Source organism: Chlorocebus sabaeus, chromosome 21 (genome assembly GCF_047675955.1).
Source record: "Chlorocebus sabaeus isolate Y175 chromosome 21, mChlSab1.0.hap1, whole genome shotgun sequence".
Taxonomy (NCBI): Eukaryota; Metazoa; Chordata; class Mammalia; order Primates; family Cercopithecidae; genus Chlorocebus; species Chlorocebus sabaeus.
In genome coordinates this window covers 79,139,622-79,427,979 of record NC_132924.1, presented here as the reverse complement: position 1 = coordinate 79,427,979, position 288,358 = coordinate 79,139,622, and the positions used below count along the sequence as shown (strand labels likewise).

Here is a 288,358-nt window from a genome sequence, read left to right as displayed (position 1 = left end):
CCGTATTGGGTGTATATATATTTAGGATAGTTAGCTCTTGTTGTTGCATCTTGTTGTTGATCCCTTTACCATTATGTAATGCCCTTCTTTGTCTCTTTTGATCTTGTTGGTTTAAAGTCTGTTTGATCAGAGATTAGGATTGCAACTCCTGCTTTTTTTTTTCTTTGCTTTCCATTTTCTTGGTAAATATTCCTCCATCCCTTTATTTTGAGCCTATGTGTGTCTTTGCACATGAGATGGGTCTCCTGAATACAGCACACTCATGGGTCTTGACTCTTAATCCAATTTACCAGTCTGTGTCTTTTAATTGCGGCATTGAGCCTATTTAAATTTAAGGTTAATATTGTTATTGTGGATTTGTTCCTGTCTTTATGATGCTAGCTGGTTATTTTGCCCATTAGTTGATGCAGTTTCTTCATAGTGTCGATGTTCTTTGCAATCTGGTATGTTTTTGCAGTGGCTGGTACCAGTTGTTCCTTTCCATATTTAGTGCTTCCTTCAGGAGCTCTTTTAAGGCAGGCCTGGCAGTGATAAAATCTCTCAGCATTTGTTTGTCTTGAAAGGATTTTATTTCTCCTTTGCTTATGAAGCTTAGTTTGGCTGGATAAGAAATTCTGGGTTGAAAATTCTTTTCTTCAAGCAAATTGAATATTGGCCACCACTCTCTTCTGGCTTGTAGGATTTCTGCAGAGAGATCCACTGTTAGTCTGATGGGCTTCCCTTGGTGGGTAACCCAACCTTTCTCTCTGGCTGCCCTTAACTTTTTTTCCTTCATTTCAACCTTTGTGAATCTGACATTATGTGTCTTGGGGTTACTCTTCTTGAGGAGTAACTTTGAGGTGTTCTCTGTATTTCCTGAATTTGAATGTTGGCCTGTCTTGCTAGGTTGGGGAAGTTCTCCTGGTAATATCCTGTAGAGTGTTTTCCAGCTTGGTTCCATTCTCCCTGTCACTTTCAGGTATGCCAATCAAACGCAGATTTGGTCTTTTCATATAATCCCATATTACTTGGAGGATTTGTTCATTCCTTTTTATTCTTTTTTCTCTAATCTTGTCTTCTGACTTTATTTCATTAAGTTGATCTTCAGTCTCTGATATCCTTTCCTCCACTTGATCGATTCAGCTATTGGTATTCGTATATGCTTCACAAAATTCTCATGGCTGGTTTGTATTTCTAAATATTAAAGAACACTCCAGTGTTTTAGATCCACCTTTTTTATAGAAGCCTGCCAAACTCACTGGACTAATTGGAATGGTGATAGCTAACAATTGTAATACTTTTTGAGAACTTAATAGTATCAGGCATCTTTCTAAGTGCTTTACATATATATGCTCATTCAACATGATGACCACCTTTTGTGATAGATATTATTACTACCATTTTACAAATGGAGAAACTGAAACATGGACTGGTTAAGTCACACATCCAAAGTCATACAGCTGGAAAGTGGTCAGCTGGGAGCTGAACCCCAAAAGACCATATCTGGAGTCTCTTACACCATACTGTCAGTCCTAGAGTTGGAAGACCTGGGCTCCTGCCTCACTCTCCCACTGACTTGCAGGACAGGGTAAGAGAGATGTTACCATGCTTCACCCACTGAATGGTGTTTTTGTGAGGATCAACAGCAGAGCCAATCACCTAGTCACTCTAGCCAGAAATCTGAGAGTGTTCCTAGATTCTACCCCCATCTCTCTCATACGCACACCTCACATCCAATACAGCATTAAGTTTCACCCTTCTGGGTCCAAAAGTGACTTCCAATCAGTTCCCACCTAATCTCACATCATTAGAATTCATCAACCAAGCTGCTTTTTAAGATCATGTTACTTCTGGTCTTAACTCTAAAGGACATTTCTTAGGAGGCTGAGGCAAGAGAACTGCTTGAGCCAGGGAGTTTGAGATCAGCCTGGGAAACATAGCAAAATTCCATCTAAAAATTTTTTAAATTAATTACATTTTAAAAATATAGAGGATATTTGTCATTTTTTTGGCTGTACCTGAGCACTCTTCTATTTTGAGGAGACTTCCATTGTATGAATCTTGGTGAGGGTCCATTCATTTGTTTTCTTGGCCCCCGGAAGCTAGAGCACTGGGTCTGAATTTAACCACTCAGCTGCCCTTCTCTGAGATTTTGAGTCTGAATGATATAAAGAAGCAGGAAAGGTTTAGGATTTGTACTGGTGGTGTCAGCGGTAGCCAGGAACCAAGAGGGGTGGTGGTTGTTGGTTGTACCTATGTGAGCATTATAAACAGATTCCACTTCTCTAAGCTGCCCAGCCTTCATTCGTATCCATTTTCTAAACCTAGTTCTCTGGTCTTCTCATGAGCTCTAGGAGCTACCAAATATCTAAGACTGGTTATCTATCTTAGTTACTGAAGACAACTGGAAATTCCATCACTAATCAGAGGTGGGCAACTGACAACCTATGGCATATAGGACAGGAGCCACTAGTTGAATTATTATCTGTGGACACAAGGCATAAAAGGTCCATTGAAGATATGGCTTTGGGGAAACTGAATTGCTGCCACCATAAAATGGTTTGAAGGATATGAGAAATTTGAGGATAATAGAATTCTTTCTTTAAGGACTGAACAGCTAAAAGAAAGGGAATGATTAACTTAAATGACTAAACTATGGGCTCATGACTTGGACTGAAACTCGGAACTTTCTATAACTGTCCAAAAGGAAATTCTTATCTCTTACAACCACAGCACAGAGGGAGCTGAAGACTAAAAGCACAACTTAATCCTGTGGATTGCCAAATCACCCTGCCAGTTGAATTCACAGTCTTGCCATATCTTTTGTGTGAAATTTTTAGGGCACCAAGTCTCATTTCTGCACCTGCAACACTTAGCCAAGAGCCTAGCCCTCACTCAATAAATCTGTGTGAAATGAACAATAAATCATCAAATTAAAAGTAAAATGACTTATGTTAACATTGTTCTTTCTTCTTAATTAGCAAAGCAGCAATAAGGTAATGACTGTTATGATCACACGCTATGCGATTTTACCTTCAGTGGCATTAAAAATTAGTGACTCTTCTAATCCTATCACAGGCATCTCCAAGACAGACAAAAATTAGGAAGCATGCATTTCACTGTAGCTTGCAAACAGCTCCATTTTGCTGCAATTATTTCCTCTTTGGAAATTGTCTTTGGGGATTGTTTCCTCTTTGAGACTTGTAAGCATTTAGTAAAATATCTCAATTATTTGGCATAGCCGTGGCTTTTAAGAAATGAACAATGGGGGCTGCAACATTTCAAGAGGCAATGTTGTCTTCTTTTGGCTACACACAGAGGGATTGCCCGAGAATCCCCAAAGAGAGTGGTGATCTAGGGATGAGCCCTTCAGAATGTATGCCCTCCATGACCTAGGTGGGCAGGGCTGCAAAGGGAAAGTCAACCAATGGCCAAACCCTCTTTTTTCATTGATAGTAGAATAAGCCCAGTATCTTCACTGGATCCTCAGTTCCTGGCTGCTGACACATGATGTAGAGTTTATGTGGTACCTTTTCAGACTTCAAGTATCTGGACAGGTATGACACAGACACCTGTTCTTGCTCTGTGAATACTGAGTAAGGATCTCAGACTTTCCCACCCCTACCAAGTTGCTGTTATGTATCCAAACCCCTCACTCTGTCAAAGTCACTGCTCTATCCTAATCCAAACATCTCAGCATCTCATTTCAGAACGAACTTATTAGCTGCCTTCTAAGTGCCAGGTCTGAATGCAAGTCCCAGTTTCCGCATTTCCTATCTGTGTGACTGTGGGCAAGCTACTTCACTTTTCTGTTCCACTGGTTCTTCATCTCTAAAATAAGCATAATATTTCCTGTCAGAGGTATGATGAGAGTTAAATATTACAGAAAGTATATATCACACTACCTGGCCATGGTTAGACTTCATTATTATTTTTGCAACCAGTCCATCAGGTTCCACACCTCCTGTGACTACCTTTGACGTGGTGGTTGGACTAACTTCCATGTTTGTTCTCCTACCTCTACATATTCAGACCTTCCATGTAAAAAAGGGTCTGTGTAATTCTAAAGTCTTTCAACAGAATGCAGGCTATTAGGCTGGCACAAAACAGAAATCTGCACTTCAGCACTTGGCTCAGGATCTTTTCAGAAAACTGCAACTGATATTCCCGAAAGATAGGAAAGGAGTCAGGTCTCTTCTCACGGGTTGACTCTCACCTGAACTGACTGAGCACTGCTTCTCTTTGGTGCTTATTCCACTGGTTCTGCTCAAAGGTCGCTTTTGCTTTCATCATCTCTCCTTCAGGACACAGTGAATCATGTAAACAATCATGTTTTCTTCTTTGCTGTGACTGCTAAGAAACACAAGGTCCTCTCTGGAAAATAGAAAACGGGGATTCTCTGCCTCGTGTTTAAAGATCTTACCCTTAAGATCTCTGTAACTGAACCAGCAATTTCACTCCTAAAATTTATTCTACGTAAATACCCACAAAACTATAAAAATATGTATGTATAAGAATGTTTCATTGGAGCACAGTTAATAATAGAAAAAAAAATAAGAAAACTACCCACATGCCCACCAACAGGGATAGTTTAAATAAATTATGGACCATTTATACAATGGATTAGTAACCAGCCATTAAAATAAAGCATTCGATCTACATAAACTGCCATGGAAAGGCTAGGATACATTCCAAGTCAGTAACAGTGATTTCTCAAGGGAGCCGACTTAAAAAGGGAAAAGCGAGCTTTTCACATATTACTTGATACAGTGATTTGAATCCTTACAAGTATTACTTTTGCAATAATTTCAAAAAAAATCTTAAGACATCATAACCTTTCACTTTTTACTTGGTGTAGTATATTATTATGTTGGAACTCTTAGAATAAATGTGTATTGCTTTTGGAATAATTTTCAAAGATAATCTTCAGCCCTCCCAATTATGTTTCAACAGAATTTCCTGTTTCCCACTTCCACCTGGTCTACCTCCAGATCAGAGGTGCACTGTGAAAAATCCTTCTTGTAGCAGTAGGATTTATCTTGTGAGACTTATGTGGAACAACAAAAAGACAAGTTTTGGATGAATGACTGAAGGTCAACAAATCTTCATCCTATCAACTTAGAGGGCAATCACTCATTTATTCACTCAAAAAATAATTTCTGGAGACCCTATTCTAGGTGGTGTTCTAGGAACCAGAAATATATATACAAGACTGGCAATGCCATGCCTCAGTGGAGCATTCTTTCCAGTGAAAATCACTCTAATTAAAGAAAATTATTTCTTTTGCTCTGTATTTCTTAAGTAGTACACTGGGCATGTTTTGAACCTGATCTTCTTAGATCAGCCTTCTGGAGGTGATCAGATATTGGAGATGTCCTTGGCCATAATATCTTGTCAGTAAATTTCAATGACAGAGGGTAATAAAAGTATTTTGTAATATCCCCGATACAGGAACGTGAAAATCACCCCAATTTAAAATGTTCTAAAATAAGGTCACTGATGTTTTTAAAGAATTTTAATAATATTTATGTGGAGAGTCCATGTTGTTATATATTCATTCATTCATTCGACAAATATTTAATGAGTGTTTATGATGTTCAAGGCACTGGGCTTGCTTTGGTGAAAGAAATAAAAGACAAAGACAAGCTCCCTGGTCATGAAGTATTTATCCCATGTAAGAGCAACAAGCTGAGACATACGAATGCTACCTAGATGTGTTCAAGTTCTTCTTCAGGTCTGACTTACACTTTTCTTTAACACTCAGTTAACAATAGTCTGAATCCCTATCCTCTTGACCACATGAGGTCCTGGTATTTAGCGATTTCCCCTCCCAAATCTAACTTTCTCTGGGAAACTTAAGGAGAGATCACATGTTCCGCAATTCCACTCCAACTGTGGTTGTAGCCTCCGCCCACAATATGGTGCTCGGTTCTCTCCAGCAGCTGTTGCAACCTCATGGCCTCATCTAGAACTTCCAGTACAATGCTGAATAGCAGTGGTGAGAGTGGATATCCTTGCCTTGTCCCTGATTTTAGGGGAAAGATATCCAGTCTTTCACCAGTAAGTATCATGCTAGCTGTGATTTTTTTCTATGCCCTTTATCAGATTGGAAAGCCCCTTATAATGTTTTTCTGAGAGTTTATCAGGAATAATTTTTGATTTAATTTTGTCAAATATTCTCTATTCTGATGATCATGAGTTTTCCTTTTTAGTCTGCTACTATTGTGAATTAGACTGACTTTTCAAAGTTAAACCAACTTTGCATTCCTAGGATAAATCCCACCATTCATGATATATTACCCTGTTTAATAGATTATTCGATTTATAAAATTTAGTTTAGATTTTTTGCACATATTCTCATTAGAGGTGTTAGTCTATAGTTTTTTCCCTTGTGATGTCTTTATCTGACTTTATTATAAGGTAATGCTAGTCTCACAGAATGAGATGAGAATAAGTCCCTTCTCTTCATTTTTTTGGACGTTTTTGTATAATTGATTTATTTATTTCTTAAATGTTTGGTAAAATTCACTAGTGATGCTATATGGCCCTGGAATTTTCTTTGTTGGAATATTCTGGTTACAAATTCTATATATGTAACAGATGTAGGGACAGTCAAGTATTTGTTTCTTCTTAAGTGAGTTTCAGTAGTTTGCATCTATTAAAGAATTTATTTCATCTCATTTGTCAAATGTATTGACATAATGGATAATATTTCCTTATGTTCTTTTTAATAATTCTAAAATCTATAGTTATATCACCACTTCTATTCCTGATATTGGTAATTTGTGTGTCCTTTATTTTTTTTTCTGATTGGTCTAGCTAGAGATGTATCAATTTTATTGATTTTCTCTAAGAACACATTTTTGGTTTTATTGATTATCTTTATTGATTTTCTGTTTCATCAGTCACTGATGTACACCCTAATCTTTATTATTTCCTTTCTTCTACTTACTTTAGGTTTAATTTGCTCCTCTTTTTCTAGTTGTTATAGTGTAAACTGAGATAATTAATTTGATCCCTTTTTTCTTTTCTAATATAGGTATTTAAGCCCATAACTTTCACTTTAAGTCCTGCTGTAAATACAACACAATTTTATATGTTGTATTTTCATATTTATTCATAGTTCAAAATACTTTGTAATTTCCCTTTTGGTTTCTCCTTTGTCTCATGAGTTATTTAGAAGTGTGTTATTTTGTTTTCAAATATTTTGGGATGTTTCTGAGAGATTTATATTAATTTCTAATTTAATTCCAGTATGATAGGAATATATATTTAGTATCATTTTAATCATTTTAAAGGTATGAAGACTTTTTACGGTCTAGAATATGTTCTGTCTTGGTAGGTCTCCTATGTGCACTCAAAAATAATGTGTAATCTGTGCTGGTGGGAGTGTAAATTAGTACAAACTCTATGGAAAACAGTATGAAGATTTTTCAAAGAAGTGAAAGTAGATCTACTATGCAATCCAGCAATCCCACTACTGAGCACTCAAAGGAAAATAAGTCATTATATAAAAAAGACACCTGCACCCATATGTTTTTCTCAGCATAATTCACAATTCCAAAGACATGGAACCAGCCTAAGTGCCCATCAACCACTGAGTGAATAAAGAAAATGTAGTGTATAGACACCATAGACTACTACTCAGCCATAAATAAAGAATGAAATAATATTTTTTTGCAGCAACTTGGGTAGAGCTGGAGGTCACTATTCTGAGTAGAGTAACTCAGGGATGGAAAACCAAATACTGTATGTTCTCACTTACAAGTGGAAGCTAAGCCATGGGTACACAAAGGCATACAGGTGGTATAATGGATACTGGAGACTCAGAAGTGGGGAGGGTGTGAGGGGTGAGGGATAAAAAGTCCATATTGGGTACAATGTACACTACTCAGGTGACAGCTGCACTAAAATCTGACTTCATCACTACACAATTCATCTGTGTAACCAAAAACCACCTGTACCCCAAAAGCTATATATATATATATATATATATGCATATATATAAATAAAATAATGTGTAATATGTTGTTGTTGTTAGATGACTTGTTGTGTAAAGTCAACTAGGTCACTGGATGTCAGTGTTTTATCGATTTCTTGGGCAGGTATTTTCAAATCACTTACCATGTTTGTAAGTCTGTCTATGGCACTTGCAATTCTCAGTTTTTACATTTTGCATTTTGAAGCTGAATATCTGGATACATAAGCATTTGTGATTGTTAGGCTTTCTTGATGAATTGACCCCTTTATCATTATGAAATGGCCCTCTTTATCCCTAGTACTATTTTTTCTTTAGAAATCTACTTTTTCTGATAATATGGCCATTCCAGCTAAATTTAATTAATGTTAGCATTAATTAATGGCATTTCTAATCCAATCCTATACTTATAACCTATTTTTGTTTCATACTTAAAGTGGATTTCCTCTAGGCAACATATGAAGAGATCTTATTTTTTTAATCCAATCTGACCATCTCAGGCTTTTAATTAGAATGTTTAGACCATTTACATTCATTTGAATGTTAATATGATTGATTTTAAATCTATCATGTTATTTTCTAATTCAACTAAAAATTCTTCTAAAATTAATACTACAGAAATACATACAAAGCTAGAAATTTTTACCATCTGTCATTTGTTACATTTTCCCAATTTTTCTATATTCTTTTGGACTGAGAATTTTATGAATCCATTTGTTTTCTTTTTTGGGTGACTATAATTACTTGCTGAATTGATTTTTGTTGTTGCTTAAGAGAATCAGGGCCGGGCGCGGTGGGTCAGGCCTATAATCCCAACGCTCTGGGAGGCTGAGGCGGGTGGATCGTGAGGTTAGGAGATCGAGAACATCCTGGCTAACATGGTGAAACCCAGTCTCTACTAAAAATACAAAAAATTAGCCAGGCATGGTGGCGGGCGCCTGTAGTCCCAGCTACTCAGGAGGCTGATGCAGGAGAATGACGTCAGCCTGGGAGCTGGAGCCTGCAGTGAGCTGAGATTGCGCCACTGCACTCCAGCCTGGGCGACAGAGCGAGACTCCATCTCAAAAAAAAAAGAATCAGGTAACATACTCAAATTGTTTGACTCAGCAGTCAGGGAAAAAAATCCATCCTTATAGTATTGGTATGGTTTTCCAGTGTTCAAGATTTCTTGGTGTAAATGCAGATTTCCAGTTGTTATTATTTTCTTTCTGCCTAAAGGACTTCCTTTAAAATATCTTTTGTGAAATAGTGCCAAAGATAAATTCTTTATTTCTGCCTGCATTTGTGAAAGATTTTTGCTGAATATAGAAGTCTAGCTTGTCAGATGTTTTTCTTTCAGTACTTTAAAAATACTGCTTCACTGTCTTCTCCCATGCATTATTTCCAACAACAAGCCTGATATCTTTCTTATCCTTGTTCCCCTACACACACATGTCATTGTTCTGGATGCTTTTAAGATTTTCTCTTTATCACCGGATTTAACAGTTTGATTTTGAAGTGACTTGATGTAATTTTCTTCATGTTTCTTATGCTTGAGGGTTATGGAGGTTTGGGGACCTGTGGGTTTATAGTTTTTATCAAATTTTGAAAATGTTTAGCCTTATTTTCTTGAATATTTTTTCTATTCTATCCACCTCCACATTTGAGACTTCAGTTATCCAGAGTTTAAGCCTCCTACAGTTTCCCATTTCTCTGTTTATTCTTTTTTCTCTGTGTGTTTTATTTTGGGTTTTTTATATATATATCTGATCTAAATCCATCATAATGATTATAATACCAGGGTCTCTGTATTCCAAAAGATTATCTTTCATTTGTACAATCCAAAACTCCCTTAAGTCTAATTCTTCTCCAAAAATCAAAGATCTACCTTTCTTCAAAGATAAATTTAATAATCACTGGCAGAATTAAGACAGATTGTTCTCACTCTCAGTCATCAATATTTTGGAAAACATCAAGTGCAGAAGTCAGCATTGGGAGTCTGTTACATTAACAGCTCAAATATCTGGAAGAATGTGGTAAGTCTACAAACAGGTTACCAGTAAAGTGCTCTCAGAGTCCATGGGAAAGTGAGATCACTAGAGAGAGGAAATCAGGAAGGGTGTCATGAGTGAGGTAGCATTTACGACAGATCTCAGACAAGGGAAGCACTTCTATGGTCAATATGACAGGAAACATTTAGAATGCAGATAATACAATTTCCCAATGCATGGAGGCAGAAATTTATGGAGCAGGTTAGAACAATAGTATGTGATCCCATTTGGCTATTTAAAGAGTTATGAGTCACATAAAGAAGTTAAGAGGAAAAATCAGTGACAAAATGTGTGTGTGTGTGTGTGTGTGTGTGTGTATATATATATAAATCAAAGACAAAATATATATATATATATAATCTTCAAGTTTACTAGCCCTTCCTTCTGCAGTGTCTAATCCAGTGCACTTTTAATCTCAAACATTGTAATTTCCATCTCTAAAAGCTACGTTTATGTCTTTTTATGTCTTCCCTGTTGCTGCTTAGCATCCTCAATATTCCCTCTAACTTCTTAAAGTTAGAATATAGCTATAATGATGGTTTAATGTCCCTGTCTATCAATTCGTTCATCTGTGTCATTTCTAGGTTGATTTCTACCTATTGATTTTTCTCATCATGACCCCAAAATGTGGGTCACATTTTTCTGCCTCTTTACTTGTCTAGTGTGGGTGGCAAAACTCAAACATGACCTCGGTGACAGATGCTTTTTTGTAATCCCCTAGCCTTGATGAAGCAGTATCACTTTTATAATTATATTACATATCCAAAGACAAGATAACATTTCAAAGATGAAAGTGCCAAATCAATTGGATTAATCAAGAGAGAAATTGCCTTGGTAGACCTGACACAATCAGATGATCTCTTAACAAGGAAACTGGAGAGAAGAAACAGAGAGAGCCAGAGAAATGTGTCCCTCATGGTCTTGAAGATGATGCCAACTCTGAGTTCTACAGTCGTACGTAAGGAAATGAATTTTGCCCATAATCACATGACCTTGGAAGAGGACCCTGTGGCTCAGATGAAACTATAGCCCCAACTGTCATCTTGATCACAGCCTTGTGAGACCTTGAGCAGAGAAGTTAATTGAGCCTTGTCTGGACTAAGGTAATAAATGTGTATGTTATTTTAAGCCATTTCATTTGTGTTCCCCTTAGTCAGTTTGGGCTCTTACAACAAAGTACTTCAAACTAGGTGGCAGAAATTTATTTTTCACAGTTCTGGAAGCTGCAAGTCCAAGATCAGGATGCCAACATGATTGGAGTTTAGGGAGGATATTCTTCCGAGTTACAGACTGCCAGCTTTTTGTTGTACCCTTACATGGTAGAAAGAGGGCAAGAGAGCTTTCTGGGTTCCTTTATAACGGCACTAATCCTATTTATAAGAGCTCCACCCTCATGACCTAATTACTGCCCAAATTTTCACCTCCTAATGACATCACATTGGGGTTAGAATTTCAACAGAAGAATTTTGCAGGGAAACAAACCTCTAGTCCCTAACAGTGGTAATTTGTTAGGCAGCAACAGAAAATGAACACACCTGGTAATAGTCAATTGTATGCCAGGTATTGTCTATTTTAATTTGTTCAATTTGTATTCCTAAAAATCCTCTTGATCATTGTCCTTAACACAGTTAGGTTACTTGTCAACAGTTAAATCCTCTCAGGAGTTGCTTTTAGGCTTTCTTCGTAGAACCAGAGCAGTGTTTCATCTAGAATGATTTTTCCTTGACTAATGCATCAAACAACTTCTATATATGTTACCTGATTCTCCATAAATCATGAACTTTTCCACTCTGGCTGTTGGGAACAGAAACTTCTCCCGGCCCTGGGTGATCTCTGAGTATTATTCCCTCTAATCCTTTGAGTAGTTCTTTCCCCAGCCTTGGCTAATTTGCTCAGACACAGGATTTGATCAGTACCCAGCTGAAGAATCAGGTGACCCTTTGCTGATCTCCAGAGTTCTCTTCTCTCTGGTGCTCTGCCCTGAAAACCCTAGCTGCCTTGGCCTCTCCACTCTGCCAGCTCTGGGTCCTCCACTGAGGGAGGTATCCAGGTTCTGCCTGGCTTGTACTCCTTACACCAATGCCTGAAAACTGCCAAGGCAGTAAGCTGGGGCAATGATAGGCTTATTTCATTTGTTTACCATCTCACTGTATTTTATTGCCTGATACCCAGTGTCTTAACATTCATATTTTTTTCTTATTTTTTAGTTGTTTCAGGCAAGAGGATATATTCAGTCCTTGTTGCTCCATCTTGGAAGAATTGGCCATCCTTATTTGTATTATGATTTTAGTAGTTAATTTACAAGTGTAATATAATCCTTAACTTTACCATTTACTTTTAATAATGTACTACTCAAGTAAATTATAAAAACTTTGAAGCCATTGGTTCCATAAGCCCATCATGATTCATGTTATAATTATTATATGTATTACATCTACATTTGTTATAAATCATAGAAGATACTGTTATAGTTTTTCTTTAAAGAGTTATGAGTCACATAAAGAAGAGGAAAAATCAAAGACAAAAATTATTCTTTTGTACTTACAATTTTTTATGTTATTTCTTCTTTTTATGGTGATACTAATATCATCTAGTATCATTTACCTTTAGTCTGAGGAACTTCCTTGACCATTTCTTATATTGTAGGCCTGCTTGTAATGAATACTTTTAGGCTTCTTTCATCTGAAAATATCTTTGTTTTGCCTTTATTCTTGAAGAATATTTTCTCTGGATATAGAATCTGGGTTGATGTGGTTTTTTTTTTCTTTCTTTCTTTCAACACCTTAATGATATTTTACCACTCAATTCTCCATGGTTTATGATGAAAACTCGGCTGTTAATAATTAGTCCATTATATATGGTGTTTTCTGTTGACAGTTTGAAGACTTTTCTCAATCTTTGGCTTTAAAATGTTGGACCATGATGTACCTTGATGTGGGATTGTTTATGTTTATTTTACTTGATGTCCTTTGAGCATATTTATCTGTAAATTTCTGTCTTACAAATTTGGGAGATTTGGGGGGCCATTTTTAATCATCTTTTTTCTATTCTTTTTTTAAAATCTCTTCTTCTGGGACTCCAATTACACATATACTGGAACACTTAATATTTATGTAACAAGTCCCTGCACTCTGTGGCTTTTTTGTTTGTTTGTTTCCAATTTTTTTTCTCCCTGTTCGTCACATGGAACAGTTACTACTTACCTATTTTTCACTTCACTTAATCCTCCGTCTGTCACTTCCACTCAGCTGTTAGTTCTATTCAGTGATTGTTTTAGATCAGATATTACATTTTTTAGTCCTAGAATTTCAATTTAGTTTTTTCTGTTTTTCTCTGTTAAATTTTCTGTTTTTCTTTATTTATTGAACTCGTATTTTGTTTGGTTTCATTGAATATCATTATAATAGACGTTTAAAAATCCTTGTCTGCCATGTCTATCTAATGTCTTATCTGAGGGTCTCAATCCTCTTTTCTTGATATATTCCATTTTTCTTGGTTCTTTTTTGTTGGGAAATTTTGGATTTATCCTGGACTTTATGAATATCAAGCTGTTCAAATTCTTGATTTTATTGCTTCTCTAAAAAGTGTGGTTTTTTTGCGGGGGGAGAGGGCTTATGCAATTTTGTTTCTTGCATTGTAAACTCTAATCTCAGTTCAGATCATTTGTCTTTAGTTGAACTGCCTTGAGTCTGTTTCATGCATATGTGGTTCAGGAATCAGAGAAATCGTTAGACAAAATTTTGGGATTTCCTCTGTGTTTCTTTCTCTTTGGGAATACTCCAACTGTCTCCATCAGCCATGGATTCCCCTACCAGAGAGATGGTGGGTTTTCTACTGACACCTCTACCACACTGCCACTGTGCACATTCAGTGGGTTGCACTGAGACCCAGGCTAGAAGCCACAGACACAGGGCACTTACTTCATACTGCTTCCTCTTTCAAATATTTATTCTTCGCCAGTGTCTTTCTGCTTCTGTTCTCTCTCCACTGCCTTCAAGTAGTTGCTTTTTGCTTTATATTCAGGTTTTATCATTGTTTTACTGCAAGGGAATTTTTCACAAGGGTCCTATTCTATCATCACTTGAATCAGAAGTCCCTCTCAGTTACCTTTTAAATTCAAGAATCTTGTCACTCAAAGTCAAAACATTTTCTCCAGGGCTTTGCAGAGACTTGTTCACATAATGAAAAATGTCTGCTGAGAAGGCAACTTTTTGCAGCCATTGTTCATCAAAGCACTTAACAAAACTTGCCCAGCATGGTACTGAAAGTACTTTTGAATTTCATCTTTCAGTTCAAACACGCTGTTGAAAATGCTTCCTCTGCTGAGCCACCAAATTTCTGTGTATAGCAGGATATTTCTGTGGTCTTTATCGACACCTTTGCAGCTTTAAAAGTATTCTCAAGTTAGCCTTTATATCACAAAGATAGTCATTTTGTAATACTATCTAAAACTTTCATTTCATCTCCAAGAATGTTTGACATTCTCTTTGAAGAAGACAATGTGTTGTGACAATGTGGGAAACTTTTTTCCTTTAATAAGATGCAAAAGCTCTCACAGAACCAACTTTTGACAGAGCACTGTCAGTGTTGATGTCAATGTAGTTCTTAGAACTTTTGTTTATAGATATGAAGGCCAAACATTAATTATATCTTGTCCTTTCCTTGTTATGGGCCACTCTTTGTTTTCTTGAATTTCACAATTACTTGCAGATCTTACAAATGCTAAGTATGACTTTTATTGGTGAAATCCCGACTCATCAACCTAGAAAAGGAAGCTGCGGTTTTTCAGGGTATGTCACAAAACCTCTTCAAAGTAGTGTGACGTGTCATCAATACTTCAACGTATGACACTGTTTGAGAGTGTGGAAACTTTTCAATTTCTTGTAGTGCATCTTTTCCTAGCCTTTGATTCACAGTAATTTTACATGATCATATTGTTAGTCTTACCAACTGTGTGACTTTTCCTGTTTAAGACAGTAAGTTCTGCTACTAAATAACTTGCTCCCTGATCCCTTTCACTGAATGTACTTGTTTCTTTGTTGTTTGTTTGTTTTTAACAAGAGTTACTGTTTGTTTTGAGATTCTAATGACTGCTTAAAGTAATCAGCATCTTTACTTCTCAAATAGCTATGACTTATGTTTAAGGGTTTTTGTTTTGTTTGGGTTTTCTTTTTTTTATTGAAACCATTCCCACATCTCTAAGTTGTTTGACATAGCAGGGATTGGCAAATGACAGCCCATGGGCCAAACCTCACCAGAGGCCTGCTTTGGTACAGCCCACAGAGCTAAGATTGGCTTTTACATTTTTAAAGCATTTAAACAAGCAGATGAAGACAAAGAAGAATATGTGACAGAGACTACATGTGATCTGAAAAACCTAAGATATTTGCCACCTGCCTCTTTACAGAAGAATCTTGCTGGCCTCCTCATGTGGATGATTCTCAGTAAAATAAGAACATTTGGATAATCAACCTATAGAAGCTCCTTGATAAGTGTCTTCCATCATAAAGATGGACTTTTTCTGTGTCCTTTGTTCCAACCACACAGGAAAATGACTCAGAAGGCTGTAATTCATCATCACTAACCTTATCAGGGTTATCCCCAGGCCTAAAATTTTCCTCTCCCATCTCATATCTCACCTTCACAAATTACCACATTGGGTTATCAAACATGTTTATAAAATACAAACACAAGTTAAGTATAAAATGTAAGAGCATAGTAAAATTTAAAAATTCCCCCAAACTCATCAATCACTAGAGAAATCACTTTTAGCCTTTTCAACCTACATTTTGCAATGTTTGTAACCACAACAAAACTGGGGGCAGGAGGTGGGGCAGGGAGCAGCTGATCCTTTAGAATGAAAAATTAAATTTCCCCTCATTTTTAGTTATACTAGCAAAGCTTGTTTAATCCCGTAAGTCATCCTGTAGTGCATATGGGGAGTTTAGGAAAAATAATTAGAGAGGGAAAAACTCATGTTATCCATCTACCACCCTCTCTTCTGTGTAATGTAGCACTCATCAGTTACCAGTGACCTCCCATAGCTTGCATCAAAAACCTCAATTGGGCACAAACAAAGGAACACAATCCTACTGCACACTGCCACAACAGGGCTGAAAGACCTCTAATGAAATTGCTGACATGTCTGCTCAACCACTATCTATCCTCAAAGTATGCAAACTTCAAACGTTGATGTTTAGGTTTTAAATCAAAACCTCTTACAAAACCCCTAGTGATGACATATTGAACTCTAAGGTTTTGTGGAACCCAAATTGAGAAACGTTGGACAAGGGTCTCTGTATTCCAAAAGATTATCTTTCATTTGTGTAATCCAAAACTCCCTTAAGTCTAATTCTTCTCCAAAAATCAAAGATCTACCTTTCTTCAAAGATAAATTTAATAATCACTGGCAGAATTAAGACAGATTGTTCTCACTCTCAGTCATCAATATTTTGGAAAACATCAAGTGCAGAAGTCAGCATTGGGAGTCTGTTACATTAACAGCTCAAATATCTGGAAGAATGTGGTAAGTCTACAAACAGGTTACCAGTAAAGTGCTCTCAGAGTCCATGGGAAAGTGAGATCACTAGAGAGAGGAAATCAGGAAGGGTGTCATGAGTGAGGTAGCATTTACCACAGATCTCAGACAAGGGAAGCACTTCTATGGTCAATATGACAGGAAACATTTAGAATGCAGATAATACAATTTCCCAATGCATGGAGGCAGAAATTTATGGAGCAGGTTAGAACAATAGTATGTGATCGCATTTGGCTAAAGTGTAGGTGACATGTAGGGGGAAGGGGAAGGAATATTAATAAAGTGGCATGAAGCCTGAATGACAGCTGGAAGCCCTACAATGCTAAGACAAGGAGTTTGATTAAGTCGTGAGAGCTATTGGAGGTTTCTGAGGAGTAAGATGACATAACCTCATGAAATGTATGATATATGATTAATATAAACCCATCCCATATTGTGCCCCTTTGTAAGCTACTTGTACAGAATAATGTGAGTTGCTTCTGGCAGGACTTTTGTTTAATATATACCCTTTCTTTCATTTCCTCCAGTGAGCAGCAACACACCCTTGTAAGACAGCTGGTAGGGTTAGGAGTATTGCCTATGTCAGTGGAACGAGTTCCTCTGCCTCAGAATAGGTGAAAAGCATCACAGAACTAGGAAGAGAATGAGGCCAACAGATGGCAGAGTGGTCAGGATTTGTCAAATTCTCATTAATGTATCAAACCCCACATGGAAACGCAGAGAGCCTTGTATAACCTTTATGTGGTACTTCTGTCTTGCAGTCAAAATGAAGAAACCCTATAAAAGCCAAAAATTACTCTCCCATGACATTACAGAAGGAAGCTTTTAGTCAAAGTGTTGGTTTCTTCAGAGGTTGGGGCCCACTGATTCCTGGCTCTAGCTTTCTCCTGCCAAGCTGTCTAATTTTGCAATTCCATCTCAGGTTCAAATAAAACCATGCTCCAGGGTCGCCATCTTGAAGGGAGGAGATTTCCTTCTGGAATCTTTGTGATGATGTAGATAAAGCACTAGAAAGGGTAGTAGAAGATCCATGGAGAGACCAGAAGGATGGGTACAAGAAGACAGATATGCTTTACAAATAAGGACTCTCCAGGATAAGACACAAACTGTGAGCAGGCAGATAGAACATTATGTAAACATGAACAAGATCATGGGATGGCCACCAACTCTTAAAGTGTTAGGATGAAGTGGATAGCTCTGGAAGCTTAAAAACTGCTAAAATTGATTAATTTTAAAAACCATTGGTTTTACATTCTATATGATTCAATATATGTAGGAGTCTTGGAAATATCAAGAAAACACAATGAAGAAATTAAGAGTAGAGAGGTTAGGAGCCACCGTGTTCTTGCCAAACAGGCAGAGTAGGAAAACAGGAAAATATTGAGGTAGGAATATAGGAATATATTACCCTGTCACAGTCAGGTTCTAGGATGCCTGCATGATCTTCACCTCTTACTATTCATGATCATCTGCAGTCTCCTCCTACATTGAATAAGAGGTGGTCTGTGCAACCACTTGATGAAGAAGACAATGTTTAACTTCTGAAGATAGGTCATAAAAGTCACCACAGCTGTTGCTTTGTTTTCCTGGACCACTCTTTCTGGGAAGCCAGCTACCGTACTGGAGGGAAGCTCAAACAGCCCTTTGGAGAAGAACCCATGAGAAATAGTGAAAACCTCCCACCAACAGCAAGCACCAACTTGGCAGCCATGTGACTAAGCCAATTTTGAAGCCACTCCACCTCCTATCAAGCTTGCAAATTGTTACCAGTGGAGGGTTTCCAGATTCTTGGTGTCTTGAACAAAGAATTGGACAAAATGCACAAACAAATCAAGGAAACAATGAAGCAAAAAAAGCAGATTTTTTTTTAAATGAAAGTACACTCCACAGAGTGGGAGTAGGTACAAGCACAGGGTCTCAACAGTGCGATTACAGAATTTTCTGGGGCTTAAATACCCTCTAGAGATTTTTCACTGGTTACTTGGTGTACACCCTATATAAATGAAGAGGATGAATTAAAGTTACAAAGTCACTTACTAGGTGTATGCCCTATGTAAATGAACAGGATATCTCCTGTCATCACTGAAGTGTTTTCCTTTGATTTAGTTCTAAGACGTCCTTAGGTTCCCTGCCTCCAGGCCCTATTCTCCTGTCTTATTTCCCCCCCAAAAGATGTGATCCCCACAAATCTTTATGGGAGGCAGAGGGACTGATGGTCTTTCTTCTGTAACTGCTTCATGCTGGCTTGGGGTGTAGTCCCTACCCATTATGGATCACAGAACTCTTGTCCTGCTCTGTCTAAGGGAGGCAGGGTAGCTCCTTAATGACCAGGTGTCTTCACCTGGAACTGACTGGAACCTTTGTCACATCATCTGAAGTTTGATGTTCTCTAGGAGAGAGGAAATGAATTTGGTTAAAAGATTTAATGGGAACTTCAGGAGGTAGATACTTATGCTGTCAGGAATGTTTGTTATAGAGACTTGCAGGAGAAAAACAAAACCTCTTCTGTTCTAGGATCCATGTGTGATATGGTTTGATGGTGTCCCCACCCAAATCACATCTTGAATTCCCATGTGTTGTGGGAGGGACCCAGTCAGAAGTAATTGAATCATGGGGGCAGGTCTTTGTCGAGCTGTTCTTGTGATAATAAGTCTCATGAGATCTGATGGTTTTATAAGGGGGTGTCTCCCTGCACAAACTCTCGCTTTGCCTGCTGCCATCCATGTAAGATGTGACTTGCTCCTCCTTGCCTTCCACTATGAATGTGAACCCTCCCTAGCCACGTGGAACTGTAAGTTCATTAAACTTCTCTCTCTTTTGTAAACTGCCCAATCTCAAGTATGTCTTTATCAGCAGTGTAAGAACAGACTAATACAGTAAATTGGTACCAGGAGTGGGGCACTTCTGAAAAGATACCCGAAAATATGGAAGCAACTTTGGAACTGTGTAACAGGCAGAGGTTGAAACAGTTTGGAGGGCTCAGGAAAAGACAGGAAAATGTAGGAAAGTTTGGAACTTCCTAGAGACTTGTTGAATGGCCTTGCCCAAAATGCTGATAGTGACATGGACAATAAAGTCCAGGCTGAGGTGGTTTCAGATGAAAATTAGGAACTTGTTAGGAATTGGAGGAAAAGTGACTCTAGCTATGTTTTAGCAAATAGACTAGTGGCATTTTGCCTCTGCTATAGAGATTGGTGGAACTTTGAACTTCAGAGAGATGATTTAGAGTATCTGGCAGAAGAAATTTCTAAGCAGCAAAGCATTCAAGAGGTGACTTGGGTGCTGTTAAATGCATTCAGTTTTTTAAGGGAAACAGAGCATAAGAGTTAAGAAAATTTGCAGCCTGACAATGCAATAGATGAGAAAATCCAATTTTTCTGAGAAATTCAAACCAGCTGCAGAAATTTGCATAAGTAACAAGGAACTGAATGTTAATCCTCAAGACCCTGGGGAAAATGTCTCCAGGGCATGTCAGAGGTCTTCACAGCAGCCCCTCCCATTCCAGACGTGGAGGCCTAGGAGTAAAAAATCATTTCATGAGCCAAGCCCAGTGTCCCTGTGCTGCGTGTATCCTGGGGACTTGGTGCCCTGCATCCCAGCCACTCCAGCCATGGCTGAAAGGGGTCAACATAGAGCTCAGGCCATGGCTTCAGAAGGTGCAAGCCTCAAGCCATGCTTGCATGCAGCCATCTTGCTTGTTGAGCCTATGAGTTGGTGGTGTTGAGCCTATGAGTGCCCAGAAGTCAAGAACTGGGGTTTGGGAACCTCCACCTAGATTTCAGAGGATGTATGGAAATGCCTGGGTGCCCAGGTGTTTGCTGTAGGGGTGGGGCCCTCATGGAGAACCTCTGCTAAGGCAGTGCAGAAGGGAAATATGGGGTCAGATCCCCCACACAGAGTCCCTATTGGGGCACCATATAGTGGAGCTATGAGAAGAGAGTCACCATCCTCCAGACCCCATAATGGTAGATCCAGCACTAGTTTTCACCATGAGCCTGGAAAAGCCACAGACACTCAATGCCAGCCTGTGAAAGCATCTGGGAGGGAGGCTCTTCCCTGCAAAACCACAGGGATGCAGCCTTCAAGACCATGGAAAACCACCTCTTGCATCAGCATGACCTGGATGTGAGACATGGAGTCAAAGGAGATCGTTTTGGAGTTTTAAGATTTGATTACCCTGCTGGATTTTGGACTTGCATGGGACCTGTAGCCCCTTTGTTTTGGCCAATTTCTCCCATTTGGAATGGTTGTATTTACCCAGTGCTTATACCACCATTTTATCTAGGAAGTAGGCTTGCTTTTGATTTTATAGGCTTATAGGCAGGAGGGACTTGCCTTGTCTCAGATGAAACTTTGGACTGTGGATTTTTGAGTTAATGCTGAAATGAGTTAAGACTTTGTGGGACTGTTGGGAAGGCATAATTGGTTTTGAAATGTGAAGACATGGGATTTGGGAGGGGCTTGGGGTGGAATGATATGGTTTGGCCGTGTCCTCACCCAAATCTCATCTTGAATACCCACATATTGTGGGAGGGATCCAGTGGGAGGTAATTGAATCGTGGGGGCAGTTCTTTCCCATGCTGTTCTCATGATAGTGAATAAGTCTCATGAGATCTTATGGTTTCATAAGCTCTCACTTTGCCTGCTGCCATCCATGTATGATTTAACTTGCTCCTCCTTGCCTTCCACCATAATTGTGAGGCCTCCCCAGCCATATGGAACTGTAAGTCCATTAAACCTTTATTTGTTTTGTAAATTGCACAGTCTCAGGTATAACTTTATCAGCAGTGTGAGAATGGACTAATAAAATGTGTCTCCTTAAAGTCTTAGCACAAGCAACTCCATTTTGTTTGGTTTGATCTGATGAGGTCTAGTGCATGAGCTCAGTCTAAAACAATGACCTACCATAATTTTGTTTAAAAAAATTCTCCCCTTTTGGTCAGGTTCTAACACAACCCTTTCTGGCACATTTTGTATACAAAGTTATGTGTTAACTAGAATTCTTATCCTTAGTAACCTAAAACTTTAGTGAAATCCTAAAAAGCAAGAAATCTTGAGCTATGAGATATGGACATTTATAGATAAGAACAATTCCACAGTGCTTAGAAACATATTTCCCCATATCACAACCCTTTCTTAATTGGAAATGACCCAGATATTCAGTGAGCATCAAAAATAACTTTAAGATTTTAATTTACACAAAAAAACACCTAAAATATCCTATTTACATGTACTTATTTCATTTTTAAACAGTTTATCTAGATTACTTCTGTAAACTGAGATATTAGACACTATTATTTAAAGTTAGTTATTTCCTTGTTAACCTCATTTTTAATAGCTAGTGAACATCAGGTGCTCACCCATACCTAGGTGAGAGCCTCAAAGTTAAGTACACAGATATTTTTGCCAACAGCTCAGAAGATTTAGCTAACATTAAATTACTACCATTTGTCAAAAAAAAAAAAGAGGGGGCAGGCAAACCAAGATCATTTTGTTTTGGCTGGGTTTATAGTTTTATAACCTTCTATGCCAAACCCTGATACCTCAAAATATCTACCAGAGACAAATATAAAATTGAGATAAAAATGTATGCCAACAATTCTGAAGGCATTTCTATTTTTATTTTATCAATAATTTAAAAACCAGCTTGTTTAGTAAAGTTATACTTAAGTCATGTGAACTTGAAAATTGCTCAGACTTATTTACTTAATTTATGAGTGCTCTTTTATAGGCCAATTTGGTAGACACAACATATAACAAGTGTGCATACAAATAAACACATCTAGACATGTATGTAAACACACACAAAGATTCTATAGCTTTTACCTTGGAACCCTAGCCATGAGATAGCAATACAAGCTCGCTAGTTTTACTTTGTTTGCCCCAATAGGTAATCCAATGAAGGCTGTGAACCAAAATTTCGGGTAAAGCAGTTTCCATTGCAGTTTCATTTTTAGAGACCAAACCTCCCCAGACTCCAAAGAACACTGGGGCCAAACATTACCAAAGGAGAGCATCACACATTGACCAGACCCCCTGCTTAGAACAACAGCACAAAAGCCTAGACACATAAAACTCCATCCCACTTTCCCATTCAACAGCAAACTTCAGATTCCAAACAATATGGGGCTCACACAGTATTGCAACTGCAAGAGAAAATTCTAAGGAGGGCTTAGTACTAGACCTCAGGACCTCTGCCAAGGGCGTCCACTTTGGAGAGGTTGGGGTCCGGAGGATCCCCCAAGGAATCCCCCTTTAGGGTCCAATCTTAGAGTGTCAGATGTCTCTGACCTCAGATGGGCACCAATGCCACTCTGCATGCTTTCCCTCCAGAGGGAATAACCTACTATGAGCTTTCCTTTTGTCCCTGGATGAAGGCCTCAACTTCCAGCATCCTTATAATTTGATAAGGCCATGCTTTCCCATGCTTCCCATTCCATTAGTGATAGCCATGAAATTTAATGATAAGAACTGGAGGCTGGGTGGGTTTCTTCTGCCCTTAGTCAAGTAGGGTAAGGGAAGAATTTAACATAAAAGAAGGTTTCAGTCACATGAAACACATGTGAGTTCGCCCCGAGCTGTACGACATGTAGGGATTAGGGACCACAACCACAAAAGATAGAAAATATTCCTTCAGAGCAGCCCCGGCCAGAAATCTGCAGTTGCCTCTGTGTTTAGGCACTGCCCACCAAGGTGCCCGAGCTGGAAAGGAAAAGAGGGAGAGAGATTCCCCTGTATGGAGCAGAAAAGAAAAGGAGAAAAATCCCAAACTTTGGGCTTACCTCCTGGCTGGCTTGCCAAAATATGTTACCGGTGGAGTGTGTCCAGGTTCTTGGCGTCTTGAACAAAGAATTGGACAAAACACATAAAACAAGGAAAGAAAGAAGCAAAAAGGCAGAGATTTATGGAAAAATGAAAGTACAGCCACAGAGTGGGGGTGCGTATGAGCATAGGGTCTCAACAGTGCAGTTACAGGATTTTCTGGTGTTTAAATACCCTCTAGAGGTTTCCATTGCTTACTTGGTGTACACCCTATGTAAATGAAGAGGATGAAGTAAAATTATGAAGTCATTTATTAGTTGTATGCCCAGTGTAAATGAAGAGGATATTTCCCATCATAGCTAAAGTGTTTCCATTTGATTTAGTTCTAAGAAGTCCTTAGGTTCCCTGCCTCCAGGCCCTATTCTCCTGGCTCAAAATGATTGTAGCCCCAGCCAACATCTGAAGAACAGATGTTATGTTTGTCAAAAGAAAAAGAAATTAAAAAACACCCTGAGCTAGAAGAACAACCCAGCCAAACCCAACTATAAGAAAATAAATGGCCGGGCGCGGTGGCTCAAGCCTGTAATCCCAGCACTTTGGGAGGCCGAGACGGGCGGATCACGAGGTCAGGAGATCGAGACCATCCTGGCTAACACAGTGAAACCCCGTCTCTACTAAAAAAATACAAAACACCAGCCGGGCGAGGTGGCGGCGCCTGTAGTCCCAGCTACTCGGGAGGCTGAGACAGGAGAATGGCGGGAACCCGGGAGGCGGAGCTTGCAGTGAGCTGAGATCCGGCCACTGCACTCCAGCCTGGGCGGCAGAGCAAGACTCCGTCTCAAAAAAAAAAAAAAAAAAAAAGAAAATAAATGTTTATCGTTGTTTTAAAACACTCTCTTTGGAGGTAATTTCTTATATAGCAATAAATAACTAATGCACTGCCCTACCCAAACCTAATCTGGGTAGTGAGCAGAAACTGTTGTCAATAGAGTAAACAGTTAATAAACAGAGAGGAGATGAGGGAGTTCAAGGCTTAAAGATGTGAGGGTAAATTGGGGGATTTAAAATTAGGAGCTCCAGTTTAGGTTATGTGGGTTATGGTGAAGGAGGGAGCTGAATGCCAAGAGCTGGGTCTGTTTTCTGGGCTGAAGGAGTGCAATATGTATCTTTATGCTAACCTATGCTAAAGTCAGAAGAATAAACACAGAAGCGGGGATTCAGAGTAAGTCTGCCTAGTTATAGCTCTCCTTGGTGACCTACCCAGATACCCTTTACTGAACCAGTGCACCAATCCCCCAGCTGTGGTGTCCTCCAAGAACTGCTGTGGTAGCTCTCTCAACCAAAACTGATGAGAAGTTACCCTATCCCCCCAGGGCAACCTGCAGCCATTAACTGACTGATATAGGGATACACAAAGCCCCTCTAGCCTCAATGCTTGACAATTCCATGGTACTAGTCTTGCTCCAAAGCTCCCCATTAAATCAGACTGAGCCTAAATTTCAGCTGAAGTCATCCAGCTGAAACCACATCTTGCTTAGCTTCTTCCCCTTTGCTATGCCACTTCCCTCATTCCCTTACTGAATTCACTTGATATTACACTCTTAACAAATGATTTGTGCTAGGATTCCTGCTGCAGGCTCTGCTGTTAGGGAACCCAAGCTAAAACCCCAGGTTTAAAGGAAGTGCATATGCTGATAGCATCTATTTGGCTGCATCTTTCAGAATCCATGATTGACCCAGGTAGGGTGCAGTGGGGAGAACCCCAACAAGAGCTGCTTTATGTCATGGATATTAAATATGTATATCCTCTTAGTTCTAAGAGGAAAATGTAAGGAGAAGTAAGAGGATTGAGCATTGGGTCTGTAACAGTTAGAAAAAGGGGGTGATTATCTCCTAATTTTTAAGGCTAGTTTGTGAAGAACCACCACAGGCCATTGTCAAACAAAATATGAATATCTTTACAATAATGGCCTCATCCCCTGGGATAACTATGGTTTTAGTTTATGTCCCTATCTCCTCCACACTTGCTTGAGAACACTGGGAAAAACAGTAATAATAAATTAGATACTGGCATCTATATTTGATGCTTCTATCATAGAAGAAAATGTGAACGAGGTTATATGAAGTTATATGACATGGAATCACCAAAGAGTTCCCAGAAAGATTTAAAGTAAAGAAGTAAATGAATCTGAGAAATTCACACATCTGGGGGATGTCTATTCCCGAAAGAGAATGTAACAAAATAACTTTGGCATATTGGCTTTTAAATCATCTGCCCAAACCAATAGCCAAGAAAAAAGAATCGAATAAGGCTTTTTTACTCTCCTGGAAAGGATCTTCTGGAGGTATTCCCGATTAATTGTAATGCTAAATAGTTTTCTTGACTGACATGCCCTCATGTATTAATAATCTTTCTTCTGATGATTTGTTTCAACTAGGTGGAAATTGCTACCATTGTCATGTCCAAGGTATAGCAAATGGAGGCAATTGTCTCAAACCCCAAGACTGGTTCACTCAACCCCTTCTCCCACCACCCCCTGCTGGCAAATGGGCTGTTACTCAGAGAAATTTGACTCAGAAAAGGAAATGACTCTACCTTCTGATAATCTACAGACTTGACCATCATCAAAACAGAGCCAGTGAGGCTTCCATTTCCACTAGGTACCCATCTCCCATTTCTGCATGAATCAGGCCTAACTTCAGCTATTCAGAAATGCTAAAGAGGTACAAAACCCACCAGAGTTACCTGCCTTGGGTCAAACACCTCTCTAGATATGGCTCCAATCCTCTCCATTTATTCTCAACATTTTACATTTTGCATTTGGAAAGAACACTTAAGTCAGTAAACTTGGGTCTGTGACTGCCACCAACTCTCTGTGAGCCAGAGCCCTTCCCCCTCTCTTTGCCTTGGTTTTGTCAGCTACAAAATAGAGAGATTTATTTTAATCAGTGTGTCTGCTTCCAAAAATGCTTGTTCAGAGAGATGACTCACACAAAAAAGATTGAGTATGAAAACCAGGCATCGCTGCAAACCATAACCCCCACATGGGGAATTCCCAGCATGTTGAGCATAATAAAGGCTTTCCCTAATAAATAAAATTGTTTGACATTGTTTAAGCCAAAGAAAACATTGATCACAGAAACTTTTTGGGTGGAATACTTACTAAAATTCCATGCAAACTGTCTTTGGTGAAACCCTATTCTGGAGAAGCCTTTCAAGCTTCTTGAGTCAGTGATTGCTGTGAAGGTATTTTTTTTTTTTTAGATGAAATTCACATTTAAACCAGCAGACTTAGAATAAAGCAGATTAGCCTCCAATCAGTTAGAGGTCTTAAGAGTAAAGTCTGAGGTTTTCTCAAAAAAGGGACTGCAATGTAGGAGACCGGCCTGAGTTTCCAGTCTTTGAGACATATAGTTCTCTATTACATGAGAAAGAGAGAGAGATGGATGAATATAGATACCTATAGATTGGATATAGATGAGATATCCTATTGGTTCTCTGGAAAACTCTGACTAATACACTGGTATTGTGTTTTGGCTGAACCAAATACCAGTATGGAATAGTATAGTTCTTCATTCTCCGTTTTTTGTCATCTGATAGAATCTAAATTCTCTCAAGAATTTTCCATAACAGAAATAATTATCTTCTGCAGGAAATTAGGGACAATGTGGTGCTATGGAAAAAGTATTTATTAAATGGCAAGACAATTCATTTCCACACCCCTTCATCACTCAGGGCCTTGATTGCACCAATAACGTAGGATTGTGGGGACCTGTTTATCTAAGGCAATCACTTGCTGAACTGAATTTTGGTGGTCCTTTCAAGTTCTGAAATCTGTAGTTTTCTGATGTAATGGCTGGTGTGCTTGAGAAATTAAATCTAGATCATCTCTTAACAACAAACCTCTTAACAACCCCACCATGGCTGGGTTTCTTTGAAGGAGAAGTTGCCATTGTTAACTCAAGTTCCTGGCAGTTTCTGGTTCAAATTGTTCCTCAATAAAGGTCTTTTCATGCTAATGAACAATTTTTAAAAGATACCTAGTGATATCTTGGCTTTGTATACTGTGTAATTAATTTGGAATCCCAAGGGAACTCTTATTCTGGCATAGACATCCCATCTAAAGAGTCCCTTGAAGGAAGCGATCATCACAAATGGAATGGAAATCTTTATAATATCTGTTATGGGAAAATTTTGTATCATCCCAGTCACTTGTATTTCTCATCCACAAAATACTGATAATTAGAATTTCTACCCTTTTGTGTTGTTTTAAATATTCAACATGATAATAAGTATAAAGTCCTTAGCACAATGCTTGACATGATGGAAGTGCTCAAAAGTTATTAGTTATTATGACCAGAACAAAAACCGGCTTCTTAGATTGTCATTATAGACTGTAACCAAATATTGTTGTGTTTGGGAACACATTGTTTGCCCTAACTACACAATAAAGCAATGTATGAATCTTTGTACAGAAATGCAAGCAAGCACAAAATATGGCTTTATTTTTTTATTTTTTATTTTTTGGTTTGCCTCAGAAAAGTCTTTATTCCTCTTTCACTATTTTTTGTGCTTCAGTCACTTTATTTTTTAAAGCCATACATATAATGAGAAGTTATTTCAAATCAGCATTTTAAAAGAAAAGAGTGACTGTATTGTAAACGGTATTTCATTTCCTACAGGAGATTAATCACTCAAAAGTGGTAATTATCTAAAACACTGAAAAATTTTGCAATCATTAAACATGATTCAGTCTTTTTTTTTTTTTTTTGGTTTTGAATCTTTATCTCATCCTTAGCCTTGCTGCTGACAAATCATGAATAGATATAATTAATGAAAATGTTAATAGTGCCGGTCCCCAAAATATCTCTAGATCACTGACCTTCTGATTGGTGGAAAAACCTTTGGAGAATGATCTTTACAGGAATCCATGGCATTGAGTTAATCTGTTTCTCTCTATATGGGGGCAGCAGACGAGGTGAGTTTCTTCCTCTGTCATTTGTAGTATCTACTGTGTTTTTTTTGTTTTTTGTTTTTTGGTTTTTTTTTAATTATACTTTAAGTTCTAGGGTACATGTGCACAACGTGCAGGTTTGTTACATATGTATACTTGTGCCATGTTGGTGTGCTGCACCCATCAACTCGTCAGCACCCATCAACTCATCATTTACATCAGGTATAACTCCCAATGCCATCCCTCCCCTCTCCCCCCTCCCCATAATAGGCCCCGGTGTGTGATGTTCCCGTTCCAGGGTCCAAGTGATCTCATTGTTCAATTCCCACCTATGAGTGAGAACATGTGGTGTTTGGTTTTCTGTTCTTGACATAGTTTGCTGAGAATGGTGGTTTCCAACTGCATCCATGTCCCTACAAAGGACACGAACTCATCCTTTTTTATGGCTGCATAGTATTCCATGGTGTATATGTGCCACATTTTCTTAATCCAGTCTGTCACTGATGGACATTTGGGTTGATTCCAAGTCTTTGCTATTGTGAATAGTGCCGCAATAAACATACATGTGCATGTGTCTTTATAGCAGCATGATTTATAATCCTTTGGGTATATACCCAGTAATGGGATAGCTGGGTCATATGGTATTTCTAGTTCTAGATCCTTGAAGAATTGCGATACTGTTTTCCACAATGGTTGAACCAGTTTACAATCCCACCAACAGTGTAAAAGTGTTCCTATTTCTCCACATCCTCTCCAGCACCTGTTGTTTCCTGACTTTTTAATGATTGCCATTCTAACTGATGTGAGATGGTATCTCTTTGTGGTTTTCATTTGCATTTCTCTGATGGCCAGTGATGATGAGCATTTTTTCATGTATCTGTTGGCTGTATGCATGTCTTCTTTTGAGAAGTGTCTGTTCATATCCTTTGCCCACTTTTTGATGGGGTTGTTTGTTTTTTTCTCGTAAATTTGTTTGAGTTCCTTGTAGGTTCTGGATATTAGCCCTTTGTCAGATGAATAGATTGCAAAAATTTTCTCCCATTCTGTGGGTTGCCTGTTCACTCTGATGGTAGTTTCTTTTGCTGTGCAGAAGCTCTTTAGTTTAATTAGATCCCATTTGTCAATTTTGGCTTTTGTTGCCATTGCTTTTGGTGTTTTAGTCATGAAGTCCTTGCCCATGCCTCTGTCCTGAATGGTATTCCCTAGGTTTTCTTCTAGGGTTTTTATGGTTTTAGGTCTAACATTTAAGTCTCTAATCCATCTTGAATTAATTTTCGTATAAGGTGTAAGGAAAGGATCCAGTTTCAGCTTTATGCATATGGCTAGCCAATTTTCCCAGCACCATTTATAAAATAGGGAATCCTTTCCCCATATCTTGTTTTTCTCAGGTTTGTCAAAGATCAGATAGCTGTAGATGTGTGGTATTATTTCTGAGGGCTCTGCTCTTTTCCATTGGTCTATATCTCTGTTTTGGTACCAGTACCATGCTGTTTTGGTTACAGTACCCTTGTAGTATAGTTTGAAGTCAGGTAGTGTGATGCCTCCACCTTTGTTCTTTTGACTTAGGATTGTTTTGGAAATGCGGGCTCTTTTGTGGTTCCATATGAACTTTAAAGCAGTTTTTTCCAATTCTGTGAAGAAAGTCATTGGTAGCTTGATGGGAATAGCATTGAATCTATAAATTACCTTGGGCAGTATGGCCATTTTCACGATATTGATTCTTCCCATCCATGAGCATGGTATGTTCTTCTATTTGTATGTGTCCTCTTTTATTTCACTGAGCAGTGGTTTGTAGTTCTCCTTGAAGAGGTCCTTTATATCCCTTGTAAGTTTTATTCTCTTTGAAGCTATTGTGAATGGGAGTTCATTCATGATTTGGCTCTCTGTTTGTCTGTTACTGGTGTATAAGAATGCTTGTGATTTTTGCACATTAATTTTGTATCCTGAGACTTTGCTGAAGTTGCTTATCAGCTTAAGGAGATTTTGGGCTGAGATGGTGGGGTTTTCTAAATATACAATCATGTCATCTGCAAGCAGGGACAATTTGACTTCTTCTTTTCCTAACTGAATACCCTTTATTTCTTTCACCTTCCTGATTGCCCTAGCCAGAACTTCCAACACTATGTTGAATAGGAGTGGTGAGAGAGGGCATCCCTGTCTTGTGCCAGTTTTCAAAGGGAATGCTTCCAGTTTTTGCCCATTCAGTATGATATGGGCTATAGGTTTGCCATAAATAACTCTTCTTATTTTGAGATACGTTCCATCAATACCGAATTTATTGAGAGTTTTTAGCATGAAGGGCTGTTGAATTTTGTCAAAGGCCTTTTCTGCATCTATTGAGATAATCATGTGGTTTTAATCTTTGGTTCTGTTTATATGCTGGATTATGTTTATTGATTTGCATATGTTGAACAAGCCTTGCATCCCAGGGATGAAGCCCATTTGATTATGGTGGATAAGCTTTTTGATGTGCTGCTGGATTCATTTTGCCAGTATTTTATTGAGGATTTTTGCATTGATGTTCATCAGGGATATTGGTCTAAAATTCTCTTTTTTTGTTGTGTCTCTGTCAGGCTTTGGTATCAGGATGATGTTGGCCTCATAAAATGAGTTAGGGAGGATTCCCTCTTTTTCTATTGATTGGAATAGTTTCAGAAGGAATGGTACCAGCTCCTTCTTGTACCCCGGTAGAATTCGGCTGTGAATCCATCTGTTCCTGGACTTTTTTTGGTTGGTAGGCTATTAATTATTGCCTCAATTTCAGAGCCTGCTATTGGTCTCTTCATGGATTCAACTTCTTCCTGGTTTAGTCTTGGGAGAGTGTAAGTGTCCAGGAAATTATCAATTTCTTCTAGGTTTTCTAGTTTATTTGCGTAGAGGTGTTTATAGCATTCTCTAATGGTAGTTTGTATTTCTGTGGGATCGGTGGTGATATCCCCTTTATCATTTTTTATTGCATCTATTTGATTCTTCTCTTTTTTCTTCTTTATTAGTCTTGCTGGCAGTCTATCAATTTTGTTGATCTTTTCAAAAAACCAGCTCCTGGATTCATTGATTTTTTGGAGGGTTTTTTGTGTCTCTATCTTCTTCAGTTCTGCTCTGATCTTAGTTATTTCTTGCCTTCTGCTAGCTTTTGAATGTGTTTCCTCTTGCTTCTCTAGTCCTTTTAATTGTGATGTTAGGGTGTCAATTTTAGATCTTTCTTGCTTTCTCTTGTGGGCATTTAGTGCCATAAATTTCCCTCTACACCCTGCTTTAAATGTGTCCCAGAGATTCTGGTATGTTGTATCTTTGTTCTCATTGGTTTCAAAGAACATCTTTATTTCTGCCTTCATTTCGTTATATATACAGTAGTCATTCAGGAGCAGGTTGTTCAGTTTCCATGTAGTTCAACGGTTTTGATTGAGTTTCTTAGTTCTGAGTTCTAGTTTGATTGCACTGTGGTCTGAGCGACAGTTTGTTATAATTTCTGTTCTTGTACATTTGCTGAGGAGTGCTTTACTTCCAACTATGTGGTCAATTTTGGAATAAGTGCGGTGTGGTGCTGAGAAGAATGTATATTCTGTTGATTTGAGGTGGAGAGTTCTGTAGATGTCTATTAGGTCTGCTTGGTGCAGAGTTGAGTTCAATTCCTGGATATCCTTGTTAACTTTCTGTCTGGTTGATCTGTCTAATGTTGACAGTGGGGTGTTGAAGTCTCCCATTATTACTGTATGGGAGTCTAAGTCTCTTTGTACGTCTCTAAGGACTTGCTTTATGAATCTGGGTGCTCCTGTATTGGGCTCATCTATATTTAGGATAGTTAGCTCTTCCTGTTGAATTGATCCCTTTACCATTATATAATGGCCTTCTTTGTCTCTTTTGATTTTTGATGGTTTAAAGTCTGTTTTATCAGAGACTAGGATTGCAATCCCTGCTTTTTTTCATCCTCCATTTGCTTGGTAGATCTTCCTCCATCCCTTTATTTTGAGTCTATGTGTGTCTCTGCATGTGAGATGGGTCTCCTGAATACAGCAAACTGGTGGGTCTTGACTCTTTATCCAGTTTGCCAGTCTGTGTCTTTTAATTGGACCATTTAGTCCATTTACATTTAAGGTTAATATTGGTATGTGTGAATTTGATCCTGTCATTGTGATATTAGCTGGTTATTTTGCTCATTAGTTGATGCAGTTTCTTCCTAGCATCGATGGTCTTTTCGTTTTGGCATGTTTTTGCAATGGCTGGTACCGGTTGTTCCTTTCCATGTTTAGTGCTTCCTTCAGGATCTCTTGTAGGGCAGTCCTGGTGGTGACAAAATCTCTAAGCATTTGCTTGTCTGTAAAGGATTTTATTTATCCTTTACTGATGAAACTTAGTTTGGCTGGATATAAAATTCTGGGTTTAAAATTCTTTTCTTTAAGAATGTTGAGTGTTGGCCCCCACTCTCTTCTGGCTTGGAGAGTTTCTGCCAAGAGATCTGCTGTTAGTCTGATGGGCTTCCCTTTGTGGGTAACCCGACCTTTCTCTCTGGCTGCCCTTAAGATACTTTCCTTCATTTCAACTTTGGTGAATCTGGCAATTATGTGTCTTGGAGTTGCTCTTCTCGAGGAGTATCTTTGTGGCGTTCTCTGTATTTCCTGAATTTGAATGTTGGCCTGCCCTACTAGGTTGGGGAAGTTCTCCTGGATGATATCCTGAAGAGTGTTTTCCAACTTGGTTCCATTTTCCCCCTCACTTTCAGACACACCAATCAGACGTAGATTTGGTCTTTTCACATAATCCCATATTTCTTGGAGGCTTTGTTCATTTCTTTTTCCTTTTTTTCTCTTCTCGCTTCATTTTATTCATTTGATCTTCAATCATTGATACTCTTTCTTCTAGGTGATTGAGTTGGTTACTGAAGCTGGTGCATTTGTCACGTATTTCTCATGTCATGGTTTTTATCTCTGTCAGTTCGTTTATGGCCTTCTGTGCATTGATTATTCTAGTTATCCATTCTTCCATGCTTTTTTCAAGATTTTTAGTTTTTTCAAGATTTTTAGTTTCTTTGTGCTGGGTACGTAGTTTCTCCTTTAGCTCTGAGAAGTTTGATTGACTGAAGCCTTCTCCTCTCAACTCGTCAAAGTCATTCTCCGTCCAGCTTTGATCCGTTGCTGGCAATGAGCTGCATTCCTTTGGAGGGGGAGATGCATCTGATTTTTTGAATTTCCAGCTTTTCTGTCCTGCTTTTTCCCCATCTTTGTGGTTTTATCTGTCTTTGGTCTTTGATGCTGGTGACATACTGATGGGGTTTTGGTGTGGATGACCTTTCTGTTTGTTACTTTACCTTCTAACAGTCAGGACCTTCAGCTGTAGGTCTGTTGGAGATTGCTTGAGGTCCACTCCAGACCCTGTTTGCCTGGGTATCAGCAGGAGAGGCTGCAGAAGATAGAATATTGCTGAACAGCAAGTGCTACCGTCTGATTCTTGCTCTGGAAGCTTCATCTCAGGGGTGTACCCTGCAGTGTGAGGTGTGAGGTGTCAGTCTGCACCTAGTGGGGGATATCTCCCAGTTAGGCTACTCAGGGATCAGGGACCCACTTGAGCAGGCAGTCTGTCCATTCTCAGATCTCAACCTCCGTGCTGGGAGATCCACTGCTCTCTTCAAAGCTATCAGGCAGGGTCATGAACATCTGCAGAGGTTTCTGCTGCTTTTTGTTAACTATGCCCTGTCCCCAGAGGTGGAGTCTACAGAGACAGGCAGGCCTCCTTGAGCTGTGGTGCGCTCCACCTAGTTCGAGCTTCCCCGGGTTTTGTTTACCTACTTAAGCCTCAGCAATGGTGGTGCCGCTCCCCCAGCCTGGCTGCCGCCTTGCAGTTAGATCTCAGACTGCTGTGCTAGCAATGAGGGAGAGTCCGTGGGCGTGGGACCCTCCAGGTCAGGTGTGGGATATAATCTCCTGGTGTGCTTTTTGCTAAGACCTTGGTAAAGCACAGTATTAGGGTGGGAGTTACCCAATTTTCCAGGTGTTGTGTGTCTCAGTTTCCCTTGGCTAAGAAAAGGGATTCCCTTCCCCCTTGCGCTTCCCAGGTGAGGCGATGCCTTGCCCTGCTTCAGCTCTCAGTGGTCGGGCTGCACTCCCCAGTGAGATGAACCCGGTACCTCATTTGAAAATGCAGAAATCAGCCGTCTTCTGTGTCACTCGCACTGGAAGCTGGAGGCTGGAGCTGTTCCTATTCGGCCATCTTGCTCCCGACCAATATGGCATTATTTTTTATCATTCCACTTAATTTCTCTTTCAGTCTTGCAGTCTGCTAGGGTAGTGGAAACTTACTCTCCGTCAATTTAGGGTCTCTTTTGCCAAAGGTTTGTCTCAGTTTCCAGGAGACTCCAAGGGAGCTAAGACATTGAATGGTGGGTTTGGGGGTGGTGGCCTCTTGTCCTTCAGTTCTCTGTCTCCATGAGTGTTCACTGGGATTTCTATAGTTACAGTCCTTGAGCATGACCCTTTTGCAGTTCAGGGCTGAGATTTCCTGTCTCCATAGCCCCTTTAAGTCCAGTCTTTCTCTGTCCTACTTTGCTGACATGCATGCAGGCATGGGCATATTTCTGCTGCTTCCTTGCCTCTCTGGAGTATGCAAATCTCATCAAAACTGTCTACAGCAGCCTGTCTCCTCAGACATTTCTATATTTTTTCCTGGGGTTTTGCCTCCCCAGGGCTATGCTTGGTAAATAAAGTTTTTTCTGCTCCTAGGTCCCTGGGACAGGGGTAAGATTTCTGCTTTAATTTTGCTATGCTTTCCTCAGAAGCACTTCACGTAATCTCTCTTCTGGGTTTAGGTGTTTGCACATATAAGAGTCCAAAGACTCAGTAACTCTTCTCTGAAAACTGCAGAGGGTTTGTTTGAATAGGAGAAAGGGGACATGCTTAGAGAAAACTAACACAACCTGAAAATTGCAAACATTTTCCCAGTCACTAGAAAAGTATCAATGACAGTCTACTGTAATTCAACGTTTATGAGAAAAAAATTCCAGAAATATTTAATTTCAGTTAGATATTTTCAATTAGAAACATGATCTGAGTCCAAACTCTAACTGGCAGAAGGAAGAAAACGTTGCAGGGAATCTTGTGAGTGAAATTTCGAAACCTCACCCAGGAGAGCTGAGGGCTGCTGTTGCTGGCATGCCTCTGTGTTTGGTACGCTCTGGCTTGCAAGTAACAGAAAACCAATCTGAAGTAGCTGACTCCAAAGATTGAGATGTCTCATGGAAGGCAAGGGCAGTGACGGCCAGATCCAGGGCCTGGAACACTGTCAGCAGCCTTCAATCTCTTCTTACATCCTTTTTTCTGTCTCTATTTCTTCTACCCTTGTAACAGCAAACATAGGAGCATTCAGTAGCCCAAAGCACCTGAATTTTACATTACTGCTAGGTTCAGCCATCTGCAAAGAGCCTGACTTGAATCTCAAACCAAAGTCCAGATTCCCTGGGAAGGGAACAATTGACCCATTTTAGATCCGCTGTTCACTCCTGTACCAACAAATCGTGGCTGGGGTCTAACCTACGTTTGAACTTACCTAGCAGCTCCCAAATTAAGCATGTGGAGAAAAAGAAAGGACAGTTCTAGAAGGAGGAGGGAATACACAGAAAAGGAAATGGTTGAATTCTAGGCACACAAAATAATGGAATCCAGTCAACAAGTCCATGTTAAAATGCTTTTCCAAGACCAGGCTGCCCTCACACCCACTCACGGACAAAGTGTGGGAGAAATGACAAATAGAAAATTTTCTTTATTAAAACAGTTTAGGAGCCCTGAATCATTGTCTGGTAATGGACTTTTGGAAAAACAACATTCTTTCATATTACAGAGAAGCGAGGAAAACAGTAAAGACACAGATCCCACTAACTTGAATGAGGGACAAGCTTAGATTTTCATCTCTGAATGTGAAGCCAGAGAAACCTTTTGCCAGAGTGACTCTGAAGATTAATAAAAGTTGAGAGAGGGATGGAAAATAACTCAAAAGGCCTTCCCCAGTATAGTAATATTTGCTTTATTGTGGCTTCATGAAAAGACTTAGTGACATTGCTCACTCTGCCCTTGAGGACAGAGGGACAGAGAGCACAATGGTAATGGACCACTGGCTGCTCAGAGCTAGTTTTACAAACCTGAAATATGGGAGATCAAAACAGAAAACCATAAAAGAAAACACAAGGCCAAGTCCTTACACTGTCAACCCCACACAAAATAAATGACGTTAGTAACAGCCCCATTTGAGTTAAGAAGATATTTGAGATTTAATTGTTCATATTTACTCAAAAGACTAGACAAGAAGCTAATAATGCTGGTTGCCTGTGGGGAAATAGAATAGCCAGGCTCCAGTGGTAACAGAGAAACTTCACCATATGCTCTATTAGATTCTTTACATTTTGACCCATATGATAGCTAATTTAAAAAATAATTACAGCAGTTTAAAAGTATAGGATCATTAATAGATAGTTGGAGAAAAGAATGAATGGAGACCAAGTTACTAGCCAGGCTTTATGTACAAATTTTCTAATAGAAAGGAGGAGCTATTTGGGGGTGCTACGGCAAGGGGATTCCTCTAGCCCAGGAGTTTTAGGGGCTGCAGTGAGTTTTGATGGTGCCACTGCACTATAGCCTGGGTGACAGTGTGAGACCCCGTCTCAACACCACCCAAAAAAAAAGAAGAAAAATAAAAAAGGTTATTTTGAAAATGCAGCATCTGGATATAAGGATAGTGCAATTTAAAATGCTAGTCCAAATTTATATTCCCAGATACACTTTCAATGGGCACACTAACAGTAGGTTGTACCTTTCTCTTTGTGATGAGAAACATATAAAAAGGAGAACTTCATCCTTAAAGCTGTCCCATGATCTCCTCACAGCTTCCCCACCCTGCTTGGCCTCCCACCTTGTCAGCACTGATGTCCAGTGAAGGGATTAGATGTGTGGTAGCCGGGACTCGTCCCTCTACTCCAACCTGAACATGGGGAACCATCTTTGCACACCTGTACCTATAGGAGGGCCACTCTTTCTGGACACAGAAACGTACTACAGAATCCAACATTTATTGACTGCTTTCTGTGTGCTAGCCATTACACTATAGACCAGAATATATAGGTGAATAAAATATAAGGCCCTCTCTAAAAGGTCATGTTCTGTCAGGGCACATAATAAACATGCATAATTTGGCATGGTGATGTTAAAGTCTACTTATTTATGCCATCTTCTTGTTTCAGATACTTAAAAATGAAAGCCTTGGAAGTAATAAAAAAAAAAGTCAGCCATTCTCTTACAATAAAAGAGATCTATTCCTCAACACCATTAATTTCAAAATGAGAGCAACTTGCATCAGCATAGTGCATTCTTTGGGGATTTTTTGTGATGCAAAAAACCTAAGGCTTGTTTCCCTTTCAGAAGGACAAGACCTTCTGTTCCCTTTAATTTTCTCCTGACTTTTATCCTAAGGCATCCATCCTAATCATTTTATTTGCTTTTTATATTTGGCCCTTCCAGATGAACTTTCATCTCATGTGAGCTTACCACAGCCTTTCTCTTTCTCTTTCCATGAATCAGTCAAGCAAAAGAATACCAAATTCATTAATTTATTAGGTTTCTTCTAGGGGCTGGGAAATGGTGGCTGTCCTCAAATATGTACAACATTCTTATGTAGAAAGAAACTGGAAGACTATGATCAATGTTTAGCTAGAAAGAGATAGATTCCAGCAAAGCATAAGAACAAATTTTCTCACCATTTGGTCTGCCTAGGAGTGACATAGGCAGCTTTGAAAGTGTTGAGTTCCTCTTAGCTCTATGAGTCTACACAAACAGTGGATGACTACTTCTCAGGAATATGGGAAGAGAGGGTTGAGACTCAGAAGGTTGCCAGAGCAAGACCCAGATGCATCATTTGGGGGCCCAGTGAAAAATAAAAATATCAAAAATTTATTCAGCTTGTCAAGATGGTGAAAGGTGAGCAGTAAAGCAAGTGTGAGGCCTTCTGAGCATGAGGCCATGTACAGTTGCACAGGAAACACACTCATGAACCTAGCTCTGGGTCAGAGCACTGACTGAACTTGAGGGATGGGTTGGGTTTCTGCCAAAGCTCAGAAGGTATGAAATTTGTGCCAAAATCAACCATCCTGGATCATGGAATTTAGAATAAGGAGATAGAGGAAGTGATGGGCCCAGGAATTTAAACCTGGACACAGAACCCATGTAGGTCCCCCATCTTGAGCCCCTGATACCATATGGAAAATGTTTTGTGTCTATGCGCTTTCTCAGGGAAGAAGGTCCAGACCTCTCACCTGATTATGAAAAAAGTCTGACAGCCTCCCCATAAAAGTCAAGAACCTCTAATCCAAGCTTGTCCAACCAATGGCCCAAGGATGGCTTTGAATCAGGCCCAACACAAATTTGTAAACTTTCTTAAAACATTATGAGATTTGTGTGTGTGTGTGTGTGTGTGTGTGTGTGTTGGTTTTCTGTTTTCGTTTTGTTTTTTTGTTGTGTGTGTGTGGTTTTTTTTTTATTATACTTTAAGTTCTGGGGTACATGTGCACAGCATGCAGGTTTGTTACATATATATACATGTGACATGTTGGTGTGCTGCACCCATTAACTACTCATTTACATTAGGAATATATCCTAATGCTATCCCTCCCCCCACCCCATGACAGGCCCCGGTGTGTGATGTTCCCCACTCTGTGTCCAAGTGATCTCATTGTTCAGTTCCTACCTATGAGTGAGAACGTGCAATGTTTGGTTTTCTGTCCTTGTGATAGTTTGCTCAGAATTATGGTTTCCAGCTTCATCCATGTCCCTACAAAGGACACGAACTCATCCTTTTTTATGGCTGCATAGTATTCCATGGTGCATATGTGCCACATTTCTTAATCCAGTCTACCATTGATGGACATTTGGGTTGATTCCAAGTCTTTGCTATTGTGAATAGTGCTGCAATAAACATACGTGTGCATGTATCTTTATAAAAGCATGATTTATAATCCTTTGGGTACATACCCAGTAATGGGATGGCTGGGTCAAATGTTATTTCTAGTTCTAGATCCTTAAAGAATCATCACACTGTCTTCCACAACAGTTGAACTAGTTTACAGTCCCACCAACAGTGTAAAAGTGTTCCTATTTCTCCACATCCTCTCCAGCACCTGTTTCCTGACTTTTTAATGATCGCCATTCTAACTGGTGTGAGATGGTATCTCATTGTGGTTTTGATTTGCATTTCTCTGATGGCCAGTGATGATGAACATTTTGTCATGTATCTGTTGGCTGCATAGATGTCTTCTTTTAAGAAGTGTCTGTCTATTCATATCCTTCACCTACTTTTTGATGGGGTTGTTTGATTTTTTCTTGTAAATTTGTTTAAGTTCTTTGCAGATTCTGGATATTAGCCCTTTTTCATATGTGTAGATCGTAAAAATTTTCTCCCATTCTGTAGGTTGCCTGTTCACTCTGATGGTAGTTTCTTTTGCTGTGCAGAAGCTCTTTAGTTTAATTAGATCCCATTTGTCAATTTTGGCTTTTGTTGCCATTGCTTTTGGTGTTTTAGTCATGAAGTCCTTGCCCATGCCTATGTCCTGAATTGTATTGCCGAGGTTTTCTTCTAGGGTTTTATGGTTTTATGTCTAAGATTTAAGTCTGTAATTCATCATGAATTAATTTTTGTATAAGGTGTAAGGAAAGGATCCAGTTTCAGCTTTCTATATATGGCTAGCCAGTTTTCCCAGCACTATTTATTAAATAGGGAATCCTTTCCCCATTTCTTGTTTTTGTCAGATTTGTCAAAGGTCAGATGGTTGTAGATGTGTGGTATTATTTCTGAAGGCTCTGTTCCATTGGTCTATATCTCTGTTTTGGTACCAGTACCATGCTGTTTTGGTTACTGTAGCCTTGTAGTATGGTTTGAAGTCAGGTAGCGTGATGCCTCCTGTTTTGTTCTTTTGGCTTAGGATTGTCTTGGCAGTGCAGGCTCTTTTTTGGTTCCATATGAACTTTAAAGCAGTTTTTTCCAATTCTGTGAAGAAAGTCATTGGTAGCTTGATGGAGATGGCATTGAATCTATAAATTACCTTGGGCAGTATGGCCATTTTCATGATATTGATTTTTCTTATCCATGAGCATGGAATGTTCTTCCATTTGTTTGTGTCCTCTTTTATTTTGTTGAGCAATGGTTTGTCGTTCTCCTTGAAGAGGTCTTTCACATCCCTTGTAAGTGGTATTCCTAGGTATATTATTCTCTTTGTAGCAATTGTGAATGGGAGTTCACTCATGATTTCGCTCTCTGTTTGTCTGTTATTGGTGTATAGGAATGCTTGTGACTTTTGCACACTGATTTTGTATCCCGAGACTTTGCTGAAGTTACTTATCACCTTAAGGAGATTTTGGCCTGAGACGATGGGGTTTTCTAAATATACAATCATGTCATCTGCAAACAAGGACAATTTGACTTCCCCTTTTCCTAACTAAATACACTTTATTTCTTTCTCCTGCCTGATTGCCCTGGCCAGAACTTCCAACGTTATGTTGAATAGGAGTGGTGAGAGAGGGCATCCATGTCTTGTGCCAGTTTTCGAAGGGAATGCTTCCAGTTTTTGCCCATTCAGTATGATATTGGCTGTGGTTTTGTCATAATAGCTCTTATTATTTTGAAATACATCCCATCAATACCTAGTTTATTGAGGGTTTTTAGCATGAAGGGCTGTTGAATTTTGTCAAAGGCCTTTTTCTGCACCTATTGAGATAATCATGTGGTTTTTGTCTTTGGTTCTGTTTATATGTTGGATTACATTTATTGATTTGCGTATGTTGAACCAGCCTTGCATCCCAGGGATGAAGCCCACTTGATCATGGTGGATAAGCTTTTTGACGTGCTGCTGGATTCAGTTTGCCAGTATTTTACTGAGGATTTTTGCAACAATGTTCAGCAGGGATATTGGTCTAAAATTCTCTTTTTTGTTGTTGTGTCTCTGCCAGGCTTTGGTATCAGGATGATACTGGTCTCATAAAATGAGTTAGGGAGGATTCTCTCTTTTTCTATTGATTGGAATACTTTCAGAAGGAGTGGCACCAGCTCCTCTTTGTACCTCTGGTAGAAATCGGCTGTGAATCCATCTGTTCCTGGACTTTTTTTGGTTGGTAGGCTATTAATTAATGCCTCAATTTCAGAGCCTGTTATTGGTCTATTCAGGGATTCAGCTTCTTCCTGGTTTAGTCTTGGGAGGTTGTATGTGTCCAGGAATTTATCCATTTCTTCTAGATTTTCTAGTTTATTTGCATAGAGGTGTTTATAGTATTCTCTGACAATAGTTTGTATTTCTGTGGGGTCGGTGGTGATATCCCCTTTATCATTTTTTATTATATGTATTTGATTCTTCTCTCCTTTCCTCTGTATTAGTCTTGCTAGCAGTCTATCAATTTTGTTGATCTTTTCAAAAAACCAGCTCCTGGATTCATTGATTTTTTGAACAGTTTTCTGTGTCTCTATCACCTTCAGTTCTGCTCTAATCTTAGTTATTTCTCGCCTTCTGCTAGCTTTTGAATGTGTTTGCTCTTGCTTCTCTAGTTCTTTTATTTGTAATGTTAGGGTGTCAATTTTATATCTTTCCTGCTTTCTCTTGTGGACATTTAGTGCTATTAATTTCCCTCTACACACTGCTTTAAATGTGTCCCAGAGATTCTGGTATGTTGTGTCTTTGTTCTCATTGGTTTCAAAGAACATCTTTATTTCTGCCTTCATTTCGTTATGTACCCAGTAGTCATTCAGGAGCAGATTGTTCAGTTTCCATGTAGTTGAGTGGTTTTGAGTGAGTTTCTTAATCCTGAGTTCTAGTTTGATTGCACTGCAGTCTGAGAGACAGTTTGTTACAATTTCTGTTCTTTTACATCTGCTGAGGAGTGCTTTACTTACAACTATATGGTCAATTTTAGAATAAGTGTGATGTGGTGCTGAGAAGAATGTATATTCTGTTGATTTGGGGTGGTGAGTTCTGCAGATGTCTATTAGGTCCTCTTGGTGCAGAGTTGAGTTCAATTCCTGTATATCCTTGTTAACTTTCCATCTCCTTGATCTGTCTAATGTTGACAGTGGGGTGGTAAAGTCTCTTATTATTATTGTATGGGAGTCTAAGTCTCTTTGTAGGTCTCTAAGGGCTTGCTTTATAATCTAGGTGCTCTTGTATTGAGTGCAAATATATTTAGGATAGTTAGCTCTTCTTGTTGAATAGATCCCTTCACCATTATGTAATAGCCTTCTTTGTCTCTTTTGATCTTTGTTGTTTTAAAGTCTGTTTTATCAGAGACTAGGATTGCAACCCCTGCTTTTTTGTTTTGTTTTTTGTTTTCCATTTGCTCAGTAGATCTTCCTCCATCTCTTTATTTTCAGCCTATGTGTGTCTCTGCACATGAGATGGGTCTCTTGAATACAGCACACTGATGGGTCTTGACTCTATCCAATTTACCAGTCTGTGTCTTTTAATTGGGGCATTTAGCCCATTTACATTTAAGGTTAATATTGGTATGTGTGAATTTGATTCTGTCATTATGATGTTAGCTGGTTATTTTGCTCATTAGTTGATGCAGTTTCTTCCTAGTGTGTCCAGAATTAGTGGGTTCTTGGTCTCGCTAACTTCAAGAATGAAGCTGCGGACCCTCACGGTGAGTCTTACAGTTCTTAAAGATGGTATGTCCAGAGTTTGTTCCTTCAGATGTTCAGATGTGTCCGAAGTTTCTTCCTTCTGGTGGGTTCGTGGTCTCGCTGACTTTAGGAGTGAAGCTGCAGACCTTTGCAGTGAGTGTTACAGCTCTTAAAGGCGGCACGTCTGGAGTTGTTCAGTGGGTTAGTGGTCTTGCTGGCTTCAGGAGTGAAGCTACAGACCTTTGCAGTGAGTGTTAAGGCTCATAAAGGCGGTGTGGACCCAAAGAGTGAGCAGCAGCAAGATTTATTGTAAAGAGCAAAAGAACAAAGCTTCCACAGTGTGGAAGGGGACCCAAGCAGGTTGCCGCTGGCTGGCTCAGGCAGCCTGCTTTTATTCCCTTATCTGGCCCCACCCACATTCTGCTGATTGGTCCATTTTACAGAGAGCTGACTGGTCCGTTTTGACAAGGTGCTGATTGGTGTGTTTACAGTCCCTGAGCTAGACACAGAGTGCTGATTGGTGCATTTACAGTCCTACAGCTAGACATAAAAATTCTCCAAGTCCCCACCAGATTAGCTAGATACAGAGTGCTGATTGGTGCATCCACAAACCCTGAGTTAGGCCAATGGGACCAGTTGCCACAGAGCAGGGGACGGCCCCCTCAGGGAAGCTCAGGCTGCACAGGAGGCCACTGGTTGGGGGTGCTTGGGCATGGTGGGCTGCAAGTCCCGAGCTCTGCCCCACAGGGAGGTTGCTGAGGCACAGCAAAAATTCGAATGTGGCATGGGCGGGCCAGCAGTGCTGGGGGACCCAGTGCACCCTCCACAGCTGCTGGCCTAGTTGTTAAGTCCCTCACTGCCCAGGGCTGGCAGCGCCGGCTGGCCGCTCTGAGTGTGTGGACCACCATGCCCATGCCCACCCGGAACTCATGCTGGCTCGCTCTCACTAGCATTGATGGTCTTTACAATTTGGCATGTTTTTGCAGTGGTTGGTACCGGTTGTTCCTTTCCATGTTTAGTGCTTCCTTCAGGAGCTCTTGTGAGGCTGGCCTAGTGATGACAAAATCTCTTAGCATTTGCTTGTCTGTAAAGGATTTTATTTCTCCTTCACTGAAGCTTAGTTTGGCTGGATGTGAAATTCTGGGTTGAAAATTCTTTGCTTTAAAAATGTTGAATATTGGCCCCCACTCTCTTCTGGCTTGTGTGGTTTCTGCTGAGAGATCCGCTGTTAGTCTGATGGGTTTCCCTCTGTGGGTAACCTAACCTTTCTCTCTGGCTGTCCTTAACATTTTTTCCTTCATTTCAACTTTGGTGAATCTGACAATTATGTGTTCTGGAGTTGCTCTTCTCAAGGAGTATCTTTGTGGCATTCTCTGTATTTCCTGAATTTGAATGTTGGCTTGCCTTACCATGTTGGGGAAGTTCTTCTGGATAATATCCTGAAGAGTGTTTTCCAACTTGGTTCCATTCTCCCCGTCACTTTCAAGTACACCAATCTGATATAGATTTGGTCTTTTCACATAGTCCCATATTTCTTGGAGGCTTTGTTCGTTTCTTGTTAGCCTTTTTTCTAAACTTCTCTTCTCACTTCATTTCATTCATTTGATCTTCAGTCACTGATACCCTTTCTTCACTTGATCAAATTGGCTACTGAAGCTTGTGCATGTATCACGTAATTCTCATGCCATGATTTGCAGCTCCATCCGGTCATTTAAGATCTCTACACTGTTCATTCTAGTTAGTCATTCATCTAATCTTTTTTCAAGGTTTTTAGATTCTTTGCGATGGGTTCAAACATCTTCCTTTAGCTCAGAGAAGCTTGTTATTACCAATCGTCTGAAGCCTTCTTCTCTCAACTCATCAAAGTCATTCTGTGTCCAGCTTTGTTCCATTGCTGGCAAGAAGCTGCATTCCTTTGGAGGAGAAGAGGTGCTCTGATTTTTAGACTTTTCAGCTTTTCTGCTCTGTTTTCTCCCCATCTTTGTGGTTTTGTCTACCTTTGGTCTTTGATGATGGTGACGTACAGGTGAAGTTTTGGTGTGGATGTCCTTTCTCTTTGTTAGTTTTCCTTCTAACAGTCAGGACCCTCAGCTGCACATCTGTTGGAGTTTGCTGGAGATCCACTCCAGACCCTGTTTGCCTAGGTATCACCAGCAGAGGCTGCAGAACAGCAAATGTTGCTGTCTGATCCTTTCTCTGGAAGCTTTGTCTCAGAGGGGCACCCAGCTGTATGAGGTGTCAGTCAGCCCCTACTGGGAGGTGTCTCCCAGTTAGGTTACTCGGGGGTCAGGGACCCACTTAAGGAGGCAGTCTGTCTATTCTCAGATCTCAGACTCTGTGCTGGGAGAACCACTACTCTCTTCAAAGCTGTCAGACAGGGACGTTTAAGTTTGCAGAATTTTCTGTTGCCTTTGTTCACCTATGCCCTGCCCCCAGAGGTGAAGTTTACAGAGGCAGGCAGGCCTCTTGAGCTGCAGTGGGCTCCACCCGGTTCAAGCTTGCCAGCCACTTTGTTTACCTACTCAAGCCTCAGCAATGGTGGACACCCCTCCCCCAGCCTCGCTGCCGCTTTGTAGTTTGCTGTCAGACTGCTGTGCTAGCAGTGAGCAAGGCTCCGTGGGCATGGGATCCTCTGAGCCAGGTGCAGGATATAATCTCCTGGTGTGCCATTTGCTAAGGCCATTGGAAAAGCACAGTGTTAGGGTGGGAGTGTCCCAATTTTCTAGGTACCATCTGTCATGTCTTCCCTTGGCTAGGAAAGGGACTTCTCTGACCCCTTGTGCTTCCCAGGTGAGGCAATGCCCCACCCTGCTTCAGCTCATGCTCCGTGGGCTGCACCCACTGTCCAACAAGCCCCGGTGAGATGAATCTGGGACCTCAGTTGGAAATGCAGAAATCACTCATCTTCTGCGTCGCTCACACTGGGAGCTGTAGACTGAAGCTGGTTCCTGTTTGGCCATCTTGGAAGCAAGGCGTAGTTGTGTGTGTGTGTGTGTGTGTGTGTGTGTGTGTGTGTGTGTGTGTGTGTTTAGCTCATTGGCTATCATTAGTGTTAGTATATTTTATATGTGGCCCAAGGCAATTCTTCTTTTTCCAATCCTATTGGAAAAAATGAATTGGCAAGTCTTTTTCCAATCATATTCGAAGAAAAGAATTGGTTTCTTCTTTGTCTTGGGTCAAGGCAAGTCAAAAGAATGGAAACCCCTGCTCTAATCAGACACCTTCATTTTGTCCGTGAGGAAATCGAAGTTTAGAGGGGGCAGAATTACTTTACAAAGTTGGAGAGCTAGTTCCTTTGCATTGTTTTAGACCTTGAATCTAAAGGGTTTTTTATTACTATAACTCGATTTAATTGCAATGGCCTCATTAGTAAATTTTGTGTTAGTCTTGGCTTTACTCATTTTATCATTCTATCTTAACCCTCAAGCAATATTCTGATTCATATTTTATATAAGTATCCAACATTTGCTGTCACTTTGTAACTTTACTTGTAATATTATGGCATTAGCTTCCAAAATCCTTATATTGATTTCTCAAAAAATATTGAAGATACATTTTAAGAATATTAATGTTGGCATTCTGCTTTAGTCATAGGATTAGCAGAGTAAAACTTCAGTCACAGGAAATTTTGAACCAAGAGAAGAGGCTGGCACCGTGTTCATTTATCCTCTCCTATTATGCAAGCATGACTGCAAAAATAAAGAACTTTAATCAGAAATGCTAGCATATGTAGAAACAACAACAGATTTATAAACAAATTTTATTTGTACATTTCCTTTATCAAGCCTCTGTAGTTTTTGCTTTTAAAGCTAGACGTGATAAAACATGGGTAATCCTTTTCTCCACTCAACTCCCTCTTTGATCTCTCCTCATTAGCATTTCCCTGGCTTGGCCAGATACTTTTTTTCCAGTTCACACAGTCTCCTTAGAGTCTCTCAGCCCATTTGGGTCTCCAGCTCTATATCATATTTTTGCAGGATAGTATCGTGACAAATTTTTTATTTAATGTTTACAAATACCTCATAGTGTATGGTCAATTATATTTTCAAAAAATGGCTATGCCAATATATCCCAATCCACAAATTCCTGTAGTGTGATGTTGACACTCTTCCATCATCATAGATGACACTCTTCCATCTATGTTTGCTCCTCTTGAATCTGGTGGGCCTGGGACTATGGTGTATGTGATTCTCCATGACTTCTGAGGGCAAGACAAAAAAGATGATAGAGCTTCTCCCCTGCTCTCCTCCCTTGGGACACGTGCCTTGGGGGCCCTCAGCTGACATGTAGGAAATCCAGCCACTCTGAAGCTGCCATGCTGGAGAGAGCACATGCGGAGACTATGTAGAGAGACCCAAGGAGCCCCAACTTCTCCAGTCCCAGCTGTTTGAGCTGTCCCAGCCCAGGCACCAGATGTGAGGGAGTAAACCTCCAGATGAGTCCAGCCCCAGCTTCCATCCATAACTAATGCTGAATAGAGCAGAAATAAGCCACTGCAATCCCCATCCAGATTGCTGATTTGTGAGAAAAATAGATGTGTTCTTGTGTTAAACCATGAAGTTTTGGGTTCATTTGTTACAAGCCATAGTAACTGGAACAGCAAGTAATGTTACCTTCAGGCTTCATTTGGGTACAGGTAATTTCTAATACTCATTTAAGCTTGAAAGCAAAAGTCTCATCTTACATAACTGAAAGTCCAGGGCTCTTGCTCGTGTGCCTTTAACAAGGGCCATAATGATGTCCCCAGGACCCAGGCCCTTTGCATGTTTCTGCCCTCTCACGACAGCACTGGCCACATGCTCAGGCTTCATGTGGTGGGCAGGCATTCCAAGCAGCTCCAGACATTTACCCTGTCAGATTCAATGCAGCCACAGCAGCAGAGGGAACTCCACTTTCACAATCAAACAAAGGTCATAAGATTAATCCTACCAGCTACATTTGATTTGGCCCCATCCCTGAACCATGGAATGTGCTGATTATCCAGGCTACAGGCACCAACACAGAAAAGCAGGAATGAATTCAAGTTCACCAAAGTACAGGAACTAACAGTAGGAGAAAGAGATTTCTCCCAGGGATATTTCTAGATACTGGTACCAAAAGAAGGATAAGACAACACTAGCCAGACAAAAAACATACAAACAAAATACCCAGATATCCCCAGACTATGTATGAGAAAGAGTTTGTTTTCCTCAACAATTGCCCTACCATTAGGTAAGTAACTTTGTCATTTGTTGCCCCACAATAAACTGAGTTAGGATTGGAACACATGTTTGTCTAATGCAAACGTTTATTTTCTTTACCCCAAACCATATGGAATAGCATTTCTACTCTTTACTTCTGATTTCTTATAATTCATACAGCATGCTGAGAATAGAAACTTTATGTGAAACCAGAGAGAAGAGGTAGTTTTCAATTCTACTCTGTTTAATTTACCTTTTTCCTTAAGCTTTCTCCAGCATTCTAGTTTAATATATACCAGTATTTTGGCATCAGCCTGCTGTCACTAGTATTGGCTTAATATTCTACACAGAAAAATGTCTTCAGAACACTTTTATGGGACTTATTCTATAAAAACTTAACAGTAATTTTTAAAATTTTTGTGGCAGCTTTATTAAGATACAATTCACATATGATATAATTTACCCATTTAAAGTATTCAATTCCATGGGGTTTTTAGTGTATAAGCAGGGCTGTACAACCATCAACATAATCAATTTTGAACATTTTCATCACTACAAAAGAGAAACCTCAGCATTGACTCCCCATTTCCCCTCTGCCTGCTCCCTGCCACCAGCTCTGTCTCTATGGCTTGCCTTATTCTGGGCATTTCATATAAATGGAATCATACAATAAGTGGTCCTTTGTGACTGACTTCTTTCACTTAGCATAGAGTTTTCATGTTGTAGCACGTATCAGTACTTCATTTGTTTTTATTGCCAAATAATATTCCATTACATGGATATACCACATTTTCATTATTCATTCATTGGTTGGAGTACATTGGCGTTCTTTCCACTTTCACAATGCTGCTATGAATATTCATGTACAAGTTTTTGTTTAGACACATATTTTCATTTCTCTTGGGTATATACCTAGGATAAGAGGTGCTGGATAACTGTTTAGCCTTTTGAGGAACTGCCAGACTGTTTTCCATTTTACATTCCCACCACCAGGTTATGAGGGTTTCAATTTCTTTACATCCTTGCCAAAACTTGTTAGTATCTGTCATTTTGATTATACCTATGCCAGCCAGTGCTAGGTAGTGCAGTATCTCATTGTGGTTTCTGTTTGTACTCCCCTGGTGGCTAACGATGCCACACATATTTTCATGTGCTATTGGCCACTTGTAAATCTTCTTTTGAGAAATATCTATTCAGATTATTTGCCCATCGTTAAATTGAGTTCTCTTTTTATTATTGAGTTGTGAAAGTTGTTTATGCATTCAATTCCTTTATCAGACACGACTTGCAAATATTTTCTCCCATTCTTGGGTTGCCTTTTCATTTTCTTGATGGTGTCTTTTGAAGTACAAAAGTTTTTAATTTGTATTTTCTTTGAGACAGGAGCTCTCTCTGTCACCCAGGCTGGAGTGCAGTGGCACGATAATAGCTCACTGCAGCCTTGACTACCTGGGCTCAATTGATCCTCCCACCTCAGCCTCCTGAGTAGCTGGGACTACAGGTACATACCACTACACCCAGCTAATTTTTAAACTTTTTGTAGAGATGATGTTTCTCCATATTGCCCAGGCTTGTATTGAACTCCTGGGCTCAAGTGATCCCCCTGCCTCGGCCTCCCAAAGTGTTGGAATTACAGGCATGAGCCACCACACCTGGCCAAAAATTTTAAATTTTTATGAAATCCAATCTATTTTTTTCTTTTGTCATTTGTGCTTTTGGTGTCATAAAAGAAACAAATGTTTTAACCAAGTTCAAAAAGACTTATGCCTATGTTTTCTTCTAAAAGTTTTGTAGTTTTAGGCTCTTTGAGTTAGGTGTTTGATCCACTTACTAAACTGATGGCTCATTCATCAACTGGCAGAATCCTTCCTTTAACACATGTATCTACTTCTGACCCAGGAAGTAGGAGCTTCTGGAGTAGAAGATCCCAATCAGTGGTAGGCTGGAAGCAAGAAGGTCTCAGCAGGAAAACCACATTGAGCTTTTCAAAAAAAACCTTGTGTCTGCTGTTCACCCCCTATACCACCCTATTCCCAGGATATCAGAGTAGATGTAAAAGAAATGGGAAGATCAGACATAAGGGAAAATTCTCCAGGTCAATCTGATGCCCACTATTCTATAATCACCCAGGAAGAAACAAAGGTACCATAGGCCAATAGGAGCCAAGCCTCCATTCTTGGGAGAAGAGGAGATTGTCAAAAAGGGGATCAGGTTTAAAATTAACATTTTCTTTAATTTGAAGCATACAGAAAATGAGACATAGAAATGGGCTACTCCGTCTTGCCAACCAAATGGGCAGAAGCAATTAAAGGACAAGGAGAGTGGAATAAAAATGTTTTTTAAAAAGACAAACTTCTAACAAAGACAATTGATAACAAAAACAAAAAGTAAGAAAAGGAGAGAGAGAGAAAGGAGAAAGTTAAGAACTTGTTCAGGGACGTTAGAGTCAGGATATGGGAACTTACGTAAGAGACTACTGACTCTAAGATGGAATTACAGACACAGGACCAGGAAAGAACCCTTGGAGAATGACTCCAATTTTATTTTTGAGGAAGTGAATAAAGATTTGAGAAAAATCAGAATGGAGAAGTAAGTTTAAGGAACTGTATAAGAGAAAAGCTGGAGAAATAGAAATTGAAAGAAAAGAACAGCATAAAATGTACATAATAAAGGACACTTTCAACGTAAGACATCCTATGTCCTTGTATACTAGGCCAACCTATCTTTATTGGGGGTTGAACAAAGTTAGGTTTATAAACATTAGAGCGGTGCTTCACAGAGAGAATAAGAATCGAATATACCAAGCATCCAATTAATTAATCTCTAAAGATACTATTCAGAATTTCAAGAATCTACTGGATAAACCATTTTTAAATGGGGGATTGTAAGGGACTTTGTCAATATATCCCTAAAGGAAGTGACTAAACAGGAAGAAAATACAACGTGGACCAAAGGTACTGCAGAATTTTTGTGTGCACTTTGTATACTTTCAACTCTGGTAAAATCATGCTTACTGTGTTTTCAATTTTTTTATTAGGCACTATTTGTAAAACCTGAAATTTTTCTTTTCCAACTCCACAGATGTTGTATAATGTAATTAACCAACATTAAGTGGTTTTCATGACATACTTTATTATTTACGTCATTAGTTTTCTTTCTTATTGACGTTCCTGTGAACCAGCTCATCACAGTATTGAGTGACCCACATGGAAACCATGGAGATGCTAGTGTAGAGCAACTGAAGTCAGTGGTTCCAGCTTCAAACCCCACTCCACTGCTTGCTAGACATGCAATTCAGCACAAGGTAGCTAATCTCTCCGTTCTTGTGAAGTAATCCCCACCTCAAAGGATTGGCATAAAGAGTAAATTAGGTAATTTTTGTAAAATGTTTGTCACAATGCCTAGTACATAGTAAGTGCCCAATAAATAGCAGTTGTTGCTCTTTTTATTATTTAGAATAACTTGTCCTAAAAACATAAAATGCCTATGTTCAAAAGAAAAGAAAGGAAATAAACAGTAGCATTACGAAGAAGGAACAGACTTTGTCTCTAATTTTTTAAGTGGGGATGGTATAAACACCAGGCAAAGTGATCATGCATGTTAAATGGAACAGCATATGTAAAGTACTCAGCACAATGCTTGGAACACGATTGGTCGGCATACTTAATGAATGTCTGTTTCCTTCTCCCACCCCATCTTTTTTCAAATCTTCTTAAAACTTGAATTGCATAGCACTGCAAGACTGTGGGAACTATTCATCTATTTGGGCTTTTTCAAGAATATTTCAATGTAAACCACTTAGAATATGCACAGAAGGGACCTCACACTACCAATTAAGAACTTTTTAAAAAATCTAATTTAAATTTATGTTGTTTATATAAACACAAACTCTATCTTGGTATGAACAGCAAATTAGGTAATTTTTGTAAAATGAAAACTTTCTAGCAATAATTTTAAAAATGGCTTCATCCTTAAAATTTCTGACCCTTGGCTGGTGTTCCCAAGAAGGAAGTATAGTAATTCAATGTTTATTATGAAATCAAGTTCTTCATCCTTACCATATTCAGAACTATGTTTTTACTTTAATGCTTACACATAGCCTTGTAAATATTTAATTTTGCACATACCTAACTCTGTAAATACGTTTCTTTCCAAGTAGTTTCAGATGACACTTTTACCACTAACATTTTATACAATTTTCTAGAAACTCCTGCATTAATTCCACCTATTTTTATCAGCTTCTCAAAATATATTTATTTACTTCTATAATTTCCTACAAATAAAGAATTTTGAGCTGAAGAGGGACACTGACAACGTTTGGTTCAAATCCCTCATTTTACAAAAAAGAAATAAATTCACTAACTTCCGCTTATTCTATCCAAGTTATGCCCTAAGAATGGACAGAACAAGTAGCCAGTTACATGGTAAGATTTTGGTCTCAGGCTCATATCAGCTGCTGACAAATCTCTCCCCTGCCATTGTATCACAGTGCCTAAACTTCCCACCCTTAGCTATTATATTCTATTAAGGCATTAAAGTTCCCCATTAAAACTTGAACTCTAATCAGCCATTGATACTGATGCATTGGTTTGAAGAAAAAAATGTACAAATCATACAGCAACCTATTAGAAAGGGATATTGAATAGGGGTTTTGAAGGATGCAGAAAGAATCAGGAAAAGTTTGATTTACTCAGCCAACATTTGTAGAATTTATATAGCCTGCCACGCACTGTACTGAGATACCAAAAGGAAGTATGGTCTCACCTTCAAGGCACATCTAACTAGAAAGCATTCTTGTAAAATAACCCTGCACAACGAGATGAGGACTACTATAGAGGCATGTACAGGTTAATGAGGGTGCAGAGGGTGGAGATTTGTCCCATCCTATAAGGCAGAAAAAGAACGGAGAGGGCAGTATTTAGGCTTGGACCAGAGGATATGTGGCATTTATGGAGTGCCAGTATATGGACTCTGAAGCCGGACTGAGTGGGTTTGAAACCCACCACCTCTTACTGACTTTAAACAAGTATGTTGCCTTTCTGTACTTCGATTTTGTCACCTGTAAAATTAGGATAATAGAGTCTATCTTGTATAACTACCAAGTATAACTTACATATAACTTATATAAGTAATATATAAATTAATAAATGTAAAGCACTGAGAAAGTGCTAGCTATTATTGTGGTTTCACCTATTTGTAAAATGGGATTAAGGATCATAGACTGGGCTGCAACACCATAGTGGTGCTGGGTAGAAATGGGTTCTTTAATTGCTTTAAATTGAGAAAGAGAATGGTGCTCTATGAGCAACCAGTCATGGAGTCTGGGCACACCCACACTGGGCTAAGAATGGAGAGCACATGATAGCACCATAACCACACCAAAGTCCCACAGGCAAATTGTATGCATTTAATGTGAGGACTTATCGTTACTAGAATGGACCTTCAGATCAAATATAAATAATTGGAAAAAAACATCTTTTGGGTGGAATTGGTATGTTTCCAGACAAAAAGACCTTGGAAGCTTGATATGGGGGAGAAGCCAGAAAGAAAGGGGAAAATGACGCAGAATGAGGAGCCTGGAAATCTGTGTTGCCTGCTTCACGACTGAGCCACTAATTTAAATGTGCACTTGAAAGCAGGGTCAGAAGAAACTGATGTGTGCTGTGTGGCTACCCCTGGGCTAGGGGTGAGGCAGACATAGAAAGGCCTTGATGCTGACCAAGTGAGGGAAGGGATATCAACGTGGAAGCGGGATCTGAGAGGGGAAGTGGCAAGGGTGGTCTTTAGGACCAAGAGAGGTGTTGATGTAGTTTTGGATATTTGTCCTCTCCAAATCTCATGTTGAAATGTGATCCCCAGTGTTGGAGGTAGGGCCGAGTTGGAGGTGTTTGGTTCATGAGAGTGGATCCCTCATTAATGGATTGGTGCCACCACATGGTAATGAGTGTGTTCTCTTATTAGTTACCGTGAGATCTGATTGTCTAAAAGCCTGGCATTGCCCTTGCTCCCTCTCTCACTGTGTGCCAAGCCTGCCCTCCCTTTGCCTTCCACCATGAGTAAAAGCTTCCCTGAGGTCTTCCCAGAAGCCAAGCAGATGCTAGAGCCATGCTCATACAGCTTACAGAACCATGAACCAAATAAACCCCTTTTCTTTATCAACTAACCAACCTCAAGTGTTCCTTTATAGCAATGCAAAATGGACAAACACAGGTATTTTCATAAAAAATGGAAAATTCAATCATCAGTCAGTGAGCCTGGTGTCTGGATTGGGCTTTTGCTGAGATGTGTTGGTATCACATAGAAACATCTAACAAGTACCTTCTCATAACCCAACATGCGAAGATTGATTTGGAAGATTGGGCTGTGGTTCAACATTTTATTTTATCAGCCTGTAAAGTTCAAGACTGAATAGTTTCTCAGTAAGTCCAACATAACCAATTTTTCCTCCTGCACAGAGAAATGCAGGCCCATTGCATGTGGTGGGGAGCCTGTGCATAGCCTGCAGAAGGGCTCCAGGATGGGGATGAACAGGGATGGCTTTAGCCATCTCTGTCTGCCGAGATGTAGAAAAGGTGCTTTCTAGTAACTTGTCTTACAGTATTAAATGTTTTCATTGTGATTATAAGGTTTGGCTCTGTGTCCTGACCTAAATCTCATCTTGAATTGTAATCCAGGAGGGACTTGGTAGGAGGTGATTAGATCGTGGGGGCAGTTTTCTTCATGCTGTTTTGTGATAGTGAGTGAGTACTCACAAGAACTGATGGTTTAAAAGTGTGGTACTTCCCTTCGCTGACCCTCTCCTGCCACCATGTAAAACATGCCTTGCTTCACCTTCCCCTTGTACCATGACTGTAAGTTTCCTGAGGCCATCCCAGCCACACAGAACTGTAAGTCGATTAAACCTCTTTTCTTTTTAAATTATCCAGTCTCAGGTAGTTCTTTATAGCAGTGTTAAAATGGACTAATTCATCTGACTATGAGAACTGCTTTCTGTTTTTGTTTTTTTTTTTTTTTTAATTTATTTATTATTATTAAACTTCAAGTTGTAGGGTACATGTGCACAACGTGCAGGTTTGCTACATATGTATACTTGTGCCATGTTGGTGTGCTGCACCCATCAACTCGTCATTTACATCAGGTATAACTCCCAATGCAATCCCTCCCCCCCTCCCCCCTCCCCATGATAGGCCCCGGTGTGTGATGTTCCCCTTCCCGAGTCCAAGTGATCTCATTGTTCAGTTCCCGCCTATCAGTGAGAACATGCGGTGTTTGGTTTTCTGTTCTTGTGATAGTTTGCTGAGAATGATGGTTTCCAGCTGCATCCATGTCCCTACAAAGGACACAAACTCATCCTTTTTTATGGCTGCATAGTATTCCATGGTGTATATGTGCCACATTTTCTTAATCCAATCTGTCACTGATGGACATTTGGGTTGATTCCAAGTCTTTGCTATTGTGAATAGTGCTGCAATAAACATACGTGTGCATGTGTCTTTATAGCAGCATAATTTATAATCCTTTGGGTATATACCTAGTAATGGGATGGCTGGGTCATATGGTACATCTAGTTCTAGATCCTTGAGGAATCGCCATACTGTTTTCCATAATGGTTGAACTAGTTTACAATCCCACCAACAGTGTAAAAGTGTTCCTATTTCTCCACATCCTCTCCAGCACCTGTTGTTTCCTGACTTTTGAATGATCGCCATTCTAACTGGTGTGAGATGGTATCTCATTGCGGTTTTGATTTGCATTTCTCTGATGGCCAGTGATGATGAGCATTTTTTCATGTGTCTGTTGGCTGTATGAATGTCTTCTTTTGAGAAATGTCTGTTCATATCCTTTGCCCACTTTTGGACGGGGTTGTTTGTTTTTTTCTTGTAAATTTGTTTGAGTTCTTTGTAGGTTCTGGATATTAGCCCTTTGTCAGATGAGTAGATTGCAAAAATTTTCTCCCATTCTGTAGGTTGCCTGTTCACTCTGATGGTAGTTTCTTTTGCTGTGCAGAAGCTCTTTAGTTTAATGAGATCCCATTTGTCAATTTTGGCTTTTGCTGCCGTTGCTTTTGGTGTTTTAGACATGAAGTCTTTGCCCATGCCTATGTCCTGAATGGTACTACCTAGGTTTTCCTCTAGGATTTTTATGGTATTAGGTCTAACATTTAAGTTTCTAATCCATCTTGAATTAATTTTCGTATAAGGAGTAAGGAAAGGATCCAGTTTCAGCTTCCTACTTATGGCTAGCCAATTTTCCCAGCACCATTTATTAAATAGGGAATCCTTTCCCCATTTCTTGTTTCTCTCAGGTTTGTCAAAGATCAGATGGCTGTAGATGTGTGGTATTATTTCTGAGGACTCTGTTCTGTTCCATTGGTCTATATCTCTGTTTTGGTACCAGTACCATGCTGTTTTGGTTACTGTAGCCTTGTAGTATAGTTTGAAGTCAGGTAGCGTGATGCCTCCAGCTTTGTTCTTTTGACTTAGGATTGTCTTGGAGATGCGGGCTCTTTTTTGGTTCCATATGAACTTTAAAGCAGTTTTTTCCAATTCTGTGAAGAAGCTCATTGGTAGCTTGATGGGGATGGCATTGAATCTATAAATTACCTTGGGCAGTATGGCCATTTTCACGATATTGATTCTTCCTATCCATGAGCATAGTATGTTCTTCCATTTGTTTGTGTCCTCTTTGATTTCACTGAGCAGTGGTTTGTAGTTCTCCTTGAAGAGGTCCTTTACATCCCTTGTAAGTTGGATTCCTAGGTATTTTATTCTCTTTGAAGCAATTGTGAATGGAAGTTCATTCCTGATTTGGCTCTCTGTTTGACTGTCACTGGTGTATAAGAATGCTTGTGATTTTTGCACATTAATTTTGTATCCTGAGACTTTGCTGAAGTTGCTTATCAGCTTAAGGAGATTTGGGGCTGAGACAATAGGGTTTTCTAAATATACAATCATGTCGTCTGCAAAGAGGGACAATTTGACTTCTTCTTTTCCTAACTGAATCCCCTTGATTTCTTTCTCTTGCCTGATTGCCCTAGCCAGAACTTCCAACACTATGTTGAATAGGAGTGGTGAGAGAGGGCATCCCTGTCTTGTGCCAGTTTTCAAAGGGAATTTTTCCAGTTTTTGCCCATTCAGTATGATATTGGCTGTGGGTTTGTCATAAATAGCTCTTATTATTTTGAGGTACGTTCCATCAATACCGAATTTATTGAGCGTTTTTAGCATGAAGGGCTGTTGAATTTTGTCAAAAGCCTTTTCTGCATCTATTGAGATAATGATGTGGTTCTTGTCTTTGGTTCTGTTTATATGCTGGATTATGTTTATTGATTTGCGAATGTTGAACCAGCCTTGCATCCCAGGGATGAAGCCCACTTGATCCTGGTGGATAAGCTTTTTGATGTGCTGCTGAATCCGGTTTGCCAGTATTTTATTGAGGATTTTTGCATCGATGTTCATCAGGGATATTGGTCTAAAATTCTCTTTTTTTTGTTGTGTCTCTGCCAGGCTTTGGTATCAGGATGATGTTGGCCTCATAAAATGAGTTAGGGAGGATTCCCCCTTTTTCTATTGATTGGAATAGTTTCAGAAGGAATGGTACCAGCTCCTCCTTGTACCTCTGGTAGAATTCAGCTGTGAATCCATCTGGTCCTGGACTTTTTTTGGTTGGTAGGCTATTAATTATTGCCTCAATTTCAGAGCCTACTATTGGTCTATTCAGGGATTCAACTTCTTCCTGGTTTAGTCTTGGAATAGTGTAAGTGTCCAGGAAATTATCCATTTCTTCTAGATTTTCCAGTTTATTTGCGTAGAGGTGTTTATAGTATTCTCTGATGGCAGTTTGTATTTCTGTGGGGTCGGTGGTGATATCCCCTTTATCATTTTTAATTGCGTCGATTTGATTCTTCTCTCTTTTCTTCTTTATTAGTCTTGCTAGTGGTCTGTCAATTTTGTTGATCGTTTCAAAAAACCAACTCCTGGATTCATTGATTTTTTGGAGGGTTTTTTGTGTCTCTATCTCCTTCAGTTCTGCTCTGATCTTAGTTATTTCTTGCCTTCTGCTAGCTTTCGAATGTGTTTGCTCTTGCTTCTCTAGTTCTTTTAATTGCGATGTTAGAGTGTCAATTTTAGATCTTTCCTGCTTTCTCTTGTGGGCATTTAGTGTTATAAATTTCCCTCTACACACTGCTTTAAATGTGTCCCAGAGATTCTGGTATGTTGTATCTTTGTTCTCATTGGTTTCAAAGAACATCTTTATTTCTGCCTTCATTTCGTTATGTACCCAGTAGTCATTCAGGAGCAGGTTGTTCAGTTTCCATGTAGTTGAGCGGTTTTGATTGAGTTTCTTAGTCCTGAGTTCTAATTTGATTGCACTGTGGTCTGAGAGACAGTTTGTTATAATTTCTGTTCTTGTACATTTGCTGAGGAGTGCTTTACTTCCAATTACGTGGTCAATTTTGGAGTAAGTATGATGTGGTGCTGAGAAGAATGTATATTCTGTTGATTTGGGGTGGAGAGTTCTATAGATGTCTATTAGGTCTGCTTGCTGCAGAGATGAGTTCAATTCCTGGATATCCTTGTTAACTTTCTGTCTCGTTGATCTGTCTAATGTTGACAGTGGAGTGTTGAAGTCTCCCATTATTATTGTATGGGAGTCTAAGTCTCTTTGTAAGTCTCTAAGGACTTGCTTTATGAATCTGGGTGCTCCTGTATTGGGTGCATATATATTTAGGATAGTTAGCTCTTCCTGTTGAATTGATCCCTTTACCATTATGTAATGGCCTTCTTTGTCTCTTTTGATCTTTGATGGTTTAAAGTCTGTTTTATCAGAGACTAGTATTGCAACCCCCGCTTTTTTGTGTTCTCCATTTGCTTGGTAAATCTTCCTCCATCCCTTTATTTTGAGCCTATGTATGTCTCTGCGTGTGAGATGGGTCTCCTGATTACAGCAGACTGATGGGTCTTGACTCTTTATCCAGTTTGCCAGTCTGTGTCTTTTAATTGGAGCATTTAGTCCATTTACATTTAAGGTTAAGATTGTTATGTGTGAACTTGATCCTGCCATTATGATATTAACTGGTTACTTTGCTCGTTAGTTGATGCAGTTTCTTCCTAGCCTTGATGGTCTTTACATTTTGGCATGTTTTTGCAATGGCTGGTACCGGTTGTTCCTTTCCATGTTTAGTGCTTCCTTCAGGGTCTCTTGTAAGGCAGGCCTAGTGGTGACAAAATCTCTAAGCATTTGCTTATCTGTAAAGGATTTTATTTCTCCTTCACTTATGAAACTTAGTTTGGCTGGATATAAAATTCTGGGTTTAAAATTCTTTTCTTGAAGAATGTTGAATATTGGCCCCCACTCTCTTCTGGCTTGAAGAGTTTCTGCCGAGAGATCTGCTGTTAGTCTGATGGGCTTCCCTTTGTGGGTAACCCGACCTTTCTCTCTGGCTGCCCTTAAGATTTTTTCCTTCATTTCAACTTTGGTGAATCTGGCAATTATGTGTCTTGGAGTTGCTCTTCTCGAGGAGTATCTTTGTGGCGCTCTCTGTATTTCCTGGATTTGAATGTTGGCCTGCCCTACTAGGTTGGGGAAGTTCTCCTGGATGATATCCTGAAGAGTGTTTTCCAACTTGGTTCCATTTTCCCCCTCACTTTCAGGCACCCCAATCAGACGTAGATTTGGTCTTTTTACATAATCCCATACTACTTGCAGGCTTTGTTCATTTCTTTTTCTTCTTTTTTCTTTTGGTTTCTCTTCTCGCTTCATTTCATTCATTTGATCCTCAATCGCTGACATTCTTTCTTCCAGTTGATCAAGTCGGTTACCGAAGCTTGTGCATTTGTCACGTATTTCTCGTGCCATGGTTTTCATCTCTTTCATTTCGTTTGTGAGCTTCTCTGCATTAATTACTCTAGCCATCAATTCTTCCACTTTTTTTTCAAGATTTTTAGTTTCTTTGCGCTGGGTACGTAATTCCTCCTTTAGCTCTGAGAAATTTGATGGACTGAAGCCTTCTTCTCTCATCTCGTGAAAGTCATTCTCCGTCCAGCTTTGATCCGTTGCTGGCGATGAGCTGCGCTCCTTTGCCGGGGGAGATGCACTTTTATTTTTTGAATTTCCAGCTTTTCTGCCCTGCTTTTTCCCCATCTTTGTGGTTTTATCTGCCTCTGGTCTTTGATGATGGTGATGTACTGATGGGGTTTTGGTGTAGGTGTCCTTCCTGTTTGATAGCTTTCCTTCTAACAGTCAGGATCCTCAGCTGTAGGTTGTAGCTGTAGGAGATTGCTTGAGGTCCACTCCAGACCCTGTTTGTGAGGCTGCAGAAGATAGAATATTTCTGAACAGCGAGTGTACCTGTCTGATTCTTGCTTTGAAAGCTTCCTCTCAGGGGTGTACTCCACCCTGTGAGGTGTGGGGTGTCAGACTGCCCCTAGTGGGGGATGTCTCCCAGTTAGGCTACTCAGGGGTCAGGGACCCACTTGAGCAGGGAGTCTGTCCCTTCTCAGATCTCAACCTCCGTGTTGGGAGATCCACTGCTCTCTTCAAAGCTGTCAGACAGAGTCATTTGCGTCTGCAGAGCTGCTGCGTTTGTTATTGTTTACTGTGCCCTGTCCCCAGAGGTGGAGTCTACAGAGACAGGCAGGTTTCCTTGAGCTGCTGTGAGCTCCACCCAGTTCGAGCTTCCCAGCAGCTTTGTTTACCTACTTAAGCCTCAGCAATGGCGGGCGCCCCTCCCCCAGCCTCACTGCTGCCTTGCCGGTAGATCACAGACTGCTGTGCTAGCAATGAGGGAGGCTCCGTGGGTGTGGGACCCTCCTGGCCAGGTGTGGGATATGATCTCCTGGTGTGCCTGTTTGCTTAAAGCGCAGTATTGGGGTGGGAGTTACCCGATTTTCCAGGTGTTGTGTGTCTCAGTTCCCCTGGCTAGGAAAAGGGATTCCCTTCCCCCTTGCGCTTTCCAGGTGAGGCAATGCCTTGCCCTGTTTCAGCTCTTGCTGGTCGGGCTGCAGCAGCTGACCAGCACCGATCATCTGGCACTCCCCAGTGAGATGAACCCAGTACCTCAGTTGAAAATGCAGAAATCACCGGTCTTCTGTGTCGCTCGCGCTGGGAGTTGGAGACTGGAGCTGTTCCTATTCTGCCATCTTGCTCTGCCCCCCGAACTGCTTTCTGTTTATTCACTTAAGTCTAAGGTAATAATAGTACGTTTGTGTTTAGGAATCATTTATACCTATAAACACACACATTGGAATCATATGTGCCACAACAAGGTGAGCACACTATGAGAGGTCTAAGGACATGGGGCCTGATGCATGTTTCTCATCTCCCATGACCTCATGGCCTGCAATCATCACTGGGTGGAATTTAAAGCATTATCTCACTTTCTTCCTCATAGTATCAGCCTACTGACAGACACTCTCAAGAGAAGTGATTGAAGAGAGTTTCATGAAGGATGTTTTACAAAAGCGTGAGCAGGGTTAAGGGAAACCAGCAAGGTATGGTGATTCAGCCATGGTTGGCAATCTCTAGGCCAGAAGTAACTATAGAAGAAGGAGTTGCCAGAATTTCCAGGGTAAGCTGTGGTGGAAGGGATGAGCTGCTCCTCAGGAGTAGTGACCTTCTGTAGAGAAGAAGCACAGTCACGGCCAAGTTTGACGTTTCTTTTGTGTAGTGCCAACATCACAACCCCTGTGCCACTCAAAGAAGAACGTTTTAGAGTTGAGGTCAAATGGATTCTTCTTTCTTCTTCTCTCTCAATTATTGAAAGTCATTATACATTTTAAATTTGCATATTTGGATCCTGACATTTTTGTGTAGGTCTTTGTTTTTCTGGTAGTTCTGATTGCATTTAGGTTGTTTGTTTGTTTGTTTTGAGAATATCTTCCACTGGGCATGGTGGCTCACACCTATAATTCTAGCACTTTGGGAGGTCAAGGTGGGAGAATCACTTGAGCCAAGGAGGTCCACACACCTGTGGTCCCAGCTACTCAGGAGTCTGAGGTCAGAGGATTGCTTGAGCCCAGGAGGTCAAGAATACAGTGAGCCATGATTGTGCCACTGCACTTCAGCCTGAGCTACAGAGTGAGACCCTGTTATAAATGGAGTCAAGCCTCTTACTCATGCTAGATATTACATGAAATTCATTCCATTTTTCTTCTTCTTGAAGAACACTGACTTTTAATTTGGATGTATTGCTTTCTAGGCCTGAGGTACAAATGTCATTCTGAGATTTCCTTTGTTTTTTTTTTTTAAAAAAAAAAAAAAGATTATAAGCATCATAACTACTCGGTTACTGGGTTAGCTCAGTCTTTTATCTCACATTGTCTTAGATTTTTCACCTTTGCTTAGCAGAATAATATTATTAAGCAACATGCAAAAAAAGATACAACAGTGACCTTTTCTTTGAAATGGTACATTTTTCTACTTAATTGTAAAATGTCTTACCTGTTTAATGTTCAAAGGGTCCTTGTAGTTCTTGCTGGCTGATAAAAGATGGGATACCAATCTTCAGTTACAGGTTAGCTCATCTTTAGATGTAATGTATTCTGAAAACCATGTTTTCAGTTACCTGGAAGTAGGATAAATTCTTGACAGCATGAGTATTATTTCAGTTGCTCACATGCTGTTGTTTTTCACCATTTCAGTCTATGCAGAAACCACTGCCTTCAGGGTAACAGAGAAGTACTGGTAGTGCCAAATAAGGCAGCAGCAATGATGAAAAGGGAGAACTGCCTGTACCTCATCTTCCCCAATTAGCTGTGATCAAGACTTTAGTCAAAACATTGAATCCCACAAAAAGAGCTAGGGGAGATATAAAACGACATTGGCAAAGAGTCCTTGAAAAAGCACATGCCACAAACGTATTTTAAAAAGAAAATTGCCTTGTACATAATGTTAGCATAATCATAGCAGGAGCAAATGACCTAAATGGTCCTGCTCCATTTCATTTTCATTCACTGAGCCAAAAACAATAAACAAAAAAACCATCATCAACATGCATCTACTGAACAAGTTTCCAGAACACCTAATTTTCTGAGCATGGACAGGATGCTGAGAATATGGGAGGCCAAGTGGCTCTCCAAGGAGGAATGGAGAAGAAATGGTGGGTAGAGCTGACCAGGTATTTTTCAAAAGCATTTGGGAAGAACTAGTTAACAAATATTTACTAGTAGCTACTGTAGGCCTAGCATTGTGCTAGGTGCTTTGAGGCACCTATTAAATTAAAGGGGCTCCCTGACCAGTCAGTCAGCTTTTCCTATCCAAAAAGCTTACATTCAGCCAGAAGAGGTCTGCTAGAGGAAATCATGTTGCCATGGTGAGTGGTGTGAAAGAACAATACAAGAGGTGCAATCATGTCTAAAAGATGGTCCTGACCTAAAGTTGGTTATCATACATTTGTAGCAATATTAATGTTGCTACAAATGTATGATAACCAACTTTATCTAGGCTGCCCAAAATTCAACACATGGCTCTAGTCAACTTCCTTTCCCATGCTCCACAAAACTGACTTCAATTCTCCATTCTCCTCACATCTGTTCCCTCCTCACTCTCAGCAGATGACATTGATTCACAGATCATCAAGTGAAAGGAAGCCATTAAGTCTGGACCATTTCCCATTTCCTGCCATAACTCCTCACATAATTTTACCCACACTCACTCTCTTTTCTCCTCTGACATTTACAATACTGACTTTTAATTATTATTTAAATATGATCAGCCATTTCCCAGCTTAAAAGCTTTAGGTGAATTTCAATTGCTCTAAAAATAGGACCAAAATTTACATCATATATATGATGTAGCCACTGACCACTTTTCTAGCCTTTTTCTGTTCATATTCTTTCCTCATGGAAGTGACTGTCAGCCCTCTGGTCACTTTATCTTTCTTCTGGTCACTTTATCTTTCTGTCATTTCTGTCCTGCCTCAGGACTCTTGCATAAAGTGCTCATTCTCCCCAAATACTCTTTTTTTTTTTTTCCCCCCTTAAGTGTATCTAGTTGATTTCTACTCTTCTTGCAGATTTTAGCTCCCAGATCACTTTCTCAGGGAAGCAGTCTCAGACTAGGTTGGGACCACCTTTTAGACATTATTGTACCTTTTGTGTCATTCTTTCATACCACTCACGACAACTTATAATTAATACTTAATCAATCTCTGCCTCGCACACTAGACTGTAAGCTCAATGAGAGCAGGAACAGGGTCAGTTTTCTCATCACTATTGTAGCCCTAGCCCCTTGCACAGCACTTGTACTTAGCACAAAGTAGATGCTGAATACATAAACAAGTCAGTAATGATGTTTTACTGTGCAAGGCAGGCAGCCAATACAAGGGTAAGAATGATCTTAATTTTATGCCTCAGGCAATAAATACAAAAGGACTCAAAGAAGGAAAAAAATCAATATGAATACAATTTCTAGTGACATATTTATGAACCTTTTAGGAACTCAACAAGAGGGTGGTTGGGAAAGAATATATAACTCCATGCCATGTCCTCTGCAGCACTGTCAGATTTGCTCTGAAAAGGTAAAACTTCCAATAACAGATTCTACAAGAAAAGTTGCAGGGGCGGTTGGCGGGGGGGCGTGTGGTGGTCGTTGAATGGAACAAGAAAAGAATAGCAGTTTATATTAAAATGCTATCTTTTAGACTAAATTGTCATTAGATCTCTTTGTAAAATAGATCTACCACCCTCCTACCCAAAACACATGGAAAAAAATGTATTTAAAAAATAATGGATCACAAAATAAAAAGCATGTGTGATAAAAAACAGAGAGAAAGCTGAAGGTAGGAAACCATGGTCCATACTTTGTACAAGAGAAAACTATCCCAGGAATGCAAACAATTGTGGTGATACTTTAAATCAGGTGCTGGGGAACAATTTCTGTTAAGGATCACATTGGAGGTATTTTGGGCAGAGTAGGGACTAGGCATGAGGAAGCTGGTGAATACAGTTTAAGGCAGTGTTCATGCTCGGGGTCACACAAGTGCAGGGCCAGCCTTAAAAAGGAGTGCCTCCATATTGCACCCTGGGCACCTCTCTTTCCTCACCTAGACCCAGCCCTGTGAGTCAGGCAGTCTCTGTAGCAATTAACTCTTCCAGGGCAGGAGAAGTCTGCATGGATGCATACATGAACAAACATTGATGTGTTTCAACCAAACATCCTTTACAAAAACCTTTACAAAAATAGGCGGCAGAGTGGGTTTGGCCAAAGGCCGTAGTGGCTGACCCCTGCTCTAAGCTCAAGATCCATAAATGCAAGGAAATGCTTGGGCAAGAATATGAAAGACTGCAGTAAAAAGAACGGGACCTCAGATGAGACTTCTGCCCTTTTAGCATGGCTTCCTCGACTCTATACTAAGCAGTAGACAGTATTGGCATGTTCAAAAATGTCATTTCCACCTCTCATATTTGAATTCAATTGTGACTAACTAAAAATTCTAGTTTAAAATTAATTTTCCTTCAGAACTAGAGATACTGCTTGCTGTCCTCCAGTATTTCGCATTGCTGATGCAAAGTCTATTAGCATTCTGCTTCTTATTCTTCAGTAAGTAACTTACCCTCTTTCCTCTGGCAACTTTTAGGATTGTCTCTTGATCTCCAGATGAAAGAAAAAAAATTAACAAGGGGGAATATTAACTGGGGAGCATAACAGAAAATGTCAGGATGTGCCCCAATAATATGAATGAATTAAGTTCTTCTATTGACAGGAAAAAAACTCTGTATTTTTTTTTAATCCAGTCATATGCTTTTTATTAGAAATGTATCTAAAACAAAATGTACTAGAACAATTGAAATAAAGTTTTGGAAAGAAAATAGCTAAAGTAAATGCCAATAAAAATAAAATACCATGATGTTAATTTTGCATGCAATAAAATTCAAGATGAAAAATCATTACATAAAAAAGGAATATTTTATAATAATGAAAGAAAAATCTATCAAAAAAGTAGAACAGTAAAAACACTTAATCTGGCAATATGACAGCAAAAGCATAAAATTGAAAATGTTATTAATACAAAAACAAATTGGCGGGGTTGCAGGCAAGATAACTGAATAGGAACAGCTCCGGTCTGCAGCTCCCAATGAGATCAGCGCAGAAGGTGGGTGATTCCTGCATTTCCAACTGAGGTACCTGGCTCATCTCATTGGGACTGGTTAGACAGTGGATGCAGCCCATGGAGGGTGAGCCAAAGCAGGATGAGGCATCACCATACCCAGGAAATGCAAGGGGTTGGGGAACTCCCTCCCCTAGCCAAGGGAAGCTGTGAGGAACTGTGCACTCCAACCCAAATATTATGCTTTTCCCAGGGTCTTCACAACCTGCAGACTAGGAGATTCCCTCCAGTGCCTATGCCACCAGGGCGCTGGGTTTCAAGCACAAAACTCGACAGCCATTTGGGCAGACACCTAGCTAGCTGCAGGAGCTTTTTGTTTTTGTTTTTGTTTTTTTTCATACCCCAGTGGCACCTGGAATACCAGTGAGACAGAACTGTTCACTACCCTGGAAAGGGTGCTGAAGCCAGGGAGCCAAGTGGATCCCATCCCCATGGAGCCCAGCAAGCTAAGATCCACTGGCTTGAAATTCTCACTGCCAGTACAGCAGTCTGAAGTCAATCTGGGATGCTTGAGCTTGGTTAGGGGAGGCTATAGTAGGTGGTTTTCCCCTCACAGTATAAACAAAGCCGCTAGGAAGTTTGAACTGGGCAGAGCCCACCACACCTTGGCAAAGCCACTGTAGCCAGACTGCCTCTCTAGATTCCACCTCTCTGGGCAGGGCATCTCTGAAAGAAAGGTAGCAGCCCCAGACAGGGACTTATAGATAAAACTCCCATCTCCCTGGGACAGATCACCTGGGGGAAGGGGCAGCTGTGGGTGCAGCTTCAGCAGACTTAAACTTTCCTGCCTGCCAGCTCTGAAGAGAGCAGCGGATCTCCCAGCACAGTACTCAAGCTCTGCCAAGGGACAGACTGCCTCCTCAAGTGGGTCCCTGACCCCTATGCCTCCTGACTAGGGGACACCTCCCAGCAGGGATTGACAAATGCCTCATAAAGGAGAGCTCTGCCTGGCATCTGGCAGGTGCCCCTCTGGGACAAAGCTTCAAGAGGAAGGAACAGGCAGCAATCTTTGCTGCTCTGCAGCCTCCGCTGGTGATACCCAGGTAAACAGGGTCTGGAGTGGACCACCAGCAAACTCCAGCAGACCTGCAGCAGAGAGGCCTGACATTAGAAGGAAAACTACCAAACAGAAAGGAATAGCATCAACATCAACAAAAAGGATGTCCACACAGAAACCCCATATGAAGGTCACCAACATCAAAGACCAAAGGTAGATAAATCCACAAAGATGAGGAAAAATCAGTGCAAAAAGGCTGAAAATTCCAAAAACTAGAACTCCTCTTCCCCTCCAAAGGATCACAACTCCTTGCCAGCAAGGGAACAAAACTGGACAGAGAATGAGTTTGACAAATTGACAGAAGTAGGCTTCATAAGGTGATTAATAACAAATTCCTCCAAGCTAAAGGAGCATGTTCTAACCCAATGCAAGGAAGCCAAGAACCTTGAAAAAAGGTTAGAGGAATTGCTAACTAGAATAACCAGTTTAGAGAAGAACATAAATAACCTGATGGAGCTGAAAAACTCAGCATGAGAACTTCATGAAGTATGCACAAGTATCAATAGCTGAATCGATCAAGTGGAAGAAAGGATATCAGAGATTGAAGATCAACTTAATGAAATAAAACATGAAGACAAGATTAGAGAAAAAAGAATGAAAAGGAATGAACAAAGCCCCCAAGAAATATGGGACTATGTGAAAAGAGCAAACCTACATTTGATTTGTGGCCTGAAAGTGACAGGGAGAATGGAACCAAGTTGGAAAACACTGTTCTGGGTATTATCCAGGAGAACTTCCCCAACCTAGCAAGACAGGCCAACATTCAAATTCAGGAAATACAGAGAACACCACAAAGATACTCCTCGAGAAGAGCAACCCCAAGACACATAATTGTCAGATTCACCAAGGTCGAAAAAAAGGAAAAAATGTTAAGCGCAGCCAGAAAGAAAGGCTGGGTTACCCACCAAAGGAAGCCCCTCAGACTAACAGTGAATCTCTCTGCAGAAACCACACAAGCCAGAAGAGAGTGGGGGCCAATATTCAACTTGCTTAAAGAAAAGAATTTTCAACCCAGAATTTCGTATCCAGCCAAACTAAGCTTCGTAAGTGAAGGAGACATAAAATCCTTTTGAGACAAGCAAATGCTGAGACATTTTGGCACTACCAGGCCAGCCTTACAAGAGTGCCTGAGGGAAGTACTAAATATGGAAAGAAAAAACCAGTACCAGCCACTGCAAAAACATACCAAATTGTAAAGTCCATCAATACTATGAAGAAATTGCATCAATTAATGGGCAAAATAACCAACTAACACATAATGACAGGATCAAATTCACACATAATAATATTAACCTTAAATATAAATGGGCTAAATGCCCCAATTAAAAGACAAAGACTGGCAAATTGGATAAAGAGTCAAGACCCATGAGTGTGCTGTATTCATGAGACCCATCTCACATGCAAAGACATACATAGGCTCAAAACAAAGAGATGGAGGAATATTTACCAAAAGCAAATGGAAAGCAAAAAAAAAAAAAAAAAGCAGGGGTTGCAATCCTAGTCTCTGATAAAACAGACTTTAAACCAACAAAGATCAAAAAGCACAAAGAAGGACATTACATAATGGTAAAGGGATCAATGCAACAAGAAGAGCTAATTATCCTAAATATATATGCACCCAATACAGGAACACCCAGATTCATAATGCAAGTTCTTTTTTTTTTTTAGACAGAGTTTTGCTCTTGTTTCCCAGGCTGGAGTGCAATGGCTTGATTTCTGACCACAACCTCCCCCTCCCAAGTTCAAGGGATTCTCCTGCCTCAGCCTCCTGTGTAGCTGCGATTACAGGCATATGTGCCACTACACCCGGCTAATTTTGTATTTTTGCTAGAGATGGGGTTTCTCCATGTTGGTCAGGCTGGTCTCGAACTCCCAACCTCAGGTGATCCTTCCGCCTCGGCCTCCCAGTGTGCTGGGATTACAGGTGTGAGTCACCACGCCCAGCCAGTAATGCAAGTTCTTAAAGACCTACAAAGAGACTTAGGCTCCCTGACAATAATAGTGGGAGACATTAACATCCCACTGTCAATATTAGACAGATCAATGAGACAGAAAATTAACAAGAATATCTACGATTTGAACTCAGCTCTGGACCAAGTGGACCTAATAGACATCTACAGAACTCTCCACCCCAAATCAACATAATATACATTCTTCTCAACACCACATTGCATTTATTCTAAAATTGACCTCATAATTAGAAGTAAAACACTCTTCAACAAATACAAAAGAACAGAAATCATAACAAACAGTCTCTCAGGCCACAGTACAACCAAATTAGAACTCAGGATTAAGAAACTCACTCAAAACATCACCACTACATGCAAACCGAACAACCTGCTCCTGAATGACTACTGGGGAAATAACAAAATGAAGGCAGAAATAAATAAGTTCTTTGAAACCAATGAGAATAAAGACACAATGTACCAGAATCTCTGAGACACAGCTAAAGCAGTGTTTTGAGGGAAATGTATGGCACTAAATGCCCACAGGAGAAAGGGGGAAAGATCTAAAATCGACACCCTAACATCACAATTAAAAGAACTAAGGAAGCAAGAGCAAACAAATTAAAAACCTAGAGGAAGACAAGAAATAACTAAGATCAGAGCAGAACTGAGGGAGACAGAGATATGAAAAACCCTTCAAAACATCAATGAATCCAGGACTTGGTTTTTTGAAAAGATTAACAAAATAGATAGACTGCTACCCAGACTAATAAGAAAAGAGAGAAGAATCAAATAGGCACAGTAAAAAATGATAAAGGGGGTATCACCACTGATCCCACAGAAATACAAACTACCATCAGAGAATACTATAAACACCTCTACACAAATAAATTACAAAGTCTACAAGAAATGGATAAATTCCTGGACACATATACCCTCCCAAGTCTAAACCAGGAAGAATTCAAATCCCTGAATAGACGAATAACAAGTTCTGAAATTGAGGCAGTAATTAATAGCCTACCAACCAACCAAAGCCCAGGACCAGATGGGATCACAGCTGAATTCTACCAGAGGTACAAAGAGGAGCTGGTACCATTCCTTCTGACACTATTCCAATCAATAGAAAAAGAGGGAATCCTCCCTAACTCATTTTATGAGGCCAGCATCATCCTGATACCAAAACATGGCAGAGACACACACAAAAAAAGAAAATTTCAGGCCAATATCCCTGACGAACATAGATGTGAAAATCTTCAATAAAATACTGGCAAACCGAATCCAGCAGCACGTCAAAAAGCTTATCCACCACAATCAAGTTAGCTTCATCCCTGGGATGCAAGGCTGGTTCAACATACACAAATCAATAAATGTAATCCATCACATAAACAGAACCAATGACAAAAACCATATGATTATCTCAATAGATGCAGAAAAGGCATTCAACAAAATTCAACAGCCCTTCATGCTAAAAACTCTCAATAAACTGGGTATCGATGGAATGTATCTCAAAATAATTAGAGCTATTTAGGACAAACCCACAGCCAATATCATACTGAATGGGCAAAAACTGGAAGCATTCCCTTTGAAAACCAGCACAAGGCAAGGATGCCCTCTCTCACCACTCCTATTCAACATAGTATTAGAAGTTCTGGCCAGGGCAATCAGGCAAGAGAATGAAATAAAGGGTATTCAAATAGGAAGAGAGGAAGTCAAATTGTCCCTGTTTGCAGATGACATGATTGTATATTTAGAAAACCCCATCGTCTCAGTCCAAAATCTCCTTAAGGTGATAAGCAACTTCAGCAAAGTCTCAGTATACAAAATCATCCCAGGCTTACAAGGGTTAATGAACATATCTTTTGAGGACATTTAACAGTCTATATTACATCTTATTCTGCACCTATCAAGCAGATTATTGATATGTAAACTGGTTTTCAGAGGATACCTTCAGTACAGATAACAGGATCTCATTGTCAAGTCAGGTTTATTTTACATTACAATTTCTTTCTTTCTTTTTTTTTTTTGAAGATGGAGTTTCACTCTTGTCACCCAGCTGGAGTGCAATGGCACGATCTCATCTCACTGCAATCTCCGCCTCCCGGGTTCAAGTGATTCCCCTGCCTCAGCCTCTCGAGTAGCTGAATTACAGGGATTACAGGCATGATCCACCATGCGTGGCTAATTTTTTGTATTTTCGTAGAGACAGGGTTTCACCATGTTGGCCAGGATGGTCTCGCTCTTCTGACCTCGTGATCCACTCGCCTCAGCCTCCCAAAGTGCTGGGATTACAGGCGTGAGCAACCGTACCTGGTCTACATTACAATTTCTTAAATTTTCCCTCAAAAAGACCAATCAGTTGCTTGCCAGTTTAGTTAGCATTTCTCAGTCTTGATGAGCTTTGAGAAACCTGATAGAACTATATCTGCATGCTCTAAGGCCATGAAGATGCCCTTAATATATTTTTTTATATAAAGAACACAGTAGCCTCCCTTTTGCTTCTGCCTTCATTTGCAATAGATATTTATTATCAAAATAGGAAATTATCAATAATAAATACCAACTTATTAACATTTATTTACTGTTTGGCCATTTTCTAAAAATGTATTTATTTAATTTGCCTATACCCAATGAATGGACAACACCAAAAAAAAAAAGAAAAAGAAAGAAAATTATACAAGACAAAAATTTCCAAGATCTTCTTTCATTTGAAAAAATCATTAGTCTATTCCTAAAAGCTTGACTTGTGTTGACTTGGTCCCAAGGCATCCTATGACTGCAGAAACACAGGGTCAGGAAGAGAGAGGGAAATGGGAACACAGCACCATGCAGAATGGAGCTGGGGAAATTGAGAGGTACAAACTCTGGTCTGAAAACATATAGCCAGGAAATTCCAGCAACAAATCTGAAGAATGGATAGGGGCACAGATTTATTCCTAATTATGGAAGCCTTTGGGATTGAGCACCCATTTAGGCATTAGGACATAGGAAGGAGAAATCCAGATAATAGTCAAAAATTCAGTAGGCAAGCAGGCATTCTCGTAATTGATAGGAATCTCAAGCTTAAAATGCCTACATTGAACACTTGATTTGATCCCCTAAATCTCTCCTTTCCCACAACTCATTTAATGGAATCACCCAGTAGTTAAAGCCAGAACCTAAAAGTCATCATTGATTGCATTCTTCCCTCTGCACAACCCTCATGAATCTCCCCTCATGGTCCCACACACATCTTATGTCTCAACAAATCCTGTTGGTGCTACTTCCAAATATCTTAGATCTGCCCGTTTCTTTCTCTTTCCACATCTATCATCTTAGTCTAAGCCATCATCCTCTCTCACATAGGCTACAATGATGACTTGACTCATTTCCATGCTTTCTCCCTTACCTGCTATAGTCTATGCTGCACACAGCAGCCATATTTATGCAAAGTTTGGAGCAGCCAACTTAGACCACAGCATGAAGGCCTAGAGTTCAGAATGGCATAGGAAAAAGACAGAGCATAGATTCCTGAACCATTATGCCATTCTTGCACTGTTTATTCTCAAAGTAAATTAAATGTTACTGAAGCCACTGTGTTTTTGGGTTTTGTGACAGCCAACTAAGTATAACTGCATCTTAATCCATAATTTATGAGGGGGAATGTGATCTAAGGAAGGACATGGCCTTAAAAGAAGCAAAGCCTGTCCCATCTTTCCCTACCAGAAGGCCCTTGCAAACATAGCATCACGACCTCAAAGGAAAATACAGCCTGTGTATCACAGGCTGCTAGAAGTGACAAAGTGAGCAATGGTTCAAGGTAAGATTTCAGCAGAGCAAGACTAAAGTATACCTGAGGGGACAGAAACTGTCCTTTAGAAGGAGAAAAACTTATTCTTGGGCAATGTATTTTTCCCTATAAGATTATTTGCCCCTAGAAGGCAGAGATTTTTATCACATCAATCTCTATAGGCCCAACAGGGTCTTAAGCATAGTAAGTGCTCAAGAGATATTAATGAAATTGCATAAAGCCCTTTCCAAGATGTGCCACCACTTTGAGACCAGCCTGAGCTTGCCCTCCCTCTTTGTCAGTTGATAATTGTGAATTTTTAAGTGTATTAATTACTCTGTGTACATTTGATGTTAAACTCCTAGGCAAAATTTGTTGCATTGCTTTGTTTTATATATGAGCCAGGATAGTACCACATGGAATTAGATGCCTAATAAATGCTTTCAGATTGTAGTAATGACAAAAAGAGTTCACATTAAGTTTTTTTGTTTGTTTGTTTGTTTTTTGAGACACAGTCTCGCTCTGTTGCCAGGCTGGAGTGCAGTGGCACAATCTCGGCTCACTGCAACCTCTGCCTCCCAGGTTCAAGTGATTCTCCTGCCTCAGCCTCCCGAGTAGCTGGGACTACAGGTGCACGCTACCACACTCAGCTAATTTTTTTGGTATTTTTAGTAGAGACAGGGTTTCACCAACATTAAGATTTGAAAATCTAGTCAGGATATGTTAAAAAGGATTTATTTAGATTGTACCTAACAACAGTTATTGACAACATGAGAGCTGATACTGTTTTAGATTCTGTATAATGATATAATGAGCACATGATGTAAGGTTATAAAGAAATGAGATTAGGTCAATAAGTGTATTTGAGAGTAAGTCGTCTTGTTGTTACTCCTCAGAGATATTAATGATCACCCTGGAAAAAAGTACAAACATTTTTGCTAGCCCATACACATTTTTTCTGAGCCTGCGTAAGGAGTAAACATGGCTTTCTGTTGCTTTAAATTAGCAAAAATTGGGTGGGGGGATGGGAGGACAGAAGAATGAAGAAGTAGGATCTTAATCTACATATCCTGCTCAGGTTGATTCTGGAGTACCAGGAAAGTCACTAGGAGTTCTGTTTGCATTAAGACTGCCTTAGGCTGTGGGAAGAAATTATTAAGAGGTCTTTGCGAATGGTGGAACTGTCTGGAAAGGTGAGATTATTGCTTCCTAACAAAGGAGACATGAGAGGCCAAGTGTAGGGGCAGGTTCCTTTATTTAGACATAGAATTCACTCTGAGGCAGGAGACACCCAAGGCACCTGGGATGCTAGTTGGCAGTGATGTGGTAGTCATTGACATTGCTCACACAATGGCCATTCCTAACTCCCTTCTTCCTTGCTGGCAGAGCTTTCCTCCCATCATAGAGACTAAATATGCCAACTTTCTCCCTATTCAGCTGCTCTTGCAGATACAGCATGGGTGTATATCCAATACTGGCCAGTAGGGCCCAAGGGAAATATGCTAGAGGCTTCTGGGAAAGTTTTTCACACCTAATAAAAAGAGAGAGAGATGTACACAAAACAAAACACCACTTTCCCTTCTTGCTTCTGTGTTTTTGTGTGAGCCATGATGCTTAGAGCTATGGTAGGCATCTTGTGACCACACACGGATAAATCTTCAACACATTGAGGATAACAAAAGGAAAAAAATGGGAAAGAACCAAGAATCCTGATATTTTTGAGTTACTGACCCCACCCTAGAAAAGCCTACCTCAAGACTTCCCGTCGTGGAGGAAATTAAATCCCTATTCCTTCAGCCATTTTTAAAGAGCTATTGTGTTACAACCAAAAGTATCATAACAGAAAAGTGAAGAGGGACCTTTTTATTAAAACAGGTTGCTACCATTCAAATATCCTCTAGGTAAATTCTTGGAAAGTTGTCCTAAGTATCTGACGTGAGAAAAGCATTAAAACCAGAATACTTTTGAAATGTGTTTAAGAGCGACAATCACTGATGGACTAAGAGCCTTACCCAGCACTACAATTTACAAAGCATGACACTACCACATGAGCACAGCTGTAGGAAATGTGGCTGCAGAAGGATGGCAGTCAGGCTAGAAGAGGCCACCCTGCATCAGAATAAACAGCAATGAGAATGACCCCCAGATCCAAAAGCAATCGATGCATTGAAATGAGTCTCAGAGCAGCAGCCCCCAACCTTTTTGGCACGAGGGACTGGTTTTATGGAAGGCAATTTTTCCACAGTGGGCAGGATGGGCTGGGGGTGGAGGGTTAGATGGTTTCAGGATGAAACTGTTCCACCTCAGATCATCAGGCATTAGATTCTCATATGCTGCATGCATCCTAGACCCCCTGCATGCACAGTTCACAATAGGGGTCATGCTTCTAAGTGAATCTAATGCAGTTGATCTGACAGGAGGCGGAGCTCAGGCAGTAGTGCTTGTTTGCCTATTGCTCACCTCCTGGGGTACACCTGCCACAGGGTCCCTAACAGGCCACTGACGGGTACCAATCCACAGCTCAGAGATTGGGAACCCCTGTCTTAGAGACAGTGAGAAGGGAGGGTGTATTAGTCCATTCTCACACTGCTATAAAGAACTACCTGAGACTGATGATTTATAAATAAAAGCTGTAATTGGCTCATGGTTCTGCAGATTGTACAGGAAATACAGCTGTGGAGGCCTCAGGAGACTTAGCATCATGGCAGAAGTCAAAAGGGAAGTAGGCAGGTCTTATGTGGCTGGAGCAGGAGGGAGAGAGAAGAGAGGAGGTGCTGCACACTTTTAAACAACCAGATCTTGTGAGAATTCACTCACTATTACGAGAACAGCAAGGGGAAAAATCCACCCCCATAATCCAATTACCTCCCACCAGGCCCCTCCTCCAACACTGGGGATTACAATTCAACATGAAATTTGGGCAGAGACACAAATCCAAACTGTATCAGAGGGGCTGGGATAATTCGGAAGGGAAAGAGAGGACTTTAAGTCCTAAACCATTATGTTTGTTAAACAAATTGTTCCACAAAGTTGTTATGACCTGGGGAAATAAAAGAAAATCTCGAATGATGATTATGTGTCTATAGCATCATAGGTGCAGTTGAGCAGAAGAGAACATTTAAAAACCCTTGGCAAGAGCCAGGGGCTTTAATTATGCTGGGTTATTTTAATTAAACAGTATGTACAGACATGCTGTCAGTTTTTAGGATAGTGCCATGTTCATTCTTACTGAGTTTAAATAAATTTGAAGAGCAGATCAATTTCCTTACATGCAACTTATAGTGTAACATATCTGTGGAGAACCCAGTCCATGTGTCTAACTCCAAAATTCCGAATTTCAGATCAGGCCACGGGCATCCTTCTTTGCATGAGGAGCCCCCCAACATTCTATGAATAATAGAGAAAAGTATTTTGGGACTGATACTTGGCCCCAGGATAGTCTAATATGATTAACATCCCAGACAAATATGGGATACACAATGTCCCCCACCGTCTGATTGACAGATGTTATAGATGAAGCATCTGGAAAGAAAGAGGTGCATGGCCTAGGCCTAGGACTCCACATTGTGTGTGTAAATTTTGAGGTAGGTAACAGTGATTTCTCCTGGAACCTACAGCCAAGCTCCATGCTGTACTACCATGAAGTAATAGTAGGTTCAGCTTTCCTTTGGAGAAAATGCTCTCTTACCCTGGTTTCAGAGGAAAAAAAATGAGGAATATGGTTAGAAGAGGAAAAGACAACAAACTATTTTTTTCCTGGTGTTACTAGTCAATATCTGCAAAATATAACCATTGGGTCTGTCAGCTTGCGTTGCAGGACTTTTCCTTAGTTCAGCTAAAGATGGTATTCTTTGTCTCACAGTCATGAAGATTCAGGCTCTCAGACAATTTGAATGGTGAGTAAGACAGGGTTTTATTGGGTGAAAAGGGAGAAAAGTGGGAAACCGGGACTCTCGCAAGGTCAGAGTCTCCCCACTGCAAAGGCTGTAAACTTCCCAAGGCTCCACCTCAGTGGGCAGGCTGGTTGGAGTTTCTCCAGGGACGCCCCCTCACCTGGCTGTCTCACTTGTATGGCCAAAGTGTCAGTGCCACAGCCACATAGACTAAGAAAATAGGTAAGAAAAGAAAGTACAGATGGGAGGTGGAAACCTCTTTTTTGGAAAAATAGAAGTTGTGATAACTGGAAAAGGAAGTGGTGTCTAAGAAGAGTTTGATTATTCATTTGGTTTTGTTAAGATGGGAGATATTCAAATACGTCTATGTGCTAAGGAGAAGTCAACAGAAAGGGAGTGCTTGAAAGTTCAGAAGAGAGAAGTGACAACTGAGGGAAGGGACCCAACGAGACTGGTGGGGGTTGGGGAGATTAACCTGTGGCAAAAGGAGGAACACTTCGCTTCCTAAGCCAGGAGAAGAAAGAAAACAGTGTGTGTGGAGCCCTGTACCTGTCAAGGTTAACCAGGTCATACTGTGGCAACAATCCCACAATCTCTGTGGCTTACAACAGAAAAGATTTCTTTCTCCCTCATACCCATGTCCAGAAGTGGTTGGCTCTGACTTGATTCCATGTAGTCCACATTTCAGGATTTAAGTGAGAGTATTGGCTCCTATCCAGAATACTGCAGTCTTGGTGGCAGAAGGAAAAGAGAGAATGCCAAACCATGCACAAGCTCTTAAAGCTGCTGCTAGGAAGGGAAACACACTATCTCAGTACACATTTCATGGCCGGAGCAACTCCCACGTTCATGTCTGAGTTCACCAGAACAGGGACACAGAGAGGGCCTATGAATATGGAGAACAACCCAGTAGACAGGGGCTTTGACTGTGGGCAAACAATATAATCTACTATTGGGCCATCCTGCTTTTGCTGGTGAAAAAGTTGCTCCTTCATTCATTCGATAAATATTGAGTAAGCTCCTACTTTGTGCCTGGTGCTACACTTTTCTCATAGACCTCTAGATAAGACAGACCTTTGGTCTTGTAGATATTACAGTTTAGAGAATTTCCACCTGATGGCCTTGGTTTTTCTTACTGGCATAGGGGACTACATCATCTGCTGAGAGAAAGTTGTTTGAAGGTAAGGAGTTTGAGGAGAAGGGTAAATATTTCAAATCACCACTAAACAAAAAGAGAAGGAAAGCTGAATGGGGGAAATAAATGGATTGCCTGTCAGCATTACATGTGTCACTATGGTTGGCAAACTCATGGCTATGTTCCCTATCAGTGCTTAGTCTCCCGGATACTCTAAGAGCAAAAAAGGTAAGGATCTGGGGGACCGGAGGGCTAGGAGACACAGGAGCCAGAGATGATGTTGACAATATGAAGGAATAGGGTCTGGCTAGGCAATAAGAAGGGAAGGAAAGTCATGTGGGCAAATGCTGAGCAAGAGACAAAGGTCTTGGGAGCTAAGTTGAGGTGTATTGGGAGGGGAGTGAATGACCTAGAAAGGCAGGATGAACTGATCAAGAAATGCACTGCTGCAGTTTAAGGTTTCATAGGTGGGGCAGTTCTTGATCTAGAAGAGTCCAGGGTGTGGAAACTGGGTGGGGACTGGTTTATGATTATTGAGGTCTTAATTGTTCCTAAGACACTGTGCCTGTAGTCATGGGTTATGTCCATGTGCAGCTTTATATTGATTGACTCAAATGCTGAGTTTCCTGGGAATAATGAATTAACTACCTATACTGTTGTGTCTCCCCCTCCCCACTCCAGACCCCAGTCATTTCACACTTGCTTGGAAAGAAGAGCTGATGAAAATATAGCATTTCTTTTTAAAGTCCTCCAGTGCTTCTTTGTATGGTACTGTCTGTATACTAGGTGTTCTTACATTTCGTCTTGAATTGAGTCATATTGAGATTGTTCCCTTTTCTGCTTCCTACTCAATAGCAGGATTTTTCAGACTCCTTTTGGCATCTGAAAACATTCAGCAACTTCAAGAACTATCCTTCCTTGGAGGAGGGCAAAAATGGCGCTCATCCCCTATCATGTAAAGCAACATGGTAACAACAGAAGATGAGAATGGAAACAGAGGAAACAAAATGGGAGAAGAGGGGGAAATATTTAAAATGATTACAAGAAAATCAGTCTTTTTTTAGTTCAGTTTTATTAAGATCTAATGTGTATGCTATTCACCAATTTTAAGCTCAGAATTCAATGAATTTTGACAAATGCGTACAGTTGTATAACCACATATATCATCCTCATCACCCCAAAAATTTCCTCAGACCTCTTTGCAGTCGTTCTGCTTCTCATAATCCTAGTCTCAGACAACCACTGATCTGCTCTTTCATTATACCTTTGCCCTTTCCAGAACTTCAGAAAAATGGAATCAGACAGTATATAGCCTTTCATGTTCAGCTTCCTCAAGAAAACCAGTCTTATATGGGGGATGTGAAAACAGCATAGAGGCTAGGGAAGGGTAAGGAAAAGAAATAGTAAAGTTCACCAGTTTGAGTGCCCACATCCTTCAGCTTCATCCTAAGTAATAATACCCCTCCCACAAAAAATCAGGTTTTATGTGCTAGTTACATTTTTAAAATCTCATTAGAGGCTAGAGGCAGTGGCTCATGCCTGTAATCCCAGCATTTTGGGAGGCCAAGGTGAGCGGATCACTTGAGGTCAAGAGTTCAAGACCAGCCTGGTCAACATGGTGAAACCCCTTCTCTACTAAAAGTACAAAAGTTAGCCAAGCATAGTGGTGCGTGCCTGTAGTCCCAGCTACTCAAGAGGCTGAGGCACAAGAATTGCTTGAACCTGGAAAGTAGAGGTTGCAGTGAGCCGAGATCATGCCACAGCACTCCAGCCTGGGTGGTAGAGTGAGACTCCATCTCAAAAAGCAAACAAAAAAAAAACTCATTTAAGATAAATACATAATTATTAAAGACAAAAACATGTATCTTAGTACCACTGATAGGTATTTCATGTACATCAGTGATAAGCAGACCTTATTTAGGAAAACACTGATTTCAAAGCTCTTGACATGTCTATATACTTCAAACGGTCTTATTCTCTCAGTCACTGATTTGGGCTAGCGAATCTTAAATAAGTGGCCATTAGCAAAATTTGTAAGTAATGATGACATCTGAATCCCCACATGTAGCATCATAATGTGCACATTTACCTTACTTTTAAAGGTGAATTTAAACCTTTTATTTTTGCTTATCTTTATTTCCCATTGAATTTGGTTGGAATTAGAAAAATGTATACTTGAATTTAATGGAAAACAAAAACACAACTAATAGAGATGGGAAAATCGAGACTTGCCATGCAGCAAACATAGATTCCGATAGACGTCCTGTGTGAGATTTGAAGACAGTTTCACATCAGATAGATGATCGACTCAGCATTGCTGGTTAGGAGAGTGCAGACTACAAAGACACCATAGAAAGGGTATAATTACATTTTGCAGTGGAATGTCTGTGGACAGTCTATACATGTGCACTCATTTTTACTGTGTGTGGATGACAGTTGCTCTATCACTTTTGTAGCTTTAGACGAGGACTCCATAGTTTCCTGTGCGTCTCTTTGTGTGGTTGTACAGGCTTAGCTGACTGAGTCATTATGGAATATAGCACTGATAAATCATTGAATCTATGAAGACCATGTCTTTCTGTGGATGAGGCCTTTTCCTAGGAAATTAAAACTCTGGAAGGTTCCCAAAGGGCCTTGGAAGTTTGAATAAGAAAAAAAGTCCAAGTTTAATTTTTCAAAGCTCTCTTTTTACATTTGTCTTTGTGACAATTATTGCTAATTGGCGAGTCTAGAGGAAATGATAAAGGGAGATGGATAAGACCATTGTCAAGGGTTGTAGGCAGGTGAGTTCCATGCCTACTTCGCCAATGTTTTTTACTGAGGTCAATTCAGGTCAGATTGTAGTATCTGAGGCAACTGAAATATAAAGATGCAGCCGCGGCTGTCTGCAAGGGTGTGTGACAACAGGAGTGGCACAGATACACTCACTTTGCCTGAACAAATATATAAGCCCTAGGTCTTTCATAGCACTCTGAGGGAGAGATACAAGGAGCTGCATGCCCAATTGGCAGTGCCTGACTGCTAATGGTATAAACAGGGCTTTGAATCAAGCGAGGGGGCCCGTTTGAGTCTATGTGTTATTATTTGTCATGTTGTTGTGACCTATGAAAAACAGTTTCTCAGGTCCTTTACATGCTACAACCTCCCCGGGCTCGGGCAATCCTCCCACCTCATCCTCCTTTCAGAGATGCTGAGACTAAAGACACACGCCACCACGCCCAGCTAATTTTTGTATTTTTTGTGGAGTCGGGTTTTCACTATGTTGCCCAGGCTGGTCTCGAAATCCTGGGCTCAAGCAATCGGCCTGTCTCAGCCTCCCAAAGTGCTGGGATTACAGGCGTGAGCCGCCACATCCAACCTTAAATGCTAGCTGTTAAATTGTCTTTCAGGGGAGGCCATTTCAAAATGAAATCTTGGCTCTGTTTTCAGTGATAATTTCATAGTTCTAAACCCCAATTAATTCTGAATTGGTCCAGCTTAAGCATGTAGTTACATAGAGAATGTGCCTATTTCTATCTCAGGCAAATGATGATTGTCCTATTGGTAACATGACTTCATTGTCACTTTTTTCCTCTGTAGACTACTGTGAGGAATCATATTACTAATACGTGTGCAGGCCTTACTCCTTAATTTAACAAGCAATGTCGATACAATAATATTTTTTATTTGCACAGATATAAGACCTTTTTATGATTATTATTATTATTATTTTGAGACACAGTCTCACTCTGTCGCCCCAGGCTAGAATGCAGTCGCGCAATCTTGGCTCACTTAAAGCTGCACCTCCCAAGTTCACGCCATTCTCCTGCCTCATCCTCCCGAGTAGCTGGGACTACAGGCGCCCGCCACCACACCCAGCTAATTTTTTGTATTTTTAGTAGATACTGGGTTTCACCGTGTTAGCCAGGATGGTCTCAATCTCCTGACCTCGTGATCCACCCGCCTCAGCCTCCCAAGGTGCTGGGATTACAGGCGTGAGCCACCGTGCCCGGCCAAGACCTTTTTATTTTAAAACTGCAAATTCAACTCAAAGATTGCAAGATCAAATTTTGCATCTTGAAAAAAATACTACCATAAACAAAGCCCACATTATAATCAGAATCCTACTTTCTTTTCTCCATAAAGCAGCATAGAACAGTGGTCATTTATAGATACATGAATTCCAGGAAGCTAAACAAATAAGAATTTGTACTATAAGTAAAGTAGGTTATATAAATTTTAAATGAAGGAAGAAACACCAAATTGAGGACAAAAATGATCTTTTTCCTTCTTTGAATTGTACTCCTTCAAGTAATATAAAAAGACCTCCCAAAATCAAATATTAAAAAATAATTTGTTTAGACCGGGCACGGTGGCTGAAATCTGTAATCTCAGCACTTTGGGAGGCCAAGGCGGGAGGATCATGAGGTCAGGAAATCAAGACCATCCTGGCTAACACGGTGAAATCCCATCTCTACCAAAAATACAAAACATTGGTCGGGCATGGTGGCAGGCGCCTGTAGTCCTAGCTACTCGAGAAGCTGAAGCAGGAGCATGGTGTGAACCCGGGAGGCAGAGCTTGCAGTGAGTTGAGATGGCGCCACTGCACTCCAGCCTGAGCGAGAGAGCGAGACTCTGTCTCAAAATAATAATAATTTGTTTAAATGCGTGTACAAATAATTTTCCCCAGTAAAACACAGGGAAGATCAACCAATAAATAAATAAGCCCTCTTGTTTCAAACCTCGTTGCTGAAAGTAATTCTAAGTGTATTAGTATTTACTACATTGGTGAGTGCTTGGGTATACCTTCTACTTCCATGATCTTTGCCCTGTATTGTATCTACGTGTAGCTGTATGTGATTGTCAAAAATAGGTACTGACTTCAAGACACAGTGTAGACTGAAGTTGTCTTTATCAGAAGTCTCAGCCGTGCCTCCCGTTCCGAGATGAATCTCAATTCACAAGTTCCACTAACACCATCACCATCACTGCCCCCAGATAGAATAAGACTTCTAATAACTTGAAAGACAAGTCTACAAAGATCCTGTAATCGTTTTCACTGTATCACTTTTTCCTGGCTACTTGTATCCGATAAAAACCTCATTTTATTTTTAAGCTATTAAACATGCGGACAAAGGGAATCTTCGTTTTATGCAAAAACGCAACCATGCATGAGAACTGCGCAAGTCTTTCTTGGAATGGTCTGTATTTGGGTGAAGTCATCCGACGTCATTACACTTCTTTATTTGGGGGTTGTCAACTCGTTTTCCAGGATTTAAAGACTATAACGATGATAAAAGTCAGTTTCGCACCCTGTCAAAGGCTTGGCCCGTTGCCTTTTCCTTCCCGGCAATACTCGGTTCAATTAGGTCTTGTCCTCCCATTGTCTATGAGGACTGAATTCTATCCCCGCTATTCAACACAGGCTCTTTGCTCGGGGAAAGTCAAACCATCCCTCAAAGGATCAAAGAGCTCAGCCATAGACAGAGCCGCCGGAGGAAAGCGGCGTCGCTGCGTCAGATGAAAGGGGCCCCTCAGCCTCACTCCTCACCGCAGCTCCTGGGATCTTAAAGACAAGGTCAGGAGGATCAGGAGGGACAAGAGGGATGGAGGCGAAAGGCTGGATCCTTAATCCAGGCTGGAGACAAAGGTGAGTAACTGCGCGTGGTGGACGGGGAGATGGGGAGTAGGAGGCTCCTGGCCCTCCAGCCGGGTGGTGTGACTTCAGGAGGACTCAGAAAACCCGCCAGGACTGGGTAAGACGGAAGGTCCCAGGAGGGGCGGGCGAACCGGCTCCTCTGGGAGGGCCGAGGCTGGGAACGCCCCCTCCAGGCCCCGCCCTCCCGCGCCTGGGCCGGGAACTCGAACTCAGGCGAGCGCCCAGGTCACGCGCCGGGGCGGCCCCGCTGCCTCCAGCTTCCCGGGGCTGGCGGCTCCGAGGAAGAGCGCGTGCCTCACGTCCTCCTCCCCGCCCCGCCCCCTGCGCACTGCGCACGCGCGGCCGCGCCCCGCCCTTTCTCGGCTCCGCGAGGGTGATGGGGTGAGGGCGGGGGGACCGAGGTGGCGAGGCCTCCAGAGATCCCAGACTGCGAGCACGCGAGCTGCTGCCGCCGTCACCCGCGCCGCGTCACGGCTCCCGGGCCCGCCCTCCACTGACCCCTCCCCTCTCTCCGTTTCCCCCTCCTCTCCCCCTCCTCCTCCGACCGAGCAGTGACTTAAGCAACGGAGCGCGGTGAAGCCCATTTTTCTCCTTCCTCGCAGCCGCGCCGGGGAGTTCGCGGCGCGCGGCCCCTGCCCTCTGGCCCGAGATGAATGCTGCGGCAGAAGCCGAGTTCAACATCCTCCTGGCCACGGACTCCTACAAGGTAAAGCTCGGGGCGGGGGCAGGTGACGAGGAGCCGGGCGCGCTGGAGGCGAGCGCGCGGCTCGGGGGCGGGGGCGGCTGGGACTGGGGCTAGGGTCGCGGCGCGGGGAGGCCCGGGGGAGGCGCGGGCGGCGGCGGCTGGGGCAGGTGAGGAGGCGCCGCAGTGGGCAGGAGGTGGCTGGAGGAGGATGGAGGGCTGGGCGGTGGAGGCGGGGCCTGGGGACGCGCGGCGGCGGGGGCGCGGCGGGGGTCTGAGGCGGGCCCCGGCGGAGTCCCGGGCTCCGGTGCTCGGGGCTTGGGCGTCGCCGGCGAGTGCACGCCCTCCTCTGAAGCGCGGCCTCTTGGCCTGGAGCTGGGACCAGTTAGGTAACGGCCCCGGGGACCCGCAGTGGAGAGTGAGCGGGGCTTTCCCCGCCGAGCCGGCCCGGCGCGCTCGCCCCTGGCTGGGCAGGTAAGTCTTCCAGGGGGCGAGGTGGGAGAAGTCCTGGCACGGGTGCCGGAGCAGCTGCGGTCCTCTGTCTGCTGCTCCGGCGCGGCGGACACTCGCCTGGCCCCAGTAGCCGTACTGGATTCCCCTATCCCACTCTGCCGGGCTCCGTTTCAAACTCCTTCGCACCTAGTGATTGCTCGTGCTCCTTATCCCTGGGTGTAGAGGCCGATCTTCTCTTAACTGCTTTAGGGTCACTAGGATTTCTGTGAAAAGGAAAGTGAAACACGAGGATTTAAAGGAACTGTAGTTTTAACCCTAGAGAACTTGTGGAGAGGGAATGGCACAACGTTGCGTTCACATGCCCTTTGAACACTTTGCGTGGGTAGCTGCCACATTCAGTTGATAGGAAGCACGCGGTAGTAAAGGGGAAGAGGTAAAGTAAATTTTACTTGAGCAACATAGTGGTTTTGGAATACAGTGGTAAAACATAGTACTCTCATGTTTTTGTTTTGATTCTTTTTTTTCCTTTGTTTTTAGCCCTTTTCGATATTCCGAGAAAGTATTTTAGAGAATTCCATTTTACTTAAATGTTGTCTGTTTCTTTCAAATCAGCTTAAAATGCTGTTTATATATTTAGATTGTTGAAATCGAGCCAAGATCCATCAACAAGTTGTCTTTTAGATGCAAGTTTAAAGTATTGCAAAATCCGAACACTATCAAGTATGATCCTTGATAACATTGTCAAGTATACGTGATAATACCCTAACTATGGTCCTTTACTTGGTCCTAAAACCTCCTGTTGTGTTCTCTTGGTTCAATCATAGTGTTTTCAAAATTTTAAATAGTGATTTTAGAATAGCCTCATTCGTAGTTTTGTAGAATTTTTTTCTTAACTAAATCTAAAATAATTGTCAGATTTTTTTTTTACATGTTAGCCAAATGTAAAGGGAGGTTGATTAGTCTAAATTTTAAAAACAAAGAGGAGTGCAACTTCCTTTCGTTTGCAGTTCCTCCAACCATTATACATAAGGAATGTAAAATTAACATCAGTTTTCTGGGGTGCTTTTAGTTAGAATAGTGAATTACCTTAAAAGGTTTCTCATCTAGTGAGCCATACTTAATTGCACTATTAGAATTTGCACCTATTTAGTAAAGTTTACTTTTGAAGTAAACTTTCAAGTTAGGCTGGTATGTTTTATCTCCTTTATAATATGAAACTTCAGAATATTTTCATCTTAGATTTTTCATTTTTTCCCCCAAAAGTCACCTCTAGGGGATGCAATCAAGTTGATAACGTTTTATACCAGTGGCTTACCGCAGTATGCTGAAATAGATTGTGTATTCCACAGTCACATTTAAGTCTTAAGTTTCATTTCCCTTATGTTTTTAGGGGTCCTTATAACCTGTTTTACACTTTTGTCTTTTTATCTAGCAAAAAGAACAAAAATGATAATCTTGAGGTTAGGAGTAATGAAACTTACTTAGAAATTACGTGAGAATGTTACATATCCTTATCAGTGCTTACAAACTATTGGCCAAAATTGGGAACTCTAGTAGTTTTAAATGTGTTGATGAAGAGAGCAAAATATTGTTGATTTCTTCTAAAACTGAAGGAAGAATAATTGATTGCCTAAGCACTACAAAAGTTATTTTGCAAGTAAATGGTATGGTAGCCAAGCACATGACAATGGGAATTTTGTTTTGTCTTGTATCCTGTCAAGAGAGTCCAGAACAATTTGGACCAAAGGAGCATTTGAAGTATATACATTCACTTCTGTAACCTCATACTTTATTGTATATAGGAAGGAATTAAGGACACAGACAAATGTGGTTCCTCTGTTTTCATCCTGGTTCTTGTTAGAAATAAGAAGGGACACAGTTTAAACCACATTACCCATTAGTTAGGAAATGTGCTGTCCTGTGTAGGTTGCTTCTCAAAGGGTCATCTGTAAGCTGGTTATCTAGAATTCAGCATAGTTTTAACCACTCATTTAATAAATATTGGTCACCTATTGGGTATTATAAAAGAAGACAAAGATAAGTAGTATTTTGAAATCCAGGATGGAGGGAAGTTGATTTCATAGAAATTTCAAAGAGATGTGCAATTTATATTTGGTGATTAGGAATTCAAGGCACCTTCTTTTCAAAAAAAGAAAATTTTGCTTCCTCCAACGGCCGAATAACAAATTTTTGTCACTTGTCCTTCACTGCTTCTGAACAGATGCTTCGGTATTGTCACGGTGGCTCCCAAGGCAACCTGAGCCTCATGAGTGGGGTACTGTTGCAACTTGTACTCCAGAGACTATGCTTTCATAAAGATATATGTGACATTGTCCATTTATTTAATTTTTCCATTGTTTTATGTTATAAATTATAGGAAAAACTTGAGCAACATAAATAAAATATATATAAATGAATATACTTCATAGGGAGATTAATTTAGGTCATTAATAATTAAGCGGTGTTCTCATTGTGAGGTAATGAAATCTGGTTTAAAGGTGTGGCAAAAGAGATACAAGTCATTAGAAACTCAATGCAAGAGGTTTTAAGGGAAGAGGCAATATGATTATAGGTGGTTTTACAATTTCTCTCCTTCCCCAAAATAATATAACCCAAAATCCTTAAGTCATATTTATGAGTGAGTATTGCTTGAAAGCCAAATAGCAGTGAATTATTTTTGGGGGCAACAGATTTCCAGGGCTTAAGAAATCTTAAATAATACTGAAAAGAAGACTCAGTTGCGGTTTTTGCTGTTTGTAGCATGTTGGCTTTGAAGCAGCAGTAAGTCTTAGCCAGTGTTGGGCAGAGTATATCCTCTTCTGATTGCCCTTAGATATTATGTAGCTAACATAACTTGCCCTGTGACCTTGGGTATGTTATCCCATGTGATCTTACATATACAGCTCATTTTTTAAATGTTGGCTTGTGATTTTTTAGCAGTTAAAAGTATAACTGAAAACATTTGATCATGTGATCCCATTGTGGAAGGAAAGATCTTCAAATCAACCCTAAGACATCAAATCAGCCCTGTGGAACATCTAGAGAAGCATCTAGAGAAAACTAGGCTTTCTTCTCCCAAAAGGATTCTGTTCAACTAAAATATATGTGTCATATCTCATACCTGTTTTTTTAAACTGTCATACTTGGAACAAGGATATTTAGCCTTGGGAATAGAATTTTTTGATACACTTGGTTGGCCAGCACTCCTTAATGGAAAAAGCTGTCTATTATTTGACTTAGGGCTAGACCCTTTTTGTTCTAGACATTAAAATAGTACCAGTTATTGTTATTTAGTATGTAATAATTTTTAGAAGTTTATCCTTTCATGAAGTAAATTAATCGCACAACTAGAGAGTTATCTTAAAATAACTACATTTTTCTGTGTGTGCCTGTTCTTTTTTTTTTTTTGAGATGGAGTCTCACTCTGTTGCCCAGGCTGGAGTGCAGTGGTGCAATCTCAGCTGACTACAACCTCCACCTCCCGAGTTCAAGCGATTCTCCTGCCTCAGCCTCCTGAGTAGCTGGGACTAAAAGCACGTGCCACCACACCTGGCTAGTTTTTTGTATTTTTAGTAGAGACAGGGTTTCACCGTGTTAGCCAGGATGGTCTCAATCTCCCAACCTCATGATCCACCTGTCTTGGCCTCCCAACGTGCTGGGATTACAGGCATGAGCCACCGTGCCCGGCCAGTTCTTTACCACATATGTATTGATGTTCAGGTGGTCTTTTAGCAGCAGGAGGGCCATGCCAGTTTAGGAAGCATTTTCACTGGTAAGGTTTGCTGGGATCTTATTAGGTATTTTGTTTTGTTTACATCTGCTGAATAATTTTGTATTTATTGCAGAACCATTTTCTTTAGTAATAGAAGTCAAGTCCGTGCTAAAAAGTTAACATGATTTAAGAGCTTTCTTTTTGTGTTTACTTTAGAATACTATGAAACTTTTTGTTGGTATTAGTTAACATTTAAAATTCAGCACTTCATTTCTCTACCATTTGACAGCCTTCCCCATCTCCATAAATGGAACTATTATTAATGCAGTTGCTCAAACCAAAAATGTAGGAGGTATTAATTCTTCCCCCTCGTTATGTTCCACATCCAATTTACCAGCCTAGTTCCCCTTTACCTCCAAAAACACTGGGCGAATTCTCCTATCTAACCTAATAGCCCCTAACTCCTGCACTCTTTAGTCACCCTATAATCCATTCTTATCCACCCCACCACCAGGCTGATCCTTTTAAAAGGTGAATCATGTCATATTCACCCCAGCTTAAAGCATAATGGCTTCCCATTGCACTTGGCATAAAATCCAGGCTCCTTGGGGTAGCCTGTAAGCCTTACATGATCTCATTTCTGCCTACCTCTGACCTTATTGTGTACTTACTGTCCCCACCCTGCCACCTTACTTTTAAGTACCCACCACACTGGCCTGCCTTCTGTTCTGTCCCTTATGCCAAAGCATTTCCTGTCCCCTTGTCATTTAGGTCTTGCTCATATGTCACCTTCTCAAAGAAGTCTTCTTGGTCCCCTCTAGCCCATCATTCTCTTAAATTTTCATAGCATCTATCTTGATCTGAAATTACTTGGTTTATGTATTATTTTTCTTCCTTCTTCAGCACTTATTAGTCCTGTGAAAATAGACACCATATCAGTCTGTTTTCTTTCTCATCCTCAGTGTCTGAAGTAGGTACAGAATATGTATTTGTGAATGAAGTATTTATAAAATAACAGTTGATTTGAATTTATGCTATATTATTCCATGTTCCGGTGAAGATTCAAAATGGCCTGTTTAGGAGAAAGTGAAATGAAGAGGACAGTAAACTAGCAAAACTAGAATCATTATAAATCCTTTTGAGTATATTGTTAGAAATATTTTCTTAAAAAGCTCTGCTTTAAAAACATTTTCCCATTAAACAACATGTACATATGCCTCTATAAGTAGACCTAAACATGCTCTGTATTCTTTTGTAAACTTGTTGGGTGTTAGTAGATGGTTAATAAATGGTGTTTCTTGGCTAATTATCTGCAAGTTTGCCTAGATAACTTAGATTCGTTGGCTGTATTCTAAAACAATACTCTTAAGGTTCTCCAAAGATTTTTAGAGTTCATACTTTGTTTCTAATGAAGCAGTTTAGACAGTTTTGTATTTTAAATATTTGTTTTCAGAGAAGACATTCTAAGTAAAGGTAGGTTTTAAAGTACTGTAATTAGAGAACATAGCGGAAGCTTTAAAATTGTAAATATTTAATTTTTGTCCAGAATTGGAGCTGTATTTGTATAAAGGAAAATTTTTAGTATACTTTTAGACGGAGTTATGGAGTTAAATAGCTTAGAGACATTTCCATTTAGATTTGACTCTTCATCTTCTCAGAAAAAGAAAATAACTTGCCTTCTAGTAATTTTAAATCTGATATAGAATGCACCATTAACTATCCGAACAGTAAGGGTCAAACTATTGAGAAATAAAACTATGAATCAGACTTAGAAACTTGTACTATAAGATCCACACCTTTTTTCAAGTTTTACTTCATCATGTGTGCTTTTCTTCTACCTCACTACTTAGTCCCACTAAAGAAGTTGGAGTTATTTACATTGTAAACTGGATATTTTAATTTTTAGATACATCTTGGGTGTGTTTTTAGGTAGAGGTGTCTTTTTCTTCAGTTTCATAAGTAGTTGAAGTAGTGGTGATATTTATTACTACAGACTCATTCGTAAATATATTTGTTTTTGCATTTTAGTGAATTGACATAAATTTCATTGCTGTAGATTCTGTATTAGCTATCTTGCTTAGCTACTTCTTAAATTTTATTAAAGTGGGATCAGCCCCTGGATTCTAACCTTAATAAGCCCTGACATATATTTCTAGGTTTTGATGAGACTTCCCTGTACCTTTTAGTATATCGCTATCTATTATACCTGAGGAAAACAGAAAGCTCCAGGTCTCCTGCTTGACTTAAACTCTCAGATCACCTGTTACTCCAAGGTTGTCTGTGTGCTGCATTAGGGGCTATTTTTGTAGAGTTGCAAGTATGCTACCATTGGCAAGGAAACAGCACATTCATTCAGAAACATCAATGGGAATATATTCGTCTTAGGATTCTTGTACTAAGCTATGAAGATTCTTGAGGATAGAGCCAAGTTTTACTGAGATTGAGACTGTGTACCCAAAGACAGCATTGACTTTCCTAAACTTGAGATCAAAGCTAAACAGGAAAAATGGCTTATGTTCACAGTGATCACTCATGAAAAATGGTCTGCAAAGATTTATTCCACCATTGCCATGATTCACCCTATACCTTAAGGCACTGTTATTCCTAGTCTTGAAATTGGGAAAATACACATTATTCTTCCACTTTATTTTTTATTGGTAAAATGTTTTAATATGGTTAAAACATGGAAATAAATTCAAAGTATAATGAACACTCACTTTTTGCTTTTTCTTAAAACAAAAGCAGATAAATTTTTTACGTAGTGGCTCTTACCCAAGTTCATGGAAAAGAATTTTGTGCTTAAGGAAGACTTCTTCATATTTTAAATTCACAAGGATTTGATGTTTCATTGTATAAGAATTTATTTTCCAATTAGGTAGGTGATTTGAGAAAAAGAGATTACAAAACAGGATTTTTTTTCCTTTGCTGCCGCTGCTGTTGCTGTCATCCAGGTTTTCATAGTGTCACTATGTACAAGTAAGGTAGTCATGATAAGTCATTGACTTTTGGAACATATTGCATTGAGATATTAATAATACCAAATTCTGCTGTCTTTCAGTTCATTCTTTTGCCCATTAGGCAGCTGCTTCTCTCTCTCTCTGCCTGAATGAAGGGACTATTCCCCAAAACCAAATGAAATACTTTTCCAACCTAGAGGCCTTGTAGTAGGTTTAATGTGCTTGTATGTAAAATTTAATGCTCTCCTGTGGTTTTAAGATACTGAACTATGAAAATATCTTAGTAAGATACTTATTTTTTGTTTGGTATAGCCAGGAAAAGAAACTGGTTAATAGCAAACAAGAAGTATAGTTTCTCTGGTTTTGGAGTAACTTCAAGCCTTTTCTGTTGTGATTTATAGTCTGCTCATCGGTGTTTTCTAACAGAAGTGTTTTTCTTTACATAGGTTACTCACTATAAACAATATCCACCCAACACAAGCAAAGTTTATTCCTACTTTGAATGCCGTGAAAAGAAGACGGAAAACTCCAAATTAAGGAAGGTGAAATACGAGGAAACAGTATTTTATGGGTTGCAGTACATTCTTAATAAGTACTTAAAAGGTACTACTTTTCCTAGTATATTTTAAACACTGCTTATTACTCTAACAAATCTGTTAATTTGGATGCATTAAATCTTATAATTTGGTGTGTTTGTGTTTGATGTTCTAAGTATGAGAAAAGTTTTCTGAAATAAAAGGTTTTTTGTTTTTTTGGAAACCGAGTTTTGCTCTTGTTGCCCAGGCTGGAGTGCAATGGCACAGTCTCAGCTCACTGCAACCTCCACCTCGTGGATTCAAGCAATTCTCCTGCCTCAGCCTCCCGAGTAGCTGGGATTACAGGCATGCCCCACCACACCCAGCTAATTTTGTATTTTTAGTAGAGATGGGGTTTCTCCATGTTGGTTAGGCTGGTCTTGATCTTCCGACCTCAGGTGATCCACCCGTCTCCACCTCCCAAAGTGCTGTGATTACAGGCGTGAGCCACCGCGCCTGGCCAAAATAAAAGTTTTGAAATGAGTTTAGAAAAGTTGGTAATTTTTGGAGGCTAATCTGGTTTCTTATACTTTAGTCATTAATTCAAAGTAAAGGATTTGTTACTGAACTGGAAACTCCTTTTGAATTATGGTAGCAATCATAATTAGAATGTTTTTATATTAGCCAGTTTTTTTAAAAAACCTATTTTTAAAAACTACCTGTGTCTCTGGACTTAGTTGCAAATGCATATTAAAACAAAAATCCCCCAAACAATTTCTGTGCTTTCTTATTTGAAAGGCCATTTCTAATCCATTTTTGTAATGGTGTTTCTAGGGGGAAAACAGTTCCCAAACACATTTTACATGTTGGAAAAGTTTATCTCTAACCTTTTGAATTAAACATAATTTCAGAATTGAATACAGAGTAAGCTGAAATTTAGGCAAATAACTCTTTTCTGTAATCTTGACTCTTAAGATTAGGCAGTTCAGATAGTCTTATACTACTGAAAACCTAGCTAGATATCAGAAGTAATTATTAGTGGCAAGAATACCAAAGTTAATACCAAAGTTTTTTTGTTTTGTTTTTTTTAGACAGGGTCTCACTCAGTCACCCAGGCTGGAGTGCGGTGGCGCAATCTTGGCTGTCTGCAGCCTCCGTCTCCCAGGCTCCAGCGATCCTCCCTGCTCGGCCTCTCAAGTAACTGGGACCACAGGCTCACACCACCATGCCTGGCTACTTTTTGTATTTTTTGTAGAGACAGGGTTTCACCATGTGGGCCAGGCTTCTCAAACTTTTGAGTTCTCAAGTGATCTGCCTGCCTTGGCCTCCCGAAATGCTGGGATTACAGACATGAGCCACCACGCCTGGCCCCAAGATGTTTTAAATGAGTTTACTAGTTAACTTATATTAAGTTACCAGAGACTGATTGCACACTTTAATTTAGCCATACAACTTAAGAACTTTGTAAAATATTATTCATTATTAATTATAACTAAAATGTATTAATTACCTATTCTAGGCCAGCATTATTGTAAGTGGTTCATATGTCTTAACTCATTTTGTTCTCACAACCATCATATAAGTGGGTACTCGACTTTATCCTCATTTACAGATAAGAAAAGTTAATTAAAAGTATGTTGTTTGTGGGGGCAGACATTTAGTAATCGTGGAAATTACTGGCTTATCAACCCTGAAGATGCCACATTCTTTACGAACGAAGTGAGAAGGTTCATTTGGACCTCCATGTAAGAAGCTTTTGAGTCATCTCAGAGTTGAAAAGTACCAAAATTAATCGAGAGAAAAAATTAATATAATTTTTAAAAGCTATGCAAGTAATAGTTTTTTCTATTACACATCTGCTTTTACAATAAATTAACATTTATACTTTGAGTGATTAGAAGTACAAACTCCTTTTCTGACTCTGCTGTTGATTCTGGGTGAGTCATTTAACCTCTTAGTTGTATTTTCAATCCATAGAATGGGTGAAATAGCCAAAGTTATTAATTCTATGACAGTTCAGCAACTCACAGAATGCACCTTTAGAAATGTAAACAGGACATGTATATTCTTTTAGGTAAAGTAGTAACCAAAGAGAAAATCCAGGAAGCCAAAGAGGTCTACAAAGAACATTTCCAAGATGATGTCTTTAATGAAAAGGGATGGAACTACATTCTTGAGGTAAAAGATGGTTTCATGTTTTGGTCTGTTTTGGTTTTTCTTTTAGTTCAAAACTTCTTGCAAAAGAATTTGTTTGTTTGTTTGTTTGTTTGTTTGTTTTTGAGACAAAGTCTCACTCTCTCACCCAGGCTGGAGTGCAGTGTGGCACAGTCTTGGCTCACTGCAACCTCCGCTTCCTAGGTTCAAGCTATTCTGCTGCCGTAGCCTCCTGAGTAGCTGGGACTACAGGCACACACCACCACGCCCGGCTAATTTTTGTATTTTTAGTAGAGATGGGGTTTTACCATGTTGGCCAGGCTGGTCGTGAACTTCTGACTTCAAGTAATCTGCCCACCTTGGCCTCCCAAAGTGCTGGGATTGCAGGTGTGAGCCACTATCCCCAGCCAGAATTGAATAGGAGATTAGAGTATCATTACAGTTCTTTTTTGTTTGTGATCTGAATATAATGACTATTTTAGACATCCTTTTGAAAACTTAAGGTTGACATGTTATCCCTCTCCCCACATCCCCCATGTTACATCATTAGCATATAGAATCTACAGCAAGTCTAATTAATAAAAATGAATTATAACTTAAATAACATTTTTGAGAAAGAATTCATTCTTGAAAATACACTATAGGTAGGAAAGGGCATGGTTATTTGGCAGTTTCAAAATGTAGGTCTGTTTTCTTGACTGAAAATAGATGCTGTGAGTCTATCACTACAAACAGTTCTGGGAAGTTTCTCACTGAATAGTGAGAATGGCTTGGTGCTGATCCACAAAGTTGATTTTTAGTAGTCTTGACTGTATTATATTTATATCTAGTATGTTTGAATTCATTGCTTAGATATCAAGGCACTCAAAGACATGGTAATATAATTATAAGGGTTGAATATCCCGTGGTGGTTTCCTTTTATTACAGTGATCAGTTGGGAATGGAATCTATTGGTGTATCTTGATGTTGAGTATTACTTTAAGTCTCACAAACGAAAGTTTCTTACATTGAACAGACTGTCAAACACAGAATAATTAGAAATACTTTAACTTTCATGCCTATATGACAATACTGAGCTATACTATTTGGTACTTATGGGTCTTGAAAAAGCCAGGTAAGCACTCTGCGCTGCACTTTTCCTGAATCTTAAATAAGGTCAGTAGAATCTGTGAGCTATCACCTGCACTTGCTCCATTTCTCTTCTATGAGGTTTGTTTTAAGCATAAGTACAGTAATAAGTTTACGTGCTATGCTTATTACTATACTGTCCAGTGACCAGGGCAGTAAGTCGTTTGATTATATGATCAGAAAATCTTGGGGAACTAAAGGTTCTCTAGAGAACCTTTTTATCTGGTCTAACCCCATTTTACAAACAGAATCTGAGACCTAGAGATGGCAAGTGACTTGCCCAAGATCTCCCCAGTGCTTTTGAGTCCAAACTAGAACCTGTAGGGCAATGTTCTTTTTGCTATACACTGTGTCTCCAGTGCTTCTTTTAAACAGATTTTTCTTTTATTTAATTACCTTGTCCCAAATCACATAAAAAAATTATCAGGATTTCTGAAGCAGCTTGCCTTCCTAGTGAATAGTTAGGTATAGCTTTTAGCTTTAAAAGGGAGGCACAGTGTCAGATAATAAATAATCTTCAGCCTAATTTTTAATTTTGGAGGGAATTATTGCATTAAGAGGAAGTCAGTTAAGTCAGACTTGAGTGTTAATTGCCAAGATTCTGCGTTTGGTCTGTCTCATAGTTTCATATCCACCACCAGAATAAAGAGGGAACCTATTTTGTTTCTTCTGCAGGGATTTCCCTAGCTCTCCTTCTCTCTCGTTTTGTTTTCTTTTGTTCTTTAATAGCCGTCCTTTATCTTTCAGTCTGCAGCCTTTATTTTGTGAAAATGATGAATTTAAAATAAAGATAGTGTTCTTGGAATACTTTTAGAATATGTTGGAATAAACTCATCCTTTTTTGTTTTCTGAAAGAGCAGGGAAAAAGCAACAGTTTTGTTTTGATCAGTTTGGAATTTTCTGTCACTTGTAGTGATAAATGTTCTTAGCAGAAGCACATGGCATCATTAAACTTAACAATTAATATCAGTACCTATGTTAATAATTTTAACTAGTTTTTAGAAGGATAAGGATATTCTGACTAGATTACGGTAACATCTACAATTGCAGTTTCAATGACAGTAAATTTAGATTCTATAAAATGTAAAGAACCTTTAGTAAAAGTTGAATAAATATCATTTTCTCCTGCCAGAAATATGATGGGCATCTTCCAATAGAAGTAAAAGCTGTTCCTGAGGGCTCTGTCATTCCCAGAGGAAATGTTCTCTTCACGGTGGAAAACACAGATCCAGAGTGTTACTGGCTTACAAATTGGATTGAGGTAAATTGCTTTTTTGTTTTTTTAATTCTTATTTAACATTAATTGAATAAAGACCATTGAACTGAGATTACAGTTTAGAATTTGTTACTAATAAAGCTATATATATAATCTCCTATAATTTACTTAACCTTTCCAGGCTTCAATTTCCTCATCTATAAAATGACAGACTAATCTTTAAGGTTTCTTCTCGTAGAATAGAATGTTCTAAGATTTTGTTTAAATCAAATTATTGAGAGTGATTGTTTTCAAAACTTAGTTGGCTTAAAACTTATCCTTTCATCTAATTCATTGCCATTTTAAATGTGTATTATCTTAGAGCAAACTTACAACAGCATTTCTAGTAACTTACAACATTCAATGAATGATAAATGTTCAAGTTAGACTAAAGGAACTTTGTTCCAACTTTTAGTAACTACTTTCTTCATTTTTCTCTAATCAGTTTAGGTCCTGGGATCTACTATCTGTTACTTTTCAGTGTCTCATCTAAATATAAACAAGAGTTGTTATTCATATTGTTTAATTTCTCAGGAAGGGTACATTTTGGGCTTTGGGTTTATACTGCAAGCCTTTTTTTGTTTTTCTTGTATGTATACCTAAGTAGTCATATGTTTTCACATGGTCAGAGTTTTGATAATAATACTCTACTTAACTTCTGAACAGTTTCATCATAGATTTAATCTGTGAGAGGAAATATACCCTCGAAAGTAACTATAGAAATAACACCTTACTATCTGGTGGCATTTACTTAGTTCTTAGAACTGACTAATTAGATTGTTGGTTTAAGTAATTTGCTATTTGCTATTATATTGTAAAATAGTACATTTGAGGCTCACTTAAAAAATTGAAAAAACATTGAAATATAAGAGGTCCAAGAATATGTTTGAAACACATTTTGCTAAGTTGACAGAAAATTAATAGACTTTTAATGGGTCATTAACTAATAATAGACTAAAAAAAAATAGGTACAGTTAAATAAAGGTTTTAAATAGTCTATACCATATACTAAAACTATTAACTGTGAACCGTAAAAGAGAATATATTTTACTGGTTTCTGTACAGCTGTAAATAGTGTTTTATACTGGCAAATATTTGATTTTGAGGGGATGGTGTTACAAAAACACAAGAGTAGAAGAGTTGTTCATGTCATCTAGGCTAGCCTTTTACCTTAAATGCCAAAGATCCCAACCAGGAGATCCCAACCAGGTAAACCTAACTTAGAAAATTTGTCATCTATGGATTAACCTTTTTCATATTGTTCTTTTTAGTTGTCTGACTGGGGATTTAGTCAGTAAGTACTCTTCCTTATGTCTAATTAAACTTTCCTAAAGCAGATATTTATGGAAGTAGAGAATTAGATATCATTTCACCTTGCTTCCTTGTACAGTTTTCTTTGGCCTTAAAAGTAAATTTTTTAAAATAAAATTTTTAAAACATTTAAATAAATTTTTAATAAAAAACTTATTTTTGGTGTATCTGACTAGGAAACCATAAAGTAAAAAAAAAAAAAAAAAAAAAATCAATTATTTTAAAGCAGTTTACCAAATATATAAATATTTTTAAAAGTTATTAAACATAAATCTAGTATGGGACTGTTCGATACTGTTTTTTTAGTAGTACATAGACCCTTGCTTTTTTTTGCTTATAACCTGAAACAATTTATATTGAGTTTACCTTTTTTATACTAATATATATTAAGTTATTTCCGTCCTAAATAGGCATTTATAGCTAAAGCATAAAAACTTATAGTCTGATACTGTCTATCCCTTATTGTAGTTTCTGACAGATCCTATTTTTTAAAATGTGTTTATTCTGCATATCAGATCTCCAGAATAGACTTCTTCATAGATATTTTGCATCTCTTGTGGGGACAGAGGAAATTCATCCTACTCTTATCAATCCCCAACCTTAAGTTTACCACCTTGTATTTGAAATCTGTTCCCATCCCCAACAAATTTGTTATTTTCAAATTTGAAAATATTCTTTAAACAGATCTTGATTTAAAACATTTTCAGTAATAGCACTAAATAGTATTTCTTTCAGTTTTCTTTCCCACTGTATTTTCAGTTATTAATAAACTATTGATTGTTATTCACCTGTTAGTAGCACACAGAATTCTAAAATACTGAAATTGAGTTGCTTTATTTCAATATTGGTGCCAGAAGAAACCTTAGTCCTCTCACATTTCATAACAATTTTAAGAGCACCTAGGAGTTCTGCAGAGGTGTCTCAGGCTTACAAGGGGGCTGAGGAACCAGCATAGTGGGCTAAACTTATCCTTTTCTTCCACCAAAAAGCAAAACAAGACCTTTCTACTATTAAGAAGAAAAGGAAAGTTGATTTTAATAACGATTATACTGACCAAATGTCATTTCACAGATGGGGAAATTGCGTCCTGAGAGATGGACTGGTGAACAGAGTAGGTGCAGTGCCCTTTCTGCTGTACCATCCCATTTCTCATTCTTTAAAGCCTTTATCCTGCATCCTGCATGGTAGCATTGTAATAAACACTTCTGGAAGGAAATTTACAGGTTTACTTCCTTTAGTCTTAGTTTCAACTAATAATTTTGATTTGTGTGGGCAAATTGCTATTTTGGAAAAGTTTCCAACAAGGCCTACTTTATTAGACCTTGGATTAACCCAAACTAACTTGCCTTTTTTTCCCTTGCTTACACCTACAGTGATCTTTTTAAAAGGGGAGTGATTTTATTAAGAGTATAATTTAAGCTGATTTTGTTGGACTATGGAAAGGAAACGGTGATGTGAAGGATCACTGTGTCTCATAGTTATTTCTCTCCTTCCCTGGCATTTTTCGAGGGGTAAGGTCAATCTTCTACCTTTATAACTCAACTAGAGTTTTTCACATTATGTTTTATATCTTTCTCATACTCCTAGATAATATCAGTATTTGAGTTGAATTAAATGTAAGAGCTGATTGACTTAAATTCAACAAGTGAATATTGATTTAAGTACCAGCTGTGTACCCAAAAAAATGCTGGGCACAGAAGTTAGAGTAAGATGTCTCACTTAAAGGTCCTCTGAGGGAGAGGTGACGATTCATTCTGAACTAACCACTAATATCATTAAGAATTAGTGCAAGTTGGCAGCAGAAAATAGGTAATTCTGTTTAAAGGAATCATGAAATGGACAATAAGCTTTTAATAAGGAGAAGGCACAGTGTTCTTAGAATGACAAATAGTCCTATGGGGACTGCAGCATAAAAGTGAAAAATGTAGAAGATAAACCTTTAGATGGTAAACAAGGCAAGATTCTGGAAGATTCTCAAATTCTGTATGAATCAGCTCCACCCCCGCCCCATGGACTGTAGATGACTGTTAAAGGCTTTTAAGGAAAGATGCAACCTAAAAAAAAAAACAAAAAACTTATTTTAGAATGATAACCAGTGGCAATATGAGGAATAATTAGAGAGGCTAAAGATTAAAGGTAGGATAATCATGGGCCTTGGCAGTGGAATTGAAAGAGTAATTTCAGAAGCAGAATGGTCAGATGTTGGAGGTGATTGGTTATAGAGTTTAAGAATTGTACCAATTTTCTATTGTGTAACAAACTACCCCAAAACTTAATGGCTTAAAACAACTGTTATTTCTCCTGATTCTGTGGTTGACTGGATGATCGTCTGTTGGTCTTGCTTAGACATACGCATGTGCATTTAGCTAAGGGTTCAGCCAGGGCTGGACAGTCTAATGGCCTCATTCCCGTGTCTGGGGCCTCAGCTCAGATAGCTGGGACTACCACGTCTCACTCCGTAAGAGGCTTCTTCAGAGCATGGTAGTCTTGGGGTTCTAAGAGAATGAGAGTAGAAGCTGCAAAACATCTTGAAACTGGGGCTTGGGAGTCACACATGACTTTCTCCACATTCTGTTTGTCAAAAGCCAATCATAAGGGCAGCACAGAATCAAAAGATAAGAAAGTAGATTCCATCTCTTGATGAGAAGAGCTGCAAAGGCCATATTTAATCAGTCACAGGAGTCTAATGCTACAGAGTTTTTTAAAAAGGTGACTAGATTGGCAAGTTCAAGGTTAATCTTTTTGTTTTATTTATGTATCACTTAGCTGGTATTCAGTAAAAGCTTGCTTTGTAAAATTTAGTTAATAAATATCTTTTTGGTTCAGCACAGACATCTTAGCAGCTCTTTTTCAAACAGATTTGAAGCTGCTTCTAATGACATACTATCTGGTTTATAAAATGAAAATAGAAAATTATGATCTTAGAATGAAGAAGTGAATTTCTAACCCATGATAATTATTATGGTTGCTGCGATTAGACAGACTTTTCTGTGGAGCTTCCTGACAACCAAGAAAAAAGGGGAAGTCAAGGAACTGTTCTTATCAGAAAGTAGGAACCCAGCAATTCTTTCAATTTTCTTATTTGGGAACTTAATAGTCACTGAATTACAAAGTAGACAGTGACCTTGATTATACAACATATGCAGAAGTGTTTCCTGTAACTTACATAAGTATTTTATCAAATACTTATATATTTGATAAAAGCTAAGCACATAACCATAACTCAGTAAATAGAATTTTCTAGTAGTAAGCTAAAGTGCCCCAAGTATATAATTTAGTTGTCATATTGAATCCAAGGGAAAATTAGATCTGAGACTACCTTGAGGAGTAAATGAACAACTTCTTTAGACCAATACTAATCAAAATGCAGTCCACGAACCAGTGCTGGTCCATGCCCTGTTTGATCCAAGTCCGCATTAAGTACAGAAATGAAGAGTAAGCATTTAGAAACTTGGGGCAATTTGACATTGCCTCAACATCCAAGTTTCAGTGTACTTTATAAACTGTTGATCCATGACAGAATGAAACTTTTAAAAAATTTTTCCTTTTATCACATAGTCTTTCAAAATATTATTGCTTCTTTGGAGCTTTGTATAGAAACTTGGTAATGTGAAGTTCTCTGCTATGTGGGCCTGGTGTGCTTATCTTCTTTGTTGCTGATTTGAGAGCTGAGCTATGTACTATATCTGGAATGCACATGGCAGGCATCCTACTGTGCAGTTGTGTGTCTAGTTAATAGTATGGAAGTTCAGGACGTACCTCCAAAAAACAAAAAAAACTAGGATTTTCCTCAGAAAGAATGCAGTATTTTATGTCTTAATATTTGTGGTTAATTTTGTTACTACAGACTATTCTTGTTCAGTCCTGGTATCCAATCACAGTGGCCACAAATTCTAGAGAGCAGAAGAAAATATTGGCCAAATATTTGTTAGAAACTTCTGGTAACTTAGATGGTCTGGAATACAAGTTACATGATTTTGGCTACAGAGGAGTCTCTTCCCAAGAGGTAAGTAACTGAAACCAACCTCATTTAATGTAGTGTGGATTGTTGATTAGAGTACCACTATAAACTTTTGGGGATGTTACTGAGATTGATCTTGGTTCTAAGTAGGCCACATTTTGAAATTCCAAAGATTCAACCAACAGATATGTATTTAGTACCTACTGCTATGTTCAGGGTACATGGGATATGTCCTTCAACAGATGTCCCTGTCCTTTATATATTAGATGGATGGACAGATGGATAGACAGAAACAGACATAATAAATATATCAGGTGTGAAATAATGCCATAAAGAAGCTCAAGGCAGGGTAAGGGAAGAGAGAGAGTGATGAAAAGTGGGGGTGGGACACTGTTAACTAGGTCTCTTTGAGGAGATAATAGTTGATTTTTTAAATATTTAGGAAAAACTGAATCTTTGTCATTAGGAACTGTTATCTCTGATAAATACTTTCCTAAGAGTAAAGACGATTCTCATGGGAGCTATGCTATATACCTTAAATGTGGTTGACTGCATCCTGGTCTTATTATTAATGTGGGTTTTTCTTTTTCTTTTTTGGATTTTGGTTTATGATTGATTTTCCAGACTGCTGGCATAGGAGCATCTGCTCATTTGGTTAACTTCAAAGGAACAGATACAGTAGCAGGAATTGCTCTAATTAAAAAATATTATGGAACGAAAGATCCTGTTCCAGGCTATTCTGTTCCAGCAGCAGAACACAGGTAAAAAATTCTGTTTGTTTTCTAAAACTACTAATGTTTTCACTCGTGTGTGTGTAACTCAGTGACATTTTACTTAACTGCAGAGCCAGGTACCTACAGTAAATCTTCATGAACTTGAGCAACCCAAACTCAGTATTTATACAGAAGTGTAAACATTAGTCTTAGAGAGGTAGAGAAATTTTATCCATCCTAGAAGAAACAGTATAAGAGCTTTTTTCCAACACTTATATTGCCATAGAAGTTTTAAGGAATTTTTTTTCAATGACTATATCGTCATATGTAGATAGATTTGATTCATTAAATTTAGAAGCACTCACTGTAAGTACCAGCCACTTTTTGCCTTTTCCCTGTCCTCCTACATGACCTTATCTATATTTGCCCTAGAAATTACCATCTGTATAGTATCTTCAGTTGCAGATGAGAAAGCAGGACCTATTGAGGAAAGAAAGGGTGTTCAGATTCTTTTTATGCTTCTTTGTTTGCTCTCACTAAACCATCTCCGGTTACCCAAGAAAGAAATTATAATCTAAACTGCGGCTGCTCTGGTCCTAGAGCTAACTTTATTAAAAGTAAATCAGGTTTTTAAAATGTTTGTCAAACCTTATCACTGGTTTTTATAACAAAATTATTTACTATAATCATTAGGGAATATTTAAGTTCTGCTAATACTTAAAATTGCAGAGTGCTAAAACCAACAGTGAGTTTAGAATCAGGCTAAGCTTTATTGGTACTACTATTTGAGGCATATTAGTTGGCTGGTGTTCATGCAAGGCAGTCTACTGGATGCAACAAGGGATAGAAGGATATTTTTTAAAAACTGACCCTATCCTCAGGATGAGAATAATACACTAGTAATCGTCTGCTTGGTTGGTTAACTCCTTGGAAGAAGGTACAATTAAAATGCTTTAGTGTTGCAAGGGAAGGAGAGGAAGAATCATATTCCTATAGGAAAGGAAGAATCATATTTCACTAGCAGGATCAAGAAAGCTTTTATAGAAATATGCAAAATCTTCACTTCTTGAAGGATTGGTAAAATTTAATAGCCAACATTGGGCACTTACTCATTCTCTGAGTAAATATTTATTGCATGCTTATCTTGTGTCAAGCATTGTGGTGAAAGGGCAAGAATAGGGAGAGAGTGAATGTGTTTAGAGAATAAGGGCTGAAACACAGATTTTGTAGGGAGCATAGGGGAGACCGAGAAGACAGGTTCAGGTTAGAAAGGGCCCTCATATTTTGGCATGGGATGTTAACTATGTGCACGTCGTGCTAGGTTATTTTAAATTAGGCATTTTCAAATGGAAGCAGACACTGATATTTTTGAGCAAAGACGTGATGTTACGAGATAAATATCTTAGGGACTTTTTTATAGCAGGAGATCTATCCTATGGATTGAAAAAAGGAAAAACCAGAAGGTAGTCTTTATAGGAAGCTATTCCAACAGTCTTAAGGTGATGAAGCCCAGACTAAGGTACTAAATAAATGGAAAGAAATAGGTAAAGATGAGCAATGGCTTGGGAGATAAAATTGCTCAAAGTTGGTGATTTAGTTGGTGATTTGAGTTGGGACTCAGTAGAAAATAGATTCAGCTGACGTTTATGAGCATTGTATTAGTAAGGCCTTGTTGAACCTTTTACAAACAACTTTCAAGACTAGGAAACTGGGAAAATAAGAGTGTCAAAAAGTTTTAAGAGTTATTTTTAGTTTGACCTTAGATGTATATACATCTTTTAAAACTCTAATGTAGTATGCACTTCACTGATGGTTATTTCAAAGTAGTAACATCATGATAAGGAGAACAAAGATAATATCTTCTTTAGGGCTATCTTCTTCAGGACTTTCTTGTCAAAATGAAAAGGATACTGTATGTGGGCATGGGATAAAAATCCATTTTATTTTTATGGTCTCATATTCATTGCATTTGTAAAATTTGACTCCTTAATATATACAAATGCTTCACATGTTCTTAATAGAATGTCTTTTAAAAACAGCATAGTATAGCAAAAAGGGGACTGGACTGAAAGTTGGGAAATCTGGGTTACCTTCCGGCTGACCTAGTGGGTGGCCTTGGGCAAGTCACTTATCTCTTTCAAGTCACTTATCTGTCTGTTCTTCATTTCCTCCATCCAACCAAACAAAAGGAGGAGCTAAAGTTTTACATCTCCAACATGACAAGGTCGTTGATGATAAATGAGCTAACATCTAAAATAACTTTAAAATAGAGAACTCTATAAATTTAGAGGTTTACCATTATCATATGTATCTTAATAGACGAATCTGCACCTAGAAATACTTAATTACAGAAGCTTTTTTTTTCAAACTTTGGAAAGTTATCGAATTTAATTTGGTGCTTGAAATTAGGATTTATGGCATTGGTAGAATTCATTGATGATTATTTATGATCTTCATATATCAAATACTGTACTAGACTACTAGAGGTTATGATTGGACTAGACAGAGGGTGCCAGAGCAAGTGTCTGTGGGACGCTGAGATGAAGATATTCAACTTTCCATCTAACAAAGTAGATCCAAAGCCCATACTGGAAACCCTCATGCAGGAACCTTTTTTTTTTTTTTTAAAGCTTTTGAGTGTTTCACACAAGTGTTACAGAAGACAAGTGCCTAAGTCAGAACCATGAGAAATACTGCCATTTGACATGTTAGATTGAAGAAGGAGAGCACAGCATCTGGGGAAGACTGAAAAGGGAACCATAGAAATAGGGGGAAAAAAGGTGAAACATGGGAGATGTCGTTGAAGTCAAGAGAAAGAAAGCATCAGGAAAATTGCTAGACATGATACAACTAGATTGTTAGATGACTTATTGATACAACATTATAAGCAATGACCCCGTTACTGTAGGAGTTACTTCATACGTTGTAAAGTTCTCCAGTATTGGTATTCACTGATCTTAATTCTCTCCTTTTTAAAGAGGAAGGTTGCAGATCTGAATATGAAGAGGAGCTTCTCTTTAGTCATATCTTAATTTTCATTTAGCCTACAGATGCATGAAGTAGAGAATCGACATAGCTACTGGCAGCCTCTGTAGCCGTTAAGAAGAGTGTTCACTAATGAGTTTTATATAAACAGGTTCTCTCTCAATTTTGGATTCTGGGTAGTAGTCTTTACAATCTTGAAATGTACATGCTGCACTACCCCAGGTATACCATTGATAGTATGGGAAAAGGTTATAACTCTAGTCCTTTTTAAAAAAAAAAAAAACACACGTTGTATAAAGTGATAATTTCAGACATAAAGTCTGACTCTTCAAACAGTTATAAGTTAAACTTATACCTACTTGGGCTTTATAATAAATGAATGTGCTATCTTTTTATTATTTCCTGAGGAGAACAGATTAGAGACAGACTAGAAAATTAGGGAGAATGACCAATTGCTTGGCATAATGCAATGGTAATTTTCAAAATTATTAAGATGTTTGAGATCTTTTAAAATTATTTATATTATATATTAACAAATATTTACACAGGTTGAGCATCCCGAACCCAAAATGCTCCAAAATCTGAAACTTTTTGCTCAAAGGAAATGCTCATTGGAGCATTTCAGATTTCAGAACTGGGGATGCTTAACTGATAAGTATAATGCACATATTCCAAAATCTGAAAAAATTTGAAATTCAGAATACTTCCGGTCCCAAGCATTTCAAATAAGCGAAACCCAATCTATGATTACATATTAAATATGAATCTATCCTGTAAAAAGAACCGAAATTAAGGACATTGCAAAAATCACTATAACCATTCTTATCCAGTAGAAACTCTCATACTTTATTTTCCATCTTAATTATGTTTCGCTTAAACTAAGTATTTGAATTCTTATTCCCTGGGCATATATTAATTTATAGTAGATAATCTACAAACAAAATGTATGACTTCCTATTACTAGCCATTTGAAGATATAACAGGTAGTTGACTATATGTATGTATAGTATAGTATAAATAATTGCCTCTAAGTATAAGATTTTGAAAGGTAAAAAAAAAAAAAAAAAATGTATGTCTGTACTATTATTGGTATATAGTTTCAAAAATTCACAGAAGGGAGCCAGGTGCTCTCATTGCCTAACAAAATAATGGGAGTATGTAGTTATTCTGACATCTTGACATATAGTATAAAGGGCACTCAGCAAGTGCTTTTTAGTTAGACTGATTTTAAATGAGTAGATTCAGGAGTACAAAACACACACACACACAGATAATTGGTTGAAAATAAGAGGTTAAAAACTTAACTGTTGAAGAGGAGTAAGGCTACTTAATAGTGTTAAAAACTAACTGGGTAAGGTGTGGTTAACCCAGATAGTCATTTGCCTTATGATGTGTATTCGTTAAACTAAGTCACTCACCTTCTCTGTGATGTTGATGGTTTGGTATAGCACACATGAGATGTGGTTAAAGGTGATTCAGGGATAGATCATGTGTCTGCTTAAGTAAATCTGTATTTTCATTTTGTTTTCTAGTACCATAACAGCTTGGGGGAAAGACCATGAAAAAGATGCTTTTGAACATATTGTAACACAGTTTTCGTCAGTGCCTGTATCTGTGGTCAGCGATAGCTATGACATTTATAATGCGTGTGAGAAAATATGGGGTGAGGATCTAAGACATTTAATTGTATCGAGAAGTACAGAGGCACCACTAATAATCAGACCTGATTCTGGAAACCCTCTTGACACTGTGTTAAAGGTAAATTTTCATATGTAACTTGATTATTAGAATGTGTGTGTAGCCCAGTTGCATCAACACTACTTTTCATTTACACACAATTTCAGAGCTGTCTGGACTGTCCCCTTTGTTTTAGAGTTGCAGCCCAGAGTAATAAATTTGCCTGAGGTCACACAGTAATAGCACAGAAGGATACCAAGAGTTATGGATTATTTTACTGTCAAGTTACACAGTTGAACAGATATTTTCTTTTCTGCTTACCTGCAAAATTAACAGCATTGCCATTTTAATTAATCCTATGATTTGGGCACCAAACTTATTTGCAGTTTCTTTCTTTTTCAGCATAAGTCACTGCTAGACCATTGAAGTTGTTAGCACAGAAGAAATAGGAACAGGGTGATGTGGAATAAAAATAATTCAAAAATACTCAAGTGGAGGTTCTTTAGAAATACTGTTGATTCATAATGTAGCAATGTTGCTTTTTGTTGTTAATGTTCAAGGATTTGGTTTATCTTCTTCAAAAAGTAATAATAGCAGACTTATTTGATGCCTACTACTAGAAAAATATTTTAGGTGCTTTACATAAGATGTGTCATTTAATCTCTACAAAAAAACACAATGATAAATATTACTGTCTCTGTTATAGAAGAAAAAACAGAGGCTTAGAAAGGTTAAAGTAACTTGCTCAAGGTCACACAACATGGAAGATAAGGAGCCAGATATCCAGTGTAGGTCTTTCGGCTGCAGCCTTGCTACTTGACCACACTGTTTGATACTTAATGATAGAGTACTTACCCCTTAAGAAAGGGAGACACAGAATTAAGGAGGTCTTTTCTTACTCTATTAAATGATAGGCCAATCTGAAAGTCTTGTCTTAGCCTGCAATATTTGGTTTCAGCAAACTTGACAGGTTTCATATTTTTACTGTTACCTCATAAAAATTATACACAGCTAGTTATGAGAAACTGATTTCATCAATATGGAATTTTCTCGTTAGAATCTTTAATCAGTTTATTTAGGAAAAGGAAATGATTGTTGTGGGAAGAGAATGTCAGTATTTACTCTTTTGTTTATCTGACCAAGCTTTCTGAGAAATTTTAAATTGGTGTACAAAACTTTTAATAGTAAGACAGTTTGCGTATTGTGCAATTTGGCTTTAAGAGCAAAGGAGAACTTAGAGACTATGGGTTCTAGATGCTGTGTCTGCCTATCACCGTTTCTCTGAACTTTGTGATTGAACTGGATTCATGTTGGAGTTACATCAGACAAAAACCAAAGTCATTGGGCACAAGCAGAATAAATCCAAATCAAAAGTATAATCATGAATTTGTTAAATAATGCTTTATATACTTCTTTAAAATGTACTTAATCTAATTTTAAGGATTTTTTTTTCTTGAATCCATATAATTTGAAAGGTCTAAGGGGAAAAACTTGTTTTGAGCCACTTTATGATGTGAATTCACTTCATAGGAAATAACATGCTTGTTTTTAATGTACTTTAAAGGGTTTGGACCAAATTTTAGAAGGCGTATACATAGTGTTATAAAATTTTTTAAATAGTTACTTTTTATATTCTCGATTATCAAAGCAAAATCATTTAACTTTGAAAAGCTCTTATACTTGTTTTCAGCTTTAGTTATTTATGTTGCATGTATATTTTTCCATATAGGTTTTAGAGATTTTAGGTAAGAAGTTTCCTGTTACTGAGAACTCAAAGGGCTACAAGTTGCTGCCACCTTATCTTAGAGTTATTCAAGGGGATGGAGTAGATATTAATACCTTACAAGAGGTATGTGTTTTATATTAAAAGTTTCAATAAGGCAATTCTTATAATTAAGCTTGTTTATATTTGTTGGATAAAGAGCACAACATAAATACAATTTTAAGTCTTTGTGTTTATGTTGGTATAAATCTCTGTGCATTGCTTAAAGTTTAGAAATAATAGTTTAAAATACAGAAGTGCCAGCCAAGCCATACTTACTCTTCCAGTTGTCATTGGCCACCCTGAATGATGAATCTAAAGAAGTATCACTGTGAAACAAGAAAATGTCAGTCAAGAAATATTCCTTGGAATATAAAACCAAACCTTGACTCTGCTGGCATAGGTGTGAGTGAGCTTCACAAATCTGTAAAACTCATATTAATGGGTGCTTTTTCAGAAATTATAGAATAGCTGTCACCTCTTCGTGAAATTAAATACTTAATTTCACCTCTTCGAAATTAAGTATTGACTGTCATCACTATTAGTTTTAGCCAAATAGTGTAAGTGTTATGCAGGCATACCTCATTTTATTGTGCTTTGCAAACATTGCATTTTTTACGAATTGAAGGTTGTGGCAACCCTGTGTTGAGCAAGTCTGTTGGTGCTATTTTTCCAATATGTGTTCACTTCATGTCTGTGTGACACTTACTGGTAAATTCTCACAATATTTCAGACTTTGTCATTATATCTGTTATGGTGATCTGTGATTAGTGATCTTCGATGTTACTACTGTAATTGTTTTAGGGCACCACAGAGCACACCCAGAAAAGACAGTGAACTTAATTGATAAATACTGTGTGTGGTGTGACTCCTTCACCAGTTACCTATTCCCTGTCTCTCTCTGCTCACTTCAAGTCTGCCTATGCGCTGAGACACAACAGTATTTAAATTAGGTCAATTAATAACCCCACAATGGCCTCTGGGTGTTCAAGTGAATGGAAAAGTCACATCCCTCTCATTTTAAATCAAAACCTAGAAATGATTAAGTTTAGTGAGGAAGGCATGTTGAAAGCTAGAATAGGCCTCTTAAGGCAAACAGTAGGCCAAGTTGTGAATGCAAAGGAAAAGTTTTTGAAGAAAAATAGAAGTGCTACTCCACTAAACATATGAATAAGAAAGTGAAACACAGCTTTATTGATGACAGGGAGAAAGTTTGAGTGGTCTGAATAGAAGATCAAACCAGCCACAACATTTCCTTAGGCCAAAGCCTAATGCAGAGCAAGGCCCTCGTTTCAATTCTGTGAAGGCCAAGAGAGGTGATGAAGCTGCAGAAGAAAAATTGGAAGCTAGCAGAGGTTGGTTCCTGTGATTTAGGGAAAGAAGCCATCTCTGTAACATGAGTGCAGAATGAAGCAGCAAGTGCTGATGTAGAAGCTGCTGCAAGTTACCCAGAAGATCTAGCTAAAATCATTGATGCAGGTGGCTACACTAAACAACAGATGGTCAATGTAGAGGAAACAGCCTTCCATTGGAAGAAGGTGCCATCTAGGACTTTCATAACTAGAGAGGAAGAGTCAACGCCTGCTTTGAAAGGACACACTAACTCTCGTTAGTGGATAATGCAGCTGGTCACTTTAAGTGGAAGACAGTGCTCATTTATCATTCTGAAAATCCTAGGACCCTTAGAATTTGCTGAATCTACCCTGCCTGTGCTTATAAATGGAACAACAAAGCCTGGATGACAGCATATCTGTTTACATCATAGTGTACTGCATATTTTAAGCCCACTGTTTGGACCCACTGCTCAGGGGAAAAAAAAAAAAAAAAAGATTGCTTTCAAAATATTATTGCAGATGGCATCTAAGATCTGATGGAGATGTACAAAGAGGTTAATGTTGTTTTTCATGCCTGCTAACACAACGTCCATTTGACAGCCTATCCATCAAAGAGTAATTTCAAATATTATTATTTAGGACATATATTCTTGGCCAGGTGCGGTGGCTCACGCCTGTAATCCCAACACTTTGAGAGGCCGAGGCAGGCAGATCACAAGGTCAGGAGATCAAGACCATTTCTGGCCAACACGGTGAAACCCCGTCTCTACTAAAAATACAAAAATTAGCCGGGCGGGGCGATGCGTGCCTGTAGTCCCAGCTACTCAGGAGGCTGAGGCAAGAGAATTGCCTGAACCCGGGAGGCAAAGGCTACAGTGCACCAAGATCCTGCCACTGCACTCCAGCCTGGGCAACAGAGCAAAACTCCATCTCAGAAAAAGGAAGAAATATATTCTTAAGTGTATAGCTGAAAAGGATTCACCATTCTAGATGCCGTTTAAGAACATGCTTCATGGGAGGATGTTAAAATGTCAGCATTAACAGGAATTTGGAAGGAATTGATTCTAACCCTCACGGATAACTGAGTCTTGATTTGACTTCAAGACTTCAGTGGAGGAAGTAACTACAAATGTGGTAGAAATAGCTAGATAACTAGAATTAGAAGTGGAGCCTGAAGGTATGACTGAATTGCTGCAGTCTCATGATTAAATTTGAACAGATGAGGATTTGCTTCATATGGATGGATAAAGAAAGTGATTTCTTGAGATGAAATCTACTTCTAGCAGAGATGCTGTAACATCGTTGAAATGACAACAAAGGACCTTCGAATATCAATAAAATTGGTTGATAAAACCAAAGCAGGATTTGAGAAGATGCACTCCAATTTTGAAAGAAGTTCTTGTGTGGGTGAATGCTATTATACCAAACAGCATCGCATGCTACAGATAAATCTTTCGTGATCGGAAGAGTCAATTGATGCGACAGACTTCATTGTTGTCATTTTAAGACATTGCCACAGCCACCCCAACCTTCAGCAACCCTGATCAGTCAGCAGCCATCAACAGTGCAAGGGCCTCCACCAACAAAAAGATGACTCAGGCTCAAGTGACCATTAGCATTATTTAGCAATAAAGTATTTTTAAGACATAATGCTATTGCACACTTAATAGACTGCAATGTAGTGTAAACATAAGTTTTATATGCAGGAGGAAACCAAAAAATTCCCCTGACTTGCTTTATTGCAGTGGTCTGGAAGCAAGCCCACGGTGTTTTCAAAGTATGTCTGTATTGTCTTAAAATTTTTGCCTCTTGTTTACTAAATAATGTTCTTAAGAGCCATAATTTCATCATAACTAACATCTAAAATACTCTGTAGAATATCACTAACATAATGTAGGCTGTCCACATTCAGAAACCACTGACATTTTGATGTATACCAATCTCAGATGGTATCTACAGCTATGAAACACAGGTTTTTTGCTGTTTGAAAGAGTTCGGTGGTGGTAGAGTAAGGTCAGTTCCCAAATTATAGTTTTCCAAAGATTGATTTGGGAGTGAGAAGTATTATGTTTTGTAGAGATGGGGGTCTCGCTGTTTCCCAGGCTGGCCTCAAAATCTCCTTGACTCAAGCCTCCCAAAGTGCTGAGATTACAGGCGTGAGCCACCATTCCCAGCCTGTATGTGCATCTTTGTAGTTGAGAATCAGCCCAAAACTGTACATGAATAAAAACTACATAAACAAGAATTAAATATTGAGATAAATACTCTTTGGCATTAGTGAAACAAACAGAACAAATAGGGCATTGAATCGTTTTGTGTTAATGCAGATGTACTCAGGAAGGAAAAATGTCTTTTTTTTTTTTTGAGACGTAGTTCGCTCTTGTTGCCGAAGCTGAAGTGCAGTGGCACGATCTCGGCTCACTACAACCTCTGCTTCTCGGGTGCCTAGGATTACAGGCATGTGCCACCATGCCCTTAATTTTTTGTATTTTTAGTAGAAAAGGGGTTTCACCATGTTAGCCAGGCTGGTCTCAAACTGCTGACCTCAGGTGATCTGCCCGCCTCAGTCTCCCAAAGTGCTGGGATTACAGGCATGAGCCACCGCGCCTGGCCAGAAAAATGTCTTTAAAAGAAAAAAAAAGCTGGGCCTATAGGTGTACCTAAAGGATAATACAGATGTTCCTCTCAAGTTAGCATGGGGTTGCATCTCAATAAACCCATTTTTAAGTTGAAAATATTAAGTGGAAAATGCATTTATTATTCCTAACCTACCAGACCTCGTAGTTTAGCCTCGCTTACCCTACAGGTGCTCAGAACACTTACTAGCCTACAGTTGAGTAGTCATCTAACATAAAACCTATTTGATAGTAAAGTGTTGAATATCTCAAGTAATTTATTGATGTTCCACTGAATGCAAATCACTTTTGCACCATTGTTAAGTTGAACCATTGTATGTTTGGGAACATCTGTACTTGTAATTTCTTTACATTGGTATGAAAAATATGTTCTTAGAAGCAGGAAAAAATTCAGTTTTGCTCTGTACGTACACTAAATTAGATGCTATAGTTTTGATAAAATGAAAAATCTGCTTTATTTGGAACAATTACTTTCTTCTTTGACTGTCAGCCTCACTCTTGGACTTTGCTACTCAACCTGTCACCCCTGTGACATCCCATGAGGTTTACAATGTAACCCTGCTCTAGGTTTCCACTTTGCACTGTGTACCAAAATGAAACTGCTTATTTAGGAAAATAAAAATCTCTCATGTTGGACAAAATACAGAGTGTCTATCTTCTTTTTCTATTGTGTTTCAGTTATGGATTCAATCTTCTTGGGTATCATTGAAACCTCTATTTGAGTGATTTATTAAAACATTAACATAGTATTGCATTCTCAGAGTTGGCAAGAGGAAGCTTTCTTTCAAGTCTCACATGTATTAAATGTTTTTCTTCCCAGACTCAAAATTCAGTTTAACTCCAAATTGTCTAAATTTTAAAACTTTTGGTAAAGAAACTTAGCCTGAAATACAGTGATATGATATTAGATGATACTGTTCTTTGTTATTTCCTCATTTTGTTTTTGCCTCTGAAGCATATCTAAAATGAGGTGACAGGTCAGAAACTATTTTCTCTATATTTTACCTTACCCTCCATCTACCTGTTTCCCTTTCTTCCCCTTTTCTGTTCTACTCTTTGCATTTCTTCTGTATTGAAATTCACTTTGTTCACAAATTTAAAGGAAAACCTAAATTCAGGGGCTTTGGGTACCTTTAGGTTCAGGTACAATAAAGACATGAGACTGGATTTGTGTACATCCTAAAGGAATCACTTTTAAATAAGTTTTATATGTTTTCATCTTGATTCTTCTAGATTCATCTTGATTCAAATTAGATGGTTGGCATTTAAAAAGAAAGTTGCATTTCTAAATGTAGATTTGTTTAAAAAATGAAGTTGCTTGGGATTTGTTGGGTTTTTTCCTTTGCAGTGTTGAGAAAAAAAAAAAAGTCAAATTGAGATTATTTGGTGAGAATGTGGTAACTTTGATACACATGAGGCTGTTAAACAAGATTTCCTAATAACTTCTGAAAGTTCTGTTTAACTAAAACAGTGCCAGCCTTTCCGGTTACTTCCTGTTCGACTAGTCTCATGAAATAAATGGTTACCAAACTTCACTTGCCACATTCTATCATCAAACTGATTGAATATGTTAAATAAGAAGGCAGGTGGTAGGTAAATAAACTTGACTTTGGTGAAAGAAATACAAATGACATTGGTAATAAACACATCTTTAAAGTTGTATGTCCCTTGAAAGAACTCTTTTAGAACTGTTCATACAGGTCTGTCTAGCTGGTTTATAACTAATCATTCTCCCAAAAATAATACAGTAATAAATCTTAACACCCAGAGCATCTGTCCATAATTTTGTTTCTGGCACTGGTGCACCAGCCATAATAAAATGACTCTACCAGTATATCAACTGTTATATAGGAGAAGTATTTTATACTCTTTCGCCACCAATATCTTTTGATTCTTACATGTTCCATGATATATGACGTGTAATCATATGGTGTATTGTGACTTATTTGTGATGATTACAGTCATTCCTAGAGTCTAGTAAATTGGCTCCCTTTGCTTTTGTTGCTGACATCTGGACAATAACTTAAAGAGGTGAATGAGAGAAGTTGACTCAAGTAGTCTTAGATATTTATAGCTATTTTTTTCTCACTTTCTCTCATTTCCCTCACTCCCTGAATCCTACCAGAACCACAGTGACAGTAATACAGATGCAGAAACTGTGAATGAAATCGTCTTCTTCCACACATATCCATCTTTTGGGGGTGGGTGGGTCTTTAAAAACAAAATGCAGGCTATGATTATCTATTTATTGACTGTGTTATAAAACAGCTCTTGGATGCTTCATCAATATTGTCCTTTGAAAATAATCTCCATTGTCTTCCAAATTAAGGTTTTGTTTGGTTTTTTGTTTTGTTTTAATCTTCTAGATTGTAGAAGGCATGAAACAAAAAAAGTGGAGTATTGAAAATGTTTCCTTCGGTTCTGGTGGAGCTTTGCTACAGAAGTTAACAAGAGATCTCTTGAATTGTTCCTTCAAGTGTAGTTACGTTGTAACTAATGGCCTTGGGGTATGTCACCTTTTAATTACTTCTGTGTTAGTACCTTCCTTATATATCTAGGTAGAATGTGGTTATTGAGTGCAATTGTCAAAGATTGATGTGGCCCTGGACTGTTAATATGTTGTTGGGTATTGCTGACCTTAACTCAGAAACAAGGAGAAGGGAGATATTAGGTAATAACAGACCTAAGGAGACAGATTTGGAAAAAGTAAGACCAATAAGGAAAAACATTTAAGAGAGATAATACAGGTCAGTCATTTCCCACTGCCTCCATTTATACCTTTGGATCAAAAAGTAGTATTTGGGAACATCAGCTTACCTAGCCATCATATATTAAAGACAAGCAAGTATATAATCACTGACCAAACTGTTTTAGGAAGGTAGAATATGAGGTTTGGATTGTTATACCACAATCATATTCTAGTAGCCATAGAACAGCTAGGCAACTGAACCACCACCCCCGCACTTCTTTGTAACGTCTTGAGAGCTGGAGATTCTATAGAGCAAGGGACAGAGGCAGGAGGATGCTAAGAATTGAGAACACCTGAGTTGATTCCCTGCTTTACTCTTTCATCATTCTTTGGAGAGTTCTGGGATTGACTGATTTGTTGCTGCTTGTTCCATTGCCTCTTGTTTCTGTGGCTTTGCTGCCTACCTTTCTGATGCAGAAACACTCTGCTCTCCTGAGGTTCTCTAAGTCTTTTGTTTCTGACAATAACAAGGCAAAAGTAAAAAGTACCAAAAGAGGGATACGTTATGAAATAGAAAAGCCTTTACCTTAGTAATATTCTTGTTCCCTCTCCAAAGATTGTGTGTGTGGTTTTGGCATAGTTGGTATAGTTGGGCTTTTTTTCAACAGCATATACGTGCTTTGCTTACTATCAGTTTAAAGGCAGTTTATAATATAAAAAGAGATACCTTAAGGGTCACGTGTTAGAATGCTCACAGACTTCCTACAAATGGAGTATTAGGTGTTCTTCAGTGGCAAAAAGGATATCCAAGATGTCATACTTTTTCTTTATTACAAATGACTATCCTTCAAAACAGGTTAAAGTGTTACGTTTCTAAAAGCCAGATGTGGATTGGTTCAGTTACACCTATTAAGTTCTTAAAACTTAAATGTAAATTATGTATATGCTTTCTTGTAAGGGAGTGTTTAGACATTTCTGATGATTAGTCTTGTATTTCTCTAACTTTCTTAATTTGGATTTCAGATTAATGTCTTCAAGGACCCAGTTGCTGATCCCAACAAAAGGTCCAAAAAGGGCCGATTATCTTTACACAGGACGCCAGCAGGGAATTTTGTTACACTGGAGGAAGGAAAAGGAGACCTTGAGGAATATGGTCATGTATGTATCTATGCTGTTTTTTTTCAACAGTAGTAGGTTGGCTCACCAATTAATAAGAAAGGAGGTTTTTATGTTATTGTTTTTGTGGAAGACAAAGTATGATATTTTATTATAAAATGTCCAATTGCTGACCTGGCCTACCAAAATAAGATACAAAACAAGTTTCTACATCATAAACATGGGGCCTGTGTATACACAGGGAGAAATATTTCGTAAGTATAGTGATTGACAGCAAGTTTGTATATACTTTATCTAAAAGCAAACTGTGTTATCTTAATATAAAATGTGAAAACAAGGTGACTTGATTTGGATTACATAATAAATGGTGAAACCTTGATTTAACCAAGTTTTCTGATTCAAATGATCTAATGGTCTTTAGCATACAAAAGTACATTTATATTTGTGAACTCGAGTTAAAAAAATTTTGGTTTTTAAGCCACTTGATCAATAAAACTTTAGACAGAACTATTTATGAATATTCATGTTATCAGAAAAAATACTAAACATGAATGTACTATTACTTCCTATTTTGATTCTTTATACAACATCACAATTACTGCTTATAACATGTTACTTTTATATTTTTTAATGTTTTGAGCCAGAATTGAAATAATTTTGTTACCGTTAATGAAAAAATAACTCTTGTACCTACTGAGATTTTGGCAGTTTTAGTTTATCCCAGATGAGCTAAACTCACTTCAAACTAAAAGTAAAAATCTAAGTGTGATTTTTAAAAGAGAGTATGTGAATGATACTAGAATAAACTAGAAAATCAATTTATAATCATCTAGGCAATTTGATTTAAGAGTAGGAACTAGTATTCACTTATATTTAAATTTATGAAAGAAAATGCTACAGCTAAAGCACTGTGGTTTGAAGCAACACGATGACAAAAATACTAGATAATGTCATATGCACCTCAATCTTCAGACTAGATGGAAAATTGAGATTACTTCTTTGGACTTTTCAGAGAGAAACCAGAAGCAGATAAGCTTTACCAGACCCAAAGGGAATTTAATTTCTTCAATCTGTCTTTGCTACTCTGTATAGATGAAGTGGATTACCTTTATCATCAACTTTTGTAGTGTAAACAGAAACTTTAACCCAGTCACTGTGCGTTAGTCAAGAACGCAATACCTGTTTTTCTTTGTTTCTGTTTTGGGATTGGTTTTGGGCTTTTTGTGGGTTTTTTAGACCAAATTTAGTGACTAGCAAATTTATTAAACTTCCAGTTGATATGTTTAATCACTGTTGAGTTTGTTGGCCAGGAACAAGGCAAGGTTTACCAGGCTTTTTTGCTGCACCGTCAATGATTGTCAGTGACAACCACAGTTCTCCTTGGCACCCAGGCATCTTCCTTCAACTTGAAGGAAAAAAAGAAAAAAAGATTGGTCAGCTAGGTTTCTTGATTTTCCTTTAAGAAAACTGGTTTAAGAATGTAGTATTGAGGTCATTCCTTTTCATAAAAGTTAAATATTTCTACATACCAGGCATCTCAGTGATTGGCCATTTTAGATACTACCTTGGTCCACTAGCATTTTCTATGCATCAAATCATCTCACAATTTGAACACCATTGGCATCTCTTGTGTATTTGATTGGTTGGTCTAATTCATCACACCAGGATTCAGGTATTTACTTTATAATGTAATCTAATCATGAAATTTCCATTGATGCAGGATCTTCTTCATACTGTCTTCAAGAATGGCAAGGTGACAAAAAGCTATTCATTTGATGAAGTAAGAAAAAATGCACAGCTGAATATTGAACTGGAAGCAGCACCTCATTAGGCTTTGTTTTATGACTGGGTGTTTTTGTGTGTGTGTGTGTGTGTGTATGTGCATGCACACACACATACACCTGTGTGTATGTAATACATAATGTTCATTGTACAGATGTGTGGGGTTTCTTTGTGTTATATGATACATTACAGCCAAATTATTTGTTGGTTTATGGACATACTGCCCTTTTTTTTTTTTTTTTTCCCAGTGTTTAGGTGATATCAAAATAGGAAATGCACTTAACCATGTAAAAGATCACTGCTAAAGTAAGCTTTTTAGGGCCTTTTGCCAGTAGGTAGTCACTCAATGTGGTATTGATCTTTTCACAAATAACAGAACTGAGAAACTTTTATATATAACTGATCACATAAAACAGATTTGCATAAAATTACCATGATTGCTTTATGTTTATATTTAACTTGTATTTTTGTACAAACAAGATTGTGTAAGATATATTTAAAGTTTCAGTGATTTAACAGTCTTTCCGACTTTTCATGATTTTTATGAGCACAGACTTTCAAGAAAATACTTGAAAATAAATTACATTGCCTTTTGTCCATTAATCAGCAAATAAAACATGGCCTTAACAAAGTTGTTTGTGTTATTGTACAATTTGAAAATTATGTCAGGACATACCCTGTAGAATTACTAACCTCACTGCCCCTTGTAGAATATGTATTAATCATTCTACATTAAAGAAAATAATGGTTCTTACTGGAATGTCTAGGCACTGTACAGTTATTATATATCTTGGTCGTTGTATTGTACCAGTGAAATGCCAAATTTGAAAGGCCTGTACTGCAATTTTATATGTCAGAGATTGCCTGTGGCTCTAATATGCACCTCAAGATTTTAAGGAGATAATGTTTTTAGAGAGAATTTCTGCTTCCACTATAGAATATATACATAAATGTAAAATACTGACAAAAGTGGAAGTAATGTATTTTAAAGTAATTACACTTCTGAATTTATTTTTCATATTCTATAGTTGGTATGACTTAAATGAATTACTGGAGTGGGTAGTGAGTGTACTTAAATGTTTTGATTCTGTTATATTTTTTATTAAGTTTTTTAAAAATTAAATTGGATATTAAATTGTATGGACATCATTTGTTAATTTTAAACTGAATCCCCTCAATAAGTAATACTGAAGCACATTCTTAAATGAAGATAAATTATCTCCAGTGAAAAGCATGACGTGTTTCAATAGAAGAAATCTTAAGTTGGCTAAATTCAAAGTGCTTGACATCAAAATGTTATAGAGTGATTAGCTACTAGATTCTGAATCAGACATCACATCTAGAGACCAGTTTCTTTCAAATGATTCTTTTATATATTTAACTCTGTTCTTCTGAGGCAGCGGTTGGCCAACTATGGCCCAAAGGCCAAATTCGGACTCCCTTTTATAAATGCAGATTGTCTATGGCTCCTTTCCCACTACTCCAGCCAAAAGTAAACAGCTGCAGTAGAAGCCAAATGAGAAGCATAAGAAGCCAAATGAGAATCATAAAGCCCAAAATGTTTATTTACCTGCCCTTTACACAAAATCACACACACAGTTTCCTGACCTCTGTTCTAAGAAAAGGAGCATGCCTTGCATTTAAGGGAAATATTGGTTTCTAGGGAAGGGAGGAGGCTAAATAGTTGATAAGGAATTTTCCTCTTTTGTCCTCTTTTTTTCTCATTTAAGAATCTGATTCTGGAAGACTGATTTAGAACAGTTTTAACATGACATTAAATGTGAAATTTTAAAAATTGAAAAGCCATAAATCATGTTTTAAATAGTTACCTGAGAAAATATTTTATCACTAGAATAACCTAATTAGAAGTGAGTTATCTTCATTAAATGTTTTTTGTAAGTGGTATTAGAAAGAATATGTTTTTCAGATGATGCTTTAAACATTTAGTGAGAACAATAAGCATTATTCACTTTTAGTAAGAGCCTTCTGTTATCTATGGTAGAAAATAATTTTAAAATGATTTTTAATGTATTTGAGTAATGATGAGTATTAAAAAGAACACACATTTCTTCACAAAATGTGCTAAGGGGTGTGTAAAGAATCAAAAGAAACTGTTACCAGTAATAGTTTTGATAATCACCCGTAATTTTGTATTTAAACCATTTAAACATTGAAATTATTCTACAGACAGTATTCTCTGTGTTCTGTGAATTTCAGCAGCTTCAGAATAGAGTTTAACTTTGAAACTTGCAGTGAAAAAAGCTATCCATTTGTTCACAACCATAAATCAGGAGATGGAGATTAATTCTATTGGCTCTTAGTCACTTGGAACTGATTAATTCTTTCTGTCACTAAGCACTTGGTATTTGGCCATCTCCATTCTGAGCACCAAACGGTTAACATGAATGTCAAGTAGAACTCTGCTGTGTGTCACCCTTAAATCAGCCTGACTCTTCCAGATAAAAGCAAATGGCATTTACAGATTTAAGTTATTAGATTTTAAACTGACATTAATTAATCCCCCTTGATTCATTATATCATCAAGTATTTATATTTTAAATAGGAGGTAGGATTTCTGTGTTAAGACTCTTACTTGTACCCTATAATTAAAGTAAAATGGTTTTTATGAGTATCCCTTATTTTCCCTTCTTAAATTGTTATCAAACAATTTTTATAATGAAATCTATCTTGGAAAATTAGAAAGAAAAATGGCAAGGTATTTATTGTTCTGTTTGCCATAATTTAGAACTCAAACTTAAGTATTTGTAGTTTTACATTCCTTTTTAACCCAGTCAGTGGAGAATGTCAGCTTTTCTCCCAAGTTGTATGTTAAGTCTATTCTAATATGTACTCAACATCAAGTTATAAACATGTAATAAACATGGAAATAAAGTTTAGCTCTATTAGTGAAGTGTTAAATTTGTGTGCTTCAAGTAATGCCATTTTCAGGCCTACCTGTTTTAAGTATTCCTCCAGTTCAAAGAATTAGAAGATGAGAGAAGGGCAAGTGTCAAAGCTGACTCCCCCTTTCTGCTTTGTGCAACTGTATAGATGACAGTGCCTCTTACTAAGGAAGAACACTGGAGGGACACCAGATTTGAGAGAAAAGAACATGATTCCTGTGGTAGGGCTTGAGATGCCTTTGACACATCTAAATGCAGGTATTAAGTAGGCAATTGATGATACAGGTTTGTGGATAGAAGGGCCTCAAGGTGTGACTGATGTATACCTTGGAAGGTATACATCTTTGGAAGCACAAGGTCATTGGAAGCACATAGTAAAGGATACTTTTCTAGGGAGAGTATAGAGCAGGAGTTGGCAAACCCCAGGCCATGGGCCAAATCCAGCCCACCATCTGTTTTTGTAAATAATTTTATTGGAACATAGCCACACCCATTTATTTAGTTATTGCCTTTGGCTATTTTCATGCCACAGTGGCAACACTGATTAGTTGCAACAGAGAAATTATGGCGCAAAAACTAAAATAATTTACTGTGAGGCCCTTTACAGGAAAAGTGCTGATCTCTGCTATAGAGCATAAAGAGAATCTAGGGCTAAACCATGAGTAACTCTTGAAGGTTAAGTGGCAGAACATGAGCAGACCAAATGACAAGCATAGCTAAAGAGATGAAAGTTCCAACCAGGAGTAAAGTCTCAAAAGCCAGAGGAAACATTTTTCAGCCCAGGTGTTGAATGCTGCCGAGAGATCAAATAGGGTGAAGAATTTAAAACAGCTACTGGATTTAGCCACCTGGAAATAATTGGTGTCTTAGACATGTTCCTTTCCAGATAGTAGAAGAGGCTTATTTCTGAAAGAAGCTTCCTTATATACCTCTTTGAATGTGGGGTGTGAAAAGGGAGGAGAGAGTGAGGCAATAGTATCTTTGTCCTTCTAGCTTGTAGCCTTACCTCTGAAAAAGGTCCAGGAAAGAGGAAGGAGTTGAAAATAAAAGCAAAAAGATCAGTGATGATTTGGTGTTCCAGAGACGGTGGAGAAAGGTAAGATCCAAAGCACTTGGTAGGGTATTGGCCTTAAATGATAGGGGTCCTTCTATTCTAGAAGAAAGGAGAAGATGGGAGCAGGTGTGTACTTGGGTGTTCTGTGAAGTCAGAGGCCAGATCCCACTTGTACATGGTTTATTACTCATTCATTTATGTTCACCCCAGAGAAGCGCCATTCTTCATGGTTAGCAACAGATTTCAGTTAGAAACACAGTTATCCTGACCTGCTTTATTTATTTTTTTAATTCTGTAATTGGATACTGAGCTGTTATTTCTTTGACATGAACTAGGGAATGCATGTTGTAATTTTTATAGAGATGGATTAACTATCTCGCTTACAAACTCTCTTGAATTGGCTACACATTTAATTCTGATTAGGTCTTCCTGACTCGCCAGAGGAGTTCTACCAGATCTCTGAGCCTCTCACTTTCTATCCCTTCCTCTTCAGCTAACAAACATGTTCCTTTTTCTCACACCCTTTTTAAAGAACTCCCTTGATAACACCAGCTCTAGCCTCCCTTCTCCCATTTACATCAGACTTCTCTCCATTTACTGCCTCAACTCCCATTCAGTCATCTTCCATCTGGTTCTCACCCCTTATTGGGCAAAGCAGTGACCTTCTAATTGCCAAATGAATAAATTTAGTTATTATATTATCTGAGGGCTCTCCTGCATTTGCCACTACTAATAATTCATTTATTTACTACTTTCTTCTATGATGTTTTTGCGTCTTCTAATCCCTATGGACTGTCCCTTCTCTCTTGGTCTCTTCTTCACACACTTTTAAATGTTGGCACGTCCCATTTATCTCCATGTTCATGTTGGCTGTTGTCAGCCATTCACGTGGTGTCAGCTATGAGCTATCTACTACAGCCTCCATGCATTTATGTCTCCAGCCTAGACTTCTAAATAGAATGATTATTCTACCTGTCAGTGATACGTTTCTACTCAGATGCAACAAATCCAAGCTTACCATATTCCCCCAGAACTTACTGTATTTATTTTGATTCTCTCATTTGGCAGCTCAGCCAGCCCCCAACATGAAACTTCCCTCTCCATTACCCTATACATTTAATCGGCCACATAATCCTATTGATTTACCTACTAAGTAACGTATAATCTCTGTCCCCTCCAACTCTTATTTCAGGCTCTCAAATTTCTTCCTGAAGTACAGGCTGAGCATCCCAGATCCAAAATCTGAAAAACTCCAAAACATGCAATTAAGTTTTGAATGCCTACATGACACTCAAAGGAAATGTCCTTTGAAGCATTTTGGATTTCAGATTTTCTAATTAGGGATGCTCAACCAGTAAGTAAATGCAAATATTCCAGAATCTGAAATCTAAAACACTTCTGGTCCCAAGCATTTCAGAAAGTAATTTCTGTATTACTTCAACTTGTAATACAGAAATTATCTAATTAGTTTTCGTAACTCCAATCCAGCCTCCCTCCACTCTGCTACCAGAGTATTCTAACAAAATCAGTGTCAGTCCCCTGCTGAAAGCACCTCAGTGTTCCTTTAGCCTGCAGGATGCTGCTCAGAATCTAGCCTGACCCATCCCAATCTGGCCTGTGCTGCGTATATAGCCTCATGTCCACTCCTCATTTCCTGTCCAGCATCACTGATTTGCTGTACCTTAGACTCACACATGCACGCATTCTCTACACCATTTTCTGCGTTTCTCTGCCTTTGTGTATTATAACTCCTCGGCCAGGAATGCCTTCCCTGTAGGTGGTACTTATTTTAGGTGACAATGCCTTAAGGTGGACGCAATTTAGGTGATAACACCTCCAAGAGGCCTTCAACAACTCACCTGCCATCCCCACCTCACATGCCCTTCCTCTGGCCTCTGTAGGTGTTGAATGTATCTCTAGCAATTACAGTCTAAAGGTCTGTGTCCTATATGAGACATTCATCTATATTTCCTTCATCAGCACATAGTAGACATTGAAATGTCTGCTGAGTAAATGAATGTCATTAAAATAAACACTTTTAAGGTGTTTTGATAACTTCTCTGTAGTACAAGTACCCTGAACATGTTAGTGTTGTTAAAAAGTGAAACTTTAACATTTTTAAAGTACTTTTTTTTAAAAAAGGTGGATAATTTTTTTAAAGGATATTCACATATTACTGTCTTTTTTAATTCTTAAATTCATGAAGTACAGGTGTTTCATCAAAACACAGATTAGAAAGCTATGGTATGGAGAAGGTATTTGCCTGAGGTCACCATGTATGTAGTTCAGTAGTTCCTAATTTTTCTTGGGTCTTAGGCTTCTGAGAATTTGATGAGAGCTGTGCCTCTCCTCTCAGAAAAATTCTAACTTGTGAATAAACAACAAATTTGCCTAAAATTTGAGGAGGTTCATTTCACAGGCACCTAATTGAGAACTCTTAAGTTAATGACAGAGCAGAGATTAGATGTCAGGGCTGTTTCTAGCAAATGTTCCTCTCTGTTGGAACTTCTAGTAGTAGTCTTAATAATTTTAAGGTTTTAACTTAAATTGTTTTTGGAACAAGTCAACATAAATATAATTTTAATTCCACTTTCAAAGATTCTACAGACTTCACTGATGCAGATTTCAAACTTAGTGGCTATTTTAAATGCCTTTTTTTGTAGGTGGAGAAACAAGCTTAGGAAGTGAAATTAGGAAATCTGGCCATATGATGAAAGAAGATTAAGAATAAACCCAGGAATCTTCTGTACAAACCAGCAACACCAAGCTTTTGACAAAAACTTTCTCTGTATTTTTATAACTAGAAGGTTCTCTTTCTTATAACTAGAAAATTCTGTTTCCAGAAATATAAACAGGCTAGGTCAAATCTAAGTGAAAATGGGACCCCAAGAGGTAACCAGGCATTGACGATGCTTTTGCCCTAGAGTATTTACCAAACCTGGGGACTATGAGCCTCACTTTTTAGGGCCTGAAAGGACATGATGAACAGAAATCAAAGACTCTCCTGCCATAAAGCAGGTCTCCCAAAAGGCTCCACTTCAGGATGAGGATGAACCAGTGGTACTCTATCCCCACACCTCTGAGGAACTGCAAGAAAAGTTGCTTTAGCTTGAGCAAATCAAGAAAAATCTAAGAAACTGACATTGCAAGCTGGCCCTTGCAGTCCAAATTTACCTCCCCTACATATTACAGAAACCTTAAACTATAAACTTCGATTAAACTGGACTGGCAGAGTCCAGAGTTCCCTAAATGCCCGACAGAAGTAAATGCAAATTCTCCCTGAAGGGATACTTTCATCCTACACCACAAAGAATCCCCAAAATAATTTTCTATGGAAAATGAACAGCTCACAGAATAGTCACATAGGCAACAAGACACCATGAATGAGAGCAGCAGAAAAATGATTCACAAAGGGTTCAGATACTGAAATTATGAAACATAAAATCATTGTGCTTATTTTTTTTTTTTAATGAGGCCAGCTGCCATGGCCCACGTCTGTAATCCCAGCACTCTGGGGGGTCGAGGTGGGAGGATCACTTGAGGTCAGGAGTTTGAGGCCAACATGGTGCGACTCTGTCTCTACTAAAAATACAAAAATTAGCCAGATGTGGTGGCGCACACCTGTAATTCCAGCTACTGGAGAGGCTGAGGCAGGAGAATCACTTGAACTGGGGAGGCGGAGGTTGCAGTGAGCTGAGATTGCACCACTGCACTCCAGCCTGGGTGACAGAGTGAGGCTCTGCCTAAAAAAAAAAAAAGAAAGAAAAATGAAGCGTACACTTAAATATCTCTCTGCAGCTAATAGGAAAATTTTTTAAAAGCCTTACAAATTTACTACAGGGATTAATAGAATTTGTGAAAACAAAAAGTTCCGTAATTGAAATTAACAACCAGATTAGATAGCTATAAAGGGCACCAATGACTTTGAAGGCAGATCAGAAGAAATTCAGAATGCAACACAAAGCAAATGGAATGAAAGTTAAGCAACATGAAACAGAAGGCCTCACATATGTCTAATCAGAGCAATGGAAGAAGAGGACAGAGAAAGTGGAGTAGAGGCTATATTTTAAGAGAGAAGGGTTCAGGATTTACCTGAATTGATGAGAAGCAACAGTCTAAAGATTAAAGCTCAATGAATCCCAAGCAAGATAATTTAAATCCAGACACATTATGGTGAAACTGCAAATCACAAGTAACAAAGTATCCTAAAAGCAGCCAGAGGGAAAAAAAGACTGTAATCTGAGGAAGGAGACCGACTGCTCAACTCTCAGCAGCAACACTGGGAGCCAGAAGACAGTGCAATGTCCTGAAAGGAAATAACTGCCAAGAGAGAACGCTGTTGCCCTAAAACTCAGAAAGAAGATGAAATAAAGACACTTTCAGACCACCACAACCTGAAAGTTCGACACTAGCATGCTGTCACTAAAGGGAATTCTATAAAGGATGAAGGAATAAAGAGCCATCAAGGTAGTAAGTATGTATGAGCAAACTAAAACATTGTAAACCAATGTCTTACGGATTCAAATTAAACAATATTCAAAATATACAAGGACAGCATATATTAGAAGAAGGGTAAATTGAATTAAAAGTGTTCTGAGACATTTCAATTGTCAGGAGGAAGTTAAAGTGATTAATTTTACTCTATTGCACTAGTAGATGTAGAAATGAAGTATGTTACTTTCAAACTAACAGGAAAAGGTGGTGGAATGGTTAAAATATTTCAAAATAAAATGACAAGCAAAAAAACAACAGGTGGGACAAATACCAAAAAATTAAAGATAATAATACATAAATTCTGTATATCTAATGTGAATGATCCATATATCCCCACACACACACATAAAATCAGTTGAGGCCAGGCACAGTGGCTCACACCTGTAACCTCAACACTTTGGGTGGCTGAGGCAGGTGGAACACCTGAGGTTGGGAGTTCGAGACCAGCCTGACCAACATGGAGAAACCCCATTTCTACGAAAAATACAAAATTAGCCAGGCCTGGTGGCGTATGCCTGTAATCCCAGCTACTCGGGAGGCTGAGGCAAGAAAATTGCTTGAACCCGGGAGGCAGAGGTTGCAGTGAGCTGAGATCATGCCATTGCACTCCAGCCTAGGTGTCAAGAGCAAAACTCCGTCTCAAAAAAAAAAAAAAAAAAAAAAAAATCAGTTAAATTTTAAAATCTATTTGCTACTTACAAGAGACACATCTAAAACAAGATGCAAAAAGATTGGAAATATTTTTAAATGAGCAATTTACTGGAAATAATTGCTGCCATTTTCCTTTCAGTCAGATGACTTGTTTGCTCAGGGTTTCTGACCGGGGCTGGCTGAAACAATGCATTGTATCACTGGGCTCCAGAACAGTGTGCCAACAACATGCGGCACTCTAAAAGGACAGAGCATTCCAGCACGATGCTGTGGCTTTATTTACCAAGCTTTTGGGATAATATGTGCCTCGGGCAAAGAGTTCTCTGTCTGCCCTCAGATCACAATGCTGCACAGGATGCCACATTTAGAACTGTCAGAGGACTGTTCAGTGCAGGGAAAGATGCATTCTGAGAAATAGTACCTGCTGTGGAGTGTTCCAGTTTTTATATTTTTCACACCCATTCTCTGTATCTTTTATCAGGGTTTAGGTGCTTTATCTTTTGTATCAGTAGGTAGAGGAGGGAGGGGGAGGATCAGAATTAGCTGTGGGGCTTTTCTGAACCACATACACGTACTCCTGAAAATCTGATAGACGCCAGGATATATGACCATGGAAAGGGCCTGTGTAGTTCAGATAAACCACCAAAGATTTTTTAAACACGTATCATCTCCAGTAGAGAACCGCTGCTCTATATAAACCACTATCCAAATATGGATGCAAGACTTCATCCCTAAGTGCCTTCTAAACCATATGACCTCCATTCTAAACTTCATTAGTAGTGTTCTCCCTTCTGCTTAGCAAGGCACAACGGATGGCCAAGAATGGTTCTGTGAGGTTTATACAACTTGTCATCACCCTAGCCTGCCTGGGGAAGGAAAGGTCTCTGTATTTTTCCTACAGGAGCAAAAAGGAGAATGATTTAGCTCTGGGTAAAGGAGACAGTTGCATATCATTTCCAGGCTCTGCAAATTGATTAACCTGTCCAAATACTTCATAATGTGCACGTATTTTATTATCAAGAAATGACAACAAGCATTTTCTATAAACAAAATCACAAATTCTGGTCTTGTAAGTCAGAGAGTGGGGTGTCCAGGACTCCTGGGAATCAGGGGGTTTTCTCAGTCCTGAAGTGGGCAAAGAGAGCTTTCTGCTATTAAGGAATACTGGCCCATTGAAAAAACAGGGCCACAGAACCAAAAAGCAATTGAATTTAGCGTTTTGTGTGTGAATATGTGTATGTATATGTATGATTGTGTATGTATGGGTGTATTCATAAGTATGTATGTAGAAAGAAATACCTCGTTCTTTCTCAACTAGTTTTTAAACTAGGAGCAGAGAATAAAACAATGATATATAGCACAAATAGTTTAAAAGCATATTGCAGTCCCATATTATGCCCAGGGACACTTAAAATCTTTTTTTTTCACTCTGTCACCCAGACTGGAGTGCAGTGGTGCCAACTTGGCTCACTGAAGCCTCCACCTCCCGGGTTTCAGTGATTCTCCTGCCTCTCAGTCTCCTGAGTAGCTGGGATTACAGGCACGTGCCACCACGCCTGGCTAATTTTTGTGTTTTTAGTAGAGATGGCGTTTCACCATGTTGGCCAGGCTGGTCTCAAACTCCTGACCTCAAGTGATCGGCTCGCCTTGGTCTCCCAATACGCTAGATAGATTAGAAGGGAAAGAAGTTAATTTATATGTGCCAACCCTGTGCTAGGTGGGCACGTGAAGTCTTTATATGAATGGCCTCCCTTAATCCCCTCAACAACTACCTATGGTAAGCATCATCCCCACTCCACAGATGAAAAAATGGATGAGTACAGATGTAAAGGAGCATGCCCAAAGCCACACAGCTAGTAAGGAACAAAGTAGATTTCCAGCAGGGCTGTCCAACTCCATAGAGCCCACCACTCTCATCTTCCTCACTGTTGTACCAATTATGTAGGAAACAGTGCTTTCCTCTTTACTCTCCTGTGTCTGTCCACATTCAGCATTTCACTCCAGATCTGGTTTTCTAGTCACTTCCTCCAGGAAGGTCCCTCCAAGCCATGCTTCTCAGCCTCTAGACTTGCAGGTAGCACTGTATTTTCTCCACGAGGTTTTGCAGTGCTTGGTCATTGTGTGTGCAGCTTGTGCACAGTATCAAGTGCACATGAGTATGTGTGTGAATGTATATTCTATTGCTCTTCTGCTGCCAAAATCACACGCCGGCTTTCAGTAACTAGGCACCTGCAGTTCTTGGGGCTGTACATCAGGTTCCACGATTCCCTTTTCCGGTGCCTCATCTGACCCAGCCACTAAAGAATGACTAGCTAGAGCATGTTCAGCTATTTTTAGTTCCCTCAGTCACTGACCTAGACTGTTGGCTGAGGAGGCAGAAGGAACTGGGAAGGAAGATATGTATCAGCCTCATCCAAACCACTTCTCAGGCAGCTGACTGCCAGGAGCTTTGGGGCAAGGGCTGAAAAATAGAAATCACGTAGGCAGAGCTTTCCAGATGGGGAAATAAAGAGCAAACAGCTACCCCGACCAGCAATGGAGCTTGCCACCTTGGTCATCAAAGGCTGTAGGAGAGAAGAGAGCAGAGAACATAAAGAAGGAGGTAGGGGACGCCTGGACAAGTCTGCAGCCAACTCTTAAGAGCAAAACCACTTATAAGGCACAAAAAGAACCAGAGACTGCCTCTCCTCCTTGACCTTCCTATTTGAACTTTGCTCAAAAGTTTTCTGGTGTACGTACATAGTACCACGGGAAACTGGGAGGAACTTACTTAGGCCTTGCACTAGAAGTATCCAACACTCACAGCCTGGGAAAGGAGGCAGCCTAATAGACATAAGACAAATTTCTTTAGCTGGAAAGTGTTGGAACACTCAAAGTCATAACTGCCCAGGTGCCAATTCAGCATTTATCCTGACCCAATCTAACTTTTAAAGATTTTCTTGTATTGATTGACTTAAAGATATATAGAAAAATTGTAGTTATGTAGAGATAAATGGAATATATATGGATATGTGGAATATCCAGAGAGATGTATGAAGAGATTACTTGACAGTTTCCCTCCGAGACTCACAGCAGAAAAAACTATCTTTCAGTTCCTCTGTTTGTAGGAATTCACACCTTTGCTTAAAGCAACTCTAGCCAAAAAGAACAAATCATGAGTTTTCAAACAATATTTTGTTTCAATTTAAGAAGACTAAAAGGAACTAGTTTCTCTGGCTTTCTCTGTTTTTCAGAGTAATGTTGTTGCAGGTAGTTAGTCGGTCATGAGTGGGGCAGGAGAGGGCTCCTCCCCACCCACTAGGAATGATGGGTGATGGTTCAGAAGTTATCACATTGCCTCTCTAAAAGTAATAAATTGGCAGCCAGACCAAGGAGAGGCCATTTCCTGATGGTCCACACCTGTTGCACTAAAATGTTAATTGAATGCAGATACCAGGGAGGCACAACTTCCCGGGCATGTGCCTTAAGAGACAAAATGGCAGAGTATGACCTTCTGGGTACACTCCATCTGAAAAGGGAAGAAAGTCTCAGATGGACGTGACTACAACTTCCTAAACACACTGCGCATGCTCACCTCCCAAGGGTAAGGAGGGCACTGCACATGCAGGAAGCCCACCCTAAGGGAAGAATTACGGGAAGGGGCCAGCCTATAAAGTCCTAGGATCAAGGTTAAACACTGCACTTGACCTTCATGTGCCCATTTGCATTTCTTCCTCTCTTTCCTGTTCTAAAGGCTGTTTAAATAAACTTCCACTCCTGCTCTGAAACTTCCCTTGGTCTCTTTTTCTGCCTTATACCCCTCAGTTTAATTCTTTCTTCTGAGGAGGCAAGAATTGGGGTTGCTGCAGACCCATACGGATTCGCTGCCAGTAACTCAGGTATCTTCCACTGGTAACATATTTGGTGCTGTGAAACTCAGATATTTGCCACCCCAACAAGTTGAGAGAAAATTTTTCCCCTTTCATTGCATCTATTTTGCTAAGTAAACTGTTTCTTTTGCCTTGGAGACCTTCCTGCAATCTAGAGTGTGTCGATTGTCTCCCTGTTTTTTAATATGTTCCTTGGACCTCTTATATTTTCTGTAAATGATAGTTAAATTTAGGAGCTTGGTCAAATTCACCAAAAATATTAAATTTTTGGTGACGCCTTTTTATTGGAGCATTTGTGTACTTCCACAAAGAGGTGCATGATGTCTGGCTATTTTTATAATGGTAGCAGACATTTATGATCTTTGCCTAGATCATTAATAGTGTTGGGGTTTTAAAATGGTGATATTTGAATTCCATTATTCCTCTATATTATCAGAAATACATCCATAAAAGAATCATTCTTTCATCAATGATATGATTTCCTCTAGGTATATATCATATAGGAAAACACAGTAAATATCTGACTCTTTGCATTTACTGGTTTTCAGAACAATGAGCTGGTGTGTTTCTTCTTCTTTCTTTGTTTTAGTATCATCATAATGAACTCAAAGATATTTAGCAGATGCTGTTGATGTCCAACCCCATATCCCCTGAGCTCACCTCAGATTTCACCTGCATTTGTGCTGGACAGTAACAATGCATACTGACAGCTTCTCATATCACCCTCCTTTTGCTTCTTTGAGAGCTTTCACCAAAGCTACAGGAACTTGCTGAGCCCACTTATGGGCAGCCCAGAAATGACAGAGATTCAATGCCTCAAAAGACAACCTTTAACCATGAGGGGTGGCTTCACCTTCCCTTGGCAGGACAATTTTTAGAGACACGCTACATCATCTAGGAGAGGGCTCTCAAGTCACATGCATATTGTGCCGTTCTTCCTTCCCTGTCTCACTTTCCTCGCTGTCTAACTTGTGTTGTTTCTTGGGATCGCCTTTCAAGTAAACCACTGGCATTCAGTTCATTGTCTCATGGTCTTCTTTTGGGATGCACCTGAATTCAGATAAATTTAACTATGTTTGATGACTTTTGATCTATTGCAATTATTACCCTTATCAACTCAAATCATCCCATCTTTGATCAGTTGGAGTGTATTCAACTGGCTTCTGAGTCCTTTTAACATGACAGTGCTTGGTTTTGATACTTTTCTTTTTCCTGGTATTACAAGAAGTTTCACTCTCATTTTGTATATTTCCTTCCTCAAACCTGCAATCAACCATTTCTCCAAAAAACCGTTTGTTTTTGTTTCTGTTTTGAGACAGAGTCTCACTCTGTAGCCAAGACTGGAGTGCAGTGGCACAATCTCAGCTCACTGCAATCTCCGCCTCCCGGGTTCAAACGATTCTCCTGCCTCAGCCTTTCGAGTAACTAGGACTACAGTTGCGCACCACCATGCCTGGCTAATTTTTGTATTTTTAGTAGAGATGGGGTTTCACCATATTGGCCAGGCTGGTCTCCAACCCCTGACCTCATGATCCGCCCCGCCTCGGCCTCCCAAAGTGCTGGGATTACAAGCGTGAGCCACTGCACCCAGCCTGTTTTTATTTCTTGATGTAGGAAATACTATTTAGAGACCACAATCTTGGCAGTAGGGATGCTTATTGCTACTGGATTGATCAGTGTTTCTATGTCTTTTCAGTAGACAAATTAAGAAAACTTTCCTGTTTCTTTGCATGTCTTACAACTTTTTGTTGGAAAAAATAGGCATTGTAAAAAATATAATGTGGCAAATCTGAAAAGCAGATTCCCCACATCAACCATTTTTCCTTTTTTTTTGAGACGGAGTCTCACTCTGTCGCTAGACTGGAGTACAGTGGTGCAATCTGGGAAATCTGGGATCACTGCAACCTCCACCTCTGGGGTTCAAGTGATTCTCCTGCCTCAGCCTCCCTAGTAGCTGGGACCACAGGTGTGTGCCACCACATCCAGCTAATTTTTTTTTTTTTTTTTGTATTTTTAGTAGAGATGGGGTTTCACTATGTTGGCCAAGATGGTCTCTATCTCCCAACCTCATGATCTGCCTGCCTCGGCCTCCCAAAGTGCTGGAATTACACGCATGAGCCACCAAGCCCAGCCCAAGCATTTTTCTCTTATTGCTGTTTATTGTTATTGCTGCTGCTGTGTGCTTATTTAGTGACTTTTCTGGACTAATTCTGTAAAATCTGTATTCTTTGTCATGTGTGGACCCTGAAGTCTCTGCTTGTTTCACTTAGTGGTCAACTAATGACTGGACAGAGATTTGTTCATGCCTGAGCCAGTTAACCCCTTAACCTCTGCTGTGAACTCTGTGTGTCTGAGCACACCTTCAGTGCTCCCGAGGACATTTTGTAACATTGCCTTTGCCTTCATTCCTGCCCATGCAAAGCCTCGGGGTCCACAGAGCCTTCTCTTTCTTTCCTGGATGTATGCACAGCCCTGCGCAAGCATGTGGCCTTCTAGATTCCACGGAATATGTTGAAGTTTTTCAAAGCTCTATTCCGTTTTCAAAGCCACATTCCCTAGTTTTTCCTTTTTTTAGTCAGCCTGTTCTTAGTTCCAACGGGTACTGCTGCCCCGGGCAGCTGCATTGTTCAACAATTGTTGTTGATCGTTTTTTAACAAATTTCCTGAGGGCAAGGTTGTTCACACAGCGAGCTCTGTGTCAGGTCACAGAAGGAATGCTCTGAGAGTGAATCTGTCCGGAGAGTTTTCAGATGGGCCAAATAGTGGCAACTCTCCAGGAATGAGTTTTCTGGGAGCCCCAAACACGTTCTGCCTCCTCCAGTGCCTACCAAGCTGCTAGTTTTCATAGCTATTATAGTTGTGAGGCTGTTACATGGTAACCGTGGGGTAGGTGTTAGACGAATGAGATTATGGCAAATCAAAACATAAAGTTTAGGGCCAGGCATGGTGGTTCGTGCCTGTAATCCCAACACTTTGGGAGGCTAAGGTGGGAAACTCACTTGAGCTCAGGAGTTCAAGACTAGCCTGGGCAACATAGCAAGACCTCATCTCTACTAAAAATAAAATTAAAATTAAAAATAATTTAACTAGGCATAGTGGCACTTGCCTGTAAGTCCCAGCTACTCTGGAGGCTGAGGTGGGAGGAGCACTTGAGCCTGGGAGATTGAGGCTGCAGTAAGCTGTGAACACAACTCTGTCCAGCCTGGGGCACAGAGTGAGACCCTCTCTCAAAAAAAAATAAAATAAAACAAAGCTTGCTGTTCAGACGTATTTATTGAATGAAACCCCTCAAATTGTTGCATGCTTTCAATTTCCAGAATTCTGAAAACATTTATTTTTGGCGATTTTTGCCATTGTTCTCACTCCTTTTATAGAGGCGAAGAATCTTGAAGGGCCCTACTTCACCATTCCAGAAATTGGGATTCTGAACATTTTTTAAATGAAAAAATATATCAAATTAATATTAATACCCAAAATGCTGGATTTTTACTTAAGCTCATTGATAGCTACCTCACTGATTTCACTTAATCTCCTTTCTCCCTTGTCAAAAATCTTGTTCTCAGTAATACTATCAAAATTATTATTTAGCAACCAGGCACAGTGGCTCATGCCTGTAATCCCAGCAGTTTGGGAGGCCGAGGCAGGAGGATGCTTGAGCTCATGAGTTTGAGACCAGCCTGGGCAACATGGTGAGATCCTCTCTCTACAAAAAAGTACAAAAATTAGCCTGGTGTGGTAGTGTATGCCTGTAGTCCCAGGTACTTGGGAGGCTCAGGTGGGAGGATCGCTTGAGCCTGGGAGGCAGAGGCTGTAGTGAGCAAAGATGGTGCCACTGTACTCCAATCTGGGCAACAGAGAGAGACCCTGTCTCAAAAAAACAAAAATATATATATATATACACACACATAAATTTTGTTTTATTCTTCCATACATAAAAAACAGACTTAGAATAACAATACCAATATTGCTGCCAATGATATAATCATTGAAAATACAATATTTTACACTTCCTTTTATCCTTAGAGTTTATCTCACTGGGAATATACAGTCAAAGTACTGTGGTTTAGAGTCAGTTTGAAAAGTCTTTCTCAAGATTGAGACATGAAAAACCATTCAAAAGATCAACGAATCCAGGAGATTTTTTTTTTTAATTAATAAGATAGGCCACTAGCTGGACTAACAGAAGAAAAGAGAGAAAATCCAAATAAACACAATTAGAAATGATGATGGGAGTGTTACTACTGACCCCACAGAAATAAAACAACCATCAGAAACTACTATGAACAACTCTATGCAGAAGAGATGGATAAATTCCTAAACACATACACCCTCCAAAGACCGAGCCAGGAAGAAATTGATGCCCTAAACAGACCAATAACATGCTCTGAAATTGAATCAGTAATAGCCTACTAACCAAAAAAAATAAGCCCAGGACCTGATGGATTCACAGCTGAATTATACCAGATGTACAAAGAAGAGCTGGTGCCTTTCCTACAGAAACTATCCCCAAAAATTTAGGAGGGGGGACTCCTCCCCAACTCATTCTATGAAGCCAGTGTCATCTTTATACCAAAACCTGGCAGAGACACTACAAAAAAATAAAACTTTAGGCCAGTATCCTTGAATTTCAATTTAAAAATTCTCAACAAAATATTTGCAAACTGAATCCAGCAGCACATCTAAAAGCTAATGCACCATGATCAAGTAGGCCCCAGGATGTAAGGTTGGTTCAACATACACAAATCAATAAATGTGAGTCATGAGATAAACAGAACTAAAGGCAAAAACCAAATAATTATCTCAATAGACACAGAAAAAGCTTTCAATAAAATTCAACACCCCTTTATATTATAAACTAGGTATCGAAGGAACATGCCTCAAATAAAAAGAGCCATCTATGACAAACCCACAGCCAACATTATACTGAATGGGCAAAAGCTGGAAGCATTCCCCTTGAAAACCGGCACAAGACAAGGATGCCCTCTCTCATCACTTTTATTCAACATAGTATTGGAAGTCCCAGCCAGAGCAAACAGGCAAAAGAAAGAAATAAAGGGCATCCAAATAGGAAGACAGGAAATCAAACTATCTCTGTTTGCAGATGACAAGATGCTGTATCAGAAAACTCTGGGCCAGGCGTGGTGGCTCACACCTGTAATCCCAGCACTTTGGGAGGCTGAGGCAGGTGGATCACCTGAGGTCAGAAGTTTGAGACCAGCCTGGCCAACATGGTGAAACCCCATCTCTACAAAAAATACCAAAAAAATTAGCCTGGCATGGTAGTGGGCACCTGTAATCCCAGCTACTTGGGATGCTGAGGCAGGAGAATCACTTGAACCCAAGAGGCGGGGGTTGCAGTGAGCTGAGACCACACCATTGCACTGCAGCCTGGGGAACAGGGCGAGTCTCTGTCTCAAAAAAGAGAAAAGAAAACCGCATAGTCTCGGCCCAAAAGGTCCTCTAGCTGATAAACAACTTCAGCAAAGTTGCAGGATACAAAATCGATGTACAAAAATGGCTAGCATTTCTATACACCAACAACAGCCAAACCGAGAGCCAAATCAGAAAGGCAATCCCATTCATAACTGCCACAAAAAGTGTAAAATACCTACGAATACAGCTAACCAGGGAAATGAAAGATTTCTACAATGAGAATTACAAAAGACTGCTCCAAGAAATCAGAGAAGATACAAACAAGTGGAAAAACATCCCAGGCTCACAGGTAGGAAGACTCAAAATCATTAAAATGGCTATACTGCCCAAAGCAATGTATAGATTCAATGCTGTTCCTGTCAAACCACCACCAACATTCTTTACAGAACTATTAATAGAAAAAACTATTTCTATTTCTAAAACTAAAATTCATATGCAATCAAAAAAGAGCCAAAATAGCCAAGGCAATCCTAAGCAATAAGAACAAAGTTAGAGACATCACATTACCTGACTTCAAACTATACTAGAAGACTACAGTAACCAAAACAGCATGATACTGATATAAAAACAGGCACATACACCAATGAAACAGAACAGAGAGCCCAGAAATAAGGCCACACATCTACAACCATCTGATCTTTGACAAAGCTGACAAAAACAAGCAACGGGGAAAAGACGCCCTATTCAATAAATGGTGCTGGGATAACTGGCTAATCATATACAGAAGATTGAAGCTGGACTCCTTCCTTATACCACACACAAAAATCAACTAAGATAGATTAAAGACTTAAATGTAAAACCCGAAACTATAAAAACCCTGGAAGACAACCTAGGCAATAACATCCTGGACATTGAAAGGGGCAAAGATTTCATGACAAAGACACCAAAAGCAATCACAACCAAAGCAAAAATTGACAAGTGAGATCTAATTAAACTTACAAGTTTCTGTACAGCAAAATAAATTATCAAGAGTGAACAGACAACCTACAGAATGGGAGAAAATATTTGCAAACTATGCATCTGACAAAGGTCTAATATCCCTCATCCATAAGGAACTTAAATTTACAAGAGAAAAACAGCCCCATTAAAAAGTGGGCAAAGGACATGAACAGACACTTCTCAAAAGAAGACATACATGTGGCCAACAGGCATATGAAATAAAGCTTAATATCACTGATCATTAGAGAAGTGCAAATTAAAACCACAATTAGATACCATCTCACACCAGTCAAAATGGCTATTGTTTAAAAAGTCAAAAAAACAACAGATGCTGGTGAGGTTGTGGAGAAAAGGGAACACTTTTACACTGTTGGTGGGAATGTGAATTAATTCAACTATTGTGGGAAGCAGTACGGTAATTCCTCAAAGAGCTAAAAGGAAAACTACCATTCAACACAGCAATCCCATTACTGGGTATATACCCAGAGGAATAGAAATCATCCTACCATAAAAACACATGTATGTGAATGTCCATTACAGCACTATTCACAATAGCAAAGACATGGAATCAACCTAAATGCCCATCAATGACAGATTGGATGAAGAAAATGTGGTACACATACACCGTGGAATACTATGCAGCCATAAAAAAGAACAAGATTATGTCTTTTGCAGGAACGTGGATGAGGCTGGAGGCTATTACTCTTAGCAAACTAATGCAGGAACAGAAAACCAAATACCACATGTTCTCACTTATAAGTGGGAGCTACATAAGAACTTATGAACACAAAGAAGGAAACAACAGACACTGGGGTCTACTTGATGGGGGAGGTGGGGGAGGGAGAGGAGCAGAAAAGATAACTTGGACACTGGGCTTAATATCTGGGTGATGCAGTAATATGTACAACAAACCCCCATGACATATGTTTTCCAGTGTAACAAACCTTCACATGTACCCCCAAACCTAAAAGTTGATAAAAAATAAAACTAAAAAAAAAGAAAAAGGAAAAAAAATCTTTCTCTATATGGGTTTGCCTCTATGTTGATAGGCAGTGAGGTTTAATTTCATTTTTGTTTTTTAGGAGTTGATTTTTAAAATTTAATTTTGGTGTTTTGTTTTTTGTTTGTTTGTTTGCTTTCAAGACAGAGTCTTGCTCTGCAGCCCAGGCTGAAGTGCAGTGGCGAGATCTCGGCTCACTGTAGCCTCCGCCTCCTGGGTTCAAGTGATTCTTCTGCCTCAGCCTCCCAAGTAGCTAGGACTACAGGCACCTGCCACCACACCTGGCTAATTTTTGTATTTTTAAGTAGAGATCGGGTTTCACCATGCTGGCTAGGCTCATCTCAAACTCCTGGTCTCAAGTAATCAACCCACCTCAGACTCCCAAAGTGCTGGGATTATAGGCATGAGCCACTGTGCCCAACCCTACTTTTGTTTTATAAATAGATAAAATATATACATAGTTCCAGAGTCAAATCTATAAAACAAGGTATACTCAAATAATTTTAACTATTATCCCTATTCCCTTTACCCATTTCCTCCTCTTCCAAGCATAAACATTTTCTAAGTGTAATTGTTTACTCCTGCATTGCTATGTTATATCATTAATATAAGCAAATATGTTTATGGGTATATCTTTTGGTATTTAGAAAGGTTTCTATTTGTGTTCTAGCCATTACCTTTATACTAATACCTTTACTTAATACGTTTAGAGCTCTGATTTTTTACTGTTGTCTATTCGTTTCTACCATGAGCATTCCCCAGCATCCAATTCGAAGTAATGTTTTATTCCCAGTTAATATCTATTAGGTAATCAGTGAACTTAATTTGTTTTTCATATATTCAATCTATTCTTCCCTCAGGTTTTGATAGTTGCATTATACTGCCAGAACACACAGCCGTCATGCACCGTCCTTACACATCGACCTTTACCATCTTCACTTCGATTTTATTCTATAGACTAATAGATATTCAATGCTCACCAATAGTCTTTATGTCAATGTCTCTCCAGTCATTTTGTCTGAAAATTCTTCTTTAACAGATTCCCAAGGAAAGATTTTTGAAATATTATTTCCTGAATTTTCACATCTTCAGAATAATTTGTCTGAAGCATTTATAATTTAATGTCAGTTTGATTAAAGTTATTGATTCACATTTTTTCTCTCCTGGCATAAACTGTTGCAGTCAAAAAAAAAAGTGTGATGGTGATTGAGTTTTCTTTCTCTAAATGTCTGGTTCTTTTGTCTGAATATCCAAAGAATTTTTTTTTCCTTTAAATTCCAATAATTTTACAGGAATATGTCTCATTGAATTCTGTTCTGAGTCATTTTCCCCCAGAAACACAATGTGTCCTTTCAAGATGTCACTTTGAGGTTTATATTTTAAGATAAGGTTTTTTTAATTAAAATTTTTTAGCATTTGCTCTTTTCCATTGATTGGTTTTCTTTTTCAGGACCTGCTATTTTACATATGTTTGAACATCTTTGGATATCTTTCTGAGCTGTTATTTTCTCTCAAATTCTCTCTTCATTTCTTTTGGATTTTTAAAATTTTCCTTCTTTTAATCTCCTTTTTAAAAAATGAATGTTTATTTACTCTAGTATTTTCATGTAGTTTAATCTTAATTTCTGAAATGATTTTTTAAATTTTTTCTAAAGATAGTTCTGTTACCTCGATTTTTGAATATTCCTACTTTCCAAACACATCATTTCTGAGTTCTTCCACCTTTGATTTATGTTGTTTTTCCATCGCTTTTATCACTTTGCCATATTTTAGCTTGTTTTAGAATATTAGGTTATGGTTTTCATGTCTTTTGTGAGCATCTTTCTTATGTGCTTTCATTGTCTAAAGGAATGTTATTTCTGCTCCTTATTATTACATTTTTTAAAAAATAAGAACTTCCTATGGACATTGATCATGGTCTTTTTCCTGTGGCTATGTTTAAGTGAAATAATTTTTTTTTTTTTTTCTGGCAAAGGATGGATGGCCAAGGATAGATTTTCCAGCTTCCTATCTCTACAACTTCTTGTTTTGTTGTTTGTGATGAGAAAGGTGGCCTTAAGACTTTCTAAAATATGCGCTTCTGCACCTCCCACCCCTCGCTCTTCTTCTCTCCTTCTTTCCTTTGTCCCTATTGTCCTTTTCTGCACAATTTTGATTCTGCTTCCAGTACTTGTTCCTCAGTGTAGTACTAAGCAAGCTTAGTAGGAGAAGAATGATTTGCAGCAGAGATGGTATGTAGCTCACAAAACCTAAAATATTTACTGTCTGGCCCCTTGCAGAAAGTGCCAAATCCTGTTCCACAGATGACTCTATCTTTTCTCTGAAGAGCACCTCCCCGCTCTGTGTGGTCTAGGTGGTGCCATCAATCTCTGTGCACCATCACCACCAGTGAGATGTGACCCTAGAAGGGGTTAATAAATGGAGCCTTCCCTACAGCTGATATACAGATATTCAGAGGGAGATTTTTCTATAGGGGTTGCTTAGCTGTGGGTTGTAAATCTCAGGCTGCTGGTGGACACTTCTCTTAGCCATATGGAGGAAACCTATTTGCAATGGGAGAAAAGGGAGCTTAGGTTATGAAGGCAGTGGGGTGATTAATGAAATCTCTGACTCTAGCTAAAGCAGCTGCATCCTTGGACTTTGTAGCTACAGGAGCCAACACATTCATCTTCTGCTTGAGCTTATGAGAGGTGGATTCTGATGCCACAACCCAAAAAAACCCAGACTTACATAGCTGCATATATAAAATCACATGTGCAAGGCCATTGAAATGATTTTTCTCAAATTATTCCCTGCTAAAGGCTATTTTTTTTAACTATAAGAGAATTAAAGAGTTAAACAAAAACAGGGGAGGTAGAAGAAATTGCTTTGCCCGTGAGCAAGACAATACCTTAGCTAAGATTTGGTAAATTAGTCTAAATTTTTAAAAAGCATGCACTGAATAGACTGGGCATGGTAGTTCACACCTGCAACCTCAGTGCTCTAGGAGGCTGAGACAGGAGTATCGTTTGAGGCCAGGAGTTCAAGACCAGCCTGGGCAATATAGCAAGACCCTGTTTCTACAAAAAATAAAATAAATTAGCTGAGTGTGGTGGTGTACCCTGTAGTCCTAGCTACTCAGGAAGCTGAGGCAGGAGGATCCCTTGAGTGCCTGGGAGTCCAATGCTACAGGGAGCTGTACTCCACTGCACTCCAGCCTGGGCAACAGAGTGAGACTGTCTCAAAAAAAAAAAAAAAAAAAAAAAGCATGCACAAAATAAGTTCAGCTTGTAGTTTATAAATAATATTGAAAATAATTTGATTTAATGAGAACAAATAACATCACATTTTGATAGGCCAGGGCTGGCAGAGGTTGAATTAGAAAACATAAATTACTATTACATTGGAGTGGAGCCTATCAGAAATATCAGTGGGGCTTTTTCAAAAACCAGAATTGAAAAGGCCACACTGAGGACCTACTGGGATAACTGTGATAAATAGAAAAGCTTGGGAATTACTACTCCAATATGATTCCTTCACCTTTAAAAAAATGTGTATTTTATATTTTGCTTAATTTGGGATATTCTTAGGTAAAGGTTCAAAGTCCTTATTTCTGTTATCTCTAAATATATATTCGTATTCATACCACCACCAGATGGTTTCACCAACGCTACAAAACTACTTTTCAGTTGACTACACCCAGTGGTAGCAAGGACCTGGGGAAATCTTGTAGCTCTATTAGACCAAGGTCAGATCCAAACCAAAAATGAATAATGGCTAGGATATCAGAAAGGCACAGAAGCAAACATTTGAGATTTATTAAGATGTTTTATGAATATATCAGAACAACAATTTCTTTATCTTGAACAAGAGAGTGAATACAAATCTGTCCCAGATAAATAACTTAGGATTGGCTTTAATTAGCTCCTGATGTGATTCTCTGGATACTGAAATCACTCATGTGTAAGTACCGCAGATGCCAGGCCCTCAGGCACCTGAAAGCAACCTCCTTTCTCTCTTCATTAGAATGACCGAAAGGACTGCCAAACACTCAGACTAGAGCTGGGCAACAAGAGGCCCTGCACGGTGAGAAACTCGCTTTGCAAACCACAGGGGTGGAATGGAGGCTGTGGGTCCATCAGTGCTGACAAGTAGGAGCCTCCAGGCCTCAGGTCCACATCCAAGAGGGAGAGCCCATCCCCGGCCTACCAACAATTTCACCTGTAATTTGTACACACACAGTTCTTTTGTTCTGCTTAATGCTGGAAGGGATGTACATGACAAAGAGTAGGCCAGGAGGGAACAAACCCCTAGCACTTTCTTTTCTTGCCGTGCATTACATAATAACTCTTTTCTGTCCATTTTTTCTTAAAGTCTCTGATATTGAAGGGGAGCTAGTTATTGCTTTAGATGACAGGATCCAAATGATGGCTGCCATTCGGTGTCTTGCTTAACTCATTCCAAAACAGTACATGCACTTAGAAGATTTTTTCTTCTAAGAACTGAACTTGGCCATTTCCCAGGCAGCTCTATAATCCAGCAAAAAATCAGAACTTGGATCACAGATTAGGAAAGTAATTATTTGAATAACCCCTCTTGGCTTTCCCAGACACCCTCTCCCCAGCCACTTCCTAGAAGCTCAGGGCGACTTACAGCTAAGTTTTCTTATACGCTTCCTATCTTAACCCAGTCTAGAAAGAGAACCGCCAGCCAGGAGCTAAGAGCAGTAGCAGCAGCAATAGTAGTAACAGTAGTAGTGATGAACCACTTTCACAAGCATTGTCCTATTTGCTGTCACAGCAATCGTATGAAGAATGAGCACAAGTACTGTGGTCTTCATTCTGTGGACCGACAGACTGAGATTCTGAAAAGTTAAGGTAGTAATTGAGAGAGCAGGTACTTGAAATTCAAGTCTTTTACCTATAACTCAAGTCAAAGAGGCTATATCACTCTACTACTTAGTTACAGATCCTGAAGTTGACTGGTTAAATAACTAGTAGGACCAGAGAAGTCTGTCTCTCAAATGTTAATAGGAGCCTGGAGCTGAGTAGCTGGTGTTGCTTCCTGGGGCTGCCTCCTGGAAGATGCAATGGCTTTGCTCTGTCATGCTCCAGGGAGCTCAGAAGTGACAGAATGGGGACCTGGATTTCAACCTAACATAGATCTACCTGATGCTTATAGTCATCAATCGTTTACCTCAGAAGTGGTGAGATAATCATGCAGAGATGGCTTAAAAATGCAGCAGACAGCCGGACGTGGTGGCTCACACCTGTAATTCTCAGCACTTTGGGAGACTGAGGCAAGAGGATCGCTTGAGTCCAGGAGTTTGAGACCAGCCTAGTCAACATAGGGAGACCTCCATCTCTACAAAAAATTTAAAAATTGGCTCGATGTGGTAGTGCATGCCTGTAGTCCTAGCTACTTGTGAGGCTGAGGTAAGAGGATTGCTTGAGCCTAGGAGGTTAAGGCTGCAGTGAGCTATGATCATGCCACTGCACTCCAGCCTGGGTGACAGAGCAAGACCATATCTTCTTTTTTTTCTTTCTCTTTTTTTTTTTTTTTTTTTTTTTTTTTTTGAGACGGATTCTCCCTCTGTCACCCAGGCTGCAGTGCAGTGGTGTGATCTCCACTCACTATAACCTCTGCCTCCCAGGTTCAAGCGATTCTCCTGCCTCAGGCTCCGGAGTAGCTGGGATTATGGGGGCATGCCACCACGCCCGGCTAACTTTTGTATTTTTAGTGGAGACGGGGTTTTATCATGTTGGTCAGGCTGGTCTTGAACTCCTGACCTCGTGATCCACCCGCCTTAGCCTCCCAAAGTGCTTGGATTGTAGGCATGAGCCACTGCACCTGACCAAGACCGTATCTTTAAAAAAAAAAAAAAAAAAAGTGGCAGGCTGTTGGCTATTGTACAAGAGACCCAAGTCAGGGGCTTAGAAAACATCCCAGGTCTCATCCAGCCCCAAGATTTCTATGAGTTCCTGGAAAAGTGGAGAGGAAGAAAGGGGGCTTTGAAAGCAGAAGTAATGATTCAGCAAGGATGTTGGCTGCATTTTTCCTCTGGAAGGTGAACCAGAGAATAAAAAACAGATTTTTCTCTATTTTGCAAGACCCAGGTAGGGAGAGTGGAGGGGAATGGAGTAATAATTAATACAACTGAAGTCAGAAACTAAAAGAATGGAGGGAACAAGCAAGTAAGGAGAAGAAAGAAAACACGTTATGTTTCCTTTGAGAGAATCATTTGTTGGGACACTACGTCTCAAACCTGGTAACAGCTGGTAAACTCAGCTTTGAGTGTTGCATAAAAATATCACCTGATTTTAAAAAATCGAAACTTATTTTTAGTTCACTTTTTCCACTTCTTCCATGCAGAGATGTTCAGTCAAGCCTTACAACTGGTATTATGGGTTGAACTGTTTCCTCCAGAAAAGATATGTTGAGGTCCTAACTGCTAATACCTCAGAATGTAACATTATCCAGAAACAGGGTATTTACAGAGGTAATAAAGTTGAAGTGAGCTCATTAGGATGGACCCTAATCCAATGTAACTGGTGTCATAGACAGGGAAATTTGGACACAGAGACAGACACACACACAGGGAGAATGCCACATGAAGATGGAGGCAGACACCAGGTGATGCATCTACAAGCCAAGGAATACCAAAGATTGCCTGAAAACCACCAGAAGCTAGGGGAGGGGACTGGGACAGGTTCTCCCTTGCAGACCTAAGGAGGAACCAGCCCTGCTGACACCTTGATCGTGGACTTCCATCCTCCAGGACTGTGAGACAATGTGTTTCTGTTGTTAAAGCCACCCAGTCTGGGGTACTTTGCAACAGCAGCCTAAGTAGACTAATCCAACTGGCTATTCGAATTTCACCTTTGTTGGATCCGTGCTTTCCAGGTAAAGGCCTGGAGTGCTCTGGAACTGTGATGCTCAAAAGGCAAAGAGAATCCAGCAAGTTGGAGCAGGAAGTAATCCCAGAGGTCATCAATCTTAACTTGTTTTATACATATGAAAATTGAAGTTCAGGAGGAGTGAGTGACTTGCCCAAGTTTTCACCATACAGAGTCATCACTCTATCCCAGGTTTTCAGACCTCCAGCCCACAGCTCTTTCTACCAGGCCCCGATCTTACCCAAACTGCACACACAGCCCTTCCTGTAGTTATTTACCTGTTGGTTGGTTGCATGCATCTTAAGTGTGAAACTTTGGGCTGGAGTTACTTGGAACCTGCTGGCTTGGCAACTGATGGGGGCAGGAGCGAGTCCTTTCTAGGGAATCTGACCAAGGGCTGCATCAGGGAGGCAACAGCTTAGAAGACTAGATATTCCTGCTATCTGCAGACACATCATATTTCTGGTCCTTTCCTCACCTTCCTCCTCTGTTACCTTGCCCACATGGTCAATCTAAATCACAGAACTAGGAGGGCTAGAGAGGAAAATGTTCCATGTTAATTCAAATGCCAAGAAGGAGCCAGTGACTGCAACATATATTTGCAGAAGATCTTATGGAATTAAGCGCAGAATAAACTTTCTGATCCCCAAGTAAATTATCAAAGAATTGGGCTTTAATTTTTCTGCTCCTCTGCATCTATATGAAAAATTAGTCCTGGGCTACTTTCTCCAGACGTACAGATTGGACCTAAGCTTGTAAGTGGTTCCCAAGTCAGAAGGTATTTGGATCTGTCTCCTCTCAAAAAGTCCTCAAGCAGACCCTTGATTTTTGTCCCATCCAGTAAACATGCCAAGTGCAAGATAACTACACATTTAAAGGAGCAGCAATTAAGTGGAATCTTGGGGAGGAAGGCATGATTTTGTCTACCATGGGAAGGAGAGCAGGGACTCCTTCTTTCTAATCTTCCTCTGTCTTCCTGGGAACTGGACTTCTCTTGATTTTGTCTCTCAACAGCAAGAATGAGGTGAGACCACAGTTAAAGTGGTCACAGCCCCCAGGAGCTGACAGGCAAGGAGGGATCTTGGGTCAACCTGTACAAAAGGGCCCAGAGGAAATCCTTTGTTCTGATGTTGAGACACGGCCGTGTGGAAGGAAACCAGGCACAGCTTGTGCACTGATAGACTGGGGAAGCAAAACACTTCAACTGCCCCTTTGTTCTCTAATGCTATTGCTCTATCTTCCTTTCTCTACCTTCCCCCATCCTACCCCAACAAGAACCAGATACAGCCTTCCTGAACTGACCAGTTTCTCACCTGGCCTTTCTTTGAAAAAAAAAAAAAAAAAAAAACCAGCATTGGTACAAACACATGTGGCAGTGAAGGTCAGTGTGATTTTCCCTCAAGATACAGGATCAGAGACATCTCTGCTTGTTGCCTGATCTACCTGCCCCATCACTTTACTATTTGTTTTTGGTTTGGTGTGAAGCAGGGTCTGCTCAATCCAACCCTTCTGTTCTCCAGCCTTCACAAAATTTCCCCACACAACCTTCCCGCATTTTATCAGAAGCTGCCCATCCCTCCCCACCCACAAAGTTACTGAGGGAGCAGCCATGTTTGCTGGGTGACCTGACCCCACACACCACCACATCTCCTTAACCCATTGGGCCAAGCCAATGTCCTGCTCCTGGGGAGCTTGGAATCCATGCAGGAGAGACGGCTCAGAAGCTGTTGACAGTGGCAGTTTTTTGCCAAGTGAATTAGTAAGCAGAGAAAGCTCCTCTGCAGCCAGATGGATGGATGGGTGGACTTGCATAGAAGCAGGAAAAAGAGAGTGAGGGAAGCCTTAACTGTCCACGACGCTTTCATTCCTAGTTCCGGAACATCCCTAAAGCCCAGTGGCCTCTTGACCTTGGCTTCGTTGATAATCCTCTAGCTTGAGCTAGTTTAATGTGGACTTCTGCTGCTTGCTTGAAACTAAAAGAACCCCCATTTATCAGAAATCAGCTCTGAAACCATTGGCTGGAGAATGGCCAGAGCTAGGGCATCACAAGATCTCCCCCCGAAGAACACTCCTGTGAGGCCTCGAAAATCCTCCTACTGTATCATTTGAGCCACATTTTACCATCTCACCCACAAGGGGGAAATGCAAGTTTGGGGACTGACTCTATGATATCCAGACACCTTCTCATTCCCCATTGAACTTTGAGCTGGCACGTTAACCACAACTGCCAGCTCACATGCATTCTAGCTGCCATGTTTTAGGAAGGACAGTAATGGTTCACAGTCCTTTATCCAAATTCTTGAAGTCCGGTGTTTCGGATTTCAAAATTTTTCAGATTTTGAGAAGTATGGCCCATTATAAATTACGTAAATTATATAACTCCCCTGGAAGGGTCTATGGCTGTCTCCTAATCAAATAAAATACACTAATATTTTTAAAGTGGAATAAATAATGATTATAAGCAGTTTCATGCCAAGTTTTCCTTCCAAATAGTTTCATATTAACTCAGGACAGGTGTTGCCCTCAAGTGAGTTACTAAAAATCTTAGTTTCAAAGCTTTCAATATTGCAGTAACGAACCATTATGGTTCCCCATTTCACAGATAAGTACACTGATGACCAAGATGGCTATGTACCTTACTTGGGTAGTCTGGCTGTAAAGGCCACAGCCTTAACTACCATCCCATCCTGCCACTCCATTGTTACACTGCTTCTTCAAACTTAACCCTAACCAAGAGTGGCAGGATGGGGCCAGATCTGTTAAACCCCATGGAGGAAAATCAGAACAGGAGCTGTTGAACATAGTAGATGAAGTCAAAGAGGAGATGTGACCATCTTCTTCAGATAGCTGTCTTTTCCTCAAATTCTTTCCCTAAGGCCTTTTCTAACTAGGGGACATTGGGCTACCAGAGACACTAAGAACAATCTTGCAAGGAGAAAGAGGTCTTGAGGTTCTGAGTGAGAGGTATGCAAAGGATAAGTAGAGGTTAATCCTAATCTTTGCCAAGTAAAGCAAAGGAAAGCTTTGAGAGTCAACAGCCTCAGGTCTTTATCTTTCAGTTCGTCCATTCATCAAACACTCATTGGGTGACTACTTTGTGTCCAATGCAATTAGCGCTGGAAAATGCCAGAGAACAAACTGCCCCTGGCTAACAAAGCCCTCTGTAAGCCTGCTCCCAGCTGCCTTTCTGATCTCTTCTCTCCCCTCATATCCCTTCTCCCTCTCCCACTAAATCCAGCCACACTAGCCCTTCCGTGCCACAAACCCTCCAAGACCTTCCCCGCATCGGGACCTTTGCCCTTGCAGTTTCCCTTGCAGGCATTTTCTGCTTCCCGCTCTTCCAATGGTTGGCTGCTCGGTTATTCAGGTCTCAGCTTATCCATCATTTCCTTAGCAGGGACTTCCCTAACCGCCCAATGGGAGGAGCCACCCAGTCGCTCATTTCCCCATTGCCTTAATTTTCATCTTTGCACTTATTGCTTTCTGGTTTTTTCTGTTTTTCATTTGTTTACCTTCTCTCCCTATTGAATACAGCTTTCTGGGATCAGGAAGCTGGTCTGTTTTGCAGTCTGCTGAATTTGCAATGTTTCAAACAGTGCCTAACACATAGTAAGTAGTCTATAAATATTTATTGAATAAATTAACAAGCAAGAAATTGAGCTATATTTTGGGGATTATGTTAGCTTTGTTGTTTTTGTTTGTTGTGTTTGAAAGCCTGAAGTGTTAGACCAGAGAAAACCTAACACAGGTATGTGGCTGAGATGGCTACCTGTCCAGCAACATCCATATTCCCCGTCTTTAATAACAGCAATCCTGTGTTTTAGCTGAGAATTTGTCCGACCAGTTCAAGTGTACTTCTCTTGGCATCTTTACAGCATGGATTTGGCCATACTGGGTGAGAATGAGCTGTGTCATTTCTGAGTCATGTCCTTAAAAGAAATTTACATCCTCCCCTCCCCTGGCCTTTATCCCCCTTCCCGCTACCTAGATGATACCAGGATCCAAAGCAACCCCATTGGAGCCAAAGATGGAAATCCTGTGTTGAGAATGATAGAGCCGCCTTGTCATCTGTAAACAGTTTATTTCTGGATTATTACATGGAGAAAAATAAACTCCCACCTTGTTTAAGCCATTATATGTGGGGCTTTCTTAGTTACAACAGCTATGCCAGTATCCTATGCCTAAGAGAAGTTTTTAAGTCTTTTTCAACAATTTAGAGTGTTTTTGCTCTATCTGGTCTGCCTCTGCCAGAAACTACTACCCAAATATTACCTTTATTTTTTGTTTTATTTTATCCTCAACATTTGTCAAGTTAGTTCCTGTGTCCCACAACACACTGCATTTGTGTGTTGTAGAAAAAGAAAGAAAACACATTTAATGACTGTCTACTAGCTACCAGGGACTATGTTAAATGCCTTGCCTGTAATACCTTGTTTGATTCTCCTAATAGATACATGAGTCTGATGTCATTTTCATTTTATACATAAGGAAACAGGCTCAGAGAGGTTAGATGTCTTGTCCAAGGTCACACAGCTATTAAGTGTCAGAGTTGGGCTTTGAACCCAGAGGACATTGAGCATGCTCATTCTAATACTCTGAACTTATATCATGGTATATGCAATGACTGAGGGCTTGCATAGGGGTTTCAAGACTTGCTTTTCTTTTGGCTGTAATTGACATCATTAATCTAATTGTGTGACTTTTCGCTTCATAGCTTGCTGCTCTTTACGATGTCTTTATATAGCCTTTATCTCTCAGGGTCATGTTTATTTGTTTATAAAAATTATGGTAAAATATAACAAAATTTACCATTTTAGTCATTTTTAACTGTACAGTTCAGTGGCATTAAGTGCATTCACATTGTTGTTCATCTCCAGAACTTTTTTAAACCAGCCCCTGAAAAAATATGAACTGCTTCATGAATTTTCGTGTCCTCTTTGCCCAGGCGCCATGCTCATCTCTCAGTCTCATTGCAGTTTTGGTATATGTGTCGCAAAGCAAGGGGGCCTTGTGTTTAAGTCACTGGTTTTCTAACTCTTGGCTCCCCTCCCCCTTCTCTTGCTTTCCTTCTGTGATCTGCTGCCTGCAGCTCAGTAATGAATTGGAGTATCTCAGTCATACCTGTACCTGCTCAGGATCATGAGGGAGAGGAAGGAGAAATAGGCATGATTCTTTATCAAGTGTCCTGGCTTGGATCTTATCTCTGCTTTCTGACCCCACCAACAACCCAGGAGTCAGAGCAAGGAGATGGGAGAAGGTTCACAAACTCCCTAATTGAAATCTGAATCATTTCGGAGTTTCTTAGCCCTTCAAATGGTGAGTTAGGAACTGTGATTTGCTCCACACTGAAGCCATCAAGATGAGACTCAGGGCTGGGCATGGTGGCTCACACCTGTAATCTCAGCACTTGGGGAGGCGGAGGTGGAAGGATCACTTGAGGTCAGGAGTTTTGAGACCAGCCTGGCCAGTATAGTGAAATCCCAATTCTACTAAAAAAGTACAAAAATTAGCCAAGCGTGGTGGTGTGCCCCTGTAGTCCCAGCTACTTGGGAGGCTGAGGCAGAGAATCGCTTGAACCCAGGAGGCAGAGGCTACAGTGAGCCTAGATCACACCACTGCACTCCAGCCTGGGCAACAGAGACTCAGTCTTGGAAAAACAAAGCAAAATAAAAGATGAAGCTCAGAGAGCTCCCGCATGCCAGGGCCAGGAGGAGAGATGGGAGTCACCAGGTCTTGCCTCGTCCTTTGGGTTCACAGGGGAGGCCACCGAGGGTCCAGTCAGGGTTGCAGCTTAAGCCCGGTAGAAGCTAGAGAACCAGGTAAGATTCCTGACTCTTATCCAGGGCTCTCTACCTTGACATCTACTGACAAATCTCCCCCTGCCCAATATCGTCCTATTTCCTCTTACTTATACTTAAAAGCCTTTCTCTCCCTAACTAATGCCTCAAGCACTGTCAGCACTTCCCAGCAGAGCCCGTTGATCCCCTGGGTCCTTCAGATCCAGTGCTAGGGGATTAATAAAAACCTTTTTAAAAAAGTAGGCAGCTGTTGTGGTTGCTCTGCTTTGCCACCCAACTCCCCAGCAGGACCGTAGAACCTGTCCCCCAAGCTGCTGGGAATGCTGGCTAACAGCGCTCAACTGCCTGCCCGCTCTGGAACTGCCCCCACCTGCAGACAGCCGCCCTGCCTGGGGTTATGCCCCCTTTCCAGAGCAGCCCGGTCTCATGACAGGAAGGGCCATCCTAGCTCCAAGCTCTCCATGGAGCTGCAGAGGCCAGTCATGAATGCACAGTGGCCCAGCTCCTCCCTCTGTACAATTTGGCTTACTTTCCTTCCCCACAGGTGCTTACCCTGGTAGCTCCCCTAATAAATCTCCGGCGCATTAATCTCTCCATCAGAAACTGCTCCTTAGGAAGCCAACCTACAACAGTTCCAAAATAAAAAATCAATTATGAGGCTCTAGTGAACAAATGTTTAATGGAATGTTTACAGATGCCACATTATGTGAACTCCATTAATTGTTAAATTTAGTATTCATCAACATTTAAAATGTCATTACCTCTAATCACTATCTGCAGGTTAGAATTTCTCAGTTCATGTAAATTCCAGCCCATATGTAATGGATGCTGACAAATAATAGCGAATTGTAAATTAAATGCAGCACTTACAGTTAAATAACTTCAAAAGTAAAGTTACTAGGGCTGGGTGCAGGGGCTCATACCTGTAATCCCAACACTTTGGGAGGCCAGTAAGCAGAAGGACTGCTTGAAGCCAGTTCAAAACAAGGCTGGGCAAAAAAGCGAGACCTCAGCCCTGACCCTCCACAAAACATTTTTAAAAATTAGCTGGGTGTGGTAGCACGTGCCTGTAGTCCTAGCTACTTGGGAGGCTGAGGTGGGAGCATTGCTTGAGCCCAGGAGGCCGAGGCTGCAGTGAGCCAGGATAGCACCATTGCACCCCAGCCTGGGTGCCAGTGAGACCCTACCTCAAAAAAAGAAAAAAAAAAGTCATTAGATTGAACAGTATGAAACTGCTAATATCTGACCATTTTTGACGTTTATAAATAGCAATTTCACATGGTTCAACATAGTATCTCATCAAATATTTAGTTATATTTAATTGAGGATGTAAGTGTACTCTAATGTGTTTGCCTTCCAACAGTGAGCATGCTAAGGCCTGTGAAGATGTCAGAAACAGCCTTCCCTCTTTGGAATAAAGATACTACAAGCAGAATCTAAAGACAAAAATCAAGATAATGCCAAGATTTGGGAGCAAAGAAAGGAAACTGAAGCCCAGACCTCATTTCACTCTGCATGACTCATTGTACGGTTGAAGCATTTCTTCACCCTCATCTCAGGCTCCTCGGGCCCCATTTCCTGCTTTCCCACTTTCTGCACTCATTCTCTCTTTCAGGGTTTTCCTCCTCTGCGGGAAAGCATGGCTGTAAGAACGATCTGAGATTCATGGGGGAGGAATCAAATTATGAACAGCTCTCCTTTCAATGAAAGGCTTTTTTTTCCGATAACATCAGCATTTGAAAGGTTCCTATGTGTGTTATCCTTTCGGTCCCTTGTGACAATGTCCCAAACCTCTACCAATAAATTATTTTATCTGCTCTCCAAAAATGACTTTGTTCCCACAAATACTGTTGATGGGAAGAGACTGCGAGGTTAGTCTATTCCTGCCATTTGATCATTTTGTTTATTGCACTGATCCAACACTTAAGTAAGCATTCAAGCTTTTCATTTATACTGTATGCAACTTCAAAAATCTAAGAGCTGCTTTAGAGAACTTTAAGCTCCTGCAATGCGGGTTCTCATCACTACACTTCCCCAAGGCTGAACCGGCGACTCACCCCTCTCCTTCACCTGCTGCAGGACACCTATGACAGGGTGCCAGGAACGAGGGGCTCTGCATTTGCTCAGGACTCCCTCCCGGCAGGGGAAGCTGGAGGCTGGGCGGAGTTGGACCAGAACAATGGAAATGATGTAGAGACCCAGGCCCTGATTTAAAGAAACTAAAAATCTTGTAGACAGGAGCACCCAACATGCAAAGCTATGCATGCTATCCCTGAAAAGGAGAGTTCCTTTAAAAAATGAGTTTGCAAATGTGAGGGGAACGATTAGTGGAAGGTGAGGGCATTAAAAAGGACTTTCTCTCTTTTCCTTTTTAAATTGTATGTTCCTTTATCCAATTAAGAAAGCAGTACATATTCTTGGTAGAAAAGAAAGAAAATCATAAACAGTAGACTCTTGAACAATATGGGTTTGAACTGCATGGCTCCACTTTTAGACCCAAATTTTTTTCAATAAATATATGGGAAAAATTGTAGAGGTTTGTGACAATTTGAAAAAACTTGCAGATGAACTGCATCCACAAGTAGGGTTAATAAACAGAACTGCCCTTACCTATAAAGCTGTTAACCCTGAAGCTTGGAGGGAAAAGAGAAAGAGCAGCTGCCAGCCTTTTGGAGATACAACAAAGCAGCCTGGACAAGAACCGTTTTTCTGGACTGGTTTCATCTATGCTTTGTCCCTGAAGTCAGGAAGTACCCTACCTGTAAGGGACTGCCTCTTAAAGTTCTTTTGATATTGGACAATGCCGCTGACCACCCAGAACCCCATGAGTTCAACACCAAGGGCATTGAAGTAGTCCATTTGTGACTAAACACAGCATCTCTAATTCAGCCTCTGGACCCAGGGTCATAAGGACCCTTAAAGCTCATTACACACACTACCCTATGGGAAAGATCTGTCAGTGCTATGGAAGAGAACCCCAATAGAGAGAACATCACAAAGTCTGCAAGGATTACACCACTGAAGATACCATTGTTGTCACGGAAAAAGCCATGAAAGCCATCAAGCCTGAAACAATAAATTCCTGCTGGAAAAGAAACTGTGTCCAGATGTTGTGCATGACTTCACAAGATTGACAAGGGCACCAATCAAGGAAATCATGAAAGAGATTGTGGAAATGGACAAAGGAAAAAAAAATAGGTGGAGGGTGAAGCGTTTCAAGATATGAATCTTGGAGAAATTTAAGAGCTAACAGACACCATGCTACAGGAATTAACAGAAGACAACATGATGGAGACGAGTGTTTCTGAACCAGTGCCAGACAATGAGGAAGACAGTGTAGAAGAAGCAGTGCCAGGAAACAAATTGACATTAGACAATACAGCAGAAGCATTCCAATTATTCAAGACTGCTTTTAATTTCTTTTATAACACAGACCCTTCTATGATACGGGCACTGAAACTAAAGCAAACAGTGGAAGAAGGATCGGTACTATATGGAAACATTTTTAGAGAAATTAGAAAGCAAAAAGTCAAACAGAAATTACCATATATTTCCATAAAATTATACCAAGTGTGCTTGCCTCTCCTGCCTCCCCTCCCACCTTCTCCACCTCTTACACCTCTACTGCCCCTGAGAAAGCAAGACCAACCCCTCCCCTTCCTCCTCAGCCTACTCAATGAGAAGACGACAAGGATCAAGACCTTTATAATGATCCACTTCTACTTAATGAATAGTGAATCTATTTCCTCTTCCTTATGATTTCTTAATATTTTCTGCTCTCTAGATTACTTTATTGTAAGAATATAGTATATAAGACATATAACATACAAAATATATGTTAACTGTTTATGTAAGGCTTCCAGTTAATAGTAGGCTATTAGTAGCTACATTTTTGCAGAATCAAAAGTTATACACAGATTTTTGACTGTGCAGGAGATCAGCAACCCTAGCCCCTGCATTGTTCAAGGATCAACAGTATGTATGATACACACACATAAATATATTCAAATCATTCCAATTCTACTACCCAGAGACAGCATCTGTAACTACTCTTTTAAAAATTATTCTACTTAATTTGAGCTGGATTTGACAGGGGGAAAAAATGAAATGAAAGTGAAGAAATTGCTGAATTTTATAAATATATTTCTTCAAAATAAGAGCTATTAGTTATTAAGAAACTCTTCAAATAAATTACAAAAATATAAGGTTTTGAGACTGGAGTATTTTTTAGTTTATACTTCTTAATATCCACAAGTTTAAGTTTCCAATACTAATCCTTAGATGATCATATAATCAAAATCAGAAGCCACAATACATGTTTTAAAAAGTTCTCTTTTTTTCCTTTTGAGAGAAAAAGAGAATGAAAATGAGAACAAAACTTTACACCTAAGTCTACTCTCAGGTTAATTCTTCAAATTAAATAATTAGGGAAAAGCTGATATATAAAGAAAAATATGCTATAAAAATGGCAAACTACTTTTACAACCAAAAAAACAACACCTTTGTCTTATACAGTTTTGAAAATATACTGGGCACACAATAGTGTTTGACGAATAACAGAATACATAAAAGAAAAATGGTTATTATCAGTCTATATGAAAAATATAAATGTCAGCATAGCAAAAGATTACAAAACAGGAAAATGAGAGAAAATATATTTTCAGCATATATCCTTAACTCACAAAGAGCTGTTATAAATTGGTAGTACTTAAAATAGCAATATTTATAAAATCCCACAGACAAAGACTACGAAGAGGCCTGGCCTGTTCAGCTGTAGAAGAGAATCTGAAAATGGCCAACAATCTATGTATTGATGTTTAATCTCATTAGATCCCAGGAAAAGGCAAATTTAAAAAGAAGAGAAATCATTTCTGCCCATCATATCAGCCAAAATTGAGATGATTCTTAATTTCCTGGTAAGGTTGGTAAAGTTTGAGGAAGACAGCTATACTTGTTCATTAATAATAAGACTCTAAATTATTGCAAACTTTTTGATAATAATCTGGCACCACATATTAAAGTATATAGCACATATTCTCTTGGACCCAGAAGGGCTACTTCAGGGCATCCACAGAGAAGAAATAAAACTACAAGTATATTAACACATTTCACAATAATATCAGTAATATTTACTGAGCATACACTATGTGCCCAGTGCTGTGCTAAACGTCTTACAAAGGGTATCTGAATTATCATAACAGCTTTATGAGGTACTTGCCATTATCTCACAGATGAAGACTAAAATTTAGCACAGTTAAATATGTTGTCCAAGGTTTTAAAAAATACACTAGCAAATGTTACAGTTGAAACCTGAAACTGTTCAATGTGATGGCAGCCACTGTAACATGCTGCCAAATTAGAGACAAATAACCAAAAAAGAAAACTAAGCCAAACGCCCTTGGAAGAGGAGTGGTCACAATGACCTCATCCACTAGAAACAAAATGCCTGGTCTCACTTTAGTTTCGGAATTAAAATCCACTTTGACTAGGGGTAGGAAAGTTGGAACAAATGTTTTCCATAGAAGCAGAGAGAAGAAGTTGCGATGAGAAAGAAAGAGATTAATATGAAAATTTTTGCCAGATAGGTGGTTTGGGAAGAGATTTCTATCCAAGGCAACCTCGCCTTCTCCCTATGAATGACTCTTAAGAATTGGAGGCAGAATCTCTAACCAGACCATGGGCAAGACGCAGCTTCCACAAGACTTCCCATGAGGAGCAGCTCTGCTGCCCTCACCCAAGCCGGCCTTCCCAAGAAAAACGGTTGAGGGCATGAGCAACATTTTCAAATGGCAGAGGGATGATTCTGAGGATTTTCAGGGCACTGGAAACATTGCCTCAGTTTTCCTGGAAAATGCCACTTATTTGTTTTATCTCCTTGGTATTTGGAGAGTATGTCATAAATACTACGTCCTCACCAAGCCCACAGCTGACTCTGCCCTGAAACCTTAACCCCTGGTGGAAAGGAGAGAGACTTCATGTCTGTGGCAGGGTTATTTGCCACCATGTTCTGGGTTGCAGGGCTGACTACAGTCACTCCTCCTAGGGTTTATGTCTGGAATGTGGGTCAATATTCCACAAACAAACCACATGTCAGTGCTGTAGCTCTGGGTCCAGAGTACCCAGAAGCATATATTAGAATCGGTTCTCAACTATGCTTTAAAATAGGATTTAAAACAATAATCACCATAAACAAGTTGCAAAGACCAATGTAGACAATATATTATAAGTCAAGGGTAATTATCAGTGTAATTCTGTGAACCCGAATTCAATAATAATATAAAAGAAATAAGTAGCAAGTGGCAGCGTGATAATCTGGTTTAAGAGACTATGATAATCAGTCCCAGACTTTTTTTTTTTCTTTTTGTCAACTGTTATTAATAGCTACTTTACCTAACCTTGTTCTTTCTTCAGACTCATAGAAGTAAACTTCTAACTTGTCCAACTCCTGCCTTAAGAGTGAAAATCTTTGAAGCATATTTATAGCTCAGTCTCAACAATGTGGGTATTTCCAGACAGACTCTCCATAACAAAGTGCTTGTAGAAAGTTCCTATTAAATTCTTCCTTTCCACACAGGAAAATTTTGCTTATTACCAGCTTATCCAAGAGGGCATGATGATGCTCCCTGCCATGCCCAAGGAGCCCTAAGCCTCATGAACAACCCCACACCTTCCAAGACTTTGACCACAACAGAGCAAGAGAAGACTGTTTTGTGGCATTGGATACACAGGAAACACCCAGATCCTGAGAGAACCATTATTTGGGTTCAGATCCCAGCTCTGCTACTTACTAGCCATGTGAACTTGGGCATGATACTTCATCCCTCTGTGCCTCAGTTGTACCAACTATAAAATGGGAGCAATTCATTATTCCTCCTTTATAGATTTGTTGTAAGGAGCGAATGATAAATCACATGTAAAACATATAGCACTATGTCTGCATAGAGGAAGCACTCGATAAATATTTAGTTGCTGTTGTTCTGTCATGTAAAAAAAAAACAACCTTTGATGGACTTTCTTTGATGATCACAAGAGTGGTTAATCCCTTAGCTCTGGCATCTAACCGACTTGGATTCACAGTTCTGCTGTTTACTAGCTGTGTGACCTTTGACATTTTCTTAACTTTCATAAGCCCTTTCCTTATCTAGAAAAATGGACATGACCACAGTGCCATACCTCCTAGGGTTGTCAGGAGAATTAGAAATAATAAACCTTCTAAATTCCTAGTCCTACTAACACACAGTAAGTGTTCAATAATTAGCTGCTTTTTTATTTGAATGTGTACTTTTTATTTTAATTTCTGCTTTAAATAGGTAGTTAGAACACAACTGATTTTCCTACTAAGATTTGCAGGTTTACTGCAGTTTAATAGTCAGTAGTTTTTATGGTACAAATTCTGGTCTAGGAGTTCATATATAAAGATACCGGACATGACTCTGTTGAGTGCTAGCCAGGAGACTTCAGGAAAATATCAGAAGCTCGAGTTTCTTCACTGTGAAATGGGATAAAAATATCCTTCCTCACAGCATAGTAACATTTCCATGGAGTCATGGATGATAAGCACTTTGTAAATTATAAAGCAATACAAAAATGTAAGACTTCATTTTCCCTGAAGAAAAATGAGGACTTCATATAAGAAATATAAATAGAGAATAACATAGACCTACAAAGTAATTTCTCCATTGACTAGAGTGGATTTGGAATTTTATTTTGGAATACATTAAGATAAGACTTGGAATCAACCCAAATGTCCATCAGTGACAGATTGGATTAAGAAAATGTGGCACATATACACCATGGAATACTATGCAGCCATAAAAAAGGATGAGTTTGTGTCCTTTGTAGGGACATGGATGCAGCTGGAAACCATCATTCTTAGCAAACTATCACAAGAACAGAAAACCAAACACCGCATGTTCTCACTCATAGGCGGGAACTGAACAATGAGATCACTTGGACTCGGGAAGGGGAACATCACACACCGGGGCCTATCATGGGGAGGGGGGAGGGGGGAGGGATTGCATTGGGAGTTATACCTGATGTAAATGACGAGTTGATGGGTGCAGCACACCAACATGGCACAAGTATACATATGTAGCAAACCTGCACGTTGTGCACATGTACCCTACAACTTAAAGTTTAATAATAATAAATAAATTAAAAAAAAAAAAAAAAGATAAGAATCTTTAAGAATCTCTCAGATTGAGGCTGGATATAGAAGGACAGAATTCCACCACAACCATCAGTTAATTTGTGTACATGCTACAGGAACATGATGTCAAGAGAACAGGGACATAGACTAGCCTTCAGCATAGGGACAAATAGACCAAACTTTACCTCTAAGCACCAGACAAGTCTTCTGGGCCATGGAGTATGCTTTGGCATTTAGTGGGTATTTGCTTCTGGCTAATTTTAGTTCTGTGTCTCAAGGGATTCTCTAATGCATACAAGTAGCTAAATATCTGAAGGTCTTTCTCTCCTCCCTCTCCCCCTTTCTCCTCTTTCTCTCTCCATTTTTTCTCTATCTCACCTTTCCTCTCTGAAAATAAACCCATAAACTTGTCAAAAGAATGTGGCAGGCAAGTATTCACAGTTCTACTAAAGATTGTAGTTAAGTTAAACAAAAAAAAATACTAATTATTTCCATTACTCAAAATTGTTAGTGGATTTTTGGTTTTATTTTCCCCATGGTGTTTTAGAGATCATATATTTTTTCTATTTGAATTTATGAATTGATTTATGGCTGAGAAAATTAAAAGAGATCCAGGATGCAGGCAAATCCATCGGTTGCCTTATCTCCTTTGCCTCTATGCAAGCAGTAATATTGGTTACCCAAACATCTGGTCACTTCGGCCTATGTGAATCCACTCCCACAATGTCCCATAATTTAGTCCCATACCAAATGCATTTGTTCTGACAAGGAATAGTCTCAGAGCAGTCAAATATTTTGATAAAATCCAGCTTAGAAAGAGGGTCTGGGTGCAGTGGCTCGCACCTGTAATCTCAGCATTTTGGAGGCTGAGGTGGGAAGATGACTTGGGCCCAGGAGGTCAAGACCAGCCTGAGGAACATAGCGAGACCCCATCTCTATAAAAATTTTAAAAATTAGCCAGGCTTAGTGGCACACACCTATAGTCCCAGCTACTTGAGTGGCTGAGATGGGAGGATCACTTGAGCCCAGGAGGTTGAGGCTACAGTGAGCTGTGATAGTGCCACTGCACTCCAGCCTGGGTGACAGAGTGAGACCCTGTCTCAAAAAAAAAATTTTTTTTTAATCCAGGAAAGAGAAAGAGGGGGAAGTTTTCCATCTTACAATGAGCAAATTAGTGTGCAAAGTAACTGAAGAGTTACTGCCCACAACTGCTGTAACTGCTGCCCACAACTACCTGCCAATCTGCAGTCAGTGTGAGAGCAGATCTCCTGATGTCTGAATCCATCCCCAATTGCTCTTAAAAGAGAATCTCCATTAAAAAAATAAAATGACAGAAATAAACTGGGAGGGGGTCAACACACATTTATTCATGATGTGTGTACTGAGTATCTACTCTAAGCAAGGCAGTTCAGGGCACAGGAAAGTCTGTAAGAAATGATCTACTCTAGACAGAGGTTTCTCTCCAGCAAAGGGGATTAAATGACACAGTGGGCCATGAGTCCTGCCCGCCCCTCACCCTATTGCAGAACCATAATCTCAAGTAGGTCAAGAATCCACCTTCTTCAAAACCCTCCCACAAGGGTTATAGATTCCTCACCTCTTCATCCCCAGCTCTGCACAATTGGAATCCCATCATTTCATTCCCACCCTTTACTCTCAGCACTCTCCACCCCACATCAAGTTCAAGTAGAGTCCCCCCAAATACACCACATTACTGCACCTTGCCTGTCGCTGGGGCCCTCTTTGCTGCTAGAATGGCTTTTCCCTTCCCCACCTCCCAACTCCTGCATGGCCTGAAGCCTACCTGGACATCACCTCCTGCTGGCAATCTATCCCCTTTCCCCTCACTCTGGGCAGACTCATCCCACCTCCTGCTGCAGCCAGCTTTGGTTCTGTGCCATGGAGATGCTGTCTCTGGTCCTTCGTGCCTATAGTGTTTTCTGTCATTCTCCCTGGCTCCACTGAGAGCCCAGGTAGGCAAGGACATGCATTTATCATCTCGTGTCCTCAGAGCCTAGCAGCCTAGCTTCTTGGAATTCTCAAGAAATCTGTTGACTTGAACGAAATAGGATAGTACTATAAGACGGTCTGTGCTGAATATGTCTTCAGAGGGACCCCTAAAGAGTTCTAAAAGTCCACTGGAAGAAGAAAGGGAGTCTCTGAAGTTACGGATTCCTTTCACCAACCATAAGAACTTGTAAAGCCAGCAGAGCAGCAAATTCTAAAAAGCTCAGAAATGCACAGGGCCAGGCATGGTGGCTCACACCTGTAATCCCAGCATTTTGAGAGGCCAAGACGGGCAGATTGCTTTAGCTCAGGAGTTCAAGACCAGCCTTGGGAACATGGTAAAATCCCATCTCTACAAAAAAAAAAAAAATACAAAAAATTAGCCGGGCATGGTGGCATGTGCCCGTAGTCCCAGCTACTTGGGAGGCTGAGTTGGGAGGATCACTTGAGCCTGGTTGCACTGAGCTGTGTTCACGCCGCTGCACCCCAGCCTGAACGACAGAGCCAGATCCTGTCTCAAAAAAGTACACAGAGGTGAGAGCACATGTTCCTACAAGTGTCACAGAAACTCAGCTAAACAATGAAGCAATATTAGCATAATCAAAATAAACATTTTTAAGCACAAAGTGTATGAGCCACAGCTTTAAGCTTATAAACTTTGATTTTTAAAGGGATCAGCAGAGGTTAAGTAAACAGACACTTAAACAGAAGTATCACTAGGAAGGGCCACACTCTGAAGCAGCAGTCTACTCAGATTTTGGACTCACAGCATTAGGTCACATTCTGAGTCTGACACTTAGCTGTGCAACCCTGGGCAAGTTCCTTAATCTCTGTGGGCCTCAACTTTCCCATTTGTAAAATAAGACTAGTAGACCCCCATCATAGGGTTGGTTGTTGGAATGATTTAAAGAGATAATGCTGGTGAAAATGCTTAGCATGGTTTCTAGCACACAGTAAACACTGAATTAAAGTTTATTGCTCACTCTTCCAACGTGATTTGCATCTTTCTGTGGATGACCTAAACTCACAGGTCTCTTTTGATCTGGATATGGCAAACTCTCTATAAGGAATCATTCCATAGAAACACATGCTTCCTCTCATTCCACTCTACGCAATTCAGTCACTCATTTAGCAAACATTTACTGAGTATCTTCCATATGCCAGGCACTGTTCCAGACCCTGGGGTCCAGCAGTGAATAAAACAAACAAAAATCCCTGCCAATTTAGAGCTCACCTTCTGTTGGGGAGAGGTAGGAAATAAACATAATAAGTAAGTTATACAGCGTATTAGAATACGCTGTGCTATGCAAAAGAAATCAAGACAGGTAAAGGGAATTCGGAACGGGAAGGGTTGCACTTTAAATAGGGGAGGTCATAGCAGGCCTCACAGAGAAGGTAACACTTAAGCAAAGGAGGTGAGGGAGAGAGCTACCCAGAGATCCGAGGGAAGAGGGGTATAGGCAGAAAGGGCAGCCAATGCAAAGGTCCTGGGGCAAGGCCATGCTTCATGTACTCCAGGATAGCAGGGAGGCCAGCATGGCTAGAGCAGAAGAAATGAGAGACTAGAAGATGAGGTCAGGGGATAGTTGGCGTCCTAATTAAGCCACTGTAAGGACTTTGGTTTCTACTTGAAGAGAAGTAGGGGGCCACTGAGTGGTTTTGAGCCAAGGGTCAAGGTGGGGACAGGGTGAGCTGCAAAGACTGAGGCAGGGAGACCTGTCAGGAGGCTCTTGTCAAAAGTCAGATGAGTGATTATGGCAATCAGAACAGGAAGGGAGCAGTGGAGGTGGAGAGAAGTGATAGGATGATTCTGGCTGTATCGTGAAACTGAGCTAACTGGATGCTATGAAGCGGGAGGGGTGGGGTGAGGGGCAGATGAGCCTGGTCTGAGCAAATGGGAAAGGACACAGCTGTCAATACTGTAATGGGGAAGGCTGGTGGAGAAGCCTCTTAGCAAGGACCAGGGTCAGTGATTCGGTGTTTGGCTATGTACACACTGAGTTTGGGATATCAAGGACATAGCTGGAAGTTGGGGGCAGTTGGTTTCTACAATTCAGGAGAAAAGATATAGAAAGACCTCAATTACGTGTTAGAAACTAAACTGCCCTAGCTATGATCTTTATGTCCTTTGTCCCACTACAATTAGTCTTGAACCCGTGGTTCTCCAATTTTAGTGTTCACGAGAATCACCAGAAACACTTGTAAAATTAATGATTCCTGGGTCTCATCCCCAGAAGTTCTGAATCAGTTGATCTTGGGTGAGGGGACATGGGTCGGGGAGAACAGGAAACTAATATTTTTAAGCTTTTGGGATTCTTGTCCAAGTGGCTCATGGATCGCCATCTGAAACATCTTGGGATCGTTTCCTCCTGCAACCCCACTTCCCCACTCAAATATTCCAGCCGCCTAGGCAATATTCATTTAATTTCTCAAACCACTCAGAAAAATACACCGTCCCTCAAAATATTCCAGATTTAGAAAAAAGTGGTACTGGACAGACACTTCATTTGAAGGACATTTCACTTGCTATGCACTACAGAATCTGAACGCTGGTTTGGCTCCACTTCCAGCAGGCAGGCCATGGCATAATTGGAAAGAATGCCCAGTGTGGCCCTCAGTCCTTCAGATCTGTGCCCTTTTCCTTACAGGCTACTCACCCAAATTCCACATGCCCTCAGTGTTGTCCCAGAGCCCTTCCATCTGTCATAGAATTAAAGAATTTAGATAAAGTGTTTATCTGAAAGTGTTACTGACTCAATCTGTTACTTCTTTCAGAATTGAGCCAGAAAGCAGGACAACAATTAAACCAAGGGCTTGCTCCCTTATGGTGGAATTTCAGACAATGTGGCAAACAGAAGGAGGAAGGAGATATCTTAGTACATCCAGAACGCGACCTCTGGTTTCCCCCGAATACAAGCTTTGTTGCAACTACCTGTGCTGCCACATGCTGTCCACGCATGACACTACCTGTGGCAGCCACAAAAATAGACTGTATGTGACCTCTCAGATCAATGACTGCAGGGAGAGTAACTGCCTGACAGCTGAGCTGAGGTGTTCGGAATCCACTACTGTGTTTTTCTCCACAGAGGCCATGCTTCATGCAGGCTGGGACACAAAGGTAGGTCCATGCCTGTGAAACCAGGACTCTTCCAATGAGGACTTTGGCTTGAGGCCTCACCAGCAGCCTGGCTGAACCTTTCCTAGACCTGCACCACAACCTAAGACTTTCTACCCAACCTTTCCTCCTTCCCTCTCTCCACCCCAGGGGCAGACTTGTATCACAGTCTGATAGCTCTCCCAGCTTCCTCCAGCTCCCTCCTCCTCTTCCTCAAGGCATATTCCCCAAAGCAGTTCTTACACATCTACTCCTGTCTTAACTTCTGCTTCTTGGGGGAGCTGAACTATCACAGCCACCTAATCCCCAACTCCTACAAACTTGATGTAGCGAATGCCTCTGGTGTCTACATCACATCCCTCAGCCCACCTCTGATTTCTGCCACAGCTGAGAGCTCAGACCCACTTGTGCTGACAGGATCCTCCCTCCAGCAACAGCCAACAGTTCCACTTTTTGTCTGAGTCTTCTCCAGTCCCATGGGGCCCCTCAGCCTGAGCACAAGCACAGATGATAAGTGCAAGGAAAGTTAACCACCGCCGCCCCCCGGGGAAGCCCTCAGTCAGTGGAAGGAGGGAGTCAGTGGATAAATGCCCTGGCCTCCCATCTTTCAAGTAGATAATGCTGGGAGGCATTCAGTCCCCTTCTTAGGAGGTCCCAGAGGAATCAAGTCCAAAGTGGCTATAGCAGCAGCCTCCATAACATACCTTTATATTGGCTTTCCCTTCTTCCCTGCTCACTGTCCCCACTCCCATCCTCCTGCTTCCTGGGACCACTTCCCAAATAAATTCCTTGTACCCAAGTCATTGACTCAGGCTCTGCTTTCAGGGGAACCCAGTCCAAAACATGTGATATGTGATTTACAGCAACGAAGTCATGTTAACAGATCACTCCTTCAGGAAAACAATGCTGAGTATCTACATGGACTGCGTGATTTCTAAATATTCTGTAATTAGCCGGGCATGGTGGTGCACACCTGTAGTCCCAGCTACTTGGGAGGCTGAGGCGGGAGGATCAATTGAGCCCAGGAGGTCAAGGCTGCAGTGAGCACCGTTGCACTCCAGCCTGAGCCACAAAGTGAGATCCTGTCTCAAAATAAATAAAATATTCTGTATTTTAGTTTCCTGTACCTAGTATCAGTAACACAATAGGACATAGTGCCTTTTTGAAGGGTGTGGTAGCCAGTCTCCAAGATGACTCCCACTGATAGCATCATGCCCTTGTGTAGCCCCGCCTCACATTAAATGAGAGTGGAATAAAGCTGAAGCGACCGTGTATGATTTCCAAAGATAGGTCATAAAAGGCATTGCACTTCCACATCAGTGTCTTGGGTCTCTTACTCCAGGGGGAAGGTGGCCGCCATGTTGTAAGGACACCCAAGCAATCTTACAGAGAGGCACATGTGAAGGTGAACTGAGGCCTCCTGACAATAGCCAGCACCAACTTGCCTGCCACGTGAGTGAGCCACCTTGGAAGTAGATCTTCCAGCTCCAGTTATGCCTTCAGGTGACCTCAGCTCTAGCAGACATCTGACTGCAACTTGGGAAATCTCAACAGAATCACCCAGCTAAGCTGCTCCTGAATTCCATACCCCCAGAAAATATGAAAGATAATAAATAATGATTCTTGTTTCAAGTTACTAAATGTTAGAATGATTTGTTACATAGTAACAAATAATAAAAAGAGATACTCTGTCTTTTTATCTGCAAAGCACTTGAAACACATAGACTGTATGTGTTGTATTGGCACTCATACGAGTCCTATGAAATAAGAATTATTTAACATCTGAATTTAAAAAAAAAAAAAAAAAAAAAAAGCAAAACAAGATAGCGAGAAGTTAAGTACATAGCCAGGGTCATTCACTTAACAAGTAGAAGAACAGGGATAGAAAAAAGAAGGTCTGGCTCCAACATTTGTGCTCTTAGCCACTGTAATGGCCCGCCTCGAGTGTGGGAGTTACTCTGAGAAGAAAGTACTTGTATTTCTTAACTTATTCTGAATAATACTTTGTACCCTAAAAAGCTTACTCTCTGTTTTGGCATTTAAGCGTATGACTTTTTAGAAGTTGACTCCAGTTCAGGACATGATTTTTGACTCGGAGTAAACATTACCTTCTTCCAGAAAACACATTTATAATTTTATAAAATATCACTGGGAAAAAGTATTCCATGATCAAAAGTTCACTTCACTACCAAGCTATTTGGGAGCACATACATTCTTCAAGCAAGACTCGCCTCTTTCAACCCATTGGTGATGTTTATTCATCCTCAGTGTATGGATGAGATTCTATAGAGGAAATACACAAACAGCTAGCAGCAAATCTTCCTTGAATTCCTAAAACCCTACTTAATCTGCATAATTCAGCATTGGCAATGCTGTCTTATATTTTTGGCCTGTTCTGTTAACCATCTCCTGACCTCAGTGTTCAGCTCTCTGAGTGAAAGACTAATAGCTCACAACTTTTCTATCCTCTCTAGTGCCTTGCACATAATAGGCTCCCAAATCTTTGATTATTTAAGATATCCCAAACTTTCAGAACTAAAAATCATTCTATTTGTTCTCTGGACTGCTCCCAAATCCACCAGTTTCTCTTGCTTCTAGACTCCATTTCTGTGCTGAGAGTTGTTTAATCTTCCCTATGCGGTTGTAAATAAAGCAGCAGAATGAGACTATCCCAAGGGTTCCAGATGTGCTCATTAGAACCAACCCAAAATCCACCTTAGGGTTACTATACTCAGTTCTGAACCCCATGCATTAGGAGGAACATACGTTGGCAAACTGGAGCTGCCCAGAGAAGGATGACCAGAGAAAGAAAGGTCTGAAAACCTGACCATGAAGAAGACTGAAAGATGTAAGGATGTTTATTTTGGAGATTATATTCACAGCACACAACCAACCATTTGAAAAGCTGGCCTGAGAAAGCAGGACCTGGCTCCTTAAAACTGTGAGACACCCCAGTCTTACCTCCCCAGCCATTTCCAGTGGAGCGTTAGTATGTGGCATTCAAGGAAACAGTTGTGTGGGTAAATAAAATTGGAAAACGCCACAAAGGTAAGCCCCTGTGAAGTTCACAAAGCACATTAGCATACAGAAGATTCTGAGAAAATCCTCTAATAAAGAAACCTCTGTTCAAGTGTATTTACCAAACTTACTGAACCACAATCTCGTCTTTTATTTCCCAATGTAATGCTTATTAACGTCATATGTAGAACATTAGGAAAAGCCATTCTAAAAAGCAGAATTAGGCAAAGCATTGCATTGTACACTATAAATACATACACTTATTATGTGTCAATTATACCTCTGTAAAGCCAGGGAAAAAAGAGAAACAGAACTAGGGCAAGTTTTCAGAAATTATCGGGAGATGAATTCTGGCACAATATACAGTATAATATATCCGAACATTCAAGCTAGCCAAAGACAGAATGGGCTGCCTGTGAGGTCAGGAATGCTTTCTACTGGAGTTGTTCACTATTGGTCAAATGCTGTCATGAGTCACATCACAGGCTTGAGATTCTGTGATAAGTAGCAGGAAAAAGAATGGATTTCCATGTCGGGGTTTCCATACCCTGTTAGTCATCCATCTGGAATCAGGAGTCTCCACTTCCTATTGCGGGAAGTCAGGGACCCCGAACAGAGGGACCAGCTGAAGCCACAGCAGAAGAACAAAAATTGTGAAGATTTCATGGACAATTATTTGTTCCCCAAATTAATACTTTTATAATTTCTTACGCCTCTCTTTACTGCAATCTCTGAACATAAATTGTGAAGATTTCATGGACACTTACCACTTCCCCAATCAATACCCTTGTAATTTCCTATGCCTGTCTTTAATCTCTTAATCCTGTCATCTTCGTAAGCTGAGGAGGATGAATGTCACCTCATGACCCTGTGATGATTGCGTTAACTGCACAAATTGTAGAGCATGTGTCTTTGAACAATATGAAATCTGGGCACCTTGAAAAAAGAACAGGATACCAGCAATCTTCAGGGAACAAGGGAGACAAGACTTGGAGCCTGACTGTCGGTGAGCCAGGCGGAACACAGCCATATTTCTCTTCTGTCAAAAGCAAATAGGAGAAATATCACTGAATTGTTTTTCTCAGCAAGAAACATCCCTGAGAAAGAGAATGCGCCCTGAGGGTAGGTCTATAGATGGCCCCCTTAAGGCAACCGCCTTTGACAGTCAAAGCCGAAGGGATGAAATAAGCCCTGGTCTCCTGTAGTGCTCCCAGGCTTATTAGGATAAGTAAATTCCCGCCTAATAAATTTTGGTCAGACAGGTTGTCTGCTCTCAAACCCTGTCTCCTGATAAGATGTTATCAATGACAATGCGTGCCCAAAACTTCATTGGCAATTTTAATTTCGCCCCATCCTGTGGTTCTCTGATCTCGTCCTGCCTCCACTTGCTTTGTGATATTTTATTACCTTGTGAAGTATGTGATCTCTGTGACACACGCCCTATTTGTGCACTCCCTCCCCTTTTGAAAATCGCTAATAAAAACTTGCTGGTTTTACGGCTAGGGGAACATCACGGATCCTGCCGACATGTGATGGTTCCCCCGGATACCCAGCTTTAAATTTCTCTCTCTTGTGCTCTTTCCCTTTATTTCTCAAACCAGCTGAGATGCCTAGGAAATAGAAAAGAACCCACGATAAATATCGGGGGTGGGGTTTCCCCCAATAACTTCCTCAGAAATAATTAGTCTCACACTCATGTTCCACTTTCACTGATATCCCAGTATAATAATGATTTATAAACATGTATGCCTTCTGAACAATGACTCAGCCTGGAAAACACAGTCCACCTGCCCTTCAGCTGTGTAACAGAGATAATAGTATGTGAATTATAGGGTTATTGTAAAGATTTAATGAGCCACTTCATGTGAATCACTTGGAACAGTATCTGGCATTAGACAAGAGATTTAACAAATATTTTTGAAATGATATACATTGGGACAGGAAGAACACTGAGACTCTTGCACTAGACATTGAATTCCTTGAGAATACAGTCTTTTTTTATATACTTTAAGTTCTAGGGTACACATGTACAACGTGCAGGTTTGTTACATATGTATACATGTGCCATGTTAGTGTGCTGCACCCATTAACTTGTCATTTACATTAGGTATATCTCCTAATGCTATCCCTCCCACCTCTCCCCACCCCATGACAGGCCCCAGTGTATGATGTTCCCCTTCCTGTGTTTAAGTGTTCTCATCAATTACCACCTATGAGTGAGAACATGCGGGGTTTGGTTTTCTATCCTTGTGATAGTCTGCTCAGAATTATGGTTTCCACCTTCATCCATGTCCCTGCAAAGGACATGAACTCATCCTTTTTTATGGCTGCATAGTATTCCATGGTATACATGCGCCACATTTTCTTAATTCAGTCTATCATTGATGGACATTTGGGTTGGTTGCAAGTTTTTGCTATTGTGAACAGTGCTGCAATAAACATACATGTGCATGTGTCTTTATAGAAGCATGATTTATAATCCTTTGGATATATACCCAGTAATGGGATGGCTGGGTCAAATGGTATTTCTAGTTCTAGATCCTTGAGGAATCGCCAAACTCTCTTCCACAATGGTTGAACTAGTTCACAGGCCCACCAACAGTGTAAAAGTGTTCCTATTTCTCCACATCCTCTCCAGCACCTGTTGTTTCCCGATGTTTTAATGATTGCCATTCTAACTGGTGTGAGATGGTATCTCATTGTGGTTTTAATTTGCATTTCTCTGATGGCCAATGATGATGAGCATCTTTTCATGTGTCTGTTGGCTGCATAAATGTCTTCTTTTGAAAAGGGTCTGTTTATATCCTTTGCCCACTTTTTGACGTGGTTGTTTGATTTTTTTTTTCTTGTAAATTTGGTTTTTGTTTTTGTTTTTTTTTTTCTTGTAAATTTGTTTAAGTTCTTTGTAGATTCTGGATATTAGCCGTTTGTCAGATGGGTAGACTGTAAAAATTTTCTCCCATTCTGTAGGTTGCCTGTTCACTCTGATGGTAGTTTCTTTTGCTGTGCAGAAGCTCTTTAGTTTAATTAGATCCCATTTCTCAATTTTGGCTTTTGTTGCCATTGCTTTTGGTGTTTTAGTCATGAAGTCCTTGCCCACGCCTATGTCCTGAATGGTATTGCCTAGGTTTTCTTCTAGGGATTTTATGGTTTTAGGTCTAACTTTAAGTCTCTAATCCATCTTGAATTAATTTTTGTGTAAGGTATAAGGAAGGGATACAATTCCAGCTTTCTACTTATGGCTAGCCAGTTTTCCCAGCACCATTTATTAAATAGGGAATCCTTTCCCCATTTCTTGTTTTTCTTAGGTTTGTCAAAAATCAGATGGCTGTAGATGTGTGGTATTATCTCTGAGGGCTCTGTTCTGTGCCATTGGTCTATATCTCTGTTTTGGTTCCATGCTGTTTTGGTTACTGTAGCCTTGTAGTACAGTTTGAAGTTAGGTAGCATGATATCTCCAGCTTTGTTCTTTTGGCTTAGGGTTGTCTTGGCAATGTGGGCTCTTTTTTCGTTCCATATGAACTTTAGTTTTTTCCAATTCTGTGAAGAAACTCATTGGTAGGTTGATGGGGATGGCATTGAATCTGTAAATTACCTTAGGCAGTATGGCCATTTTCACAATATTGATTCTTACTATCCATGAGCATGGTATGTTCTTCCATTTGTTTGTGTCCTCTTTCATTTCGTTGAGCAGTGGTTTGTAGTTCTCCTTGAAAAGGTCCTTCAAATCCCTTGCAAGTTGGATTCCTAGGTATTTTATTCTCTTTGAAGCAATTGTGAATGGGAGTTCACTCATGATTTGGCTCTCTGTTTGTCTGTTATTGGTGTATAGGAATGCTTGTGATTTTTGCATATTGATTTTGTAACTTGAGACCTTGCTGAAGTTGCTTATCAGCTTAAGGAGATTTGGGGCTGAGACAATGGGGTTTTCTAAATATACAATCATGTCATGTGCAAACAGGGACAATTTGACTTCCTCTTTTCCTAATTGAATACCCTTTATTTCTTTCTCCTTCCTGATTGCCCTGGCCGGAACTTCCAACACTATGTTGAATAGGAGTGGTGAGAGAGGGCATCCCTGTCTTGTGCCAGTTTTCAAAGGGAATGCTTCCAGTTTATGCCCATTCAGTATGATATTGGCTGTGGTTTTGTCATAATAGCTCTTATTATTTTGAGATACGTCCCATCAATACCAAATTTATTGAGAGTTTTTAGCATGAAGGGCTGTTGAATTTTGTCAAAGGCCTTTTCCGCATCTATTGAGATAATCATGTGGTTTTTGTCTTTGGTTCTACTTATATGCTGGATTACGTTTATTGATTTGCATATGTTGAACCAGCCTTGCATCCCAGGGATGAAGTTCACTTGATCATGGTGGATAAGTTTTTGATGTGCTGCTGGGTTTGGTTTGCCAGTATTTTATTGAGGATTTTTGCATCGATGTTTATCAGGGATATTGGTCTAAAATTCTCTTTTTTTGTTGTGTCTCTGCCGGGCTTTGGTATCAGGATGATGCTGGCCTCATAAAATGAGTTAGGGAGTATTCTCTCTTTTTCTATTGATTGGAATAGTTTCAGAAGGAATGGTACCAGCTCCTCCTTGTACCTCTGGAAGAATTCGGCTGTGAATCCTTCTGGTCCTGGACTTTTTTTGGTTGGTAGGCTATTAATTATTGCCTCAATTTCAGAGCCTGTTATTGGTCTATTCAGGGATTCAACTTCTTCCTGGTTTAGTCTTTGGAGGATGTATGTGTCCAGGAATTTATCCATTTCTTCTAGATTTTCTAGTTTATTTGCGTAGAGGTGTTCATAGTATTCTCTGATGGTAGTTTGTATTTCTGTAGGGTCGGTGGTGATATCCCCTTTATCATTTTTTACTGCATCTATTTGATTCTTCTCTTTTCTTCTTTATTAGTCTTGCTAGCAATATATCAATTTTGTTGATCTTTTTTAAAAAACAGCTTCTAGATTCATGGATTTTTTGAAGGGTATTTTTTGTCTCTATCTCCTTCAGTTCTGCTCTAATCTTAATTACTTCTTGCCTTCTGCTAGCTTTTGAATGTCTTTGCTCTTGCTTCTCTAGTTCTTTTATTTGTGATGTTAGGGTGTCAATTTTAGATCTTTCCTGCTTTCTCTTGTGGGCATTTAGTGCTATAAATTTCCCTCTACACACTACTTTAAATATATCCCAGACATTCTGGCATGTTGTGTCTTTGTTCTCATTGGTTTCAAAGAACATCTTTATTTCTGCCTTCATTTCGTTATGTACCCAGTAGTCATTCAGGAGCAGGTTGTTCAGTTTCCATGTAGTTGAGTGGTTTTGAGTGAGTTTCTTAATTCTGAATTCTAGTTTGATTGCACTGCGGTCTGAGAGACAGTTTGTTGTAATTTCTGTTCTTTTACATCTGCTGAGGAGTGCTTTACTTCCAACTATGTGGTCAATTTTGGAATCAGTACGATGTGGTGCTGAGAAGAATGTATATTCTGTTGATTTGGGGTGGAGTGTTCTGTAGATGTCTATTAGGTCTGCTTGGTGCAGAGCTGAGTTCAATTCCTGGATATCCTTGTTAACTTTCTGTCTCATTGATCTGTCTAATGTTGACAGTGGGGTGTTAAAGTCTCCCATTATTATTGTGTGGGAGTCTAAGTCTCTTTGTAAGTCTCTAAATATCTCTCAGCAGAAACTCTACAAGCCAGAAGAAAGTGGGGGCCAATATTCAACATTCTTAAAGAAAAGAATTTTCAACCCAGAATTTCATATCCAGCCAAAGTAAGCTTCCTAAGTGAAGGAGAAATAAAATCCTTTACAGACAAGCAAATGCTGAGACATTTTGTCACCACTAGGCCTGCCCTACAAGAGCTCCTGAAGGAAGCACTAAACATGGAAAGGAACAACCGGTACCAGCCACTGCAAAAACATGCCAAAAGGTAAAAACCATTGATGCTAGAAAGAAACTGCTTCAACCAACGAGCAATATAACCAGCTAACATCATAATGACAGGATCAAATTCACATATAACAATATTAGCCTTAAATGTAAATGGGCTAAATGGTCCAATTAAAAGACACAGACTTGCAAATTGGATAAAGAGTCAAGACCATCAGTGTGCTGTATTCTGGAGACCCATCTCCTGTGCAGACACACACATAGGCTCAAAATAAAGGAATGGAGGAAGATCCACCAAGCAAATGGAAAACAAAACAAAAGGCAGGGGTTGCAATCCAAGTCTCTGATAAAACAGACTTTAAACCAACAAAGATCAAAATAGACAGAGAAGGCCATTACATAATGGTAAAGGGATCAATTCAACAAGAAGAGCTAACTATCCTAAATATATATACACCCAATACAAGAGCACCCAAATAATACATTCTTTTTTATCAATTTTTGTCGTCATTGCTAATTATTATCCTAGATACAAAGGAAGCATTTAATAAATCCTTATAAGGTGGATGGATGGGTGAATGAGTGAATGCAATGGTCTTGTCCCCATTTGGGCAGTTCTCAAGGCCTTCTGCATGGGCTTGGCCCAACAATGTCTCCCTCCAAGTCCACTAGACAGTTGCAGGCCTTCCATAAGGGGCTCCCTCTCTCTTTCCCTTTTTAGGGGCACTGTAGTTTTAGAGCAGGTTTTCTCAGCTTTCCCCACTGAAGTATCCCTGTCCATGCAGGGGAATGACCAGAACCTCTTCTGCCCTCTGGAGTCTGAAGGCATGGTCTAAGGTCACCCAAGGCCTAGTATTTCTTCTAAGTCTAACCATTTTATCTTAACATTTGGTAAATTTTTTCTTTTATATCATAATATACCTGTTTGCTTTTAAACTGTGTTTTAAATTTTTACCAACGTGTAAAATTGACGTCCCAAAACAGGTTGTGTTCATCCTGTGGCTTCCAGCCCCCCAACATTCTGCTGCGCATCTTCAATCTTTCCGTTCCAGAAACCTAACAAACCTGAGTCCCATCACCCAAATCCACTTGCTCTATTTTGTTTGTTCTGTGTGCAGACTTACACTCTGGAATTGGATGCTTCAGACCCATTTTTGCTCCTGTCAACGGTAAACCTCTAGTAACATTCTAGAAGGCCAGGGATTCATCACGTTTGTTGATGTGTTTATCTTGAGGAAGAGAGAAGACACAGACCTGGAGTCAAAGGATTTTCTGTCTGACAAAAAAAAAAAAAAGACCATTTATATAACTTCTAAAGTAACCATTCTCAAGTTGAATACCACTACGTTTGAAGACCAATGAGCAGAAAAGGGTCTTTGGAGGCTTTTAAAGGCTCTGCTATACAAGAGACAAATGTGTGAGATGGAATTGGCTTTTCAAACAAGTTTTTTATACCCAGTCTTACAAAGATGTGTGATAATTTTTGAAATACAGGTGGCCTTTCCTTCTGATAGTTTTCTGTTTTCAAGTTTACCTAAAAAGCCTCCTCCAGTTGCCTTCCCTGTTCAGCATGCCATCCCTCTGACTCTGCATCACCTAAGCCTCACTCCCTTCAGATTTCCTGATGTACCAGACCTCCTACTTGACAGAATTTCACTTGTCAGAATGGAATAAAAAGGTCAGAGCTGGCCGGGTGCAGTGGCTCATGCCTATAATCCCAGCACTTTGGGAGGCCAAGGCAGGAGGATTGCCTGAGCTCAGGAGTTCAAGACCAACGTGGGCAACATGGCAAAAACCCATCTCCACTAAAAATACAAACATTAGCCAGGAATGGTGAAGCGTGCCTATAGTCCTAGCTACTCAGGAGGCTGAGACAGGAGAATCGCTTGAACTTGGAAGGTGGAGGTTGCAGTGAGCCATGATCACATCACTGCATTTCAGCCTGGGCAATAGGAGAATACAGGAAAAGGTGTTTTAAAGAAAAGATCTGTGTCTATATTCTCTGTCTCTTATCTAAGATAAGGGCAGTGCTTTTACGTTTTTACCCTCACAGAAAGAGTTGGGCTTTCCAATCCCACACCCTAGGCACAGCTCCCAAGAACCCTGTCTGAGCCACAGCCCTCAGGCCTCCCACTCAGCCAGAAAGGAGGATGTCAAGAAGAAGAGCCTCCCACTGAGAATGAATGTAGGGAGTAAGCTTCTGCAGGATTTCTTCCACTGAGGCCTTGACTAAAGGCAGAATCTGGAAACTTCTGCTTCCAAGGAAGATGGAGAGACAAGGACTGTATTTGCCCTCATTCCTAAAACCACTTTTAAAAACATACACAAAGAAGAAAAAAATATGAAACTATGATTTTTAAGGCACTGAACACCGTAGAACAAAGAAAAGTGATCCCTTAAAGAAATAAACAAGAAATGAACCTGGGGAGATTGACAGATTCTTTGAGTTAAAAAGCTGAAAAGCCAAGAAGACCAAGGCAGCTAGAGTTCACATGGCTGGCATGTAGGCTAGGGTACCATAAAGGTGAGAACTACAGAGAAAGAGAGAGCGAGCTAGAGAGAGCGAGCGAGGGAGAGAGAGCGAGGGAGAGAGAGCACGCTCCAGAGAACTGCAGAGGGTTTTTCTTGAGTATTCAGCAAATACTGATCAGAGCACGTGTGAGAAGAACTATCTGAGAGAGTTAAATGAAATAGAACATAGAACACACGCCAGCCCAGAAATGGTGCCTTTTTTCTGCCATCCAAATTAGAAAACATGATTCAGAGGTTATGTGGTAGATACTCCAAAGTGTCTTACCTCAATAGTGAGAAACAATTAAACCTAAACACAGTTCTGGCCCCACATAACAACCTTAAAAATAACCCCTGAAAGAATCAAATTGTTCTAAAATATTAACTGCATCTCAAAACAAAGCTCAAGAATATTTATAAAAATACAAAAATACAGTAGTCCCTTCTTATTCACAGTTTCACCTTCTGCAGTTTCAGTTACCCATAGTCAACTGTGGCCTAAAAATATTAAATGGAAAATACACAAGTTTTAAATTGCGCACCTTTCTGAGTAGCAAGATTAACATCTCACGCTTTCCTGCTCTGTCCTGCCCAGGACATGAATCATCCCTTTGTCCCACATATCCACACTGTTGTATGCCCTATCCTCCCATTAGTCAGTAGCCATCTGGGCTAGCAGATTGAATGAGGCAGTACTGCAGTGCTTATTTCAAGCAACCCTTATTTTACTGAATAATGGCTACAAAGCACGAGAACAGTAATGCTGGCAATTCAGGTATACCAAAGAGAAGCCAATAAGTGCTTCCTTTAAGTGAAAAGGTGAACATTTACCTTGGATAGGTAAAATATATATATATGCTGAAGTTGCTAAGACCTATGTTTGGAACAAATCTTCAATCTGTGGAATTGTGAACAAGGAAAAATAAATGTGTGCATAATATTTATAGGGTTCTGCATTATCCTTGGTTTCATGTATCCACTAGGGGTCTTGGAAGATACTCCATGCAGATATTCTGGTACCAACAAGGTAAACATAATATCGGCAGCCAATCAGATTTCAGAACACACAAAGAAGCAGAAAACTACAATCCATTATAGGGAGAAAAATCAATCAACTGAAGCCAACCCAGATTGAACACAGATGCTCGACTTAGCAGAAAAGCATATTAAAACTTTCCATTATATTCTGTGTATTCAGAAAGCTAGAGGAAACAGTGAATGTGTCAAGTAGAAACATGGGAGATATTTTGTAAAGACCTAAATTGAACTTCCAGAGATGAAAATTACAATATTTGAGATTTAAAACACACTAGATGGGAGTAAAAGCAGATTAGACAGTACAGAAAAAAAAAGGTTAGTGAATTTAAAGACATAGCTATAGAAGCTATCTAAAATAAAACAGAGGGAGAAAAAAACACTCAAAAATAAAATAACAGATCATACTGATCTGTAGGAAACATCAGGTGTTTCCTAATAAGTGTGTCATTAGAGTCTCCAGAGGAGAGAAGAAAGAGAAAGGAACAGAAAAAAATAAGTGAATATATCTGAAATGTTCAAAATTTAACTAAAATTATAAACAGATCTAAGAAGTTCACCAGTCCCAAGCACAAGAAACATAAAACAACTATACCAAGACATATGACAATCAAATTTTTGAAAAGAAGTGTTAAGACAAAATATTGCCAGGCATGGTGGCTCACATCTATAATCCCAGCACTTTGGGAGGCTGAGACAGGAGGATCACTTGAGCCCAGGAGTTTGATACCAGCCTGGGCAACATGGCAAAAGCCCATCTCTACAAAAAATACAAAAATTAGCAAGGTCTGGTGGGAGGCACCTGCAGTCCCAGCTACTCAGGAGGCTGAGACGGGAGAATTGCTTGAGGACCTGAGGCAGAGGCTGCAATGAGCCGAGATCATATCACTGCACTCCAGCCTGGGTGACAGAGCGAGACCCTGTCTTGAAAAAAAAAAGTCTTAGAATCAGCCAGAGGAAAAACATACTTTACATACAGAGGAACAAAGATAAGCATCTGGTCAGATTTTGTTGGAAGCAGTGCAAGTGCAACAACAATGAAGAAAAATCTTTGAAGGATTGAGAGAGAAAAAAAAATCTATACCCAATAAAAATATCTTTCAAAAATGAGGTGAATTAAGTACATTTTAACATATATAAAATTGAAAGAATTTATCACCAGCAGATTCACATTACAAAAAGTGATACAGTCTTTCAGAAAGGTAAGAGGGAGAGAAAAAGGGAAGGAGTGGGAAAGGGAAGGCAAGAAAAAGGATGCCAAATATAAGTGTGAACTTAAGACTGAAGACCACTGGAAATGATAACTACAGTGGTAAACACACAAGATTTTTTCTTATTATTATACTTTAAAAGACAACTGTTTAATTGACATGTTATCTGACCAAGATAACATGATTTTTTCTTATTATTATATTTTAAAAGACAACTGTTTAAGTGACAAGATGACATGATGTATTATCCCGTTTAAGCTGTCAGTTAGTCATGACCAAGAGAAGTTTAATCTCAAGAATGCAAGATTTGTTTAATATTCAAAAATAGGCCAGGCACAGTGGTTCATGCCTGTAATCCCAATAATTTGGGTGGCCAAGGTGGGCAGATCACTTGAGGTCAGGAGTTCGAGACCAGTCTGGGCAACAAGGTGAAATTCCATCTCTACTAAAAATACAAAAATTAGCCAGGCATGGTGATGGGTGCCTATAATCTCAGTTACTGGGGAGCTGAGGCACGAGAATCACCTGAACTCAGGAGAGTTTAGCCTGGGTGACAGAGTGAGACCCTGTCTCAAAAATAAATAAATAAACAAATCAATATTTTTTCAATATAATTCACCATATGAACAAACTAAAATGAAAAAACACAATCATTTCAATGGATTCAGAAAAAGCACTTGACAAAATCCCACATCCTAACTCCAGATAAAAACTCTCAACAAATCCAAATAGAAGGGAACTTTCCCAATCAGCTAAAGAGCATCTATGAAAAACCCATAGCCTCAGCCGGGTGTGGTGGCTCACGCCTGTAATCCCAGCACTTTGGGAGGCCAAGGCGGGCGGACTGCCTGAGGTCAGGAGTTTGAGACCAGCTTGGCCAACATGGTGAAACCCCGGCTCTACTTAAAAAAAAAAAAAAAAAAAAAAAACCTAGGCGTGGTGGCATGCGCCTGTAATCCCAGATATTCAGCAGGCTGAGGCAGGGGAATTGTTTGAACCAGGGAGGTGGAGGTTGCAGTGAGTCAAGATCGTGCCACTGCCCTCCAGCCTGGGCAACAGAGCGAGACTCTGTCTCAAAAAAAAAAAAAAAGAAAAAAGAAAACCCATAGCTAATATCATATATAGTGGTGAAAGACTGAATTTATATGGAAATGCAAAAGACATAGAATAGACAAATAACTTTGAAAAGAATAAAATTGAAAGATTAACACCATCTGATTTCAGTGTTTATTGTAAATCTACAAATATCAAGACAGTATGGTATTAGTATAAACATAGACAAATGGATCAATGGAACAGCATAGTCTAGAAATAGACCCACATGTGAATGGACAATTGATTTTTTTATAAAGGTGCAAAAGAAATTCAGAGGAGAAAGAATGTTCTTCCTAATAAATGTTGACACAATTATATATCCATATGCAAAAAAAGTGCTTTGATCCACATGTCATATTCAAGAATTAACTCAAAATTGATCATAGACTTAAGTGTAAAACCTAAAACTACAAAACTTCTAGAAGGAAATCTAGGAAAATATCTTTGTGACCTTATGCTAGGTGAAGGTTTCATAGCTATAGTATTCAATGCACAATCCATAAATGGAAAAGTTGACAAATTTGATTTCACTGAAGACAAAAATTTCTGCCCTTTGAAAGATACTGTTAAGTATGAAAGGTCAGAAATCAGGAGAAAATATTTACAAATTACATGTCTGATAAAGGACTCTTATCCAAAATATATAATGAACTCTTAAATCCAGTAATAAGAGACAAACAATAAAAAAGATACAAACAACCATTAAAAATGGGCAGATTTGAAAACACATTTCACCAAATAAGATATATGGCTGGCAAATAAACCTTTAAAACATTCTCGACATCATTAGAGAAACACAACTTCAAACCACGATCAGATACCATCATAGATCCACAAAAGTTGTCACAATCAAAATGGAGTCACTTGTATCAAAACCCTGACAGATGGAGCTGGGGAAGGCCATGAAGAAAGGGCTTTTATGCACATATGCCTTATAACAGGAACTATCACAAAAGACTCTGCAAAGACCACAACCTTGCACAAAGGCTGCCACTACCTTACAAGAAACTACTTCTACAAGGACATCTGCCTACCAACTGCCTGTCCAACCCTGGATCGATGCCACCCTTGCTATTGGTCCTAGTAGCCAAGGATAATTGTCTGAAAACAACTTACATAATCCTCTTCGTTTTACCTTTAAAAACTCTTGCCTTCCTTTATCTTCCTGAACACCCAACATACTCTCATTTCAATGCCCATTCCTGAATAAATCTCTCTTTCAGAGTCTCCCTCTGTTATTTAGGTTTGACATACCTATTAGAGTGCTTAAATTAAAAAGACTAAACATACTAAGGTTGGAGATGGGGGAAGTGGGAGATGTGTGAATAAACTGAATTATCATATGCTGAGAGTGGGTCATTTTACAGACCCGCTATCTGTGAAACGATGACTTTAAAAATAGTATGAGGCTGAGCACAGTGGCTCACACTTGTAATCCCAGCACTTTGGGAGTCTAAGGCAGGTGGATCATGAGGTCAGGAGTTCAAGATCAGCCTGGCCAAGATGGTGAAACCCCGTCTCTACTAAAAATACAAAAATTATCCAGGCGCAGTGGCAGGTGCCTGTAATCCCAGCTACTCAGGAGGCTGAGGCAGGGGAATTGCTTGACCCCAAGGGGCAGAGGTTGCAGTGAGTTGAGATCACACCACTGCACTCCAGCCTGGGCAACAGAGACTCCTTCTCAAAAAAAAAATAAAAAATAAAAAATAAAATAAAATAAAATAAATAAAAACAGTATGAACATTTCATAATATGTTAAACATACTCCTACTATTTGATCCAGACATTCCAACTGTAGGTATTTAGCCAAGATAAATGAAAATGTACATCCACACAAAGATCTACACGAGTGTTCATAGCAGTATTATTTGTAATAGCACAAAACTGGAAACCACTTAAATGCTAATCAAGCGGGCTTCATCCCTGGGATGCAAGGCTGGTACAACATTCGCAAATCAATAAACATAATCCAGCACATAAACAGAACCAAAGACAAGAACCACATGATTATCTTAATAGATGCAGAAAAGGCTTTTGACAAAATTCAACAGCCCTTCATGCTAAAAACGCTCAATAAATTCGGTATTGATGGAATGTACCTCAAAATAATAAGAGCTATTTATGACAAGCCCACAGCCAATATCATACTGAATGGGCAAAAACTGGAAAAATTCCCTTTGAAAACTGGCACAAGACAGGGATGCCCTCTCTCACCACTCCTATTCAACATAGTGTTGGAAGTTCTGGCTAGGGCAATCAGGCAAGAGAAAGAAATCAAGGGTATTCAGTTAGGAAAAGAAGAAGTCAAATTGTCCCTCTTTGCAGATGACATGATTGTATATTTAGAAAACCCCATTGTCTCAGCCCCAAATCTCCTTAAGCTGATAAGCAACTTCAGCAAAGTCTCAGGATACAAAATTAATGTGCAAAAATCACAAGCATTCTTATACACCAGTAACAGACAAACAGAGAGCCAAATCATGAATGAACTTCCATTCACAACTGCTTCAAAGAGAATAAAATACCTAGGAATCCAACTTACAAGGGATGTAAAGGACCTCTTCAAGGAGAACTACAAACCACTGCTCAGTGAAATAAAAGAGGACACAAACAAATGGAAGAACATACCATGCTCATGGATAGGGAGAATCAATATCGTGAAAATGGCCATACTGCCCAAGGTTATTTATAGATTCAATGCCATCCCCATCAAGCTACCAATGAGTTTCTTCACAGAATTGGAAAAAACTGCTTTAAAGTTCATATGGAACCAAAAAAGAGCCTGCATTGCCAAGACAATCCTAAGTCAAAAGAACAAAGCTGGAGGCATCATGCTACCTGACTTCAAACTATACTACAAGGCTACAGTAACCAAAACAGCATGGTACTGGTACCAAAACAGAGATATAGACCAATGGAACAGAATAGAGTCCTCAGAAATAATACCACACATCTACAGCCATCTGATCTTTGACAAACCTGAGAGAAACAAGAAATGGGGAAAAGATTCCCTATTTAATAAATGGTGCTGGGAAAATTGGCTAGCCATAAATAGGAAGCTGAAACTGGATCTTTTCCTTACTCCTTATACGAAAATTAATTCAAGATGGATTAGAGACTTAAATGTTAGACCTAACACCATAAAATCCCTAGAGGAAAACCTAGGTAGTACCATTCAGGACATAGGCATGGGCAAAGACTTCATGTCTAAAACACCAAAAGCAACGGCAGCAAAAGCCAAAATTGACAAATGGGATCTCATTAAACTAAAAAGCTTCTGCACAGCAAAAGAAACTACCATCAGAGTGAGCAGGCAACCTACAGAATGGGAGAAAATTTTTGCAATCTACTCATCTGACAAAGGGCTAATATCCAGAACCTACAAAGAACTCAAACAAATTTACAAGAAAAAAACAAACAACCCCATCCAAAAGTGGGCAAAGGATATGAACAGACATTTCTCAAAAGAAGACATTCATACAGCCAACAGACACATGAAAAAATGCTCATCATCACTGGCCATCAGAGAAATGCAAATCAAAACCACAATGAGATACCATCTCACACCAGTTAGAATGGCGATCATTCAAAAGTCAGGAAACAACAGGTGCTGGAGAGGATGTGGAGAAATAGGAACACTTTTACACTGTTGGTGGGATTGTAAACTAGTTCAACCATATGGAAAACAGTATGGTGATTCCTCAAGGATCTAGAACTAGATGTACCATATGACCCAGCCATCCCATTACTGGGTATATACCCAAAGGATTATAAATCATGCTGCTATAAAGACACGTGCACACATATGTTTATTGCGGCACTATTCACAATAGCAAAGACTTGGAATCAACCCAAATGTCCATCAGTGACAGACTGGATTAAGAAAATGTGGCACATATACACCATGGAATACTATGCAGCCATAAAAAAGGATGAGTTTGTGTCCTTTGTAGGGACATGGATGCAGCTGGAAACCATCATTCTTAGCAAACTATCACAAGAACAGAAAACCAAGCACCGCATGTTCTCACTCATAGGTGGGAACTGAACAATGAGATCACTTGGATTCGGGAAGGGGAACATCACACACAGGGGCCTATCATGGGGAGGGGGGAGAGGGGAGGGATTGCATTGGGAGTTATACCTGATGTAAATGACGAATTGATGGGTGCTGACGAGTTGATGGGTGCAGCACACCAAGATGGCACAAGTATACCTATGTAACAAACCTGCACGCTATGTACATGTACCCTAGAACTTAAAGTATAATAATAATAAAAAGATAAATGAAAATGTACATCCACACAAAGATCTACACGAGTGTGCATAGCAGTATTATTTGTAATAGCACAAAACTGGAAACCACTTAAATGTTAATCAACAGGTAAATGAATGCCAAGTATGGCATATCCATACCATGGACCTAACAGGTGAATGCCAACTATGGCATATCTGTACGATGGAATACTATTCAGCAATAAAAACAAAGAAGCTACTGGCACACAATTTATAATCTCAAAAACAAAAGAATGTTGACTGAAAGAAGCCAAACAAAAACATATACATCCACATACTGTATTTCATTTACATAAAATTCTTTAAAGTACAAACTATAACAGAAAGTTGATGGGAGGAAGAAACTACAAAAGGGCACTAAGAAACTTTTAAGGATTGTAAATATGTTCATCATGTGAATTTTGGTGATTGTTTTAGGACCTGTACATATGTCAAGACTTATCAACTTTCATACTCTAAAATGCACGGTTTATTGTATATGACAATTACACCTCAATGAAGCTGCTAAAAATTAACAACGGGGAAAAAGGGAATAAATGATAACCAAACCATAAGAAAAGGGATAAAGAGGAACCAGCAAAATAAAATGAACAACAGGTCAAGCGCGATGGCTCACACCTGTAATCCCAGCACTTTGGGAGGCCGAGATGGACAGATCACCTGAGGTCAGGAGGAGTTTGAGACCAGCCTGGCCAACATGATGAAACCCCGTCCTTAATAAAAATACAAAAATTAGCCGGGCATGGTGGCACGTACCTATAGTTCCAGCTACTCAGGAGGCTGAGGCAAGAGAATCCCTTGAACCCAGGAGGCGGAGGTTGCAGTGAGCCAAGATCGTGCCACTGCGCTCCAGCCTGGGTGACAAAGTGAGACTCCAACTCAAAAAATATATAAAAATAAAAATAAAAAACAAACAGTAAACATACTTAAGTTGGCAGAAGGAAAGTGAGTATAGTCATCCTTTGTTACACTTGGGGGTTTGGTTCCAGGACCCCCACAGATGCCCAAATCTGCTCATTCCCAAGTCCTGAAGTCAACCCTGTGGAACCTGCCTATGTGAAAAGTCAGCCCTCTGTTAAAGTGGGTTTCGCATCCAGGGAGTACTGTATTTTCAATCCAAGTTTGGTTGAAAAAAATCTGCCTATTAGTAGAGTCTCCCAGTTCATACCCGTGTTGTTCAAGGGTCAACTGTAGTATCAGTTATCACTAAATATAAACAAACTGAATTAATCCATTAAAAAACAGACTGTCAGGTTGGCTTAAAAACAAATCCAGCTATGTACTATATGCAAAAAAGAAATGTAAAACAAAGTGATTTTAAGAAGTTGAAAATAAAGGAGTGGGCTACTGATAGATACCTTGCAACCACAAAGAGAGGGAAAGTAGAAGCATGTTAATTAAAGCAACCAAAAAAGACGATCTAAGTGTCAAGTTGATTCAGAAAAATTAAAATTTAATAAATTAATCATTTGTCTTGAATAGATAGGAGCTAAAACTTAAGATACTAATATGATTTTACATAAATGGTGATCCAAAAGAGGGCCTATGCTGGTTTTTAAATCAGCCTACCTAAATTAACTTTTTCACAAGTGTTTTGTCCTACTTGGAGGTTCTTCAAACACCACTACTTGCTTGAGGGCATAGTTTAGTGATACATTGTGTTGGTTTTAATCATTAATTTCCAAAGCTAATTGTTGTTTCTAAGTAATTATGAGTATTGAGAGTCTTTGGGGACAGATCATGATTTGTAATTTAACCCATCAGTTATTAGCATATTACAACTTGAAAAAGATTGGAGAGTACTAGTTTAATGTCTTATTTTGCTAATCATTGGAGGCCAACAGATGTGACAAATCTTGGAAAAAATCTATCTTCTGTTCCCTTTTCCTGTAGATGCAGGATTTGGGCCAATGCAATGATGGGCTCCATGTACTTTGTTGGTTTTTAAAGTTCTCATACTTGGTCCAGAGTTTCCATCAGGGTCAGGAAGAGGGATGAAAGGGTTGTATTCAATCTACAACATGCCTTGAATGCCACCTTCTACAAAATATGTGAACTCAATAACTACTCTTTGAAGTCTTCAATCAGTCCTGCCAATGGGGTAGTCTAGAACTGTGGTTCTCAAACTTTGGCTTGCATCAGAATCATCTCAAGGGCTTGTTAAGATAGAGATTCCTGGGCCCCTTCCCCAGAGTTCCTGACCGGATCTGATACGGGGCTGAGAATGTGTACTTCTAACAAATTCCCAGGAGGTGCTGCTGCTAAGTGGTGATTCTGGCACTCAGAACCATTGTTTCTCCTGTTGTTGCTGCTTCTCAGCATGGCTTCAGCCCGTGGCTGTTTCTCTTGCCGTCGCCATGACATCCACTGCCAGACGCACTCACCTGGAAGTCACCACAACATCCACTGCCAGACACACTCACCTGGAAGATGACAAGAGAAACAGCCATGGGCTGAAGAAACAGCCACAGTGAAGAAACACATGGGCTGTTTCTTGTCGTCTTCCAGGTGAATGTGTCTGGCAGATGTTGTGGTACCTCCCCAGATCCTTCTTTAAGACTTAGCACCTCATTCCCGAACAATGGGGAGTGTTGCTTATTCATTTATTAGAGACAGGGTCTCACTGTGCTGCCCAGGCTGTAGCATAGTGGGGTGATCACAGCACTTTGCAGCCTTGAATTCCTGGGTTCAAGCAATCCTCCCTCCTCGATCTCCCCAAGTGCTGGGATTACAGGCATGAGCCACCACGCTGGCCCAAGTGTTGCTTACTGATGGCTCACAAATCCTCCTTTCTAGGAATGTTGCTTCTAATTAAGGAGCTGCTTGCCCAAGGTCTGCTCCCATCTCTGAGGCAGCCACTATGTCCCCATAACTGGTGGATGAAGAAGGTATAAGCTCAGCCCCACTGCCTCAATTCAGGACCTCTGAAGAGCCACCCTGACTCCCCACGGGGCTTCCCCAGTCTACATGCAATACAGCTGCATGCAAATCTCTGACTCTCAGTATGTTTCCCAGGACCCAGTGCAAGCCCCATCTACTCAGCATCCCTCACCCCACCCCAACCTTACCTCTACCCACATTGGGTCCCTCCCCCTGCATTAGCCTCAGAAAACTGAATACTCAGAGACCTTTGTGAGTCTGAGCCTCAAGAACACAGCGGCTGAGGCACAGAAGAGGGAGCCCTCACTGCCTCTGGCCCCACACAGAAGTGACGCTGCTGCCACAGTCACAGAAGTCAGCTGGACACTCCACATGCTCCACGTGCTTCTCAGTCTACAGGATAGTTGCCAAAACAATCAACCCAGGTGTTTGCTCTGCAGAAGAAAACATTCAGTGCTCCCGCTTCATAGCCACACAGGCGGAGTGAGAAGCCAGGAGGGTCCCATCCAGGGAAGGGCTGCTTTCTTACCCAGCTAGGTTCTCCCCAGAGGCCAAAATGTCCCACCCTAAACTCAGGAAGCTCTCAGAGACATTGGTTCCAAGAAATGCAGGGTAAGGAACAATGGTTTAACTGATGCTTTTCTTCTTCCATTCATTCACACATTCATTCAACCAACATGTGCTTGAGCTTCCACTGTGTTGAGCTCTGGCGTAATCTGGGGACCCAAGGGGGACTAAAACAGAATCCTTTTCATCAAGTGGTTTACAATCTGGTGCAGGAGATGGACGTGAAATAGGCAGTCCCGGGAAGTCCCGTGAGAGGCAGTATGCACAGTGGTGAAGAACCTGGGCTCTGGAGCCAGAACACCCAGCTCCAATTCCTGTATGACCTTGGGCAAGTCACTTACCTGAGTCTCAGTGTCCTCATCTGTGAAATGCGGATGATAGCAGTGCCTACCTCACACAGGGTGGATGCAAAGTCTAAATGAGTTAATACCTGAGAAGTGTTTAAAGCAGTGCCTGGTGGGCCCAGCACAGTGGCTCACGCCTATAATTTCAATACTTTGGGAGGTCAAGGCAGGGATTGCTTGCACCCAGGAGTTGGAGCCCACCCTGGGCAACATAGCGGGACCTCGTCTGTACCAAAAATGGAAAATTATCCAGGCGTGGTGGCACGTGCCTGTAGTCCTAGCTACCCAGAAGGCTGAAGCAGGAGGATTGATTGATCCCAGGGAAGTTGAGGCTGCAGTGAGCCGTGATCATGCCACCACACTCCAGCCTGGGTGACAGAGCAAGGCCCTGTCTCAAACAAATAAAATGAAATAGTGCCTGGTACAGAATCCTAATTGTTAGGTATTGTGAATATCAGTGTGAAAGAGAGAAGGGTGCTGAGGACCCATAACAAGAGGTCAGGGTTCCAGACATGAAACTGACAACCTCTGAGGGCTACAGCTTGCCTGTAACATGAGCAGATCCAAACAAAGGATCCCTACAGCCCTTCTACTGCTGGAGCTGTGGGCTAGAGGTGCCACCCAGTGGGCACCTACTAAAGAAGTAGTCAGGGGAACATCTCCTGCCTTGGACATGTAGGATTTAGGGAGAGAGGGAGGACTTTGCTACACTTGACTTCACAGGAGGTTTGATGATGGCTGACAGCCTGTTGCCAAGGACATCAACTGAGGATAAGCAGAATGGTTCATGCCCAGCAGGCACCTCCTCCATCCCAGGGCCCCAGGACCTAGGGGCTGCAACCCCCCTCCACATGCATCTCCTCTCCTCCCCTCCCCTCAAGGTCACCCGCCCCATCTCTGGACCCACATTCCTCTGCTCTTTGTAAATGCCACTGACAGCCTGCAGATTTGCACATGCCTCTGCTTGCTTGGCCAGAGGGACTATCGACTCCACAGCACACATCAGCAGGGAACTTTCAGAGGTCATGGGCCAAGGCTTTAGGGAACATAGTCCTGTCAGTGAATGCCCAGGTCAGGAAAGGACACTGAATGACAGACACATGAAGAACGCTAGAGCTCAGAGCAAGGCTGGCGGCTTCGCAGAACAGTGGCTTGGGAGAGAACAGGCCAGCTGGCAGCCCTTCACTGTGCAATGCAGGCTGTACCCTCTGCTAGGCCACCAACCAGAGGGGCATTCCTGGCTGTAGAGAAGGGAGGAATGATGGAGCAAATTCAGAGGGATCCCAGGGTCTATTTTGTGTTGTCTTATTCTCTGCCAGTTCTTGCCTTCCCTCTCTTCTCCTCATCTTCAGTTAAGAAAAATGGAAGCGTGGTGTGGGGGGGTAGCTAAGACCTTGGAGCAACCTGGATGCTAATTTCAATCCACAACACTGGACATAAGCCTTGGCCAGCAGCCCTCAGCTACTTCCAGCTCAGCCACCCGAGGCTCCTAGGGCTGAAAATACCCAAGCATCTGATGAAGCAGCTGCAGGTTAAATTTAGCTCTGGCAAACCTGGGACTAATCTGGGTGCTAGAAGCAGCAGAGCAGACTGACTGATGCACCCATCACAGGTGTGAGGGCCGACGATGGCACCTGGGAGGGAAGCACCTGGGAGGGAAGTGGAGCAAGGGAAAGAGATGGGGCGGGGCCCAAAGCCAGTTCTCATCTTGCAGGAGTATGACAGGACTGGTCAGCCCGGTGCTGCTGTTAGCAGATGCCGGGCAGGTAGCATCAATGAGCAAAGCAGAAAGATGTACAGAAAGGGGAAGGGTAGGACTGTGATAAACTGCAAAGCAGATGTCCTACCTAAAACCACTGGAACAGCCTGGGCGATAGAAGGAGACTCTGTCTCTAAATAAACAACAAAAGCACTGGAATTTAGATTTTTAAATAACATCATGTTAGCCAAATAAAATCCTACATTCGGTCTGCAGACTCTCAGTGTGATACCCTGGCCTAGTTGAATGGAGAAGGCAACCCCATGGCCACTATTTCACCATCAGTTATTTCATTCTTTGTTTCTTCAGATCCTGTTAAAATCTAAACAGACCTCGGGCTTTGAGCTTTCTTAGGTAACTCGGTTATTCTTACTGACCCCTTTAAAGAAGGAAGGAAGGGGAAATAATCAGCATGCATTAATAAATTAACTGGTAAATTAGCACCTATTAATATGTTCAGAATCAACTAATGGTTACCTGTATTAAGCAGCAGTTATTGAATGCAAAGAATTCCACTCAACTGGGGTTGGAGTCAGACAGGCTTTGGTCTCAATCCTGGCTCTGCCATCACTGGGAAACTAATTAACTTCCCCAAACTGCAGCTTCCTCTGTGTAGGGTGGAAATCATATGCCTTTCTTGGATTGTTATGAAGATTAAATGAAGTAACCTAGGACAGTGTTCGACATGAGATAATTCATGCTCAGCAAATGGTGGATGAACTTTAACCATCTGAAAGCCAGGTTCTGTGGGACAGGGACTAAGAGTGGAAGGGGAAGAAGGCAGTGGGAGAGCCCTTCACCAGCTCACAGCTTTCCTGGAACCTGGGTCCCAGCCCCATCAGGCCTCATGCAGAATCAGAGGGCTTTGGAGCCACATGGGGCCACACTGCCTCCCTGTGCCCATTCGCCACACTGCGGCTGCATTCAAGCTAAGCTGCCATTTGAGATGCAGAATCAGGCCAGTAGACCACGACTTCACCACTGTCTCTACTCCACTGGAACCCCTCCTGCTGCCTTGTACTGAGCTAGGTGGTTGTGGAAGCCAATTATCTATGACTGCAACATCCAGTCACCCAAGCAAGCTACTCCCACACTGGAGAGCACTTGTCCAACTTCCCTGAGCCAGCACTCACCCACAGACGGCCAGGCACTGTTATCACCTGGATAGATTTGGAAATAAATATCCATTGACACCCATCCAGACCTACAGAATCAAAATCTCTGAGGATGGGTCTGGGGGATCCATATAAAAAGAACCTTCCCAAAGGATCTTACATTCAGCCGATTTTGAAAACACGCTGCTTTAACAACCCTTACTGGGCTGCGCCACAATACCTCTTGGGTCTGACTTGGTTTTGTAAGTGACACAAGCAGAAAAAGACAGTGCTCTCTGCACTGAAAATGAGTATTCCCACGGAGCTGGAGAAGCAAGGAGGTAAGGAGTGGATGAGAGGAAGCAGACAGAGCAGGAGGTGGAAAAAAGGAGATCCTAAGGAAGACAGACAGAAGAGAAGGAAAACAGGCACAGAGAGAAATGGGGAAAAAGAAGAAAGGGAGGAGGTGGGAGGGAGGGAGAGGGGAGAGAGATATAAAGACATGAGATGGAGGTAGAAAGTAGAATGACAATTACTAGAGGCTGGGCAGGGTGTGTATGTGGGATGAAGAGGTGGCTTGATAAACACAAACAGATAGAAGGAGTAGGTTCTAATGCTTGATAGCAGAATAGGGTGACCATTGTTAACACTGCATTGTATGTTTCAAAATAGAAGAAAGGATTTGAAATGTTCTCAACACATAGACATGAGAAATACTCAAGGTGATAGATATCCTGGATACCCTGACTTGATCATTACACGTTCTATGCATGTAACATAATGTCACATCTACTTCAATACTATGTACAAATATTATTTATATAAAAAAAGAAAGACATAAGATGCAGCACACTCCTAAACTCATGATAGCATTTGCCAGGGCAGTGATAACCTGTGCCAAAACAATAGACACATTGTAGATTGAGAAAAAAAGTATTTCGATGTAGGCATAGGATTCATACCCACAGTGTGCAAAAAAAAGGTTCTACATATTGTACATATTCTACATATTGATATAAAAATTGTAACGGAGAAATGAGCAAAGAGCAAAGAAGATCCAAGTAGCCAACACATGAAAAAGTGTTCAGCTCACTAGCAGTTTGGGAAATGCAGATCATTATTGTATACCTATACTTACTGGCAAAAATCAGAAAGCCACTTACTTATAGCTGGGTGGGATGTAGGGGAAAGTGTTTCTTTAAATCTTAATGGTAAAAAGTGTAAATTGCTACTGAACTTTGAAAAGCTATCTGATGTCATCTAACAAAATTAACCACTCAATCAATCAATCCACCTGTTCCATTCAGGGGACTTGATGCTCTCAAGATAAAATCACCAGGACACATCGATATTTGCATAAGAATGCTAATTGCAGCATCATCCCCAGTAGCAAAAACACTAGTACAAAGAAAAAGGCCATTAATAGGGTACTGTAGAATAAACACTGATACATCTAGTCCATTCAATATGGCTTTATACAGCAATTAAAAGGAATGAATAGAGCCATATTGGAGTTGAAATTTAAGGAATGAGGTATTGTGTGGAAAACAATAATTAAAAATATAGGGCAAAAATGTTCATAATATCGCTCTACTTTTGTAAAACAAAATAATGACAGAAATTTCTATTGTACATATGTGTATGTGTGTGTGCTGGGCTGGTAGTCAGCGTACACTGATAAAACCATATTGGTTATTTCAGCAAGTGTTCACTGTGTTTCGTTGGTACTGTGCATACTGCAGCCAGTACATATTTGCTACATATTTTGAAGGTCATTCGTGCATATATGCATTCATATTGTATACAAGTATATAAGAAATATGGAGAAAATATAGATGGCTGCATAGTAGGCTGTTAACACGGATTACTTGGAAAGGAAAGGAGGCTTCTTTAGGCAGGACAAGAGAAAATAAAAGAGGGGATAACCAATCTAATAAGGAAAAGAAAAATAAAGACAGTAGGAAAACCTGTGTAACACAATCATAAATATGCTATGCACTTCCATAAAAATATGTTTTCAAGTATATAGTATTTTAAAAATATAAATGTGAGAAGCTTGTATTAGTTAGCATTGTTGCAATCATGCCGTGTAACAACCCAAACCTGAAAATCTTGGCAAGTACAATGAAAGCATGTATTTCTCACTCACAGATCAGTGGGTTGGCTGGCATGACTGCTTTAGGCTGTGGGTCAGGCTACAGTCAGCTCCCTGTGTCTCTCAATCTGAAATCAGGACCACCTGGGGCATGCTATTCTCATGGAAAATGGCAGTGGCACAGGAGGGGAAGCTAAGCCACACAAGCACACGTAAAGCCTCTGCTCATGTCTCATTCACTCACATTCTGATGTCTGCAGGAAGTCACATGGCCAATCCAACATCAGTGGGATAATATGTTCTCCCCATAAAGGGGTGGTGGGGGTATGGGGGAGGGAGAGCGAATACTTGCTAAATGAAAATACAGTCTCCCCCAGAATCCTGTGGAAAGCTAGACAAGAAAGGATGATTGTACAATGGAGAGAGAGCTCTCTTGGAAAAAGAAGAGAGAGAAGTGAAGACAATGCCGCGGGCATGTTGTACAAATGGCCTAGCCAGTTGAAGAACACAGATAACCCTGTCCTGACACATCATCACAACAGATGAGATACTTGTTGGGGGAGAAGTATAAATTGGTGCAACATTTTTGGAAGGTTGTTTAATAATATCTCTTAAAATATAAATGCACAAACTTTAAAAACAATCTATAATTTCTCTCCTGGAATGGAACCTATCTGTGGATATACTAGCCAAATGTCATCAAGTAAAGCAATGTTTATAGTAGGAAACAAAAACTAGGAAAAAACTAAATATCGGAAGAATATGGTTAAATAAATCATGCTATATCCATAAAATATTACATTCTGTAATTGTTAAAAACAAAATACAAGCACTCTATATGTGCACATATCTAGAAATACCAAGATATATTAAGTTTAAAATGAAAGTTCAAAAAATAAGCAAAGAATATAAACAGGCAAGTCATACAAAAGAAAACCCAAATTGTCAATGAATATAAAACATGCTCTACTTCACTAGTGAGTAGGGATTTCTAATTACAAAAATAATATGATACCATTCTACCCTCAGAAAAATTGATTTAAAAAATCTGATAATACCAAGTGTTGACAAAAATGTGGAAAAGCAGGAACTCTTACATGGTAGCAATAGTATCATTCACAAGTAATAAATGAACCTGCCTCTTGAAACTTCTGCTCAACAAAGGGACAACTGATGATATAGAAGGACCTTCTTTTCTTCTTTCTTTCTTTTGGAGGCAGAGTTTCCCTCTGTCGCCTGGGCTGGAGTGCAATGGAGTGATCTTGGCTCACTGCAACCTCTGCCTCCAGAGTTCAAGTGATTCTCCTGCCTCAGCCTCCCAAGTAGCTGGGATTACAGGCATGCACCACCATGCCCAGCTAATTCTTGTATTTTTGGTAGAGATGAGGTTTCACTATGTTGGCCAGACTGGTCCTGAACTCCTGACCTCAAACAATCTGCCCGCCTTGGCCTCCCAAAATGCTAGTATTACAGACGCAAGCCACTGCGCCTGGCCTGTTTTCTTTTTATGATAGTTATAACAATGTAGATATAGGCTGTGAATTTTAACAAAGCGTTTAGAAAGGCTTTCATGGCATCCACGTGGGGAATATAGAGCTACGTGAGTTGAAGATTAGAACAATTAGGAGCATCCATAGCTGGCTAAAAAAGAAAGAGCACAGATTGATTATTCAGCAAGTGCAAGCCAAAACGGGGTCTCTACTGGTGTGCCAAGATCTCTAGACTAGACTCTTGTGATGTCTCAACTGACAGGATGTATGGCCTGGTCATCAAATGGTCAAATTATCCATTCAGCATAGTGCACATTCAACTGATTCATTGGGCAAAGGCAAAAAAAAAAAAGTCAAAAAGACCGGTCTGATAAAATGAATATGTCCACAAACAACAAAACAAGTGTCATAGGCATCAATGTGAAGCCAAGTGTTTGAGTACAAATATTCACTGGGATGAGTGCAGAGTCAGAGATAGGAGGTTTGTTAACAGTCCATGTAAAAAAGAACTGGGAGGGTTTTTCACTCATTAAAAGATCAACTTAAGTCAACAATACATGTGGCTACCAAAAAGTAAAAATAAAAGTCTATTGTAGATTAAGCTATGTCATTAGAAGAGTTCAGAAGTTGTTGAACTCATTAATTACATCATTATATGAAGTGCCTGTTCAGATTTGGTTTCTTCCTCTTTTTTTTTTTTTTTTTTTTTTTTTGAGATGGAGTCTCGCTCTGTCACCAGACTAGGGCGTCGTGGCATGATCTTGGTTCACTGCAACCTCCGTCTCCCGGGTTCAAGAGATTCTCCTGCCTCAGCCTCCTGAGTAGCTAGGACTACAGCACGTGACACCACGCCCAGCTATTTTTTGTATTTTTAGTATAGACAGGGTTTCACCATGTTGACCAGGCTGGTCTTGATCTCCTGACCTTGTGATCTGCCCACCTCGGCCTCCCAAAGTGCTGGGATTACAGGCGTGAGCCACCGCACTTGGCCAGTTTCTGCATTTTAAGAGGGACATTAAAACATTATTTCTATGGACAATATGTAAAACATTTACTATGCTCCAGGAATAAGTAAATATAAACAACAGGATAAGTTTTGTGTCATTTAACAGTTGTAACAGCTCTATGAGGCAGGCACTAAAATTCTCGTTTCACATAATAAAATAAAACTATGGCTCAGAGAGGCCAAGGCAACACTCTAACCAGGACTCAAACCCAGGTCCCTACATCTATAGCCCCAGCCTTTGCATAGGACATTCTTCCACTCGCAGCTAGAGGTGGGAAGGCAAAACTCAGGATGAGTGCTGCAGCCATGAGGCCCACTGGGAACAGAGCTCTGCAGCAGCCCGTCAACGCTTGGTACATGTTTATATAACTGTATGGTATAATTTTAGCAGTTGAGCCAATCACTGGGCTCAGGAGGCTTATAGAAACTAATCAATGCTTGGTCATAAAGATAGAAAATTAAAACTACTAACACTTTAGTAGTCACTCATAAGTATTAATAGATAAATTAACAATAGCACTATTTAGTGGCAGAAGCACCTACCACTGCCTCATCTAAGTTGTCTGTACCTTCTCTGTCCCACCACCTCAATTTTTGTCGAGCTTCACCAATGGAAAAAACCAAAAAAAAAAAAGCAGAAGAAACTCCAGTGTCACTTTGGCATAGGCTAGAACTCAGGGAGGCTGAAACGGAGAGGCCACAAAGGCTGACCTGGAACTTTCCAGTTATAATCTCTCACATTTCCAAGCCAACAGAGGGAACGACACAAAGAAAAATCAAAGCTAAGGGATCCAGCAGAAAGCGACCTAAGTCAGTTTCATGAGACTCAAACCCAGGAATTGTTCCTTATCTACTGCAAAGGAGAAAGTCACTATTTGAGGGAGCTAGGCCATGAGTCTGGAGTTCCCGGCCACTGTTTTGCCATCTCTGCCTGGTCATGAAGGCCAGAGGAAAGCTCTGGGGGAACTGGAGAGAGACCACCGTAGATGGCACTCGTACTGGTTACTGAGTGTGAGGAATGAATTACCCCAAAACGAAGCCACTTAAAGCAACATATTTACTATCTCACCTGCTCTGTGGGTCAGAAATGCAGGAGTAGCTTAGCTGGTGGTTCTAATTCAAGGTCTCCCCAGAGGCGGCGGTCATCTCAGGGCTTCCTGCGGGAAGAACTGCACTCACCCAGCAGCAGGTTTCAGAGCACACCTGAGTCTGAGCTTACTCACGTGGTCGTTGGCGGGCCTCGGGTCCTTGCTGAGAGCTGGAGACATCAGTTTCTTGCCACCAGGGCCTCTCCATAGGACTACTCCCAACATGACAACTTGAATCCTGCAGATGGAGGGCTCTGTGAGAAGAAGAGCAAGCAATGGCATGCAAGGCCCAGGTCACAGTCCCTCTGCAACCTAATCTCAGAAACGACATCCCATCGTTTTTATTGTGCTCTATTTGTTAGAAGCAAATCTTAGGTCCAGCTACACTCAAGGGGAGGGTATTACACAGGGAATGAGTACCAGGAGGCCAGGATCATTGAGAGCTAGTCTAGAGACTACCTAACACAATAGAATTTGAGCCCCTGGAGTCAGCCATGCCTGAAGCCTGATTCCTCCTGGTCTTCTCAGTTATGAGACATAATATATTCTCTCCTTGTAAAAATCAGTTCAAGTTGGGTTTCTGTCATGTCATGTGTAGCCCAAAGACCCCTTCACTAAAACATTAATACACATCCTGAAGGCCCACGCCAGTAACACCAGAGTGGCAAGAGAGGTCATCACACAAGCTTTCCCTGGAGTGGATGCAATTCTTTTTTAGGTTTTATTGTTTTGTTTTGTTGTTTTGGCAGCTCTATGCCCAGTGCCTACCAAGCAGAATTCTTAACTGTTCTGTACAATCCTTGATGGTATTTTTGGACTTATTCTGCCTGGTTATAAAAATCTAGCATTCTCAGATTCTTCCCAGCTAATTTAGCATGCCTGTGTGCAGTGTGAGAGCATGCCAAACTCAGAATTTTCCTGCCAAAAATGACAGTGACTAGAATTAGACCATCAGGAGTGCAATTAGCTTAGACATGCTATTAACACCCCAACCATGAACACAGAAGGAAAAGCTGGAAAAAAAATGGAAAGTTAAAAGAAAAATAAGTTAGCTCAGTTAGTGGCAAACAATAAAATAAATTTCTACCCTGAATTCGATTTTGTTGTGGTTGTTTGTAAATGACGCAAAATTTTAACAATCACTTGCATAAATTTAGCAGAAAAACAACCTACCATGTGTCTCTGGCTAATAAACTATGCTGTAGAGAATACTGAGATTTGAGAATTTTCCTTTCTACACTCGCCTTAAAATGTATTCTCTTTAGCACCCAATCATGGTGGATGGTATCACTTATCTCTCAGACACTCAACCATAACATAAAAGCTGTATGAGTTGGTTTGCTTTATGAAAGATATCATCTGTGTATGTATTGCCTACGTGTGTGTGTGTATGTGTGTGTATCTGGACATATTTTTAAATACAGGATATTACTACATTGCCCAGGCTAGAGTGCAGTGGCTAGTCACGGGTGCAATCATAGTACACTGCAGCCACAAACTCCTGGGCTCAAATGATTCTCCTACCTGAACCTCCCAAGTAGCTGAGGGCACCACTACACTCACACCTCACAAAATACATTATTTAAAAAAAAAATTTCAGCCACGTTTTTTGAGACAGGGTCTCACTCTGTTGCTCAGACTGGAGTGCAGTGGCATGATCTCGGCTTGCTGTAGCCTCAACCTCCTGGGCTCAAGCAATTCTCCCACCTCAGTCTCCTGAGTAGCTGGGACCACAAGTGCGGCCCACCATAGCCAGCTAATTTTTTTTTTTTTTTTTTTTTTAGAAACAGGGTCTCACTATGTTGCCCAGGCTTATCTTTCACTCCTGGGCTTAAGTGATCCTCCCACCTTGGCCTCCCAAAGTGCTGAGATTACAGGTATGAGCCAACACGCCTGGTCAGTAATTATATTTTTAACAGGAGATGCTCACATGGACAACAGGGTTCCACTCTCCTCTACATCAGAGGTGTCAAACTTGAGTATGCTTCCAAATCCTCTGGGGAGCTTATCGAAACACAGATGGCTGGACCCCGTCCCTGAGTTTCTGATTCAGTTGGTCTGGGGTGAGGACCCAGAATTAGCATTTTGAACTAGCTTCCAACTGATGCTCCTGCCAGTTGAGGGCCAGTGCTCCAAAAGTTGAAGGGAACTTGTTCCTCTCACAGCCACTCTCAGGCCCCCGGCTCACTCATGGGCCTCTAGAACTCTCACCTTTCTCTGGCATTGCTAATTCTCCAACTGCCATCCCTCTCTTTCAAGTCCATTTCTCCTAGCCACCCGGCAACCCAATTTTGTGACATTTCTGGCATTTTTTAGCTTAAAAAATTTAATTTCTGATGATGTCTTTCTCATTCTAAATAAATTTTCCCTTTTGTATCTAGTTTTTATTCCAAATTTTGTGCTCTTTTGCTTACAGACCACTCACACACACATAATTATGTCAACCTTCAGGCCCCAGCAGACTAATAGCCCATTATCACATTGCTATAAAGAAATATTTGAGACTGGGTAATTTATAAGAAAAGAGGTGTAATTGGCTCATGGTTCTGAAGGCTGTACAGGAAGCATAGAGGTTTCTGCTTCTGGGGAGGCCTCAGGAAGCTTCCGATCATGGCAGAAGGTGAAGGGGGAGCAGGCATTTCACATGACGGAAGCAGGAGCAAGACAGAGCAAGGCAGGAGGTGCCACACACTTTTAAACAACCAGATCCCACAATAACTCATCATCATACCAAGAGGATGGTGCTAAACCATTCACAAGAAACACTCCCATGATCCCACTGCCTCCCACCCGGCCCCACCTCCAACACTGAGAATTACAATTGAACATGAGATTTGGGTGGGGACACAGAGCCAAAACGTATCAACCACAAAACCTGGACCTGCTTCATTGCATGGAGCTCTTCATGGGAGGGGCCTGAGAGAGGGAGACTACCTAAAGTAGACGTTCAGTATCTCCACAAACTCCCCTCCGCCCTCTTCCCGACAGACAGAGGGAAACTCCTCAAAAGGCACTGACGTTTCAGAAGGAGACTTGTGCTAAGCACCGACTCCTGGAGGGGAGGTCGCATGCCTTCAGCATGGCATAAGGAAGTGACCCCCAACTAACACCGGTCAGGAGGACGTTTCCAATCCCCCACCAGGGCCCAGGGCCAGGTGAAGCCAGTCAGGGACAATAGACCCTGTGAAGATTTACCAGCTGGTGCAGTACCACAGCAGGTGCTAAATTAAGTCGTGGAAGCCCAAAGATCTAGGGACAGAGCCAGAGAGAACTGTGACATTTAGCCCAGTCTGACTTTTACCCAGGCATTGTTCCCCTGGGCTTACTTACTTACCCGATCATGGGCTCTCTCCCCTACAAGTCAAGCTCCTAAACAGCAGCAACTTTGGCCATCAGCATTACATGTAAAAATAGAAAGCTATAAACTGCAGGACTTTTTTCAGTCTTAAGATTATACTTGAAATCTAAAGCTACATGTTCCAAAAATGGTCATTAAGAAACTTTTAAAACATAAAAATACTATCATCACAAATGCTTTGAGAATAGCAAGCCCAGCTAGTCTCAAAGACACCAAAAAGATGAATCTTAGCCAAGTTGGAGTAAAGGCCCTTTCAAGTCGGATCATAAAACTGGGTCCTTCCTTTGCCACAAGAATTCTTGCGAAATTCTATTTTAGCTGCTGTGGTTTACTGTGATGTAACCTTAACCCAGAGACTATGACACTTGTTTTACTATTTGCTGTAGAAAATTGAATTTGCTCATTGTACATTCGTTATGAAAAATTTGGTTACCATAAATCTTACATTATTTAACCCATTATTGGTGACTTCTCCGATCGTATTACAACCAAGCCAGGACTATAGTGACGTAGATTCACTTGGGGTTAGAAAAAGCAACAGGAACTTTTCCTCATCACCTAAGTCATGTAAAGTGGGGTGGTTGGTTGTCAGCTTTTTAAAATGATAATAGCAGAATATTTTTTGAAAAGCAACGCAAGAGCTTGACACTTTCTTCCACCAAGGTCCCAGCATCTAAAAGAGTGTGCGGTACTTGATAGGTGCTCAGCAAATGTTGACTGACTTATTCATTGGCTTCTCATTAACACTGAGAGGAAAAATATCTGTCAGCACAGGGCTCAACTGGAGGTCAAAACGTTAGAGCAGAACTTTCCTGGGGTTCTCTGAAATAACTTTTATCAATTTGCCTCAAATCTTTAAATGTCTAAGCTTTCCTCAAACACATAACTTATTATCATGAAGGAGGCTGGATCCAGTGAGAGATGAAATGCAGTTACGAACTATACCCTTTAAAACTGTTGGTCCCCGGCCGGGCGCGGTGGCTCAAGCCTGTAATCCCTGCACTTTGGGAGGCCAAGATGGGCGGATGACGAGGTCAGGAGATCGAGACCATCCTGGCTAACATGGTGAAACTCCGTCTCTACTAAAAAATACAAAAAAAAAAAAAAACTAGCCGGGCGAGGTGGCGGGCGCCTGCAGTCCCGGCTACTCGGGAGGCTGAGGCAGGAGAATCGCTTGAACCCGGGAGGCGGAGCTTGCAGTGAGCTGAGATCTGGCCACTGCACTCCGGCCTGGGCGACAGAGCGAGACTCCGTCTCAAAAAAAAAAAAAAAAAAAAAAAAAAAAAAAAAAAAAAAAAAAAAAAAAACTGTTGGCCCGACAAGTGCTTCCAGAATACAGTGGATTAAACGTCAAATACATGAAGCAGTAATTCAGGAGGCCACTAGAGGGCAACAAAGGGCCAGGAATTTATTCCCATTTAGGCCCAGTTTCTTTCTTTCTTTTTTTTTTTTTTTTTTAATTATACTGTAAGTTCTAGGGTACATGTGCACAACGTTCAGGTTTGTTACATATGTATACATGTGCCATGTTGGTGTTTCTATGAGCCTGAGGGCAGAGGTGAGAACACAGCTAAAAAACCGGAAAAGACAGAGATGGATGATTTTTAAAATTTAATCCAAATTAACAAAGTACATTAACAAAGTAGGAAATGCTTAAAAGTCATGGACGCAGGGAGCAGAGGACAATCGCATTACTAGTAGTGTTAAATACAAGGTTGAAAATATCAAATATCAGGGAGAATATACAAAATCAACAACTGAATCACTAGAAATTTGAGAATCTGAAGACAGAAAGCAAAGGGCACATGGTCTGGTAAACCTGGGCTGACCCTCTCAGCCTGAAGTCAGATCCCCTGCAGCGACTAGATACTCCTGAACTGTGTCCTGTGATGAGGAAAAACCATTTTAGGCTTTTGGAATTTCTCTAACTTCTGGCATTGTCCATCATCCTAGAAGGCAGTACCCATTTACTAACCACATGATCTTAACCTCTCTATGTCTCACTTCCCTCATCTGTTCATTGGAGCTAATAACGATAGTCCAAAGTAGCTGTTCTTTTTATATGACAAATTCAATATAGACTTCTCATTATACAAAACGCAGTAATTTAAGCTAATCCAGATAAAGAATATCAAACATTTCTGCTGTCAAGCAGGCACCACTTACAACACACTCAACCAGTCAGCCTTGGTTATAACCAGTCACGTAACCTTGATGTTCCATGATGCTTGACAAGATTTGGCTGGGGGTGGAGGAGCGATGGGAGGAGGCGAGATGTATAATAGAAATTTGCCTCATTTCAAACTTTGCACACAAAGCACGATTTTATTAATATCTTTATTGCACTATATCAAATTTCCATTAATTATATTTTAATTAAGTTAGCATGCCCTGTACCTACCCCATGGGTGTTGTGAAAATGAAGAGTCCTGGGCACAAAGTAGACCTTAATAAATCTCAGCTGTTTATATCAGTGAGCTATGGCTGTGTAAAAAAACACCCAGAACTCCATGGCTTAAAATAACAGGAATTTGTTAATTCTCCTTCATCTGCCAGCCAGCTGGGGAGGTGGCTAGTCTAGGTAGGGTTGGACAGTACTGCTGGTCTCTGTTGGACTCATTCATACTTCTGTAGGCAGCTAGGGATTGAATAATCTAGGCTGAATGTAGCTCGGCTCCACCTATCTTTCCTTCCCCCAGGGATTAGCAAATTAGTCATAGCGATAACAGAAGTACAAGCAAGCAAGTGGGAACACACCAACACTTGAGACTCAGACTCAGGACTAGAGGACCAGCACTTCTGCCCCATGCTATTAGCCACACCAATCACATGGCCAAGGCTAGACTCAAGGATGGGGAAATGGAGTCTGCTAGCTGATACATACTATGCATCCTTTTTTTTTTTTTTTTTTTTTTTTTTTTGGAGATGGGGTTTTGCTGTTGCCCAGGCTGGAGTGCAGTGGTGCAGTCTCGGCTCACTGCAGCCTCGACTTCCTCTCACTTCAGGGCTCAAGCTATTCTCCCACCTCAGCCTCCCAAATATCTGGGACTATAGGCACACGCCACCACGCCTGGCTAATTTTTGTATTTTTTGTAGAGATGGGGTTTCGTAATGTTACCCAGGTCGATCTCAAACTCCTGAGCTCAAAAGCAATCCTCCCATCTCAGCCTCCCAAAGTGCTGGGAGTACAATGTGAGCCACCATCCCCATTACTTTTTTTTTTTTTTTGCCTGTCTCCTACAACTACAGTGTGAATGCCTTTAAAACAGGGATCCTGTCTTACTCCCATTTCACCACTGAGGAAACAAAAGCAAGGAAAAGCCATATAGCCATGAAGTGACAGAAGCAAGGTCAAATGAAGAGAATTTGGACCCAAAGTCTGTGCTATTAATAACTACACTACATTAACTCTCCTAATAAAAGACATGCAAGTAACTGTATGCTGTGAAAGATTCTCAGCCCCAAACTGGGCCTAAATATTCTAACCCTTTTTTCCTGAAGCAAGATTGTCTGGAGGAAGCATCAAATCACTGTTTACTACAGGATCAGATGGTAACACAGAAGGGATGCATTGAGAAAACTGCATTTATTAGAAAGACTAGAACAGTCCATGAAACAACCCAGAAAGATCATCTGGTCCATCCCTCTGCTTCCAGGCAAGACTGCACATGAGTCTTATTAGGAGTACTTCAGTCAGCTACAATTTTTAGTCTTCAGAGCCTATTTCCACAACCACCTCTGGAAATGCATATCCTTGTCTCATAATTCCATCAGCAAATTTTCTTAATGTTGGAACTAAATCATTCCATTTAATTGCACTATGATTTGGATCAGCTCTCCTGTGTAAGGTTTAGATCAGGGGTTGTAAACTGTCAGACTGTGGGCTGAAACCATCCTGCAGACATATTTTGTTTTGCCTGCACTGACAAAAATGTTTAAATAATTGCCAACATTTAAAAATAGAGAGAATTCTATTAAAAATGCAGCTCTTCTCGAAATAAGTTCCCTGAAAGGGTTTGCTTATAAGCAGAATTATCTACTGTTTTCAAGTTTGGTGAAAGTCACCTATAAAACCTTCTGAACTTGGTGTCTTCAAGGGATGATATTAACAACTGATCCAATTTGGTTAAGATCATAACACTATTCCTTTTTCTACTTATTCTTGAGTTAATTTAGTTACATTGTTCTAAGAATGTAATAATTTAAACCTTCCTATTTGCAAAAAGTTATTCATAATTTCCTTTTACTATCCTAATGCCTGCAGCATCTGCTGTTTTATTCCCCTTTTCATTCCTATCATTGTTATTTATATCTTTTCTCTTTTTTATGGGATAATTTTGCCTGAAGTCTATTTTATTGCTTTTTTTCTATGAACCAGTTCTTGGTTTTGTTGATCTTCTCTACTATTTCTTTCCTATGTCAATATAGTGCTCTTAATATTTCTAAACTGCTCTTTTTGTTTGGGTATGATATGCCAGGTTTATTCCTACATTTTTTAAGTTGGAATCTTATCTCATTGATGTTGAGTCTTTCTTTTCTGATATAACCCCTTAAACTATCCATTTCTGGGTTTCATTTTAGTTGTACCTCACAAGTTTTGATATGTTGTATTTTATTGTTCAACTTTAAAACTATTTACACCAGAATTTTTTCCTTTGACCTATGAGGGGTGATGGATTTGGTAAATTGGCATTTATCCTCTTTCTACAAACCTCTTTCTACACTACAGAAGTACTAGAGTTCAGATGGCCGGGTGCGGTGGCTCACACCTGTAATCCCAGCACTTTGGGAGGCCGAGGCGGGTGGATCACGAGGTCAGGAGATTGAGACCATCCCGGCTAATACAGTGAAACCCTGTCTCTACTAAAAATACAAAAAATTAGCCAGGCATGGTGGTGGGTGCCTGTAGTCCCAGCTACTCGGGAGGCTGAGGCAGGAGAATGGCGTGAACCCAGGAGATGGAGCTTGCAGTGAGCCAAGATCATGCCACTGCACTCCACTCCAGCCTGGGTGACAGAGCGAGACTCTGTCTCCAAAAAAAAAAAAAAAAAAAAAAAAAGTACTAGAGTCCAAAAAGTGAAAAATTTCATATATCAGACTCCCTTGCAGCTACAGTTCTGAATGTGAATTAGGTTCCTTTATTGGACCCACCTACACATGATTTGAAAGGAGGAACAGAAGTAAACGCCCTCTTCCTGCTGACAGGCAAGGTCATGAAATGTTTTGTTTTTCTTCCATAGTGCTCCCACGTCTAGTCTCTCTGGGTTTTTTGAGTGTTAAGAGTTGGTTTTGGCTGGGCACAGTCGCTCAAGCCTGTAATCCCAGCACTTTGGGAGGCCGAGACGGGTGGATCACGAGGTCAGGAGATTGAGATCATCCTGACTAACACGGTGAAACCCCATCTCTACTAAAAAATACAAAAAAAAAACTAGCCAGGCGAGGTGGCAGGTGCCTGTAGTCCCAGCTACTTGGGAGACTGAGGCAGGAGAATGGTGTAAACCTGGGAGGCGGAGCTTGCAGTGAGCTGAGATCCGGCCACTGCACTCCAGCCTGGGCAACAAAGCGAGACTCCGTCTCAAAAAAAAAGAGTTGGTTTTGATGGTGGCAACACTGAACTCAGAGTTCTCATGTGCAGGCACTGGCTTTGCAGGTGTGTGGCAGCTGTGATGGCAGCAGGGGCTGCTTCCTGATCCCTGGGCTGTGATCTGAATGTTCATATCCCCTCGAGCTCATACACTGATATCTATCCTCTAAAGCAAGTATTAAGAGGTGGGAGTCTTTGGGAGGTGACTATGCCATAAGGACTCTACCCTCACAGATGGGATCAGTGCCCTTAAAAAAGGCTTGCCAGGTGCAGCAGCTCACACCTGTAATCCCAGCACTTTGGAAGGCTGAGGCAGGAGGATTACTTGAGCCCAGGAGTTCAAAACCAGCCTGGGCAACACAGTAAAACCCTGTATTTACAAAAAATACAAAAATTAGCTGGGCGTGGTGGTGTGCTCCTGGAGTCCCAGCTACTTGGGAGGTTGAGGTGAGAAGACAGCTTGAGTCCAGGAGGTTGAGGCTGCAGTGAGCTGTGATCATGCCAGTGCACTCCAGCCCAGGCAGTGAGACCCTCATGAAAGAAAAGAAAAGAAAAGAAAAGAAAAGAAAAGAAAAGAAAAGAAAAGAAAAGAAAAGAAAAGAAAAGAAAAGAAAAGAAAAGAAAAGAAAAGAAAGAAAGAAAGAAAAGGAAGGAAAGGAAGGAAAGGAAAGAAAGGAAGGAAAGGAAGGAAAGGAAGGAAAGGAAAGAAAGAGAGAAAGAAAGAGAGGGAGAAAGAAAGAGAGGGAGAAAGAAAGAGAGGGAGAAAGAAAGAGAGAGAGAAAGAAAGAGAGAGAGAAAGAAAGAGAGAGAGAAAGAAAGAAAGAGAGAGAGAGAAAGAAAGAAAGAAAGAAAGAAAGGAAGGAAAGAAGGAAAAGAAGAAAAAAAAGAAAGAAAAGAAAGAAAGGAAGAAAGAAAGAAAAGAAAAGAAAAGAAAAAGAAGTAAAAAGAAAAGAGGGTTCCACCATATGAGGACACAATCGGAAGGCGCCACTTATGAAACAGGCCCTCACCAGACACACACTCTTCTGGTACTTTGATCTTGGGTTTCCCAGCCTCCAGAACTATAAGCAATACATTTATATTGTTTATAAATTGCCCAATCTAAGGTATTTTCTGATAGCAGCCCAAACAGACTGAGATGCCTGGATCACAGTCCAGTGGTCTGTTCAACTCAACAGTTCCCAGTGGCACGACAGCTGCCACAGAAACCTGTTCCCACCCTCCCGCCCTGGCAGAGTCCAAGGCAGTGCCCTTGCGATATTGTTCTGGGTACATCTCCATAAACCCCACCTAAAGTTCAATTCTCCATGCCTTCCAACAATTTTGTAATCACTTGATTCCTAGTATGAAGATCTTTTCTGCTCAAAATAGCTGCAGTGGTGTTTTGATCTGAGCACTGAATGATACAGAGGATTTTTTTAGTTTTAGAGATTTATATCTCACAATTGGATTGTTGTCAGAGAGTATGTTCTATATGATACTGAATTTCCAAAATTTGTAAAAGCTAGATTTGTGATCTAGCATGTGGATAATTTTATTAATATTTCTTATGTACTAGCAAAAGATGTATATTCTCCAACTGTTCCTATATGTTCCTTATACAATGCATGCTAATTGTGCTGTTCAAATCTCCTATATCCCACTGATTTTTGTCTGCTTAATCCAAAACTTACTGAGAGCAAGTGTTAAAATTTTGCACTATAATGAAGTGTCACTTTCTCCCGGTAGATTTGTCATTTTGCTTAAAATATTGTGATACTGTGTTATTAGATACATACAAGTTTACAATTATTATAACTTTCCAGTAAAGTCTATCTTTAATTATTTTGAAGTTACCAGCTTTTATATCCTTTGACTTTGCACCTTTTTTGTATCCTTATGTCTCATTTAATGGCATAATTTTATTTAAATTCAATCTGACATTCTTTACCTTGTAACTGAATTGTGGTCCATTTACCTTTGTTGGGATTAAAGGTAAGTTTCAATTTATTTTTACCGTCTTAATTTTCTACAGATCCCTATTGCAGATTACTGACTGTAGGTTTCTACTGATCTACTGATTGTTCTTCTCTTTCTCTATCCCCTCCTGTTTTACCCCCAGATGTTTTAAGATGCATATCCTTATAAAGACTAAAGTTAATCAATGTCCTTACCTTCCTCCCAAAGAATACTAGAAGGATAGAATACATTTTTGCTAATCATAACACTAATAACTTATATGCTATTTTTGTTTCAGTATTTTGGGCCTATTTTGTTTTGCCTCCACAAATACAGATTTATTAAAATCATTATTTTACAGGGTCAATGTTAGTGTATTGAAATCCACACATTTACCAGTATCTGTGTTTATCATTCTTTTTTACCTCTCTGGAACCTTCTCTTTCTTCCTCAAGTTCATCCTTGAATTTTCTTCTGGTAAAGATCTATTAGTAAATGCTCAAATTGGGGTTTTTCTAAAAATCTCTTAATTTTGTCCTAATACTTGAGAAATATTATGTGAGTATAGAATTATGGTTTGAAAGTTATTTTCTATTATTAAATTGAAGCTCTTATGCTACTGTCTTCGGGCTTCCATTTTTGCTATTAAGAACCAGCCTTCTTAAATAGAAAACCAGTAACAAGTAAGGAGATTGAATCAGTAATAAAGAGTCTCCCAACAAAGAAAAAGCTCGGGGCTGGGTACCTGCGCTGCCACTCTACCAAACTTATATAGAATAACTAACACCAATTTTCCTCAAACTTCCAGAAAATTGAAGAGAAGAGAATTATCCCTAACTCATTCTATGACGCCAGCATCACCCTGATACCAAAACCAGACAAGAACACAACAAAAAAGGAAACTATAGGCCAATATCCCTGATGAACACAGAGACAAAAATCCTCACCAAAATACTAGCAAAACGAATCCAACAGCACATCAAAAAAGATAATACACCATGATCAAGCAGGAAATATCTCAGGGATGCAAGGAAGGTTCAACATGGACAAATCAATAAACATCATTTATCAATAGAATCAAGGACAAAAACCATATGATCATCTCAATAGATACAGAAAAAGCATTTGATAAAATTCAACATTTCTTTATGATAAAAACTCAACAAGCTAGACACAGAACATATCTTAACATAACAAAGACACAAACCCACAGCTAACGTCATACTTAGTGGGGAAAGGCTGAAAGTCTTTACTCTAAGAACTGCAATAAGACAAGGATGTTCACTTTCACCACTCCTATCAAACGTAGTACTGGAAGTCTTAGCTAGAGCAATCAGGCGAGAGAAAGAAAGAAAAAGCACCCAAATGCAAAGCAGGGAAGTCAAATGGTCCTTCATTGTGGATGGCATGATCTTCTATTTAGAAAAACCTAAAGACTCTACCAAGAAAACTCATGGATCTAATAAATTAATTCAGTAAAGTTGCAGGACACAAAAATCAACATATAAAATCAGCTGCATTTCTATACACCAATAACAAGCTAGCTGAAAAAGAAAATCAAGAAGGCAATCCCATTTACAACAGCTACCAAAAAAAAAAGTACCTAGGAATAAATTTAACCGAGGTGAAAGACCTCCACAAGGAAAACTGGAAAACACTAATGAAAGAAATTAAAGAGGACACAAACAAATGGGAAGACATCCAATGCTCATGGATTAGAATTCATATAGTTAAAATGATCATACTACCCAAAGTAATCTATGGATTCAATGTAATCCCTATCAAAATACCAATAACATTTTTCACAGAAATAGAAAAAGCAATCTTAAAATTTATATGGAACCCAAAAAGAGCCCAAATAGCCAAAGCAATCCTGAAGAAAAAGAATAACATTGGAGGCATCACATTACCTAACTCCAAAATATATTACAAGGCTATAACAAACACAATAGCACAATAGTGATATAAAAATAGACACATAGATCAATGAAACATAAGAGAGAACCCAAAAATTTATGTATTTACAGCCAACTGATTTTTGACAAAGGCAACAAGGATATATACTGGAAAAAGGACAGTCTCTTCAATAAATGGTGCTGGCAAAACTGAATATCCAAATGCAGAAGAATAAAATTAAACCCCTATCTCTCATTATACACAAAAATCAACTCAAAAATCGATTAAAGTATAAAACTCCTAGAAGAAAATATAGGGAAATACTAAGACATTCACCGAGGCAAAGATTTTATGATGAAGACTTCAAAAGCACAGGCATGTTACATGTATCCATATAGACAAATGAAACTATATTAAACTAAAAAGCTTCTGCACAGCGAAGGAAACAATCAACAGAGTGAAGAAAAAAACTGTTGAATGGGATAAAATATTTACAGACTATTCATTCAACAAGGGACTAATATCAAAAGCATACAAGGAACTCAACAGCAAAAAAGAAAAAAACTAAATTTAAAAATGGGGCAAAGGACATGAATAGATATTTCTCAAAAGACGTACAAATGGTCAACAGGTATATTTAAAAATCCTCAACGTCACTAATCATCAGGGAAATGCAAATCAAAACTACAATGAGATATAATCTTGCCCCAGTTAGAACAGCTACTACCAAAAAGACAGAAAAGATGCTGAGGAGAATGCAGAGAAAAGGGAACTCTTATATACTGTCGGTGGGCACGTAAGTTAGCCATTATGGAAAACAGTATGGATATTTCTCAAAAAAATGAAAAATAGAACTATCATATAATCCAGCAATCTCACTAGTGGGTATTTACCCAAAGAAAAAGGAATCAGTATATCAAAGGGATGCCTGCACACCCATGTTTTATTGCAGCACTATTCACAATAGCAAAGATACAGAATCAATCCAGGGGTCCATCAGTGGATGAATGGTAAAGAAAATGCAGTAATATGTACCCAATGGAATGTTTGGCCATAAAAAAATAAAATCCTGTCATTTGAAGTAACATGGATGAAATTAGAAGTTATTATATTAAGTGAAATAAGGCAGGCACAGAAAGACAAATATCACATGTACTCACTCATATGTGGGAGCTAAAAAAATTTCATCTTGTGGAGGCAGAGAGTAGAATAATAGTTGCCAGAGACTGGGAAGAGTGTTGGGGCAAGGAGAATGAAGAGAAGTAGATTTATGGGTATGAACATACAGTTAAGTAGAAGAAATACATTCTAATGTTTGTAGTAGAGTAGAGTGACTAGAGTTAACAACAATGTGTTATATATTTCAAAGCTGCTAGAAGAGAGGACTTGAAATACTCCCAACACCTAGAAATGACAAATGCTTGAGGCAGTGGATGTCCTAAATACAGACTTGATCATTACACAGTCTGTGTAACAAAATATTACACATTCCCAGTAAATATATATAAATATTATGTATCAAAAAAATTAGGGCAGGCATGGTGGCTCACACCTGTAATCCCAGCATTTTGGGAGCCCGAGGCCAGTGGATCACTTGAGGTCATGAGTTCGAGACCAGCCTGGCCAACATGGTGAAACCCCATCTCCACTAAAAATACAAAAATTAGCTGGGCATGGTGGCACATGCCTGTAATGCCATCTACTTGGGAAGCTGAGGTAGGAGAATTGCTTCAACCCAGGAGGCAGAGGTTGCAGTGAGCCAAGATGGAGCCCCTGCACTCCAGCCTGTGCAACAGAGCAAGACTCCATCTCAATAAAAAAAAAAAAAAATTTAAGACTCAACCTTCTCTAACTGCTTTTCTTTTTAACATGGCTATTTTTACGATCTCATCTTTGTGGTAGTGTTCCGTGGTTTGTTTATGGTGTGTCTCAGTAGATTTCTTTTTTTTCTTCTTTGAGATGGAGTCTCGCTCTGTCACCCAGGCTGGAGTGCAGTGGCACAATCTCGGTTCACTGCAAGCTCTGCCTCCCAGGTTCATGCCATTCTCCTGCCTTAGCCTCCCGAGTGGCTGAGAATACAGGTGCCCACCACCACATCCAGCTAATTTTTTGTATTTTTAATAGAGACGGGGTTTCACCATGTTAGCCAGGATGATCTCGATCTCCTGACCTCGTGATCCACCTGCCTCGGCCTCCCAAGGTGCTGGGATTACAGGCATGAGCCACCACGGTGGGCCTTATTTCTATCTATACTACTTGATATCTCTTGGGCTTTCTAAATCTGATGAAATCTGCTTTCATCAAATTTGGAAAATTCTCAGCCATTGTCTCTTCAACATTGCCTCATTGACATTTTCTCCTCAGCCATTGTCTATTCAACTTTGCCTCATTGACATTGTCTCCTTCTGAAACTCTAGCTGGTCATCTATTAGACACTCTTCTCTATCCTCTATGTCCTGTTACCTGTCTCGTTTTTGTGTCTTTATCCTTCTGATCTCTTATGGATAACTTCTTTGAATTTATTTTCCTGTTCACTAGTTCTCTCCTCAGCTTCATCTAAAATCTGATATTTAATCTGTCCTTGGAGTTGTTTTCAATTATTAATTTCTTATTGCTAGAAATTTTATTTCATTTGCAAATTTGCTTGGTCATGCCTTACAGTCTCTTTTCTAATCATATTTTCAAGTTGCTTTTATTTATTTAGATATATTACATATAGCTATTTTATACTTTGCATCTGATGATTTTAATACTTAAAGTCTTTAGAGTCTGTTTCGGATATCGATTTTTCCAACTGGCCTTCAGTCAGGTGTCTCATTCCCCTTTTCTTTTTAAGATTTTTGACCTTGAAATTCTCACTTACTTAAAAGTAAAGAAATTCACCATAGGAAATCTCAGAAGCCATTGTTCAGGTTGCAATCCTCCAGAAAGTTCTTATGTTTGCTTCTGCCATTTTCCTGAGGACACTATCAACCCAGAACCATTCCTTATTTTTTATTTATTTATTTATTTATTTGATGAAGTATCACTCTTTCTCCCAGGCTGGAGTGCAGTGGTGCGATCCCGGCTCACTGCAACCTCCACCTCCTGAGTTCAATCAGTTCTCCTACCTGTCTCCCAAGTAGCTGAGCCTATAGGCGCACGCCACCACACCCAGCTAATTTTTGTATTTTTAGTAGAGATGGAGTCTCGCCATGTTAGCCAGGCTGGTCTTGAACTCCTGATCTCAGGCAATCTGCCCACATCAGCCTCCCAAAGTGCTGGGATTACAGGCATGAGCCACTGCACCCAGGCTCAACCCAGAACCATTCTAAATGTAATTATCTGTTTGAGGTTTTGTTTTTTATCACATGTTACAAAAATTTGGACCACAACTCTAAGAGAGCCAGCTTGTCATTACAAATTCTCATGGGAGAGATTTTTATTCCCTCCCATCTGGTGTCAAGGTTGAAACAGGGAATTCTCCTTACTATCCTCTTCAGCATATTAGGTTTATTTCTTGCTCACTCCTGCCATCACATTGTAGCCTGCTGGGTTCTCATCCTTATGCAGAAGAGTCTCCTAACATACACTCACCCCTTGGGCATGCCGTAGCCTGATCGCCTAACCCCCAAACTCCCCTGCAACTAACAAAAAGGAAGCTGAAAGTCTCCTGTCTGTAGCGGAAACCCTTGGTATTACTTCACAGGATTCCTGCTTCCTTCTTGTTTTTTGACCTCTCCAGATTTCTCTTAAAGAAGCTCAGTATTACATGTTTTAAAGATGTCGTTTTGTCTAGCATTTCATTTCTGGTTTTCAAGTGGAAGATAATTTAGAGTGTTTAATCTTCCATATGGACAGAAACAGCTATCCCAACCCATGAGGAGTAGGTCACTGGAAGAGTGGTGGGTGAGGTAGGAGTCCTCTAACTGTGTCCACAAATGGCCAGTGGCAGCAGTTCTGGGCCACTATTCCCAGGGCCATTTTGTCCTCTGCAAGATACTGAGAGAGCCAGCTACTAAGGGCTCAGCCTTAGGAGGGTGTGACTATCCAAAACTACACAAGATGCTTAGAATTACCTTTTTCTAAAGAACTGCTGCCGTGGCAAAGCTTCTCCTTATGGATGTATTCTAACTAACAAATGAAACAACAAAGAGATTATTGTTTCAGAGTATCACCGTTTCGCAACGGCCAATGGGTTAGTCCACGCAGACATTGAGAATCGATGGCTGCTAACATCATGCACGTAAAAGAGAGATTATGAGATGAAAGAAGCCTCACCACCTAGCATCTTACCAAGGGCTCAAGCCTGAAGGTGAGCCAGCCTCTGGATCCAGCTGCCCATCTACAGGATCACAAAAGTCAGAGGAACATGAGAGATGACCACGTACACGCAGTCTAAGATCAAGATCATAAGTCAAGTGGCCCAGATTCTTAAGCCCATATATTTAAAGGGAAAGGAAAAGATGGAGGGGAACATGTAAATTAAAAATAACTTGAGGACACATGACAATAATCAAAAGGGGGAACAATATTAAACTACAGTGTCTAGGACTACACATTTGGATGACAAACTAGAAAGAAATGCAAATAAGTAATTGCTATAAAAGTCAGAATAGTGGTTACTTACGGGTGTGGGAGGCTGCTGTGTTTGGGTGTCTATGTTGTAATCATTCATTAAGCTATACTTGTCTTTTGTGTGGTTTTCTATAGCTGGTTTTATTTCACAGTATAAAGGGTTTTGTTAAACAGTCAGAAGGGGGCAACTATTCCTATCTGAAAATATTATCTCACTGCTCAGTCTTTATTGGTCCAACTCTATCTGAAGCATTCAATAGCTTTTTGAATTAGACTCTAAGGAACCCAAGGCAACCTGATAACACTCTTTCCAAACATATGGGCACAGATATACAGTACTTTATACACACACACGTACATACACACACCATTCTTCCCTCCTGCTGAGACCTTGTCCCCGTTGTCTTCTCCCCAGAATGTTCGCACCTCCTCATAGCCCGGCTGCATCGTCTGCTTTTCCACAACCTCCCTGATCTCCAGCTGAATGTGAGCCCATCACTATCTGGTACTCTTTCGTGGGATATAGCTGGATCTGTCTCATTTTATAATGACTTCCCCTCCTTCTGAGTTATATGATTATAAACTCCTGCAAGCAGAGAGTATATAACTTGTTTCATGTGTCCCTTTTAGTATGCGCACAATATTTTGCACAATATGGCCATTGAGAAGCATTTCTTAAGTACAAGAAATTTACGGTCTTTCTTGCCTGGTAATTAAGTTAAAAAGCAATTGATGTCTCTATCATTGCCTTTTTTTTTTTTTTTTTTTTTTTTTTTTGAGATAGTATCTCGCTGTGTCACCAGGCTGGAGTGCAGTGGCGCCATTTCGGCTCACTGCAACCTCCCTTCCTGGGTTCAAGCAATTCCCCTGCCTCTGCCTCCAGAGTAGCTGGGATTACAGGAGCGTGCCACCACACTCGGCTTTTTTTTTTTTTTTTAGTAGAGACGGGGTTTCACCATGTTGGCCAGGATGGTCTGGATCTACTGACCTCGTGATCCGCCTGCCTTGGCCTCCCAAGGTGCTGGGATTACAGGCGTGAGCCACTGCGCCCGACCCTATCATTGCTTTTTTAACAGTCATGTTGCTCATTCTATGTTAATGGAGCATTGATTTTACTTAGCATTCAGTTCTAAGTCACAAAGGTCTGTAATTTGCTTGTCAGCTTCTCTCTGTTACAGACCAAAAAGAAGTACCAGGAATTGGCCCCAGCTTTGAGGATAAGCACTAGTGGTGTTGGCAGCAACATTCCAGCAGAGGGCAGCAGAGGGCTGAGCGCTGGGCAACTGCCTGCCACAGGGCTCCCTGCTCCCGGGATGTATTTGAGAGCTGAGGCAAGGCGGGTGGGCGCACCCCAGGAAATCTCCTATTTCAAGGCAGAAAATGTCTAGAATCAGAGAACAAGCAAAGCTAGAATGTACCATTAGGCTCTTTGATCTGAAAGAGATCATAGTTCTGATGGGATCTGTACTTGTTCTAAGTTCAGCCTTTGCTGGGGGTGGGGGTCAGATGATTCCTTGTTTTTTTGTCTGGTTGGTTGGTTTTGAAACGGAGTCTCGCTCTGTCGCCCACGCTGGAGTGCAGTGACACGATCTCAGCTCACTGCAACCTCTGCCTCCCCGGTTCAAGCGATTCTCCTGCCTCAGCCTCCCGAGTAGCTGGGATTAAGGTGCCGGCCACCCCGCCCAGCTAATTTTTGTATTTTCAGTAGAGATGGGGTTTCACCATGTTGGCCAGTCTGGTCTTGAACTCCTGACCTCAAGTGATCCGCCCGCATTGACCTCCCAAAGTGCTGGGATTACAGGCGTGAGCCAGGGCGCCCGGCCTGGTTTTTGTTCTGTTTTAACATAACATCCTGAAGCAACCTTCCTCCTGACTCAACATCTGCCTCCTGGAAAGCCGCCTTCCTTCCTCTGAGGGGCAGCTTCTTCTCTGTTCTCTAAGACAGGAGTCAGTGCTTTGATGCAGCCTCCTGTTTTTCTTTTGTGGACTGCCCCTAATTGCAGCAGTCAGCAAGTTCTTTCCAGGGAAGGGCTGACTCACCTGCGTTTTGGAAGAAGCCATCCTTATTTTCAGGCACAGAGAACATCTATTAGCCCAAAATGTCTTCCAAATTTCAAGGAGTACATGTTTCAAAAGGAAATTTCATCACAGTTTTACTCCAAGCAGTTGGCTTCCAAGAAGCCTGTCTCTGGCCATTGGGGATGTTAAAATAACCTAAATTCGGCCTGAGGAAGCCTTTGCACCCAAGTCCTTACTTAACTAACTGCAGGCAGCCTGGCTTACTACTTAAACCAATTGAAAGCCCAAATTTAGGAGTATGCTTTTGTAAGAAATAGTTGAGTCTCCGCCATCACAGCAACTGAGCTTCCTTCAATCACAGGCCACCAACGATCAAATAAGGCAAACGCTGAGCCAGAACCAGTTAAACCCTATACATACCTCACTTCTGTTTTCCGTGCATCCATAACACCTGATCACATTGCCGACCGAGTTCTTAGAACCTGTTCTGAATCAGAGGGCTGCCTGATTTACACATCATGTTTTTTTTGGTTTTTGGAGGTGTTTTTTTTTTTTCTCACTTAAACTCTGCTAAACTTGTCTAAGGTTTTTCTTTTTAACAGGGTCTCTGGGACTCACTGCTCAAAGATCTTCCCTCTTGTTTATTGAAAGGTGACAGGTCCCCTCTAAAAACTGCAAAGTCCAGTATGTCTGTGACTTTAGCGACTGTCAAAAGAATGCAGGCAGACCCAACTAAGTGGGGACAGAGGGAAATATAGGGGATGACAAACAAGAACCGTCAGCTCTTGTGCCAGCTTCCTATGGACTGCCTGTGTTGGAACAATCATCCAGGCACTGACAGGTGCCAGCCTAGCTGCAGATCGGGCTAACCCCAACCCCACCAAACCCTGAGGCTGAACGTGGAGCAAGACCCTGGCTCAGCAACTACAGTCAAAGAACTGCCTTGTCCAGCAAACTCTTCCCATAGGACTCTGTAATACCTTTGGTTTCCCAACTTTTTACAAATTTACTTTGATCCTGAAATCTCTGCAGCACTTAAAGATTATGGACTTTTCTGTGAGAATCAGAGCTTTTGGACTATGTGACACTACTTGTTGCCTGCCCAAAGTCTATTCTTCCTCCTCCTTTAGTAACAGAACTTTGGACAATGTTTGTTTAAAAAGAAACAAAAACAAAAAACTGCATTCCAAGCCTCTCGCACAGATTAATGTCACTAAATACGCCGGCAAGCCTGGGGATGAGGCCTTTTGGAAGGTGCATCTGCCCCTGTTCCTGTCCAATCCCCACTGAAACAGGGACGCGGCCACAGCACAGATGGTCCAGCAGTCATTCCAGCAGTCATCTTGTGAGCTCAGTGCTGAGAGCCACCCACAGGAGTGGCAGGCATACACAGGAGGAATTGACACCAATAACATTTTGGAGCCACCATACCTGCCCTCAACTCCTCCTTCCTTCTGTTACTGGAGAAAGTAACTAAAACATTTATTCCCTAATTTTCTTAAGTCACTGACATCAACCCCACCACTATAAATGGCAGGAGGTTACCCTGCCCCATGCTCTGTGAGCATCCAGCTAACAGTCACAGAGAAAACTCAGATGGAAGAAAGACACCCTCTCACCTTTCCCTGATCCAGATAGGCAGCTTCTGTTTTTATTTCTCTCCCCACATTGAAATAGAAATAACATTAGAACCTTAGAGTGAGGGGGCCGGGGCTCGGGAGAGAACTTCACATCTTAGGAGCTGGGCAGTGACCAACCTGTGTAGGCAACAGAGTGAGGCCTGACCATCAATGCCGACTCTAGGAGGAACAGCCCAGCTGGCCTCCCTGCCCTATCCTCCACCCCCCACAAGTTACATCTGAAGTTGAGGGAGGTGCAGCCAAATGATGCTTCTTCTCTTTTAAATTATAAACATAAACTCATTTTACCAGAAAGTTATGCAGATACATAGTACAAATACAAAAAAAAAAAAGAGGAATATCAAAAGTGCTAATAATTCCACCCAAAGACAATTTCTTTTAAAGCTGCAGAAATAACCTGGCAGATCTTTTTGGATATACATATACACAAATACGTATTTATCATAAAATGGGATACTATAGATAGAATACTGCAATTGTAAGTGTGCAATTCCAACCCCTCAACAATACATTGCTATTTTAATGTAACTAGAGCTGCCTGCCCTTCTGTCTGGCTCCACTGAGATACCAGACCTAGGTCTGCCCTCCCACGCCACCACCAGTCCATCTCCATTTCTAAAAGGACTTGAAAGGTGGTGGCACTCTTCAGAGAATGGCTTTGAGACCAGAAGCTGAAGCTACTTCTCTGCACCAGTATCGACTGGCTTGGCTTGGGACAATGGTGGGCTGCGCGTGCCGATGATTCTGCCTGACACTGACCATCCACTGCAGTTCCGCCACCCCAGCCCCCAGCTTTCCCAGGATCACATCACCCTTCACCCTCTTCCAGTGCACTGAGGAGATGCCTCCCTTTTTAGTTTCTTTCCAGTCTTCTAAAGGGGTAAACTCATTGCTCTACTCCACTGGAGTCTTTCATTTTGGCTCTTCAGTAAACCGAATGTAAACTGTTTCTCCCCATGTTTGGCATCTGTAACAACTCTGCCTCCAGCGATGCGGCGCCATGGACCGGGAGAGGTGCGAAGGGTGGCCAGTGCCCTACCACAGCAGCAAGGCGGTCAAGCATGGACCGGGAGAGGCGCAAAGGGTGGCCAATGCCCTACCCACAGCAGCAAGGTGGTCAAGCACAGAACAGGGCCTGGCCTATGCCTCTGACTCCTGCCATCTGTAACTTCTATGACCTCGGAAATGTAAGGTTCAAAGAACTAAAGGAGTCGAGTATATTAGATAACTATTAGCCAGGGGCAGAAAAGAGAGCTTTTATCTGAGGCATGCAGGTCCTTTTAATTATCAGGCCCAGAGAGACACTAAAATGAGACTACAATCATGCCCTACTCCCCACTTTGAGCTACGTATTCATCTCTTGAGACTATTTGCTCTTTCCACATTTAGCTATAAATTAACCTAATAACGCCACACCTCACACTAGAATACACACCCTATAGCTTAACAATAGATAGCCAATCACTAATCAATATTTCTGTAAACCCATGAGAATTCCTGACAACTTTGTGTCAGCCCATTCCCCATGCTCCTTTTTTGCCTTTAAAAATTCACTTGTGGCCAGGTACAGTGGCTCACACCTGTAATCCCAAAACTTCGGGAGGCTGAAGTGGGAGGATTGCTTGAGCCCAGGAATTCAAGACCAGCCTAGACAACATGGCAAAATTTTATCTCTACAAAAAATAAGCCAGGCATGGTAGCACGTACCTGTAGTCTCAGCTACTCAGTAGGCTGGGGCAGGAGGATTACTTGAGCCCTGGATGTGGAGGCTGCAGTGAGCTGTGATCATCCCACTGCATGCCAGCCTAGGCAACACAGTGAGACCCTGTCTCACAAAAAAAAAAAAAAAGAAAAAGAAAAAATCCACTTGTAATCTCAGGGAAAGAAATTCCGCTTGTAACTGCTGCTAATTGGAATGCATATTCAAGGCAACTTGAATCTGTGCTTCTGGCTGCAATCCTCAAATTTGGCCCAAATAAACTCTACTTCTATCAGTTTTGCCTCAGGTCAACAGCCACAAACAACTGTTTTTCTGAGTGCTGAGGGGCAGGTGGTAATGTTAGGACCATCATCATGGCCTGTGCTGAGTCTCCAACAAGTAAAGCCTCTGCACCTCAGAAACACAAGAGGAATGGGTTTTGCCACCTCCTAGGTTAGTCTCAAAGCCCTTGGAGGAAAGATGAATTCTTTTCAACAAAAAAAATCATGGCTAAGATTTACCAAGCACTTATTCTGTGCCAGGCCCTTTTCGTATATAATCACATTTAATCCTCACAAATACCCATGAGGTGGATTCTATTTCTATCCCCGTTTTACTGATGAGGAAACTGAGGCCAAGGTGGTTAATCAATGTGCCCAAGGTCATAGGGTTAGTAACTGGTATATCCAGGAATTGAGCCCAAAAACCTGACTCTAGAGTTCGTTCTCTCTACAGCGTGCAGCCCCCAAAGGAGGGATCAAAATAGCCTCTAAGGCACCCATTTTCAAAAATCAGGATTTTCTTAAAAAGGTCACCAGCTATTTCAGATTCTGTATTTCCTGTACTTCCATCTGTCCCAATAAGTAGAACATAACAGCTATGGGCATTCCAAACACTGGACTTCCATGGTCTCAAATCAAACCTTTATTTAATAAGACACAAGTGAGAAGAGTCCCTGGAAAGGACCAACTGGAAAATGTAGTTAAGTTACTTCCGAGATCACAGCCCAGGAAAGAATAATAACCCCATAATCCTATCTCAAAAAAGCCTCATGAAGTTTGAGCCAAGTCTCCTGTGAAGAGGTCAAAATCCTAGCCACAGCACCATTAAAGTCATTCAGAGAGAGAACCTGCATAGGTGGGCATCAGGATTTATCATAAACCTATGGCAGCTAAGAAAGTATGCCTTGTTATAAAAATTTAGAAAAATAGACCAATGGATAGAGTGGAGATCTCCAAAACAGACCCACGCACACAGGTGCCCTCAGGTTACAAGGAAGGGAGCACTGCGGAGGGCTAGGGAAAGGACCTTGTTCTTAATGTGGTTACAGGAGGAAATGAAACCTGGCCTCCGCCTCACACCATGCACCAACAACACTTTCCCGAGGACCTTAGACCCAGTTATGGAAGGCGATCAGGGAGATAGCTATAATCATGTTTGTAACCCCAGATTAGGGAGGATTTATTTAACAGGTTACAGAAATATTGATAAATTGGACATTAAAATTTAAAACTTCTGCTCACCAAAGGATACACTTAGAAAAATAAAAAGGCAGACCAGGCATGGTGGCTCACACCTGTAATCCCAGCAGTTTGAGAGGCCAAGGCAGGTGGATCACCTGAGGCTAGGAGTTCGAGACCAGCCTGGCCAACGTGGCAAAACTCCATCTCTACTAAAAATACAAAAATGAGCCAGGTGTGGTGGTGAGCACCTGTAGTCCCAGCTACTCCAGAGGCTGAGGCAGAAGGATCGCTTCAGCCCAGGAGATGGAGGTTGTAATGAGCTGAGAGCATGCCACTGCACTCCAGCCTGGGTGTAAAATTAAAAAAAAAAAAAAAAAAAAAGTAAAAAGGCAAACCACAGAGTGGGACAAGCCATTTTCAACACATGTGTAAGATAAAGAACTGCAAATCAACAGGAAAAAGACACGTAGCGAACAGAACAATAGGCAAAGACTTGAGCAGTCACCTCATGAGAGGAGAATTCCAAATGGCCAATAAATGCACGAAAAGGTACTTGATCTCATTACAAATCCAACAGATGGGGCCGGGCACAGTGGCTCATGCCTGTAATTCCAGCGCTTTGGGAGGCCAAGGCAGGCAGATCACTTGAGGTCAGGCGTTCAAGACCAACCTGGCCAACACACTGAAACCCCATCTCTACTAAAAGTACAAAAATTAGCTGAATGTGGTGGCAGCCACCTGTAATCCCAGCTGCTCAGGAGGCTGAGACAGGAGAATCACTTGAACCCAGGAGGCGGAAATTGCAGTGAGCTGAGATCTCACCATTGCACTCCAGCCTAGGCAATGAGAGCAAAACTCCATCTCAAAAAAAAATTCCGACAGATGCGCATTAAAGCCACACTGAGATTTATCTAATGGAGCCTTTAGACCCAACTCCCAGCTTATAGAGAAGAACGAGTGGGACACCATGAGAAAACATCAGACAAATGCAGAACGTGGGACTTCTCAGGACAGCTGGCCTGGGCTTTTTAAAAAGCTCATGTCATGAAAAACAAAACAACAACAACAACAACAACAACAAAGAGATTAAAAATTAAAAGAGACTTAATACACAATGACAAATGCAATGCATAAACTTGGGGTGGATCCTGATTTCAAAAAATTAGCTATAAATGTATTTTCAGGTCAAATTGGGGAAATTTGAACATGGACAAAATATTGTATATGAAGAAATTGCTTATTTTGATTATTGCCATAAAATGGTAGAACATCCCTTCTTTTAGAGGAGTTACGAAGAAATATTTTAAAATCAGTGACACACACACAAAATAAACAAATATAAGTAGATAACTAGATCAATTGACAAATAAATGATAGAGTAAATATGCCAGATGTTAATAATTTTTGATGTAGCCAGAGGCATGTGTTGTATTATTCTGTGTTTGAAATTTTTGGCCAGGTGCAGTGGTTCACACCTGCAATCCCAGCACTTTGAGAGACCAAGGCAAGTGGTCATTTGAGTCCAGGAGTTCAAGACCAGCCCGGGTAACATGGCGAAACCCCGTCTCCACAAAAAAATTAGCTGGGGCCAAGCACAGTGGCTCACGCCTGTAATCCCAACACTTTGGGAGGCTGAGGCAGGCAGATTCTAAGGTCAGGAGTTTGAGACCAGCCTGACCAACATGGTGAAACCCCGTCTGTACTAAAAATACAAAATTAGCTGGGCATGGTGGCGCATGCCTGTAATCCCAGCTACTCAGGAGGCTGAGTCAGGAGAATCACTTGAACCCAGGAGGCAGAGATTGCAGTGAGCCAAGATCACACCACTGCACTCCAGCCTGGGCGACAGTGCAAGACTCTGTCTCAAAAAAAAAAAAAAAAACATACACAATTAGTTGGGCATGGTGGCATGTGCCTTTAGTCTTAGCTATTCAGGAGGTTTAGGGTGGAGGATCGCTTGAGCCCAGTTAAGCTGGTATTGTGCCACTGTGCTCCAGCCTGGGCAACAGAGTGAAACCCTATCTCAAAAAAAAAAAAAGAAATTTTTAATAAAAAATTAGGCTAATGCAATAATGAAAATTAGGTTAGAAAATCTCTGTCTCACACACACACAGATATAGCCATGCACACCACCCAGAGTAGCTAACCTTACAGAACAGCATTCTCCAGTGTTGACAAAGATGTGGGGCACGAAGACCCCTCATGTATAGTTGCTGTGAGTATAAATCCACAGAATCACTTTGGCATCACCTAGCAAAGCCAACGGAGCACGCCCCACGACCCAGCAATTTTACTGCAGAGTGGACACCCTACTGAAATACACACAGGGAGGCAGGGACAAGAATGCTCAGAGCAGATCTATTCATGAAATCCCCAAATTGGTAACAAGTAAATATGTGCAATGATATGAATTTGTGAAAACCTATTGACATGATAAAATGCTACATTGACAATAAGTGAATAAACTACAGCTATGTGCAACAAGAATGAATCTCATGCACATCGTGCTGGTGAATGAAGTCAGATATGGAGAACACATCCTGTATGGACATATTTTTATAAATTTCAAAAGTAGGTATAATCAAATAATAGTGGCCATGGACATATATGTATGTAGTAAAATTTTAAAGAAAAACAAAGACGTGAATGACCATAAAAGTAGAGGCAGTGGGGGACCAGGCACAGTGGCTCACACCTGTAATCCCAGCACTTTGGGAGGCTGAGGCTGGTGGATCACCTGAGGTCAGGAGTTCAAGACAAGCCTGACCAACATGTTGAAACTCCATCTCTACTAAAAATACAAAAAATTAGCCGGGCATGGTGGCAGGTGCCCGTAATCTCGGCTACTCAGGAGGCTGAGGCAGGAGAATCACTTGAACCTGGGAGGCGGAGGTTGCAGTGAGCTGAGATCACACCATTGCACTCCAGCCTGGGTGACAAGCGCAAAACTCCGTCTCAAAAAAAAAAAAAAAATAGAGGCCGTGGTTACCACGAAACAGGGGGGACTGAAATTGAGAAGGGATAGGCAGGAGGGTTCCAGGGGTCTCGCAAAGTTCTGTTTCTTGAACTAATAAGGGGTTTACTTTATTTTAACAAACAGTAACTGTTCATTGTGTTTAACATACTTTTTTCTTTTGAGACAGGGTCTCACTCTGTCACCCAGGCTGGATTGCAGGGGCACAGTCTCAGCTCACTGCAACCTCAACCTCCCCAGGCTCAGGTGATCCTCCCATCTCAGCCTCCTGAGTAGCTGGGACTACAGGTGCATGCCATCACACCTGGCTAATGTTTTGATGTTTTGCTGAGTGGGGTCTCACTACGTGAACTCCTGAGTTCAAATGATCCTCCTGCCTCCGCCTCCCAAAGTTCTGGGATTACAGGTATCAGCCACTACAACCAGCTAGTACACTTTTCTAAATGTGTTTTATAGCTCACATAAAGAAGATTAAAATAAATGTCCAAAACTGCCTGCAGAAAAAAATCTGGCCCCAAAACCCTCAGTGTTATCAGTCAGGCCTCCTTTCCACCATGTTTGTCTCGGGGAAGGAAGATGGCTTTTGAAATGGACAGCAGGTTTCCTGGCTCTTCCAGAGAAAGCCTTTCTGGATTCAACCAGTCTCACTGAGGAGGGACTGGTTGGTGGTCACTAGACTTTGAGCTTTGGTGGCCATGAGAAACAAGCAAATTATTTATTTCTTTTTACGAATTTGCCCATGCTGCTGGAGAGGAAATTCTCACTCCCTCAGCCTGCAAGCCCCGTGAGGAAAGGTGGAAATCTCCCATATATTTTATGCCCAGGCCTAGAGATTAAGGGGGCCTCAGAGCACAGTGGTCTTGCCTTGACACTGGACCTTTTAAGAGGAAGTGACTGACTCTGGGGCACAGGATGACAGAATGACAGATCTAGACCTCAAACCCAGGCTTAGGTCAGGCACGATGGCCCATGCCTGTAGTCCCAGCTACTCAGGAGGCTGAGGTGGGAGGATTGCTTAAGACCACGAGGTCAAGGCTGCACTAAACTATCATCACACCACTGCACTTCAACCGGGGGAACAGAAGACCCTGCTCCAAAATTTAAAAAAAAAAAAAAAGGAAAGAAAAGAAAAGAAAAAAAAACCCCAAGCCTGCTGTGTAATTTTGTGCATCTGTAAGGAAAGCTGATCTCCTATTTCTTGTCCACTCTGAGCTTTTCCTTAATATTTTCAGTCATCAGTAAGGAATTTGATCCAGCTGTGTTCAAATCAAAAACAAGGTGGGGTTTTCCTTTCCTCTCATGGAATGATAAATTTTGAAGTAGGTGAGCACTGGTGTTGGTTCAGTGACTGAAGCGGGAAGGGCCATGACTTCTGCAATTTTCATGGCCCCGAAGAGCCAGCTTTAGGGCATGTAATACGTTTGCACCAAGGACAAAAAGGATAAAGTACAAATGAAGCACATGTCTGTCCCTGTTTCAGATGCACAATTCACTAAAGGACACGCTTCCAGTAAAATCAGGGCTTATAGTGGCCAGGTGTGGTGGCTCACGCCTGTAATCCCAGCACTTTGGGAGGCCAAGGTGGGCAGATCACCTGAGGCCAGGAGTTCTAGACCAGCCTGACCAACATGGCAAAACCCTGTCTCTACCAAAAATACAAAAAATTTGCCAGGCATAATGGCGTACACTTGTAGTCCCAGCTACTCGGGAGGCTGAGGGAGGAGAATCACTTGAACCCAGGAGGTGGAGGTTGCACTCCAGCCTAGGTGGCAGAGATTGTCTCAAAATCAGGGCTTATAGGGTAGATGGCTGTTGAGTAAGGAACCAGCAGTCTCTGCCATTCTCACCAGCGAGAATCAGGACATCTCAGAGGATCTGCCGAAGTTTGTCATGTGGGACTGAAATCTAAATAATATAAAGCCTAGGACCTGAGTTCTGAAATAAAAATGAATACCGCTCAAGCCCAAACTAATTGCTAGGAATTAAATATTTAGATTTTCATCTAGCAGCAGTTCCTAAAAGAAGGGTACATGGATATGCAAAAACACATGTGTCTACCATGCTTGCATTAGCTCGAGCTGGGGCTAGTCCTAACCAATGTACTCACATGTGCACACAAACATTTCAGCATGCATTTGCCCCACCCCCTTGGGGAGGTGCGGTAGCTGTGCAACTCTGCAGTGGGGGAGGCCATGTGGCTGCTCTGTTACTTGTGCTGAGTAGCAGGCACATCCCCTGGAGGTAGGTAGCAGAGAGGACACAGCTGACCCACGCCGTGTAAGGCATGGACTTCAGGTGACCGGGACCAGTTTTATCCACACTCACTTCTCTGCATCCTTGTGACCAGTGAATGAGCTTTCTAAGAAAGCTAGCTGGGATTAGGTGCTAATCCCCAGAAGGCAGGGCCACGCTGAGCCTCATTAGCACAACGAGCTATGCTGCAAACTCCAGCCTAACTCCAGAGCAGAGGCAGCAGACAAGTCTTACCTTCCATTACCAACACACGGGGATCAATACTGCCCGCCCGGAGCAGGGGTCAGCAACCTTTTTCCATAAAGGGTCAGGGAGTAAGTATTTGAGGTTTTGTGGACCATCTGCTCTCCGTGGCAATTACTCAGCTCTGCCTTTTTAGTGTGAAAAAACGTATGGATGATACATAACCAAGTGAGTGTGGCTGTGTCTCAAAAACAGGGGGCTGGCCAGATATGGCCAATGGGCTGTAATTTGCCAACCCTTGGCCTAGAAACCACGTGTCCACTTGTTGTAATGGAGGGTGAGGATGTCTCCAGGCCCACGGTGTTGTAGTCAATTAGCCCTGCCTGCACAGGTGTTGTAAGGGGAGTACCAGGCTCTAGATCAGTGGTCTACAAAGTGGGCTATGCCTACCCCAGGATGTGTACCATGTGATCCCACAGCATACAAGAAAAAGCATTAAATTTCTGTTCATTTTAAAATCTGATTTTAGACTATTGATCTTGTCTACCCTATCATGGGTCTGTAGAGTTGGCAGTGAGTCATGCCTTGTATCTAACGTGCTAATGAGAAGTCAAGCTTATAAACCTCTGAAGAGGATCTCACAGCAGTTGTATCCTGGAATAGCAATATACCCATTGCCACTCCCTGCTTGTCAGGTCTGAGATATGCAGGTTTCTCAGGAATTCTCCTAAAAGGAGAGCAGTGGTCCCCGATTCCTCGAAGGCAGCTTCCTCAGGAACTATGGTGGACTTGCCACACTAAAGGAGTTTTGGATTCAAGGTTCTGTCTTGAATCTGATTAGTGGTTCAGCCATTGGTCAGAACACAAATAAAGGGAACTCCACCCATCCCGCAGCACAAACCATTCATAAGAGCATTAAATAAGTTGTGCTTTCCTGATTTCTGGTGGTCTCTCTCTCCCTCAGTAGTTGAGGCCTGCCATATAAAGTAGACAGATTGTACACTGCACGAGAGTGCTGCATCTAACGAGGCATCCTTCACATTGTAGACATGGTAGACTTATATGCCCTGTGATAACTTCCTGGTACATAGCAACGTGTCATTCTAACAAACTCAGTACATTATGACCATCTCTGACCAATAGATGTAAAGCACTTTGAGGGAAGCGTGTCTCTTTAATTCCAGAAGAACTATATGGATTCGTAGCAGCCACAACTAATAGGTGAAGGATAGAAAATAAGAAAAATGCACAAAGTCCAACAGATTCAAACTCTTCCAGGGCAGGGATGTCTTGTGAATGCCTTTTACAGTGTTGAGGGACCTCTTCAGAGTGAGGCAGTGTTCGAGTGCTCAATCATTAGTACAGACCCCCAAGAGCAAGGACTTGGAGGTAACCATCACCCTTCAAACAGTCACCTCTACTGAGGACTGGAGGTGAAGAGAGAAAAGACAAAAAAATATTTTTCCCCATCCCAGCTGTTCTCCCTCTTGTATAGAGGAGCTGGAAGAAGTCAAGAAAAACAGCACAGATGTGTTTTGATGTTGACTCACATGGAAGCAAGTAACAAAAGAAGAAAAATAAAACCATACTTCAAGAAGAGCCAGTTGTTTTGTAGCTTCCCACTATTTATTCTCCTTCTACTGGTAACAGCTCTCCACTTTCCCTTTAGGAAATCAATTCTGCCCCATGGTTCCAGATCTCTAGAACTGACAAAATACCCTGCCTTCTACGAGCCAAAGGGGTGGGCACACGACTCAAGCTAGTTGCACTGTCTCTCTCCTTCTCTGTGATGGTTAATTTTGTGTGTAAACTTGACTGGGCCACAGGGTGCCCACATATTTGGTCAAACATTCTGAGTGTTTCTGCAAGGGTGGGTGTTTTTGAAAGAGATTAACATTTTAATCAGTCAAGAAGATTGCCCTCCATAGTGAGTGGTCCTATCCAACTACTTGAAGCGTAAATAGAATTAAAAGACCAAACTTTCCTCTAAGTAAGGAGAATTCTCTAGCAGACTGCCTTCATATGCAACATCAATTCTTCCTGTCTGATGGCCTTCAAATAGGAACATGGGTTCTGCTTGGGTCTCCAACCTGCCAGACTGGACTTACCAGTCTCTGCAATCACATGAGTCAATTCCTTCTTTTATACACACGGGGAGAGGGGGAGAGATGGTTCTGTTTCTCTGGAGAACCCTGATTAATATACACTCACTCTGTCTGGATTTTGAAGCATGAGTGTAGACACTTACAAATATAAGAATGTTTGGAAAGCAGTTATTACAGCAGTGGTGTCCTGATGAGACTGTCAGGGACCTAGTTCCTGCTACCTTAGCCCCTCCAGAGATGCTTTCATTCTTATCCTTTTCCAAAACTGGTTCTCAATCTTCCTAACAATGCTTTGATCCACCCTATAACTTCTTTTAGTCCATGAATATTTACTGAGCGCTATGATCTGAATCTTGGTGTCCCTCTAAAATTTATAGAACTTAATCCCTAATGTAATTGTATTAAGAGGTGGGACCTTTAGGAGGCCTCTCGAATGGGATTAGTGCCCTATAGAAAAGGTGTAAGGGAACCTGCAGGCCCCTTCTGCCATGTGAGGACACACAGAAGGCACTAACTATGAGGAACGGGCTCTCATCAGATACCGAATCTGCTGGCAACTTGATCTTGAACAGCCCAGACTCCAGAACTGTGAGCAATAAATCTGTGTTGTTTATAAATTACCCAGTTTAAGGAATTTTGTAAAAAGTCTGAGCAGACTAAGACAATGAGTACCTACTATATTCAGGATACTGTTCTATTGAGGAAATACCAGTGAACAAGCTAGCCCTTGTTCTCATGGAACTTATTTTCTAAAAAGTCCTTTTCTGCTAAAGTAGATTAACTCTTCTTGAGAGTTTATTTCTGTTGCTTGCCACCAAAGAATCCCAGCAAGTACTAACAATCTCCCTGCAGAGACTTCCAGCTCCGCCCATTCCCTGGGTCATCTTAGATAAACCAGATGTCAATCTTCAGGAGTCAGAAGATCCCTGGATCGATGCAATTCTTGAGAGCTACTTCTTTATGATCACCCCATGAAAAAAAAAAAAACCCTGAGAACCCACCAGTGCATTTGTCTAATGTCCTAACTTTTGGATATAAATGACTCCACAGGAACATCTACATCAGAGGGGTTTCTCAACAGATGCCCTCCATCGAAACCATCTTTTCTCCTCTCCTGCTTAGAACCTGGGAAGATCCCTTACAATGAATATTACCTTGTTTATGCCTCATTATGACTTGTTTCAGGTTTAATCTTCTTCATCAGAGCCTTTTTAACGTCCTCCCCCAAGACCCAAAGGATTTATTCTGGGATTAGACAGGAGACAAGATCAGAGAAGCTGATCCAAACAGCCAGAGATGGCTTTCTCATCAGGTAGCACCAGGCAGTTATTTAACACAACTGAAACTCTATCTGGAAGCAAGTAAGCATGCTGTTTGGTTCACTGTGGGGGTGTCAGTGACTACGGCTGGGAATTGTCACAGTTTAGTTTAGCACTCCTGGCAAACTTTGGAGCCAGCTTGCATAATGCAGTGTCTAAAGAACATGATTCCAGTTGAACAGAGCATGTTTGCGGTTAAAAATAGAACTCTGTCGCATAACAACTCATATATAAACCATGAGGCTGGGGGAGGAACAAAATTAAATAATAGTCACTGAGGGTTCTTGAACACCTGTCTCAGTCCCTCAGAGCATAAGTTATCTGGGAATTGCCAGCACACTGAAGCCAACCCTGCCCTGATATCAAACGGCAAAAATAAACAACCAAACTGACCCAGTTAAATCAGGAAACATGACCGCACCTTTAAGCAGGCTACCTTTCAGGTGGCCTCTCCAGCCCAGGCCTCCTTGGGGATTTAACTCTGAATTCTGAAAGAATTAACTGCTGTAGATCCCATGACAGCCACGCTGGATTCACAGCGGGATTGAAAGCTGAGACTGTGTTAGGTCTGAATGCCACCCTCACGTTGGCATTTTCACTGCACGCACATGGGTTATACTTTGTACAGAATGCGTGAAACGTGGGCCCTGGCTCCTTCTAAACAGTTGTGGGAGTCTCATGACCCACTCCTCAGACTTGCAAAGAGCTAAGAATTAGAAATCAAATATTTGGGTTTCCCTGCCAGGAAACGCTTTACAACAGTGTGTAGGTCTAACTGGAGGGGTTGTCCAATGACGGAGTGGAAATTTCATGGCTGAGTACATATAAAGCTGTCAGAACAATTAATACTATAATATGCCACCAGAAAAAAAAAAAAAAAAAAAAAAAAAAAAAAAGGGTATGGGGATGAAAAAGAAAATGAGGCTACCTCCTTCCCCAACCCTGCCACTGACCCAGGCAAATTGCTCCTCCCCTCAGGGTCCCACTTTCCCTCTTTAAAAATCTATCTATAATGCCTGCTCTCTTCCAAACTCACCGAAATGCTGGAAAGTTTCACTGGACACCTGTGTCACTTATTTGTTTCTGGTTCTGAAACTCTCGAGCAGTAATATGCTCTGTGCTTCACAGTCACCTGAAGAGTTTTTAAAAACTTCCCTACCTCAGCCGCACTCCCGGAGGTTTCTGGGTGGGTTCTAGGCACGGGTGGATTTAAAAGCCCCCTCAGGTGATTCTAATGTGCCTCCAGGCCTGCGAACCAGGAGCCAGGACTGGGAGAAGCACCGCCCCACTGCTTCCCCAGGGAGCAATGGAAGATGAAAGAGATGCAGATTCTCCCACCTGCTCCAATTCTTCCAGGGATTTCCTTTTATGGGACTGAACAAATCATCTCATTCCCAGACCTTTTCTCACCAACATCCCCCCTCACCTCTGCCAGGTTCAATCAGCAAGGAAACTAGCTAAATATCTCTTAACAGTGGTGAGGAACTGTTTGTTGCTTTTTAAAATTACTTTTAATTTTTCTTTTAAGTTCCGGGGTACACACGCAAGATGTGCAGGTTTGTTACATAGGTAAATGTGTGCCATGGTAGTTTGCTGCACAGATCAACCCATCACCTAGGTATTAAGCCCAGCATGCATTAGCTATTCTTCCTGATGCTCTCCTTCCCCCCTCATCCCCCTCACAGGCCCCAGTGTGTGTTGTTCCCCTCCCTGTGTCCATGTGTTCTCGTTGTTCAACTCCCATTTATAAGTGAGAACATGCAGTGTTTGGTTTTCTGTTCTTGTGTTAGTTTGTTGAGGATAACAGCTTCCAGCTCCATCCATGTCCCTGCAAAGGACATGATCTCATTCCTTTTTATGGCTGCATGGTATTGCATGGTGTGTATGTGCCACATTTTCTTTATCCAGTCTATCATTGATGGGCATTTGGGTTGATTCCATGTCTTTGCTATTGTGGATAGTGCTGCAATGAACATGCACATGCATATATGTTTATAATAGAATGATTTCTGTTCCTTTGAGTATATGCCCAGTAATGGGATTGCTGGGTTAAGTAACATTCAAGTATATTATGGCCTTTCTGTCAAAGAAGTTCTATCTTTTAGGATTTACTTACTGCAGAAGCATTTGTAGCCAACGAGAGTCTCAGTCTGTGTTCACACTCTCAGTCTGTGTTCCCTGTCTGGAGCAGGCTGCTGCCTTCATAGGGTGTTTCCAGGGGCTTCCCGTACCCAGCTGGTGACCCTGAGCCCTCCACGTGCCTTATGATAGGTCATTGTTGGTAAGGAATGCCTTCGTGTTAAGCGCTGCCATCCTGCAATGAAATGCAAATGATTCAGGCCAGAGGATCCGTATGAAGTCCCCAATGCCTGGATGTGGGTTAATCCAGCCAGCTTTTTTCCAGTCCCCCAGTAGGCTCCATGTCCCTTCTGACTAATGCATCTGTTATTGTAGTGACTAAAAATATATTTTCCTCACCCATCCTAGACTCATTGTTGAGGCCCCTCTAATAAAAGATAGATGAACAAAAGAAAAAAATATAAATTTATTTAAATGTAAGTTTTGTGGGTACGGGAGCCTTCATAAGGAAATGAAGACCCGAAGAAACAGTGAAACCTGTTTTTTCTGGTAGGTTTGATGAAGAGTGGATGGTCATGGAGACATATGCAAGGGAAAAGAGTATGATGTAACGGTAATAAGCTGGGGGAACTTAGGCAGGCCTGTTTGTTCAGATTTTTCTCTGTGTCCTGTGTCCTCAGAGGTAAGGATGCTCTTTTCCTCCAGATGTGGGGAGGGCACCTCTCACATGAGCACCTGAAGACCTGCGGCAGCGGACAGTCACAGAGGCCTTCTAGGTTTTAGGACCTGCCTCAGGAAAGAAGGCTGGACAAAGGTCACAGAGACCTTCCTGCTTATGTGTTTTTTTCCAATTCCTTCAGCTTACACTGTTCAATATGCCGAGGTACCATATTTTGGGGGTAGCCTGTCTGCACCCCATCGTTACTGTTTGTTTTGTTCTGTCAATCCTCGTCTGCAGGTCAGTGGTGCTTCCCACTCTTATAAGTCCGGGAGAACCCATTGTTCATTCTCTGGGTCCTCCCAACAGCCTGTAGTTTGGTTCTTTGCCCTTGAAAGCAGCCTGTGTGCTTCTGCTGTGTTGAATCAAACATTTGGACGAAGCCAGAAACCTTGGAAGAGAAACCAAAGAGACAACAAGGTCATAGAGTCACGTGTTTAAGAGCACGGACACCAAACAGGACTAGATTTAAATGTTGTCTCCACCACCTACTAGCTATGACCCTTGGTCAACATACCCCACCTCTCTCAGGCTTACCTACCCTCTCTGAGCCTCAGTTTACTCAACTGTAAAATAAGATCAGTTATTAAGCCTGTATCATACAACTGGTGTGAAGATTAAATGGGATGTACTTGGTATCATGTGAATACCCCTCAAACATTGGCCACTATTACCCTTGTTGTTATTAATAAGAGTGAGAGGAGCATGGTGGACAAATGGTAGCTCCTCAGATTCAACGTGAACTGAGGAGCAACAGGACTTGGGATCAAAACACCTGAGCTGAGAGTCATTCCCTCTCTCTCTGAACTTAGGCAAGTCCTATCATCTCTTTAAGCTTTGTTTCCACAGTTGTGAAACTGTGATAATAATAATATAACACCTGCTTCACAGGGTTATTGGGAGGACTAAATGCACTAATGTATGTAAAGCTGCTTTGCAAACTACAAGGAACCATATAATATTGGTGATTATTACTCACACCCAGTTCTCAACATTTTCTGGGACTGGTCCTGGTAAATTGAAAAAGAATGAATGGATTATCTAAGAATAGGAATGGGAAAAAATGAGGCTCAATTCTCATGACTTTAATCTGGCAGCTCAATAAAGTCCAGGCCAAAGGGTGATCCTCACAGAGATTGAGGATTCTGACTAAAAGGGACCACCGGCACTGGGCTAATTGTGTTCCTAAGTGATCCTTTCCTTTGAGTCAGCAATGGCCTACTGTTTACCTACCATATAATCTCATATTGCCTCAGGAGACACCCTAACATTAGTTACCATTATTGAATTTCATAAAAGATGACCTTCATAAAAGATGGACCAGTATCACAGGGCAAAAGAGAAAGAGTGCAAAAAAATCATGGCATGTGTTACCTCCCTCGAGGACCTTTATTCTTGGCTCTCAAGATTTGTTTTAATGTTTACCTTTTTTCAAAGTTGCATTTTGGGTAATACTTTTCTGGTGTTTTATTGTTTATGAATTCTCCAACTTCTGCTGGCTTTGCTAACTTATCTTCTATTTTCCATTACTACCCTAAATAAACATTTTTAATTTGAAAGTTAAAGGGTAAGGAACAGCTTACACCTGCAAGGAGGAGGAGGCTTTCATGGCCAAAATGTTACTAGCTGTAGGCAGGTCCAGGATGGCTCCTACCAAAGTTGGAGTTCTCTCTGAGTCCTGAGTTACCTAATTCCAGGCTCTCCTCCCCTCCACTCTGGGGCTGTCCTCAGAGCAGCCACTGACACAAGCTGTCTGCCATTCACATTAAGACACAGATGACTTAGTACAATTAAAATGCAGTCCTGGCCAGTGCAGTGGCTCATACCTGTAATCCCAGCACTTTGGGAGGCAGAGGCAGGCGGATTGCTTGAGTCCAGGAGTTCAAGACCAGTCTGGGCAACATGGAAAAACCCCATCTCTACTAAAAATACAAAAAATTAGCTGGGCATGGTGGTGCACACCTGTAGACCCAGCTACTCAGGAGGCTAAGGTGGGAGAATCACCTGAGCCCAGGAGGTTGAGGCTACAGTAAGCCATGATCGTGCCACTGCACTCGAATCTGGGCAACAGGAGTGAGAACCTGTCTCAAAAAAATAATAAAATGTGGTCCTCTGGCATACTGATTTTTCAGGAACAATCAGATTTAGCCAAAGGAAAGTTCTAGCAGAATTCCAGAATTCTAGAATTGGGCTTTGCTCAAAAGGTCTTATGGGAAAGAGGCAGAAGATAATTTGTACAGTACTACTTTGCACAGTAGTACAAAACCTTTCAACAACATTCTACGCCTTTTACTCCTGCCCACTAGAAAGAAATTGGGGCCAACTGAATCTGCATTCACAAGAAGTGAGCCAGAATGGGGAGGCCAAATAAAATTCATGAGAGCATAAGGAGTGCCTCTTCTCCACAATTTTCTACATGCTTGTGGAGGCCACAGGATTAACTCAAAGGGAACAGGGGCAACCTAGCAATCAGGAATGTTCTCTGCCCTCGAAACGGCTCTGAGGAGAAGCGTCTTGGAGTTGGAGCGTGTATAAACATTACTGATATGAAGAGCTCTCTTTGAAAGTTTCTCTACTGCCCCCACCTAACTTCATTTTACCCCAAATTAGAAAACAAATTAAGAACTAGAAAGGAAAATTTTAACTTACTCATCTAAATCTACAAAATTAAAAACTTCACTTACACAATAGGACACTTCACCAGCAAAATAGCAGTGTGAATTTATTTCAGTCCCTGGTAAGTATTCAAATGCAAGATCCTATAGTGGTATTATGAAATACACGAGCACTTAAACGTATAAGACAGGCAATTCAGGAAATGAACGTTCTTACGTGATCAAAGAGTAAAAGTAATCCTGAATTACAGTGAAGCCTAGCAAGAGCTCTGGCTGACCTAGTCACCCTTTGTGGGGCTCTAGACATATAAGAAACAACCAGATGAACAGGTGGCATGGTAGCATGCCAGAAGAGGGCAGACACAGCCCTGAAATAAATTGGAAATCTGCCATCAATGGTGTTGGGCCTCCATTCCCAACCACTGACATATTGGGGAAAGATGCCTTTGTCCTGCTGGGCCAGTTTTGCCCCCAGCCAAAGTAAATATTAGACAAATATTTGATGAATATTATTTCCAGGGGACAGCAGCTTATATGCCTCTTGGAGTACCCATCTCTGTTTGAGATCCCTCTTTAAACCCAGGGCACAGAGGAAAGGTGCAGCCTCAGGACTGTTGACCTTAGGAAGGGGGTGCAAAGCGTCTTTCTCCCCTTCATCCTTTAACACAGGGCCCAGTGCTCTTGGGTTGCCCAAGGCCAGGAAATGGGCCAGGTGGGACAAGGAGAGAAGGGGAATTAAGCCAGGTCTGCCCACCCTCAACCCCCAGTACTGTCTCAGTTGTGCTTCATGGCAGGGGTAGGACGAAGGGGAGTTACATATTTTTAGCACTTACTAGATGCCAAAGATTCTGCTGGTTGCATTATGTACATTATCCCTTTCTAATATGAGAAACAACACTTGGAGGTAGTTATCACTACTCCCACATTCTAGATGAGGCTCCAGGGAAGTTAAGAAATTGATCCAAGTTCACACGGAGATTCAAACGTGGGTCTGACTCCCAAGCTCCTGCTCACATGGCATCCCATAGACACTCGGCTGCCAGATATGACTCAGTTGCCTCCATACCACCAACTTACTCTGCCTGGGGCCAGCCAGCGTCTTGCCAGGAAGGGCTGGGACCATGCCCTTGCTGCTGTTGGGCAGCTAGGCAGAAAAGTCACAGGCTTGAGATTCTGGCATCTCCCACCACTTCTAGACTTAACTAAAACACAAGATGTGAGATTTAGTTTCCCGGCTGCCACCAAAAGAGGCCAGATAAGCAACCCAGAGGTAGTGCCCCAGAGAAGTTACCTTCCAGTCAGAGACCCAATCTACTCATTTCCTCTCCCTTCTTCCACCCAAGGACTGCTCCAAGGCAGACCTGTCCCACCTGAAGACTCCCATGTGGCTGGACAGGCTCACCTGCCAACTCACCAGCAGAGCTCTTCATGAAGCAAGGCCAAAGCAACCCCAGCATTAATCCCTATCCTTTCTCCTCGCCTCACTTTCCCCTACTATCAATGCTCTGAGATTGCACTTTCCAAATAAAGCATCAGCCTCAGACAGTTTCCTAGGAAAGTCAGGCTTTCTAGTCATGTTTGTGCTTAGTTTCTTATTTCATTATTCTTAATAAGTACCTGGAAGCCTACCATCCAAAACAAAATCTGGAACCTTGGCATAAACTTCATCTAACCATACAGTGCCCACATCCCACACCCCACACCCCACTCCCACCCCCTCACCCCCCACCACACACACACACAGGGTCACCATCATCCAGAGAATTCCTTAGTTTTTTGGAATATAGTTTTATTGCACCTATATGTATTTCTATAAAGCTTATTTTTATATTAATTGTAACTCTAGAAAAATAGATTGTGCATCGTTTAACAACAGGAATACATTCTAAAAAATGCATCATTAGGTGATTTCGTCATTGTGTGAACATCACAGAGAGCACTTACACAAACCTAAATGGTGTAGACTGCTACACACCTAGGCTCACGCTAGCAATGGCATAACCCATTGTTCCTAGGCTACAAACCTGCACAGCATGTCACCGCACTGAATATTGTAGGCAACTATAACACGATGCTAAACATACAAAATGTTTATATCTAAACATACAAAAGGTAAAGTAACAGACAGTATTAAAGATTCATATATTGCATACCTATATAGGGCAGTTACCATAGGTAGAGCTTGCAGGACTGGTAGTTGTTCTGGATGAGTGGGTGAGTGAGTGTTGAGTAAATGTGAAGACCTAGGACATTACTATAGAGTACAGCAGAGATTATAAACCCTGGACACTTAGGCGATGGGAAATTTATTTTAAAAATATTTTCCTTCTTCAATAATAAATTAGCTTACTGTAACTTTTTAACTTTATAAACTTTTTTAAACTTTGAAACTCTCGAAATAACACTTAGCTTAAAACAGGAACACATTGTATTTTCTTTATATCCTTATTCTATCAGCTTTTTTTTCAAATTTTCCATTTTTAAATTTTTATTTTCTACTTCTTAAACTTTTTTGTTAAAAACTAACATAAAAACATGCACTTTAGCCTAGGCCTACACAGCGTCCTGATCATTGTCACTGTCTTCCACCTCCTCAACTTGTCCCAGTGGAAGGTCTTCAGGGGCAATAACATGCACAGAGCTGTCATCTCCTATGATAACAGTGCCTTCTTCCGGAATTCCTCCTGAAGGTCCTGCCTGTGGTTCTTCTTGAGGAGGGTCACTCTTCAGAAATACGTGCATGGTGGTATTCTTGGTTTGTTTCCTTTTTTTTTTTTTTTTTGTCAAAGATTTGCTTATAAGCAGATACTGCACTATGAACATTCCTCTCTATTAATGAAAACTTTGGTATTGGGGTCTATGATTTAAACATTTTAAGGAGCTTGTTGAGGTTTGCAAACGTTCTGCTGAACCCTTCATGAATTTTTCTGGGGATTCTTCTTTTTCTTCTGCAATTTCCTTTTCTCTTGCCTCTTCTTCAGTCACACATTCCTGTTCCATTTCCAAAAACTTCTTGTTAGTCAATTCCTCAGGACAACATCACTAGGTGATAGGAATTTTTCAGCTCCATTATAATCTTATGGGACCACTGTCATATATGGAGTCCATCATTGACTACAATGCCATTATGTGGTGTATGACTATATGTCATATCATATAAATTTGGGGCATTTATTTTCTTCATTTCATGTTATTGCTAGGAGTTTTCCACATTGTTGTGAATCAGTGTGGTTTGTTTGTTTTTATGGTCCTACAATAGTTGTGTAAATACACCGCAATTTATTCATCTACTCTCCTGTTAACAGGCATTTCAGTTGTTTCCAAGTTTCTGCATCAAAAACAGGGCAGCTATGAACATTCTTGTACACATCTCCTGTTTTACATGTGTAAAAGTTTCTATCTTCATCCTTTTTATGCAGCTATAACACAATATCACACACTGGGTAGTTTATAAGGAACAGAGATTTATTTGGCTCACAGTTCTGGAGGTTACAAAGTCCCAGATCAAGGGGATGAATCTCTTGCATCACAACACGGTGGAAGGCATCACATGGCAAGAGAAAGTGCTCACACAAAAGAAGGGGGCCAAACTCATCCCTCAGGAACCCACCCCTGAGATAACTAACCCAGTCCCACAATAACAGCATTATTCCCTCACCTCTTAAAAGTCGCACCTATCAACACTCTTGCATTGGAGATTCAGTTTCCAGCACCTGACATCTGGGGAACACAATTGAACCATAGCAGTTTCCTTTGGTCCCATCCCTAGGAGTGAAATTTTTGGGTCATACATAGATGAATGTTCAGCTTTAGGAAATAATGGCAAACTATTTTTCAAATTAGTTACACATATCTATGGCCTTTCTTTCATACAAACAGTGTTCTTTAAAATCCAATTTTGTTTTTGTTTGTGTTTTGAGACGGAGTCTCACTCTGTCACCCAGGCTGGGGTGCAGTGGTGCAATCTTGGCTCACTGCAACCTCCACTTCCCGGGTTCAAGCGATTCTCCTGCCTCAGCCTCCCGAGTAGCTGGGATTACAGGCATGCACCACCACATTTGGCGAATTTTTGTAATTTTTTTTTTGTAGAAACAGAGTTTCACCATGTTGGGCAGGCTGGTCTCAAACTCCTGACCTCAGGTGATCCGCCCATCTCAGCCTCCCAAAGTGCTAGGAATACAGGTGTGAGCCACTGCACCTGGCCTAAAATCCAATTTTTATAGTTCCCTTTGTTACAGGAAAGGAATCCCAATCCAGACCCCAAGAGAGGGTTCTTGACTCTCACACAAGAAAGAATTCAGGGTGAATCCATACAATAAAGTGAAAACGAGTTTATTAAGAAAATAAAGGAATAAAAGAATGGCTACTCCATAGACAGAGCAGCCCCAAGAGCTGCTGGTTGCCCCTTTTTATGGTTATTTCTTGATGATATGCCAAACAAGGGGTGGATTATTCATGCCTCCCCATTTTCAGACCTCCTTGGGTAACTTCCTGACATTGCCATGGCATTTGTAAACTGTCATGGTGCTGGTGAGAGTGTAGTAGTGAGGATAACCAGAGGTCATTCTTGTCACCATCTTGGTTTTGGTGGGTTTTTGCTGGCTTCTTTCCTGTAACCCGTTTTATCAGCAAGGTCTTTATGACGTGTATTTTGCACTGATCTTCTATCTTGTCCTGTGACTTAGAATGCCTTAACTATCCAGGAATGCAGCCCAGTAGGTTTCAGCCTTATTTTACCTACCTCCTATTCAAGATGAAGTTGTTTTGTTTAACACCTCTGACACCTTCATTCTGATAACTGCCAAAAATGAGAATTGTTGGTCATCAGTTAAACATGTTATGTTTCCTCTGGGTATTTGTATTTTTTAAGAGGATGCTTGGAGAGGCAGTACTTTAATGCAAAGCCATGAATTTTTCAGGCTAATATTTCAGGGCTTCTGTTTCTATATGCCTTATCAGATTCACTCATTCAAGCATCACTGAAATGCTTACTGGGTTCTGGGGCTGTGCAAAACATGAAAATGCAGAAGTGGGAGATACAGGCCCTGCCTCCAAACATCTTAAAGTCTGACGCTTGAGTAAGACAACAAAACCATTATGTTGGACTTTGACATGATCTTAGGTGAATCAGGTAACTCAAGTTGACATTAAGGCAGCAGAGGGCACAAGAAGGCTTCCAGGAAAGTGGGTGCATATTCAGCAGTCTTGAAGTTACCGAAAGGCAAATAACTTCAAGTAAGTCCCAGACTGGTTATTTGTTATCATCATTCCCCTACCACTGTAAATTTCCTGGGGGAGCTTAGCCCCTCCTGACAAGGACAAGTGGTTCTACAGTGAGTCATACCCCCTCCGCCCCACCAGCTGTCCCCTTGCTAATAGGCTAATAGGAATCTATCCTTCTACTGAATTTCATTCACACAAGGATCTCTTAGCATGGACAAAATGTCTGTTTGGACTCTTTCTTCCCCCGTTCCCTATTCTTCCTAGCATTCTTTGCGTCTACTTTGCTTCATCTTCAAGTTAGCCCCTTCCATGTAGCAGCAAGATGGATGGATCCTGGCTGCTCCAGAACTCTAGAGATTTTAGAGCCTATGATCCAAAAAAGGGACATTTTTCTGGAAAGTCTCTGGTAAAACACCCAGAGACTTTCAAATGGTCCATCATATACTACATACTCTTTCATGAGCCAATCACTGTGATGAGAGGAATAAAATATACTGATTGCCTGAGCCTGCATCACATACTCATCCCTGGCCCAAACTACATGACCAGAAATACTTTGGAGTGTTGGAGGAGGAGCATGTTTCCCACAAGGAATACTGGGCAGACAAAAACGTGTGCCACTAAAAGACCTGAGGAGATAGTTTTATTTGATTGCTCTAATTAATTATCTTGCCTCTTTCACTAGTAGATACATGAGAACAAGGCATAAACATATTTTACATAGTTCCTTGGTATTCTATTAATGACAGTACAATTAACCTTTTAACATAAAAATAACATTAAGTTATCTCCCTGTCTTCTTACTTCTAATGGCTTTAGTAATCACATGCTTAGCTAAGAAAGTGTTTAGGACTATGCATGCATAGTACCTATTTATAGTACCTCCTTAACGCTGAGCAACAAGTCCTCAAAGGCTTACTTTGGAGTTTCATGCATGGGATCCCCATGCTATGCTCTTTTTTTTTTTTTTTTGAGACAGGGTCTTTCTTGGTTGCTCAGGCTGCAGTGCAGTGATGCAATCACAGCTCACTGCAGTCTTGACCTCCCAGGCTCAAGCAATCCTCCCACCTCAGCCTCCCAAGTAGCTGGGACTACAGGCGTGCACCACCATGCCCAGCTAATTTTTTTTTTTTTTTTTTTTTAGTAGAGAGAAGGTCTTGCCATGTTCCCCAGGATGGTCTTGAATTCCCGGGCTCCAGCAATCCTCCCAAAGTGCTGGGATTACAGGAATGAGCCATTGCACGCAGCCCCTACACTATTAAACTTAAAAGGAATTCTGTTGACCACTCTCCCTCTTCTCATTACCTAAGTTACTGATGTTGAAATGGTGTGAATTCACTCTCCTACGTGGAGTATCTTCAGTCAGTTTTCTTGTTCGTTTTTTTCCACAGCTCTGGGCGTATTCCTCATTCCTCTCTCCTTGTCACTAGCTGCTTCATGACTAATCACATTTCCCTGTTTTCTTCTTTTTAGGCCAGTCTAGTAGAATTCTCAAGCCTGGAATTTCGGGATATGTAACAGGAGGGTGGGCATTGTATAGGAGGTGGGCTTAGCAAACAGAAGGTAGGGTTTAACATCAAAACACACAGGGCAGCAGTTAATCTCACCTGTTTAATTATTAGAATTGGCTCTGAGGAGCCCCTCAGTGTTTAGAACACTGAGTCTACAGAATTTCTTTTTTTTTTTTTTTCAATGCTGAAAGGAAGTTTTATTATCTTAACTTGACCCAAATTATAATATTATTTATAAAAGTTATATAAATGCAGGCTGATTGTTTTGAAAGGGTCAAAAAGCCAAATAAAAATAAAGCAATAGAAATAAATTCAGTTATAAAAAGTTGACATCATTCTTCTAAATGTTATGTGGAATCATAGGAGGAAACATCATTGCAATCATTTTCAAAGTAATATTAAAGGTATTAGAAGAAATGTTTGGTCTTAAATGTCAATTCAAATGTAAAGTGTCTATGACAATAGATCAGAGAGAAAGTAAGTATATCTGTAAAGGAAAAAAGGCCAGGCATGGTGGCTCATGCCTGTAATTCCAGCACTTTGGGAGACCAAAGCAGGTAGATCACGAGGTCAGTAGTTCGAGACCAGCCTGGCCAACATAATGAAACAGTCTCTACTAAAAATACAAAAAAAAAAAAATTAGCCGGGCATGGTGTCAGGCACCTGTAATCCCAGCTACTCAGGAGGCTAAGGCAGGAGAATCGCTTGAACCCGGGAGGTGGAGGTTGCAGTGAGTCAAGATCACACCATTGCACTCCAGCCTGGGCAACAAGAGCAAGACTCCATCCCAAAAAAAAAGACGGGAAAAAATGACTGGGTGTGGTGGCTCACATCTGTAATCCCAGCACTTTGGGAGGCCGAGGCAGGAGGATCACGAGGTCAGGAGTTCAAGACCAGCCTGACCAACATGGTGAAACCCTGTCTCTACTAAAAACACAAAAATTGGCTGGGCGTGGTGGCACGCACCTGTAGTCCCAGCTACTCGGGAGGCTAAGGCAGGAGAAGTGCTTGAATCTGGGAGACAGAGGTTGTGGTGAGCCAAGATTGCACCACTGCACTCCAGCTTGGGTGACACAGCGAGACTCTGTCTCAAAAAAAGAACCAAAAACCCCGGAAAAAATGAGTTAGTTGCAAGTACTGTAAGTACTGTATCCTTCAATGAAAGAAGAACACAGATTAAGGATAAAACAGTTAGACAGTCTTATCAATTAGCCCACCTTTAAGAATCATTTATCAGGGTAGCTAAAAGGAGCAACGATAAAGCTCTACATATATAACTGAAATGTTTACAATTAATCTAGTCCCAGCACTTTTATTTGTAGAGTTCTCAAATCAAAAGCAACAAGTAATTATACATCAGGATTGTTAGGAATACCAAATATTTTACAACTGCCACTATGCATTTCTTCTTCTCTGACACAACTGGCACAGATCCAGGCTTGCTGTGTTTAATGTGATTCACTTCCTTTCGTCAACAAGCTTCCTTCATGATGCACGGTTCCTGAATTGGGCTGTAGACAGAATTTGGTAGATGTCAATGATGAGCTGTTGGTTGTATATGAGGATGATGCTGAAATTTCTCCTTCAGTTTCTGGTTAGAATACTTGGCTGCTTTTTCTTGTGATATAAGCACACCCAATTTTTCAGAAGCATTAGCTTTCCATAGGTGAATGTTCATTTCATCAGATCCATACATAATATACTTGCTGTCAGAAGTCCATTTTACACAGATAACATGTTGCTTTCACTTTGTGTGATATACCTCCCTGCTTTGACTTTTGTCTACAGGAAAGATTCAAATAGATTTATCGAAACTAGCAAACACAAACTCTTTCCCAGTGGGAGAGTAATCCACATCAAGCACTGCAGATACATGATCCATGTGGACCATTACAGGAGTGTCCAGTGCACACGTATCAAAAGTAAATAAGTTATAATCATTTGCTGCCATGAAAATGAAAGCTTCCATAGGGTTCCAACAGATTGTATTTGTTCTCATATCTAAGATAACCTTTTCCAGAGGAGTAGCTTGCTTCAAATCATATAGTACTATATTCCTGTTAGACGTGCAACTTTCCAAGATAAATGTCTCAATTGCATTAAATTTACCACTACTTATACTGTCAACTCTCCAGGTCATTGAACATATAGGATTAGTTCTTTGTTCACCCCAAATGTCTAGCTGCTGTCCACATGTGGCAAAAACAGCTTCTTTCCTGTGATGATCAATCCCAGTATATTTCCTAATATTGTATGTAATGGTTCTTCCTCCTGTCTTTCCTGTCAATCCCACTGTCTTTCCTAATATTGTATGTAATGGCTCTTCCTCCTCTCTATAGCCTAGCCCATCCATTTTCCACTGCTTCACAGTTTTGTCATCACCAACAGTGAAAAGAAGTCCCACAAAAGCAAGTACATATTCCTCGTACAAAGCCTTCATGTGCTTGTATTATACGGATACATTTCAGTTGAGTCAGGTTCCAAATTCTAACCTCTCCATCACATACCCCAGAAAGGACAGTAGCCAGGATCTTTGGATGCTTTGCCAAGCAACTGACTCCATCTCAGTGACCATCCAGCCAAGCAAGGAATGGTTTTGCAAATACTCCTTCCAGTTTGGCAGTGTTTAAAACTCTTACATATTCTTGCAGGATCTCAAAAGGATGTAAGGTAGGATCATAGTTTCTTGGAACAATCTGTAAGTCCAACTGGGTTTTGTGGACATAGTTGTCCAGATTCCAGCTCAACATCTTCACCTTCACCTTGATTGCTCTTCCTTTCAGAATCCACAGCTCTTCACTCTACAGAATTTCAAAGAGTACTGAGAGTGTCACAGGATTATCCCCAGAAATTTCCTTATATACGACCTGAGTCAATCATAGTTTTTATGTAGATTATGAAGACTGCAGCCCTTACCAATTCATCTCTGTTTTACCATAGATTTCACGGGGCAATTTAATTACAAAGCAGAAAACAAAAAAATATACAAAAAGTACATGTTTTGTGTTCTTCACTGCACTTATCACAACTTGAAAATATATATAGTTTTTGTCCTATCTTTCCCTTTATTTATTTTATTTTATTGAGACAGGGCCTGGGTCTGTCACCCAGGCTGGAGGGCAGTGGTGTGATCTTGGCTCACTGCAACCTCCGCCTCCTGGGCTCAAGCCATCCTCCCACCTCAGCCTCCTGAGTAGCTGGGACTACAAGCTCAGGCCACCATGCCCAGCTGATTTTTGTATTTTTTGTAGAGATGGGGTTTCACCATGTTGCCCAGGCTGGTCTCAAACCACAGAGCTCAAGCAATCCACCTGCCTTGGCCTTCCAAAGTGTTGGGATTACAGGCATGAGCCACTGCATCCAGCCCTATCTCTCCCTTTAAAATATAAACTCTTTAAGGACAAGAATATCTTGTTCTACTTTGTATGATCAGCACTTAAAGTGTCCAGTACATATGAGTGATCAATAAATACTAGAAGGAATGTATGAAATGTTCAGGTTTTTCTTCTCAAATGATTGGCAAACAATGAAATTAAAGATGCTAAGAGTTCAGTCTTCCCTAAGCTAACTTGTATCATAAATCCAAGTTTGCTTTAGCTCTACTTTGCATTTTCCTTTTCTTCAATACTGAGCAGCTTCTCCATCACACTTCCCAGGCATTCAGTATCCCTTTTACAGCTCCTCAGCAGCCTAGAACTTTTGCCTTTAGTTAAGTCTGTCTTCCTGGGATGGTGCCCAGATTCCAAGACCATCTCTTTCTTGGTATACTCCCATTAAAACTCCCTTTTTTTTTTTTTTTTTTTTTTTACTGCCAGGAGAAAAATATTCAGATAATTTCTCATTAAAGCATTATGCTGTAATAGACCATTTAATCCAATAATTCTCCAGGGTATTTGTATTTTAGAACATGAAGCCGTTAGCCTAAGATAATGTATTATGATGGCAGTGCAGGGTCAGTGTGACAGTGGCATGGGGTATATATATATTTCCGTAGGTGGGTGGCGGGGGGTGATTGAGACTTTTCTTATTCTCTCAGGCCTCATCAAAAAGGTGGTCACCTGCCTCGATTACAAAATCAAAGTCAGTAAATTCCTAGTCAAAGTCAATAAACTCAGGCTTCTCACCATTGGTCATACTAGGAGAGGAAAAAATCAACAAAGAAAAATAAGAGGTCAGGTGCGGTGGCTCACACCTGTAATCCCAGCACTTTGGGAGGCTGAGGTGGGTGGATCACGAGGTCAGGAGATCCAGACCATCTTGGCTAACACGGTGAAACCCCGCCTCTACTAAAAATACAAAAAAAAAAAAAAAAAAAAAAAAATTAGCCAGGCATGGTGGCGGGCACCTGTAATCCCAGCTAGTCGTGAGGCTGAGGCAGGAGAATGGCGTGAACCCGGGAGGCGGAGCTTGCAGTGAGCCGAGGTCGCGCCACTGCACCACTCCAGCCTGGGCGACAGAGTGAGACTCCGTCTCAAAAAAAAAAAAAAAAAAAGAAAGAAAAAGAAAAATAAGAAAGCAGAGGGGTTTAAATAAAAACACAGAAACCTTGCTTTTCCCTCAATGAAAATAGCAACAATAACAAGTTGCTTCAGAAAGCAAAGACCAATTTATTGAGCTTGTAAGACAATGGCAAATGTTTATCACTTTAAAAAATTCGAATGGGTGGAAAGTATTAAAAAAACAAGCCCATGAAATATAAACAATGTTCACAAGCAGGCCAGGTGTGGTGGCTCACGCCTGTAATCCCAGCACTTTGGGAGGCTGAGGTGGATGGATCACCTGAGGTCAGGAATTCGAGATCAGCCTGACCAACATAGTGAAACCCCATCTCTACTAAAAATACAAAAATCAGCCAGGCGTGGTGGCACGCACCTGTAATCCCAGCTACTCAGGAGGCTGAGGCAGGAAAATCGCTTGAACCTGGGAGGTGGGGTTGCAGTGAGTCAAGATCCTGCCGCTGCACTCCAGTCTGGGCAACAGAGTGAGACCCTCAGAAAAAAAAAAGAAAAAAAAAGAATGTTCACAAGCAGATTCTCCAAAACATTCCTTTAAGTGACCAAGTCCTAAAGTATATTTAAAAGAAAATTCCATTTGAAAAAATTACAATTATAGTTAAGTTTCTACCAGCACTTTGGGAGGCTGAGGTGGATGGATCACCTGAGGTCAGGAGTTCAAGACTGGCCTGGCCAACATGGCGAAACCCCATCTCTACTAAAAAATACAAAAATTAGCTGGGTGCAGTGGCGCATGCCTATAGTTCCAGCTACTTGGGAGGCTGAGGTAAGAGAATCGCTTGAACCTGGGAGGCAGAGGTTGCAGTGAGCTGAGATCGTGCCATTGCACTCCAGCCTGGACGACAGAGTGAGACTCAAAAATAAACAAATAAAAATGGTTAACTTTCTAGAAACCCACCTACTGTGTAAAGCACCTTCCTATGCCTGCTAGAGAAATGATATACACACTTCCATTGCCTTCAGTTCATCAGCATTGGAATTTTCCTGGCCAGCCTCCACTCAGGCATTTCTTTCTTTCCCCTCTTTGCATCATGTTAGAAGATTGATTTCTGTTGTTGATAACATTATAGACATCCTGGGTATGTGACTAGCTAATATTGAAAGTGGTCACCTTCAGTAATCTGTTCTCTCCTAATAAATGCTCTGATGTCACTCAGAATCTGATCTTGGTGGTTCTGACACAAATTCCGCAGGGTTGGAATTAGGAGGGAAGGGCTACTGTACATTTCTCTGGGCTTCCCACCCTAGATACAGGAAGTTCAGATCCTGGAGAAATTCTGTCTAGCAGGCTTAAAACAAAGCCCCTCGTTCACCCAATTTATTGTCTCAGAAGATCTATCAACTGTTTTCTCCTTCGTAGGAAGTCAGTTCTCTGTGCAATTGTAAATAGGATAAATAAACCATTCATTCAGAACTAGTGGACATTTTGTTTTGCTTCCCACCTGATTTCAAGAGAGAGTGCTGGCTATAATACAAGGCTAAACTTGAAAACTCTGTATAAATCTTTGTGGGTACTCTGCTTTACATGAAGACAATAAAACATGGAAGTCCTTTGAATAATTATTTATAATAGAGGGTGCTCAAAACTGGATCTTAAAACCTCTTATCAACCCTGCTTATATAGCATAGGCAACCTGCTAAGCCTTCCACCCTTAGCTATGATTTTGGGACCAGCCTGTAGCATATTCATATCTATCTTCATTCCCAAGTTCCAATTTGTTTTATTTGAAGTATTTCATCAATGTTCACATGTGCAAAGCTGGTGCCATACAAATACCCTCATTACACAGATGAGGTAAGCCAAAGGAAATTAAATGGTAAATGCTCCAGGAAAATTTGTAGATCTGACAAATCTAGGACAGCAGCCAGTGGTTTCTGTGTCTAAATGCTGCGCTTTTGTCACAAGTAGTTTATGCTGCTAGTGCCAACCTGGCTGTCTACACTTGCTCATTGTCACCATACCTGGGAACTGAGACCTCATGATCAATAGGATTAGAAAATATCAGCTAGCTTGAACCTACCACTTAAACATCTTTCCAGTTCAGCTTCTACACTACTGACATAGTGATCTTCCTAAACTGAAATCTAATCATATTACTCTCCTTTGCCTGAAAGCACTTCCCTGCCAGAGAATAAAGTCCAAACTCCTAGCCTGATATACAAAGCCCTGACTCTACACTGCTCCCCTTACCCAAAGCATCAGATATATCAAAGTATTTGGTCCCACTATAGAACTCCCCCTCCTCTATCACTATGCCCTACCTGCCCTACCCTCTGCAGCATCTCTGCTGAAAACCCCTCAGCCCCCATCTACTTGAGGAATCACCTACACATCTCTCAAGCTACAATACTGTGTCACTTCCCCTATGAAGCCTTTCCTAATACACTTTCTTCCCTCTGAACTTCAGTTTCTGCATTAGCAAAATGTGGATTACAATTCCTACACCATCCTTTAACTCAAAGATCACATAAAAAAATGACCCTGAAAGTTCTCTGAAAAAGGCAAAACACTATTCAAAGGCCAAGTTATGTTATTATAAAATAGTTATTTTAATAACTTAATTACAGTACTTGTAATGATTATTATAAAAATAACCTCAGCCAGCATCGTGGCTCATGCCTGTAATCCCAGCACTTTGGGAGGATGAGGCGGGTGGATCACTTGAGGCCAGGAGTTTGAGACTAGCTTGGTCAACATGGTGAAACCCTGTCTCTACTAAAAATATAAAAATTAGCTGGGCATGGTGGCAGGTGCCTGTAATCCCAGCTACTTTTGAGGCTGAGGCGCGAGAATCGCTTGAACCTGGGAGGCAGAGCTTGCAGTGAGCTGAGACTGGGACAGTGCACTCTAGCCTGGGTGACAGAGTGAGACTCGGGCTCAAAAATATAAAAATAAAATTAACCTCTACAAATTAGAGGGTTTCCCTGTTTATTCATTGCTTAAATGTGAGCTAAGCTTGAAATGATGATGACACAAATAGATTAAAAGTAGACCCACACAGGGAGGATTAGCAAGACCTCTGCCCCACATAGCTTTCAGTAAGGAAAAACTGCATTTAATTTGCTTTCAAGAATTATATTCTCATTTCATATTTCTTTCATTTTATCAATGGAACATTCTTCCTTACAACTCTAATTCACTCTAGCCAAAGTCTGATTTCCTTAAATGACTTTTGTTCTAGCACTAAGTCTTTGCTGCTTCTTACCCACCCGATCAGAAGGTTGATGCATCCACTCCACTGTTTCTGGAACACAGTGGCAAGAATGGGTAACATTTCCTCAGTTCTTAGTCTGTACCAGACACTCTTCTAAATGATCTCTTATGATTATAAAATTTAAATCCCACTACAACTCTCATTTCCCGTCTGCAAAATGGGGATGAGAAAATGGAAACTTAGGAAGGTTAAACTTCTTGTCAAAGTGTAGGGTAAACGCCCCTGAGAGGAATAACTTGAGCATACCCTTAGAATGGCCCTGTACAGCAGATACACCTGAAAATGTATTCCCAGTGAGGGAATACAGGAGTGGCCAACCCAGAGATTCATTCCTTGTATAAAAGGAACATCCGAGCCCCAGGCCCATCTAGTAGAAAGAGAGCCAGCCATACAGGGGTTTGAGTCCTGAGTTTTGGGTTGGATGTGTAACTACCCGAGGAGTTTTTCCTGCCTGCTGTACAAAGAAAGAGTACAGCATTACAGAAAAAGTTTAATAGACATGAGGCCAGCCATGCCACGTGGGAGATGGAGTTAGTATTTAAATCAACCTTGTCCAAAGATCGTAGTTTAGGGGTTTTTCAAAGGCAGTTTAGGGGAGGGGTGGGGTGGCTGGGGTTGCTGCTGATTGGTTGGGGTAGAGATGAAATCACAGGGAGTGGAAGCTGTCCTCCTGCACACTGAATCGCTTTTGGGTGAGGTCACAGGAGTGGGATTGGTGGGTCCAGGCAGAGCCATGGGTGTCAGACTTCAAAAAACCTGAAAAGATACCTCAAAAGGCAAACCTACAATAGTGGTGTTATCTACAGGAATGGCTGGCAGTCTGTGTCTATGCCTTAGCAGAAATCAGGCTCCTCTCCACCCCCTGGCCTGATGGTCACTCATTAGCTTTAAAAAGGTGTTTGAGTTTGGGGGAAGGGCTATTATCATTAAACTATAACCTAGATGTCTTCTAAAATTAACTCAGCCCAAAAGCCCCGGAATGATTAAGGCAGCTTACAAGCTAAAGGCAAGAGGGGCAGGTGGGCTAGATCGGATCTCTTTCACTATTATAATTTTGTGCACATTTAAACTGATGGGCAAACTACAACAAAAAAATTCACAGCTCAAATGGTTAACCTGCACTATAGAGTTAAGTAGAGTCTTCTAAAGATAGAGATCTTCCTCTCTTTCTTTCTGCCTGCTTTAAACCTGCTGTTACTCAGCTGCTACTGCTGAGATGATACTCATTATTTACAGTCTAACTAGAAGGTAAACATTGGAAACTCATTTAAATTAAAAAAAAAAAAAAGTAAAAGAGATTTTGTTAAACCAAACAACCTAGAATTTTTAAATCTCCCTTAAAGTTGATGGAAATAAATCCAGCACCTCCTTTAAACCTTATTCTTTTTTTTTCTTTCTTTTTTTTTTTGAGACAGAGACTCACTCTGTCACCCAGGCTGGAGTGCAGTGGCCCAATCTTGGCTCAGTGCAACCTCCACCTCCTGTGCTCAGGTGATTCTCCTGCCTCAGCCTCCCAAGTAGCTGGGACTACAGGTGTGTGTCACTATGCTCAGCTAATTTTTGTAGTTTTTCTTAGTAGAGACAGGGTTTCACCATTTTGACCACGCTGGTTTTGAACTCCTGACCTCAGGTTATCTGCCCACCTTGGCCTCCCAAAGTGCTGGGATTACAGGTGTGAGTCACCATGCCCGGCCCTTAAACGTTATTCTTAAAGCTGACTCTTTTTATTCAATTCTACTGCAAGCTCTCAGTAACTATCCAACTGCCTCTCTTGAGCAGCTTCACCCTCTTGATATTAATGCTTTTATAAGGGAGATAGTACATTATTACTATTTGCAGGGGGACCTCCAAAACTACTGCCCAGGGGATATTTCTTCATCTTTGTCCTAGTAATGTTATTTACCCCCATACCACAACATTGATATGCTGAGGTACTAAGTACTAAGTGTTTGGTTTTTTTCATACTCTTTACAGCCTTTCTTCTTTCTTGTCTCCCTGAGTTTACTGTATATTGCCATTTTCCTTAAATATCCTTCTATGTTTATTCTGTCTATGATGGTTAACTATTGCTTCCATGGCTGCACCAAGCACCCAGTCTAACCAGTAATATCTCAGGTTGCTAACACAACACACAGCACTAACTGCCGGATATGCTCACGTTGGTAGTGACTCGAGAACGACATTATTCTCCTAGCAGTCCCACTATCTATAGAAGAAATTGCTAACACACAAGCCCAATGCTTTGGATTCAACTACACCAGGTACACGCACACCAAAAATACAGGTTTATGAGGTAAACCTAGGCCAACTGATCCCTCATGCCAATCATCCACAGTGACCGAGCAAACAGGGAGGTCACCAGAGATGGCCTGTAAGGCTAGAAATTCAAGGAGTCTGGCCCTTTCCCAGGGGCTTTAACACAGAAGCCCATTGCAATTACACTCTCAGCTATAACCAAACAAACCAGAATGGAAGCCATATAATGACTCTTAACAAGTTCACTGTGCACCTCCAGTTTTTCTCTATGATAAGGAAACAACAAAGTTCATGCCAGAAAGATTTATAACAATTCCTTTATGCCTATAAAGAGTTCAGCAACCAAAATGGAATATGTAGAAATAGCAGTCAAAACTGGACGACTTCTCAACTTCACTAATACATCTTTTCCTCAATTTTCTCTTATCCCATTAATATTCAAAAATCATATCTGTCAGGCCCCACATTCACATAACACAACAAGTCTAACTTTTATCCCCTTATGCATGGATAACTACTTTCTGGGTCACCGCCCATCCACATTTAATCCTGGGGGACCATGGGATCCCTCTATTTATGCAAATCATACTGGAATCTAAACTAATCACACCTATGCCTGGTTATGAAGTGCCTCTTCAGGAGTTTCATGAAAAGGAACTGGGTTCTTCTTTGTATACAGATCTAATGTATTTCTAGCCTTGCCTATTAAGTGAAGAAGCATTTGCACTATAGCTGCAGCAATATCTGGAGTGCATATATATAACTCCTCAGACTTTGTAACCTCTGGCCAAGTTCGAAAGTTAAAATCCTTCTTATATTGGTCCCTCCAAAGGACATTAGAAGCAGTACTTAGTCTCCCATCATATGGCATCCTCGCCAATAATAATCCTGCCATAGAGAAAAATGACCTAGGACATTCTGTAGCCTGTGCTATCTTTTGGTTTGCAGATATACCCATGCTTAAATGCAGTATTCATAATCTCACCATCCTAGTCCAGCAATCTTGGGAAGCTACAGTCACAGCCATTGAAGCCCAATGGCAGGCCCTAAACTCGTTGGCAGGGGATGTTTTGCAGAACCAACTCATGTTGAACGTGCTTCCTGCTGAAGAAGGAGGCACCTGCATGCTGTTAAATAAAACTTGTTGCTTTTACATCAGTAACTCAGGTCAGGTAGAAGAAAGTTTAGAAAAGATAACAGAGAGCATAAAAATACTAAAGGGCCTTCAAAAAAGAGTTCCTCAAGATTCCTTTTTAGCACAACTATTTCAAAGGTTCTCCAGTTAAATTTGGCCATGGGTTGCTCAACTTCTTCTGCCTATAATAAAGCTCATATTAGTTTGTTTATTTGCATCATGTATTGTTAATACTACATCTGGTTTTGTGTTTTCTAGGATACAACAATTTCAAACCAAAATAGTACTACAGCAAATCTATCAGCTACTAAGAGAACTCCACAACTTTCCTTTGAACGCAGCAGAACAAAATTTTAGGCTACAAGAGCTGTTCCCCCATAGTCTTATAGCAACCCTGCCCAATTTAAGTCTCAATTCCGGGATTTAGGCCCACATAACCTCCTGACCAACTAACAATCCTAGGTAGGGCCAACTCTACACCCCTGGTCAGCAAGAAGCAGTTGGAAGATGAGACATTCAACCACATGCCAAAGATTAGTCATTGTTGCTCTGTCGGGGCGTGAAGAAAGGTAGAGTCCTAATTCGGGAAAAGGATTCAGGCTGGCAGGACCAGGGGAAAGCAAAACGAGAAAGCAGATATCTGCCTTTCTTCATGGTCCAGGACACATAGCCCTCATGCCTAATCACCCACAATCTTCCTGTGCCCAGCTATCATCAGATTCTTGGCTGATAGAAAAATTCAAGTTAGCTCACTGCAACTTCAGCATTATTATTACTACACAAAGTCTTCTTCAAGCGCAGAGCACAAGCACCATCCTTTAAAATTCCTAGCAAGCTTTTGTCTCTTTGCAGTCAGCTCCTCTTTCGCTGACCTGCCTGTTGCACCCTTGCAATACATTTTCCTACTTTCTCAAATAAATCTGCCTTTCTTTACCTACAACTACCTTGGTAAATTCTTCTTACTGCCTGCACCACTGGCCCCAGACAGTTGCTGATCACCTATGACACTCATTACATTAAATGTGGTTTCCTGGATTAGATCCTGGGGCAGTAAAAAAGACATTAGTGGACAACTGATGAAGCTTGAAAAATTCTTTAGTTTAGTCAGTAGTAATACACCAATACTTATTTTTTTGTTTTGACAAATATATGATGGTTATAGAAGATGGTAACATTAGAGGAAACTGGGTGAAGTGTATAAAGAACTCTTTGTGGCCGGGCGCGGTGGCTCAAGCCTGTAATCCCAGCACTTTGGGAGGCCGAGATGGGCGGATCACGAGGTCAGGAGATCGAGACCATCCTGGCTAACACGGTGAAACCCCGTCTCTACTAAAAAATACAAAAAACTAGCCGGGCGAGGTGGCGGGCGCCTGTAGTCCCAGGTACTCGGGAGGCTGAGGCAGGAGAATGGCGTAAACCCAGGAGGCGGAGCTTGCAGTGAGCTGAGATCTGGCCACTGCACTCCAGCCTGGGCCACAAAGCGAGACTCCGTCTCAAAAAATAAAAATAAAAAAAAAAATAAAAATAATAAAGAACTCTTTGTACTTTGCAATTTGTAAATCAAAATATGTTTTAAAATGAAAAGTTTAAGAGGCTTCAAATTATTTTGAGATTAATTTACTGAGCCTATCGAACCAATCTATTGCACAATTTAAATATAGTTATTTTAAAATTTTTCTAAAATGATTATTGAATTCATTAGTGAAAACAAAACACTTATTTGAGTTTATAAGCAAAAGTCAGGTTTTGAATTTGGTATTAAACAATATCTTTTCAGAAAAGGAGATAAATATTGGTCAGGAATGAGTTACAAAGTCTCATCTTGCCAATAAGCTGACCAAAACTTTGTATTCCCATTGAGAAAAACAAAAAATAGTATAGTTAGCCAATGAGTTGCCTAATATAGCTATATGTAGTTGCCTAATATAGCTAATATATGGTTGCCTAAATATACTTTCCTTTCTGGCCTTCTGAGCATTCCTAAATCCCAAGTGTCACAGTCTGGCACATGCGTTCAAAGCCACAGAGAGAAAGTAAAACAATGAAAAATTATGTAAGTAACTTAGCCATAATTACACCACCACAGATAGAGTTCAATAATACTACCCCAGATAGACAGAACCATTTTATATTACAGGGATTATTTTCCAAATAGCCCTAGTAGAGTAGACCTGGAACACGTTGTTCCCAGAGCATCTGGCTCTTTCCTCAGATTTGAGGAGCAAATCAGAAAATGACCAGTGTTGTAATCAGTGTGATATAGTCATCTGAACATTCTTCTCAGATTTTGAACAGTTGTGCCTTCAATGAGATGCTGTTGTTTAAACACTCTTGTCTGGGGAAGATTTAAAAAAAAAAAAAATCACAATTATCTTGTCGCCCAATCAGATCTCACTGGCTCTGCCAGTCACGGCCTGTTCCTTCTCAGGAAGGTAGGCCCCTGAGCTCGGCTGACTGGCAGAAGCAGTGCTGGGTTGTGACTGAAGGTGAACAGTGGCGGCTCACTTCTGTTTTGTTCTGCTCAGAGAGATTCTCCGAATGAGTTCTGATAAGTGACCAGATGTGGTTCCGCTCACCCTCAGTGGTCTCCATCTTTAAAACTGAGTGCCACAGAGCCAAGGACGGAACCTTCTTAAAGTTCAAGCAGTTACTCTAACACTGAAGGTTTCCTGAGGAAAAGTAACCACCATGCCTTCCACTGGTGGGCTTGAACAAGAAGCAGGAGAGGCAGACAGAAGCAACAGAAAGTTTAGCACAGAAGCTGAGAAAGGGCCTGGCCAATTCCAATTTCTAAGGCCTTCAATAAACAAAAAGAAGAAGAGATGCCAATATTGGTTTACTAAGTTATGGTATGTTTTAGATCTTTAAAGTTAATTAATAAAGCTGCATGTGAACGTATCTCTAATCTGCCAAGGCATATCTCATTTTGAAATAACATTAAGAGCGGGGCACGGTGGCTTACGCCTGTAATCCCAGCACTTTGGGTGGCGAGGCGGGTGGATCATGAGGTCAGGAGTTCAAGACCAACCACCTGGCCAACATGATGAAACCCGGTCTCTAATAAAGATAGAAAAAAATTAGCTGGATGTGGTGGCGCCCGTCTGTAATCCCAGCTACTCAGGAGGCTGAGGCAGGAGAATCGCTTGAACCCGGGGGGCAGAGGTTGCAGTGAGCTGAGATCACGCCATTCCACTCCAGCCTGGGTGACAGGGTGAGACTCTGTCTCAAAAAAAAAAAAAAAAAAAAGAAAAGAAAGAAAAGAACGAAAGAAAAAAGAAAAAGAAAAATAACATTAATAGTCTAATTTGAATCTTCGTGAATACGAAGCTCAAGCTAAATAGTCCTACTATTCACTACTCCGTCCCCAGGTGCCTACCCAGAAGACCTCAACAGAATGAGAGTAAAAGCTTAGAAAAACGGGCTAAAGAGAACAAAAAGAGACGTACTGAGAGGAAGATACAGAAACAAAGTAGAAAAAAAAGGGAGAGAAAGCTGAAAGACCTGGAGCACCGCTCATCGTGGTCTCAGATGCACCAGGTAGCAGTGTATGGTCACCTTGCACTCACCTAGCCTGAGGGGTATCTATGATGCTTTGTTGTTTAGCGGGAGAAATCTGCAACCATCCATTTGGTATTAGGTGCTCACTGAGGACTGACTGTGCTGGGGACTGAGGAACCGGAGCCAAGATAAAAATAAAGATTGTCTCTGTCTGCATAGAAAATGAAAAGTATTTTTTGCACTCTCTGGACAGCAAACAAGGAGATAAACAGGTCTCGAAAGAGAAAGGGTTCGCTTACTAGAAAGACGTTCAATAACAGTTGTCAACCCTGACGGAATAACCTCAGTGGCAAGTAGCCTGCTAAATCATATTCGTGCTTGAAATTCAGGTAAGTACTTGGAAGCTGATTTTTCATATACACGAATATGCCACATTCCAGCTGTCCAGAAACTTGCCAGGTACTGAGGAAGCCAGCAAGGAGATCACACTACCTTGGGGCTCCACGCCGTAACAGGGTGCCAAGAGGAAAGTATTACCTAAGACGAATCTTAAAGGAGTTAGCTTCTTGAAGAAAGAGACCAACAATGCCTCAAAAAGAGTACTCTCGACTGACAGGGTAGAAGAGGTGAAAGTGTAGGTCACCGAGGGCCTGTCCGACCACGCCTTGTCTTTTAGGTATAACCTTTCTTCATTTTTCAACCATGGCTGCGATGCTAACTTTGAAAATTAACCTAATTTCCGTAGGAATCTTTGGTGATTCACACTTCCGAGGCACCCCACAGCATGGTCGCCAGAAGTCTGTCGTTTTGCAATTTTAATCAAAGGCCCCTAACACATGTCTTGAAACGCGACTTCATCTATGCCAATACATTGTAAATTCATATAAAAGTTGAGATCTGTGAAGGGGAGGAGAGGCCGGCTTCGGTGTAGTGAGCTCAGCTGTGGTGAGCTCTGGGTCAAGTGAGGGTTTCTCTGAGGGCAGCACCCCCTAGCTGCGCAGGCGCGGACGTGGGAGCCCCCGGTCCAGGGCGCTCCGCAGTCGCGCGGGTCCGGAAGCGCGGCGCGGGCCCGAGGAGCGCACGCGTGCACGCGTGCGCAGGGGGAGACCGAGCGCCAGGGGCTGAACTGCAGGGAAGGGGGCGCGGCGCACGCAGCATGGCGCCCAACATCTACTTGGTTCGCCAGCGGATCAGTCGACTTGGCCAGGTGCGGCCTGAGGCGGAGCCTCCCGGTCCCCGCCCCGGCCCGCCCCTCGCCTCCCCAGCCGCCCTTCTCAGTCTCCGTCCCAGAGTCTCAGCCAGCTGCTCAACCGCCGCTGCTCCCCCCCCGCCCCGCCCCGCCCCACGGCCGCCCGGGCCCGCCTCCGAGCCCGGCCAGCGCGCCCGCCCCGCCTGCCCTTCCTCGCCGCCGGGCTCCTCGGGTCTCGTCGGTCACCTCCTTCTCCGCCCCGTCGTCCTGACTCTCTCTCCCTCCTTCCCTCAGAGGATGTCCGGCTTCCAGATCAATCTCAACCCTCTCAAGGAGCCACTCGGCTTCATCAAGGTCCTCGAGTGGGTGAGTGCAGCCCGCGCCTGCCAGGCCCGCAGCCGCTCTGCGCGGCGCTCTAGGCAGGGAGACGGGGGCCTGCGAGCCGGGACGCTGCCCTGCCGCGCGGGCTTTGAGGCCGCCGCCCCGGGACTGGGAGTGGACTGTAGGGAGGGCAGGGAGGCCGCGGCCTGGGCCCGCGCTGGGCGGAGACGCCGCGGCGGGCGTCGAATCACGAGCTCCTCGGCCGCCTGGCTCCCCTGGGAGCACCCTCCCACACCGGAGCTCCCCTCTGGGTGCCCCCGTGGAGTGGGAGTTCAAATTTCCCCTTGGCTCCACTGCTTCCCGCAGAGGAAGGGAAAACTTCCTGCTGCGGTCTAACCGAAACCCAGCGGCTGGTGTCGCGCTCTGCGGAGAGGCTCAGCGGGTACGTCCCAGCCGGTGCCCACTCGAGGTCCAGCTCCCTGGGAAGCCGATTTTGTCTTGTAGACGTGATTTGGCGAGCATTCCGTTCTTAATTTGTTTTTAAGATGGGCTCCGAGTTAAAAATAGTCAAAAATAAACTGTGGGCCAGGGGAACGAAGGAAAGGCCTTTTAACAAAACGCATGGAGTCAGATCGGTTCACTTAATAACACGTTAGGAATGAACATCGAGTTTGTTTTGGGTATTTCCAAGCAACATCCTGCTTGGAAAGTCAGCTTTTAGTCCTTCTGAGAACACTCACAATCATTAACATCAAAGAACACTTATTAATTCGACCTTGGCAATGATCAGTCACTTGGAGGAGTTGGTGAATATACCTGGCACTGCGGGCTTCCTTCAAACTTCGTGGCCCACTACGTATTTCTGCAGGCAAGTTGTGTTTCTAGACAGCAGCATTTACATCCATAGGTTTTTCGCCCTTTTCTTTAGTGATAGAGTGGTGAAGAAGAATAAGAACTTTCAATTTCCTGTTCTAAATAACCTACCGAGGATGTTTTTAAAAGCAACTGAAACTCAGTTTCTCTGATGGGTACCTAATGTGATTTTCTAGTTAGACCATTGTAACCGCCCAAGGGGTTAGACGGTTTCACCATTCACTGAACATTTTGTGTGTTTTCTGAAAACTGAAGTAGTCCTGACTTCACACAAATGACTACTTTAAAGATGCATAAATAAATATACCTGATTTTTTTAAACCTAAGTCCAGATTTAAGTATAAAGAAAACCATGATTAAAGCATTTAAAAATTGCAAGAGGAAAATCGCATTAACGAGGCTAATCAAATATAAACGTTAAGAAAGTCTTACATCTAGATTTAGTCTCATTGAGGATTACAGTTAAATTTATAACTAATAATTTAGATTTCCACTTAAATGAAGAGGCAGCTGTTTATATCTGTGCTTATATTATTTGTCAAGTTTTTAAACAACTGTAGATTTAGCTTTTTCCTTAATATTTCAAGCACTAGTGATAAGTTCATTCGTGTTCTGATGTATTTTGAAAAATACCCCTTTTAAGCATCTTATGGAAATACTACTTTCAGTTTGAACAGCTTGTTATTACACAGGAGAGCCTTTTATGAAAAGACTACACATTGTTAATGGTGTGGTAAATATTTATTCAATGAATATTTGACTATTTAATGCCAGATCTATACTAAACACTAGCATACCAACATGAATAAAACATGGTCTTTTTCTCATGATCTATTAAGGATGAAGGACATAAAAATATGAAAATGCCATATATAAACTGAAATAAAGGTGTATGCAAAGAATAGTAGAAGAAATGAGGGAGAGAGCATTTGCTTGGAGGAACTAGGAGGACTTCATAGCTGAACGAACACTTGAAGAATGGGTACTGGTTCACTTGGGGAGTGACTTTCTAGGCAGAAGGAATCTTACATTCAGTGGTAGGAAATGTTGAAGTAGCATAACCCTGTATGAGAACTTAAAAGTAATTGGGGGTTAGTTGGAATATATACTGGGTTGGAGGATACAGTTTGAGATTATTCTGAAAACACTTCAAAGAGGTTCGCTGCTTCTAGGGTTAATCTTTGGGAATCTGGGCCCTTAAGAAAATGCATATGTGCAGGGTACAGAATATTGGAGTGTTTATTCCACTCAAGCCCAGAATCCCTGCCGTAGGGGATGGGAACTTACTTAAAGGCTTTAAACAAGTCAATAATATGACTACTTTTAGGCCCTCATAATTCCTCAATGAACAAATTTCTCTTCCTCCAATTCTGACCTTTCCAAACCATCCCTCTACACTGCTGACAAAATGAAAATTTCTAAATGGATGGATTGGAAAGGTCAGAATTGGAGGAAGGGAAATCTGTTGATTGAGGAATTATGAGGGCCTAAAATTAGTTTCAGTAGAACTGAAGGGGTTTACAAAAGGGGGTCACAAATTAGAATATGTATGGAAGGTAACAAAGAGGGAGGACCCTAAGATGACTGCTGTGTTTCTGACTTGGTTGCCATTAGCATCATTATTTAAGGTATGTCAGGAGGAGGACGAGCAGATTTTTGTGGAAGGTCAGAGGTATCACATGTATTGAGTTTGTGGTCTTTTTAGATCTTTTGGAGGTATCCTATAGGATACAGTTGTATATATGGATCTAGAATTTAAAATATGAGTTTGGGCTGCAGATACAGCAGATATCTGCCTGCAAAGGAGAGAAGGAATGGTTAGGAAAATTGAGGGAAATAGTGCCTTGACATCACTATTAGAATTTGAAGGAAAGAGTACCCCAAAACATTAGGTGCAATAGAATGGTTAAGTAAAATAAGGACTAAAATGCATCCCTTGGTTTTACTAATCATACTGTTGGTGGCTTTAGCAAGAGCAGTTTCAGTAAAATCAAAAAGCCAGATTTTAGTAGGCTGAATGAAAGTGTGGTAAGAAAGTGAAGACAGCATAAACCGCTGTTTGACTGTGAAGATGGGAGAAATTTGGTGTTTACAAAAAAAAGCCACTAGTTCTGCTTACAACTCAGTTGCTTAAATGCATTCTCTGGAGACAACCATTGTATTTGGTATGCAACAAAAGTCTATTTGCATTTCCCATTTTATCATACTGAGAAGAGAACTCAAGGGTCAAGGTTTAATAAAATTTTTACTGCTTCATCAGACATTCTTAAGTAAAACCAGTGTTTTTTGTTGTTGTTGTTCGTTTTTGGTTTTTGTTGTTGTTGTTTTTTTTTTTTTAACTACAAGTGTGTGGCAATGAAATAGAGTTTGTTATTCTTCTTGATTCTTACTAAGCCCGGCAGTTTTCCCCACCAGTATGTCTGCTTCATTGGTACAAATGTCAACACAATCTAAAAGGCAAATAATGTCTTAGTGTTGTTAGGAAAATGTTTTACCTCCATGAACTTCTGAAAGACTCTTGGGAGCTTTTAGGGGTCCACAGACCACACATTGAGAATTGATGAGGTAAACATCACTGGGGACCAGAAACAGAACAGAAAATATGGCAAGGAGAAAGACTATTCCCAAATTTGGTAATTATTAATAAATCTGGAGAAAACTCAACTGACTTTCTGGATTTATGACTTAAATAAAGCTGAGTACTTAAAAGTGTAGAAATAAAGAGATATATATAGCCACTCAAGACCTGGACCAACCTACTTGCAGGCTTAAGGTCTGGATTTGTGATAACTTGTATGTTCACTTATGTTGGTGGTTTGGGGGTCCCGTCATAAGGTGTGGTGTTTGTGGACTAGGGGACTCAGAAGGCCAAGCAGAAATAAAATTTTGTACTAATAGGCATTTATGATAAAAAAGACTCTGGAGGCTGGGCACAGTGGCTCACTCCTGTAATCCCAGCACTTTGGGAGGCTGAGCTGGGTGGATCACCTGAGGTCAGGTGTTCCGAGACCAACCTGGCCATTTTAGACTAGGGTTAGACATTGAAATGGTCATAGGAACCACCCTCTAAAGTAAATGAGTGAAGCAAGATGTTTGGAAGAAAAACAATAGTATGTCATTGATTACTTACTGGCAACTAACACACATCCTGAGGGCTGTTAAGACAATGGAGAAGCAGATAACCTAGAAAGCACATGCTCTGCCATAAGTGACATCTGTCACTCAGTTCTCTCTGATTGTTGCTTTATGAGAATGTGGGTCTGATGTTGCCATTCTTCAGCTTTCCCATACACACTCGGGAAAAGCAGGAAATCCAAATTTTTATATGTACTATTAAAATTAAATTAATTTAATAATTAAATTAATTTAATTATTATTAATTTAATTTATTAAATTAGTGATATTAAAACAATGACAGCAAATTCACATTTTTTTGTAATACTGCAAAGGCCTCACAAATATATTTGCAGGCCAGGTTTTACCAACAGGCTGCCAGTATATAACTTCCAGTCTAGATCAAAATAGCAGTAGAATATAGGGAGAAGTGAGATAGTTGGATATTTTGCCCTCATAATTTTGTACTTTGTTTAATATAAAATATGTGCTTTTGTCCCTTCTTTCTATAAGATAAAGACCAGAATTGCTGTTATGATATTTATCTATCCTTATAACAAAAAGCTTTAAAATGATAATTATGTAAGATTCAAAATATGGTTTTACTTATAAGTTATTGGAAATTATTTTTTCCTTAAGCAGTTATTTAGTGAGCATTTGCTATGTGTCAGGTTTTCTGCTAGTCATTGAAAATTGAAAATTCTAAACAAAACCAGGTGCAAAGACATGACAGTCTGGCAAAGGAGCAGTAGAAGTAATAGTCTTGAAAGCAACAAGCTGTAGTGCTGTATGCTATTTATTTGCTACTTGTTATATTAGGAAATTCATTTTTCTATTTAATTTTTTAAATTTTATTTTATTTTATTTTATTTTTTAAGACAGGGTCTCACTGTGTTGCCCAATCTGGTATTGAACTTCTGGGCTCAAACGATCGTCCTGCCATGGCCTCCCAAAGTGCTGGAATTACAGGCATAAGCCACTGCACCCAGCCCCATTTTATTTTTTATAAAGCAAGTTACACAAGAAAAATGCCTATAGTAGAGTTCACATATAATAGAGTTAATTAATGTCTGTGATAGCTCAAGAGAAGAATCATGAGTTCTGCCACAAGGAATGAGCTAATTAGAGATAGGGCATTCCCAGAAGAAGCAGCATATACATTTAAGACGTAAATACATGGTATGTTTCAGGAACAGTAAGCAGTATAATGTGACAGAATCATACAGTACCTGGCAGTGAATACACTACAGGTAAATCTATCTATAAAGTTGAGCATCAATCAGCCATGCTTTTTATGCCAAATTAAGAAGTTTGAGCATTTTTTGTTTAATTTAGGTTGAAAAACAATTGAGGAAATTCTTTTAAATGGGAAGGACATGATCAGATTTTTATTTCAGATCAGTGTGACATCATTCTAAACTAGCTCTGTCCAGTACAAAAAAATACAATGGGAATCAAAAATGCAAACCACATAGTAATTTTCAGTGTTCTGTTAATCACACTAAAATAAGAGGAAACAGGTGAAATTAATTTTAACAATATATTTTACTTAATCCAATCTATCCAAATTATTGTTTGAGCAAGTCATCAATATAAAAATTAATAAAATATTTTACATCTTATTCATACTAAATCTTCAAAATCTAGTGTGTATTTTGCAGTTGGAGTACATATCAATTTAGATTAGTGACATGTAAAGTGTTCAAGACTCACAAGTAGCATTACTGGGTACTGCAGCTGTACTGCCCACATTATAGAAGATGAGTATCAATTGGAATGAAATTGGAAATGAGAGGAAGCATCTGCTGGGTTACGCCCAGTGAAAAATGGTGATGGCCTGAACAAAAATAGTGGCAGGTGTAATGTAGTCAGGTAAACAGAGCTTTTTAAAAAATGGTTTTATACTCTAGGTAGTCATGTGCAGCATGTTTTTGTTTTGTTTTTGTTTTAACTCAGCATTGGATTTCTATGATTCATCTATGTTGATGTAGGCAGTTGTAATTCTTATATCTTTTTTGCCATATGACTTCCCATTGTAAGAATATACTGTGGTGTTTTATCCATTTTCCCGTTGCTTTTCCCCTCCCCGTTTTTTATGAACATTCGTATACATCTCTTAGTACACGTGAGCAAGGGTTTCTCTTAGATCCATATACTAGTAAATCCTTTGTGACATTATGTTTATTATAAATATGTTCACCTAATTGGTAGCTTGTTTTACATTCAACAGCTGACTTGATTACAATTTTTTTTCTGTAGTTGAATTTAACAATCTTTTATGGTTCTTTTAAAGACTTTTTACTTTTGTGTGCAGCTCATCTGGACCATTTACTGAACAACTCTTCCTTGTATTAGTTATCTATTGCTGTATAACAAATCACGCTGAACTTAGCAGTTTAAAACAAAGGTCTGTTGACCTTTATTAGGTGAGATAATAAATCTCACCCATTCTTCTGTGGGTCAGAAATCTGGGAGCAGCTTAGCTATGGTTTGGGCGTAGGGTCTCCCATAAGGTTGCAGTCTAGCTGTTGGCTGGGGTTGCTGTTATCTCAGGGTCTCCAGCTCATTCTCATGACTGTTGGCAAACCTCAGAGGATCCCCTTCCAAGCTCAGTCATGTGGTTACTGGCAGTCCTCAATTCCACACCATGTGAGTCTCTAAAAGTTGCCTGAGTATCCTCCCAACATGGCCACTGGCTTCCCCAAGAGAATGGGAAAGTTCAGGAGTGAGAAAGGAAGACAGAAGCAGTCTTTGGCTGGGTGCGGTGGCTCAAGCCTGTAATCCCAGCACTTTGGGAGGCCAAGGCCGGTGGATCACCAGAGGTCAGGAGTTCGAGACTGGCCTCACCAGCATGGTGAAACCCCATCTCTACTGAAAATACAAAAATTAACCGGACATGGTGGTGGGCACCTGTAATTACCCCTGCTACTCGGGAGGCTGAGGAAGGAGAATTGCTTGAACCTAGGAGGTGGAGGTTGCAGTGAGCCTAGATTGCACCACTGCACTCTCCAGCCTGGGTGACAGAGCGAGACTGTGTCTCAAAAAAAAAAAGAAAAAAAAGAGTTGCAATGTTTTTATAACTGAGTCTCAGAAAAGACATCCCATTTCTTCGCAGTACCTTATTCTATTCTGTAGAAGCAAGTCACTATATTTAGTTCACACTCAAGGGAAGGGAAATCAAACTCCACCTCTTGATGGGAGTTTTATCAAAGAGTTGGTGGGCATATCTTTAAAACCACCACATTCCTTTCCTCTGTGATCTACAAATCAACTCTGTTAGATACAATTTGTCTTATATACACTAGTCTATTCCTGGCCTCCTTATTCTGCTCCATTGGTTCAATTTGTATATCTCATTTCTTTTCTTTTATATGCTCAGGACTCATTTTCTGGCCTTTTCACTCTGTATTTATGCATATTTATTCTGAGAGAGTATCGATTCTTCTATCTTTACCTTTTTTTTTTTTTTAACATAAAACATTATTTAGTACGAATAATGAAAAATGACTTCATGACACATTTTCCAAGGAAAGTTATTTTTACATATTTTGAAATCCTATGAAAACCAGGGATCACCTCTTAACAGTTAAGACCCCAAACTATGTGCTGGACATTACCTCAGACTCTTCCCATCTGTAACCAGATTCTTTTCATGTATCTCTTCTTTGTGGGGGCAGGGAGGGGAAACAAACCCTTGACAATTATTATAATGTGGATTATGGCCTACAAGATTTAAGGCCCTGGAATAATCCATGGGAGGCATTATATCAAGTGTTCAACAGTGAAGGTTTGATATCAAATCTGCATTGAATTTTATCTACTACCACTTGCTAAGTGTGTATGATCTTGAACAAAACCAAGTCCCTGACCTCTTTAAGTTTCTATTCTAGGGAAAGACAGACAAATTAAGTACTGTGTCAAGCAGTGGTAATTAGAACAGAGGAGAAATAGAGCAGAAATAGAGTAGAGGGAATAGGTTGCGTAGGAGTGCTGTTATTTGATATAGTGTAGTGAGGGGAAGGTCTCTCGGAGAAGGTCATACTGGAACAGGAAGCTATGGAAGTGAGGGAGTGAACCATGTATTCCAGGCAGAGGAAATAGCCAGTGTAAAGGTCCTGAAGGAAGAGTTTATCCCATGTCACTACAGGCGTTGCACGGAAAGCAGTTTGTGTATACAGATTAGGTAAAGGAAAAAGTAGCAACATGAGGTCAGAAATATAAGGGAAGAAAAGATCTTGCAGGCCTTTATATGAACTTTGGTTTTTATTCATAGAGAGCTCAAAAGCCATTGGAGGGTTTTGAGCAAAGGATAACATTTTCTGCCTTACATTTTTAAAAGATTGTCTTGGCTGTTATGTTGATAACAGACTGAAGCTGGGGCAAGGGCAGAAGCAGAGAGACCATTTAGTGCAAAATTCAGGCAAGAGGTGATGGTAGTTCAGATCAGGAGGCAGTACAAGTGGTCAGATTGCAAATGTATTTTGAAAATAGAGCCATCACCACTTGCTGAAAGATTGAGCTCTTGGACTTTAACAGCACATCTGGAGTTTTTTGCTTACTTGTGTTGTTTTGTAGAAAATTCACAAATACAAAAATAAAAAGGAATTATTTTTTATCTTCCTTTGAGAGGTGACCTTGAAATTTTGATGCATGACTTTTCTAATTTTTGTTGTTTAAATTTACTTTATATGTAATGAACACTTTCTATGTTGTTAATCTCCAACAGCTATATAATGTTTCATTGCATGAATGAATGAGTGGATGAATTATAGTTTGATTCCCTGTCAACATTTAGGTTTCTTCCAGGTTTTTTGTGTTTTAGATAGTATTTGAGAGAACATCATTCATTTTTTAAAGCATATGCATGATTAGGAAAATAAGTCTCCAACAACTTTTTGAGACCTGGAAATACCCACAAGGGAGGCTTAACAGGCTCATGAAGTAGTGTTTCTTCTTTGCTTACAGCCTCTTGGCTTTACAAATTACTGGTAACTTGCGTTCCAAATAAAAATACCTCCAATTCACCCATTTTGATTTTGATAATAATAAATGAGTCTCCCTCTATATTTCATACTAATACTTGGTAGATACACTAAAGTATGAAGAAATGAATTGTCATATGGGCTGGTACATTAATTTCTGTATTATACTCAGGGGAAAATAAAATCACATTTGTCAAGGTTTGCAAATGAATGTTTTAATGTCTTTCACCATTTTAGTTTGTGTTTAAGGATTTCTAGAATGTAGCCAGGCATGGTGGCACACTCCTTAGTCCCAGCTCCTTGGGAGGATCACTTGAGAGTTCAGGGCTGCAGTAAGCTGTGATTGTGCCACTACACTTGAGTCTATACAACGGAGTGAGACTCATCTCTTTAAAAAAAGGGTAGTGGGGAGCTGGGCACAGTGACTCATACCTGTAATGCCAGCATTTTGGGAGGCCAAGATGGGAGGATTGCTTGAGTTCAGGAGTTCAAGACCAACCTGGGCAACACAGCGAGGCCTCATCTGTAATAAAATTCAAAAAAAGATTAGCCGGGTGTGGTAGTGCACACCTGTGATGCAGCTGCTTGGGGGGTGAGGTGGGAGGACGGCTTGAGCCTAGGAGGCCAAGGCTGCAGTGAGCCCTGATCATGCCGGTGTACTCCAGCCTGGGCGACAGAAATCCTGTCTCAAAAAAATAAGAATTTCTAGAATTTTAGTGAGCCCATTTTTAATAATCAGTGTGCTTACAGTTTTAGTGACCCTTGTTTGGGGTGTAGTAATGCTTATCTTGTTTTTTCTTTTGTCTTTTTTCATCTTACTTTGTATAGATTGCTTCTATCTTTGCTTTTGCCACCTGTGGAGGTTTTAAGGGCCAAACAGAAATCCAAGTGAGTTGTCCTCCCACAATTACCGAAAATAAAACTATTACAGCTACTTTTGGTTATCCATTCAGGTGAGTTATATTTATTTTAATGGTTTCACTACTCTTTTTACTTTCACAGTGAGTCATTAAGGTTTCCAGCAATTTATTGATTGTGGAGGGTAGAAAATTTAGATTGCATGCTCATTTGTAAGTGATCATTACCTCCCAAACTGTGATACGCAGACCCATGCCTGTCTAAAAACATCTCCTGGTCTGTAACAAAATAGGACAGAAAGTGAGAGTAAGTGTTCAGAAACTTTTATAACAATGTGATGTTGCCTTGATAATTTTATTCTAACAGAGTAAAAATAAAGCAAACTAGAGATTGTTCTATCACCTTGATATAAGAAGCCCTAATGTAGAAGGAAACATAACTTAGAAAAATCCAGATTCTCAATGTTTTTTGCAATTACTGAATATTTATGTCTTTATATAGGTTTAAGACATAGATGTATATAAAGAGATTCCATATTTCATTCATTAGCATAAAGCCATACTTTCTTACTCTTAAAGTAAGTGACTTTAGTTACAGAAGAATATTTCATCTGTGAAGTCTTGTTTGACATCAGTATCCATTGAAAAGTTTACTGAATATGTCCTATGTTTAAGCCAGGGTGAGAATCTTCTTTCACTTACTAACTTTACTTACTTGACCCTAGACTCAATTTTTTGGTCCAGTAATTGGAAGTATTATCTTGTAAGACTGTTTTGATGATTAAATAAAATCTCCATATTAAAGATAAGTCAGATAATAAGTGGTTAGTAATCATCAAAACCTCTCTATCTTGTATCCTTTCTCCTAGACACTTCTCACATAAGGAACTGTTACAGCATCTTTAGTGACAAGTCTTTTACAATTTATGGTTGGGAAAAATGAAAGGCAGTATTTATTGTTAGCAACTATTGATCCAGGGTTAAAAATGTAAATCATTGTTGTAATTGGTTCTCTTGGGGCTAGTCACACATACTCTGCCACACAAAATGAAATATGATGTCTCAAAGTATAAACCATGTGGTATAATCCCTCCTACCTAATTTTTTACTGCAGGAAGATAGTATCTGGGTATGAAAGTATTTAATTCAGTCTATATTCAGTGTATCGTAAACCAATACCAGGTATAACTTATATACATTTATTATGAAAATTTCAGTTTACTTAAATATAATATTTGAATTTTATCCCCAAAGGAATGTTTTTAATATATTTGGGGAGTATTTTTTGAAGTGTCATTCATTGTTTTGCATAAATGTTTCTGTCTCTGCTGGGAAAGTTCAGTAATTCATACGTTTATTTTAATAGGTTGAATGAGGCGTCATTTCAGCCACCTCCAGGTGTAAACATATGTGATGTAAATTGGAAAAGTTATGTTCTCATAGGCGATTACTCTTCTTCTGCACAATTCTATGTTACCTTTGCAGTGTTTGTGTTCTTGTACTGCATTGCTGCCCTTCTGCTTTATGTTGGCTACACGAGTCTGTATCTGGATAGTCGTAAACTTCCTATGATTGTAAGTAATCACTTTATTTTTTTAATACAAAAATAATTTGTATAAGCTAAATATAGATTTTCTTATACTGGAAATAAAAATTCTTGGTGTAAGCCAGTTCAGCGTATTTTGGCCTGTGTTTGCCTCAAGGTTGAGCTCTCTCCCATTAAGTTTAACTCAATTATTCTAGCCTATTTGCACTATAAAGAAAGTTTGTTTCTTTTTTAACTCTATTTTAACTTGGAAGAAACTCACATATGTAATAAAGCACATCAGGTTACAAATAGCAAAAAAATTAAGTCGAAATTAATTCTTTTAATTTGAAGAATTACTTATCACAACATAGTCTCATAACTCTTTTTGCCTCTTACTTTTTTTCTTTCTCTGAAGGCTCACTTTATACTTCTACAAAACTTATTGAGCTTAATAATCTATATCTTGGGTTCGCAAACTATGTCCCAGAGGTCACCGTCTTATTTTTTATTTTTACTTCTTTATTTATGTATTTACTTTTTGAGACAAGGTCTCGCTCTGTCGCCCAGGCTGGAGTGCAGTAGCACTATCTTGGCTTGCTGCAGCCTCAACCTCCTGGGCTCAAATGATCCTCCTGAGTAGCTGGCACAAGCCACCATACTCAGTTACTTTTTGTGTATTTTTGTAAAGACAGAGTTTTACCATGTTGCCCAGGCTGGTCTCAAACTCCTGGGCTCAAGTGATCTGCCTGCCTTGCCTCCCAAAGTGCTGGGGCTTATAGATGTGGCCACTGAGCCTGGCCTTGTTTTTTTTAAATAAAGTTTTTTTTGGAACTCAGCCATACCAAATCATTTACACATTGCCTATGGCTGCTTCAGTAGTAAAGTTGAGTAGTTGTAACAGAGATAAAAAATATATTTGCTATTTGGCCCTTTTCAAAAGAAGTTTGTTGATTCCTGGTCTGTGTCCCTAAACTCCTTAATTTAAAATCAGACCCAGATAATTCTTATACTCAGCCTTAGTGGCAGCCATGAACTAATTTTGAATCTTTGAGTTATCAACAGAGGACTTAGATTTGAAGTCCTGATACTTTTGGCTTCAGAGCCTACTGAGCTAGAAATATTCTCTGAGATTTAGTTAGTAGGATTTGCCCTGGATTATTGGTGGCAAATCCAGAGATAAATCATGGTTTTAAGTTACACCTCCACTATAAAAGAGTAACTACAGGCCGGGTGCAGTGGCTCAAGCCTGTAATCCCAGCACTTTGGGAGGCCGAGAGGGGTGGATCACGAGGTCAGGAGATTGAGACCATCCTGGCTAACACGGTGAAACCCCGTCTCTACTAAAAAATACAAAAAACTAGCCAGGCGAGGTGGCAGGCACCTGTAGTCCCAGCTACTCGGGAGGCTGAGGCAGGAGAATGGCGTGAACCCGGGAGGCGGCGCTTGCAGTGAGCAGAGATCCGGCTACTGCACTCCAGCCTGGGCGACAGAGCGAGACTCCATCTCAAAAAAAAGAGTAACTACAAAGTCAGTTATTAGTGACTTAAAGGGAGAACAGAGGTGTTTTTTATGTGTGATACTGGTCATTCATATGTATGAGAAAACACATCTGCTAATTATTGTGAAGTTACTTTAAAGGGAAGGTTATTTAAATATGAAGGATTATTAAATAAGATTACGAATTTTATTTACTTATTTATTTTTAATTTTTGCTGCTGGATCATAAGAATGGAAATGGTAAGTAAGTAATACAACAGTCTTTTATCATTCAGATTTATTCTGTTTCGTATGTCATAGGAGACATAAGAAAACTAGAGGTTTGCATAAAATACTTCTCGGTTGTTAAAAAGATAAGATGTCAACTGTTTTAATTTGCAGTGCTTATCCAACATACATGTTAGGAATCTATGTTTTCTGCAGACTTTTCAAATCTTATTGAAAAGGGAACTAGAATGATCTTATAGATAATTATATTTCATTAAAATTCTTTATAACTAGAAGCTATTTCTCGCCATTTTGTCATTATCCCAACAAATTTTTTTACTAAATCTATCAATGTGCCCTTTATTTCTCATATTTTGTCTAGTAAACTTTTAAAAATACTACACTTCTTAAAGCAGCATTCAGACCTGTTTTTGTAGGTGGTTTTTCTGTCTGATAAAACTATAAAACTGACCTAGTTGTATCATTCAGAAAAGTAAAAAGTAATTTTCCACCTCGGAATGACCAATTAGTGGTCATATAAAGAAATAATCCAGAATTGGTTCCTTAAGTAGGTTTTTATTGTTATGTAATGAGTGCTTCTTGTCTATAAAAGTCTAGCTTCTAAGTTTAATTTTCAGTTCTATTTTTAATTTAACCATAAAAATATTTAAAAGTTTTCTTTGAGAGACTGGGTGCAGTGGGTCATGCCTGTAATCCCAGCACTTTGGGAGGCTGAGGTGGGTGGATCACTCCAGGAGGTCAGGAGTTTGAGACCAGCCTGGCCAACATGGTGAAACCCCATCTCTGCTAAAAATACAAAAATTAGCTAGACATGGTGGTGGGTCCCTGTAATCCCAGCTACTCTCGAGGCTGAGGCAGGAGAATCACTTGAACCCAGGAGGTGGAGGTTATAGTGAGCCAAGATCACACCACCGCACTCTAGCCTAGGTGACAGAGCAAGACTCCATCTCAGGGGAAAAAAAAAGTAGAGGGTGGGGGGTGAGTTGAGATACCCAAAATTTAAGATATAGCCAAATATGACATTAATTTTTAGGTACTATTAATGAGGACAAGCCCTTTTAGCAATATTCCCAATTCTGTGCTAAGGTGTTTCTAGGAGTATTTCAATTATGAAAATTTAAATCTACTTCAATTCTCTTTTGAAGTAAATACAGCACTTTTTTTGTTAAGTAGCAGGAGTTTAAGGTTTCAAGGCAATGTGGAAAATTGAGAATACCAGAAAATGAATCCAAACAAAAATAGGGTATCCCAAATTCTAAAAATCTATGAATCATATTATGAATTGTTGGGAGGAGTAGAGCTGCCCTGGACAGCTGCAGGTCGTGCATTGCAGAGCTCCAGGTGGCACCATTCACTTAGAGTGCAGTGTGACTAGAGTGCTGAGTAGAGCAAATACTATCTGAAGGGACCAGAATTCCCCCCACGTTCCTTCAACCTAGGTTAATTTATGCATCATTTTCAGAAAAGTTCCTGCTTTTGAAGTAGAAGAATGTCATACCCCAAGCCATCCAAGTGGATTTAAGAGCATAACCAGAAAAAAAAAAAAAAAAGAATTTGGAAGGAAGAAAATACCTGAAAATTAGGAGGATTTGACATATATTGATCAAAGTTGTGAACTTTTCCGTAAAGAGAAATTATTTAACATGCGATATAACCTCATTTTACTCATCAGTTTTCCAAAAGACACTATTTCTAGCAAGTGTTTAGAAAATGTCTACCTGCAGCAGAATGTACAGCAGATGTACAGCAGTAAAAAGGGGAGTACTTCCACAGTGCAGAAAATATAAGCTATATTTCTAGGCTTTTCTCTTTGATCTAGGTTTTTTAAAAGGACAAGTAGCAGCAGAGAGCTCAGATACAAAGTGCATGTACTTTCATGTTTGTGTAATTAATTATTTTTGGTTCTCTAATCTTAAGTATTCATTCAGTGTTGTCTTGACCAAGTGGGCGAGCTATATAGCATAGCTTCTATATCTCGTAAGAGGTCACTGGTATCTATCCTAAATATTAGGTTGGTACAAAAATAATTGTGGTTTTTATCATTAAAATAAATAGCAAAAACCGCAATAACTTTTGCACCAACCTAATAAATGACTAAAAGGTGGCTGGCAAAATAATTAAAAACTAATTGGGTTTATTTAAAAAACAAAATGCTTCTGTGATAAGCTCCAAAACCCATTCTGAGGTTAGAAAGATTTTTGCTGCAGATGTATAAGAGCTCCTGTCCTTGAGTGTACGTATATGTTTAGCATATATAGCATCCAAAAGATAAAAATTTTATTCCTACCCTGGTCATTAATTTGAAGGAAGATCAAACAAGATTGGACTTATGATCTAAAATATTAAAACCACCCATTAGAACCATTTATTCTAAAATATTAAAACCATCCCATTCTTTGTAATAAATAGCAAAGGATTCAGTACAGAGTTAATAGTGATAAGGTGTCTTGGGAGATTTTTGTTGTTGCCTTTTTTTTAAATATAATGAGCATTCTTAAAATTTGTGGTTAGGAAATTTAAAAGAGATACCGTTCTGGTGTGTGCTTTTCACCATTTTATTATCCATCTCGTGGAGAATTCAGTTTAAAGTTAGTTGAGAGTATATGCAAGGGATGATAACGAAGGCCCTTAGAGTAGAAATTGATTAAAAGAAGTGAGAATAGCCGGGCGCAGTGGCTCACGCCTGTAATCCCAGCACTTTGGGAGGCCGAGGTGGGCGAATCACCTGAGGTCAGGAGTTCGAGACCAGCCTGACTAACATGGTGAAACCCCATCTCTACTAAAATACAAAAAAAATTAGCTGGGTGTAGTGGTGGGCGCCTATAATCCCAGCTACTTGGGAGATTGAAGCAGGAGAATCACTTGAACCCGGGAAGCAGAGGTTGCTGTGAGCCGAGATCATGCCATTGCACTCCAACCTGCGCAACAGAGCGAGACTCTGTCTCAAAAAAAAAAAAAAAAAAAAAAAAGTGAGTACATTAGTGAAGTGGTGAGACAGTAAGAAAGCAGTAGGATCAGATTGTAGGTCTTGGTGGGGTCAAAGGAGTTTTAGGATTGGGGTGCCAGAGAGAGTGAGCTGGAAAGAGGTGTTATCGGAAAATGGGATGATCAAAAACAGAGTATGGAAGGATACAGTTATTGGTGATGACAAGGTCCAAGGTATGATCCTGGGAGTAAGTGGCTGAGGTGAGGTTATGATGAAGGGTGTATAAAACTTTGGTTTCTAGTGTGAAAATCTTAGACTTCTGAGGAGATGACTGAGTCTTATTTACTGTTGTAACTCAGGCACTGTGCTTGTAACACTAACAGCAATGTTTACTATGCTCATTGACTTTTTAAATAAAGTATATCATGAAGGCCATTTCTCAGTACCATAATGTTGAATGTAATCTCAGTTTCTTCATCATGGATTTGAAATTTAGTATTAAAATTAATTGTTCATTATTAACTCTTACTGATTTTTGCTTTAGGACTTTGTTGTTACACTTGTTGCCACTTTTTTGTGGTTGGTGAGCACTTCTGCCTGGGCTAAAGCTCTGACAGATATTAAAATAGCTACCGGTCACAATATTGTTCAGGAACTTTCGCCTTGTAAGAAGAAAGAAGTACTGTGTTACTTTGGCTCTGTGACCAGTATGGGATCCCTAAATGTATCTGTGGTATGTATGCATTATTTATAATTTATTTTATATACTTGTTTAAAGTACTAGTAATTCAAGAAAGCAATAGCTTTCAGTAAATCTCTGGATGGTTTTTATTTTTACTCAGCTATCTGAATTCTAGTTACAATATAGTGGTTAGTGAAGAAAAGTTTGTTTAAAAAAAGTATTGCCTGTAAACAAGATCATGATTTTATTCATCTCTGAGACTTTCTTTCATCTAGTCAGATTTATATCTGAGAAGATTAATTTCTTTTTTTTTTTTTTTTTTTTTTTGAGATAGAGTTTTGCTGTGTCGCTCAGGCTGGAATGCAGTGGCATGATCTTGACACACTGCAACCTCCACCTCCTGGGTTCAAGTGATTCTCCTGCCTCAGCCTCCCAAGTAGCTGGGATTACAGGGATATGCCACCACTCCCAGCTAATTCTTTTGTATCTTCAGTAGAGACAGGGTTTCACCATGTTGGTCAGGTGGTCTCAAACTCCTGGCCTCAAGTGATCTGCCTGCTTCAGCCTCTCAAAGTGCTGGGGTTTCTGGCGTGAGCCATCACACCCAGCCAGGAAGATTAATTTCTTTGAGGTTGATTAATTGGGATGGGAAGTAAAGTTGTGTGACTCCTCTTTTTTTGTAGCTACAACTGTTGGATTGGAGTAGAAGAGATGGTAGGAGGGGGTGATAAGAGGTAAATGGGAAAAGGTACACGAGCAGTTGATAATCATTCTAAATAGGAAAGTGAAAGCATTTGGAAGAATAGCTAAATCTCTTAGCCATGATTTTATATATTACAGATTTAGAGATTAGCCTTATTTCATTGGGAATAAGTCATTTATATAACCACATTTTGTACATTGAAATATAGTCTTCCTTCTTTATTTCACATTGTGTTTAGTATTAAACTTTAAGTGAAATAATGGCGTACTGCCTAAAAATATTTAAAGAAAAAGTGAGATTTTTTTAAGTAGGGCATGAATTTTTATAAGTAGGTATTTGATTTTCATACTGATTTTTCTCTTTCGTAGATCTTTGGCTTTCTGAATATGATACTTTGGGGAGGAAATGCTTGGTTTGTGTACAAGGAGACCAGCCTACACAGTCCATCAAATACATCTGCCCCTCATAGCCAAGGAGGTATTCCACCTCCTACCGGAATATAATTAAAGGGAAAAATACACTGTATGAAGTATATGTTGATACTATGACATGTTGCCAACATCTTGAGAAGCATTATTTGTTTCTAATAAAAGTAATGGCTTTGTCAATATATTGGTGGGTTTAAAATTTTGCTGCTTTTTTACATAAAGCCTGTGCCTTTCCTAGAAAGTTAAGATGTAAATGTGTTCTCACATGTAAATTTGAAACTTCAGGGGCCTATTATGAAATGATACACATTTTGAAATGAACCATAATTTTTTTCACTAAGCTGTTTGCCTTCCAAAGTGTTTACACCTTAAGCCTTAACATGTATCTTCATTCAGAAAGCAGTTATATTGTCATACCATAGTAGGAAGAAAAATCTTTATTTGGAATATACACTACTGTAAGTTTGTACAGATCATATACCTAAGACCCGTCTTTGCTTAAAAAGCCTTGATTACATGAATATGTAGGAAAAATATATTGAGTTCAAATTTATATCTAACATTGTTTATGTTACGATGATTTTAATTGCAAAGACTAGGTGTATATTTTTTTCTGTTTTTCTAAATGACCCATGGTACTTAATAGGTGTACTAAAATTGTGTTGGGAGCAGGGATTTGGAAATTTCTGATAGATGTGTAGTTAATATAGTAATTCTGTTTCATGAGATATAATCTATTATGCTAGTGGTTTAATAGGCTTGCTATATAAGTAGAAAGAACAGGGCTCAACTAGATATCTTTATATGTATGGGCATTACTCTTAGTGATATTTGTTTCCTGTCCTTTGTTGCTCATGCTATTTAAGTGCAGGCTGAGACCCAGCCTCTTTGTAATTAAAATAATCCACCTTTTTTTGCAGACCCTATTCACAGGGTTAAAAAAATTAAGATTGCTTTCCATGTTTGAAATTTACCATTGAGAGTCAATGAAGTTGCTATTTTGAGTTTAGCATTGATATTGTGAAAATAAATGCAATTTGGATTTCGTGTTTCTTAACATTCATTCTTGTTTCACAAATGAATGATTAAGGAATTATGCATCATAAAGGAACCTAAGTGAGGTATATGATGAGTGTATTGTCTTTGCACACACACATATAGGTATATTCTGAATACAAGCTTATTCACATTTTGCTTCCTAATCTTTTTGTTGTACAGGGATTCAGGTTTCTTATTCTTACAACATGATTATTTGTATGTGAAGCACATCTTGCTGTTGCCTTATTTTTGATGCTTTATTCATGATAAGAATTGTCAGTATAAGAATGTATATCTTTTTTGCAACCAATTTAATAAAGGAGTTGAAAGAAAGAGTGCACTGATTGTTAATATTACAAAGAAACCTTCATCTTAAAGGCATTGAGCAGTACAAAACAGAACTGATTTTCAAAGCAGGAAACAGAATCACAATTTTATTGTTTGGCAAGGAATAAAACAGACAGAAGTGATTTGGAGACTCTGGTTTTACCCTTTTTTCTTCCAACCTCATTTAGAAAATACTTATTTGTAACTCTCAGATTAAGTTTTCCTGATACACCTTTTCTCATTAATTGTCTAATTAACTAGCAAAGATTCCTGGTTAAGAGTGTATGCTCTGCAACCAAACTGCCTGGATTTGAATCTTGTCTACACCACTTACTAGCTATTTAACTGTAGGCAAATTGCCCTCTGTGTGCCTCAGTTTACTTATGTGGACATTGGAAATAAAATAAGTAGTTCCCTCCTGTTTACTAGGAATATGTTTCAAGACCCCTGGGATGCCTGAAACCAAGTGTAGTACCAAGCCCTATACGAACTGTTTTTTTTTTTCTATCCATACATACACCTATAATAAAGTTAGGCACAGTAAGAGATTAACAAGGACTAATAATAAAGTGGCAGAATTAAAACCATACTGTAGTAAAAGTTACGTGAATATGGTCTTTCTCAAAGTATCTTACTGTGTTCTACGGGGAACTGAAACTAAGAATAGTTAAACCAGTTTCCTGATCTCAGTGTGTTTATGATTTAAAAGTGACTTAATAAATGTAAAGCCCTTAGAACAGTGTTCCGCATTTAGTAGGCACTCTATAAAAGTTAGCTACAATTACTAACTTTTGATAGCCTCTAATATAGAGATTCTTAAACTAGGAATTCATGGGGCTGGAGCCGTTAAGGTGGTGGTTTTAGACAAAGGGAGGATTGACTTCAGGCTTTCAAGCTTCTCCCTTTACAGTCCTTAAAGAGTTCTGAATCTTTTGGTGTGTTTTATTTTTCTGTTGCTTGACATTCATAAGGTTAATGAGATCAAAATTTAAAACTTAAAAATACTGAGATTAGAGTAGATTTTAAAAGTTCTATTGCCTTTTCACTTCTGCTTTTGAATCAGCATTACAAGGTTAACCCATTTATAGGATAATTTCCAGGAGAGAAGCAATAAAAGCTTTACTTACTAGGTGTTAGGTTGTAGAGAATTATTTATAAAAAAATGAGCATTCCTAATGTTTTTGTGAACAGAGGTCACTTCAATAGATGTTTAACCTACTGTAAATGTTAAAGGCAATATTGCTTATGTTTCACATTTAAAATGTTTTCATATAGTATTTGAGATTAATGGGTAAGCATACAAAATAATATTTAACAAATGCTTTATTTGCATCAGATGTTTGTTTGTTGAGACAGGGTCTTACTCTGTCACCCAAGCTAGAATGCAGTGGTGCCATCTCAGCTCCCTGTTAACCTCCACCTGCCAAGCTTTAGTGATCCTCCCACCTTGGCCTCAGTATCTGGGACTACAGGCATGTGCCACCATGCTTGGTAATTGAAAACATTTTTGTAAAGACAGGTTCTCACTGTATTACCCCAGCTGGTCTCAAACTCATGGACGCAAGCAATCCTCCTGCCTCGGCCTCCCATAGTGCTGGGATTACAGGTGTGAGCCACCATACCCAGCCTTGCATCAAATTTTTTTTTTTTTTTTTTTTTTTTTTTGAGATGGAGTTTCACTCTTGTTGCCCTGGCTGGAGTGCAATTGTGCAACCTCAGCTCACTGCAACCCCCGCCTCCCAGGTTCAAGTGATTCTCCTGCCTCAACCTCCTGAGTAACTGGGATTACAGGTGCTTGCCACCATGCCCAGCGAATTTTTGTATTTTTAGTAGAGATGGGGTTTCATCATGTTGACCAGGCTGGTCTCAAACTCCTGACCTCAGACAGTCCATCCACCTCGACCTCCGAAAGTGCTGGGATTACAGGCATAAGCCATCACACCTGGCTTTGCATCAGATTTTTTTTTAAAGGAAAGAAAATATTACAGATAAATCCTTTTCCTTACTGAGGTACAGTTACATTTTTCCTACCTTTCACTATTAAAAATAGCACACAAATACTCTTCTGCAGTGTGTGAGGGGTTCTCTAAGACCTATCCCTGTAAGTGGGAACTATTGGAATGTGAGATGTTCATGTTTTCCATTGTAACCTAGGTATTTCAAAATTGTTCAGCAAAATGCTTATAAAAAGTCTCCCACCAGCAATAAGATTTCCTCTTGCTCCATATTGCCAATAACCTGATGTTTTTGGACTATTGCCAATCTGATAAGTTTGAAATTGTGTCTTTGATGCTTTCAAATTTATGTTACTCTGATTGCTATTTAGGTTGGTGGTCCTTTCCTGTATTTATTGGCCATTTGGTTTCCACTACCCTGTACTGCCTATTCATATCCTTTGCAAATTTTTCTGTTGTGATGCTTTTTCCTGTTGAATTGACATGCTCTTTATGTATTATTGATATTAACCTCTTGACATTTATAGAGGTTGCAAATATCTTCTCTCTGTTCCCGGCTTGGATTTTCACTTTGTGATTTTTGTCATATAAAAGTTCTTTATGGCCAGGGGGGGTAGCTCACGCCTGTAATCCCAGCACTTTGGGAGGCCGAAGCAGGCGGACCACGAGGTCAACAGATTGAGACCATCCTGGCCAACATGATGAAACCCCGTCTCTACTAAAAATACCAAAATTAGCTGAGCATGATGGTGCATGCCTGTAGTCCCAGCTACTCGGGAGGCTGAAGCAGGAGAATCGCTTGAACTCAGGAGGCAGAGTTTGCAGTGAGCCTAGATCATGCCACTACACTCCAGCCTGGCGACAGAGCAAGACTCTGTCTCAAAAAAAAAAAAAAAAACTTTAATATTAATGTAACTATCTTCTTCACTGTTGGTGCATGTTTATGTGTTAAGAAATCCTCAATGTCATAAGGATATTAACCTTTTGTCTTCTGAATATGGTTTTTCACTTTTTAGTCGTTAAGCAGTTTGGGAATATATTTTTGGTATGTTCATGGTGTCTGCCTCAATTTTTATAATTTTCAATATTCCTACCCAATTTTCATAGTACCACCTTTATTTAAAAGTTTATCTTGCCATGCACAGTGGCTCTCATCTGTAATCCCAGCGCTTTGGGAGGCTGAGACAGGTGGATCACTTGAGGTCAGGGGTTTGATACCAGCCTAACCAACATGGGAAAGCCTGTCTCTACTAAAAATACAAAAATTAGCCAGGTGTGGTGGTAGGCACCTGTAATCCTGGCTACTCAGAAGGCTAAGGCAGAAGAATCGCTTGAACCTGAGAGGCAGAGGTTGCAGTGAGCTGAGATCGCACCACTGCACTCCAACTTGGGTGACAGAGCTCAAAAAAAAAGTGTATTCACCTCTGTCATATCAGATTTCCATATTATTTGTAGTTCTTTCTGTATGCTCTTCACCCCTACCATATCTAGCCCCATCACCCTTGATTAAATAAAGCTTTACAGTAAGAATTACTCTCTGATAGGATGAGCACCAGAGCACCATCATTATTCAGGTTATTCACAATTGTCTTGGCTAGCTTGAAGCCCTATACTCTCCTATGAGTTTTTGGATCAGCTTGTGAAGTTCCTAAAAACCTTCATAGGATTTCATTTGAAAAGAACTGCATTGAATTTATAAGATCAATTTGAGGAGAATGGTCATATTTATACCAAGGCTTTGTATTTATGAACATGGTATATCTATCTCTCCATTTATATCTTTTATGCCCTTCAATAAAGTTTTATAATTTTCAGCATAAAGATTTAAGATTCACATCTGTCTTGTAGCTTTTGCTGCTCTTATACAAAGTAACATATATTATTCTCCCAAGCCCATATAATAAGTTGGAGTGGTATATTCCCTTATTCGATACTCTGAAATAATTGGAATTTTTCATTCCTTGAATGTTTCATAGAACTCACCAGTAATACTATTGGGGCCTAGAATTCTCTTTGTGGTACAATTATTTTTAAATTACTGATTCAGTCAAGTACCATGACTCATACCTGTAATCCCAGCATTTTGGGATGTTGAGGCAAGAGGATCATTTGAGGTTAGGGATTCAAGACCAGTCTGGGTAACAAAGCAAGACTCTGTCTCTACAAAAAAAAAAAATGAAAAAAATTAGCCAGGCATGGTGGCACACAATTCTAGTCCTAGCTACTCAGGAGACTGAGGTGGGAGGATCACTTGAGCACAAAAGGTCAAAACTGCAGTGAGCTGTGATCACAGCACTGCACTCCAGCCTGGGTGACAAAGTGAGGCACTGTCTAAAAAAAAAAAAAAAAAAAAATTACTGATTCAATCTTGGTCTTGCTTTTGATTATAGAACTAGCTATTCGAGTTTGTTATGCTCCTTCATTCAGTTATATTTTACCAGGAATTTTTCCATTTCATCTGAATTTCCAAATTAATATGAAGTTGATCATAGCCTGTTGATTATATTTCTAATATCTACACCATCTGCATTTATGTTCCTTCTTTTATTCCTATTATTTGCCTGCCTTTTTTCCATCCATATTGTCAGAGGTTTGTCAGTTTGATCTCTTTTCAAATGATCAAGTCTGACTTTTTTGATCCTTGCTCTTTTATGTTTGTTTTATTTCTCTTAATTTCTACTCTTGTCATCATTAGCTCTTTTCTTCTACTTTCTTTGGATCTGTTTTGCTGCTTTTTTTCCTAACTCAAGATGGTACTTAGCTCATTACTTTTTTCATTTGCGTCAAGCCTCTTTTCCTCTAATATACACATTTGAGGTTTTAAATTTTCTACGAACTATACTTTAGCTTTATCCCACAAGTTTTTGATATGCAGTATTTTGATCATATTTCTAAATACATTCAAATTTCTCATAATTCTTCTTTGATGTACTAGTTATTTAGTAATATGTTTCCAAACATATGGAATTTTCTTCTTTTTTTTTTTTTTTTATTGACTACTGAGGTAATCACATTGTGGTTTCTGCAATAATCAGGCCCTTGAAATGTGCTGAGACTTGCTTTCTGGCCTAGTTGATGGTCAAAAGTTTTAACTTTTTCATGTGTTTAAAAATATGTATCTATTAAGTGTGATGTACTATGTTTGCCTTGTATATCAGCTTATTCTATCCTTTAAATTTATGTTAATCAAAGCACATGTAAAATAAGGAAACAATGTATTGAAGATGAAAAGAAAAAAGATACATTAAGCAAAACAGGTTTACCTATTTGGGATTTGCTCAGTTCTTAAATCTGTAGGTTTATGTCTTTGCCAAATTTAAGGAGTTTTCAGCCATTATTTCTTCCAGTACTTTTTTGGCCCCACCCTACCCTATTTCTCCTCTCTATAAGACTCAAATGACATGAAAGTTAGATTTTTTGTTGTTGTTGTTATAGTAATACAGGTTTAACGTCCATTTTATCTCTAGAAATTGGGTAATTTATTTTTTTACCGCGCAGGTCAAAGCTAAGAAGATTTTTTTTTTCTTTCTTTCTTTTTTTTTTTTTTTGAAACAGAGCCTCACTCTGTTGCCCAGACTGGAGTGCTGCAGTGCAGTGGTGCAATCTTGGCTCACCTCCGCCTCCCAGGTTCAAACAGTTCTTATGTCTCAGCCTCCCAAGTAACTCTAGGGACTACAGGGACGCACCACCACGCCCAGCTAATTTTTGTAGTTTTAGTAGAGACGGGGTTCTGCTGGGTTGGCCAGGCTGGTTTCAAACTCCTGGCCTCAAGTGATCTGCCCACCTCGGCCTCCCGAAGTGTTGGGATTACAGGTGTGAGCCAAGCGTGCCTGGCCAAAATTGGGCAATTTTTCTTCTCTTCCAATTTACTGAGCTGTTGTCTGTGTCTTCTGTTCTGCTGTTGAGACTATCCTTTGAATTTTGAGTTTTTGTATTTCTCATTTCTAAAATTTGGTTCTCCTTTTATTTACTGAGACTTTTTATTCTCTGAGACTGTTTTTTCCATTTGCTTCAAGCCTGTTTATAATTGCTTGTTGGAGCATTTTTGTTTTGTTTTGAGATGGAGTCTCACTCTGTCTCCAGGTTGGAATGCAATGGCATGATCTCGGCTCACTGCAACCTCTGCCTCCCAGGTTCAAGTGATTCTCCTGCCTCAGCCTCCCAAGTAGCTGGGACTACAGGTGCATGCCACCATGCCTGGCTAATTTTTGTATTTTTAGTAGAGACGGGGTTTCACCATGTTGGCCAGGATGGTGTCGATCTCTTGACCTTATGATCCACCCACCTTGGCCTCCCAAAGTGCAGGGATTATAGGCGTAAGTCCATTGTTGGAACATTTCTATATGACTGCTTCAGAGGCTTTATCAGATGATTTTAACATCTCTGTCACCTCAGTGTTGTTATCCACTGTTTTTTTTCCTTTGTTGGAGATCTAACTGGTTCTTGGTATGAAGAGTGATTTCGATAGGAACCTGAGCATTTTGGGTACTATGTTTTGAGACTCTGGGTTTTTCTTATGCCTTCTGTTTTGCAGGCTTTCTCTGACACCACTCCAGCAGAGAGAAAGAGGGAGGACCACCTCATTAGAGCCTTCTTGAGTGGAGGTGTTCATTTGGCCTTTGCTGGTGTGGGTGTGGGTGGAACCATAGTTTCTTCCTGTGGTGCTGGGCTAGGGTAGAGTAGTTATTGCCTAAAAGTTTTCTGTCTTGCTAGGTTGCCCTTTTCCTTGTCCTTTAGCTAGGAATTGCCAACTTTTGTTGGGACTTTTTTTTTTTTTCCCGGTCTGCATTATTGCTGTTCACATGTTGCCAGTTTCTTCAGCTCCAAGTCTGGGATTTATAAGGCAAAAGGAAAATCCAGACAACTTACCACCACGTTGTTTCTTGGGTTCCAAGGTCCCTAGCCAGTCTCCCTTCATCTCCGCCTTTCAGAGACATCTTAGGTTTGTTTTCTATTAAGTTTTTAGTTGCACTTAATAGGAAAAATAAGGAAAGTGCATCTAATCCAAATTTTGGGAAGCTGAAGTTGAAGCTCCCTTTTATTTTTTCAATTGCCAAACTACATTTTTAGTCAGCCAGGCAGAGGGAAGACTTAGTAGAGAAAATGCACTGTTACCTCAATCTCAGCCATTGTTTTCTTCCTTCTTAGCACAATGGATCTGAAGTGTAGTGGCTGTAGGATCTGAGGTGTAGTAAGTTTGAGAGTGGGAGTAAAATCCACGCTAGTCCCAAAGGAGAAGTACATCTGGACTCTAAATTCAGTTTCCCCCCTCACTGTACCATGTTGCTTCTTATAATAGAGGTTTTTTGGTTGTTTTTTTTTTTTTTTTTTTTTTTTTTGAGACAGTCTCACTTTTGTTGCCCAAGCTTGAGTGCAATGGCGTGATCTCAGCTCAGTCAACTTCTGCTTCCCGGGTTCAGGCCATTCTTCTGCCTCAGCCTCCTGAGTAGCTGGGACTACAGGCACATGCCATCATGCCCTGCTAATTTGTTGTATTTTTAGTAGAGACGGGGTTTCACCATGTTAGCAAGGATGGTCTTGATCTCCTGATCTCATGATCCGCCCCCCTCAGCCTCCCAAAGTACTGGGATTTGGTTGGGATTTTTTCAAAAGATTCTATAAACTTATAAATCAATGAGGAATGCATTTGGTTGCAAATAACAGAAAAATTTGGTTTAAACAGAGGTTTATCTGTATCATACAACTGTTTTAGTGAACTAAATATGGCCTGAGAAGACTCCTATATTTGAGTCCTTGTGGACGAACCATAACCTAGCTTAATAGGCAGACAAGGTCAGAAAGCTAACTTAGGAGTATGCACTTGTAACAATCACTGAGTCTTGACCAATCCCAGTGGCCATACTTCAACCACTCACATACTGCTGAGTGTTCAAACTGTGTTCAGATAAGGCAAATGCCAAACTGCAACCAAACCAGCTTTTCTGTGCCTCACTTCCCTTTTTTGTCTATAAATCTTCTTCCACCATGTGGCTGCACTCGAGTCTCCGTGAATCTGCTGTGATTCTGGGGGCTGTCTGATTCGCAAATTGTTCATTGCTCATTAAACTCCTTTAAATTTAATTCGGCTGAAGTTTTTCTTTTATCACAGCCAAATGCTTTACCTCTTCAAAAAAATTAATGAGTAAGCTCACTCCATGTATTTATACTACACACTCTGTCAAACACCTCGGAGAGATTAAGTAAGATAAGGAGTAAGAATCAACCATTGCCTTTGACATTGTGGAGGTTATTGTCCTTGACAAGGGCTATTTCAGTGGAATTCTGGGAACAACAGTACAGTAGTCCAACAGAGTAATTTGTAGGTGAGAGTGAAAACTAGCAGGTATGGATGATTCTTTTGAGGTGTTCTGCTATAAAGGGGAGCAGAGAATTGGAATAGCGGAAAGAGGATGTGAGATCAAGGGACGCATTTTTGTGTACTTAAGAATTAAGCTATTACAGCACGATTTTAACCTGAGAAGATTGATTCATTTTAAAATACAAAAAAAAATGCTGATTCAAAAAGAAGAGGCGGGGTGATTGCAGTGCCAACTCCTTAAGAAGGTGCCCAAGGAGAAAGGTTGATTGTGGCGAGAGCAAACGCAATTCATTGATTATATTGGGAGGGAAACACAGAAGTTTAAAGGAAGATTTGTTTGTAGATTGTGTGGTGATTAGACTAAGGAAGTTCTCTCTACACTTGTTTTCTCAGTGAAATAAGCAAGTTTATCACCTAAGAATGAGTAGCAAGGCAGTGCAGATGTTTGATTGAAGAGGAGGCCATATTCATAGAACGTGTAAAAATGAAATAACATTGTACTGACAATCCTAGCCAACAAAACAGAACAAGAAAAAAAGTAAATATTAGAAGGCTAATATTAGAAATTAAACTGTTATCAGCACACTATGTGTCCAGATAGAAAACCCAAAATAATCTACCACTAACCACTAGAATTAGTTTAGAAAGATACCCGAATAGGCCGGGTGAGGTGGCTCATGCCTGTAATCCCAACACTTTGGGAGGCTGAGGCAGGCAGATCGTGAGGTCAGGAGTTTGAGACCAGCCCAGGCAACATAGTGAAACTCCATCTCTACTAAAAATACAAAAAAACTAGCCAGGCCTGGTGGCGGGTGCCCATAATCCCAGCTACTTGGGAGGCTGAGGCAAAGAGAATACTTGAACCTGGGAAGCAGAGGTTGCAGTGAGCCGAGATCGCGCCACTGCACTCCAGCCCAGGCAACAGTGCGAGGCTCTGTCTCAAAAAAAAAAAAAAAGAAGGAAAGATACCTGAATATAAGATCAATATATAAAAACTGTTTTTATGTAAGAACAACAGTTATAAAATATAACTTGAAAAATATATATCATCTAAAGTAAAAAAAAAAGATTAGGAAGCTAGAGATAAAAATAAAATATGCGCAATTATTACTAAGGAAACTGTGAAACTCTCTTGTCTGATCTACAGATTCAACTGAATTCCAATCAAATTTCTAAAGTTTTGGGGAAATCTTAATAAGTTGATTCTAAAATTGTTATGGAAGAGCAAAAATAGCTCCCCAAATAGCCAAGGTACTCCTAGAGAAGGTGATAGAGGGATTTGCCTTACTAAATAGTAATACTTACTATGAAGCTATTGTATGACGTCGTGAAGGGGTTACATGGATTAGGCCTCACAGTTGCAGGAACTGGAGAGAATGCCCATGGAAGATGGTTGCTGTTGCATTTGGAGATGGATCTAAAGTCACAGTAGACCAGCAAGACCAGGAGTCAGGAAGCAAAGCTGAACATGAAATGAGAGAACAAACTAGAATCTGTGAGGACAAGTTGGAACCCATGAAAACAAATGGGAACTCAAAAGGACAAACTGGAACCCAGCATTTTCTACCTCAACCACACAGGTGAACCACAGAAGCAGCCTGTGCCCTTCACTGCAGAGCTATCTGTTTCTGGCTCAGGACTCAGAGAGGACAAAGGCAATCTGACAGCAGCTGGAGGAGCAGCAGCCACACCTGGCACCCCTCGCTGACCTTCACAGCCTACTGGCTGCCTCCCCTCTGCTACTTTCCAAGTCTGTTCTCTGAAGCCCACTGCCAGCGGCAGGAGATGGGAATTTTGGGAAATGTAGTTATAGCTTAACTAAGTTACCACACTTTAAAATCACAATGAGGAACAGCAAAGGGGCCAGTGTGGCCAGACTGCAGTGAGTGTGGGGGAAAGTATATAGCAAGGGAGGAGAACTGCAGAAGTATATTTTGAAAATAGGCTCCCTGGGCATTCATTTATTTGATTCCCTCTACATTTGTCTGGAAACAACCCTACAATGTATGGTGCATTAGCTTTCTAGGGTGGGGAAATGCCTTCAAAAGTATTTGATTGATGTCTCATGCCTCCCTCATGCCTTCAAAGTACAAGGAAGTAGGGGTGGTGAGGTAACAAACAGCACTGTAATTAAAACTGGTTAAAACTTCAATTTTTGATTTTACCATGAAAGTCTTCATGATGTGATTTCTACTCTTCTCTTCCTGACAAGCAGGGAGTCTTAGTTTTGGCAAAAAAAAGAGTTCTGAGAGCAGGAAGTAGATAGGGTGGACCGGCGAGCTAAGAAAGTTCCTTTGCAACTTTTTTTTTGTAATGTTATTGTTTGTTTTTATAATTACATGAAAAGGCCTAAGACATTTTTATATCTTGCAAGATATCCATATGACACTAGCCTAAATGCCCACCTTGGTTTCTAGGCAACATCCAAAAGATATGGAAGAGTCTGCCTACTCATTACCAAGTAAATAGCCATTCTTTCCTTCTATATCAAATTAACAGAACTCCATTTGCCCACCCAGCTAAAGCACCACATTTCCCAGCCTCCTTTGCAGCTTTGTATAGCTTTGTGGCTAAGTTCTGGCCAATGGAATTAAAGCAATGTTGTGCGGGACTTTGAGTCTTCTTTAGATCCAATCTTAAATAAAACGCCTATAACAAAAATCATACTAAGTAGCAAAGCATTGAAAGTTTTTCTTTGAAAATCAGGACCAAAGTAAAGAGGCCTGCCCTCATTATTTCAAGTCAGCATTTTAGGGAGATCTTGTGCAGCACAATAAGGAAAACACATAAGAATTGAAATAAATGAAATAAAACTATCATTTTTTTGTGGATGATATGATTGCCTACAGTAGAGTTGACTAAAAGAGTCAAACTCTGTAAAATATTTAAAGAGATTTATTCTGAGCCAAATATGAATGACCATGGACTGTGACACAGCCCTCAGGAGGTCCTGAGAACATATGCCCAAGGTGGTCGGGGTACAGCTTGATTTTATATGTTTTAGGGAGGCATGAGACATCAATTGAATACATTTAAGAAATACATTGGTTTGGTTCAGACAGGCGGGACAACTCGAAGCAGTGGGGGCTTCCAGGCAGTAGGTAAATTTAAACATTTACTGGTTGACAGTTGGTTGAGTTTATCTGAAGACCTGGGATCAACAGAAAGGAAATTTTCAGGTTAATATAAAGGATTATAGAGACCAAATTTTATTGTGCAGAGTAAGCTCTAGATAGCAGACTTCAGAGAGAGCAGGTTGTAAAATGTTTCTTATAGGACCTAAAAGGGTGCCTGGCTCTTAATTGATTATCTCCTGGATCTGGAAAGGAAGGAAGGAAGGGAAAAAAAGGAGGGGAAAGGGATTCTCTATAGAATGTGGATTTTTTCCCACAAGGGACAGCTTTGCAGGGCCATTTCAAGATATGGCAGAGAAACATGTTTTGAGGTCAAATATTTTGATTTTCTTCCGTGTTATGCCAGAGTCAGATTGGAAAGTAAGTCATGATATACAGGGTTAAATACAACCCTTCTGATGAGAATTTACAGTTTGTAAG

The 288,358-nt window shown here is 40.3% G+C and overlaps 2 protein-coding genes, 1 long non-coding RNA gene and 2 pseudogenes across 4 annotated transcripts; 2 read left to right on the top strand and 3 right to left on the bottom strand.

Moving 5' to 3' along the window:
- Window positions 1-83,966: 83,966 nt before the first annotated feature.
- Window positions 83,967-121,328, top strand: NAMPT (nicotinamide phosphoribosyltransferase). The gene is made up of 11 exons (XM_007982516.3): window positions 83,967-84,306; window positions 91,851-92,007; window positions 93,994-94,097; window positions 96,334-96,462; window positions 101,615-101,773; window positions 102,353-102,489; window positions 106,959-107,184; window positions 108,833-108,952; window positions 115,202-115,342; window positions 116,548-116,682; window positions 118,361-121,328. Exons 1-11 carry the CDS (start codon window positions 84,250-84,252, stop codon window positions 118,469-118,471), a joined length of 1,476 nt encoding a protein of 491 aa, XP_007980707.1. The 5' UTR covers window positions 83,967-84,249; the 3' UTR covers window positions 118,472-121,328.
- LOC103226705 (uncharacterized) lies at window positions 92,014-231,475 on the bottom strand. Of its 2 annotated transcripts, none has more exons than XR_005242386.2 (4): window positions 231,190-231,475; window positions 196,221-196,339; window positions 109,145-109,194; window positions 92,014-92,435 (listed from the first exon to the last, which is right to left on the bottom strand). It is a non-coding gene; the product is annotated as an uncharacterized lncRNA (long non-coding RNA). The 2 variants fall into 2 exon arrangements; XR_005242387.2 differs by having other exon boundaries at window positions 196,221-196,323.
- Window positions 150,541-150,641, bottom strand: LOC119626388 (U6 spliceosomal RNA; annotated as a pseudogene).
- Window positions 231,476-241,622: 10,147 nt separating the features above from the next.
- On the bottom strand, window positions 241,623-244,122 carry LOC103227392 (DDB1- and CUL4-associated factor 13 pseudogene; annotated as a pseudogene).
- A 13,022-nt stretch (window positions 244,123-257,144) lies between these two features.
- On the top strand, window positions 257,145-276,536 carry SYPL1 (synaptophysin like 1). The gene is made up of 5 exons (XM_007982515.3): window positions 257,145-257,392; window positions 267,145-267,269; window positions 268,540-268,747; window positions 273,897-274,085; window positions 275,106-276,536. Exons 1-5 carry the CDS (start codon window positions 257,324-257,326, stop codon window positions 275,238-275,240), a joined length of 726 nt encoding a protein of 241 aa, XP_007980706.3. The 5' UTR covers window positions 257,145-257,323; the 3' UTR covers window positions 275,241-276,536.
- The last annotated feature ends 11,822 nt before the right edge of the window (window positions 276,537-288,358 follow it).

Bases quoted from the DNA above. Each gene is read 5' to 3' on its own strand.
- NAMPT (XM_007982516.3), top strand. From the start codon at position 84,250: ATGAATGCTGCGGCAGAAGCCGAGTTCAACATCCTCCTGGCCACGGAC. The intron at 108,953-115,201 runs GTATGTGTTTTA...TTAATCTTCTAG, and splicing joins ATATTAATACCTTACAAGAG to ATTGTAGAAGGCATGAAACA. The intron at 115,343-116,547 runs GTATGTCACCTT...TTTGGATTTCAG, and splicing joins TTGTAACTAATGGCCTTGGG to ATTAATGTCTTCAAGGACCC.
- SYPL1 (XM_007982515.3), top strand. From the start codon at position 257,324: ATGTCCGGCTTCCAGATCAATCTCAACCCTCTCAAGGAGCCACTCGGC. The intron at 268,748-273,896 runs GTAAGTAATCAC...TTTTTGCTTTAG, and splicing joins GTCGTAAACTTCCTATGATT to GACTTTGTTGTTACACTTGT. The intron at 274,086-275,105 runs GTATGTATGCAT...TCTCTTTCGTAG, and splicing joins GATCCCTAAATGTATCTGTG to ATCTTTGGCTTTCTGAATAT.